Source organism: Canis lupus, chromosome X (genome assembly GCF_003254725.2).
Source record: "Canis lupus dingo isolate Sandy chromosome X, ASM325472v2, whole genome shotgun sequence".
In the NCBI taxonomy this organism is placed as follows: domain Eukaryota; kingdom Metazoa; phylum Chordata; class Mammalia; order Carnivora; family Canidae; genus Canis; species Canis lupus.
In genome coordinates, this window is record NC_064281.1 from 1074384 (window position 1) to 1322580 (window position 248197).

General features: G+C 49.7%; 2 protein-coding genes and 2 long non-coding RNA genes across 4 annotated transcripts; 1 reads left to right on the forward strand and 3 right to left on the reverse strand.

The window, feature by feature from the left end:
- Window positions 1-24937: 24937 nt before the first annotated feature.
- On the reverse strand, window positions 24938-162956 carry DHRSX (dehydrogenase/reductase X-linked). Its single transcript, XM_025435467.3, has 7 exons — window positions 162823-162956; window positions 138452-138559; window positions 131823-131891; window positions 59958-60059; window positions 49760-49967; window positions 42940-43147; window positions 24938-25395 (listed from the first exon to the last, which is right to left on the reverse strand). The coding sequence occupies exons 1-7, from the start codon at window positions 162929-162931 to the stop codon at window positions 25192-25194; spliced, it is 1008 nt and encodes a 335-aa protein (XP_025291252.3). The 5' UTR covers window positions 162932-162956; the 3' UTR covers window positions 24938-25191.
- Window positions 154239-162964, reverse strand: ZBED1 (zinc finger BED-type containing 1). Its single transcript, XM_025435453.3, has 2 exons — window positions 162823-162964; window positions 154239-157618 (listed from the first exon to the last, which is right to left on the reverse strand). Exon 2 carries the CDS (start codon window positions 157563-157565, stop codon window positions 155472-155474), a length of 2094 nt encoding a protein of 697 aa, XP_025291238.1. The 5' UTR covers window positions 157566-157618; window positions 162823-162964; the 3' UTR covers window positions 154239-155471.
- Window positions 162965-200173: 37209 nt separating this feature from the next.
- LOC112652022 (uncharacterized) lies at window positions 200174-213373 on the reverse strand. Its single transcript, XR_003131193.3, has 2 exons — window positions 212883-213373; window positions 200174-201473 (listed from the first exon to the last, which is right to left on the reverse strand). It is a non-coding gene; the product is annotated as an uncharacterized LOC112652022 (long non-coding RNA).
- A 7772-nt stretch (window positions 213374-221145) lies between these two features.
- LOC112652026 (uncharacterized) lies at window positions 221146-237470 on the forward strand. The gene is made up of 4 exons (XR_007409401.1): window positions 221146-223304; window positions 223537-224003; window positions 234648-234784; window positions 236973-237470. It is a non-coding gene; the product is annotated as an uncharacterized LOC112652026 (long non-coding RNA).
- Window positions 237471-248197: the final 10727 nt, after the last annotated feature.

Consider the following 248197-nt stretch of genomic DNA (forward strand, 5'->3'; position numbering starts at 1 on the left):
CTCAGGAATGTTGTTCAAGTGCTCAGCAGAGCACTGTGGCTGGGTGGCAGGGAGGATTAAATTGGACTTCAAGTCTAAACAATGAATGAAGGGTACATGTCGTCTGCTGCTTTCCTCAAAGTGTCTATCACCTGAGGGCTGCTTGGTGGCCTCAGGAAATGAGCTTTTGATGCACCTGTTAAGGACAGAGGAAGCTGCGGGAGGGCAGGGTAATGTTGGGCAGAGTCTGCCCTGCTGTCCGGGTCCCTTCCTAATGAATACGAGTGTTAGAGCTCAGACAGCACAAGCCCCAGGCAGCGGATCAAGCGGCCACACGCCTAGTGTGCTGCTGTGTGCACAGAATTTCTGGACACTTTCTGTGTTTTCAGCTGCCGCCTCAGATTAAAGACCGCACTGCCAGATACATGATTTTTGAATATAGAACAGGATGAAATAGTCTAACCCGAAGCTTTCTAGCTCATTTAGTACTGTAGCTGTTTCTACTGGGATTTTTTTCTTTTTCCCCTGGGTTTGTCTTCCATCATGATAAAAGATCTGAGCTGGTCATGGGTGGCTAAAGAGTCTCCATCTGCTGGCTCACATGGTGGTGATTGTGATGGTGTAGACAATGGCGGTGGTGGTGTGGTGGTGATGATGCTGTTGACGATGGCGAGGATGGGGATAATGATGATGGCTACCAACAGATTTTGATCCCTTACTACCTGTTTGATTCTCACAGACCAGACCTCTGCATCCTTTGTTTCACAAAATTTGATCTTTTCAAAAAGACTGAGCTTGGCCGTCTATTCAATTCTGCAAATGGTACCCTACCGTAGCATACACGATCCTTCAACTCTCATTTGCTTCTTTTATTCCCCCTAGAGTCTGATCACTTTCTCTTTATCATTATTACACCAGAATATGTAATTATGATGCCTACTGGTCACTATATCCCCTGTATTACACCATAATATGTAATTATGATGCCTACTGGTCACTATATCCCCTGCTAGTCATAAGCAAAATGAGGGCGAGGATCTTTGGTTGTTTTGCTCCCAAGCAGCTCAACAAATCCTTCATGACTTGAATCTTCAAGAAACTCTCATGAGGTGGTAAAATGATAGCTGCCATTTGCCAGATAAGGAAATAAAAAATAAATAAGTGGCCATAGTGAAAGGTAACATAAGAACTGGAACCCAAGCCTCCCATGATCCATGTCCTCTTGACAGTATTGTTCTCTGAAGCTTGATGAGTACGCATCAGTGGGTATGATTATTTGAGGATGAATGCACTTTCCACTCACACTTCAGGGTTACCTACATGCCAGAGGCCCCAACACTACGCAGCATTCTCTAGACTCTTAAAACAAGAATGAGTACCAGTCATGACGCAGGGCAGCTAATCAGATGTGATCTCATGGGATTCGGACACAATGGAGACCATGTCAGGATTACTCACAATGACCAAAAGGTAGAAAGGGCCCCTAATTGTCCATCAATGGATGGTAATTCTGAGTTTAACTTTTTGAGAAACTCCCACATGTCTCCACTGCAATCATGGAAGTGTTTCATTTCCGGGCCAAAAAAAAAGAAAAAAAAAAAAAAACCACCAGTAAGCATCTGTTTCATTTAAAAAAAAAAAATCACCAGTAAGCATCTGTTTGATCAAAAAAAAAAAAATGAGGCGAGGTGTTGGTGAGAACACAGAAATGAGAAGCTTCCTATGTTGCTGGTACAAAGGTAAAACGATACAGCCACACTGGGGGAGAAGAGTGTGGGAGTTTCTCAAAAAGTTAAACTCAGAATTACCCTATGACTCAGCAATTCTACGTTAAGAGTATATTTCCTGAAGAATCGAAAAGTGATAGGTTTCAATAAGAACCTGTGCAGGAAATAAAAAGAAATTCAATAAGAACCTGTGCAGAGATGTTTACGGCAGGATTACTCACAATAACCAAAAGGTAGAAAGGGCCCCTAATTGTCCATCAACGGATGAACAGATGAACAAACATGCGATAGTCACACCAGGGAATATTATTCAGCCATGAAAAAGGGAGCAAAGTACAGATCCGTGTTGAATGTGGATGAATCTTAAAAATATGATGCTAATTGGGGGGGGGGGGTGCCTGGCTGGCTCAGTTGGTGGACCATGCGACACCTGATCTTGAGGTTGCGAGTTTCAGCTTCGAGTTGGCTGTAGAGATTACTTAAAAATAAAATCTTAAGAAAACATTACGTCGTTGGAGATTACACTGATTGGAAACCAGTATGCTCATCGGACATGACGCGAATGGAAAATGTTATGGTAATTCACGTTCATGGCGAATCACGATAAAAACGTATATCCCGTAGTAAATCTCTTCCACCTTACTCTAGCTCGGGTGGACTCGGTGCTAACCGAGTGCTGGCCTGTCCACGTTTTCATTTCTCTGTGATGTGCAGCCACGAACGCTCAGGATTTGAACAAAACGGTGTCCTCAAGAAGTCTCCGGCCCTATGAACAAATTTGCCCTCTTACGCCCCCATTTAAAGGACACTGAACTAAGTAAACGGGGGAACCTCCTACATGGGTATAAGGCTGTCGATTTCATTTTTGAAATGTAAACCGAGGAGCCACGCTTTGTGTCATGCTGCAGATAAAATGACAATTTCCCCCCAAAGAACATGAAATTTATTTATCTGAGGAAACCAAGAGTGCAGATAAACAATTTCAGTAAATTTTGGGGCCCTGTGAAGAGCCAGAAGCAGACTGCATCCCTGTTGGGAGACATCCAGTCATTTCGTTTCATCACGGAAATGAAACCCTCTCCTTGGAAACAGTCAGGCGGGCAGAGAAGTCCTCCCTCAGAGGAGCCCGGAGCTGTCAGCATATATAAAGCGTCTCTACTGTTCTCCCCGGAAGCGGTTTTGGTCGATGCGTTTTCAAAAGTTTCTAAAAGTCTGCTGGCAAAATTAGATGCTAGCTGTCTTTAGAGAGAATGGCCCACGATTTTCTTGAAAACGGGATATTGGGTAACGACGAAAGCTTAAACACAAGCAATGAGCAAGCGTTTATTCGGAGACGGGGATTGCTTCACAAATTATCCTTGTAATCACAACAGTGAGCAGAGAGAGAGAGAGAGAGAGAGTGTTTAAGAAGCAAACAAAATTCCCAGTCACGCAAAACCCAAGCTCCTGGGGATATTAGGTATGTCTGGTGTCTGGTTGGAGAACATTCTTCAGTCCCGGGAGTGGAAAGCAGAGAAGCGTTACCAGGGCCTCGCTCTGTGCTGGGGTGAGTGGCGATTTAAGAAAAGGGTGGATATGAAGCAGAAGGAAAGCAAAGGTAGAGGGAGGAGCAGAGACCCGCGAAGTGGGGTCAAGGCTGGGGGCACAGAGCTCTCATCCGAAGGTCGCAAGATCATGAATACACGCACCGTCCCTCGAGCGTGTGGGAATTCTGTTGAAATGAGCAGAGAGATCACGGCTGGGCAGAGCGGCTTCGGTCACCCACAAGCAGCGCTGTGGACGCCACATGCTTGAGTGTCCACACCTGAAAATGTCGGAATCGAGGAGTCTACGCCAAGGCGAACGTGCCATTTTAGAAAACGGTGGACCATCGCCTGTGGGCATCGACCACCTTTCCTCCCCTGTCTGACACAGTGAGATAAGGCCCAAGGAGGAAAAAGCAAGATGTGTTTTCTGAAACACGGATTTGACTCCGTCAGTCTCTTATTCGAAAACATGTTGGTGATGTACACGTCAGGAAGAAAAAAAGTTAGGTAAAAATCATAAAATAGGAAAAAAAAGTGCGTTGGTTCCTCTACGTTATCTGCAGGATGATGTCAACGTCTTGGTCCAGTATCCAATCGGACACCCCTTCTACCTCTTCCAGGTGAACTCAGTGTGGTCCACCAAATAAATCATTTCTTCAATCAGCCCTGTCAGGACCCAAGACGCACGTATTTCCCACTTTCCCGAGGAGAAGATTCCTCACGTCCGCTTCGCAGGTCAATGGCAGAGCTGGGGATTCAACTCTGGGTCTCTAGGCTCCTGACCTGGGCTTATTCCAGTATGAGGCTGTCCACTCCAGAAGCCCGTCTTCTCCTGGAAATGCTCCACCACGAATTACTTAAAATAGATAAAAATGCTGCCTTATCCAATATGATAATTAACTGGGTATCTCGATCTTTACATGCGAATTATGCATGCGTGGATGTGTGCGACTGTTGTAAGTAGAATAATAGACTCGTCGCAGTGAACGCACTTCAACATTTGATAGAAATTTAAGTAAAAGATCGCTGATCTTGAGTTTTGCAATTTCATGTTCACATTTCAGAGGAAATAAGACGTTTTCAGGCCTGAAGTCCCAAACACTCTGCAATGCAGTACTATGTGTATATAATATATTATAAATATATTATTTATATTATTTATTTATAATGATTATAATTTATAATATAAATAAGTATTTAATGTATTAAATTATATCAATATATTAATTATTATTAAAATATCATTAAATAATATTATATGTAATTATATATTATATAATTATATATTTATATAATTATAATTATATAAATATATATAATTATATATAAATTTTTATATTATATATTATATGTTATATATAAATTATATATAATATATTTTTATTATATAAAATAATATATAAAAATATATTTTTATTATATTTAAATATAATTTATAAATATATATAATTATATATATTTATATATCATTATAATTATAATATTATTTAATATTATAAAGAAATATATATATTATATATATGTATTTTTTTTTTACTCCAGGGCACATGTAGAAAGTGTGATGGTGAGTTTTATGTGTCAAACTCGGTAGGTTGTGCCACCGAGATTTTTTAATTTTTATTTTTTTATCGAACCCTAGTGTAAATGTGGTTGTAACGCTATTTTCTACGTGAGATTAACTTTTAAATCAGTAGACTTGCAGTGAAGCAGATGATCTTCCATAATGTAGGTGGGCCTTCGGCTGGCGGCCTTGACAGAAAAGGACTAAGGCCTCCAGGAAAGAAGGAGTTATGCAAGCACGTGACTCACCAGTCAAACTATAATATCAGTGCTTCCCTGGGTCCCCAGCCTGCTGGTCAACCTTGCAGATCTTGGACTTGCCAATTTTCACAATCATGAGCCAATTCTTTAAAATAAATCTGTCTCTTGGTATCTATCTGCCTATCTATCCATCCATCCATTATTTATCTATCCATCCACCTACCATCATATGTATTTACCCATCCATCTATCCATTCGTCAATCTATCTATATCTCCATCTATCCATGCATCTATCTTATCTATTATCATATCTATCATCTCTCTATCCATCCATCCACCCATCCATCTATCCATCCATCTACTATCATGTATATTTATCCATCCATCCATCTATCCATCCACCAATCTTTCTATCTATACTCCACCCATCCATCCATTCATCATCTATCTTATCTATCTACTATCATATCTATCTACCTATTATCTATCTATGCATCTATAATCTATCAATTATCATATCATCTATCTACTATTATATCTATCCATTTATTATCTATCTATCTATCTATCTATCTATCTATCTATCTATCTATCATCTATCTATCTATCCATCCATCCATTCTACCCATCCATCCATCCATCCATCTATCCATCCATTATTTATCTATCTCTCTATCCACCTACTATTATATATATATATATATATATCCATCCATCAATCTGTCTCTGTCCATATCTCCATTCATCCATCCATCACCTACTTTATCTACTATCATATCTTCCTCTCATCATCATCATCATCATATCTAGTATCTAACCATCCACCATCTATCGATTATCATATCTATCATTTATCTTTCTACTATTATATCTATCCATTGAGCGTATAGGCTGCAGTCTCTATGGCTCAGTAAGAACGACAGGAGACAAAAAAACAAAACAAAAAAACGACGACAGGAGATGGTGCCTGCATTAGTAAGTGAGGTTCTGCTTCTCTTGTTCCGCCCGTCACTCTTACCTAAGAGAAGGCCTTTCCTGCCTGCCTTCCCTCCTCTGCTTGGTGGACAGACTGGGTAAAGGGCAGCAAGCGGATGAGCTTTATAGGGAAGCAGAACTGAAAGCAGGGACTCAGCTAACAGATTAGAATAAGGATGTCACAAACTGCTGTATTACCCTGGGGCCAGACCTCCTTGTAAGAAGATCAATGGAGCAAAATCCATCTTCATTGACCTCAAATGGGCTGAGGCCCTGGGGAGCAACATTGGCCTGGCCCATTGCCCTGACTTCACTCACTCCCTGTGTCTCATGGGCCTCCAAGCTTCCAGGGAAAATGCATCATCACTTTAAAACTTTAACCTCACTAATATAAGGGAAAATACAAATTACAAAGTCCTCATTTTGTGGTCTTGAAATAAAGAAAAAAAAAGTCGGTAAAACCCAAAGGCAAATGCATTTTTCTCTGAGATAGGACTTCCCTCTGAATAGGGACTGGAAGCTCTGGGAATCCTGGCAGGATGGGGCTACACTAGTAGGGCTGCTGGGCTGGGAGCAGTGAGCCCAGGCATGGTGCCAGGGAGGGGAAGCAGGCTGCTCCCACTCCGCAGGGATGAGTGAGACCTTCCTCGAGGCAGGTCCTCTACGCCTGGGAAGCTCCTGGTTTGGGGACACTCAGTATGGGAGTCTGTAGTGGTCACTGCTCCCAGCGGGTTGGAGAGCAAGCATTTCTACCCTTCAGGAAGGGGATGGAAGTTTGTGCAATGTCGTGCCACAGCCACCAAAGTGGGCGTCTGCAAACTACGGTGTCTGGGCTTTTGTCACTAAAGTTTTATTGGCACGTGGTCAGGTGCCTCCATTCATACATTGTCCATGGATACTTCCCGGAAACAGTAGCACGGGTGAGTTGCAACGAAGACTTTCTGGCCTGGAAAACCCAAAATATCCACTGTCTGGTCCTCTACACAAACAGGTTGCTAACTTCTGACTTTTGGTATCTAAAACCCTTCCAAAGTTTCCTTTTAAGATAAACACAAAAACCCTTAGGTTCATAATATCTCGTCCAGGCTCTGCGGGGTTTTTAAAGATTAATAAGGAAAATAAAGAAACATTTAAAATGTGAAACCACTGCATCCCCAAAACTCATTTTTTTTTTTTTTGTGATTGTTTTGGGAAAAGCCTGCTGAAACCCTCAACTTCACAATACGCTCAGCCCTGACTTATCACGGATGTCATCGAGTGATGACAAAGCAACGACGCTGGGGTTCGGGACCTGTTGCAAGCCTGCCTGCGGGGCGCGGGCCTGTGTGTTTTATCTGACACGTTGCAGCTGCTGATACCAGAGCAGGGCGGGAGCCAACGCAGGGGATGGATGTAAGGGCCAAGTAGAGAAATGGCAAGCGAGACACTCCCCGCTAGCAGGCTTGATTCATCAGCACCCCCGGAATGAACCTACGGCCTTTCCATCCCCAGGCTGACGACAGGCTGTGTTTTAGGGAGCTGGAAAGAGGCTTCACTGGCGGTTCCTGTGTTCTCTGCAAACGTGCCTTCACAGTGGCTTCCAGGGCCCTCCTTCCGGAAGCTCTGTTTTCTCTGTATCTATTCATACGCACTCACACGCACGTGAACAAAACTGCACACATGCAGTGGACGCAGGCACTCCCACACTCATACATTCATACACACGCGCACATATATGCATATAAATGCACACATGCAGCGCACACCTGCACACGTACATTTACTCCTGTAGTCGTTCATGCATGCACACAGGTGCATAGAAATGCATGCCTGTGTTTCCTGCACACACACGTTTACATACACATAGTCACACACTCATGCACACACATTCACAATCATGTAAGAGCACAGACGTGCACACACGCGTTTGCTTATGCAGACATACATGCATGTACACATGTGCTTAGAAATGCATGGATGTGTTTCTCTCACACATACATTTAACCATGCACACACATCCACACACTTGTGCACACTCATTCCTACACACACATGCATGCACATACATGCATATAAGTGCCTACATGCAGCACTACCTACAGATACATTTACTCATCACACATATTCATGCATGCTTGAAAACAGATGCATACAAATGCGTGAGTGTATTGTGCATGCCACGTTTATGCACACCAATTCACACACCTGTGCACACACTCATACACGCATATGCACATATACACTTGTGCACATTTATTCATGCATGCATGCACCCATGTGAATATAAATGCACAAACCACTGCACACATGCACGAGGCATCCACACAGCCATGCACACTCTTACACACGTACACCCATGTGCACACATATGAAACTCCTTGTGACATTTACAATATAAAACAAAGTCCAAGTGTTTATGTTTGGATGTCCCCTTCAAAAGCAGTGAATCCACGACAAAATCCATCTTCTTTTCCCAAACTGGTCCCTCCCTTCCAACTTCTGGTGTTTTCTTAGGGAGCTATTTGAGACAAGGAACCTTCTTTCAAGCCCCAACCAGCCTTGGGATGTACTGACCCATGACATGCTTTGCAGGAGGCAGTGACCTATGACTTGCTCTCTGGTTTTATAACTCTGCTGTCTCACTTCCCTGTCCTACAGAACTAAGGAGAAAAGGCTCAAGCACAATGTGACGATGGCAGCCACCGTATTAAGCACCTGCTCCCATCATTTCTCATTACTCTGGGGCTTTTATAGTTCCTGCTTTACAGAACGAGACACTACAGCACAGCGTGGTTACACATCTCTCCTGGGGTTGTGGGCACACAGGAGGGCAGTGGCGGTGCCAAGATGAGTCCTGTCATTTATACCACATGCTGTCAACCGTCTCTCCACCTTCATGGCTCCTGGGCCTCCTTCCAGCCCAGAAATCCAAGTCTCTGGACCGATCCCTGTCTCTGGCTTCCCACTTGTCACCATCAGACACTCACTCTTTGGAGTCAGAGTTCACATTCAAGCCATTATTTGCATCTGCCCAGAACTCTTTGGCTGCCTGCTTGGGTTCCTTTGTGCAGCCCTCCTCAGCTTTCCACCTGTGCTGGTCTTTCCGGGGTGCTCAGTGATGATGGGATGTCCTTGCTGGGAAGCCATCTTTCAGGAGGATGCCATAATGGGAACCCTACGGAGCCCCAAATGTGCCTTGTCATGTCACCGTTCATCCCCAGAATCCAGATCCTCACCAGCCATTCTCCACCAGCTTGCAACAAGCACCTCCATGTGCAAGGCACACTCAAGAGCTAGAAGGAGTTGAGGAAGTGCCCACACATGATCCTGGGTGACCCTGTCATCATCTAATGTCCAGAGGCTCCAGCCAAGGAGCCAGGGGAGGTCTGAAGGTGTGCCCTGCTTGGTCACCAATGGCCATGCCTCCATTCGGAACCTGCCTCCCAACTTCCCCGCTCTCCTTAGCCCAGTCCACCCACTGTCCCATCTTTCTTTCCTTGCATTGCAAATTCCCCCTGTCGCTCTCAATTCCCAGATGCTGGGGCCACTGCAGAGAGAAATCTTTCCAACCCGAGTCACATCATTCTCCTGGACTTGGTCTCACGACACTCCCATGACATGAGTCTCCTTTGCTTCTGGAATCACCAAACCGATCCCTGCCTCAGAGCCTTTGTGCATCTTCATGGAGCACTCTGCCATCCTAGATATACGTATGTCTCATGCCCTCCATCGAGGTGGTCTTTGCTTAAACATCGCCCCTTCTCTGATCCTCTCTCAACTCTCTCCACCTGCTTCTATGCCTTATCTGACTTTATATTTCTTCTTGGTGCTCATCATTCTCTGTGTTCATTTATATATCCACATTCAGATCCATATCTGTATGCATTTATATCTATGTATCTATGCACTTATCCTTCCTTCCATCCATCCAAGCAACCATCCATCCATCTTATCTATCTGCCATCCATCCATGCATCCAATCTATTTACCATCTATCTATCCTTCCATTTGTCCATCCATTCATCCATCCATCCATTCATCCATCTATCCATCCACCCACCCATTCATCCATTCATCCATCCATCCACCTGTCCACCCATCTATCTATCTATCTATCTATCTATCTATCTATCTATCTATCTATCTATCATCTATGATAGTGGTTAAAAACTGGGGAAGTCTATGCCCCTAAAGGACACTAGGTAATGCCTGGAGACACTTTGGTTGTCAAATAGGGACAGGGGACTGGTTCTGGCATTTGTTGGTTGGAGACCAGAGATGCTGTTCAACAGCCTACAGAGCCCAGGATGCCCCACATCAGAGAGTCATCCAGCCCCAGAGGTCGGTAATCCCCAGGCAAAGAAGCCCTGGTCCAGCAGATGAAGGCATCTTAAGAGACTGAATGCTGCAAAAGCAGCAGTCTGGGAACATCCCCTGAAAAGCATGCACTCTGCCACAGAGTAGCCTCTGAATCAGCTTGTGTGTCTGAAAGCTGCAGTTAGAATCACCACGACCTTGCAGTCATTTGGGCTTCAGGGAAGGTGTCGTTTCCCAGAAAGCAGGGCCCTATTGCAGCATCTTATCCAGTGATGCTTCTTGCAGGACACCAACCTTTTACAAAATCCAGTATTTAAAAATTCATGTTGCAGATCGCTTCAGAATGTAAGACATCTCTGCTCCTTGGCTTTGAGAGAGGAGGGTCAGACAGATGATTTGAGGCTCCCTGATCCCACCCAGGTGGTGCTCATACGACAGTCTTTATGCAGAAATGTCAGCCTCTATGCAGATGCACAGGGGGCGGTGGACAGATCTATCGATCCACAGGTGCACACCTTTACAGACAGCTGCTGCACCTGCCTTGTACCATTCTATTTCATCTTTAAGGAAAGGCATTTCTTTGTTATTTATTTTTCTGTCCCTGCCAGCTCATTGTCCCTTTTGACCAATGCACGGACCCAGAGTGACTTGCAGAATTTCCAAGGGACAGAGCCTGAGTCTCTGCTTGGGAAGACGGCGGCACAGAGCATCAATTACTAATGTGGTCTGCAGCACAGCCGCGGGGCCCCAGCGCTGACTGCGTGCTTGGCATCTGTGCCCTTGGCCGGGACTAAGCCCCAGTGGAGTTGGGCACTTGGATGTCAGAAATGGTGTCTCTCTGTGAAAACAGCTAAATTAACGCCCAAGGGACTGGCAGCAGTCACAGTGTGGTGGGTATCACACGGCTTGGAGTGTGACCTGGAGAGACCCAAGAGGATGAAGCACATACTGTGTAGAGAAGAGAGGAGCCTACAGCAAGGGAGATAAAACGAAGAAGGGTGGGTACAGAGACCCATTCTTGGCACCATCCCGCTTTCCAAGCCACAAAAGATGCTCGTAGGTGTCTCTGTTGGGATTGTTTTCAACTCCCGTCACGTGAAAGAATAACAAAACCTCACAAGACTGCAAGGAATGCCCAGAGTCAGGAAAGCTTTGCCTTCTCTCTGTGCACGTGACTGATGAGCATGCACCAGTCCCTGGAAGATGGATCAATCTCCTGTCATTAATGACCCCAAATTCAGAGGCTCAAAACAACACAGAGGTGCGGGCCTGCCACTCTGGAGGCCAGAAGTCAGAAAAACAGCTCTCAGGGGAATGAAATCAAGGCTTTAGGCTGGCTGGGTCCTCCTGGCAGCTCCAGGGGACAATGCATTTCCCAGCTTTCATGTAGTCTCTAGAGCCACGTTCTTCATTTCCCCAGGTTTCTGGTTCCTTCATACAAACCCAGCAGGCTAGCGTCATCAAACCCCTGCTTTCGACACCATGTTGCCTTCTCTGTATCTGACCTTCCCACCTCCCTCTTATGGAGGACCATCATTCAGCCAAACATAGGCAGGAAAAAAAAAATATTTTGCAGAGCAAGTGGTGTTTGGTGAATTCTGGAATAAAATGGGATGCTCAGTTAGGAAGCCCCCCCCAAGGGCACATCCACTAGCACATGCAGTCCTTGTATGGTTTATGTTATTAATGTGTGATTTTAAGCAATTTGAAGGCACCATTTTCCTGAAAACATATCGTGAGCCTACATCAAGGATTTCTTTCTTTCTTTTTAAGTAAGGGAGGTTCATAAGCATTAAGATGTCGATGGAGGTTCTATGCAGGCTGGAGGGGTTGGCAGATACATGGCCAAGGCATTGGCATGAGATGCAAAAGGCAGGTACAAAGGAGGCAAATGTCCTACAGGACAAACCCCATAACTTAGAGTCCTCTCCTCTCTCCAGCAGGCATTAACTGATAAACTCCCCATTATCTGCAAGTTCCCACATCAGCTGATAAGAGTTGAGCCCTAATCCATAACCAATAGTAATTCATACAAGGTTACAATTGCTGAGGGTCAGGTGCCCCCAGGTGGTTTGGTTCAACAAATGTTCATGCAGGACATGGAACAGGAGCACGAGAGTGTTTTTTCTCTCGCCCCATTTCCACAGGCTGCATGATTCCTATTGTCTCTGAGCACCCCATGTACCAGCTGGCTGCAGAAAGGAAGTAACAGACGCTACAAGTAGGTCCATATGGTTTCTGCATCAAAATGGTGCAAACGACCTTTCTGGGTGTTGGACGCAGTGGATGAGGCCCTTCTCTTGTAGACGCTGGGTCTTTGGATACAGGCTACGAGGTATCCTGTGTTCAGCCTTTAGAATCAGGTGCACACAAACACAAGTCAAGAGTCTTTGAAGGGAATGTAACATGTGGCTTGAAGGATGTCCAGTCCGAAGGGGGAAAGAGAGAGAGGAAAGTCCAACAGAGGCCAGGCCCCACGTGCTGGGGATGCTTCTAGACCCCATCCTCCCACTGCCTGGAAAGACCATGCCTCTGTTAGCTCCAGAGGACCATGGGCCCTCACCTGTGCGTCACTAGTTTTGCATGTGTCTTCCCTGCCAAGCAGGTGTCTCCTTGATGGAGAACTGTAAAGAAGAGAGGACCTTGACTTTGCCACATCCCGGGTAGGGTTGGACGTGGTAGCTTGCCATGAGATGGGAAAGGTTCCCCAAACATGAGGTGTCCAGATGCTGGCTGACCTGACCGCACACATGTGCTCATCCAGACAGCACCAGGTACACCTGTGCAGGATTTCACCATGAACATGTGATTTTATTCCCAGGTAGGGAAAAAAATCTGGTTATGGTGTCCAGATTAATGTTTTATTAACAACGGACTTCATTCTTTTCTTTGTATTATGTTAGAGTCAGAAAAATAGTTACTTCCAGTCATATATCTTGAAATTCACGTCCCATAAAAGTAGCCATTTTAAAGTGAACGATTTAGTTGGATTTAAGTACATTTATCATGTTGTGCAACCAGTACACCTGTCTGGTTCCAGAACATTCTTACTCCCTCAAAAGGTGACCCCATCCTCATGAGCAGTCATACCCCATCCCCCTGACAACCACGAATCCACTTTGTTTCTATGGATTCGCCTACTCGGGATGTTTCTTATATCCATGGAATCATACACTATGTGCTATGCTGTGTGTGGCTTCTGTCACTTACCACAACGTTGGTTTAGAATCTATACTAAGAAATCACTGGAAAATATTCACGATAAGCCTCTAGGTTCCATGAAAAGATGCACATGAGTGAGCACGGCCTAGGTAACAGAACAACTAAACTGAGAGTAGTCACAACACCCAGTGCCAGTGAGGATGTGCAGCGGCTGAAACACTCACATCAGGGCTGCTGGCCGGGGATGCAAACTGGAGCACATCTCTAGAAAATGGTTTGGTAGCTTCTTACGGAGCTAAGTGCACATTTCCTATAGGATCCAGCAGTCCCATTGCTCGGTATTTATGCAAGAGCGGTAACAGTGTACATTCACACACACACACACACACACACACACACAAAAAAAAAGCCCGGTGTGACTATTGAGAGCAGCATTCTGCCTAACCTGCCCCAGAAACAGCCTGGAGTGGGGAACGGCTGTAGCACAGTGGTGCATGCATGCCCTGGGACACCACTTGGCCACAAAAGAGGAAGGACCACGATTGCATGCACAACCCTGACGAGTGTCAGACGCTCAGTGTTGAGTGAAGGAAGACAATTGTGAAGGGCTAACTACTGGATGGTGTCACTTATACCACTTTGTGGAAAAGACAAATAGAAGGAGAGAGAGCAGAGTGGTGGTTGTCCTCAGTCATTGCTAGACAAAACGCTGGACTGTGAATTCACAGGCAGCAGGAAGAGGGAATTGGCCGGGATGGTATAAAGGTTCTGAATCCCACTGGGGGGGGGGGGTGCTGGTTACATGCATCTCTACATGTGTTAAAGCTCACAGGACTCTACTCCAAGATACGGTGAATGTTCTACTCTTTGTAAGATGTTGAGAAGACCTCCACTTGTTCAAAGAAATTGAAAATAGAATGACCATATGATCCAGCAATTCCATGACTGGGTATTTACCCAAAAGAAGTGAAAGCATGGACTTATAGATATTTGCACACTTGTGTTCACAGCAGCATGATTCACAATGGCCAAGGAGTGGAAGCAATCCAAGCATCCACGGATGGGTGGATGGATGGATGGATTGATGGATGGAAGGATGGGTGGATGGATGGGTGGGTGGATGGATGGATGGGTGGATGGATGGGTGGATGGATGGGTGGGTGGGTGGATGGATGGGTGGGTGGATGGGTGGATGGATGGATACATAGATGATAGATGGAGAAATGGATGGAGGGATGGATGGATGGATGGATGGATGGATAAACAGCATGGGATCCATACAGTGGAATATGACACAGCCTTGAGAAGGAAGGTCATTCTGACACCTTCTATGATGTGGATGGACCTCGAAGACATGGCACTCAGTGACATAATCCAGATGCAAAAGGACAAATCTTGTGTGATTCCACGTACATGAAGTCCTGAGGGGAGTCCCATCCATTGAGATAGAGAATAGATGATGGAGCTAGGGCCTGGGGTGGGGAATTAGTGGTTCACGGGAGCTTCAGTTGGGAAGATGGAAAGTTCCAGAGATGGATGGTGGGGGTGGTCACACAAAAGTATGAATGCACTCGATGCCACTGAGCTCTGCACTTAGAAATGGTTAAGATGGCAAATTGTATGCTGTGTGTATTTTGCCACAATTTATAATCTAAAAAAATTATTTTTTTGTTTGTGAACCTCTAGGTGAAAAAAAGTCTTGCTCTAGAGAGAACATGCAGAAGGACTCAGAAAGGTAGGACTGTGAGTGCTATTTGCATTTATTTTTATGCCACCCCTTTAAATTGTTTATTTGCAGTGGAATACAGAACATCATACCCGTGTGATGTATTTGTCTACAGACGTGCACCGGGGCATGGATGAAACGCTCTGCCTGCCGGGCGTGGCACCAGCCCTGTGAGTCTGCAGGAGGGACAAACATCCAGCGTCCCTCCCCAAGTCAGGCCCAGAGCTCTGAACTGAGCTGAACGTAGTCCCAGGAAATTGAGAAGGGAGGTGGCCAAGTGTGAAGTTGCCAGTTGGTGCTACAGACTCTTCGTCTCGATCATGGACCAGTCATGATCCTTGGGTGGATATCAGCTCTGCAGAGATGTGGAAGCTGCCGTAGAGCAGGGCACCTGGTCGGAACCTGCGTGCTCTCAGGTGAGGCTGGGATGCCTGCCCACCAGCCTCTCCCCAGCATCCCAGACCCTCAGAGCTCTGAGAGTATCACCCCGGGACACCTCTCCTCTGGAAAGTAAGCAGCAGTGCTCACGGGCTTCTGCGGATATCAGGAACTGTTTTAAAAATTTATTTCTTCATTTTTGGTCTGGAATGAAGTCATAACTCACTTGGAATGTTAATGGGGACTTCAGCTCTGCAATTGTAAAATCTAATGCACACAGCTTGAAATGTTTGGGACTGTGTGGTATTTGGGGTGGGCTCTTGGCTCCCCAATGGGAGCAATTTGACCCTCAGGGGACCCCTGGGGGGTCACAATGAAGGGGCTGCCACTGGCATGTGGTGGGTGGAGACAAGGGATACTGCTCCACACCCTGCAATGCCCAGGACACCCCACTCCAGTGGTCATTCAGCCCCAGATGTTAATAGTCCTAAGGTGGAGACACCTGGCTCAGCATAACAGATTCTGTCTATCATCTATCTATCTATCTATCTATCTATCTATCTATCTATCTATCATCTATCTATCTATCTATCTATCTATCTATCTATCATCTATCTTGCTGTCTATTGACCCATCATCTATCCATTTATCATATCTATGTATCATCTACATATCCATCCATCCATCCATCCATCCATCCATCCATCCATCCATTCATCCACCCATCCTATGTATCTAGCCATCCAGCCTTCTATCTATCCATCTATCATCCATCCATCCATATCTTCTCTATCCATCATATCTAACCATCTATCCACCCATCATCTATTCATCCAGGTACACATCCACCCATCCATTCCTATATCTATCTATCTATCTATCTATCTATCTATCTATCCACCCATCATCTGTCTATCCATTTATCATATCTATGTATCATCCATCCATCCATCCATCCATCCATCCATCATATCTTCTCTATCCATCCATCATATTATCTATCTATCTATCTATCTATCTATCCATCCATCCAGCAGGCATGGCAGTGGTTTGCAACCAGAGACCAGCTTTTACTCCCCAGGGGACACTTGGGCACATTTTTGATCGTTAAGATTGAGGAGTTACTACTGGCATCTGGTGAGTGGAGACCAACAGTGTATAGTGCCCAGAATGCCCTGCCCCAGAGAATAAACCAACCCAAAATACTAATTTTGTCCAGGTGGAGAATACGTGGACTACCTGAGGGTACCCAACAATATCCTCCCACACAAATCATGCATATATATGTCTCTCTGTATAATTCAGATTTTGCAAATTTGTCTCATGGATACAGAATAGCTACATATATATATGCGTTTGCATATGAATATATGAATGTCTGTGTATAATTCACAAATTTCACAGATTTGTCTCATGGATACAGAATAGCCACACATATATATATATGCATTTGCATATGAATATATGAATATGTCTGTGTGTAATTCACAAATTTGCTTCATGATACATAATGGCTATATATCCATAAATACATATGCATTTGCATATGAATATATGAATGTGTTCTGTGTCTATCTACAAAATAAATTTGTGAAAAACCCAAGATCTGCCCACGTGCTTGTGTTTCCTGGCTCTGTCGGGACCTCAGGCTGGTGATTTATAAACTGCCAATCCCACCCAGTCTCCGCTTGGGCACATCCACGTTCCAGCAGCCATTTGTACTGGCTGGCGATGGCTTCGTTTGTTTTCGTCGCAGAGTTATTTTGTGTATATGACTTCACCACGAGTCATTTTCTCCTAATACCCAAGGCACATCCCGAAAACCAATCCTGTGCTTTCCGACAGCTTCTTGGAGTGGCTGTCATCATCTGGGACTGTAAGGGCTGCATCTGTGTGGCACCTCTCGGCTTCCTGGGTTCCCGGAATTGACCATCATATTTCACTCCGCGGTGCTGCTCACCAAACCTGCCATGGAAAGAATTTCCAAAGACGTGCAGAAAATGATGAAACCAAATTGGATCCATTCGTTCCCATTTTGAAGGCCGCTGGAACTCATGGCTCATATGCGCTCTCCTTCGCCTCCAGAGACGCGTAGCCCACGTCTTCCAGTGAAGCAGGGGTTTGGCTAGGAGGCAGCATTAGAACGGCTCGCCTTTGCCAATGATGTTCGAGTGAAGGCCAAAGAGAAAAAAGCAAAGCTGCCTGCAGCCATTTATATTCAGACCAGGCAGCAGAGGCCAACTCAGCGGATGAAGAGGGTGGGTGTGAGACTAGACTGTCCAGATATTACACTTTTTAAGTATGCAGGGATGGAAAACACCACCAGTAGAAGGCAGAGACGTCTTTGAAGAGGGGAGGTGTGCTTTTCTCCCTGGGACCTCGAATCTACATGCAAATGAATGACTTGACATTTTGCAGGCTTTTGTGTTTTGGAAAGCATGATGTGCCGCCCACGAGGGTGTCTCGAGAGCCTTGTTCAAAGTACTCGGTGTCCCAACATCAGGCGTGGGAAGAGCACCTATAATGGTCTGGTGGACTGAGCCCAAGGGGGGCTGCAGAACCCCCTTTCCTTCTGTTTTTTTCCTACATTACTATGAGGATGGGAACACCTTGTTTGCAGGTGGCACATAGGGTAAGTGAGGTGATACCGGGAATCTCCCGCCTTGACGTCTTAGCTTCCCAGCTGGATGTGACGCCTCCCCTCTCATGACCCACCCTGGTTTGAAAAGGAAACTAATACCCCATATGCATGTGGGCACCCAGTGTGTGTGCCCCAAAAAGAAAAGCATCGTCTTGCTTTGAGGTGCTTTGCATGCTCTTCACAGCAAATGTTTTATTGACGTGGGATTCAATTAGCCATTTAAAGTGCACATTCAGATGCATCTAGCACCTTCACTGTGTTGTGCAACTACCTCAGCCTGGTTCCAGAACATTCTCATCCCCACAAAAGGAGATCCTGTGCCCATTAGCAGTCATGCTCCATATCTCTCCTGAGACCATGGGAACCACAAATCTTTTTGTGTCTCTGGATTTAACTGTTGTGGATATTTCATAGAAATGGCATCATACACCATGTGGTCTTTTGTGTCTGGCTTCTTTTGTCACGATGTTTTTGAGGCTGGCCCATGGTGTGTGTATATACGGGTACTCCTTTCCCTTTTCAGGGTGAAATCATGTTGCACTGTAGGGATGTATACTAATTTTTTTTTTTTTTAAGTAGGCTTCACACCCAACCTCAGGCTCGAACTCACAACCTTGAGTCAAAAGTCGCATGGTCTACCGATGGAGCCAGCTAAGCACCCTGCTAATACTTTTTTAATGTGTTCCCACTATCTTCAAGTGAAATCACAGATACTTACAAGGAGACTTAATAGTAGCCATTTCATGTCCATATAATGCAATTTATAATGAAGTGATAAGCATTTGAACATGTCAATGCTCAGAGATGATGAAGCAGTAAGATGCTAGCCTCTGCATGTTGGATCCCCAAGAGGGTGCAGACGGAGGCAGCCCCAGGCATGCTGCATTAGTGACTCAAGTGCCATGAGCTTCAATCTGCGTTTCTGCAAATGGTGAAAAATCCAACCAAGGACAATCTTGAATTAATGCAGTGTTTGCTTGCCTGGAAAATTCAATGATTGTATTTATGTGTCAACATAGTTAAGTTCTAGGCTCGATTTCATGACACACAGGATGTTCACCTGCACGGACATCTGGGCAGATGTTGAGAAGTCATGTGGGCGTTTGGGGACACTGTACACCGGGTAGTCCTGTCCTGTGCCCCGCAACACATCTACCATGCTGGCCTCCACCCCGCTAAACATGAACAGGAGGTTTTGTTTTGGTTTAACTTTTTTTCAGTGTGCTCTTCTCTACCTTTCCATGAACCATGTGGAGAACAACCAGCATTGATAACCACTGGGCCACTGGGAAGGAAAGCCAACTCATCAGGTGGTGCATGCGACGTGGACACAACTCACAATGGTGGCGTTACTCACATAGGCAAGATCCTCCGCAGCCTTAACTCCCTTCTATAGCCAACCTCTCATGAGTGTGAGGACCAAAGACCCATTGAGAGGTGCCCGGGTGGCTTGGTCAGTTGAGTGACTGACTCTTGATTTTGGCTCTGGTCATGATCTCAGGGCCGTGAGATCGAGGCCCGAGTCAGACTCCATGCTCAGCACAGTCTGCTTCTTTCTCTCTCTCTGCTCTTCCTCCTCTTACCCCTTCTGCTCTCTCTCTCTCTCTTTTTCAAAGATTTTATTTATTTATTCATGAGAGAGAGAGGCAGAGACACAGGCAGAGGGAGAAGCAGGCTCCCTGGAAGGAGCCTGGTGTTAAGACTCGATCTCAGATCCCAGGATCATGGCATGATAGAAGGCAGATGCTCAATCTCTGAGCCACCCAGGCATCCCCTGCTCTTTCTCAAATAAATAAATAAATAAATAAATAAATAAATAAATAAATAAAATCTTAAAAAAAAAAGACCCATTAAACATAATAGGACACACTTTGCCCAAGTCATGGCCAACAGACATCTCACAGTGTAAATGTAAATCAAAACATCGTGCCCTACCCCTTAAATATATACATTTTTGGTAAGTTATACTTCAATAAAGTCAGAAAGATAAAATGAATATCCCTCCCTCTCCAAAAGAATGGTCCTTTTACTTAACATGCTATGATTTTCTCTAAGCTATTTTGAATGAAGGGTGCCTGGGTGGCTGAGTTGGCTAAGAATCTGCCTTCAGCTCAGGTCATGATGCCAGGGTTCTGGGATCGAGCCCCGCACTGGGCTCCCTGCTTAGCAAGGAATCTGCTTCCTCTCCCTTTGCCTCTCCCCCTGCTCATGCTTGCACATGCTCTCTGTCAAATAAATAAGTAAAATCTTAAAAAAGAAAAAGATATTTTGAATGAAAACTCACTGCACCACACCTGGCACCATGGTAGACCAGCCGTACCGCAGGTCCTTTGAAGAACAATATAAGTAGATCTTAGATGAAATAGAGCAAGCAAGATTTTTAATGCATTGCTGCAGCTAGATATATGGAAATAAAAAAATAATAAATGACATTCATCAAGTCAGGAAGTCGGACCATATATCCCAGAATGTAGGGAAGAAATTTAGCAATGGACATAACCAAAATTGATAAATGCTCAATAAGTGCACATACTGGTAAAGCTCTATTCCTGAACCAGAGAATGTCCTTCCTCGACTTTCTAGAATCCCAGAGCTGGAGAACTCCCAAGCTTGTTACTAGGCATAGACGTTCACACGCTGACCCTACAGGGCACATGCTGGAAACCAGGAGGGACTTAAGTCTGGGTTTACCTTTGTGCTTTTGTGGTGTTTGGTAAACAAGTTAAAAATCTAGGCCCCGTGACTAGGATACTGGTACCAGATGACAGAAAATACAATCCCAACTACAGCTGACCTTTGAACAACACGGTGTGAACTGCCTGGGTCCACTGAGATGCAGATTTTTTTTTTTTTAAATACATATAGCACAGTCCTGTAAATGTGTTTTCTCTTCCTATGATTTTCTTAATCATACTTTATTGTCTGTAGCTTATTTTATTGTAAGGACACAGCATGCAATACATAGACTGCATCAAATATTAACTATGTCATTGGTCAGGCTTCCAGTCCACAGTGGGCTCCTACTCGTTACGTTTTGGGGGAGCCAAAAGCTGTATGTGGATTTTTGAGTGCGTAGAGGCTGGGCACCCCTAGCTTTGTGCTGTTCAAGGCTCAACTGTGACAAATTAAATCCCAGGGCTTGCACCCAAAACCACAGGCGTCATATTCCTGAACACTGCTGAAGCAGAGCATCTACAGAGATCTTGTTGTCTCAGAAAACCTGGGCTCAGGCAAGGTGTGTCATCATTCAGTAGATGAGGCATCAGAAAAAGAGACCCAAAGGCTTAATGATGGCGCCTTCCCAAAGCTCACATCCAATGGGAAATGGGCGTGGCATGCCCTCCCTGACCCGTAGACCAATCTAAGAAGTTCCCCAATCCCGCCTCCCAACCTGTCCCGCCTTAGAAGGAGCCTGGTGCACCTTGTATGGCCGTACTTCCAAATAGGCAAGATGAGGGATGCCCATGCCCACCTGTTCAAGACACAGAAACCCTTCAACATCCAGTTGGCATCCAGAGGGAGCTTGTGTTCTACATGGACTGGCCTTTGCCGAGCTCACTATTCTTTGTTAGACGTCCCTGCTGTCCCCTACAGTGACATCCCCAGATTCCAGGTGTTAGGACCTAATATCCACGGAGGCCATTATCTACCCACCACAGACCTCAAGCTCTTTTGGGACAAGAGCTAGGTCCCACTCAAGTTGAGTGAGCTTGTCTGTCCTCAGACCTTGGCTTGGCAGATGGAATGAATGAATGAATGAATAGATGAATGAACAAAGTGGTCCCTCCCATTGCTGAACCCAAACAAAACTCCCTGTTGCTACACCGAGGGAACAAAACAACAGCTTTACTGAGGAGAGAAACACTCACGTTCATGAGTCCAACTACTGAATCAAGTCTTAGTTCATGGATGGAAAGTCATCACCCTGGCGTGCGCACAGAGACCCTCGTGACTCCCATAGCATGAGTGACAGGCTCAACCCCATGATTCCCCGCATGCCTGTGAAGCCATGGATTCAGCTCTACTCACCCAGAGAGCCACACAATTTCTCCAGCTGCTGGGAAGGGTCTCTGAGCACCGAGGAATTTTACGATTACGTGTGGAGGGCACATACTAAGTTCTCCAGAACCGTGATTTTTTTTTCCCCTCTCTCCCGCAGGGAGGAACAGCAACACAAGGGCTGTCATGCGACAAGGAGGAGCAATCTGAGGCCAGGGTCCTACAAGGTTCAGATTGCTCTTGGAGTGCATCTCCTCAGCTTGGGGATTGCAGCATCTGCCAAGCCGTGGCATGCTTGTTTTCTCAGTGATGGAGTTTGTCAGCTTGGCCGGGAGCCATCCTGAGCCTCTCCTTGGAAAGCACCTTGGTGATAACGACAACGGTTGCTGGCTCTTGTGTACGATGGCCTCAGGCTGTAATAGGCTCTTGGACAACATACACGTGCTCCAAGGTTGGCATCTTCCAGAACGCAAGACTCTGCTTTTTAGTGCAAAGGGCTAAAGATGAGGCACATCTTGATCGTGAGTTTAGCTCTAAGAGACATTAGTCTGGGGTCTAAGGCTTTAGCAGGACATCTGGGCAGCTTGAGGAGGTGCCAGCACTCAGGGCGGGAAGCTGCGATCCGAATATGTCTGGTTCAGGTTGGGTCTTGAACTGGCTTGAACAAGAGGATGGTTTGAGAAGCTCTACAGAAATATGCTCACGCCCAGAGGAATTAAGTCTGGAATTCTTTTGAGGGTGGGGATGAGCAATGCTCATTTTCAGACCCTTCCCCAGTGGGCAACCAAAACCCACCAGCCTAACTGGACCTTCAAGAAGGTCTTCCACATGTTCGCTGAGAAGAAGCTTTGTTTAGGGTTGACCACCTTGGCCAAGAAAAGACGGAGAACTCTGTCACTGAAAGAGAATCCACCGGGGGCACTCTCAAGAATCCCAAAGCAGAGCGACGACACTCCTTGGCATTTTATTGAGTTCCCGTTAGGTAATGCTCCATTCCAGGAGGAGAACTTGATGCTTAAATCGCTTCACGGTGCCACCCCATGTGTCCTGGAGCAACCAAACGTTAACGTATGACGCACCTGTCCCCGCGTCCAGGGTGAACCCCACACTGGAAGCACTATCCCGGCAGTGATTCCAAAGCACGCGTGTGCCCGGGGTCGACATCGGCTTTGGGACTTCAGTGAGACTCTGTTGGTTGAGGGAATGGATGGTCAGCTGACCAGCGGTGAATTTCCAGAGGTGAATTCAGAAGGTACTTAAGCAGCAGACCCACACCGTCCTGTCCATTGCGTCTGAAATCAGCCCGCGTGTCCGTGTTGGCATTTGGGAACATCCTCCCCCAGAGGGAGGACTGAGGCTTCCTTGCCTGACTGGTGGGTGAATAAGGGTGAGAGCCCTGAGGTCCAGGATGGTGTCCAGTAAACTGCAGGAGATCTTTGGAACCACGGGAACTGTGAATTTCCTGAAACAAATTCCTGTCAATTTGCTGGAGGCTCAAAAACCACAGGCATTCATTCGTCCTCCCGCAGCTCTGGAGGCTGGAAGTCTGACATCAAGGAGGGGGCAGGGCCGTGCTCCCTCCAGAGGCTCAGGGGAGGGTCCTTCCTGCCTCCTGGGTGTCCCTGGGCTGGTGGCCACGACCCTCCCATCCTTGTCTCCTCGATGGTCATATGACCTCTTCTTATTTTGTAATCAAATCTCCATCTGTGCGTTTTTCATATGGGAACGTGGTGAGTGCGCTGAGCGTCCCCTGATGAGCCAGGATGCCCTCCTCATCCTAAGATCTTGATTCCACGGCAAAGAGTGCTGTGCCTCGTCCCACAAGACATTGTGCTGAGTGATTACAGATCCTTTTCCCCCTCCCTCTCCCACAGAACCCCATGGGGAGTGCTGTGTAGTCCCCTCTCCTCCCCCCTCTCCTACAGAACCCCATAGAGTGCTGTGTAGACCACTCTCCTCTTCCCTGTCCTACAGAACCCCATGGGGAGTGGTATGTAGACCTCCCTCCTCCTCCCTGTCCTATAGAACCCTATGGGGAGTGCTGTGCAGTCCCCTCTCCTCCTCCCTGTCCTACAGAACCCCATGGGGAGTGCAGTCTAGACCCTTCTCCTCCTCCCTGTCCTACAGAACCCCATGGGGAGTGGTATGTAGACCTCCCTCCTCCTCCCTGTCCTATAGAACCCCACAGGGAGTGCTGTGCAGTCCCCTCTCCTCCTCTCTGTCCTACAGAACCCCATGGGGAGTGCAGTCTAGACCCCTCTCCTCCTCTCTGTCCTACAGAACCCCATGGGGAGTGCTATGTAGACCCCTCTCCTCCTCCTTGTCCTACAGAACCCCATGGGGAGTGCTGTGTAGACCCCTCCTCTCCCTCCTCTCCTACAGAACCTCATGGGGAGTGCCACTCAGACCCCTCTCCTCCTGTCCTAGGGAACCATACAGGGAATATTGTCCTGGACCTTGTCCTCCCACCTGATGTACAGAATCCTTGACACGTCTGGTTATATACACATGACTCATGGGCTTGAGCTCATGACAGCAGCTCTGAGGGCTACAGGAAGCACCAGGGACCAGGTCAGTCTCAGGTTGTAGAGTTTCGGGGGCCCATGAGTCAGAGTGGGTGTCCAGTTCTGTGTGAATGGAAGAACAAGGACGCAGGGGACCCCCTACAGCCCCAATGATCGTGCTCCCCTAAAATGCCTATCTCACCTGGAACGCGCCTCCCCAGATCTCCTCCCTGCCTTATGCTACACAAGGAAGACCGCACAGTTGGGTTAGGCAGCATTTAATTGTTCATGGCACTTGTAGCAAATTGGCACATGATTATGGCTCAGAATCACCTACTTGGGGATTACATTCAATGTTTCTTTTGGCCCTTGATTTCCTGCAAAGGTAGGACGGCAGACAGGAGACCTCTGGGGACACAGCCATGAAGGCGGACGGCTATGAACAATGCAGACATGGGGATCTGTCACAGACCTGTGCTTGGTAGACAGAAGGCAAGGTCTTCCCCAATGCAGCAGCTACCCCGAGAAGGTGTCCTGGGACACGTCGGTGATGCCGGTCATCTGGCAACTTCTGGCCCACAGCTCTGTTTGAAGATCTAGGTCATACGTGACTGCGAGAGACTTGGTCTCTTTCTCGTTGTACAGGTAGCGGCCGCCAAGTCCCTCCAGGTCCGGGGTGACCGCTGCATAGACTGACGTCCAGGCTCCCTCATCTGGGGTCTGTGGGGAGAAGGAAGAAGGCCAGGCCATGTCAGCTTTTAGAGCAGAGCGCATGGGATTCTCAGGACCCCCACAGGTGCCGTTGGGTGAGACAGCATGCTCATCACCTGGGTCGGGAAGCTCAAGCAGAAAGCCACGAGCGCAACCTAGCGGGGTCAGAGCCCTGCAGCTCCTGGCTTCGGGTTCGACACATGCCAGGTTGCACTTCCGAGATGGGTTGGTCCATTTCCACAGGCAGATGCATATTAAAATCCCAGACGTGCGTCGTCAAGTTCTCCAGCTCCTGATGAACCCCAAATGCGTCTTATTGGCTCAAAGTGGATGAATGCGGAGCCTCTGTGTTTTAGCAACACTAGTTAGCAACTGGGTGGCTCATGGCCACCATGCAGAAAGGCTCTCGGTGTCCGTGCAGCACGGTGAGCTTCCCACGGGGACGGACGCGTTCGCGGGCTACGGTCACTGCTTAGGGGCAAAGCAAAGTTCAAGCAGAAGCTGGAAACGCGGATGACACATATGAGGGGTGGGAGTCGGCGTGGTCAGTGGGTGTTGGCGTGGTCAGGGGGTGTCGGCGAGCCAGGAGGAGCTCAAGAGACTGCGAGTGGTGGGAACCAAGGCGCCTCCGTGCAGCGCTGTGGTTCCAGATCCAGAACTGACGGTGTCCCCCTCGCTTCTTATTGTCAGGATAAAGACGTTTTCAGGAGCTAATTTTGTTTAATAAGCTCAACCCGCCCTCCACTCTGGAGCTTCCCATGTGCCTCTGTAAGTCTAAACAGCTGACCCCCGAGCAACACAGGTTTGAACTGCGCGGGTCCACTCAGATGCGGAGTTTTTCAATAAATGTAACACAGTTTCATACATGTGTTTTCTCTTCCTCAGGATTTTCTTAGCTGCGTTTTCTTTCTCTATTGTGAGAATACAGCATATAGTACACACAACGGACAAATATGGGTTCCCCTACTGCGTGTGGCATTGGTAAGGCTTCCAGGCAAGCGAGGGCTTCAGTAGTTCAGCTTCGGGGAGTCAGAGGGGATACTGGGATTTTCAACTGCATGGGGGGTTGGCATTCCCATGCACACACACACTCACATGCACACATATTCACATGTATCTGTGCTCACATGCACACACATATACTCCCTTGCAGACACATAAACTCACATGTACCTTCCCATGCACACATACTCATATGCACACAAACACATCCACACATGCACACACATTCACGTGCATACACGTAAACTCACATGCACACACGTAGTCACATGTAAATGTGCTCCCTTGAGACTCACTCACATGCACACACGTATCCATATGTGCATTCATACATTCACACACATATACACACACATACTCATGCACACAGATATTCACATGCACACACATACTCATGTGCACATATGTTCATGTGGACACACATGTATTCACATGCACACACATATACCCATGTCTACACACATACATTCACATATACACACATACTCATGCACACAGATATTCACATGCACACATACTCATGTGCATGCATATGCTCACGTGGACACACACTCACATGCACACATATATACTCATGTCTACACACATATATTCATATACACATACAGACTCATGCACAGATATTCACATGCACACACATTCATGTGCATGCATATGCTCACGTGGACACACATGTACTCATATGCACACACATATACCCATGTCTACATACATACATTCACATACACACATACTCACGCACACATATTCACATGCACACACACTCATGTGTGCGCATATGCTCATGTGGACACAGGTACTCACATGCACACACATATACCCATGTCTACACACATACATTCACATATACACATACATACTCACGCACACACATATTCACATGCACACACTCATGTGCATGCATATGCTCACGTGGACACACACATGCTTATGCACACGCACATGCACTCATGCATATACACATACATTCACACAGCCACACATACATTTACACACACACTCACCTGCACACATACACACAATCACCGTAGCTGGCCCTGGGCAGCCAGCTCTGCTAACATACAAAGGGGCAGAAAAAAAGAGTTGTTTTTTGGCTACAAGGCATCTTGCAGAGAATTAATCACATCCACTTACCAACAACTATCATGTGCTTAAGTACATGATAGATGTGAGGTTTAAAAAAGCAACCGCTGATCGTTTGTAGAACATTTCAAAGCCTTGGGCTTATAATGAAGACGGAAATGAGATTTCATTTGTATTCTTTAATTCCTAAATGTTTTGACAGCTCATGAAATAGATGGTTTTATTCATTTATTTCTCATTACATCTCATATCACATGCTAATCATCACCCATCAGAGCCATTATAGGACGAGCCCGTGTAAAAGGGAGGGTGTCATGATGTTGAGATGTACATATGTGTGTAGAGACGTGTGCACACACATGCTCACATGCACCCATATACACCCATACATGCTTACATACCCCACACACGCACACGTACATGTTCACCCACACACACGCACACTGTTCACCCACATGCACACATACATGCTCACATGCACCCACATGCATATTCACCCACATGCATGGACAGTAGCCCACATGCACACACATGTGCTCACCCACAAGCTCTCACACACAGGACTTTAACCTTTGGGAACTGATCTGCATCTGCATCATCTGGAGGAGGAGGAAACACCCAAGAATCTTAGGACCTGGGTTCAAATTCTGCCTCCACCTGTTAACTGCGAGACCTTCACCGAACCACCATCCCTCTTAAGCCTGTATCCTCTCCCGGAAAATGGATATTGTAGCAATACTTTTCCAAACGAGTATCAGGGGAAACAAATGGCACCTCACAAGTGACCCATATAAACCCAACTGCGAATGGTAAACAGTAAACACAACAGGGGTGGCCATACTGTGTGCTGGGCATTGTGCCAAGGACTAACACCCATTTCACAGGTGAGGACCCAGAGCCCAGAGAAGACTAGTGCCTTCTCCACAGCACAGAGCTGGTGGGTGGAGACGCCGGGATTCGTACCCAGGGCCGCCACCTCCCTAGCCAACGTGGTTGCCCATAGCGTGTGCTGGTTTCTCCTAGAAAACACTCAGAAAGGGGCTGGGAAATGCAGATGGGACAGTGGGTTTGGGAAGACTTGTGAGCCCAAATGAGCTCTTGCAGCAGGAAACATCTCATGCAGAGAGAGCCACCACACCTGCTTAACCAAAGGGAGAGTGTCCACGGGGCACAGCTCCTGCTTCTGTCTCGGCGAAGCAGGAAGGCTGAACATCCACCAGAAAGCCTGAAATGACCTGGACTGTGTTCCCTCCCGACCCCAAATACATATGTTGAAGCCCTCACCCCCAGGACCTCAGATGGGGCTGTATTTGGAGGTCGGGTCTTTAAAGAAGGCATTAAGGTACCATGAGGTTGTTAGTGTGCATCCTGATCCCATAGGGCTTGTGTTCCTATAAGAAGAGAGGAGAACACGGACACACCCAGAGGGACGACCACATGACGACACGGGGAGAACACAGGGTCTCCACGTCAGGAGGCCTCAGCCCGGTCTGGATCTCACACTCCCAGCTCCCAAGACGGAGAGACGATGAATGTCTAATGTTGAAGCCACCTCGTCTGCCTCGGCAGCCCCAGGCAGACTCATACGACGTCCGTGTGGTTTCTCCTCCCCAACTGGGGGCTACAGTGACAGCTGGCCGCGGTGGCTCTGTGCCCGTCCCAGGAAGGAGCTGTGTGCACATGGCTTTTCCAGGAAACAGGTGCTTATGCCTCTACTCATGGGCCGCATTGAGTCATGGCACGGACATGCTCTGATTCAGCAGGAGATACTTCTAACATACATCTCCAGTGAATGCACGCGTCCTGTTCTCACCGAGTGTGCATCCGCCCCCCCCCCCCCGCCACCCCTCAGTTCATATGTGGAAGCCCTAACCCTGAACGGATGGTATTACCAGGTGGAGCCTCTGGGCCGTAATTAGGGTTGCATGAGGTCATGTCAGCAGCAGCGCCTGTCCCCATGATGGGATTGGTGCCCTAATAAGGAGAGGACACCCCAGAGCTCTCCGTCTGTCCATCACGTGAGGACACAGGGACATGGCCATGCACGTCCAGCAGAGACGTCGCAGGAGAAACCAACGTTGGCCACGCCTGCATCTCAGATTTCCAGCCTCCAGACTATGAGGAACAAGTACCTGTTGTTCAAACCTCCCCCGTCTGTGGGATTCTGTTCAAGCCGCCCAAGCTGATGAGTCCATGAGCCGACACCAAGCTCTATTTTTGAATGAGGCCACATTCCAGGTTATGAAAAAAAACACAAGGAGGAAACAACCACCCGTTTTTCCCTGAATCTCTTTGAGCTAGAACCCTGCACGCCACAGTAGTAGTGGAGGGTGAGACCAGCTTCAGTGGGAGCGTGAGAGACACCTGAGCTGCATACTCGCTTTTCCTGTGCTTCTTCTCTTCCCTCACTTTTCCTCTTTGTCTCTGTTTTGTGTTCTTACTACCTGACGTCTTGCACCTGTGGCACCTGTGGCTCATGGCACCATGATCCACCATTGGCTGGGCACCAGGTCACGGGCTGGATGTCCCAGGGAGCCACCCCCGCCCCCAACACACACACATATACACACACACTGACAAGGAAAACTAGCTGGGTTGACTGCTAACAGGTCCAGCCCTGCCGCTCTTGAAGATCTTGGGCACGGTGATTCACTGTTGCTAACTCAACGCTTCATGTTGGCAAAAAGGCAAGATCAAAAGGCTTCCTCTCCTGTGACCCCTACAATCCGTCCCTGCACGGTGAACACGTAGACGATATTTCATGACTAATAAGCTCAAGCTTGGGGATGCTCGTCTCCAGCAAAGAGAGTTATTCATCCGTTCTTCCTCTCTGGGATCACTGCTTGGGTCATTCGGTGATGGAACCTCATGTCCTAGAGAAGCTCAGCGGAGCCCATGATCTGCTGAGAGCTCTGGGGTCACGAAACCGCAACAGGCTAACGATTGCCAACCAGAGTGGGTCAACGAAGGAGAATCTCTAGCTTAGTCTGTCCCGGAGTATCTACAGGAACACAGCTGACGGCATTCAAAGCTGCTCTCCTCCAACACGAAAATGGACGTTCTGTGCCTGTATCTATAACCACACTCCCCTTCTAGAGTTTTCTAAGCTGAGCATGGAATCGTTTGGTTTTGTCTTGTTTTGTTTAATTCACCTGTAAGGATTGTCTCCTCTAGGAAAGTACCTGGGATCCGGTAGTCGGCTGTGTTCAAAATGTCTGGGCATTCAGGTCCATGATGACGAGCATGACGGAGGCAAATTACAAAGTACCTAATTAAGAGAGACATGCAGAATGACCCAATCAACTCTGTGCTCTCTCTCTCTCTGGCCTCAAGGAACACCAAGGACGGATGACCAGCATCCAACGGTGCACCTGCAGATCTATCGGAGCCCCCCGGCAAAATTTGATTATCTGCCCGTGTGCAGTTGTAGTTGAGGTGAGCTGTCTTCCAGCTCATTCCCAGGATGACGAAGTATGTTTCCCGGGCGCTGGGTAGGGAAAAAATCAGCCGGTGTCTGAATAGATAAGAAGGTCCTCTAAACAATGCTTCCTCAGGCACAAATAACATATCCCATCTTATCTACAGCTTGTAAAAAAAAAAAACAAAAAACATATATATCATCCTTAAAGACTTGTAAGATGTCTAAAATGTAAAACCAAACCCAAGAGGGGAACGTGTTACTCTTATCAGAGGCGGGGGGATCACTAAGGAACCAGATGCCCGCGGGGAGACCAGGGAAGAGGGCTCCGCGTATTTATAGTTAAAGATTTTCTCTGCATGAAGCCGCGGCTGGAGCTGGAAGCTATGCACCCCGTTTCAATTGGATTCAGCACAACAAATGCTTATTAAATGCTCACCAGTGTTTTGTTGGCTCTCGGGGCAAAGAAAGGCAATTTTGAAAACAACCCCGACAACCCTGGAGTTGACAACAGGCAGGGGCTATGGGTCGATGGTTGGGCACAAGCGCGTGAAAAAAAAAAAAAATAAAAAAAAGAAGCCCAGTAAGTAGAATAAATACAGGATGGAATTTAAGGCGTGCTAAATAGAGCTGCAAGCAATGTACGGTTGGAGGGAAACATGAATGCCTTATAATTACATAATTACATAGCGCTTTACAGTTTTGGAAATGCTTTCACATATATTATGTTAGCAATTTTCACAACAGTCTTATGAGATATTATTATCCGGAATTAACAAATTACCAAAGCGAGGGGCATCGCGGAGGATGAGAAGGAGAGGGAAGGGGTGGCCAGATCTCGGTTCTTCCGGAGACCCCAACCCTCTGCATCTCGGTCCTCAATCGGCCTCCCTCTGGGCCCATCCCCCATGCCTATGGATTCCTTTTTCTTCTCCTTCCGTGTCTTCATGTTTGAAATGAAAACCCAATTCTGCTGTCTTCTGAGCCACAGACATTCACGGCAGCCCTGCTGGTACCTGGAAGTAGAGACTCAAGGTCGAGCATCCCTAAATCCCTCCTTGGACGTTTCCAATCACCCTGTCATCTTGACAGGCACCACCATTACCCTCACTTTCCTGAGTCGGAAACCCCATATTATCCTGATTCACATCTCAGAATCAACCAGCCAAGATGTCTTGATTTTATCTCTGGAACTAGTGTTCAAAATGATTTCTCTCCCTCTCCACCGCAGCCAGGACCACCTGCACCCCTGCAATGGTCTATAAGCAGAGCCCTCAGAAGCCCCATGTCCTGCAGTCCATCAGATGCTCTGTAGGCTGGATGGCTCTGTAGGCTCTGACCCTATTACCTCGTCACTGACATTTCTCAACTGGCGCCTGCCCTGAAATCCTAAGGTGGCCACTGCTTGTAACAGATGATAGACTTGTCTCTTGGTACACCTGAGATGTGGCTCTTCGGAGAACTGAGACATGGGTAGCTCAGATCCTTTCTAAGTCTTGATGGGGGACACAGTTGACGTGGTGTCAGTTTGACCACCCGCCATCTTGAACTACTTTCTCTCTGACATATGGTTGCAGCATTGCTCATGGACCCTTGCTTAACCTTCAATCCACCTTCAAAGGCTCCATCCCCAGGAAGCCTTCTCCTCCTGCACCCGACGCTAGGACAGACCACTGCCACCATATTCGTCCTTTCATCAATCATGAAAATGCTCAAAGTCAAAGCAAGTGATAGCTAGTGGAGTCGCCATAGCCCTGGGAGCAATGATGGGAAGTGCCCACCTGACTCCCCAGTGACCATTCTTGATCACTCTGCACCTGGAGGGATGCATGAGAGGTCATCTGTCCAAATGAACATCATGCACTGACTCCCCGCTCCACGCATCCTGATTTGATGTCATCTTCATGATACCCCTGTGGGGTAGCTCTTTTTCCACCTGCTTTACAGACAAAGATGCTGAAGCCAACACATTGGGCAAAGACATAAGAGAATAGTCTTGATAGCTGGGATCCAAGGACAGCGAGTATGAGTTTCCCTTGGCTACTCTTTTTTTTTTTTTTTAAGATTTTATTTATTTATTCATGAGAGACACAGAGAGAAAGAGAGGTAGAGACACAGGCAGAGGGAGAAGCAGGCTCCATGCAGGGAGCCCGACGTGGGACTCGATCCCGGGACCCCAGGACCACACCCTGGGCCGAAGACAGGCGTTAAACCGCTGAGACATCCAGGGATCCCGTCCGTTGGCTACTCTTAGTGAATTATCATAAGCTTCGTGGCTTCATACAACACAGAATTAGCACATTAAAATTCCACAAAGTCAGAAGTCTACAGTGAAGGTCAATGGGTAAAACCTGGGGGTTGGCAGGGGCTGTGTTCCCCCTGGACGCTCCAGGTGAGGGTCTGTCTCCTTGTCCCCTGTCATTGTCCGACTGACTCTCCCTCCTCTGTCTTATGAGGACCCGTGTGATGACACTGGGCTCCCCTGGGTCATCTGGCATCTCCTACACCCCAGGATGGAAGAGTAATAGTGGTAGGTGCCTATGGCACGAGAGAAGGTCAACTGAAGGTTGTCAATTCAGCGTGCGCTTGAATGCTGATGAACGATGGGGAGGAGCTGATGATGCAGAGGTGGGAAGAAGGATGGCCAGACGTGTGTCCTTGACTTGATTAATTAAACGCGCCATCCTCCTGACACATCCATCAAAAAGCAATCAAATGACCCCACGACTGGGTTGATTCAAATGTATATTAAAGAGAACCAACCAGCACTGGTCACATATGTTGTGAGGTGAGCGAGCACATGCTACACTGTCCATTTGATCCTTTTTAATTGGAGACCCGTGTATAAAGTATTCCAAGGAGGCCTGCTATTGTTTGACGTGAGCCCCGTACAGGGGTCCCGACGCCCACGGCACTGAGAATCACGCTTTTATGTGGCACCCACTGAACCCGAGGCCAGAAGGCAAGCAGATAGGGATGATGCCCCAATGCATGGGCCCCAACCCTGTGCTGAGCTACAGACTCTGTGCTGTTTCCTGATCCTATTTTTACTTCATTTCCATCATAATGAATATTCTTCCTACGACTTAGGTCTACAGCTTCCATATTCTTTTCTCTTCTGTACAGCGGCGGCACCACGCACACAACGGCCGGCCTGAGGTCATTTTTAATCCAAGCGGGCAGGTGCTGCAGGACGCAGGCCCAGGCGCTCTGGGCTGGGGCCAGAACGAGGTGGGTGTGGACGCTTCCCTGGCCAAAGAAACTCTTTTGAAATCTCTTTGCTTGAGGAAGTAGACACCAAACGATGAGTTGGTAGGAAGGCAAATTGGAAAGGAAGGGAGGTGATGAAGCCCTAAAGGGAGCTCCAGGTCTCGGCTGACCTCATGAGCAGTGCTCGGAGGGAATCCAGAGCGGGTGTGGGAGGCGGACCCCGCAAAAAGGCTTGGGAACCATCCTCATTAGTTCCCAAACTTGAAGAAACAGACAATTATCTAAGAGATGAAGCTGTCAACACTGACGTGGAAAGAGGGAGGAGTCCCCAAGAAAGCAGTATGTATTAGAGAAAAATTTGAAAACCAAGCTGGAATTATCTTTCTGAAAATTCCCAAACCCAGAGAGTTTGCAAAGGCTAATATTTCCACTTTTCCAAGGTACAGAGTTCTCACGATAATTACATTAGGGCTGAACTATAAGAGAGAAAAATACGGGGGGAGAAGTGGGCTTCTCGATTCTCTCGTTCTTTTGCTTTCTATGATTTTTATTTATTTAAATTTTTTTTTTTAAGATTTTATTTATTTATTCATGAGAGACACAGGCAGAAGGAAAAGCAGGCTCCCTGCGAGGAGCCTGATGCGGGACTTGATTCCGGACTCCAGCGTCACGACCTGAGCCAAAGGCAGATGCTCAACCACTGAGCCACCCAGATGCCCCTATGGCTTTTTTTTTTTTTTTTTCTTAAACAAATCATCAAGACTTTAGTATCTCAGCTTGATAAAGATAGCACAGAATGGGATCTACAGCGTTGGGATAAACATTAATCCAGAAGTCCTCAAAGAAGTGGCTGGGGAATGGGATCCTCTCGTGTACTGGACAACACTGCTGCATTACAGCAAGAATCATTCTAGAAATTGAGGACCATCCATTCTAGAGTAAGATATGGATCCACATTATCCAGATAAGGGAGTTAAAGCAAACAAAAACGTAGTCATCTCTGTAGATCCGACTCGGCAGATGTTTTCTATAAATGGCTGAACAGTAAATATTTCTCGCTTTGTGGGCCATCTGATCTCAAGGCCTTTATAACACGGACAACGTGTGAATGAATAAGCATGTGTGCCAATAAATCTTTATCGACAAACCATGTGGCCAGCCCGTGCACCACAAATACCATAATTTGGTATGTAGCGAACTATTTTGTTTTGGGTAAAATTCAACATTCATATTTCATTCAAAGGAAATGTAAAATGGGAATGATATACAGCATAGTACATAAGAAAGTACAGTGCGTGGGACCCCTGGGTGGCTCAGCGGTTTAGCGCCTGCCTTCAGCCAGGGTGTGATCCTGGTTCCGGGATCGAGTCCCACGTCGGGCTCCCTGCATGGAGCCTGCTTCTCCCTCTGCCTGTGTCTCTGCCTCTCTCTCTCTCTCTCTGTATCTCTCATGAATAAATTAAAAAAAAAAAGTACAATATGCAATTGACAATATATATATATATAAGAAAATCATTACATGATTCACCATCAAAATGGCAAATAAGATATGAGTTGCCTACACCACCTACTATTTAGTTGCCTATCGAGTAGGTAAGAACATCTTCAAGAGAAGCACATATATTAGAAAGAAGAGGAGGGTTATGATATTTGCACATTAAAAATTCAAAACGGCTTGAAAATTAAATTGAAATCCAGCTAATTTAATTAAATAGACCAGAAGTGTATGAAAAAGAGGACGTCAGAGTTAGAATCCATAAAGACATAAGGCCAGAGGCATTCTCAGTACTTGCATCATGTGTTGGTAAAACTGCCCTTGAGAGCCCAATGGCATGCTCTGGAAAACGTGGACGAGAGAACCTTCTACAACCTTCTCATTCCAGAGCCCGCCATGTTCCCTAGAGCAATGGGGATAGAAGCAGATGTGGAGATGTATGATTGATCCCTCAAGGCAACATTTCTGGAAACCCCAAAGAACTAGAAACACCCCAAATGTCTCTGATCTGGAGGACAGGTCGAAACCGTGTTGTACATACATGTGGATGGGTGCCACCGGGGCAGGATCGAATAATCTACTTCTCCAGGAGTCCATAGGGATTGATTTTAAACACTGAGTATGGAGAACTATGAGTTAAATTGGTCCCCCCTACCCGCAAAAAACCCCACACAAGTTGAAGTCCTAGCCCCTAGTACATGGGAATGGGACCTTATTTGGAAATAGGGTCTTTGCAGATGTGATGAAGTGAAGGATCTGAGATAATAGATAGATAGATAAGAGATATAGACAGATGGATGAATGGTTGGATGGATGGATGGATGGATGGATGGATGAATAGATAAGAGGTGTAGGTAGATGGATGGTTAAGTGATTGGATGGATAGATAAATATGATAGACACATGGATTGATGGATACATGGATAGACACATAGACAGACGATAGATGGTAGATAGATACGACGGAGAGATAGATAGGTCTTTTCTCCTCTGCCCACAATGTTTTATTGTTTTATGAGAAATTATTCTGTCTTTTCTCTCTTCTGCTGCTGTTTAATCTGAAAATGGTCATAAGTTTTGACATTTCTGAATCAATAGGACACAGAAGATGTTGGCCACCAGTTTCTGGTTTTTCCACCAGCTGATGGGAGAGAGCTGGCTCTAGGGGCTTTCTGATAAAGCTCCCACTGCCCTGGTTGGGCTCCAGAGGATAGGCCTGCATCCAAATTCGGGCATCTGTGAATCGACACTGATTTGGAAATAGGGTCTTTGCAGGTATATGAGCTCGTCCTGGATGAGGATGAGCCCTACATGCAATGACAGGGGTCCTTGTAAGAGACAGAAGAGGAGACACAGACACAGAGGAGGAGCCATGTGAGGATGGAGATGGAGATGGAAGGGATGAGGACACCAGCCTGGGGACACCTGGGGCCTCAGACGCTGGAAGACGCAGGAGGGACCCTCCCCAGAGCCTCTGGACCTCACTGGTCCTGCCCCACCTGGACTCAGACATCTGGTCTCCAGGGCTGGGAGAAGATGAATGTCTGTGGTTTTAGCCCCTTTTAGCTTACATGTGCCCCCCAGGAAACTAATCTACTGAGCAAAGAAAGCAAATCACAGATATCATTCTACTTACTTTGGGGTCAAAGAACGCAAAGTCAAATTTCAGAGACACACATGGGTGAGACACTCATGAGGAGAAACAAGAAAACAGTGGATGCTACGGACGTGTGGGTTAGTTCCTGCAAGTGCATTTGGGGGGAAAGCTTGGGCACCTCAGGTGGTGTGACAATGTGACTTCTGACCATTGAATGTATTTTGTTGTATTCACGGTTGGCAGTGTTTTGAATAAAACCTATTCACAGCAGAATCAAACATCGCAGCTTCATAAAACAATTAGCAACAAATGCCAACAGGAAAGGTACAGGCATTTACGGAGAATTAATGAAACACCTCTTGAGAAGCATTAGGGTTCTGGTCACAATTCCAAGATGTGGGGCTGCCCCCCACGTCAACCCAGTTCTGACCTATCTACCTGGCCGTGGCGTCAGATCCCACAGGGTAGGGGGCTCAGCCCTACAAGCCTGCCCGGCACCCCCTACGTCATCACCAATCCAGGTTGTCACCTGTGCTTCTGACCCACCCAGGTACAGAGTGGAGGTTCCCAGGACATCCTCCTGGGGTCTCACTGATCTCCTAGGGTGACTCACAGGGCCCAGGAAACAGGTCACTGGCTAGATCACGGGTTTTTTATCACAGGCTCTAACTCAGGAACAGCCAAGGTGAAGGGATGCCTGGGGCCAGGTGTGGGGACGGGCGTGGAGCTGCTTCCATGGCTTCCACAGGTGCACCTGTCAGCCCAAACCTGCACTGCCCACCAACCCGGAAGCTCTCTGAACCCCGACCTTTCATTTTCTACAAAGGGAGGCTTTATCGCAGGAATAAATCATTGGTCGCCGGGACTGATTCAACCTGCAGTCCCTGCCTCCTCTCCCGGGAGGTCAGGGGTGAGGCACAAAGTGCCCAGAGGCTTCTAATCACGTGGCTGGTTCCCCCGGCAACCGGCCCCCTCCTTAGGGGATTTCCGAAAGTCAGCCTATTCACATGACAAAAGAGACCTCCGGGCTCTCCGCACCCGCCGGAAATTCCAAGGGTTTCGGGAGCTCTGGGCCAGAAACAGGGCAAAGAGCAAACATGTGTTTTCATTATAAATCACAAAGTCGCAAGCTTGGAGAAAGACACAACTGAGCGGAAAGACGACTTATTCTCTGACAAAGATGATCACCGTGTGAGGTCTCAACGCCCACCCCACCCCAGATTAGTTAGAAATGCCTGCCAATTAACTTCCGTTCTGGTTCTCCTCTCCTCTGCCCTTAACTCTAGCCCGGCCCAGCCCGGCCCAGCCCAGCCCGGCCTACTCTACTTTGTTCCCTCTTATTTTGTCCTCTTCCTCTCTACTCTAGTCTAGTCTATCCTACCTGATTATTTCTTATTCTCTTCTATCCTATTTTATTCTTTCTTACTTTATCCTATCCTATCCTGTTTTTTTGTGTCCTATTCCTCTTCTCTTCTCTTCCCTTCTCTTTTCTCTCCTATCCTGTCCAGCCGTTTTATTCTATCCTATTCCTATTTCTCTTCTCTTCTCTTCTCTTCTCTTCTCTTCTCTTCTCTTCTCTTCTCTTCTCTTCTCTTCTCCTCTCCTCTCCTCTCCTCTCCTCTCCTCTCCTCTTCTCTCCTATCCTGTTTTATTCTATCCTATTCCTCTTCTCTTCTCTTCTATCCTATCCTATTCTCTTTTTTCCTATCCTATCCTGTTATTTTATTCTATCTTATTCTATCCTATTCTGTTCTATCCCATCTTACTCCTTCTTCTCCTATCCTATTCTGTCTTGTTCTATCCTATTCTGCTGCTCTTTGTTTCCTCTCTTCTATCCTATCCTATCCTATCCATCCTATCCTGTTTTATTGTATCTTATTCCTCTCCTCTTTTCTTCTCTTCTCCTTTCCTATCCTAGCCTATCCTATCCTACCCTATTTTATTCTATCCTATTCCTCTTCTCTTCTCTGTCCTATCCTGTTTTATTCTATTTTATTCCTCTTCTCTTCTCTCTCTTCTATTGTATCCTATACTATCCTGTTTTATTCTATCCTATTCCTCTTCTCTTCTATCCTATCCTGCCTTATTCTACTCTTTTCTTATCCTATCCTATATTATTCTATTCTATCTTATTCTATTCTATTCTGTTCTGTTCTATCCTATCTTACTCCTTCTTGTCCTATCCTATTCTATTCTGTCTTGTTCTATCCTATTCTGCTGCTCTTTGTTTCCTCTCTTCTTTCCTATCCTATCCTGTTTTATTGTATCTTATTCCTCTTCTCTTCTTCTCTTCTTTCCTATCCTATCCTATCCTATCCTATCCTATCCTATCCTGTTTTATTCTATCCTATTCCCCTTGTCTTCTCTTCTCTTCCCTTCTGTTTTCTCTTTTCTTTCCTATCCTATCCTGTTTTTTTGTATCCTATTCCTCTTCTCTTCTCTCTCCTATCCTACCTTATCCTGTTTTATTCTATCCTATTCCTCTTCTCTTGTCTTCTATCCTATCCTGCCTTATTCTACTCTTTTCTTATCCTGTCCTATCCTATATTATTCTATTCTATCTTATTCTATCCTATTCTGTTCTATCCTATCTACTCCTTCTTCTCCTATCCTATTCAATTGTCTTGTTCTATCCTATTCTGCTGCTCTTGGTTTCCTCTCTCCTTTTCTCTCCTATCCTACTCTATTCGACTCAATTCTAGTCTCTTACCCTGTCTTATTCTATCCTGTTTGATCCTATCTTCCTTTATTCTATCCTATCCTGCCTTATTCTACTCTTTCTTATTCTATCCTATCCTATATTATTCTAACCTATTCTACGGCACGCTATTCGGTTACTCTTTCTTAATCTACCCTACCTTATTTTATTTCATCCTATCCTATCCTATCCTATCCTATCCTATCCTATCCTATCCTATCCCATTTTATTCTATTCTAGTCTTTCTTATTCTATCCTATTCTATTGCATTCTATTCTGTTTTTGTTTCTTATTCTATCCTGTTTTATTCTATTCTATCCTACTGTACCCTATTCTATTCTTTCTCATTCTATCCCATCCTACTCTGTTCTATCCTACCCTATCTTATTGTTTGTTATTCTATCCTATTCTGGTTTATTCTACTCTATTCTAAGTATTCTTTTTTTATTCTATCCTATTTGATCCTATCCTGTTCTGTTCTATCCTATCTTATTCTTTCTTATTCTATCCTATCCTATCCTATTTTATCCTATCCTATTCTATCCTATCCTATCCTATTTTATTCTATCCTATCCTATCCTACTCTACTTTATTCAGCCTTACTCTATCCTATTCTACTCTTTCCATTTTCATTCTATCTTCTATCCCATCCCATTTCTCTCTGTTCTCTTCTATCATAAAAAGCTGGCAACAGCCTAAATGTACAGATGTAGAGACACTGGGTGAATACGCAGATACATCCTCATCATCAATTCTGTTTTCTTCAAACTGCAAATCATCTAAAAGTTGATCTTGAAAAAATCATTAGGGGCAGCCCGTGTGGCTCAGCGGTTTAGCGCCTCCTTCAGCCCAGGGTGTAATTCTGGGGACCTAGGATCAAGTCCCGCATCGGGCTCCCTGCATGGGGCCTGCTTCTCCCTCTGCCTGTGCCTCTGCCTCTCTCTCTCTGTGTCTCTCATGATTAAATAAATAAAATCTTAAAAGGAAGAAGAAAGAAAAGAAAGAAAGAAGAAAGAAAAGAAAAGAAAAGAAAGAAAGAAAGAAAGAAAGAAAGAAAGAAAGAAAGAAAGAAAGAAAGAAAGATCATTAGGCCAAAGAGAGAAGGAAGCTCAGAACACAGAGCCATGGGGGAGGGCATGGCCAGAGCAGACAGGTGAATTCAGAACAGACAGGAGCATCCAGGTATTTAGAAAAGGAGAGTCCTTCCCCTCTGGGATCAGTGGGATCAGCAGAGCAGGAAGTACGGGCTTCTGCACACACAGGGACCAGCATCACTCCCTGCTGCATCCTCCCAGGAGGGATGCTCAGGGATGCACGCAGGCGAGGCTCCTTAGAGACACACGCAGGTGTGCAAAGCACGCCCAGATGCCTCCGCCAGGGGGAAAGCAGAGCCAAAATCGCATGTGCTTTCAGAAAATACTAAAGGAGTGATGCACACCTGCTGCAGGGGGATTTTCCAAACATGACAATAGCCCTCAAAGTAGGAAGTCTTCACAACGCCACAAAGCGAAACTCGACCTCTTGAGAGAACAGACAACCAATTTTAACGCCTTTGACTCGATTTTGGCTTAAATTACCCCGTCGAAGACCATAAATGACGAGAAATTGGGGGGCGGGGAGATGTGCCACAGGAGACGCATGATTAAATATCCCTCATTAAATAGAAAGGGTTTTTGTTTCTTTCTTTCTTTTTTCTTTTTTTTTTTCTGAGCCCGCAGCCCCCCCCCCCCCTCGCCGTGGGGAAAACAAAATGGCTAAGGACCTGTTCAAAGAATTCACTCAAGAAAGTCATGTCCATAAAAGGGGATTTGGATTTTAAGTGGAACTGCTCAAAGAATTCACTCAAGAAAGTCATGTCCATAAAAGGGGATTTGGATTTTAAGTGGAACTGCAGAGGGGAGCTGGGTGATTGACAGCTGAGGCCAGATGCCAGCGTTCCCCCCCAACACCCCCTGCCGGAAGTCACAGGATGACTTCCATAGACTAGGATCTGGGTTCCCATGTGGCCCCAACACGGGGGTGCACGAAGAGCCCCAAGGTGGTGAATTCACCGCGGTCACTGTCCCCAAAGCCTCGCATCCTGCCCTCCATGGCCCTGGACCTCGTCCTTTCTCCTTTCTCAACCGCGGAAGAAATTAATACCATGCGCTCTCCAGGACCCTGGGAGCTGGAAGCGGTGCCCGGATCCCACGGCTGCGTGCTTCCTTTCATTGTCATTGTCACACGAGACGCCCCATGGGGGAAAAAGGAGCAAGAATCTAAACTGGAGCAATGAAGGAAGCTGCAGACCGACGCGGACGTGCCTGCCAATAACCACAGACCCTCCATTGCTTGATGGGAGAGCGGGGACACGGATTGGGAAGGATGATGGCCCCGTTGACAGAGAAGCAGCACCAGGGAGCTCCTACAGGTGGGATTTGGGGTGGCTTGAAATGCTGTGCACAATTCCACGCCGCGCAGAATTCAAGCTGTGTGCGTGGCGGCAGGTGCATCTCATGCACCATCTGGGTCTCTGCAGGATGAGACTTGCTGGCTTCAGCCCCACATGTCAGAAGCTCACGCGCTTCCCCCACACGGGGACTGTCCCATCTTTGGGCAAAGGTCTCCCATCAACCTCATGGGACCTGGGGCACATCGGGGAGGACCATGTGAGTCCTGCAAGGGGCCTTCTGTGCGACTTTGTGTTTGTACAACGGAGGCAGCCTGCATCCTCCCGGGAGGGATGCTCAGGGATGCACGCAGGCGAGGCTCCTTAGAGACACACGCAGGTGTGCAAAGCACGCCCAGATGCCTCCGCCAGGGGGAAAGCAGAGCCAAAATCGCATGTGATTTCAGAAAATACTAATACGTGCTTGAATCCACACCCCCTCCCCCCCCCCACACACACGGGGAGGCTGTAGCGTGAGGCTTCGGTGTTGGCGACCTGGGACACGGGGATGCTCACATTTCTGAGTGTGCACCCAACCACGGCTGGTACGTGGCCTGGGGGTGGCCACCTGTGGGGCCGTGGACCTGAGGCGGGCACAGCCAAGTAAGCGCAGGAGGCCTACCTTGAAAAACCACCATCCGAAGAGCTTCTTGATGAGACGCGTGCCCCAGAAGACGTGTCTGTAGAGGTTCGTGTTGACCACCCCGGGGTCGACCACGTTGGCCGTCACGGGGCTCCCCTGGGCGGCCAGCAGCCTCTGCAGGTGGTAGGTGAACAGGACCAGGGCCAGCTTGCTCTGGGCGTAGGCGGCGTGTGGGGAGTAGCAGCGGCTGGGGAAGGAAAGCAGGACATGGGTAAGAGGTTGATGCATTTCTCACCTGCAGGCTCCCTCACCTGCCCGGATCCCTACCTGACCAGGTCCTTCACCTGCCCGGGTCCCTACCTGTCCAGGTTCTTCACCTGCCCGGGTCCCTAACCTGCCTGTGTCACTCACCTGCCAGGCCCACACCTGACTGGGTCCTTCACCTGCCCGGGTCCCTCACCTGTCTGGGGACACAGTCTCCCACCTGTTGTCTTCCCCTAGGCTATTCTGATGTTTGGTTTCCACTCCCTCTGCTCATGACGGTTCTTCCAGTGTGTACAACAACCTTGAGGCTCCATCACCCGGGATGTCACCCAGGCCACTGACCTGATGCCCCAGAACAGAACAGAAAGTCCAGCATCCCAGTGATCGTAAGGATGGGGCGATCCCCCCCCCCACCCGCCTTTAATGTGAAGGCAAAAACAGCTGAGAGCCCAGCTCCAAAAGCTTGGCATAAATACGACCTGTCCACATGTGACATTTGTTTCTATGTTCATTTCTTCGAAAACCGACACGCTCAGTAAAGTTTCACAGTAAATATACAGAAGTGGGAATTGGAGTGAGGTCAACGTTACCATCCTTGTGGCCTCATGACGTGCAAGGCACACGATCCTCATATTTTTTACCAGAATGTATATTTTTGGAGCAGTTTTCGGTTGACGCGACACTCAGAGGCAGGTGCAGATTTCCCGTGGCCCCTCCGTGTCCGCAGATGGACATGCACGCCCCCAGCCCACGCCCGTTATCAGCATCCCCAGCAGAGGCTGTGCTAGGCACACCTGCTGCATCCGCACGTCATCACCACCCAGGTGCATAGCGCACTGTACGTTAGAGCTCATCCTCGCGGGCGCACCTCCTATGGGTTCGGGCAAATTCAGTGACCGGTGCAAGGACGGCAGGTCAGCAAAGGGTGCCAACCGGGCCAACGTGCCAATGAGCGATTGCCAAAATGATCCCAAACATGCCCTTTTTTTGTAGGGACGGATTACGAGAACAATACAGGCTGGTGGAGACCGTGCAAATTCCATCCCCGACACAAGACGAGCTGCAACCCCTCAATTATGGTCAACGGACTTGTTTTTTTTTTTGAAATGTGTCCTATGTGCTTCCCATAGGGGAGAAGATGCAGGTCCAGGAAGCAGGGGGTGATGAAGTGCAAGGAAATCGATGCCGACTTTCGTCTTGGCTTCCAGCCACCTGCGTGCCATGTGCACGCGAGCGTCGGGGTCTCCACCTGTCCTGTCGTTTGGGACGTGGCCCTTATAAACGGTGGGGAACATCAATACGCATGTTTGTCGGGGGCAAACGGAGGCGTTGTGTGATGATGGTGTTACAGGGTAGCAGGGAGAGGGGAGCACCCAGAACGTTAGGAACACACAGCGGGGACGGGGTAGGGGGTCGTCAGTACGTGCGTCTGTGTTTCCCTACACGAGGCAGGAAGAAAGTAGGTAACGACCAGCTGTTTCCGGGAGGTTCCCACCCCCATCCTCCACCCCCACCCCGTCCCCACAGGTTTATGGGGAAATGACACTCCCACCTCAGGTCCAATTAACAGGAGGACGCGATGCCCCCGCTGACGCTGGTCCTCAATGAAACCCCATAGCCCAGAAAGGCACTGGGCACCATAGACAGCGAAGGTATTGAACGTTCACGGGTAACACGCGGGCGCAACCAGAACCACACGGCGCCCCTCGCCGCCTGCGATGAGCGGACTCATTCAGGACGCGGCCGCGTGGCTCCGATCTCAAGGCTAGGCTTTAGTGACTCGCTTTTGTAATAAGCGTTGTCACAGAGCAGAATCGAGACCCGTAAACACAGATCCCTATTTTCAGTAAATAAAGAACGTTATCGGTGTCGCCGCTCCACGCATAAGCAGGAGGTCAACTTGAAACCAAAGTCATCGACGGTCATAGTCTCGCCTCCCGTCGAAGCAGAAACACTTTTCTGGTGTACTTTTGTGCTCTGCAACGGAGGGATGCAAATTAAATACGACAGCCCGCTTTACAGGGGGAAGTCATGCCAATTTTAAATACACGTATGTGGGTTTTCATAGAAAATAGCTTTAAAAAAGTGCAAAAACAGCATTAGACTTGGGTTTATTTACAATTTACGAACACTTGGTAAATGGTGGAGGTGTGAGGAGACCAACGAAAGGGCGTCTGGGCTTCCGGACATGGTAAGTTCTGAAAAGGTTAATAAATATATATACTAACAGCAGTTAAAGGGTTACTTTGGTAGGATTCGTGAATTTCTCTGAAGTTCTGCTCTAAGTCAGATCGGAGCATACTCCTGTCTACACCATGTCCGTCGATATAGTTTCTATGTGGTTTCACGGGTTATTTAACGACTCCCACGCCGGCACACAGGGCTCCTTCTCCGCCAAGCTGCCCTATACTGCCCGTCAATCTCTTGTAGGACAATCAACACCCTCCCGTCCTAGAAACCCGCGGACCTTTTCTGTTATTTTTCATTGTTTCACGAGGAGTGGGTTTCCCAAACTAGAAGTTGTGCCCAGGACCATGGGATTTCTGAGAGAGTATCTCGAGCTGCTGAAAAACGCAATTTATTGAGTTTTCTTACTGAAGTAAAAAAAAAATTCAGGTGTCTCTGAATTTGCATGTCGCTCACGGTGTTTGAAACGCACATTTTCAGCTCGATAAAGAGGTGTGCAGAAGGCAACACAACCGAGGGTGTCACACTCACATCATGTGAGTAAGGTGTGAGCTCTCCCTTGTGGGACATTAACGCATACATGGCACAAGCAACACGATGATGGAAAGTCCACCTGCGACCGTGAGCCCAGACGCTCCCCGGGTCCGACCCCGATCAGTCTCTTCGGGACCAAGGATGAACGGCACCTGTTCTGAGGCAAGTCTAGTCACCTGTCACCTCCAGACCACGTTTTCCATTAGCGGGACGGACACATGTCATGTGGTGCCCATCCCTGGCCTTCCACCTTTCATATTCCCGAGGACTGTGGGAATACGGACCGTGCAGCAGGGGCTCAGGAAATCCCGTGAGCAAGGAAGGGCCTCTGCGTGTGCACAAAGGGACGCCCCAGAAACAGCCCTGGGGACGTTGGCGCCCACGTGCCAATTTGCAGCCTTGTGCAAACGTGCGATGTGGTCGCTGATTTAACACAGCGGGCACGTCTGCGGCGTGTAACGCAATCCCAGGGCAGTGCAGAAACGCGTGAACACTTTGGGGAATTTATTGAGAGCCCTGGGTTTCCAATGAGTGACATCACGGGCTGTGAAAACGTCCGTATAAATGGCCACACAATGCACGGACACTCACTCTTCAGGTTTACACAGAGGAGCCTGTGGCCGAGGGAGGCCAGACACTCAGACAAGCCGTAGTGTAGGCGGAAGAGCCTCCTGCATATGCTGCCCAGTGGCTTGCTCAGACACCAGTCTAATCGTTGCTGCGAAGGTATTTTCTTAGATGGGATTAATGCTGACATCAGGAGATTCGGGGTAAAGCAGCTCCCATTCCATCATGCAGGTGGGCCTTGTCTAATCAGTTGAAGGCTTTAAGAGGAAACATGGAGGTCTCCTCCAAAGAAGAAAGAATGTGGCCTCATCACTATAGTGTGGAAATCCTGCCTAAATTATCCGTGTGTAGGGTCAAGATGGCAACACTGACTCTTCCTTGCATCTTGAGCCTGCTGGTCGACCCTGCAGATCTTGGCCTTGGCCGCCGCGCTGATCTTTGAGCCAATTCCTTAAATGAATCTACGTCTCTGTCTCTCTCAGTCGTACATGTAAACCATCTATAAATATTTATCGAGATGTTTTTAACTTAAATAATGACACTTTCACCCCTTTCCCCCAAAGTGAAACTCATTTTTTTTAAGAAAGCTATCCACTTCTTCACGAGTCCATTGCACTGATTTACAATTTTCAAGAGTCCGCCCCTCTTCTCTGTGAGTTTCCAGCAAACATCATTGCAGTGTTGGCAACGATAACTGGCCAGCTTGTGTCTACACCAGGGGGAAAGCGAGGATCGAGTTTCTTCACGTGGGAAAGCAGAGGGTTTGAAGCCCAAGGGGTTGTCGAATTTTAACATGCGGCCACCTCTCCAGCACGGCTGTCCATGCCCGCCAACTCCCGCGCGTTGGCTCCCCCTGCTTCCTCTCTGCACAGGCTCATCCTGCAGCACCTGGGCAGCCCCGTCCCCATGCCCGTCCTCAGAGACCACCTGCTCCCCCACAGAACCTCGGATCCACTTTCTCCCTCCTGCCCCCAGGGGAAATCCCAGGGAGGGTGGTCCCTGCCCCCAGGGCACAAGCAGAGAGCCCACTCACCCACCCACCCAGGAGCCTGGCTGGCTAACGGTTGGCTGAGAACTCCCTGGAAGACCGGATGGGGCATTGCCATGCATAAACACGTGCTGGAAAGCTCCCCCCGGGGCCGCACGGCTGGGCCACCCTATCCCTTGGGGCGCTGAGAGCATCCAGCCCGCACACATCCCAGACCAGGGGTCAGGGGCCTCGCAGGCAGGGCATTTCCTCCGCACACAGTTACAGCTGCCCACACAAACGTAAGCTCGCACCCCAATCACACTCGGGGACTCTTTTCTCCTTAAGGAGCAGAGAGCGCGAAACACAGACAGGAACGCAGCGCCTCCTGGGCCACCAGGAGTCACCCGGGCGCGGCACACCGAGTTAGGGGGTTGGCCCCCGGCAGTTGCAAAAGAGAAGATGTCATTGCTTCAGACGCCCAGGTCCACGCCCAACTTGTGTCTTTCTACCAAAAATAAAAATAAAAATGATAACACCGCACAGCTAAGCAGCAGGAGCATAAGATGCATGTGGTCTGACGATGATGCATGTTAAATGCAATTAGCAATTAGTATGATGACGATTTTGGCATTCGTGCCAGTGGCGAATCGTTTCCTTGTCCCCCCAACACTAACGGAATGTCACATGAGGTGGCGATTGTAATTATCACATTGTAATGTGACAACATATGTAAGGTCGATTATATAAGAATTATAACATGATAACATCGTGAGCCACATAATGTCACATTGTATGATAATCGTTAACAGGATAACGTGACACATATAACGTCACATTGTATAATTGTAGCAGGATAGTGTTGTGACACATATAACATCACATTGTATAACTGTAACAGTGTAACGTCGTGACACATATAATGTCACATTGTATAATTATAACACTACAATGTTGTGACACATTAGTCACATTGTATGATTATTGTAACAGGATAACGTCGTGACACGTTATAACAATTGTGACGATGAAACAATATAACATGTGTAATAGCAATTAAGACATGACATGATAGATATCATATAATTTCAATTACATTATGACTTTTTAATGTGTAAGTTACAATGACAACAGTATAATGTCATATATATTATATAACAATCATACCCTTTAAAACATGTGTGATAGTATATAACACTTATAATTACATTATAACATATAATGATACATAACAATCATATTTGTGACACTGTAATGCCATACATATGGTATATAACAATTATACTTAAATTATTTGTGACATATATCACAATTATAATCACATTATAATGTTACAATGTATGTTATAATTATGATGTCATATTTAGGATTATAATATTGAGGTACAAATGTAATTTTTGAGTATATAGCAATTGTACCTCGATAAAAAAAATTAGAATTTAAAAAAACTCTGAGGGGGATCCCTTGGTGGCTCGGTGGTTTGGCACCTGCCTTTGGCCCAGGGCATGGTCCTGGAGTCCCGGGATCGAGTCCCACATCGGGCTCCCTGCATGGAGGCTGCTTCTCTCTCTGCCTGGGTCTCTGCGTCTCTCTCTCTCTCTCTTTCTCTCTCTCTGTGTCTCTCATGAATAAATAAATAAATCTTAAAAAAATAAATAAAAAATTAAAAAACGCAGAAAACAAGACATGCATTGTGGGGTGCAGTAAGAGAACACCACAGAATGTTCGCAGGGAGGTTTTTAGTGATTCTGACAATGGAGCAGAGTCCAAATTGGTGGTTTTGTTCTGTTGTGCGTACTTATTTCCTGGGATGGAATATAGACTCTATGCGTGATTGTCTAGTAACATTAGGAGGATTTTTTTTTTAAGATTTTATTTATTTACTCACGAGAGACCTAGAAAGAGAGGCAGAGACATAGGCAGAGGGAGAACCAGGCTCTCTGCGGGGAGCCCGACGTGGGACTCGATCCCAGGACCCCAGGGTCACGACCTGAGCTGAAGGCAGATGCTGAACTGCTGAGCCACCCAGGTGCCCCAGGAAGATCTTCTTATTTTAATACGCTTTGGTTTCATCAGGCATAAAATGAAGACGGGAGTATTTAGGTGAGGGCATTTGCGTGCCGTACTCATGGGCTGGTCCCCATGAGGCGCTTCAGAGCAAAACGGTGGATAATTCGCAGCTAGTGGTCATGCTGATGGTAAGAGAGGTGTCTGACCAACCTGGTCGGAGGGGAGCACCGGTTCCCGTGACGCTGCACACCATGCCCCGCGCCCCCCCGCGCCCCCCGGGTGAGGCCCACCGCAAGCCCGAGCCCCGCGCGGCCTCCCGCGAGCACGCACCTGCCCTGGAGGTCATCCATGTCCAGCTCGCCGATGTAATGCGTGGCCGACGACACGGTGACCACCCTGGCGCAGCGGCCGGGAGCTCCCGACTCCTTCAGCGTGTCCAGCAGGAGGTTGGTGAGCAGGAAGTGGCCCAGGTAGTTCAGCCCGAAGTGCTCCTCGAAGCCGTCCTCGGTTGTCCTCTCAGGGACCATCATCACCCCGGCTGCAAGGAAGGGGATTGCAGGGACATGGGGGAGCCGCTCCGCACACGGGCTCGGTGCGGGGGCGGGGGGGACACGTGGTCCTCACGGGCAGCCCAGGGTTCCTGGTCCTAAATCCACAAAGGCTGCCTGCCCGCACCCCACGCCAGCCCCGGGACGTTGATTCTTGTCGTGTTGACACGACACAACAGTCGTCCACACAAACGGTCGCTTGTTGGAGGAGCTCCCCGCACAGGTAGGGGCGCTCACGCTCGACCCCCAGGCTGCCCCCTGCAAAGTACTGACCCAACTATTCACACAGCCGCCCCCGCCCCAGACCCCAGGCCAGCCCTGTTGGCTGGTACCTCACCAACATATTCATTAAAGCATGTTGCCTGTGCCCGCCATATGCATCCTCCCCCAAGCTCACTACATCCCCACGCCCATCAGGGCAAAGCCCAGCTGACTGCCCATCACTACGTCCTTTTATTTATTTATTTATTTATTTATTTATTTATTTATTTATTTATTTATTTTTAGATTTTATTTTACTTTTTTTTTTTTTAAGAAATTCCATTTGCCAACATACAGTCTAACACCCAGTGCGCATCCCCTCAAGTGCCCTCCTCAGCACCCGTCACCCAGTCACCTCATCGCCCCCCGCCCACCTCCCATCCTTACATCCTTTCCGTGGACACCGCCTCCCGGACGCGCAGCAAACACGCCTGGTCCGTACGAGTCCGTGTCCTGGAGCAGCCCACCTTGCTTCAGCGTCCATCTGTCGGACGGCACGTATGTACCTGTATGTGTATCTCACATGGTGCAATCCTGCGTGTACTTGGGCATATATTGCAGGTTTGTTTGCATATGTACACGTGCATATGTGCTTACAGGCACTTGCATCCATGTGCACATGCAGCTGCACACAAACGTGTAAACGTATACACGTAGATGTTTCCAGGCACAGCTGCATATGCCTAGTTATGTATTTATGTGTCTCTTTATGTGTGTGTTTACACATGTGAATGTGCTTGTTACTGTGTCGGCAAAGGTGTTTGAATATCCTTCTGCGTTTGCATTTCTTGTTTTTGCAAACATATTTGTGGATAATGCATGCATTCCCACGTTTACTTGCGCATGTTTGGAATTTCCAAACGAGCCCATATACGTGCCTGCTTTGCACGCACACGGGCATATCTATTTGTGTGCACATTTGCATGTGCTTGTATTTCATATTTATTTACGTGCTTCTAAGTCTACGTGCTTCTCTAGGTAGGTGTGTTTGCACTCGTGGACGTGTTTGTGTTCATGCGTCTTTCATGTGGACACATAGATGTATTTGCATATGTACACGTGTGTTAGGTGTGTGTGCAGATGCATATCCACATGTAATCGTCAGTGCTTCTGCATACGTGTAGAGTTTTCTGCTGGATTGCGAGGCCCCTCCCTGCACACACAGGCCACACGGCACGCCGCCGCACACCAGCGGCCATGCAGGACGCACTCTGTGCATTCACGCCCCTACACGTCCAGCCCTCATGCAGGCTTGTCACTTGTGAGGTGCTCAGGGCAAAGGAAATGTCTGATCCGGGCTGTGGGGATCACGGCAGGAGTATGGAGTCTGGGGTGCAGCAAGGTAGGTAAGTCACTTTAAAGAGGTGGAAATGAGAGCCCGTGGCCTGCATCCCACACACACACCTTCTGCGATGCTAAGTGCTTTCCGCCACCTCCTGGAAGGCCCAGCCATCTGAAAACCCATCCAGTGGATTGAAAATGGATCCCCTGAGCTTAGCTCTCACAGACCCGCAGGGATGAGATCTACATACACGCGCAAACGAAGCCCCATGGGGTCTTAGAATACATTCGGTGAAAGGTATATTTAAGAATAAATACACAGGTCCTCAAGTCAGCTAAGAACGCATTCCTGAAGGGCACCTGGCACCCGAGCCTTCAAGCGGGTGTGAAGTCTGGCATTTTGAGAACACGTAAGCGCCTCCCTGCTGATGTCATTTCCTTGGTTATCATATTGTTCGTGATGATGCCAGATAAGGGGAGCTGTGTCCATGCCTAGGGGACTGCAGATGCCTCGCCGGGGGAGCCTGGCTCACCTCGAACTCCCGGCTTCTGCGAGGCTGGTTGGGACAGGACCCGAGCTCTAGGCAGCTGGAAATGAGCCTGCATACGTTTCTGACTCCTGCTTGGTCGGGAGACAGAGTCTGTGTCCCATCATCCCTCAGATCTTGGCCGCCTCGTGCAGCTTTCTGTGCTGAGTACAAGGCAGCAGTGATGGCAATTCCGGACCATTTCCAAGGCTTGGTCAGGAAAGACCCTGCAGGCCCTACCTGCCTGTGAACGCTGCTTCTGGGGAGAACCAGCTTCACTGAAGAAGACTGGCTGGTGCCCCCGAGGCTGCCACATTGGAGAGAACTCACGGCAGTCATCTGGTCAACCGTCCTCGCTGAGCCCGAGCGCTGGGCAGCACCAACCTCCCAGCACTGAAGCAAGCCATCTGGACACCCAGCCCCGGGTGAGCCGTCATGTAAATCGAAGCTCGAGGGACACCCAGAGCTAGAGCCGCCCAGATTCCTCTGCCCCCACCCCAAATTGCAAGCAATAGAAATGTTCATTTTTGAGTCATTCGGATTGGGGGTGATTAATAACACAGTGGTCGCTACTAGAATATCAGTGCATGCCTAAATTACCAACTGCTGCGATACCGGCGCATGCCTGTTATTAATTCCTGCACATTCGTGCATGAAGAAATTATCAATTCCTAGAACATTGCTTCATGAGTAAATTACCAATTTGAGGAATATCAGTGCATGCATAAATGACCAGTTCCTGGAATATCACGGAGTGACTACATGATCAATTCCTGGAAGACCAGGGTATGCCCATTATCGATTGCCGGTATACCCGTGCATGCCTAAATTAGGACTTTCTGCAGTATTACTGCACACCTAAATTATCAATTGCTGGCATATCACTGCATGCATAAATGATCAGTTCCTGGAATATCAGTGCATGACTAAATTATCAATTCATGGAATATCCCTGCATGTATAAGTTATTAATTCCTGGAATATCAGTGCGTGCCCATTATTGATTCCTGCAATATGTCTGCATGCCTATTATTGATTCCTGCAATATGTCTGCATGCATGCATTACCAATTCCACATTGGAGAGCCCCATCTCGTGGGACAAAGGTTTGTCACCAAACTCAGCCTTCCAAGTATCCAAATTCATTGGAAAACCCCACATAATGGAATAGGGGCATCTGTGGGGGGTATGGGGCTCACTAAGGATTATTCTGAATTTTGGGGTGCTAACCTGCAGTGAGGTCCCAGGGCTTCCATCTGGTTAGTTAAAGACAATCTGTCATAAAATAAATAACTATTGTGGGTTATTCTCTTCCTCGTGATGGCCTTCGAGTGCCTGCAAGATGGTAGCAGAGAAAATAGCTAGGGGACTCTGCTGACCCTTGGGGCAGCTGCATGGACCTTGGGTTTCACTCCCCTGCGCTGAACCGCTGGATTCATTAGTGCTACTTGTTTTGGGGACGTCAGCGGTCCAGTGAGCACACACAGGAGCTGAAGGACAACCGGAGCCTAATCGCCCGAAGGCTTACCATATCCGACTCATTCTGTTTCTATCATGGATTATCTATGATAATGTCCCCGACAAGTAAGCGTGGGGTAACTGTCGAGCCCGAGGGGAAATGCCAGCATGAATCCTCGTCTGACACAAGTTTCTGGTGACAGATCATAGCCCAAACTCACTGATCCACACTCTTAAGAATTTGACAATAATGATGCTCTGGGCAAAGAACGAGTTCAAGGTTACTCCAGAAATCATAAACTGGTTTTGGAGCAAATTTTTGGCGTTTTAGCAGCGTCATCGGGGAAAAGGGTGCTTTTAAAGAGTGGCGAGAACATCACTGTCATGCCTACAGTTGGTCACCTCCTGGAGTATCCAATCCATTCCCGGGCTCGTGGAAGCGAGGTGGGGTTTCTCGGCACCATGGAGGCTGTAGCCAAAACCGTCTGGGATCCCCTGCACACTCATAATCCACGATTATGTCGCATACTGAGACACTCCACGTTCATCTCTAATTCTAAGGCAAAATGTCCCGGACACCTGCTTGTGCAGAACATCATTGATCTCAGACGATAATATTTATGGAACGTCTCTTCCGTGCTGAGGGAGGAATTTTAACTGTGCATCCAGGGAGGTGCATTTGTGTTTTTGAGATATTGCTGTCACATGAGCGCTTCGGAGGGCTGTCCCTTGAGACTGAGCATTGCTGAGACCTTGGTATCTCCCTTTGCCAACTGGAAAGCGGGAAAAGGAGCAATAAAAATAATATGCTCAAAAAAAAATAATCTGCTCTTTGAGCCATGCATTTGATTGGTGAGTGGACCTGCATGCAGAACCATGTGCTGTGGCAGAGGAGAGAGTGTCGTGTGCCTTGCAGAAAACAAGAAAGGCAGAAAGAAGAGAAGGAAGAAAGCACTTTCTGTCTGGTGGCACATGGGCCAGATGAAGGCTTCCTCACTCCAGAATGCGAGGAACATTTCAGAAATGCCACCACCACTCTGGGGGAATGACTGCTACCCCTACCTTCAGAGCTACTGTCCCTGTCCAAGCTTTGGATTCCGTGGACATACGCATTAGTGGCATCACAGAAAGCAAAACCAAAGATGCCTGGAAGCCGGCAACCGTGGTAGTCAGGAGAGGGATACGCAAATGTGGGGGATGGCGGGGTAGAACATTCTGGAAGGGAGCAATAAGCGTCCTGATTCTGCCCATAAAACATGAACAGGGAAGGAGTTGTGCATGTGCCTTGCAAAAGGACACTGGGAAAGATCTATCTATAGGTTGATGAACATCTGTCGTTCCAGGCAACATGGGTGGCAATGAACCCACAGGTGCATGGGGACTGGGACACGGGGGTAGTGAACGCACAGTCACATGTGAGCCAGTGAAAATGTCGAAATCGATGGCACAAATAAGCGTATCCAAAGTAATTCTTCAATGTGAACACAACGGGGAACACATCATGTGGATGGATCCCCATGGCTTGCCCAGGCTCCGTATTCCCATTTCCATTGTGGAATAACTCTCCCCGTTACCATAAAAGGCAAACGCATCACCCACCCCATACGCCGTGACGATGGCAAGGATCCAATCATTTCCTGAGATGTTTCCATAATGATCAACGGATCTCGATGGAAAGTACCATCCACTTGGATCCGCCATCTGCACCATCGAGGACACCTGAGGCCAGGTGGTTTTCAGAAGAGCTTCTGGGGAACATGCTTCCGGGGCATCTGGATAATTGGAAAACCAATGTTTACTCAGCGTACTTCCTGGAAGCTCACAAAGGGCATGTGGAAAAAACAAAGGTGTTCAACGCAGGAGATGCAATGCACATTCACAGCCTCCAGCCTACTCTTCTGGCAGTTCTGGGATATAATAAATCATGTCAAACAGCCCTGCAAACACCCACCACCAGAGGAACATCCAAGTGCCTTCTGTTCTAGGGAAACCCATCACACGGCAGAAAACAGGGAGAGACACATTGGAAAACAAACAGAAGGCATCGATGAGAAGTGGTCTACACACATTCAGATCCAATAATCCATTGACGCACACACACGCAGTGCTGATTCACCACCTTCCGTGTTCCTGGAAGGGAGACCAGATGATGGCAGAGCCTGTTTTGTAGAGGAAACACCAAGTGCATAAATAGGAAAACGGCTCAGGCATCTGTCTGCCAAGAAGCAGGTACCATTACTCCTCACTCAACTGTAGTCTTCTGTGGATGCAAACTCCATCAGGATGTACCTGGCCAGGTGAGAATCATTTACTTCTCACGGTTATTCTATTTCTCAAGGGTTACCACTGCCATATTTATTTTTAGGAATTCTTGATGTCAGGCAATTCATCCATGAGAGGTATGGGAAGAAGTCCTACAAGGATAAAACATCAATTCTGTGCAGTGATTTCAAACCTGATCAGGTGTGGAGATGGGAGACGGGATAAGTATAATTTTTATGTGAATATGCTATAAATACTGAGCCGGCCCTGTAGGAGATATACTATTGATTCTTCGTGTGTTGGATAAATGCTCAGCTTGGATCCTGAGCTTCCAGAAAGAGGCAGTCTGGTTCTATTTTCATCACACTAGCAAATGCAAACACTATTCCTCTCTGAAGTGCTTAACATTTGCAACATCTTGATAGCTCTTATCTTTAGGAATTAAATAAAAGAGAGAGAGAGACAGAGAGACAGAGAGAGGACAAAAGCGCAAATTCTAGCTTCCCTTAGCCCCCGGGAGTCCTCTTTGTGGAGCACAGTCAGGTCCGTTTTCCAGGAGACAGGACGCATGTAGCTGCTAAACAGAAGTGGGTCCCATTAACCCACATCCTTTCAACCAGTCACCTTGGCGGGAGAAGATGATATCATAGAGGAGGGTCCTGGGCAAATAGTTTCGGGAAATTCTGCAGACCCTCCTGGACATGGACCATACCATTCCTTCTCTGTCAAGTCCTGTGGTTGAAAGACCTGTTTGCATCTGTTGACTCCTCCCAAATATCTCCAAAAGAATATTGAGTCAGAATTCCCAACGCACAGAGCAAGAATGAATGCTCACACACAAACCAAGGTGAGAGACACAGGAGACATGCTTTTGCTTCCCATAAATCAAGGTAAATCTGAGCACACTGCACTGGTGATGAATCCATTGCAATATTGACTGGCACCATCCTGGCTGGCCCCAGGGCCATTTGTCCCTGTGGCCCTACTCCCATCTTGGGTTCCATGGGATGCCTACTTCAGAAGCCCAGGGCTTTCCAGACAGATCATGTTTGGGATGCAGACTCTTCTATTATTTATACGTGACCGTATTGTCATATCGCAGGTGGCACTTCTAGGATAAGCCATGTCCCAGAATAATTGCCTGTTGAGTGTCTGTCTCCTTTGCTAGAGAATGATTTCCAGGAGGTCAACGGTGCTTGTTTATCACCTTAATGTTCCTGCCTGTGAAATACCGAGCTCTCCTAAGGTGGGTGTGGTGGGTTGAATGATGACCCCCCCACCCCGCCCGCCAAAGACATCCACGTCCTGAATCCCCTTATGGGAGACAGAATAATGTCCCCAGAAACATCCACATCCTGGTACCCACGTGGGAGATAGAATGATGTCCCCCAATTGTCCTCATCCCGGTTCCCACACAGTGGACAGAATAATGTCCCCACTAATGTCCATGTGTTGATCCCCATGTGGGAGAAAGAATACGGGGTAGATGGCACCCCCAAACACGTCCACATCCCAAACCCAGTGTGGTGGACGAAATAGCATCCCCAAAGATGTCCACATCCTGATCTCTAGAGCCTGTGAATGTATGTCCTTAGATGAATAAAGGGACTTTGCAGATGGGGATTGGGTGTGGGCCCCTGTGATGGGGATGGTCCTGGATTACCTTAGTGGTCCAAGGTCACCACAAGTGTCCTCACAAGAGGGAAACGGGAGGCTCAGAGTCAGAGAATGTGATGCGCAGACAGAAGCAAACATCATAGAGAGACAGGGGGAACTGCAGATGCTACCCCACCGGCTTCGAAGATGGAATCGGGAAGTGGCCACGAGCCAAGGAATGCCAACAGCCTTTAGGAGCTGGAAAAGGCAAGGCAAGTCAAGAGAAATCAAGGAAATTTCAAGGAAAATCAAGAGATTGTGTCTTAGGGCCAATGCCACCTTTCACCTCAGGGTGAAATCCCTGAGCATGTTGTGTCTCCATGTGTCTGTGACATGGAGCAGCAAACACAGGTCCCAAGCACAGAGGAAGGTGTGTGTGTGTGTGTGTGTGTGTGTGTGTGTGTGTAGGACAAAGTCTGGGCTGAAGTGACAACAACATGTGGATAGGATTCCCCGAAGAGGAAAAATGGACACGGCGTGCAGAGGGTCCAGCCTCTCCAGACCCACATTCCAGCTGTGTCCCGGGAGATGTTAGATAAGCCAGACGTGCTTGGTTTACGATCTGCAGAAAAGAACAAGGGGCTGTGGTAGGACCACCAGGATCACCTTGAAAGTGAAGGGCAGAGAGTGAATTATGGAGCATCTACCGATGATATAACAGAGTCTTGTTGTGAATCTGTCTGTAAAGTCTCAAATTCCTGTTGAGCGCAAGACACAGCTTTCATCCCACTGTTGCCAACTTTCTCCATAATGAAGTGCTCCGGTCGCTAATTACCGAGGGTGCTATGTAGACTGAGGACATAAGACGTATACTTGGACTGGATGCCCACAGTCCTGCCAGCTCGTGTCTACACTGGGTGATTCATATTATTATAATTCTCAACATTTATAATACTGATAAAGGCCCTGACAAAAGAAGCCCCCACCGGCGCCAACATGGAGAAATCCCAAATAACTGATTTCTGCAAATAAATTTAAGGTACGCTCATTTCGGGAAACCTTGAAAAATATCTAAAAAGGTCTGTGAAGAAAGTAAAATTAAAATCATTCTGAACCTTTCAGTGAGTAGCCCCAGTACTAATAACATGCACGCAGTGTTTGCTCCCAGGCTAAGTAAGTGGAAGTGGTGTTAGTTACGACTTTGTCCAGCACTCGCACATCACAGCTATATGTGCACACATCCTCACACATAAATAAATCAGTGGGGTCGGACCCTCTAGGTTGTATACGCTGCGTCTTTCCCTTCACTGAGAATTTCCAATCAAACAGATGCATTGGGCAGAAGCATGAATATCCGCACCCACTTCCTGCCCACCAACCCCATTAATGGACTAACGCGGAACAGCCGTAGGATACAGACTTAGATTCACTCCTCCCCGCAGAAGATGTCCACATTGTTATTCCTGTGATTTCTCACTGTGGTTCCTCCCGTGGCAAAAGGACTTTGGAGAAGAGAGTCAACTAAGTCTCTTTAGTTGGGGAAATTTGCCTGGATCATCCAAGTAGGCTCAGTGGAATCACAGGGGTCCCATGGTAATGTTTTCCCTGCCATCCAACAGATGAACGATTTAGCAAATGTTTTACGTGTTTTGGAAAGAAGCTGTAGTGTCCGATTGTGGCTATTCCTTTCACTGTACTAATAATGCCATGTATCTCCTCTACGCACAACCAGGTGGTCTCTGAGATGGAAAGCGATGCCTGACATTCCGCCTTATTTCCGGTAGTTTGGGTGTTCTATGTGGATTCCATTTGGACATGTTAATGGTGCTGTCTCCTCCCTGTGGAGGGTTTGGGTGAACTTCTATGACATCTTTCAGGTGTAGCAGAGGAAGAGAGGAATGTCTTGGGTACGAAGGTGAAAAACCAAACTTGTCTCTGTTGCTCTTAAGAGCTGGATATGGGGGGAATCCCTGGGTGGCTCAGTGGTTTAGCGCCTACCTTCGGCCCAGGGCGTGATTCTAGAGACCCGGGACTGAGTCCTACATTGGGCTCCCTGCATGGAGCCTGCTTCTCCCTCTGCCTGGGTCTCTCCTTCTCTCTCTCTCTCTCTATCTCTGATGAATAAATAAATAAAATCTTAAAAAAAAAAAGAGCAGGATATGGCTGAAAGATGGGATCAGGGTCAAGGCTGGTTTGTGTTAAAGATGGACAGGTGGGCAGATTGAAGGCAGAAGTCAAGAGACACTGGGGGATGCAGCCTGCTGATGACGCCCATGGGGACATGGTGAGGATTTAATAAGGTCACATTTGTGAAAATGCCCAACCCTTACACACTCATAACACAACTTCCTCCTTAGCCCACATGGGCCAGTGAAAATATCAACTCCACACAACGCGTATCAGGCTTACCGTCGTCTCAAATTGATTATACCAATGACAGAAGCCGAATGCATCAATGAAGCAAAGCCGTGGGGACCACAGCACATGCTCTCATGAGCTTTCATGGAAATCCTGCTTTCCCCAAGGACGCCTCTCACGGGACAGCCAGCGTGCATGTGTGTATCAGAGTTAATGTCTGGATTTCCCCAGGACTCACCATTATTGACCAGGACGTGGAGAGGGATTTTCTTCTTCTTGAACTTCTGGACGAACTGCCGGATGGACCTCAGAGACGCCAGGTCGCAATACAAAAACTCCACTGCAAAAGGACAGAAACACTGACTCGTGATTATGGCTCAGATCATGATCTCAAGCCCCGTGATGGTCTCCACACTCAGCAAGGAGTCTGATTGAGATTCTCTCTCTCTCCATCTCCCTCTGCCACTCCCCCTGCACTCTCTCTCTCAAATAAAACAGTAAATCTAAAAAAAAAATTCACAACACAGGAGAGTCAGCCACAAGCACTAGGTCGGGAGGGTACATATTTTTGGAACATACACACTTGCTTTCACTTCGAAGGGACATTTTGAGATAACCTACAGTCCCCAGCTTCTCAGTGTGAAGTACGAAGCTTATGTGTGCCACGTAACATGGCCAGTGAGGATGAGGAAGCACCTGTCTTCAAGATTTTCTGTAAAGAAATATAGTGGGAATGGGGGGTGGACATGCTTTTGGATCAAAGCCCTTCCGGGTGAGATCTACAGATGGGTGCCACCCTGCAAATGGATTGTTACCAGTCTACTGTAAGACACAGCCCAACGTTGAGGACAGTGGTTAGAATATTTAAAAAAAACAAAAATCAATAGTCATTTTATGCTTGCTGAATCCAATGATTTTTTAAAAAGTGAAATCGGAGGCCCCACTTTTGCATATTTTAAAATTTTAATCTTCTAGTGATTCGTGTCTGACCCGTCTACATCAGTATCAGTCTGTGACATGTTTGGGAAGAGAGAGTCTTGCCACAGATGGTTTGGAAGCGCTGGTCTAGAACACCGTGCCATCTGGATACGCATTCCTGAGGCACCATTCGAATTTCCCCCTGATGTATATTCACAAGGAGAAGACTGATTGATTGATTGATTGATTGATTTTTTAAAGAGGGAAAACCTACACTACTTCTGCTAACCAGAACCCCTGGTAACAGGGTTGGTAGACAGGCACAGTCAGCTTCCAGAGCCAGACCACTGGTAGTGCATCTCTGTCACGTCAGGAGGCACTTCTTCCCTCCCTGGAGAAAAGGGTTCCCAGCTCGCCAGAAACATGAGAGCCACCTTTCCACCTTGGGATCGTTGCCTTCTGAGGCACCTGAAGGGCTTGGCTACACCTGCTTTTCTACGCTGATTCAGGAACTCCTGCCCCCACCCTTGGCGCCGCAGGAACAGGAACACATGCTGGAGGGGGCTGGCATTGTTTAGGGAACATGAGCCCCTAAACCAAGCTCCACAGTTGGGGAGGGAAAGGCAGCCACTGCAGACCAGGACTCGTCACAGGGTCCATCCGTAACAACGGGAACATACAAGGCAAGCTGCAGCACGTGGCATCCCACCCGTGTCAAGTAGAAGCACCAGGACTGAGCTCCGACAAGACACAGGGAGTCACACTTGCTACGGGTTCAGTCGGCACATCCACCTAAAATCTGCATCCCACCCACACCCTCAGGCCTGGGGTCATAGGATCGAGTCCCATATCGGGCTCCCTGTGTGGAGCCTGCTTCTCCCTCTGCCTGTGTCTCTGCCTCTCCCTCCCTCTCTCTCTGTCTCTCTGTATCTAATAAATAAATAAAATCTTTAAAAAAATAAAATAAAATAAAATGTTTTGAGAATCTTCAATGTACCCCTCGGGGACCAGAAGTACCCTATCTGTCAAACATATGACTGGCAAATATGAGGTATACCAGTCGTCCACATGGACAAACTGGAAGACCCAGGAAAATGCTAGAAGGAGGTGTGAGCCCTGGGCCATTGATCTTGATTCAAAAACAATATGGCGGCATCCCATTGGGGCAGGTGGAAGGTGAATTTGATACGTTGGTCATAGTTTTGAAAAGCAAAGATTAGCAATGAAAAGGCCAAAAGTTATCAAACAAGCCAATGGGAAGCAGGCCTGGCCCTGCTCCTATAGGGAAGGGCTAACTCAAGACTGTGATGTTAATGGGACACAGAGGATTATTAGCGGTGGACCCAACGGTCGATCAATATGGTGCGCCATGGTCGTGCTAGGTCACTTCCAGCCACACGGTGTTCCGAGTAGCACAACATCGAGCTGTATTTGTCAACGACTGTTGCACACGCAGGGAGAGATGGCGAGAGAATCCCAATCCTTACGGGAGGCTCCGCGAGGGTCCATCTTTGCTCATTTGACAGACTGACAGACAAGAAGAGAGGAGGATCCAGAGAAGGCTGCAGATAAGACACTGGACAAGACTGTAAAACGAATTTACAAATAGGAATGAGTGGTGGGTTTTGTTGTTTTTTTCTTTTTTTTTTTTTTTTGGTAATGAGGAAGATTTTATAATTATGGGCACCTATTTCTCTCTATATTAGTATGTGAAATTGGTAACAGAAATATGATCATTTCAGGGAAATGAGTGCTTTTCTGTGAAAATACTGATTATTATGGCCTAATCAAGGAAATTAGGAGTAATCAGACTGACGAATATGAGAGCAATAAAAAATTACAAAAGTATGGCATCCGGAAAGGAGGGGGTGGGCGGTGACGGTATTTTAGCGAATTGTTTTATACTTTGAAAGAGACAATCCACCTCTCCTGACTCCACACACAGCCCCTCCCCCCCAAAAATGCTGAGTTGATTCATTTGATGACATTTGCAGGGTTCTGATAGAACAATCTGGAAAGAGGTAGCACCAGGAGGGCAAGGAGACAGAAACTGGAGAGCACCCGACGCGCTGGTAACATCTACCCACACAGATGAAAATGCCACGAACACAAACGTAAATTAAAAACCCTTTGGGTTAAAGAAAAGCCCGTGCGTCCAAGAGGAGGGAAAAGAGCAGAAGGTCGTTCCCAGAGAGGTTATCTGTTTAATGATGGATCCCCCCAGGAAGAGGCCATGTCCTGCTCCCCGAGTGCAAACAGGAGGCGGGGTACACCTGTGCCCGCGGGTGTGACACCCATAGCTGACCACGGACCCCAGACCGACCCCCGGGAGCTGCTGCACCCGCTTCAGGCACACCCCGGGGCAGGGGAGCAGCTGTGGGACGCAGTGTCCCCCTCCCTGCCAGGGGTAAGGAACAGGGCCCCTGAAGTGCCGGGGTCCGCCCACAAGGAGGGGAGGTCCCCACCACCCCTGACCCCCTCTACCCCCCCCCCGCACCTCTGTCTCTGCGGAGGACAGAGGTGAAGCACGGTGGCACCTGGCTGTTGACACGCACTCTGCGCTCCTCCGTGGGGCGGGCAATCCCGCCCTCTAGGTGTTCAGTGCCCTTGGGCCGTCCCCTAAATACCCTGGGGCAGGGGGTATGGTGTGTGTGTGTGTGTGTGTGTGTGCAAGAGTAGACCGCTGAAGAGACAGGGAGAAGCAGCACAGAGAGACACAGAGAGTCGGGCAAATGGCACACAGAGAGTCAGAGAGAGACGCAGAGACACATGGAGACAGAGACTGAGAGACAGAGAAATGGCAGAGATGCTCAGAGACAGACCCAGAGACACACAGAGGAAGAGACAGATAGATACCACAGAAAGACAGACACGCAGGCACAGAGACTCAGGGAGACAGAGAGATAGCACAGAGAGACAGACACAGAGACACAGGGAGACAGAGACATAGAGATGGACAAATGCACAGAGATAAAAAGACACAAGCAGAGACAGAGAAAGCACAGACACAGTCAGAGAGAGACAGGAACAGAGACACATGGAAATAGAGATGGGGAGAAACAGAGACAGAGAAATGGCACAGAGAGACAGTCAGAGAGAGACAGACAGACACATGGAGAGAGTAGAGATAGACACAAAGACAAAGAGATACAAAGAGACAGATACAGAGAGACATAGAAAGGTAGACACAGAGACAGAGACACACAGAGATAGGGATAGACAGAGATAAAGGGAGACAGACACAGACGTAGTCAGAGAGAGAGACAGAAGGCAGACGGCCAGGGGCGCGGGGAGGGAGCACGGTGCGTGAAGCATGGAGCATGTCGGTGCCTCTGTGGGGCTCCGAGCCCCCGCGAGCAGTGCTGACGCTGGGGCCCAGTGTGCAGCGAGGGAAGGCCTGGGAGGAGAGGCAGGTGCGCCAACAGCATCCGCCCAGAGAATGGCGCCAGGCCTTGGCAGCCACTGGAACGCGGCCGGTGCATTTGCCTGGACGCCCGACCCAGAGGCCAGGCCCTGCTGAGGCCCTCGGTCCCTCACTGCCTCTCCCAGACAGCTGCTCGCACAGCGGGCAGCCCCACATGCTGCGCCATCCGGCCTGTTTCTGACACACAGGGTGCACTGTCCTGTCTGGTTGGGCCTCCTGCAAGGACTCAAGCACCACGACCCAGCGTCCGAGACCTGGGGCCCTGCGCCCGGTGGACATGGCAGCTGGAGCCCGGCCTCATTTTCCTGCTCAGGGAGATGCTGCTGGCTCACCTGCCCAGCCTTCTGTATGCAAGACGCCCATTCCTTAACCAAAGACGTCACAGACACCAAACGCTGCCTTCGAAGCAGCTTGAAAGGACAACCTGTCGCCCTTCTGGGCCCGGTCAAGTGTCGGCTCATCCTTACCAAGAACAACTTCTCAGAGAGTCTGCCCTACAGAGCGATACTGTCCTTGTGCACACACATGTGCCCATGCCACCCCCAGGGGAACCCCCTTGTCCTGGTGTCCCTGACTGGTTTTCTCTCTCTAGAGATACCTGGCCCACCCAGCCAGCACTGTAAGGCCCTACAAATTCAAACCCAAGCAGCTCAAGTTTGAAACAGCAACAGCCACCACCCCAAATACCCAATCACAGCAACCCAAGTCATGGCTTCGGCACGCACTCATGTCGAGATGCGTGGAATTTCAAAGCACAGACTATGAATATTAGGGAAGTGGAAATTGTCAGAACACCCTTGATCTGCCCCCAGACAAACAGCAGGTGCCCCCAAAGTGCTTTCAACACAAAGAGAAAAGAGCAGCTTGGAACCAACATATAGACCAGCCGATTAGGAGGCACTCAGCGTGTCGCATGGAAACGGGCTTCTAAACAGCTCGGGGGAAAAAATTCCTTCTCCGAGGAGGGGAACTGTTGTCCTGTGAATCTAATTTGCTTTATGCACCAATGGGGCCGCACAGGAGGCAAACTTCAGCCCGGCCCTGATGCTCACGGGTTGCTCATCAATGCAGGTGCAGTGTGGGTGTTGCTCCGCGCCTGGTGGTTCAGCATGGCGTGCCTCTTAAAACTTAATTCCTAAGGGGGACTTCCCAGCTTAGATCCCATGCCAGGGTCTATGTAACCAACCATGGAGGAGACGCAAATGGAAACCACAAGGAGAGGTGACCTCGCACCTGTTAGTATGCCCACCATCAAAAAGACAAGAAGTCACAGGTGTTGGCCAGCACGTGGATAAAGGGGAGCCCTTGTGCCCTGTGAGTGGGAATGCAAATGGGTGCGGCCACTCTGGAAAACAGTATGGAGGGTCCTCAAAAAGTGACAAATGCAACTGCTATACAACCCAGCAATGCCACTTCTGGGTATACATCTGATGGAAATGAAAGCAGGAGAGTTAAGAGATGTGCTCAGGGCAGCGTTACTCATGGCGGCCAAGACGTGGAAGGAACCCAAGCACCCATGGATGGATGGATGGATGAAGAACAGATGGTCCATCCACCCAACACAACATGACTCCGCCTTCAAACAGAAGATTCAGGCATTTGTCACAACGTGGATGGACCTCGAGGGCATCATGCCCAGTGAGAGAAGTCAGGCAGAGAAACACAAGGACTGCATGATCTCACTAACGTGCGCAATCTAAAAAAAGTCAAACCCACAGGAACACAAAATGGCGGATGCCTGGGTTTTAGGGACGGGGAACGAGGAGATGTTGGTCCTAGGGCATGATGTTTTAGCTCCAAGTTCTCAGGATCGAACGTACAGCACGGCGAGGATAGTTAACAGGACTGAATCATATACTCGAATTTACTGCGTGGAGATCGTAAGTGTGCTCACTGCACACACCAAGTGGGAGCTATGTGACGTGATCAATGTGTCAACTGAATCAAATAGGGTGATCACCTCAATGTACGTATATGAAGCCATCACGCTGTACACTTAGAAAGAAATCACCTTGGCTGACCTGAAATACACAGGTCTGTCCATAAATACCCCAGTCATAAAAAAAAAAAAATTCAAATGCTTCAAGGGAATCTCTTGGTGGCCAGAAATGGGGAAAAATTGGATCCCAATAAACACCCTCCTGTGCCTACGTAACCAGCATGCTAAATGGCGATATTAAGGGTCAGCCAGACGTGCTTGCAAAACAGGTAGAAAAAGGACAAGCACCAGCCACAGGGGAGGACAACGAGATGTTTGTACATGAGGCAGGTTTTAGGACATGCAGGGAATTGCTATCTGAGTATCTGACCTCCTCGGTGGCTCTCAGGCTCCCCCGTCCTTGCTCGCTGGTGAGAAGGGAGTGTGGATACTTGGGTGTAGACAGCAGATGGACAGCTGGAACCCGGGGAATACAGATACACATACAGGACCATCCTCCCCCTAGCCGGGACTAGAGGGCTCGAGGGGCCAGCTGCAGCAGCTAGCTATGCTGCGTAACAACACATCCCGCAGGAACTGGCTTGAAATGACACCCACGTATTATGTCCCCATTCCTTGAACGGAAAGTCTGGGCAGGGGAGTGTGGGGCCTCGGCTCAGGGTCTCAGGAGGTGGTCAGATGGGGCTGGGGTCTCAGCTGGAACCAAGATCCTGTTCCAGCCTCATTTGGGTTGTAGGTGAAATTCAGCTCCCTGTACTTGTAGGACTGGGGTCCTCCTTCCTTCCTCCTGCCCTCCTTCCTTCCTTCTTTCCTTCCTTGCTTCCCTCCTTGCTCCTTTCCTCCCTCCCATCTTCCTTCCTTCCTTCCCTTCCTCTTCTTTCCTCCTTCCTTCTCTCCTTCCCCTTTCTCTCTCTATGCTTCCTTCCTTCCTCTTTTCCTCCCTCCACCTTCCTTTCTTCTGTCCATCCTCTCCTTTTCTCCTTTCTTCCTTCCTCCTTTCCTCCCTCCCTCCCACCTTCCTTCCCTTTCCTTCTTTCCCTCTCTTCCTCCCTCCTTTCCTTCCTTCTTTTCCTCTCTTCCACCTTCCTTCCTTCCCTACCTAATTCCTTCCTTCCTTCCTTCCTTCCTTCCTTCCTTCCTTCCTTCCTTCCTTCCTTCCTTCCTTCCCTCCCTCCCTCCCTCCTCTCCTTCCCTCTCTCCCTCCCTTCCTTCCCACCTACCTTCCTTCCCTCTCTACTTCCCTATCTTCCTCTTTCTACCCTTCCTCCCTTCTCTTAAACAGCTCCCCTGAAGACATGCAGATTCTGAACATCTCTAAATGAGTTGATGACACCATTAATCAAGTTTTCAGACACAGGGGACACAATGAAACATTCTAAATATGTCAGGATTTTTAAAATTCTTTGGGCGTGATGGGGAACTCCAGAATTTATCACGTCCATAAATATCCCCTCTGGCCTATCATGGTTCCATTTTTCAAAATTCCCCAGTCTTAGTTCATAAAAACAGACATAAAGAATCATTCCCATAATAGGTCTTCGTTGTTTGTTTGTTTTTTTGCTACCCAAGAACAGGAAATCATTTTGCTCTGTTGTGTTGTTCATTTTCGGCTACACTCTCTCCCCACCGACTTGCAGACAAACAAGACATGATGGTGCCTGGTGTTCTGTGTTTACTTTATGAATATTTCATGAAGGAGGTGGCGTAGAGTGAGTACTGCCTCCCAAATTGTTGTCCCTGAAGCTGTTACGCATCCCATCAAGGGGAAGATGAAAGCATCGCAGTATTATTTGTGCCTCTTGGAAATTACGGCACTTCTCATCCTGAGCCAAATGCCTTGCCCTGCGTCCGTCAGCAGCACACCCGGGGGCCTGATGATCAGATCTGGGAATGAGGTCCCAGCATCTGCACAGTAATGACTGTCATTTTGTTGGGGTGCCACATCGATTTTCCGCATCATTTCCCTCCCGTGGCCATAAAGCACACATTAGGATTTGGCAGGACCTGTTCATCAACACTCTCAAACCTTCCCGAATGACACGCGCCATCAGGACGTGGAACGCAGTTTTCTTTTTCCTCCAAAAGGACCACAGTGTTGCCCAATGGTGGACGACTTTTGTGCAGGGGACTTTTATCTGTTTCATTTTTCTCCCCAGAAATGGTTTATCCTCTGCAACGCATGGCTGAGACATGCCCACAGATGACAACGAAGTCTGGCCGGGGTGCTGGAACTGCCGTGAGCTTTGCGGCAAGCTAATGCAAAAGGTGTTCATCACCGTGCAAGGGCAAAGAAACCCAGGCTGAACTGGGTGCTGTTGCCCAGCACTTTGGGGTGCACGCTCATCCTCAAAGCACCCTGAAAAAAATCTCAGTACTGCTCTATTATGCTCTCAGATTCATGCACCAGTCAGAGCACATGTCAATAGGAATATCGGGTGATCTGAACTGTTTTTAAATGTAGTGCCACAGACACCTGCCACACCAAAGGCTCTCTATATTATTATATGTTAAATGTAGAACTTTTTTGCTAGATTTCATTTATTTATTTGAGAGATAGTATGTGGATTGGGAAAGGTGCAGAAGGACGGGAGACAGACAAGCAGATTCTGTGCTGTGTGCGGAGCGTGACGCAGGGCTCAATCCCACGACCCTGATATCATGACCTTAGCAGAAACCAAGAGTTAGACGCTTAAGTGACTGAGCCACCCAAGTGCCCCTTGTATATGCTATATTTATATTTGTAGGTTATATTTATTGTGGTATATATCATACATAATATAAAGATACAAAATAAATAGTATATGAATATAATAAATACATAGTATGTAATATGTAATATACATACCATGTAGTATATACTACGTATTGTTACATTGTTACGTTGTATATTATTATATTTATATATAATACAAATATATAAAGTAAATAATATAAAGTTGCATATCATTTATGTAGTCACAGAAATTTTTCAAGTAGCAAAACAAAAATCATTAGCACATTAACGTAACCCCATCATCGGCTTCAAACAAACCTTTATTTAGCTTGAGACGCCGGAAATACGGAAGTCTGGCAAAATGACTTCACATCTAGCCACCAGCCTGGAAATGACACTGTCTACAAATTCCATAAAATCAGAGGCGCATCTGCACGCCACCGGGTTTGCTGGAGGTCAACTGGCATCTCTGGCTGGGGAATGATGCGTGTGGGCGACATACAAGCTCCGGGAAGGAACATCGCGAAACACAGACACGGTGTTCTCACTGAGGTTAAGTGTGTGAATGGGCGCGTCTGTTGTGCCAGGAGGTGGAAATTCCCCACAGGTCTCTCCCATTTCTGCATTTCCTTCCTGGGAGGCACGGACTGTCCTTTCTCTGGGATTATCTTTGAAGTACTTGCAAAGCAAACAATTTAGAAAGATGACATGGCGTCTGCAGACCAATGGACACACACACACAAAACGAGGGGGATCGCATGGTCTTTTTCTTCGGTGTCAGATCCAAACAGTCAACGTGCACTACGGTTAATAAAATATTCTGTTAAGAAAAAAAAAAAAAAAGTAAAGAAAGTCCCGGTTATCTTTTTACAAATTAATGTCGGCTCTCCTTATTTTGTAAGGGCCTGCCAACGTTCTTAAGGTGCAGACTTAAAATGTTTGCGTTTTGTCACAATATTTGATTCCAGCTAATCACTTTTGGTTTGTTGTGTTTTTTTGGGGATTTTTTTTAGATTTTTTTTTCTTTCTGCCTGCAGCCTATCTGAATTGCCTTTTTCTTGCCAATTTAAAGATACCCAGATGGTAATGATTTTAGCAGTAATATTCTTCAGAGAACAATGTTTGGATTTCCTGTTGTATGAGTTCATGAGGTCCGCAGTAATAGCAATGTGAACAGGGAGGCTTAAACAGCACACATTTGTTCCCTCCTGGTCCTGGAGGCTGGGAGTCTGAGATCCAGGTGAGGCCAAGACTGGTTCCTCCTGAGGCCTTTCTCCTAGGTGTGTAAACGCAGTCTTCTCCCCATGTCCTCACGTGGTCATCCCTCCCTGCATGTCTGTATCCTCAGCTCTTCTTACAAGGACCCCAGTCCTATGGGATCAGATCCCACCGTATTGACCTTGTTTTGCCTTAATCCCCTCTTTCCAGGGGACCCCTGGGTGGCTCAGTGGTTTGGTGCCTGCCTCCAGCCCAGGGCGTGATCCTGGAGACCCAGGATGGAGTCCCACATCAGGCTCCCTGCATGGAGCCTGCTTCTCTCTCTGCCTCTCTCTCTCTCTGTGTCTCTCATGAATGAATAAATCAAATCTTAAAAAAAATTTTTAAAAATCCCCTCTTTCCAGGCCCTATACCCAAATACAGTTCTATTCTGAGGTCCTGGGAGCTGGCATCTCCTACTTATGAATTCTGGGGACACAATTCAACCCAGAACGCCTGTGGATGGTGAGATCCCGGTTAGCGGGCCTGAACGTGTCCCCTCCTTGGGCTCCTCCAACCAGACGGTCTGGCGTGGTCCTCGTTGGCACCCGTGCCCCACAGCGCGAGGATGTCTGGACATGGTGACCAGGGAAGCCACCACCTTAGAACAAGGTGATGCTTCCTGGACCACACAGGCCACCTGTGTGGCCTTGCTAGCCACCTTGACGGAAGGTGCTAAGAAAACACTATCACCTTCACTCACCCACACAAAGTATCTCTGAAATTCCAGACTGAGTATGTCACTCTCCACAGACCACTGAGGCACTGGCGAAACAGTTTCCCATGAGCACAGGAGGGGACAGGAATTCTCTGGACATTCTCCAAAATGGTTACCATCCCCCTCCCACTACAGGATTGAGTATTTCTCCAATAGTCATCATTAGAAGGAGGTGGCGCTCCTGCAGGGGGAGCTCCCGAAAAGTGCAGCCCCAGCCACCTGGACCAAACTGGGTCCCTGGGGTTCCAAATTCTTAGGCTTGTCCAGACTCAGACTCCAGAAGCTCATCAATCACCCTGCAAGCGTTCCCACCTCCCCCTGGGAGTTTCTGCTCCTGTTAACCTGCGATTCTCGGCATCCACCAACATGCACCTGTGTGTGTGTGTGTGTGTGTGTGTGTGTGGGCGCGTGCACGCGCGCGCGTGTCCCTCCAGGTTTCAGGACAGCAGTTGGTCATGTGATTGCCATTCTCGGAGGACCTAGGAAGATTTGGTTTTTAGATTTTTAATCTCTTGTTTTTGTTTTTCTTTTTTCCTATGAGGACAGAGAGGCAACCACCAAACTACATAGCAGAGCAGTCACTGGAAGACCCCCCATTTCTGAGATTCACAGCTCTCACCTGGAGAGAGATGCTCATATCTCTCATTTGTAAAGCTTCTTCCTGGCCTAAGAGGTTCCTCCTCTCCATAGCTGGAGAGACATAAAAGTTAATGGGAGACAAAAGCCACCAGCAAGATTCTACCCTCACTTGGTTCAAGAGCATCTCCAGGAGGTTCTCAAAGGCACCTATTCATATTCAGGCACATGTTCCTAGAAGTATGTGGTCCATCTCTAGGAAGGGAGAAGAGCCCCATCACTGAGTAGCTTCGGAACGTGACTACCTGAGTCCTATTCCACCTCCAAGGCACTTGTTGGTTGGGCAACTTTGGGCAGGTCCCTCCATGTCTTCGAGCTATGGGGTTGTATCACTCTGCTGGGCTGCCATAACAGAGCATCACAGACTACACCACGTAAAGATGAGAAGGCTGGAGGCTGGAGGTCTGGAATGAGGCTGCCCATGTGGCTGGAGCCTGGTAGACCAGTCTTCTTGGCTTGTCAATAGCCGCCATCTTGTTCTGTCCTCACATAGCAAAAGGGAAAGAGAGAATAAGTTCTCTGAAGTCCCGTCTTACAAGGACACCAATCCCATCGTGGGGGTCCCACTCTCATGATCTCGCCTAACACTAATTACTTCCCAAAGACCCATCTCCTAAGGCCAACATACTCGCAGTTAGGTTTCCACATGTGCATTTTGGAGGGACAAACCTTTGCTCTCTGGCAAGGTAATCATCTGCAGATTAGCATAATACCTTCCTTTTGTGTCAGGGTGCAGGCTCACGTGAGCTGTAAACGACACCGTGTGCCAACCAAGGACACGGTGCAGTGTCTCCGATCTAGCAAATGGCCTGTAAGCATTAGCCTCGACGCTAAACCTGATTGTCATCACTCGTAGAGCTGTTTGGCAAACCCAGCACGGGAGCGCTGGAATCATGCCAAACACTTACTGTTGTAAGTGCTTCCACCACTGAGACACGAGGATATATTTTGGCCTCCCCCGTTTCCAGCCACGCTGCAAGCACGGGACGGTGTGCATGTCGGGTCTTGTGTCTGCTCCGGCGTGTTCAGCTGACACGGCATGGAAGCTATCAAGGATGTTTTTAAATCTCTTTCTTGTCAAGGCTCAGGGCTAAGTAACCCTGTGGGTGCCAAGCGCTCCAAAGTGCTGACCATCAGCTCCTTGCCTTTCTGGGTCATGGATCTCTCCAGCCGGGAGGCCATACGCCAGCTCGCGGCTTGCTTCCTACATTCATCCTATTTATCTTTAGAACCTGCTTGTACACCTGTTTCTAATTTAAAGTTAATGATGATCCATGATGGGTCCTCACAGTGACAGACGCTGACTCTGTAAGTAGACGCTGCCATATCCAGCCACAGGGACGCTACTCAGGTGTATGCTAGAGAAAAGCACAAGTCGGAAGACACATCACCCCATATCTCCCACAGTCAGGGCTCTGTGAAAACATCCTTGGATTGATTTACAGGTGAACAAATCATAACAAGATGGGTTTTCAGGGACGCCCAGGTGGCTTGGTGGTTGAGCGTCTGCCTTTGGCTCAGGGCGTGATCCTGGGGTCCTGGGATTGAGTTCTGCATCAGGTTCCCTACAGGGAGCCCGCTTCTCCCTCTGCCTGCGTCTCTGTCTCTGTGTGTCTCTCATGAATAAATAAATAAAATCTTTAAAACAAATGGATTTTCAGGCTCAAAACCCTTAGGTGGTATCATGAGGGACCCCCATGCCCACTATGTCCCTAGAAGTCTATTCTCTTTCCGTGACCTCCGAAGTGGTGACTGTAGAGCATGAGTCATCTGAGAGATGCACAAAGGAGGGTGAGTTCCACTTAGGGATGCCAATTGCAACACATTCCTCCCTTCCCATCCCTCATGCTCTAATAAGGAAAGAAACTAAGGGTGCACCGTGTTCTTCCAACAGAGCACCTGCAGGTATGTATGGTGCCCCATGCTTATGCCCGGTGAATGTGTGAGCTCACGCTTCATTTAAGGTTGTGGAATCTGGTTGTGGAATCTGGATGCGGACGCCTTGCTCACCTCACCAACAATGACCAGGATGGACAGGTGGATACAGGGACACCCTCCCTGGATTTGGAATATTAATTGTGGGTGGAGAATCTACTGAAAGCTGGAATCAGCCCAGCCTGCCTTGACCGCCGCTCACGACTACTGACTGGATCACTTGAAATGTAAACCTAGGAAGCTGCAAACAATCCGGGGATACCATCATTCTTTCGTTATATAAACAGATTACACTGGCTCTGATTCTTGACATTTCACCCTTCTAATGGCATTAAATGACTTTCAAATTCCAGACCCGAAGGAAGCTGCCTTCAGTTTTTTTGTTTCGTTTTGTTTTCCTGCGCTGCCGTTCTTCCGGTCTACCAAGCAAATGCCTCGCGTCCATCTTCTATGAACAACATCCTCAGTAAGCTGTGGAACTCACAGCGACCAGCTCTTAGAGCCCGTTGTCCCAGAGAAAAAAGTTCTCCTTCATACCAGGGACACATCCAGCCACAACAGAGACAGAAGGCACAAAAACCCAAGGGCAAGAGGCAGTTCACACATGATGAGCTGAGAGGGCGCCATTTTGATTGCAGAAGTGTAGTCTTGGAGTCAACGAGAGAGGAAAAATGGGAAGCCCTGGTATGAAGCAGAGAGAGGAGGGAAGGACACAGTATGGGGCATTCTAAACATCTCTAAAGTGTCTGGTGATTATGCAGGAGGTAGAAGAAACGCCACCAAAGGTCCCCAAGGTGATGATGGAGGGGTCAGAAGATGGGAGGAGACGCTCATGGAGCTGTCCAACCATGAGTTGGGGTCCAGGCTTCCACATTTAGAAGCTGGGCCCATTAACCTGGTTTTCTCATGTGCAAAAGGGAGCCAAGAATAGTACCCACCTCTGCGACGTTCTAGGAGCAAGCTGTGCAAAATTCTTAGCATGACACCCAATGTATACTAAGTGCTCAGTAACTACTTCCTTCACCCTGAAATTCCTGTTTTTCTTAGTTACGAGGACGATGGATTGTCAGGGGAGGTGACAAGCAAGACGTCGTGAAAGGCAGAGAGAAGAACAGACTGATGGATGGAAGGCATCCATAATGAGGCTCCGGGGAGCACGCTGCTCATGCCAAAGGAAAGGCGCTGAATACAAAGTTCTCTGGAGAAATGTACCAGGAAGGAGGGAGACGGGCAAAGGCAATATAGCATTGCAGTGGTGTTTTCACGGCGCTTTTTAAATTAGGTTGCTAATTGGCCAAATTAGGCATTGGCTGGGTGACAGCGTGTGGGGATTAGCCGTCCAGTGTTAGCCAGGACTTTGGGTAAACAGATGACGCCAAACACTTGGAGCCTCACACACGAGCACAAAAGAAGCAACAGCCACTGTGTGCATGTGAAATGCAATTTGTGTTTGCCAGCTGGCCGCCTGTCTCTGGGGCATGACCACCACTTGGTAACAGCCTACCCTGGTGCAGCCCCAAGTCGCCGGAGTCTCGATTTTATGCATTGGCAAAGGTGCTGGGATCTTCCTCCTTTGAAATCCAGCAAAAATATTCAACAGCAAACTTTTTTTCAGATCTCCAACATGGTAGAGCCACAGAAAGTGCTTTGACTTCAAGGCGATTTGGCCAAAGGTGATGACGCAGACGTCCCTACACCCGTATCCCTGTTATCACTGTGCACTGATGACGCGTCTAATTCTCCAGGCTGCGATGTATGACCACATACGTGGAATGCTGCCAAGCAGGGAGGCTCACCTGAGTTGTGATTTTTGCGGGTATCAGCGATGTACGTGTGGCTGACCACCTGCACGATGGACCTTCATCTCCAGTCCCTCCAGGAGGGTCAGGCTGATAGCACGTGGCCCAGGAACCACACCATAAGTGTTAGCATAAGCTACAGGGCATGTCCCAAGGCCCCCAGGTAAACTGAGGCAGGACATCCCAAGAGGTTAGAGGTGACCTCTCAGGAATGCTCAACCGGTCTTGGGCACAAATCCTTTAGCGCACACCATCCCTATCACATCCCGGAGAACCACAGGGTCCTGCACTGGACCAGGAGCTACCATCATAAACTACACCGCAATTTGGGTTTAGGTACTTTTTTTTAAAAGATTTATTTATTTATTTATTCAGAGAGAGTGAGAGAGAGGCAGAGACACAGGCAGAGGGAGAAGCAGGCTCCACGCAGGGAGCCCAACGTGGGACTCGATCCCGGGTCTCCAGGATCATACCCCGGGCTGCAGGCAGCACTAAACCGCTGCGCCACCGGGGCTGCCCTTAAGTACTTTTTCTAAGGTGTTGGTTCCTTAACTTTAATTTTTCCACTTCAAATTCTGGTGCCGAATTTGCTTAGAAAATTCGGTCCGCTCGTATTTAACTTTGTCATCATCTTTGCACTTACACCCAAAGCTCCCTAAATGTGAGTCACAGAATGCAGTGCTCTTAATATTGTGCAGAGTTCTCAGCTTTTATTTTATTTTTTTTAAGATTTTATTTATTTATTCATGAGAATACACAGAAAGGAGAGAGAGAGAGAGAGAGAGAGAGGCAGAGACACAGGCAGAGGGAGAAGCAGGCTCCATGCAGGGAGCCCGACATGGGACTCGATCCTGGGATCATACCCTGGGCGGAAGGCGGCACTAAACTGCTGAGCCACCCGGGCTGCCATTTATTTATTTATTATTTATTTATTTATTTTCCTTTTTTTTTTTTTTTAAGTGAAACCTTCTCAGCTACTTTAGATGCTTGTCTTGTCACTCAGTCGGACAGTTTAATCTGGAGGCACCAAGCCTCAGTCTCTGCCCCTTTCTCTGCAATTCCCCGCGGATTTTCTCAATAAAGAGCATTTTGTTATGGATAATGCATCCTGATTATGTCAGACATCTGCGGTAACATTTATTGGGCAACAAGGTTAATTGCCTTTCAGCAAACAAAAACAGGTTGTGTTTCCAGAGAAACACAATAAGGAGTAAGGAGGGAATGTTGTTTTCTCTTGTACCCATTTTGTCACGAGTGCCTAGAGGGTTCAAATTAGCTTTTTTGGGGTTTGGGGGGGTTCATTTACAAGGTTCCATATATGCAAAGCCTCGGGATGCGTCCAATATCGATGACAGTCAGTAGACATTGTGCTCTTGCCGGAGGAACACATGAGACAGAGGCCGGTGGTTTTCTAAAGGCAGGTCAGGGGGGTTCATCTCGAGAGTTTCATGCATCACGCAGGTCGGGGGTGCGGTTTAAGAAGTGGCATTTCTCAGACATCCTCAGTGGGTGTTGGATACCACTGGTCCAGGAACCCCGCAGTGGGAGCCACCAGATGAGACCACATCCCAAGACATGTAGCTGTCATGGCCGACCATGGACACGGGACACGGACAAAGACGAGACACACGTCTGTGTTTCCCTGCTAATCCTTGTTGACGTCCAGCCAGTCTTGTCTATTCTGACTCTCGCCTGGATCCGAGGTGACTCAGCCCTGGCTGGGAGGCCGGTCGGCAAAGAGTGGGTGGTTGTAATTCGCGGTGGATTCTTCTGCTCCAGCGATGAGATGACATGTGACAGGTGTCACCAGCTCGAGGAGGCTCCCCATGAGTTTGGAATAAGGTGGGAGCCGGCTCTACGAAAATAACTAGGACACGTGAAAACACAGAGGAGCTCGATGTTCCCAGGGCTGTTCTGTAATCCACTTAGTCTGACTTAATACCCCTGGTGGATCACACTGCGATCCCTGGAAGGTGCCAGGAAGTCAATGCTGATATGTGAGAAGCACTGAAAATATCATCACCTTTGCCAGAGGTCAAAGGAGCAAAATGGGACTGGTTAGGATTTATGGAAATCGGGATGAATATTCACTCTGCAAAGACTCCTAATTGCTACATCGCTCAATGCCCCTTCTCCCCCACCAGCTCCGTGTTTTTTACTATTTGATCTCAGTAGTGGGTTGAATTGTGTCCTCAAAAAGATATGTCCATGTTCCAACCTCTCAAACCTGGGAAGGGGACCTTATCTGGAAATATGTCTTTGCAGACTAGATTAAGTAAAGGATCTGAGATGAGCTCATCATAGATCAAGACCACCATCCATTGCATTTCAGTAAATGCCACCTTCATCTTCCTAACTGCTTGGAGCAAAACCCTTAGTGTCCCTTCACTGTCCCCCATTGCCTCCATGCTCGGTTCAACTGGAAAATTCAAAATATATCCCAGATCCATTGGCTTCGCATCACATCTATCGTCTGTCCAATGTTGATTTTCTGAGTTCTGGTACCTTGACAGCTAGGGTCGTGCTGACCCCGGAGGGATGGACGGTCCCTCACAGAGTAGCCAATTCTGAGAGCACATGATTCACATTTTAAATACAAAGCCATCCAGAGTCCACATCCCAACCCCAATCTCTATGGGGCCGCCATTCCCTGAGCCACGGTGCACCTGCCTTCAGCTCCCCAGGGCAGGTGCCAGGCAGCTAAGGAAGCCCCTGTGCCCTAGAGTTGATGAGAGTGTTCACAGCAGCCAATCCTAAGCCTGCTCACCCTCCCATGGAAACCACCAGAAAGGCTCTTGTCCACAATTCCCACTCTCCATCTGCCCCTGACCAGCCTTGGTGTTCCCCATGTGGTTCTCATGACACTGCATCTCCTTTCCTCGCGGGAGCTGTGAGCCACAATCTTTTCAGGGGCACCTGTGTCCCGACCTGTTGGCCTCACCATAATGGAATAATAATGAATCCTGCATCTTAGGACCACCTTGCCCCAAGCCACCATCTTTCCTGTGATTGCCATGGCGTCTTGTAGAAAAGGAGCCAATGGATGGAAGAGCTCCAGCATCCTTAACAAACAGAGGCCATTCTTCAGTGGTTTCTTGGCCTTATTTTGGTTTCCAACAGCCGCCTGAATTGTCGGAGGACTGTCATGACATGGAAGCATGCCAAATGTCATTTAAAAATCCAAGTGCGGGCAGCCCGGGTGGCTCAGTGGTTTAGTGCCCGCCTTCGGCCCAGAGCATGATCCTGGAGACCCGGGATTGAGTCCTGCATCGGGCTCCCTGCATGGAGCCTGCTTCTCCCTCTGCCTGTGTCTCTGTCTCTGTCTCTCTCTCTTTCTCTGTGTCTCTCATGAATAAATAAATAAAATCTTTAAAACAATAAAAATAAAAGTGCTTCCATGGTGCCTACTGACTTCAGAGCACTCCTGCATTTCGTATTAACAGGGTAACTTAAGTATTTACTGCACTATTTTAACAGAAGGTCCAGACATTAGAGTTATATTTTAAGCCACGAATATTGGAACCAATATCACCTTATCGCTTTTTCTATGTTAAACCACAAAAGCAAAGTGGTAGCAGCATGCTTCAACCCCACATATACATCCTCACATACAAGCAACATTGTTCAGACACTTGGGTTTTTATTTCGAGGTAACATGATGTAATTATCTTCAATTCTGTGAGTGCATAAGAAGCAAACCAAGCAATGAAATAAAGTGAATGTCATAAAAAAAAAATCTAGTTTCAACTAAAAGAAAAACAATGCTTCCCCCCCGCCACAACCAAAGCACAGAGCTGACTTTGCAAGGCTATTAATTGATTTCTAGACAAGGAAGATGTCCAGCTTTAAGAAAATTCAAAATTGATCTTGAGACACTTGAGCATTGGTTCCTGGCACAGATGTGCCTCCCGGGTAGGTGCTGAATTGGGGATACTGACGTCACATTGTGCAGAAGTAGAAATGTAAGTGTCACATGGAATTGGACAGCGTTACTTGTATGCACGTGTATGTAATGAAGGTTTGGGGGGTATTGAAACATGGTCTTAGTGTCATCTCTTGGAGATGCCACACCTGAGCTATGGCATGAAGAACCTGCATCCATTCTAAAGTCATAGTCAGAACCACTCAGTGCACTGAGTGGGTCGCAGGATGAGCCAGACACAATCTCTGAATAGTGCGTGTTTTGTCTTGGCGAGCCCAGCCCCGCTGATTAGTGAGTGCTCAGCCCTGTCGTTCCCAGGAGACACGAGACCTCCTATTCCCTGCCTGTTATAGGAGCTCAGAACCCTCAGGAAGCAGGTGCACCAGGTGGACAACAGCTTGTGTAATTTGCACAATGAGAGGCAGGACAGTCCTGCAGTTCGTCACATGGATGCTACATCTTGTAGGCTCCAGGTTATAGTCAACAACATGTAGGACATACACACACACACACACACACACACACACAGTATTCCATTGTATAAATGTAGCTCATCTTCCTTATCCACCCATCCATTGATGGATGGACACTCAAGTGTGTGGTTTGGAAACTTGTACGTCTGGGCATGGAGATCGACTAAGAGCTCCCTTCAGCTCTCGTCATGCGCCAAATTGATGGTGGTGTGAGCAGAGATCACTCTTCGTAGACACACAGGGCCAGACGTAGTGCTGAGGAGAGAATTCCAACACTCGGTAGGAACATCCTATTGCAATTGGTTTGAGACTCTAATCTGTGTCTTCTGTCATCGTGCCATAAGCCAACTACCCCGACATCCCGGATTCACCTTCACCAGGCTGTATGTGCTCTGATGCTTCACCGGCTGTCCCGGGGCCGGTTCTATTTCTAGCTCCTGGGCAGGAGGGTGACTGGGCATCTGGCAGTGCCCATCTGGCCGGCCCCTATCTGCCTTTGGGCACAGCTTGGCCCTTCTTCTGAGTCCCAGAGCATAAAAATAGTCACCGGATGAACTCACCGGGTGACAAGCACATGAGCCATGTGTTCCTCCTGGAAACTCAAAGACGGCTGGGTTGGCCCAAGACACAGCTCCTGGCCGCTGGCAGAGACTGGCTCTTATTCATTTACGAAGCTTATATAACTCCCAAGCTCATGGCACTGAGACTGGGCACAATCAAAGCAAGCCCAGCTCCATGCTGTCTCCTACTCCTCACCTTGCTAATGGAGCCACAGGGCTCTGTTCTTCTCACTTGTCCCTTGGAAGGCATATTTGGCTTCTCCTGCCATCTACTAATTTAAAAAATTCAGTGATTCCTAGTTAAGCACACACTGGGGGTATAAAAACAACACAAGGAGCCTCTGAAAGAAGTGCATCCTAGCACGCCAAGCAGTAGCGACCTTCAAAACACGCAAACATTCGCTCTACAAAGGGAGAAGCCTTGAGCTACGTTTGGAAAGATGATCCAGCCCACGACCAAGACAACACCCCAAATGGCATCCCAAGCCCCAGCTCGGAAATCAAAGACAGACCTGAAACCCACTCTGTTCAACCGTTTTCTAAACTGACTCCTGGCTTCTTTGAAGGATTGTTGTTCTAGAACGTCAACACGCTGTCACCTGGCTCAGCTGCTCCCACCATTGGGACTGTACGCTTTCAATGTTCCTGGGTCAAGTGGAACTGGCCCACTTGCCCTGATATGTTGATGCCCCTCATGGATTGTCCCCTCGGCCCTTCTTTCTTCCCTACTCATCCCTCCCTGGACAGATGGTTCCATTCTTAGGGTCTTCCCTACTGTATTCCAACACCGAAAGCTCCATTCAGAATGTGGGTGTCCCTTTTGAGCTGGAGAAAAGCATTCCCCACCATCACAACTGTTGGGAGCTAGAATCATGGAATTCATCCTGGGTGTGTCATCTGCTCTACCCCCCCATGATCCCATGGCAAGGGCTACAGAGGCCCACCCTCCTCTCTCTGTGGGCCACCAATGCCTCAGCTCAGACCTGGTCCTCGTTGGTCACCACTTTCATACTGACCTTCTTAAATCTTCTCCCTACCTTTTGCCTTGACCTCTATGATAAGCTCATAATGACTCTCAAAATTACAGCCACAGCCCAGGCTGGCACAACTTTCTATGCAAATCAGTGCCATCTTGCACCCATCTGGTTTCTCGCCTCTGGCTTCCCCTCCTGCCAGCTGTCTTGATGCTGCTGTGAAGCCTCATCTCCTCATATCTCAAGCACCAACTATCATCTTTGCAACCCTCCTCTGGCTTCACCTCACCCCGCATTGTTCACTCCCTTTGGTAGGGATGTAATGTCTCAAGGAGCCCCCTTGCATTGAATGGAGTTCTACTTTCTAGTGCCATGCAGCCCACCCATGTTGTAATGTACAAAATAGCGGTATCTGTCCCCGACTAAACCATAAGCTCTACCATGGGGTGGATGCTCATGGTTCTGAGCACCCAAGGATTGCCCCTCCATTCCTGCTTCACCCTGGCAGCTGCTTCCCTGCACCCGCCCTCTCCTGTTGTGGGATCCGGGAAAGTTGTTGATGAGGACACGCCATGCTCCAAACCCAGGACCAGGTGTGGGACCCAAACCAGGTCAATTCAAATGCTTCCCTGGGATGGCCTGAATGTAAATGAGAAAAAGACAGTTTGTCAGCATTGGAGGCAGAGAAAGGGAAGGAAAACAGAAGAGAAACCCATTTGAGAGAATAAAGCTCACTACAGGAAAAGTAGATGTCGGAGGTCAGAAATGGGCATCTGGGAGCTGCCAGGACCCCCATCCTGGTCACTGAAGGGGAAGTGGACATGAAATGTGGTGCAGAATGGATGTAGAAGCAAAAGCACCCGTCTTGTGGCTTAGCTGAGGTCTGTCCATTACAACCAGAGTTTTGACTACTCATGTGCCCTTCACATACTCACTCTGGGTATATAGGTTTTATTTTAAAAAAAGAAAAAAAATAAAGCAGCTAAAGTGTGTCAAGTCTAGGAAAGACTTGCCAGACATAAGAAAGAGGTACATGCAGATAATGCATGAGGAGAAGCAGGATGAAAAGGCAAGCGGATGTGAAAGCTGAGTCCCTCGGCCAGCTGTCACTTGCAGAAATATATTAATGTGGAAAATAGTATAAAAGGTCCTCAAAAAATTAAAAATGGAACCGCCATATCACCTGGTAATCCCACGTCTGTGTATTTACCCAAAGGATACACATCAGTATCTCAAAGAGATGTCCACCCCGTGTCCATTGCAGCATCATGCACAACAGCCAAGAGGTAGAAACAACCTGGATGTCCACTGATGGATGGATGGAGGAAGAAAAGGTGGTGTATTTGTACTGTGTGATATTAGCCTTCAAAAGGAGGGAAATCGCATTATATCAGCCACACGGATGAAGGTGGAGGACCTCACGCTAAGTGAAACAAGCCGATCATGGAAAGACAAAAATTGCATGATTCTACTTACATGTTCTATATAAAACAGTCAAACCCATAGAAAGTAGAATGGTGTTGCCAGGGGCAGGGTAATGGGATGTGGGGAGATGTCGGTCAACGGGGACAGAGTGTCAGTCATTCGGGATGAAAATGTTCTCTGTAACTGCTCTACAACAGCCTGTCTGTAGCTAACAATACAGCACTGTGCATTAAAAATGTGTTAAGAGGGCAGGTCTTATGTTAACTGTCCTTACTACAATTAAATGCCATTTTTAAAAAAATAAATCGAAGAAGCTTTTATGCCCTAACACAGAAGTAATTCAAAATGAGACTGATTAACTTTTCACATCTGCTCTGATGAGTGGATAAGAATACTTGTAATTCCAGTATTAAGCATTTGAATGTAAATTGCTGCTTATAAGAAATGCATTGATAGCTTTGTCTGTGGCCTTTGCCAAGCAGCCTCAGGGAGGCTGTGGCTCAGCCTCTGATAGCTCACGCAGAGACCTTCTGATTCACAGGACAATGCAGGTCACCACATTCAGTGACGGAGGGAAACAGTAATACTGTTCAGTGGAAGGCTAGTGTCATGGGCATGGGCACGAGGAGGGCCATATAGTGCATGTCTGGTCTTTGGATGAACCTTGGGGACCAGCCCTGAGTCCCTGACCCCCTGGAGAAGCAGCTATTGCTCCCTGGCCTCTGGTGCTGGACGCACTGCCCATGGGGTGGGGCCACCAGACCAACAGCCCATCTACTCTGGATAAAGGGCAGAGGGTCAGCAAGGGGAGCAAGTGGTACCCCAGCTTCCCATCCAAGATGCTACCAGTCAATAGCCTTGAGCATCATCCGGTGTTAAGGCTGCTTAGCAAAATCAGTCAACATGGCCAAGCTGGTTCTTCTACACCTGCTTTGTCCTCAGCTCTGTCTCCCGGGCCACGTGGGACAGCTGCTCTTACACAAATTCCTGCGCATGTGTGTCCCCTAGAAGCCCCAGTGGGAGACCATGAACCTGAGCGAAAATGAACATCAAGAGACTCCATCCGACGTGCTTTGCTATTTGTCACCTGCAGAATGTGAAGCCTCCATTACAACTTTGAGGATCGCCTCTCTCAAAATGAGGCTATGACTCTGAAGGAAAACAGAGAGTAGCACGAGGTGTCCAACACAGAAAGGCAGGGCTTCGTGAGCACCCTGAATTAAGAAGGAACCGGGTAATATCTGCTTCCTCCACAGAGATCATGGGAATGAGTCACAGAAACATCAGTGGCAAGGAAGCAGATTATGCTTAAAATAAAACTCCTACAAAACTGTCTGCAAAGACACGAGCTGTCTTGAGACGCTCCGTCGACTGCAGCGTCACAACACCTTCCTACCCGCGGGGCCGTGGCCCCAGACGCTCAGGGCTGACTCACCCTTCCTCAGCTGCAGTGCACTCCTCAGCAGATCCATCAGATCCCTGTCTGTGATATGCAGAATCCACCCAGGATGCCATAAATCACCTCCTGAAACGGTGTGCAGACACCGCTCTGGAGGGCTGTTTCCGGGCTGCCTTGTGGGAACTCATCGCGTTGAAAGCTCTCTGGGGTAAGAATCTCATATTTTGCATCTCCGCAAGACCCAGCAGAGGCCTGGCAGATTTCCCTTGGGTCACTGCAGGCACAAAGGCAATGAAAACAAGCATAGGCGGGACCAGCATGGGGATTAAGAACAGACCTTCAAACAAAGCCCTAACACCTCAATCCCTCCTACAGGGTATTCAGCGACTTGAACCAGCAAAATCTCAGAGAAACTCAAGGTTGAGGGTTCATCTTCCATGTCACAGAGCCAAAAGTGTGCCCAAAAAGGCCACAAGCATGTTTCTAGGGTCCACAGGGAATCAACAGGGGCCAGCAAACTCAGATGTTGGCCTCGTTGACAACCAAGCAGAGTGGGGCCAGTAAAGAAAATCTCAGGGGAATGAAGACACGCTCATCAACCTAGTGAGACACAAAGTTCCCCTGATTCACCAAGCCCCTAAGAAACCATTCGTTTCCTGGGTCATGCCTCAATGTGTTGCAAAATAAACACACTAATATTTCAGGGGGAGATTGATCATCTAGTTTATCAATTGTTTAGGGTAAAAAAAAAAGAGCCCTTTCCCACCTCCCGCCACAAACAGATATACACGCATTCCTCGGTTTGGCAAGAAGATGCACCCAGGTGGGAAAAAGATCAGGGCAAGGATAGGAAAGAGGAAGGGGTCCCCTTGAGAGCCCCTGTTCTGCCTTCTGTGCACAACCCCAGCAAGATGGTGCTGGTGGAGGATGAAGGAACACAGGGTTGCAGCCATATTAGGGTAGCTGAGCCAGGGATGATGGTTAACATGAGTAATGTGTCCTGGAAGGCAATGCTGTGTGCTGAAAATGAGCCAACATCATGGCATGGCTGTCCACTCTGGCATTCTGCCATCATTGGACAACTGTGCACTCTGGTCTCCCACCATCATCGCATGGCTGTGTGCTCCAGCCTGGTGCCATCACTAGACAACTGTGTACTGTTACTTGCCACCATCTTTAGGTGGACGAACCAACCCACATCCTTTATGGGCAAAGAGAAGGCATTAATTAAAAGAACTTCTCATATCCAGGGGGTGGAAATAATGTTGGGACCCATGAGAAAAAGTGGGAAAACACCGAAAGAGGAAATAGACTGCATACGTGGTCATAATGGGTACATGAAAATACTAGCACTATGTTGGACACGGATTGGGAGCATCAGTCAAGGGTAGGTTTGCAGAAGGTGGGAGAGAACAGAACAAGCTTTAAGGATCATTCCTTCACCATCTCAGTGACAGCAAGAGATGAAGGGGTAAAGTAACGAGATCGAGGGTCCTGGTGGTGCTCACGGGAGAGGTTATGGAACCATGTTCTGGAGAACCCAGGACAGCACCAGATGCATGAAGGATCGGCATCAAGACTGCTGAGAATTGAGTCTGTGATGTGGAGAGAAGGCTTAATACAGAACACAGCAGAGAAAGGTGAAGGGATAAACCAACGGAGGGGGGAAATGGAGACATGGAGAGAGAAGGCAGACAGTGGGAACTCAACACAAGGACAGTCGGTGTCTTGGAAGAAAAGGAACTGAGAAAAAGAAACATGAGAGTCTGCGCAAAGGTGTGTGCAAAGAAACACTCAAATGTGCTAGGGGAAGAGTGATCGTGAGCTGTGTTAACTATGTAAATCGTGTCTAACTGCCAGCGACCGCATCCTATAAGGTGGTTGATCTTCAACGCTGGACAATCCTAAGGGCATCCAGGGCACAAAATACAGGATATCAGACAAAGACAACAGTAAAGGAGGTTGTGATCCCTCTTCCCCAACATTAAATTTCACTAAAGAGCAGAGAAACAGCCAGTCTTGAATGACAAAAGGTGTGAACACATCCTTATAGACCGAAGGGACGAAGTCCTTTGGGTAGGAAAGTGAAATACTGTCAAATACTCCAGGCATTGGGGAAATGAAAACCAGTCCTCACTTGTTTCCCATGAAATGCTCTCAGATGCTCCTCCCGGGAGCACTAAATTCTGCTCAAGTCAAGAACGCACCCTCGGGCAAAGATGGATGGTCTGCATCGAATGAGGGATTCATGGAAATAAGAGATTACTGAATAATCATGGGCTGAATCTACCTACCGGGGGGAAGCAATGCAGGGGGGTACAGAATACCTCTTGAGAAAAGAACACAGGTTTATTTGTTAAAACTATTAGAACCGTAGAGAAGTTCTTGAAAACATGAATGAGTTTGGTGGAATTGTGTGGGTAGGAGACTTCCTAGGTCTTCAAAGGGCAGAGCCCGTAGTCATGACTGATTGAGCCCTGAAGATGACGGATTGAGAAATGTAGGTAATGAGCACTTCAAGTTATGACAGTTTCAACAAATAACACAAAAATTACCAGGCAGCTGGGGGATGACCTATGGAGACTCCATGGGAACAAAACACACAGCACACTACAAAACTGACAAAAGGCAAAAAAGAGGGAACATAAAATAGGAGGACAGAGCACTCACAAATAACAAAATATACAAAATACAAATATTTTTTTAAGTGACTGGGACAAACACGGCTAGTCAAGGGAAGATTGACGTTATCACGTAGGCTTAAAACAACAAATATGCAGTCCGTCAAAAAAGAAAAAAAAAGAAAGGAAGGAAGGAAGGAAGGAAGAAAGAAAGAAAGAAAGAAAGAAAGAAAGAAAGAAAGAAAGAAGAAAAGAACCCAAGAAACAAAAGAGTGATCTGTGCTGAACATAAAAGGGGATTACTAAATAAATTAATAAATGAACAAATATAAAAGGGGATTACAGGTGAATATAAACCCAAAGAAATCTAGGATCCAAATATTATTTTCAGAAAAAAATAAATTCAAAGCAAAGAAAAATATTGGAAATTTAAATGGTGATAAAGGACAGACGCTGCTATGAAGTTACAATGACTGTATGATCCCGGTTCACCCCAATGGTTGCTTAGGAGTTTACAAACCAGGGAGCTGAGATGGCCTGGGACTCGCTGAGTCAGGTCACAAAGCCCTACTTGGTTACTGTTCTAAAACCTGCGAACGAATGTGGACAAATCCTTACTGCCCTTTGAATGCCGAAAATTTAATATTGTGCCGCCAGGGCGCCAAAGGTAGATGCCTGATGGAAGAATGACTAAATGGCAAATGAGTATCTATAGGAATCTATCAGAACACCGGGTCTCGCGGCACCTATCGGGAGAAGGATGGAGTTGGAATTTAAGGACAAAGGGAATGGGTCCTCCCTTGTCCTCACATTCAGTGGTTACAAAGACGAGGATGGGGTTGGAATTTAGGGACAACGGGAATGGGTCCCTCGTTGTCCTCACATTCAGTGGTTACAAAGACGACAACGAACCCTGTCCTGTAGATCCTGCCAACATGCTGGCTGTAGCGTGGGCTTTAGTTAGAGAAAACCCCAAGACTGATGAAGGGAACACTTCCCATGCACATTTTAATAGTGCTTTTGAAGAGACTGCTGCTAATCCTAACGATGATCACCGTATTGGGTAAGGCCATCCGTGCATCATAGGATCTACTACCACTTATGATGGTTTTATAGGAACATGAATCTGCGGTTTAGTAAGGTCTTGAAAACACTTTCAATTTCCATCAAATCGGAGAATGAATTTTTAGAGGTGGATGAAAAAAATGCCCAACTACCAAGAGGGGCAAACGGGGAACCGAGGTTGAGTCAATGCGCCCCAGATGAGGTGCCCTCGTGGGCGCACGTCAAGCTCTATCCAGTCTCCTTGGTTCCTTCCCATCCTCCCACTAAAATCTTGACTCTCGTGATTCAAGCAGACAAAGCAGAGCTGGATAAGTCCTCTTGATTGACAGGCTGATGAGAGGCACTTTCAATTGAAGAGCCAGAAAATGCAACATCTAATAAAAATGCTGGGGATGTTCACCCAGTGGCAAAGCATTCAATTTTCTTTCCTTCAAAAATTAATTACAGAGGGTGGCTGCATTTCTGTGAATTCAGAGCTTCTAATTCTTTCTTCAATTAGTGCTTAATTTTCTTCCCTAGGAGAAGTGCCAGGTCCATAATACGTGCTTCAGTTAATGATGCTTACAGGGACCACATATCAAAAAAAGATGGGATTACATGACTGACGACAATGGGCCCTGCAAGTATATCCTTGACATCGCTGGCAAATAGCTTCAAATAAACACTCTGATGTTTTAATACCATCAGAAGAAATTTCAAAATCCATCCATCCCCAAGTTCGAAGAAGGGAAGGTGGTGCAGGTGGGAAGAAGGATCTGCGGAAGGAAGGACATCAAAGACGCTGTAGACGTGGTGGTGCTGTCCGGCTGGTGGTGTTGCAAGTGTCGGGCGGGTCTACACTGTTTAACTGACTTTCCTTGGGATCGCTCACTTTCAAGGCTGTGGTTGAGGGGCGCAGATGGCACAGCTCATCTTGGTTTTATCGATAGTCCCTCAATCCATCCATGGAAGGTTCCCAGGGAAGAACCTATTCAACAGAGACACCGGTGTTGTGCTCTGCCTCCAGCACACAGGAGGAGGAGGGGGCACGACCAATGACACACATACATCCAACTGTGGGTGGCATGATCTCGGGGTCTCTCATCTCGTATGTTGGTATCATGCTGCCATTTTTATCACCGTTCCAAGAACAAATCTGCATGTAAGGGGAGGAGGGCTGGCCCTGGGCCACCCATGTCCTCACTCACCCGATTGGAGTCCCAGGTGTGCAGTTATTTCCAATGGAGAAGGGGTTGTGCAGGAAAAGTGCTCACCACGTGACCGGCCCAAGGCCCCAAGACACAGGGGGTGTTGATGTGAAGGGTGAGTGTTTGGTGGGACGGAGAGGTCCCACCTCTAACTGGATGTAAATTGCCATACGTGATACCTACAGGTGTAAACTCTCCCCCGGGGCACTGGACTGGGGCTCCCTTCCCAGAGCCTCAGAGTGCATTTAGGTCTTGAGTCCCGGCCATTTGCAGTTCTAAGGCAGCCATGCTCCGAAGAACTGGACTCGCTATCAGTGGTCCTCAAAGACAGTGTGTTGTGCTCTCTCCTCTTTCCCCCAAGAAACAGTTGGCAAGTCTGGAGGCATTTTTGGTTGTCACAACCGGGGTAGGGAGCGCACACTAAGTGACATCCGTTGTGTAGAGGGCAGATTGATGCTCAATATCCTAGAAGGCACAGGACGGGTCTGTCACAGACTTTATGTAGCCCCCATGTCAATAAAGCCAAGACTGAGAAGTTCCGCTTTAGCATAGAGATGCTTTCTTTCTTTCTTTCTTCTTTCTTTCTTTCTTTCTTTCTTTCTTTCTTTCTTTCTTTCTTTCTTTCTTTCTTTCTCTTTCTCTCTTTCTCTCTTTTTCTTTCTTCTCTTTCTTTCTTCTCTTTCTTTCTTTCTTTCTCTCTTTTCTTTTCTTTTTTCTTTCTTTCTCCTCTCTTTCTCTTTTCTTTCTTTCCATCTATGTATCTATCATCTATGTAAGTATGTTTTTATGTATGTGTCTATCTTTGTGTGTGTGTGTGTACGTGTCTGTGTACGTGTCTATCTGTGATCTATCATCTCTGCCCATCCATGCATTTATCTACCCATATGTCCATCTAGATCTACCTATTATCTCTCTTTTATCCATCATATCTATCCATCCATCTATTCCTACATCTATCTATGTATCTACCTATCATCTACCATCCATTTATTATCTATGTATGTATGTTTGTATCTTTCCATCTACCATCCATCATCTCTAACCATCCATCCATCTACCATAAGTCCATCTATATCTGTTATCTATCATCTATCCATCCATCTCTACGTCTATCATCTATGTATATACTTATCATCTCCATCCATCCATCCATCTATCCACAAGTCCATCTATATCTACCTATTATCATCTATCATCTATGTAGTATGTATGTTACCTATCACCTCTATCTATCTATCTATCTATCTATCTATCTATCTATCTATCATCTATCATCTATCTTCTATCACCTATTTATCTGCCTCACACTGGTTCTCAAGTGGGAGAAATTTTGCCTTCCTGAGAATATTAGCCAATATCTGGAGACATTTTGGTTTGTCATGTCTTGTGGGGGGAGAGGGGGAAGTGCTCCTGGCATGTGCTGGATGGAGACCAGAAATGCTGCTCAACACCTTACAATGCCCAGGACGCCCCTCATGAGAGAGGCAGCCAGCTCCAGATGTCAGCAGTGCTGAGGCTGAGAAACACTGGTTTACAAATATTAACATATATAAGATATTCATATTTTCCAAACATGTTCTGTGGATATTACAGAATCCAGGAAAATGTTTTAAAAAGTGAACAATGTTTTGCCATATCTTTGGATCCAGCTTTCAGTCAGCAACAGAAATGCACTAACCATCCAGAAGATTCCTCTGTCAGTAGACACATGTAATACACTCTGATCATGAGGATAGCTACTCTGTAAGAGGCACTTTGAACACAGCAAAATCTTTTAAGGTCAACGGTCCCTCTGACCCTCAAACCCACGCTGAGGGTTCACAGATAGGGAAGCCAAGGCTCACAGATGGGGAAGCCATAGTGGGCCAAGGCACATGACTTGGCCCCAGTTCCAACCTAAGTGAGTGGAAAGGCAAGGCTTGGGTCGTGCTCTCCTCACCCCAATTCAGAGCAGCCTGTGGGTGTCAGGAGCCAGGAGGACATATTCTAAAAGTGTGGAGGTGTGCAGGATTCTGGAACATGTGTCCCTTCTGGAAAACAACAGAGGAAGGAGGAAGGGAAAAAGAAGTCACAGGAGAGGTTTCAGGAAACTCCTCCACCCAACATGTTTTTACCCTGGACACATTCTACTGAAAACAGGTGTTCACAACCTTCTGGAAGCTTCTCCATCATGAGAGACCAACACTCACCATGATGCACGCCAATCCCGCCTGTGGTCCTTCTCACAGTATCCCTCTAACATGCCCTAATCTCTCATCGTTCATGAAGGTGCTATCTCATCCTCCATTGTGGACCATTCTACCACCTGAACTGCCTGTTCAGTGATGGTCTGGCTTATTGAAACTCATGGTGTGCTCTACTGGGACCCATAGTCCCCCCTCCTCCACCTTCTGGAACATTCAACTATCTGAACTGCCTATCCACTCATGATGTAGCCTGTTGACACCTATGGTCTGGCCAGTTGGGACCAAGTTTCCCTCCCCTTCTGGAACATTCCACCATTTGAGCTGTCTACTCATGGTCTGGCCTGTGGGGACCCATGGTCCCCCCTTTTAGGATCCTCCACCATCTGAGCTGCCTGTCTACTTATGGTCTGGCCTGTGGGGACCCATGGTCCCCCCTTTTAGGATCCTCCACCATCTGAGCTGCCTGTCTACTCATGGTCTGGCCTCTTAGGACCCATGGTCCCCCCTTTTAGGATCCTCCACCATCTGAGCTGCCTGTCTACTCATGGTCTGGCCTCTTAGGACCTATGGTCCCCCCTTTTATAACGTTCCACCGGTGCAGCCAGTTAGGACCAAACTCCATTCCTGAAGTCATGATGACAGTAGTATTAGTGTTCATGGAGGAGTTCATACATATGGTGCCTCCTGTTTGCAGAGGAGTGGGGATGTCTTCCTGGGAAGACTGAGGTGTCTGGTTGTAATCCCAGCCCAGCATTCACCACTCAGGGCATTGTGAGCAACTTGGCTTATCAATATCTCCATTCCTCAACCATGACATAAGGGTAATTAAGGTGTCCACCTCAATGAATCCCTGTGGCGTGAAACTTCACACATTGTTGTCACTGGTATGTCCCAAGCTCTCAGAACTTAGCCTCCTGTTTCTCTGTGCTAAAATGCACATAACAGAACATGCCATTTTTAAGTAAATTCTTTAAAGTGGGAAGAACTGAAATGTGTATCAACAGATGATCGGAAAAACAAATGTGATCCACCCATACGATGGAACATTATACAGCCATAAAAAGGAAGGAAGCTCAGACTACGCACTATTAGGTGGTTGAATCTGGAACATTACCTGAAGTGAGAAAAGCCAGTCATAAAAGGCAACACACAGATAAGTGGTTGCCAGGTACTGGGGAGTGGGTGGGTTAATGGCCATGACTGCAAATGGACATGGTGTTTCTTTCTTGGGGGGAATGCCAGAGATACATTCTGCAATTAGACAGTGGTGATAGTGAGTGTATTAAAAATAACTGAACTTTAGGACATATGATTATACATCCATAAAGCTGTATGACAAAGAAAAACAGTCACTTTTTGTGGCTGAGTAGAATTGCATCGTGTGTTGATGGACCACATTCTGCTTGACCATTGCTCCTTTGCTGATGGGAATTTGGGCTTCTGTGCATTGGTTGTTGTGCACCACGCTGCCACAAAAGCGTGTGGGCACGTCTTTGTTTGCACACCTGGTGCCAGCTGTCCTGTGCAGACGTCAAGGACGGGAACGGCTTCTCCTATGATCACTCATATTTAACCACATGTTAACCACATAATTATGTATAAAGGGGACTTTGAGGGGCACCTCAGACTGCAAAGTCTCATGAGTATCATCCCATAGCTCAGGCTCCTGCTCATCCTTCATTTTGTGTCCTGGGTCTTTTAAAAAATCAGAGAGAGCAATCTTCTGAGAGGCAGGCAGCTGCGAGTCACTCCCTTTCTTGGTTCGTTCCCATCTGGTGGGGATGGACAAGCTGTATCAGTTGGCCACCTAAGTGACCTTTTCACAGGCAACATCCTTGAAAGGGTTGACTGAGCGCCATCACTAATTCCGATTCTAGAAATTCCGCAACCGTCAGCATCCTAAAATACGCCCAGGGCGCCCCGGCAGCTCTGCAGTGAACGCCGCACGATGATAACACAAAACCGCAGTTGGCTTGGACCGAGCTCTTCTCATTGGGAAGCGCCACCATCCTGCAGCCACTGAACCTGGGATGGCTCTGAATTTGGGGTCATTGTATGGTTTGTGGAGAATCCTGCACTGGTTCTGTGCACGCGTGTCGAGTCTGAGAGCACAGCCTAACTTCTGGGAAACTGCTTGACACTTGATGTGTGTTCTGGATCCGGGTCCTCATCGGGGACATTAGTTTTGAGTGACACCTGTCAGTCCCAATTCTGAAATACTCAAGTCAATGATTTCCCTTACTCTGCAACTGCAGACTTTGATTCTGCAAAAGCTCCAGCAAACGCTGACTCAGTGGGCGGGTGGCTGAGCATAGACAGAAGGGTGGCTGGGGAGCTGGGAACCAGACAGTCCCTCTGGAGTCTCCAATTGCTCGGGGCTATTTCAAAGAAGTGATGGGTCTCTGGTAGGTGCCTTAAATCTGCATGTTAACTCCCTTTTACTCGGAGACTCAGTCCTAATTATCATGTGGTATTTATGATATTTTTGGTTTTTTTTTTTTTGTTTTGGGTTTTTTTATGTGTGTGTGTGAAGAATTAGACACCCAACTGAAATTTGAGAAGCTGCAGAATAGGTGCATCTAATGGGTTGAGTGGGACAAAATGCATGTGGGAGGGGACATAAGAATGGCAGGTATGCTTCCCAGTTGGAAGAAAATAGACACTAGTGGGACCTGCAGGTACATGGCCCAGTAGCAATGTGTTCACCTTGGACATGGCTGTGAAGCAGTATCTGGCACCTCTCAATGGTGCGGGAGGGGGGGGTTGGACATGTGGTCACACACCAGCAAGACGAGAAACATCATGGGAGCTTCTCAGTGCAAGGACATCCCCAAACTGGGCAGGCTGACTTTGACCAAGATGTCATGGAAGGTGAAGAGGCACTCGGGTCTTTCTGCCACGAGACCCAAAGCCCAGCCCTATGAGGATGATGTAGACCAAACTCCCAGGCAAGCACGGGGACCCACAGCACATACTTTGGGAAAGTAAGATAAAAGCCCATCAGTGCTCCAGGTGAAGGTCCCTGGAGCAAAGACCCTAAAACAAAATGTAATTCTTGGAAGCACCCAGTGCCTGGTGGTGGAAAGAAATGAAACTAAACCATGACAAGATCAGACTCAAGAAGGAAGCACTGCATGGCCAAAGCCAACGTTGGGTATTTATCTACAGTACGAGAAAGCTAAAGCTAAAGGGGAAGGTCAATGCTCATGGAACCCAAGGACAAGGTGATAGGAGGTGCCAGAGTCGGACTCCAGGGTCACATCCTCCCAAGGAGGGTATCTTCTGGTACCCGTGAGCAGATGCTGGTGCCAATGCGTGTCTGCCATGATGAGCACTGGTCATGTTGAACCAAAACTCAGTGTTCATCAGATCAATGTTTTCTCCAAGCGGGGCCACAGGTACTTGGGTGGGAGGTGGCGGGAGATCCATGCAGTCAGGACCATCATCATCTTAGTACTATGAACCGCGTGTGTCGTTCAAGGGTCAGCTGTATACATGTCGTTCAGGGGTCAACTATATACGTCCTGTGGGACAAAACGTAAAGTATACAGAAAGCACATCTACTGCGCACTGACGTCTGGTGGCTGGCAGGCTGCTTCCGTTGGAGGCTAAACTGGCTGCTTTTCCTCAGGAAACATCAGTTTTGCTTGGAAGAGCAACTGATAGACAAACTATGGTTATTGCGAGTTGGGTATCTGGCAGACATTTTCTTGAAAACAAACACAGTGAGCTTGTCACTTCAAGGAAAACAAATGACAGCATTTACCGCCGCCAGTGACAACAGTCGAGCTTTCAAGAGAAATTCAGAATTCTGGAAAACTCTGTATGGGGCACCAGAAGCTCGACAGTTTCCCAAGGCCTAGGCTTCTCTGATAAGACCAGGGGCTGAACTGAAACATGTATTTTTTTTCTTGATGTCGTATAATGAAATGGGTCTCGGTAAGTCACCAGATCAATATTTTCCAAAGGACCAATGCAGAAATGATCCATTCCAAACGATAAATAGGCCGACTGATTTTAACTGAGCAGAATAAGAAAATCTCATTGATGATGACTCCGGATTCGATGCTGCAGCTTGGCCATCATAGAACAACTACTTGGTGAGTCTGAGGATGGTGTCAAAGATAACCCACCATTACCTGAAGAAGCAAAACACTCTGTTTTCCAGCTACATGTGCGAAGCTGGATCTTCTTCAACGGAAACATACTGCAACACGGGGAATACCGACATCCATGGGAGACTCTGGCTGTTTTCTCTTAGGCCATCCATTTGGAAAAATATAAGACATTTGCAAAAAAAAAAAAAAAAAGTAAAAATTCTGCTTCTCTTCTGTGGGAAAAGCCACACCCAAAGAAAGAGCCCAACGTGGAAAACTCAAAGTGTTTGCATATGGCGGCTCAAGAAGCAACCTCAGTGTTGTGCCATGCTGTTGGTGAGCATTTGATGGGCACCAATGGTGCACCAGGCCACCATGTGCTAGGTGCATTGCATGCACCACGTCCAAAACACAGAGACGTCCTCATACACAAGGCAGGTTGGGGGCTACTGGGCAGGTGTGGGGGCTCAGCATAGGGATACAGGGTCCAGGCTAGGACAGGTCGGCCTGGGATGGAGGCGCTCAGCCCACATCCATGACATAGGGGCATCCCGCCTACAGGAGCTCAGGGTAGAGATACAGGGCCCAGGCTATGACAGGTCCTCCTAGGATGGAGGCACTGAGCCCACATCCACTACACAGGGGCATCCCTCCTACAGGAGCTTGGGGTAGAGATACAGGGTCCAGGCTAGGACAGGTCCTCCTGGGATGGAAGCATTGAGCCCATGTCCACTGCACAGGGGCATCCCTCTTACAGGAGCTCGGGGTAGGGATACAGGGTCAAGGCTAGGACAGGTCGGCCTGGGATGGAGGCGCTGAGCCCACATCCATGACACAGGTGTATCTGTCCTACAGGAACTCGGGGTAGAGATACAGAGTCCAGGCTAGGACAGGTTGGCCTGGGATGGAGGTGCTTAGCCCACGTCCCCTGCAGACACACGTCCCTCCTGCACAGCCTCCACACAGGGGATACAGGGAGAGGACCCCAGGTCAATCATGTCAGCCAGGAGCTCTAGGAGAGCAGGGTGTCTGGGGCTGGCCGCTCACTTGCACACAATGGAGATGTGTAGAGCATGCTCAGTGACACTTGTGGAATGAGTCCCGAGAACACCACCACCTGAGGGGCTCTCAGAACTTCCTCCTTCACGACGGGGAGTTGTTCCTGAACTAAAGATGGAGTGATTCACCCCAGTGATCACAAACCACAGCAGGTCCCCCTGGCTGCATGTCACAGACATATCCCTGTCACCGCCACTGCTAAAGACTCCAGATTCCACCGGGCCACTCGTCTTTACAAAACCACCACTTGTTGGGGTTGGAGCAGCACCAGAGATTCGCCACAATTTTCAAAAAAAAAAAAAAAGCTATGAAAATACTCCTCCCTTTCCAACCATGTATGTGACTGAGCCAGGCCTTGTTTCAACAGAAGAACCCGCGGCAAGAGATGGGTTGCAGAAGTGGATAGTACAAGCCGAACGTCTCCTTGGTGGCAACACACGGGAGACGTGCCCTATGTGTTCTGGGCGTAGACTGGGACGTTCAGAACGCCTCACACTTTTGCAAACATGCGGCTTAAGAGAAGACCGCTGGATTCCCCGTCGACGTCTGCGTTGCACGTGTTGCAACATGTCGTTTGTGTTGAAGGAGATCCAACCTCACACGCATCCCAAGCTGGAACAGGAAGAAGCGTTTCTGTAGCTTCTTCAGAGACTTGTAGATCATCGTTGACACCATCCCTGGACCCACCGAGTGGTTTTTGTAGGATGGCCACGCAGCAACGTGGAATCTGGAATCATCATCAGTACAATCTTCTTACTGTGTTGAATTAAAGCCGAGTGGGTCTATCTCACATTTGGAACGGATCGCTGGCCCACATACACAAAGACAAAGAGAAGAGGCAGTAGATCATCCATGAGACTACACACGTCCATATTAAAGGGGAGTTTTGGGGTTGTTTTCAATGCTACCTTCCCGTGATTTTTCCTTCATTCCTATATACTCAAAGAGTTTGGCTTGAAAACTTGTCTCTGAAGCAAATCCAAAATCTGCAACCTCCTGTCTTCTACCCTCGGGAGAACCCTCACGGACACCAAGCTCTAACAACGGATGGACCCCCCCGGGGGCCCCCAAGCACTGACGATGGATGGACCCATGAGTTCCCCCAAACTGGGATGAGATGGAGAAATCCCAACATGTGCACGACCCTTAACCCGATGGGCATTCAGGGAATCGTGAGGACCCGACTATTCCAGGTGGTCAGGCCTGGGTGGAAAGCAAGGGGACCACAGAGCAGACACTGTGCATTCCACAAACATCGGGTGGGAAAACTCTCTCCAACTGTATTTCTGTTAACCCGTAAGGAGATTACAGTTAGTATCAACATGTGACCAGGGTGCAGGATTTCATCAAGAGATCACGGGGCTCTCTCTGCCCGCATCCTGGATTAATTTTATGTGCAATATCCTGCCGACTGTGCCTGACTTTGCAAAGCGAACGTGGGTGCACAGTCGCGCCTGCTCCCCAGAGAGCTGATTCGAAGGTTTGCTGGAGACGCCCATGACCCACTTCTGGTCTGAAAATGGCCACTTTGCAAATACCCAGACACCGCCCAGCCCTCAGGTGCAGGCGCCCCATCAGCGAACGGCACAGCTCGCACCAGAAACTGCTAACACCACAATCCAGGCTTTCCCAGAAGAGCATTTTTCAGCAGTAGAGCCAGAGAGATGCTATTTCCTTAGATAATTAGTTTTAAATTGAAGCATCATTTGAGAAGTGCAAATAAGAACAGGAGGAATGCATCTTTCCCTTCCACCCCGTCAACGCACAGATGAAGCATCGCTAAACCGTGCAGAACAATATTGACCTAAGGTATGGAGTCATTTTTCTGCGGGATAACTAAATAATTGGGGAGGAATACACAGGACGAAAATGGCACCTGAAACATCTTATTTCACACACACAAACACAATCTAAAACTCCTGCAGCAAAATGGGCAGATTTGGTAGAACCACACAGCAGGTACACACTCGTTCATTCCATTATCTGCTACGTCTTTCATATGTATGAATTATGATAGAAAAATTTAAGGGCACATTGAAATTCAAATCACTGCTTCAAAAATGCAGAAGATAATTAGTTTTGATCTCATGCTTACACGTACCTACTCTTTAAGAATATTTTCAAAGGGACGTTGCCTTCTCTGTAAAGTGAAACTCCCCGCTCTTTGTCGCATCTGATTCCCCTCCGCGGAGGCGAGCCCACCACCCACGTCGAGCGCGGGGAAACGCTCGACTTTCCAGAGCGCTTATTAGCGTGTGCGTTGGCGGTTAATAAACTAACCAGGACAACATTGCATATTCAGGGCACCCCCAAAAGCGTGGCTTAAAAACAAAACAAAACAGATAACTTCTCATGGTTCTGGAGGCTGGATGTCCTAGGTCAGGGCATCTGCAGGTGTCCTGTCTAGTGAGGACCTGCTTCCTGGGTCACGGAGGGCATCTTCTCGCTGGGTCTATGTGTGATGAGGAAAGAGCTCCAATCCCTTCTTCTTCTCATGAGGACGCTAATCCATTGTGTGTGTGGGTCCCACCTTGATGGCTTCATGGTGCCCTAACCACCTCCCAAAATCTCCACCTGCTGATACCACCTCCACGGAGGTCAGGGCTTCCACACATGGATTTTGGGGAGACACACATCCAGTCCATAGCACCTGTGCTTCTGGAAGACACTGAGTGGGGAGAAACTGTCTACCCTTTTGTGTTCTAGGAAACACCTTCCCTCTAGGAACCCACCAATGCCATCTCCCTTACACAAGACTCACCATGCCCCCCACCTGTTCCTCTGGGTCAGGCCAGATCCGGACCTCCCTCCCAACCCCACTTCTAGGCTCACGAATGACTGGCTGAACCGTGTGCACCCTCTGAGCCATCTGGGCAAGACGCCCCCTTGAATGATGAAATCCAACTTTGGTTCAGCTGTCTCCTTCCCCACCCTGCATCCCTGGGACTTCAGGTCACCCTCGCCTGAGCCTGAGTGGTAGGAAAATGCAGAACAACCCCTCCAAAAGTCAGCTGTCTGCCAAGATAGAGATCTGCAGCTCTGACATTTCAATCATGTCACCTGCTCATCCCACGCGGCACACCTGGTTCTTCTAGGCTCACAGGTAAATGGAAAGTCCTCTTTGCTGACCTTGAGTTGCATGTATATCTCACAGTCGGGGTTCACTCCTTATTACCACAGCCCCCTCCTCCTCCCCCTCCTCTCATTTCAATAACTGGTTTGCAAAGTCCTTCAAGCTCTATTGCTTTGCCTTATGAGCAGGAAATCCTTGGCACCCCATCAGAAACATGACAGCTCTAAAGAGGAGCTGTCAAATTAGGCCGTGGCTGGACAGAATCTCCGTGGACATATAAACTATCAGGGTGGCAGAAAGGGGACAAAGCTGAAGCTCAAGGTGAGGTCTCCAGGGCTCGACCACCAGGCGGCCATTGAGATGAGATCCTTTGAGGGGCTCCCAAGTGCCTGGTGCGGTGTGGATGGGGTGCATCCTTGCAGATCCCACGGGAGGATGCAGGATGCTCAACACATGACACAAGTGCCTTGGAAAAGTAAACAGACATGGAAGACAGGGGCCAGATTCCACCCAGGATCCCTGGGAGACTTCATGGATGAGGTGTCTGGTGGGGAAACAGACGTAGCACGTTTAACAGGTAGAGGTGGGGAGAAGGGAGTCCAGGAGGAGGAAGTGTTGAAAGCAGGGCACACCAGCTGGAAGGTGTTGGAGGATGATGAGGACAGATAGAAACCATCGACGGCTCCTCAGCCCAAGGAGGTGTTCATCTGGCCTTCTGACCACAGCAAGTCTGAGAGACCTGGGCAGTGAGTAGGGAAGAAAAAGACCCTCCCTGTGTCTGCAAACCTGCCCCTCCCACGCCCCTGTCCAACCAAGGTGACAGCCCACCATCTCCCCAGGTGATGAGCATTCTTGGCTCTAAACTACCCACATCTGGTTTCACTTAAAAATAAACAGAGCATTCCAAAAATAGAGGGCACCACCTGCATCTTCCTGAGAAGGCGCCGACCCCAATGAGGCCAGTGGACCGCATGCTCGTGGAAAATGTTGAGCAGGTGTCAAAGGGGATCCTGTGGGTGCACAAAGCATGAACTCCAGGTGGGGATCTGCGGGCACTAGGTAAGCACTCTGATCTGTGGCAGGAAGTTATTTACACAATGCAAAAAAAAAAAAAAAAAAAGCTTCCTTGGGGCTCCTGGGTACCTCAGTTGGTTAAGCATCTGCCTTTGGCTCAGGTCATGATCGGGTCCTGGGATCGAGCCCCAAGTTGGGGGCTCTGCTCAGCAGAGAGGCTGCTTCTGTCTGCCTGTGCCTGTCGCTCTGCCTGCTTCTGTTCTCTCTCTCTCTCTCTCTCTCTCTCTCTCTGTGAAATAAATAAAATCTTTTAAAAAAGAATAAGAATAAGGCTCCAAATAGCCAAGTGCCACTGTACCCACTATGGCTCTCAAATGCATTTCTGTGCTTCAGGTATTGAGGCTCCGCACTGACAAAATAATGACCTACTTCCACCGTAGAAAAGGCTGGCATATTCCAAAACACTCTCCTTCCCTCCTTGAGCTATTTGTAGTTGGCTGGAAAACCCTGTGTGTGTCCCTCATTTCTACCCCTGCAGGGACAATCCTCACGTATTGTACGATTGTGGTTTGTGTGTTTGTTTGCTTTTTTCTTTGTTATTCCAGGTCAGCTCCAAGAAGGGCATAGATCAGTGAGTCTTAAAAGAATTCACAGTCTTCCCCTGAGGATGTAAAATTTACCTCTCTGTGATTGTTTTTTTTTTTGTTTTTTTTTGTTTTTACTAACTTGCCCATAGCCACCATTGTCACCACAATGTTTTCACCAAAACACAAATAAAAGGCGACTTTCCTGGAGTCTTATTTTTCTGCAGAAGAAAGAGTTCCCTCCTCCTCCTTCACAGGTGACTCTGATTCAGGCGGAAAGATGGAATTAGCCGACCATGTGACTCCTTTCTTCCCTAATTCTATAGGGCCACGGGGGCTGAATGCAGCGGGGTAGCTGAGGCATTGTAAATTGTAGGGGTGTGCGTGCCTGTGTGTGTGTGTGTGTGTGTGTGTATGCGTGTGTCTATTCTTGCCATAAACTAAAGTACAAAAGAGAATTGTCAGAAAGGAAGAACAATGCAAGCTAGCATCCTCCGCAAGGCTGCTATTTATTATCTAAATAGGATGATGGCTTTATTATGAACGTGACGGGTCCTGGCAATAGGCTGACAGTGCATTTGCAGGTCAAGTGGCTGATGATCTAACGTCCACTCCGATTCCAGCCCAGGACCTCAGTGCAGCGGGTTGAACCCTGGCCCCTTAGATGTGTCCGCTCGGGACTGGTGCATGAGAATGTATTTGGGAAATGGGGTCTTCGAGGATGAACTGAGATATGATGAGGCCCTACTTGAATTAGGGGGGTCTTAAATCCAATGACTGGCGTCCTCATAAGAAGAGGGACACTGACACACAGGAGAAGGCAAAGTGGAGGCAGAAGCAGAGAATGGAGTGATGTGTCTACAAGACAAGAAAGACCAAGCATAGCTGAGAGCCAGCTGAAGCTGGAAGAGGCAAGGAAGGACCCTCCTCCAGAGCCTTCAGAGGGAACCAACCCTGCCACCATCTTGATTTCAGACTTCTGGTTCCCAGAATTTGGAGAAAATAAGTTTGCATTGTTTTAAGTCTCCTGGTTGGGTAGACTTTGTTACAGCAGCCATGGGAAACCAACACACTCCTCCTCACTAGTGACATGAAGGAGGACCCACTGAGCAGTGAGTGATGGCATCGGGAGCCTGACATTCTAGAAAGATCTGTCCTTCTCATAATGCTTCATGTGCAGATCCCCTAACAACCCCATGGATGGGTCCATAAAGTGCTGCCTCTGGGAATCCCACAGCATAAAACCACGGACAGAAGCACGACTCAGACAACTGAAAATCCTGGCACAGTGGCTGGGTATCACATCAAAGGGACAAATGCATAATTAGTGCATAGTATGCTACTTATTAGATGGTGGAGTCTTCTGGAAAACAAGGATCGGGATGCATTTGAAAGAATGGGCGCTCTTTTATGCCCAATTGAGGCCACATTCACAGATGCCAGAAGTTAGGACTTCAACGTGTCTTCTGGAAGGGGTGGGAGACACGATTTTACCCTGAAGAGTGGAGTAGAATGAGCCTTAACTCCGATGACGGGCATCCTTATAAGAAAGCCTTTCCAGCATAGGATGGAGGACCAGCCTAACTAGTCCTCAGAATCGCCTGGTTTTCTGAGATCCTATTACTTTTAGTTCTTAACGTAGCAATGAGTCTCCAAGTGCCAATAGTCCTTGTCACCTGGTAGGGGTTTAGTTGAGTAATTACGGGATCAACTGCCATCTTAATGAATGACTTGTTCTTGAAAGAACGAGCTCTCAGACTGAGCAGCGTCCAGGCCAACATGCCTCATTCAGTGTGTTCTGGGGCCGCGGAAGATGCTCTAGGGGTTGAAATGACAGGCCTGGCATGCATTCAAGCCTCATTATTCATAACGTAGGGCATGTTTGGGGTCCCTTCTGTAGTGCTTTTAATGCACTTCGTAAAACGTTTCTCTCGCATGCATAAAAACTCAAAATGGGGAAATGAGCTCTTGCGGGAATATAATAGACACGCAGGAGCAGAAGGAAGTTAACTTTCATAGAAAGGGCAGCATGACTTCGTCGTGTTGTTGGCAAATACCTTTGTCCTCCAGGACATGAAATCTGGCCGCAATGCACGGATAATCCTCATTTCTGGATTTTCTTTCTTCCTTCTCCTTCTTCTTCTTTTTTTTTTTTTTTTTTAAACATCATTACCTCTACTTTGGAAATAAAATTTTTCCAGATACTTTAGGGAACAATTTTTTGTTGTTGTTGGACTGTTTCCAAACTTCTTATGCGATGTATTCAGGAAATGTGTGACCGGCTTGTAAAAATGCTGAGCCTTTCTTCAGACAGGGCCAAGAACAGAGTGTGGATGTGTCCTCCGGGCGGCAGAGCCAATTGACTGGTCTTCCCAGCTGTGCATTTGTCGGGTAAGCAAAGCTTCCCTCATTCATCACTAAGGAGGTGCCTTTGTTCTCAGTAAGACCCCTGAGTTCTCAATCAGACAGAGGATGCGTGTCCCAAGGCCACAGCTGCATGGGCAGATTCATGCGTGGGGGCACCGTGGTGCTAATTTCCCTGCCCACTGGACCACAGGATCCATTATGAGAGCTAAGTATCCAGACCCACTCCATCAAAGGCCAACAGCAGCTGCCATGTGACCAGACTCCACAAAGTGCTGAATAATCGTTGAAGTGTCCCTATAAAGATGCGACCATGTGCCAACACTCAGAATCTGTGAATGGAACCCTACTTAGAAATAGGACTTTCACAGATGGGATGAAGTGAAGGCTCTGAGATGAGCTCATTCTGGATGAGGTGGCCCTACATCCAACGACAGGGGTCCTTGGAAGAGATAGAAGAAGAGATGCAGACGCAGAGGAGGAGCCCTGTGAGGATGGAGGTGGAGACGGGAGAGACACGGCCTCCAGCCTGGGGACGTCTGGGGCCCCAGACACCAGAAGAGGCAGGAGGGACCCTCCCTGGAGCCTCTGGATCTCAGTGGTCCTGCTCCGTCTCGATCTCAGACTTCTGGTCTCCAGAATTGGGGGAAAACAAATCTCTTGTTCTTCGCACCCGGTTTACAGAAATTCCTGACATTAGGAAGATTAATATACCTGGTTACAGACATCTCAGTTTGCTACTAAAATTAGCTCTGGTGTTCCTTTAAACTTTAAAACTATATGATTGTCTGAAGAGCTATGGTTAAGAAAGACTAAGACTCAGTGACGGGAAAGATGGAAAAGTTGAGTGTACCTTCAAATAGACCGAATGACAAAAAAGAGTGGCCGGGGATTGATGGTAGTTTCATGGAAGTCATTTAATGCTGTTATGGTCGGGAGGATGATGAGTCTAAGGCACATTTTTCTTTTTTTTTTTTTTTTTAAGGCACATTTTTCATATGTGGTTGTCAATGTCTGAAAACCTCAGAACAGTGTAGCTGCTTTTCTACGTGGTCCCACCCGGGGAGAAAGACCCAGAGAGGAACACACAACTCCATACCCCTGGCTACACCTTCACATCAAGACTTTGGTGCTGTGGATGGAAGTCGTCTAGCGAACTCATGTGGGATCCCAGGACCTGAGGCTCTGTCCATAAGCACTCAGCATCTACAAAATAGGAAGAAACGCAGGTGGCAAAGGCTCCCATTAAAGAGAATGTCCAAATGAGGCAGACTCCCAAGGCACTGCTCAGTCAGCGTAGGCCGGGAACAGAAGACAACAGAGAGTGGAAACACCACCGAGTGTATCTGGATACATGCATCTGGAAAGTGCATCTTTCTGCATGAAATTGGAACTCCCCACTGAGCATAACCTCGGGACAGAGAAGACGTCTTGGCCATGACCGTCATCCTAAGCTCTGTGCCATCAAGGAGAAGCAGAAGCAGAAGCAGAAGCAAAAGACCAGCGGGATCCACGTGAAGAGGAAGGCACTTGCCACATTTCTTCATGGACAACTGACAACCACGGCAGAGGAAGACGTTAAAAATAAAATCTCATGGCTGCTCAGCAAGGACAGCAGCATTGTACTGGGGTGTGTGGGTCCTTTGCAGCCCTGTTTTCCCAACCAGCTTTAGGAAGGCATCAGCAATACACACAGACGTGCACATGCTTGTCATGTGATGAGTGTGAATGTCTGCACACACCCAAGGAACCATCACCACGGTCCAGGGTACAGCCACAGCCAACACATCCCAGGATGTTCTCGTGTTCTTTGGCTTTTTTGTTTGCACATCCGCTTGTCTTTTGGGGGCAAGAGCACATAACATACGAGATCGGGCCCTTTAACAAATGTGTAAGCGCAGCACGCAGTAGTGGTAACCAGGGGTGCCACTCTGTACAGCAGATCTCCAAGAATGTGTCCACCCTCCGTCCCTGAAGCTCCGTCCTCTGTTGACCATCTCCCCACGTCCCCTTCTCCCAGCCAAGGGCAACCAGCACTCCACTCTCTGCGTCTATGCATTCGATTTTTTTAGGCACTCAGAGAAATGGAATCAGCCCGGCTTTAAATACAGTGATTCTGTAGCTCGCAGAGACAGACACTCGCCCACCCCATGCCTTCCTCTCACTGGAGGGCACGGCCAGCGGTTTAACCCAACAACCTCATGGCCATCAGCCTGTCACGCGTCCTGTCACTTGAACATCATGTGCCACAGGTCATGGAACATTTTCTAGAAAAGCTAAATTTAGGAGAGTGGGGCATGTGACCTCAGTGGACAAGAGTGAAGAGTGACCTCTGCTAATGGGATGTCTTTTTAAGAGTTTTGGCACATTCAGAAAAGGTGGTAACTTTAGCAGAATTTGATGGACTTTTCTGGGTCCCTTTTACTGGGAGAGATTGTACGAGATGACACAAGGTTCTCTGAGTCCACCTCCATTCCTCATGCCACCCCATCACATTGCGTTGAGCCCCAGAACCCATTATGGCTGCACAAAGTACGGCCGCCCACCCTCAACTGTACCATAATCTGAAGGGCGGACTTGCCTACCCTCTGCGTGAACTCTGGGGTTACAGTGGACCCAAGATGCACAGACTCCATCGTTGCAAAAGGCTTGGAAATCTGCACCCAAGAATGGACTTTCTTCTGGTTGACTCGCTGATGACCCTTTAGAACTTATCTCCTAAGGAACTGGCGTGATCTTTATTAGTTCCATGATGCTAACAGCTTTGACTTGTTTACAGGATAGAGAGTGAAGCCCAAGACCTTTGGGGCATGCGTCCCTGGTCTTGGCTACTTCCCAGAGTGGATGTGGGAGTGTGCATCTGCATGTGCATCTGCAAGTTTTCAAGCAAGAACCGTACAGAAAATGCGAGTTCATCTTGCAGAGGATTCTGTGCTTTCAAGTGTGGGGGTGGGTGGAAGGATTCACAGATCCTTGTGCGGCAGCCTGTATTCTCTCTGAAGCTAAATACCTTCCCACGGAAAGCATCCTGTGGCTGACCACTCACGCCATGGGTCTCTGAAGTTCTTACATTCCATACAGATTTCCCACCAGAAACCTCTGGAATCGAAAATCTTGCACCAAAGAACCTGCCCCTGAAAAGTCCACCTTTTTCTTCTTGACGTTGGAGGGGGCAGTACATACAGTCCTCCAAAAACACACCTCCCTGGTCTTCCCCTGCTTTGGCCCATTGCTTTTTATTTGGAAGTGGACCACCCCTGGACGCCCCAGACAACCTCTCCGCCTATCTGTTCTTCCTCCAAACCTGTGCCCAGAGGATGCAAGCGCCGCCCAGCCTGTGAGGCAGGTTCGGGGAATCCAGCATCGGACTGGCCCTTGGGAAGAGCAGAATAAGGAGTCTCGAATTGAGACAACCGAGTCTGGTTGTTCCCACGCTGCAAAAATCCCATCCTATCTGTCTGTGCGTATCGCCTGATGCAGGCCGGTTTAGCACACGGTGATGGAGCAGTGACCCTTGGCCACACACTGCATTCAGGACAGCAATAAACAGAGGAGGGCCAGGCATAAGGTGGATGAAACACAACATGTGTTCAAAAGTCCAAGTGTAAGGGGCTGTGATGGGATCAACTACATCCTCTCCCGGGTGCCAAGGAATGGTATCTTCCAGCCTGAACTCCCAGGACCTCAGCATGCAACCTTACTCGCAACTAAGGTCACAGCCGATGGGATTAGCAAAGATGGGGTCATTGTGGGATAGGGTGGCTCCTAAATCTAGCATGACAGGTGTCCTGATAAGACAAGAAGAAGCACAGATACACAGATGCAAGGAGAAGGCCATGGGGAGGTGAAGCAGATGGGGTGCCTCTCGGGGTGTCTACAAGGTAGGAGATGCAGAGGATCGCCGGCGGCCTCCAGAACGTGGCACAGATTCTCCCTCGGGTTCTCCAGGAGGAACCAGCTCTGCCTACGCCTTGGCTTCAGACTTCTGGTCTCGGGAACTTGAGAAGACATGTTTCTGTCATTAAAGCATCACAGTTTGTGGTGCCTCATGATGGCAGCACCCCTGGTCTGGCTCACTGCAGGGCAAACCCTGTGGACCCGTGGCTCTTTGTGGCTTTGTCTGCCTGTGGACGTGTTGGTGTAAGTCAGCTCTGCAGCTGTGGCTTGCATCGTGCTAAGTGTTCATGAGCAAAAGCGCTGTGGGCATAGCATCCGCTCCGGTCCCGCACTGGATGCTGGACCAGTGAAGACCAAAGAGGAGGTACAGTATCTCACAATGGACTGAGGAAACACATCACAGAGGCTATTCACCCTCCCTTCCCATGTCACGAGTCCACGGTGGCCCTTGTCCTAATCACGCCGATGCCACGTGACCCTCTGTTGATTGCTGACAACTAGCTACTTGTACGCGGTGACCAAGCACAGAGCGGATTACTCTAAGCCTGCCTGCATGATATGCGAACAACCACCCAACCATTCGGAAATCATCATAAATGGGTCAATGGAACGATGGACGACGCTGTGAAATACCACCATACCAGAACATTTTCATGCAGTTGGAAATCCCTAATTTCTATGAATAACATTAGGGATCCATGGGCTGACGCTGGAAGCCTTCTAGGACATTGCTTTGACCTTCTGTGTTACCGTATCAAGACGTGCCCCTGATTTCACCCCGTACCTTAGCAGGAATTCAAAACAAATCAAGGCAAGAGGGAGACGGAAGGCCCTCCTCTGCCAAATGAAAACGATGTCTGGCAGCATCAGCGTGGTTTCCTCAAATCAACTTGAGCTAACGCGTAATTGCAACGCTAATGAATCCGGAGGAGTATTTGCAGGACAAAAGCAATTAGACCAATTATGAGGGTCATTAAGTGATGGAGACACTGTCATCCCATCTAGCAGGCTTGCTGGAATCCGAGACCAAAGGTCCGTCTTCTCCATTGATTCTGGAATCAAGGGTGGTTTCCCTTGGAAAGACGGCATTGTGGGACTGAGGGTCTCTGAGAAAAGTAATCATAACGACTTGTGGAGACATAGGACTGGAGAGAATCAGAAGTGAATTCAACTGACACACAGAAGGTGGTGCCCACACATCAGGTGAAACCCGCGGTGTGGATGAGATACCCAGCTATTACGCTTGGGTTCCCCACGGCTGCTGTGACCAATATCCCCAACCTGAGTGGCTGAAAACAACACAGGTGCATTGTCTTACAGCGCTGGAGGTCTGACGTCTGACCTAAGTCTCACCGAGCTAAGACCAAGGTGTGGGCACAGCTGTGCTCCTTATGGGACCTCCACTTCCTTGCCCTTCCAGATTCTAGAGGCTTCTAGCATACTCCTTTGCTTTATGGTCCTTTCCTTCATCTGTAAACCCAGCCATGTTGTCTGGTTCTGACCCTTCCTCCATCCTTGCCTCTCCGTCTCTGACAGGTCCTTCTCCCTTCCTCCTAAAAGGACCTTGTGATTATAATCTGCCACCCAACCTAATATATTCACACACCCTGTATATTGAGATGTGGGCATCTCCCGGAGCCTTTATGTAGTCCACGTGCGACCACAAGGAGGCATAATCATGCCTATACTTGAAATTCTTAAAGTGTCATGTTAGCAAGGGGCAAGAGGCTCCCTGTTGGAACTCACACATGTTCACTGGTAGATTGATACATCCTACTTAGCTTGTGTAGGAACTGGATTCTAGGACCCATCCCCAGGTACCTGTGTCTTGGTGCACATGCCTCCTGGTGGGGGCGGTGGGGCAGTGAATAGGATAAGATGTCACTCTCAACAGGAGGCTGCATCATAATGTAACATAATTTGGACTCTGCAGGTGTAATTAAGGTCTCTAAGCAATTGGCTTTGAATTATCCTGTGGTGGTCTTTTCCTGCTCAGGTAAGCCCCAGAGATGGAAATAGCAGCAGGGAGTCCCGATGCTGGAAAAAAGGCAACAGCACAGGTGTGAATGGGCCAGGAGAGAGCCACACAGCAAAGATCCAAGGACCTTTTCTAGGAGCTGAGACAAAGGAAGTGGGGATGTCAGTCTCCAGATGGAAGGTGCTGAAATCACACAACAGCCACGGTCTCAACCTCAGATGAGAATGCTGCCCTCATGCATACCTCGATTCAGCTTTCTGGGACCCCAAGCAGAGGATCCAGGAAACCTGTGTGGGGTATTTTAGAACACCTGGGTAGCTCAGTGGTTGAGCACCTGCCTTTGGCTCAGGGTATGATCCTGGGGTCCTGGGATTGAGTCCTGCATCAGGCTCCCCACGGGGAGCCTGCTTCTCCCTCTGCCTGTGTCTCTTCCTCTCTCTCTCTCTTTCTCTCTCTGTGTGTGTCTCCCATGAATAAATAAATAAAATCTCTTAAAAAAAAGTTACACATGGATTTTCAGCTGTGTGGGGAGGAGGCAGTGTTAGTATCCTTAACCTCTGCATTGTTCAAGGGTCAACTGTGTCTTTAAAATCCAGCTAATCAATGAATTTCTTGTAATAACCTTTACTTTCCATATATCCACAAAATATGGTGGGATGTCTTTAGATGCCAAATCTCCTCAATGTAGCCAGTGATTATTTCAAACATAGTTGTTATTAGTGATTACTAACAATTCTTTAGTAGATATAATGGTCTTACATGTTGCTCCATCACCTGGCAATGTCTTTACAGGTCTTCCTGCTTGTTTTCTTTTTTTAAAATCAAACAATACATTGTATGAATGATATAAATGTCTTGATCTGTGTGGGTTGTGATAACAAATTAGCACAGACTGGGAGGCTTATAAACAATAGATAGGTATTTCTCCACAGTGCCTGAGGCTGCAGTCCAACAGGTCTGGTGTCCTCTTCTTTTTTTTTTTTAATATTTTATTTATTTATTCATGAGACACACAGAGAGAGAGAGAGAGAGAGGCAGAGACACAGGCAGAGGGAGAAGCAGGCTCTACACAGGGAGCCCTAGCACAGGGGTGACTGTTGTGTTTTGGAGACCCGTCAATGCACACAGAGGCTGTCCAGAGCAGCAGATGGGGCATGAGCAGATGTCTGCGTCATAGGGAATGATGGATGAAAACCCGACCATCAAACCCATTCTCCACGGAAGAACCAAGACACAACACAGGTAAAGTGATTCATCCCCGGCTGCCAAAGTTGGAACGTCAAGAGTTTTAAAATCTCAAGGGTTTCATCAGACGCTGTCAGAACTTGACAGATAAACAAGAGGTTCTGCTACTAACCTAAGCAACAAATCCAATTCATTCCCGATGCTGAATCCTGGCTTTTATTTTAAAGATCAGATGCCGAGTAGTAGCTGGAAACACACCTTGTACGTGTTTTCCAAATATTTTAAATAATTAAAGTCATGCGACCAAAGATAGGAAATAAATTTATTTATTTATTTATTTATTTATTTATTTATTTATTTATTTATTTATTTATTTTTAAGGAAACCAATTTAAATGGAAAGAGTTCAGGGTCTGACCCTGAGAAGTTCCTCAGCTAACCGGAAGCCGCAGCAGTAAATTAGCCAATTATGGTGAACATCACTGACTGCTCCATTTGGGGTTCCTTCACTTAATGAAGTAACAACAGGGGGTGATGATGTTTAAAGTTCACAGGTGTAGGGGGAGGTGGGGGTCCACCTGGATTTCCAACCAGAGTCCACTCAGAGCCAAGCTCTTCATTCTGGGGCTGTTCCTAAGATAGCACGGGCTCTTGCTCGTGTTATCGAAACAGTGAACATCACCCAACACCGAGAAAGGACTGGAATGAGTTTATCAATGAGTAGTTGTTTCCAGTCACAGGATGTCCGCCCCAAGTCCTGACGTATAGACACTGAGAACATAAAGTGGCCCAGTAATGCACCCTATACTCCATAAACACCACCTGTGCCCTGACTCGTCTCAGCATCACGTGTTGGCTCAGAAATCCCAACCAAACTCACCACCTGCTTCCTTAAACTTCTCTGGACAAATCTAGCAAAGCTGATTATTCTGTATTACTTAAAATACCATTTAACAATAAAAAAAAACATGAAGAATAATCTCTCTCTCTCTCTGTATATGTAATCATCTCTCTGTAAATAAACGGAAATGTGTTCATTTTATGAATATTATACATACTTTTAGATATTTATATTTAATAAGTATCTCTGTTTATATATTTAAAGAAATAGGCACATATAAATAAATAGATATAAACATAGATAGACACAGATGCATCCAGACTCATACAGACACAGGCACTTTTGGCTTTTTGTTTTTTCTAAGTATGCTCTATGGTCACCATGGGGCTCAAACTCACGACCCCCATATCAAGAGTCACATGCTCCTCCAACTGAGCCATCCAGGTGCTCCACAGGCACACTCACTTCTGCTAACGCAAATTTCCAAGGCTCTCCTTGACAACAGCTAAAAACAAAATGAATTCAAAAGTAATGAAAATTAAGTCTGGCATTGAGAAAAAAAAATAATAATCAAAATCACCAAAGTATCTCAGGTTGTTGGTTGAGGTGGAGGAGGCGGCTGCAAAGAGGTGAATTATCTATAACCTAAGGAATGGTTTCTCTCCATTGATTGAACCAAGTGAGCAATGTTCCCTCATTTGCCTGCTAAGAGGTATTGAGTGTATTTGATTCAACTTTATATCCAGGCTAAGTCGGTGAACAGGAATCAATGGTTTATGTAATTTGGCCATGAATCCCTCCCCCCACCACATCTGTATCTGATCCCTTTTCCATCCTCCCTTGCATGTTGGTTAGAGAGGTGGCCCTCCAAAGGATATATTCACCCAGAGCCTCAGAATATGGCCTTCTTTAGACAAAAGGTCTTTATAGATGTAATTAGGTGAAACATCTGGAAGTGAGCCCATGCTGGAGGGAGGTGACCCTGAATCCAATATAAGGTGTGCATATAAGAGATTAAAGAGGAGATACAGACACAGAGGAGGAGCCCCGTGAGGATGGAGGCAAAGATGGTGGGGCTGCGACCACCAGCCCAGGGACACCTGGGGCCCCAGATGCGGGAAGAGGCAGGAAGGACCCTCTCCAGAGCCTCTGGAGGGAGCACAGCCCTGCCCTGGCTGGATCTCAAACCTCTGACCCCAGAACTACGACAGGATGAATTCCATTTGTTGAAGACACGCAATGTGTACAAATTCATTTCAACAGCCGCAGGACACTCATGCATCTCATAAGAAAGAAGTGCGATGGCACTCTGCATTCATCCATGTTTCTGAGAATATCTGCTGACTTCCCACAAAAACCCCAGATGGAGCCACAGAGGAAGGAGAAGCAGGTACCTACGGATGTTGCCAGCCAGCAGGAAGAAAATGCACGACGTGACCATACAAACGCCCACACGGGAGTCCCACCAAGTGACACAGAGAGACCCCAGGAAGGCAGCCTGGTCTAGTTTCGTCCATCACTTCTAGGACATCTTGACGTACACGCCAACTCACAGAATCAGAAGGTGCCGAATGCAGAACATCTGAAAGCCACATGGGCAGCAAAGGACAACTCTAGAAACTGGAAAGGTTGGATAGGAGAAAGCAGACTTGGCCTTAGCCAATTTCTACAATGACAGGGTCAGTGCTAAAGAAGTTGGGACACAAAGCATCTTTGTTATGCCAACGACAGGCCAGAGCAACTCAGGTTCCCAGAAAAGAGCTGCAGCCAAAGGGAAGCAAGACATCTGGCATGATGAGAATTCTCCTGGAAAGGACAAGTCTCCTGGTAGGTGCATGAGTTAATTAATTCAACCTGGCAGGTGCATGGTATTGATTCTGGACGTGGAGAATTGGATCGGTGGCAGGTGGCTGGAGTGTGGCATTTTTCCCAAGCTGTTCAGCTCGGGAAGAGTCAGCTCGACAGGGAAGCACTGTCTCTATATCACCTATGGCTTGGATTGCCAATGGCATCACTGTCACCTGCAGAGGGGACAATGCTTGGGGAGGTCCTATGAGCTCTCCTAGACTCGTCTGGCTTAATGAAAATATTTAGTAACACAATCTCCAGGGCTTGGAGAAGCGATCTTGGATGCCCCTCAACCACAATCCTCGTTTGGCTGAGCTAGGGAGCAGAATGGCCTGTCAGTCTGCTGGCATGAAGGCTGGTATCAGCTGCACAAAGCGGATGGGGAGGGCGTCCAACCCGGCCAGCTTCCCTAGGCCCCCAGGAGGAGGACGTGGCAGAGACAGAGGCTCAGGTGGATGGGCCCCAGAATAGTCTCAAGACGGTCGCCTACAGCAAGGATGTTTCTAATGAAGAGTGGACCTCACGAATTACCTGGGCAAGTGTGTTAATCATGAGCCTTACATGGCATTATAGCGGTCCCATCCCAGCTAGGAGGTGCCCAGCTAGGATATTTAAAATGTGGTTAACAGATGTCAGCGAAGTTTCTTTCCCCGAAGAACATTTCCCATGGGTAGGACACCAGGAGGTCTGATGAGAAGTCTGTGCTTATTAGAATTCACAGATTTGAGATTTGAATAAAATAGGACTCCAGAAAAATGGGCGGGGGAATGATCATTCCCCTTGAATCTCTTTTACAACCTTCAGATTGATCCTTCCCTGTGCGGAATTGAAAGCAAATCAATTCTCTTGACTTATGTTTCCTTGGAAGTGTGCTGTCTCCGTGCTGTTGCGACCAGAAGCAAAAGTGAAGCGGTGTGCAACTGACTTTGCCAAGTTAGGTCTTTCTGAATAAGTGTTCCATAAGGTGCGAATTCCAGCCACAGGAAGAACAGAGAAGTTGGGTTCAACTGCAGATCTAATATAAGAAAGTTGGAAATGATTGAGTAGTTTTTAATGTTATGTTGCCTGGAGAGACTGTATTTTAATCAATGCATAGCGTATCCAGCTACCATGGTGACGGTGAGCATGTCTGGTGAATGCTCTATGCAAATGCAAGGCTGAAAAGTGACAAAGGCAATATTAAATATGATTTCTTACCGGAAACCTCCATTCCAAGTGACAAAGGTATCAATGAAAATGAATATGAACACGAATTAATTCATTTCTGGTAGTGTCAGGGGAAAAGACTCTGCTCTCAGTTGGAGTAAAAGTTGCAAAATTTTAGCTCAGGAGAGAAGACTGAAAATTTAAGGAAATTGAGTGTCCAAGGTCAAACAGACAATGCAGATTAGTTTCTTCCTATATTCGTTCTGACAATTATCTTGAATTAAATATGATCTCAACACACGGCATGGAGTGAAGCCACAGAATTAATGAGTCTCCCCTGTAGCACAGCAGGAAATGAATGTGGTAGGGGACAGACACGAATATGAAATTCAGTGCCAGCAGCTAGCTGGGCATCCCTGGAGAGCCCAGAAGAGTCTCTGGGCATCACTCTGCAAATTCTGTGATTTTATGTGATAATAGCTGTAGTGGATAAGAGAGCAACAACAATCATCACCATCACCATCAGCACCACCACCACCATCATCATGTCACATCATCACCATCACCACCTTCATCATCATTACTACCACTACCACCATCAATAACAATATATCACCATGATCAATATCATCACCATCATCATCAACCATCACCATCATCACTATTATCACCATCACCACCATCAACCATCACCATCATCACCCATCACCACCATCTACAATCAACCATCACCATCAACCATTACCATCATCACCATCAACCATCACCATCATCACCATCAACCATCACTACCATCTACCATCGCCATCATCACCATCAACCATCACCATCATTACCATCATCACCCATCACCACCATCTACAATCAACCATCATCACCATCAACCATTACCATCATCACCATCACCCATCACCACCATCTACCATCACCATCATCACCATCAACCATCACCATCATCACCATTATCACCATCATCACCATCAACCATCACCATCATCACCATCATCACCCATCACCACCATCTACAATCAACCATCATCACCATCAACCATTACCATCATCACCATCACCCATCATCACCATCTACCATCACCCATCATCATCATCAACCATCACCATCATCACCATCTACCATCACCATCATCTACCATCACCATCATCACTATCATCATCAACTGTCACCATCATCACCATCAACCATCACCATCATCACCATCATTATCATCATCACCATCAACCATCACCGTGATCACCACCATGACCATCAGAGCACTTAGCATTCACTGAGATCCCCCAAAGGACAGCACATCATGAGGTTGGTGATAAGGGAGAGGTTATGGAGCAAGGAGTGAAGCACCTGACTTTAGGACAGCTCCTTTAGGGTTTTCTACAGATGCTAAGTCTAGGGTGAGTAGGATTTCAATGGTCAGGAAGGGAAGAACAGCCAAAAAGCAGAGACAACATGTGCATGTGTGCAGCTACTCAAAGGAGGCATGAAAGGTTCTCTGCCCTTGTGACTTTATGCAGGTAAGGCCACAGCATGACTCTGCACTACAGGGTGGATGCTCCAGTTTGGGGAGAACCTGGGAGCTGGGAGGCCAGCTAGGAAGCTGTGCTATGGACCAGGACAGGTGTGACCTGGGGTGTGGTTGTGGCAGCAACAGAGAAACAGAATGGGAATTTTCGAGAGACATTGACAGAGTAGACACAAAGTGTTGAGTTAGTGACGGAAGATAGAAATAAAAAGGGGGGATCCCTGGGTGGCGCAGCGGTTTGGCGCCTGCCTTTGGCTTGGGGCACGATCCTGGAGGCCTGGGATTGAATCCCACGTTGGGCTCCCTGCATGGAGCCTGCTTCTCCCTCTGCCTGTGTATCTGCCTCTCTGTCTCTCTCTGTGTAACTATCATGAATAAATAAATAAAATCTTTAAAAAAAATAAAAAATAAAAAATAAAAAGGGGAAGGTGGAAGAAACCATGAGGAAAACCCCAGGGTCTAGCCTCCAGCCGGGAGGGGATGGCACCAACAATGAATGAAACAGGGAGGAGGAAGAGGTCAAGTTCTACCCTGAATGTACTGAGCGGGCAGAGAGCTCCAGCTGGAAGGACTCTTGGAGAAAAATACATCAGTGCGAGCAATGCCCAGGGGGAGGCATGTGGTGTGAGACCCTGGGCTCAAGCCTGAGGGATGAGGCATAACCGGGACAGTCAAGTTAGAAGAGGCTGCACAGAAGTGAACCAATCGGTGGCCGGAAAATCAAAGGCGGCAGCATCACCGCGGCTCATGCAACCCAATCTTTTAAGACGGCCTAGAGAACACGGCTCTGAGTGCTCACCGGAATTCTGTTCACTCAGCTACGTAGCCTATCCTTGCATTATTTCGCCTCTGCGGCTAGAATGTAAATGTCAGTGGGCAAGAAACCAAACACCTCTGATGGCATGTAAGTAAGTGTCCCGCAGAGTCCTAGGAGACGCCAGCAGGGGCTACGCCGCGAGAAGGCCTCCAGGTCACGGCCAAAGGTTGGGGCGGTTGCTGGTGGTTGCTGCTACTTTAAAGGATGGACGGTTTATGGAGCTTAGGAGACAACTGGCCAGAAGGGCAGGAATGTGGCACGCGACCAAAATCCTGCCCCCGTCACCACAGCAGACATCGCTAATCGATTAGAGTCGCCCTTGCTTCTGGGTCGTCCTCACCTCGTCTCCGCCTGGCAGGCAGAACCAATCCACCAGCCTCAGGGTTGCAAGGCAGTCCATTCGCTGTGCATTCAATGCACGCCCCAGGCGTAGACAGAGCACCGCCCGCCTTCCAGCTGCTCCTACAAAATTAATTACTTCAGAGGTTTACGAATTAGTGGACTTGGAGTTCTGTAGGCGAATAGTTCTGTAGGCGAATGAAGGTGTAGTTGCATCACTCAAGGGACATTTTTCAACCTGGGAGTCTACTCAGTAGCTGACGTTAAGCTAGATAGTCCGTCTCTAGGTCGGTCCGCAGGGTTGGTCTATGACGTTGCCTTGGAAATTGCCCATTTGGGAAGAAAACACATGGCGTTTATTCTATTTAACACAGAGAGGACGCTGGGGGGCTCTGGTCACTTTGAATGGCATAAACCAAGGGCTGGAGAACTTCGGTCGTAACAGGCGAGGGGGTAAATAAATACACTTGGCCTTGTGGGCTGAACTCTTCAACTCTTAGAAGAAAAAGCCACACACATAAGTGAATGAAGGGTGCCACTGTGTGTCGATAAAACTTTATTTGTAAAAACAAGCAGAGGGCCAGCTCTAGGCCAGGGGGGATGTCTGCAGACCCTGGTCTAGACCACCCTTGGAGGTTTAGGAAAAGTATAAAGGAACTCCATCACAGGCAAGAGCCTTTTCGGTGGGGAGCTCTGACGTTCGCTTATTTCAACAGATTGCTGATCCGTCTCCGATTTTCCATTTCGATCTGGGAATGAGACATCCTTTTCTAACTGGTAATCAAAGATACTAGCCCAGAGTCAAGAATAAATTGCTCCTCGCCCAAATTTAAATCACATTTTATTAGATGTTATTTCCTCTTTCTTGTTCCAAGGCAGATTTAATTTGTTTTGCTCTTCTTACAGGGCAGAGGATGAATAATGGTCTGCTGAATTACTATTCTTTCTTTTTTTTTTAAAGGAAATGATTATTAATTTTGTTCGTAGCTTCTCTGTTCTCACTTGGTGTTTTATTTCTGCACAAATACTTCCATTTCCCTAATCCCCAATTTTCACTTCAGTCCCAGGGCACCCAGACACAACTTTTTTTTTCATCATTTCTTAGTAATTCAAGAACTGAGCACCGTATAAATTCTCTCAATATATTTTGGCTATATTCTTTAGATGGCGGCATGGAATAGAAATACGGCAGATTCCATTTTTATCGTTTATAAAATACTATCTTCCTGTGTGTGAATTTTCTGTCTACATGCTTTAGAAGGGCAGCTTTCAAAAATTAACATGTTTGGGCATGTGGAAATCACATGTTTTAATCATTGAAAGTAAATATGAAAAGGAGGCTCTTCCCACCTCACTGTTGGCTGGGACACCAAGGTTACGGATAAAGGAATATGAAGTGAGAGGTGAACTTACAGACGAAAAGTGGCGGTGAGGTGGGTCCCCCAACTCCAAGGCCTCAACCAGACCAAAGATGTGCAATGGGACCAATATTCAGTCGGGGGAGGGGAGCATGAATTTCTAGAAAAGAATCAGCTGGAGAAAATGGCTGCCTATTCTACAGCCCCATTCTCCCTTGGACGGGAAAGAACATCCAGGAACCCCCTCCCGCCACCACCAAGAACCTGAATCGCGTTGCCTGCTCAGGGTGGACAGAGCACAGGTGCCTGGCTCGCTCCTGAGGAAGCCCTCGGCCATGCAGGGGCAACAAGTCTATGGACAATATAGGTGAGTGAGTTCTATGGGGTTATTATTGGTCCTATTCAATGGGGCCACCAGGATGGGCAGAGGGACCCCATGGTAAGAAGTCTGTGGTAAATACACATCCATCTCCAGAACTTTCCATCTTCCCAAACTGAAGCTCTGTCCCCAGGATACATTAACTTGGCATCCCCGTCCCAGCCCCTGGTCCCACCACCTACTCCCTGTCTCTATGGATAGGGCTCCTCTATGAACCCCATATATGTGGAATCACATGGGACTTGGGCTTCTGTGTCTGGTTTATGTCACTGATGTCCTGTCCTCAAGGTCCATCCACATCTTGGCAGGTGCACAACATCCTTTCTTTTCAAGGCTGAGTCATATTCCATTCTATGCATGGACCATATGCCATTTATCCATCCATCCATCCATCCATCCATCCATATCCATCCATCCATCCATCCATTGATGTTATCTTCTTGAAGGCCATTAATCAGCCCAGAGGAGCATCTACAAGTCATTCTTAGTACCTTCTCAAATGCCTCTGCAACCTCACTGAGGCTCTCAAACATGCCCAGACCCCACCAGTGCCACTATCACTTCCTAAGAAAATGATAATTATACCTGGAAATCTCTAGCAGCGGGGAAATGATGCAGCGCATGGTCTGAGGCCTTGCTCTTTTGAGCAAGGGAGGTCAGCTTGCCTTAAGCAAGGGGAACCTCAGTGGGGAACTTTCATCAGCCCCTTACAGGCACCATCTAGGGCACATTCCCCCGTCGGAGGCACACGGGGACTGTAGAGTGTGAGAAACAGAGCAATGAGCCCCAAATTGACACCTCGCTGCCATTTCAGAAACCATAGCTTTATTAATGGTACTTAATAGTTTTCAAAGCCAAAGCAGACTACAGAGGTGTCTGCGGAATAAAGGGACAGGTTGGAGAGACCTGGATTTGAGAGGCTGACATATAGCAGGAAAGAAGCAGTTGATAAACGTTGTACGGGGTGGGAGGCATTTGTTGTGAGAGTGAGGCATCTCTTTCTTGGGGTGGGAGAAGGCCCATCAAGGATGGGCTCCACGTGACCGTCAGATGGCCCACCACCACACCACCACCCGCAACCCGAGTTCTGGGTCACACAGACCACATGCCAGAAGGCAGGCAGGATAAGGCGCTCTGGCTGAGCTGACAAAGCCACCTTGTGACTGTTTGAACGACACTCATTACTTCTTATCTGTTAAATAGTGCATACAATAGGCCCTGCTAAAACCACCCGTTTAATCTTCTGGGTAATTAACTTGTAAAACAACCCTGTCCTCAGTACTGCTGACACGGAGACGGAGACGACGTGATCCCGACAGGTTCCGTTTGCAGAGAACACGGTGCCAGATTAGAAACTCCCAGGGGGGTGGGGGGCTGCGGCTGTGGAGGAATGGGGATCCCCTCTGCCCAGCCCACCTGGAGACGTGAGAGAAATGAACTCAGAGCGCAGATGGCATTTCTGCAAAACAGGGGTGCGTGGCAGGTGCTTGGTAATCAGATGTGAGACGTATATCTTATGGGACGTATAGGATAGGCTGTCAGGAAGAGCATGCCCTCCAGGCAGATTCACCCCAAAATGCGATCAGACTTTGACAAACTGGGGCACCTGCAACCCCTAACCTGCAACCTTACAATCACCAAAAACGGATCCTACCGTGACCTCCACCCTAACCTCATCCTAACTATACTCCCAACCCTGAACCTGATCCTCATTTCAACCCTGGTCCTGATATAGACCTTGGCCAAAACCATAAGAAAAACCAAAATTCTAACATCAACCCCAAATATCTAAATCCTTAACTCACATTAACCTTGACCCTGAACGTGGCCCTAGCCCTGACCTTAACCCTAACACTAACACTAGACACTGTCCCAGATCCTACCCCTTACCAACCCTAATGGCAATCCAAGACCCTGACCCTAATCCTGACCCTGATATTGACCCTGAACCTCACTCTGACCCTGATCCTAACCATCCTTCGATGTAACACAGGAGCTGGATTTTCAAAAAGCGCAAACACCGTGCATGGCTGCTCATCCTCCTTTGTGTAAACCCCCTGCTGCCTAGCTATGTCTGTGCATTTTGCTTATTCATGCTTATTCATGAGCATTCAGAATCCTATATAGAGGGCAGTCTGTCCTTAATAAAAATATAGATTCAGCGCTAAAAGAAATGAGTCCTCAAGACTGTTGGGCCAGCGGGATCAAGGGGGATCGGGAGGCACCAACAAAATGGCGGCAAATCCCCCACCCTGTGGCCCCCAACTTTGAACTTTCCTATCAGCGGAAGACCACCGAGGATATGTCATCGCCCTCGGGGGAACCTGAGTCTATGCAGAAAACCTGAACCTTACCTTACTCTGACCCCATATAAGGGCATGGGCAGTTATTGCTCCATGCTGACTTCACCAGTAATATGCCTAATACCTATCATCCTGTACAGATACCCAACCCCTTACTCCACCCCCCTTAAAAAGCCCCCTTGCAGGGATCCCTGGGTGGCTCCCAGGATCCATCCAGTCCCATGTCAGGCTCCCTGCAGGAAGCCTGCTTCTCCCTCTGCCTGTGTCTCTGCCTCTCTCTCTCTCTCTCATAAATAAATAAATTCTTAAAAAAAAAAAATAAAAAGCCCTCTTGCACTCTCCTGCACCCGACTTCCCCGCTCTCTCCCTCCACTGCGGAATCTCCCCCATTAAAAGCCTATCCCGACCAACTTTTGCCTGGCCTCTCTATTTCATTTCACTACTGATCAGATTAAACCTGACAAAGGCATGAAAAGATAGGGCGGATTCCTCAATGCATATGAGTAAGTGAAAAAAGCCAGTCTGAAAAATACTACATATGCTATGATTCCAGCTCTAGGACATTCTGGAAAAGGCAAAACCATGAAGAGAGTAAAAAGAGCAGTGGTTGCCAGGGGTTCAGCGGGGAGGGATGAGCAGGTCAAGCACAGAAGATTTTTAGGGCAGTAAGATGATTCTGTTTGGCATCATAATGGTATATCCATGTCACCGTACATTTGTCCAAATCCCACAGAATGCACAACACCAAGAGTGGCCCTAATGTAAACGATGGGCTTTCATTATCAATAATAACAATAACAATTAATAATAATGTCTCCATATTGGCTCATTGATTGTGGCCAAGATGTTAATAATCAGCAAAGCTGTGGGGGCACACGGTTGGGTATTTCCTGTTCTATGCTCAAATTTCTATAAGCCTAAAATTCCACAAAAAAATTAACGTCAAATTTCTTTTTTTTGGGGGTGGTAATAAAAGTAGAGATTCCAACAGGTCTCGCCATAGTGGCCAGGTGAGCAATCATGCAATCATGCACGGTGATGTCCTCTCCCCACCCCCAGGTACAAAGAAAGAATGGGTGTTACAGGTAGGAAGCCTTCTTGTGACTCATTTCCCAAAAGGAAGTTCTGAAAGTGCATTCTCACCTTGAATTTTACAAGCAGAGGACATACAGAATTTTCTCTTGAGTAAGAAGGGTCATTCTGTAAGGTGAAATTCTTATAGTCAAGTGCACTTGGGAAGACCACAGACAGGAAGCTGTTATAAGATGACAAGTTAAGGAAATCCTTGCTGTCCTGGGCTATCACGTCAACCTCTCCATCACCTCCCCAGCACTGGACGGGTGAAAACACAGCCTCAATTAAGTACTCAAAACAAAGGACGAGTCAGGGCAGGTGACTGATGGGTAAAGCCCATGCCTGGGATGGTAATGATATAAGTGACTGAGGAACAGGCACGCCAAGCACTGAAACCCCACAGAAAGCCCTCCCCGTCCAAGCCCAAGGCTTATCAGCATGTTCCAGCGCTGGAGTGATGATATATACGTTAGAGAAGGAGAAAAAGGCTGAAGCAACCTCAAGGTGTGGCCTGCCAAGTGGGGGTGCTCCAGGTTCAGAAGGCTAGCTCAGAGCACGCGGAGACGGGTGGCCAGATAACGCAGGCAGAGAGGCATCTCTACCTAGAGCTCTCAAAGCAAGGCATTGCGACATCCACATCCTATGTCAACTGGGTGCATTTCACCCTTGCTGGCCCTCTTCAGGCCAACACAGCTTCACCAAGTGGACTAACCATCACCCAGATGAGCAATTCAGCATGAAAACACATGGCGGGGGAGAAGGGACAGCCATGATTGGTGCCAGCGTCCTGGAGAGCCACCTGCCAACATGCATTCCACACCTGTTCTACTCCTCATTCTGGTTCTCAGAATACATCTCAAGGGCAACTTGAAAAAGCATTCAAGGATACAAATACAAGGACATCAAGCTTATACGATAATAATAATAATAAGGTGCATTGATAGGAAATTAGGTAAATAATTTGGTCTATCTCCACAACAGAAGAGTAGGTAGGCATAAAAATAAGGACTTCTATTTATGAACAGAGAAATATGTCCAACAACATAGAACATGGAAAAGTGAGAGGTTATAGGCGGAATGGAAAGCAGGATCTCATGTTGGTTGGTAGATATGTACACAGAACCCAAGCAGCAGCTGTGTCGTGCTTCCTCCTGAGGTGATGCTCTGGATTTGAAGGATTCACGCCCTTGTCTTGGGTCGTGAAGACTCTAGAACACTCCGCAGCCTTTGGGCATTTCCAGGGTCCTTGGGGAGCATGTGGTTCCCTCTGCTGATTCCTACTGATATGAAGAGCGGTCCATGACTTTCCTATGAAAGTCACCACCATGACTTTCTTGCCATCATTTTGTCCCACTGACGGAAGCATGGGATGCTATCTTTGGCCTCACACACACGTGCACTCACAGCACATCCTCTACGCACAAGCCAGGTGTGTGTGTAACAGGTCTTCCTGGGGACAGAACACACTACAGTATACAAACCAGTGTTCCTGAACACCCTGGACGATGGACAACCAACTCAACTTCTATCTGCCCATATCTTTCCCTTCCACTTCCCTGCTGCTCGCTCTCCATCCCTCCCCATTCCCAAGGATCTCACTTATTTCTGAGTTCATTCCTGGAGATTGAGTTCAAATTTCCAACGTCTCCACTTATTATAAACTGCATGAAGCCGAGCAACTTCCCTAAACTCTGTATGATCCCATTTGGAAAATGCATATAGTGATAATACCTACCTCAAAGGACAGGACCCGTGAATTGACGCATGTAACAGGTTTTTACAACAGTAGCTGGTCCATAGCAAGTATCCAACCCAATGTTGGCTGTTTCCCAGCTTATGGCAATTGCTAACATACAGAAGTGTAGTGGTTTCTTCTCCTCGGGCTCTTCACTGTAACCTCACTAGCTTATTAGAGAATGACCACAAATCCTGGTTTGCAAAAGACAGTTCTCTTTGATCGCTTTCCCCACCCTTACAGGGTACTTCTCAGATTGCAATGTGCACAGATGCAGAGCTCAAGCAGAAAACAGTAAACAGAGGCGCCAAGGAGTCAAAGATCGGAGTTTAGGGTTATTGGGGCACCTGGAATTGATCGTACAATGCCAAAACTGAAAGGTGCGCAGGCGTAGAGCTTGAGCAGAACATAATAAATAGATGGGCTAAGAGGTCAGTGGTCAAAGTTTGAGGCTGTTAGGGCAACTGGAATCAACAGGTACAATCCTAAAACCAAAAGGCCTGGGGGTGGGGGAACAGAGCACCAAAATATGAGTAGAAACTCCTGTGCACCCTTGGCTGAGGACTGAATTTCAAAGGCTCCAACTTGAGACACCAAGGTGCTCAGAAGCAAACAACAGCTGGAAGGTTGAAAGGTGAGCAGAGAAATTTCAGCCGCTGCCTGGTGCTGGGGAGACACTATGACATTTAAGTCCTGCCAAGTTGGAAGGGTTTGGCAAGCATGTTGGACTCTCACCTGAAACCTGAGATGGTCTATGTCTTTGAAGAAAGGGCTGTGTCTCAACATTAAGAGCTCCGTCCAAGGCCCGAGGGCAACAATGAAATAGACTCATGACAACCAGACCTTCAGCTGGGCTTCCATAAGATATAGGTATTCAGCAAGTCTTATCATTGCTTGCTACAAAACTCAACACTCTTCAGAGTTAGACAACGGAACCCAAAGTCTGCACCATGGATCAGTCACGGTGTTTAATACACAACAAAAATCACTTCACGTGCAAAGAAAGAACAACATGTACATAACCTGCTGTCAAGAGAGAAAAGAAACAATAGAAACAGACTCAGAGATGACGCTGATGTTAGAATTCACAGACAGGACTTCAAAATAACTAGTACCTATTAAGGAGCCTACAGGAACAGATGGGCATCAAGGATGAGGACACGAAAAATGTTAGGAAATATAGGTAAACTAAAAATAACCAATTGGAAACCCTGAACCTGAAAAACAGTTTGTTTTCCTGCAATCATGGGGGTCCCTGGGCAGCTCACTGGTTGAGTGTCTGCCTTCAGCTCAGGGTATGATCCTGGGGTCCCAGGATCGAGTTCTGCATCGGGCTCCCCGCAGGGAGCTTGCTTCTCCCTCTGCCTGTGTCTCTCATGAATAGAGAAATAAAATATATTTTTAAATATCCAATGATGGGATTAAAAGTATAATAGGGGCACTTGGGTTGCTTAGTCAGTCAAGCATCTAATTTCGGCTCAGGTCACAATCCCAAGGTCCTGGGATCAAGTCCGGCATCGGGCTCCCTGCTCAGCAGGGAGTCTGCTTGTTGCTGTCCCTCTGCTGCCCCCCTGCCCCCACATGTGTTCTCTCTGTTTCAAATTTAAAAAAAAAATTTTTAGTATAATAGACACAATTGAAAAAAACAATTCGGTGAACTTGAGGTAGGTCAACAGCAATTATCCAAACTGAAGCGCAGAGCAAAATTTTTAAAAGCTGGGATAAAATGAACAGTGCTCCATGAGATGCCAGACGGCGTCACGCTATCTAACGTACGTGTAATTGCAGACTCATAAGAACAAGATGGAAAGAACAGAGCAGATAACATTGTTATAAAAAAAATGACTGAAAATTCTCTAAATTTGATCATGCCCAACTAGTCACAGATATAGAAAGCCTTTTACACCCCAGCAGGATAAACATAGGAAGAAATAGGAACCACACTTATGCATATTCTCAAACTTCTGAAAACAGAAGAGATGGGAAAAAGACACTTATATTCATGAAGTACTGATAATAATTATAGCTGACTTCTCATCCTAAATGATAAAGATTCATGTCAAAAAAACTTTGATACCCTAGGGTCAGGGGCAGGGCTCAGGGCGTGATCCCTGAGTCCCAAGATCTAGTCCCCCATCAGGCTCCCTGCAGGGACCCTGCTTCTCCCTCTGCCTGTGTCTCTGCCTCTCTCTCTGTGTCTCTCATGAACAAATAAATAGAATCTTAAAAAATAATAATAATATCCTGGAGGTCAGTGAATGTCCTCAATCTGGAATTCTGTATCCACGGAAAATACCTTGCAATAAACACAGGCGAAATAACGACATTTTCAGACAAAGGAAAGGTGTGGAAACTTGCGATGAGCAGACTCACAGTTAAAGAAATGCTTGCAGGATTTTATGAGGAAGAAGTGAAACAGCCCCAGATGGAAACCTGCATCTATGGGCCGGGGCGGGGGGGGGGGGGCTGGGGGCCACAGGGGAAGATGGGGATACAAAGGGATCACCTCATCTGCGGATAAATACTTGGGATCATGCAGCTCTCACACCTGCTCTCTGCAGGGAGTGCAATGTGATTCCACAAGAAGAGCCTTTAAGATAAAACCTGCAAATACAGGAACTATAAATATTTATGTCCAAGGCATTACAGTACCTCACAAAGACTCTCCTGCCCGTAAGGGGTTACAGCATCGGCTAGCAGGGGGACCTAAGGGATTTCTCACTCGGGAACACGCTCGGTTCTGTCTGCTGAGAACCATGTGTCACTGAGAACGTGCGGCCCTATCCCTGGGTCTTAATGATGTGTGTAAAATATCTTTACAGAACACTCCAGTTTATTGTTAAAAAAAACCAACCCTTTCTTACCTTATGCTTCTATTTTACAGCAACTGAAGTCCCCACTTCACTTTCCCAGGAGGGAAAAATGCTACGGAAGGAACGTTTCTAGAATAATTTTTTGAAACGGTTTCACGTGCGTGATGTCGCATCACGTAGCTTAGATGCACAGAGCATCTTGAGATGTCTTCGAAGGAACCACTTGAGACGTGTCCAGGGGAAAAGCAGAAACAAAACGGCCGATGACACTGTGGGCCGTGAAAATCGTCCATAAATTATTGGTGGGGGAAGCAGAACGTGGCAGGCGCTCTGAGGATGAAAATTCTTTCTCGTGGGATTTTTTTTTAAATCCTCTAGGTATTTATAGAGGTGCTAAGGAAACCAGGCAGACAATTGCCCTCTCTCATAGAACTCACCTTGCTAGTGTTTCGAAAGGTTAAAATTAATCGTTGCAAGGCTGAGAGATGAGGAGCCTTTAATGTAAGGAACAAGGTGAGACCTATAATAGCCGATTAAATTTTCAGAAAGTGCTGAGCGACTCCTCCAATGCCTTCAGAAAAGACACAGTGACCTTCTAAACCTTCTAATTACCCCCAGGAAACCAGCTGTCTGTCCGTCTGCCTGGCTGTCGTCTAGCTAGCCAGCGTGGCTGCTTATTGCCCAACCCAGGACACTGAATTAAAACTGAAGGGTAAAAAAATAAAATAGGACTCAAGTTTGAAAAATTTACATCAATAAGGGCTATTTTATGTTAAGTAAGGAAGACAAGGCGTCTTGAGTATACACCAGACCTGAATGTACGTGCAGAACATTGTTGAGACTACTCTTGGGGATATCATTGACTGTTGGCCAACAAACTTCCATCCAGTGCTCCACCGTAGGAACGGGGCGTTGAGAACTCTATGCCATAAAGAAAAAGGATACCCGGTGGGCAGAATCAAGAGATCCATGCAATCAACACTCATTCAAGGTTGTCCCAATGGACCAAGCTCCAGAAGGACCATTCTGCAGAATCAGAGTGTCTACGAGAAGAAGAAACATGGTAGGTGTCTACTCATCTCACGGTAGGTCTACATTCGAGATATGAATCTCCCTCGGATGACGAACACTAGTAGATGGCGATCCAGGGATGCTGTTACCTATTCCCATAATGCACATTGAACTGACATCATAGCATTTTTTTTTTTTTTGCTTCCATGACCAATTAAAATATTTTACAGCCAGTTGGATGATCCAAACATTATAGTTCAAAGATGGATTTCTAAGCTGAAACTGTCTGGCCGGCAAGGGCAACACAACTGACTTTTCTGGGTGCAGGAAATGGTCTCTTTCAACAAAAGCGATTTTTTGGACCTAATACCTAAGCCAAAGCCCGTGAATCAAACAGCTGGCCCCACTTCCCGATAAAGACGGATGAACTACTGCTGGCGGAATGATGTCAGGGAAGATGGAAACTGGTCAACAAGCTATTTCTCAAGAGCACAAAGCAAAGCCTGTTTGATAAGATCACAGACGTTGTATTTCCAATGGGATCGCCACACGGAAGATTTAGGATTAGGGAATTCTCACAGCTTGTGAGAGTCTATGGCTAACGTGCAAAACAGAAATACCTTCTCTAAGTACTTTTAAGAGTATTTCAAAGCTCTTTTCCCGTTTGTGCTCATGCTCACTGGGATCCTGTTACGTCTGTCACTTGTTTTTGTGGTGGTGTTGGGTTTTGTACTTCTATTTTGCATTTTATTTATTGATTTTGGTCCTAGATAAGCAGGAGTAGGTGCTCCAAAAGAGATGGCTTTCTTCAGCAGTTATTACTCAAGAACAATAAAGATTTTGGTGGCGCCATGGATACAGGATGACAAGGCACTGAAACTTATCCCTGGAAAACGGCTCAGTTGAGAGATGAGCCATATCACCTCCGTCCCTGAAAACACTCATAAATTTGTCCCTCCAAGAGCTCAATCACCTGAAGGTTGGGACGTGGGCAGCCTCCCACCCCAGCCCAAAGTAGGGTCTCGACCGACCATGACCTCAAAGGCAGAAAGCTCCAGAACCTAAGGAGGATGAGGCATTTAAGCATTAGTTGGGTTTTCTGGTTTTTTTTGGTTGTTTGTTTTGTTTTTGTTTTTTTTTCTTTTTTTTACTTAGATTGAGTCCAGAGAAGAGGTAGAGGTAGGCTGGAAAGGTGGTAGGCATTGAGAAATCATTGCGTTCTGACAGTTATCTACGTATTACGTATTACGTATCTAATGTTACGATGTGTGCTTGCTGGCTCAAAAAAAAAAAAAAAAAAAAAAAAAGACAAGGACTCTGCAGAGCAGAGACACAATTACCCAACACAGAAATCACAGAAGAGCCATAATCCATAATAAGTGTGGCTCACACAGGCGCCAAGCCAAGTTGCATTACTGGGGGTGTGTGGGCAAGAATTTCAGAGGCTCTGGTGGGTGCACGCTGGTGTGGAGAGAAGCGTCTGCAGCTGAGCTCAGCTCTGGAGAGCATCCCGAGCTAGACTTGATTACAGGGAGATGTGCTGAGAGGAAGGAGGGCTGCTGACGGACGGGCGGCGGCCAAGGGACGGGGAGACGCAGCTCCCCCAGCAGGTGCCCACAGGAGCTGCTGGTATACCTGTTGTCCCACGGCACAGAGAGCGGCCCTGGGGCTCCCGGGATGGCGTCCTTGGGGGGGCTCCCGAGCCTGGATGCAGATTCAGCCAAAGTGCAAGTCTATTCAAGAACCACCACCCAACTACCCCCATCCAGCCAAGCCCCAGCATCGTCCACCTGACACAGCGGGCAGAAGGGGCCCTGCACTGACCAACTCCTCCACTCACTCACTTCTAATATAAAACTAATAGTGTTACTTTCTTGTTTAATTCAATGCAGCCAAGATTCACTTAAAATGTGTGTGTGTGTCTGGCTCAGACCTCCCCCCGCCCTCCACAGACCCATTCAGTCACAGTGGACACAGGCGACCGCCATGAACAGGTTCTCCACTTGGAGTACCCATGCTGCACACCTCAGGGCTCACCCAGCCCAGGGCCAGACACCTCCCCGACCCCGCACATCCACTCCCAGGCCAGGCTAAGCCCAAGACTGATGACCACCCTCGGGGCATCTGTCAGTCCTGTCCTAAGAAGCAGAAAGGACAAAGCAAAGTAGGGCCAGATGCCCTCACCAAGGACACAGAGCCATGCTTCTTGTACACACACAGGGTCTGCCCCTTTCAGAAACGGAGATGCCCAGGAGTGGGAGGCAGGAAGGGGGTGCAGCATGCATCGAGATGGGCTGGCACTCTAGAGCCCGCAGGGGTGCACCCAAAGGGTTATCCGTCCTACTGCCTGGATCTCCCAGATACTAATTCGGTGCATCAACTTTGTGGCATTTGAGGGGAAAGAAGAAACAGGAGCCGACGGCAGGAGGCGCCATCAGCTGACGAGAGGCGGGTGACCGCTCTCAGAAGTGAGCATGCCATCCTGCGATCATGAGTCATTGCCTTGCCGACCCAAGACCCTCGGTGGCCTCCCCTCCAGCGCGGACATGCGGACACAGAACCGTCCCTTCGATGCATGGCCTTTCCACGCCCACAGCTCAATCTCAACACACAACACAGGAGCCAGCATTAGTCATTTCTAATGTCAGACAGGGCTTCTAGAACATTCTTTCCTCCGACAAACAGGGCTACTGGTTATGGGTTTGTGAGTAGGTGTGAAGCTCTTAAACGTCATGAACACTTACTCCCTCCTTGCTTAGGTTATAACCTAACTTGCCTTAGCAAGTTTTGGCAAACTGTCCTTTCTTAAAATATATATTCGAAATGCTTCAAAAGTCTCAAAGAACACATGATTTGGTGGTTTCCCATGAGACTCCTCTTTGAGTCTCGAAATAGCGGGACTGTGAGGGGTCAACCAGATAGAAATGCAGATTTCTGGGCCCATCCTTAGAGGGTGTGACTCCTCACAGGGCTGGGCATCTGTATTTGTAACATACTCGTCGTGATGCTGCGGGGCTGGGAACACAAGCGTGTCGGAGAACACCACCTCCTTAAGCCATGGTAAATGGGGACAGGGGACAAAGATCGCGTATCATGACCATTTCTGTGCAGGGCAGGTGGCGGAAGGAATCGGCTCCCGTCTGCAACAGCCACCTGTTGTCATACAAAGAGTGGAACCAGCTCTGGGCTCTGGGGAAACAGCTGCCTATTGTGTCCCAGGATCAAAGGGATCATGTCACAAAGGTGGGAGGCACCCAGGACGTCCCCCAGCCATGCGGACAGGGTGAAATGGCAAGTTTCGCGGCGGCGCTGTATGACCTAGGTAGATAATAAGGGCGCCATGGGACAGACGCTAACTGGACTTGACTGCCATCCGTGGCTCGCTCTCTCCTGGCCTATTAAGAAGAACCACCATTGGGACGCTGGGGTGGCTCAGCCAGTTAAGCATCTGATGCTTGGTTTTGGCTCAGGTCATGATCTCCGGGTCATGGGATTGCACCCCATGTCGGGTTCCATGCTCAGCGTAGAATCTGCTTCTCCCTCTCTTTCTCATCCTCCTCTGTTTATGCTCTCTCTCTCTCAAAATAAACAAATAAAATCTTAAAAAAAAAAAAAAAAAGGGAAGACGAAGAAGAAGATCCACCATACGCTCAGACAGGGGAAGCCCCAGCACATGGGACATGCTCAAGGCGCCATCTTGGTTGGAGCCAGTCCAAGATGGTCACGTGCATGTTTTCTTTTTCTGTTATTTATTTGAGAGAGAGAGCGCAAAAGTAGGGGGAGCGGCAGAGGGAGACAGAGAAGCAGACTCCCTCCTGAGTAGGGAGCCGAATGCAGGGCTTGACCCCAGGACCCTGGGATCATGACCAGAGCTGAAGGCAGACGCTTCCCCGACGGAGCCATCCAGGAGCCCTGTATCTTCTTTCTTTACACATAAGGCCCACGAGCAGGGCTCAGAAGGCACTCAAGAGCACTTGCAAGCAGGAGAGATATTACAGACAGGTGTCCACGGCTCGGGGTGAACAAGGAGAGAGAGCAAGCGCTACAGGGTTTGCGACAGAGCAGGGTGGAGCCAAACACATCCCTGTTTGAATGATCTCCAGTCAAGAACCAGCAACCAGTAGAAGCACCTGCTGGCAGGTGCCTCTCACGGTTCCCGCATGAAGACATGCCGCAGAGGGCCTGCAGCCCTGGAGATGGACACGGGGTGAGAGCGAGAGACAAGAACGAGCACCGCTTCCCAACACGTTCCCCAGGAGCCGCCTACACAGCAACGCTCTCCCGGGGACATGGTTACTGCCATTCGTCTCTCGCCAGCGGGGGCCGGAAATCTCCAAAAGAAACACACCAGAGGGAGAGACATCCCCTGCCCCCCGAGTGCCACCTCCACCACCACCCCCCCACCCCATGCTGGCGATCCCAGGTCCCACACCGGGTTCCGGGGCTCAGCCACAAACACACACTCAGACCAAGGAAAACAGCTGCTTGGCTGGCGAGCAGTACCTTTGTCGTTCAAAGTCTCTTCTTGTATTTTTCTCACGACGTCTGGGGCACTGCTGTCATTATTTCCAGCTACAAGGAAAAGAAAAGATAGGATCGGTGGGAATGTTGTTCAGACATTATTGAGCATGACAAAATGCTGTCTTGAGACGCAAAACATAACCCCGGAGGGATCTCTTTACAGTTTCCCATCGTGCCATGGGGTGGAACGGGGCCGTCAGGGCAGTTGCGGCCAACGCCACCTATCACCAGACAAAGCCTCTCCTCTAGCCTGGATCGGCGAGAAGGATGCATTTGTATGAAGTTTCCCCTTTTGATGATTACAGGGGCGTCAGGCACCTGGCGGCACAATGAACATGGGGGGTGGCTGGGTCGGGGCAGGGGAGCCAAGAGGAGCCTAAGCAACAAAATGTTGGTGGGAAGGTCAGAGCAGATATAGACCTTGCTAAGAAACTTTTAGCGGACACTCAGCAACTCCCACTCACTGGTGGTCTGAGCTATAAACATGATCATAGGACATTCCTACTATGTACTTGGGATTTCCTCATCCACGACTCCATAAAAACCCATAAAAACTCCATTCTTGGAATTTCCCATTTCCTCATCCACGACTCCATAAAAACCCATAAAAACTCCATACTTGGGATTTCACATTTCCTCATCCACGACTCCATAAAAAACCATAAAAACTCCATACTTGGGATTTCCCATTTCCTCATCCACGACTCCATAAAAACCCATAAAAACTCCATGCTTGGGATTTCCCATTTCCTCAATCACGACTCCATAAAAACCCATTAAAACTCCATTCTTGGGATTTCTCATTTCCTCATCCACAACTCCATAAAATCCCATAAAAACTCCATTCTTGGGATTTCTCATTTCCTCATCCACAACTCCATAAAAACCCATAAAAACTCCATACTTGGGATTTCCCATTTCCTTATCCATGACTCTGTAAAAACCGGCAGAGAAATGGCTCCGGTGGTCGTTGAGTTTAGAAGAAAGGCAAAGAGTGTTTCATACGTGAGGGACATCACTGTTAAAAAAAAAAAAAAAGACTATGAAATTTGGGGGTTGAAGTAGTGAAACAGGTTTCTTAATGTCTGACTAGATGAATGTGCACTGATGTTTGGAGGAAGGCGTGTTGCTTCCCAACTGTGTCCCTGAGCGCACAGTCCTAATTTTAAGGCGTGCCACATGGGGCTGCAGTTCGGGGGAGAAGCTCAGGAGATCCCGTCTTCCCATATGCCATCACGAACAACTGGACCTGAGGCAGATTTTCAGATCCTTTGCAGGGTGAGCCAACCGTGAGACTCCCTGCACGGGTGAGTCATGGGAGTGCTTCCACAGAAGGGGATTAGAGCTGGCATCTGAGGAACACACTTGTGGGTGTGAAGCCCCCAGAGCCCCGAGAACTGACAGGTGGCATGAGGACACCAGGCGACACACCTAGCCTGGGAGGGCCAGGTCACAAGGGGGAAGGGCTGGCTCGCGTGACCCTCCCACCTGGGGCCCCCTTCGAGAATAGACGCTATTACACGGTTGTTAGATTTTTTGCTCCAAGAGTCGTCCTGCGTGGCGGGGTGCACAGACAGGCAGGATGCCGTGTCAGGGATAACCAGAAAATTGTATTCCATCTGTCAGTGTTGTAGGCATCGAAGACAACAAAATAAAATTCACCTTTCTTTGAGTTGGGGCTATGTACATGCATGAGCTTATTTCTGAAATCCCGTGCGATTTTAAAATATTCAATAACCACCCATTACCAGGCCACCCTTCTGGCATCAGGGGTGGCCCGGTGGAAGCTTGCATGAACTGGGAGAGATGCTCCATGTTTGCAAAAAAGATATAAATGTCCAGAGGAAGCAGGAGGGCATCAAACCAGCAGAGGAAATTGGTCATGGTGGCCGCTCCCCCTAACGGGCAGCTCATACTCTCCCTAAGGCATTGTATTAGAGGTATGGACACGGGCACTTTTTTTGGCAAAGGTCATCTTTATCAGCTGGCTCCCCAGAGCTGGATATGGAACCTTGACTCTATGCAATCACTAGAGTTTTCCCTACATTTACTGAGCAAATATTGTGTAAGAGACAGCACTTGACCAGGATAGAAGGTGGGCACAAGCACAGCAGGTCTGCCTTCGGCTCATGCTTTCTGTGGAGGACAAAGTTTTAAAGATGTTGAACCCAGGGATCCCTGGGTGGCACAGCGGTTTAGCGCCTGCCTTTGGCCCAGGGCACGATCCTGGAGACCCGGAATCGAATCCCACGTCGGGCTTCCGGTGCATGGAGCCTGCTTCTCCCTCTGCCTGTGTCTCTGCCTCTCCCTCTCTCTCTGTGTGACTATCATAAATAAAAAAATAAAAATAAAAATAAAAAAAAATAAAGCTGTTGAACCCAAACCAGGGCCAGCAAACTAGGAAGCTAGTGCCTAATCTCAGGATCTGCCTGATGTAAAAAAAAAAAAAAAAAAAAAAAAAAATTGAACAATGGCCATGACTGTAGCTTTAAATATTGACAATGATGCTTTCCCGCTATCAGGGCAGAGTTGATCATTGAGAGACACACCTAGGCAAATAGTTATTATCTGGTCCACACCAGAAAAAAAATTTACTAGCCCCTGGTCTCAACCTTCAATGGCTGTTCATGAAGAATTACAAAGAAAGATCCTCCACCAAAACAGTATTTTGTGACTATAAGAATGAAGACACCGTGAGCAGATGAGAAATTTAATAATTAATGTATTTATAGCACTATTAATGTGCTTGCGTTGGATCCAGGTTCCCTTCCCAATTCTCTAGCAAGTAATGGAGTATTCTTTAAACATTAATGGACTTGGGATTGGAAAATTTGAAACTGAATATACACATCTCTTAGTTTGTATTTAATGTGAGATTTATATTGAAGTGTCCAGTGATAATATTTCATTAAGTGGCCTTCTAGCAAACTGTCACACAAAGTGAAAAATTGTCCCTCTCAGAGCATACGCAATTATGCCCTGAAGGACTCAGGGAGGAAGGAAGATTCATGCTTGATTGGACTGCCTGAGAGGGGTCAAACTGTGACCCATGCAGACGTCAGAAGCTCGGTGGGAAAGAAGATGCAGGAGGGTGAGGAGCACAGCTGGTGCTTACTCTGTTTAACTCAAGAAAAGGAGAAATTTGGTGCTCGCAGGACTGTTTCTGGTGCTCAGGAAACAACTCCTAAATGAGGAGGTAACAAGAGAGCTGGGGCTCCAGTCCTCAGATGCATGGGTGCTATGTGCTTCCTCACATGCTTTCACTGCATTGTGTCTGCAGTACCTGCTCGCTCCTCACTCAACTAGACCTCAGCATGACCTAACCCCAACCTGACTTCCTCATGACCTAACCTACTAGATCTCATCATCACCTAACCCAACTGGATCCCATCATCACCTGCTCAACTAGATCCCATCATCACCTAACCCACTGGACCTCATCATCACCCACCCAACTAGACCTCATCATCACCTAATCCACTAGATCTCATCATCACCCACTCAACTAGATCTCATTATCACCTAATCCACTAGACCTCCTCATGACCTAACCCAACTAGACCTCATCATCGCCCACCTAACTAGACCTCATCATCACCCACTCAACTAGATCTCATTATCACCTAATCCACTAGACCTCCTCATGACCTAACCCAACTAGACCTCATCATCGCCCACCTAACTAGACCTCATCATCACCCACTCAACTAGACCTCATTATCACCTAATCCACTAGACCTCCTCATGACTTAACCCAACTAGACCTCATCATCACCTAACTCAACTAAACCTCCTCATGAACCAACCCAACTACACCTCATCATCACCCACCCAACTAGACCTCATCACCTAGCCCAACTAGACCTCCTCATGACCCACTCAACTAGACCTCATCATGAGCTACCCAATTAGACCTCATCATGACCTAACCCATCTAGACTAAACCACCACACTGAAGCAAAAAGCACAGAAATGGAACCATTTTTTTTCTTTGCATTGCAGCATTGCCTGGGTTCACAAAGAATAAAGAAGATGAAGACAAGTGCACTAGAGAAGTTACAGGGGGGGATGCCAGCCCCCACCTGTTCTCAGACCATAGGATCCTGCTCCACCAGCTTACTTCTGCCACTAGCTCTGATCCAGCCGGCCCTCAGAGGGGACTTACTGCTCCTTCTGACATCACTTTGATCAAGTCATCCCAGATGGTGGCAGAAACCCAAGACATGGCAGTTGTCTCCCAGAGATCTGAGACCCTTCACTCACACACCTTGTCTCCATGACGTGCTCAGGTCCCAGGGAGAAATAAACATATCATGGGGATGCTACAGTTGAAGGGGAGCTCTGGAAGAGCACACTCAGATGGGTCTCCTGTCCTGCAGGACCCCCGCACCTGCCAACAACTCCTGTTCATCTAGGGGGGTGGATACGGACATTGGTAAAGACTGTCCTCGCAAGGACTTGTCAAAAACCATTTTATCATTTCCACATCAATTCAGACAATGGAACTAGGACACATTCCTGAAGAAAAAAATACTGGTGAGGAAAAAGAACAGTGAGGTCGACCAGGAAGTTATCAACCCCTCCCAAAGCTTGAATGTGCTTGAATGTGCATCATTCTGCAGACCCCCATGGCTTATGAGAGAAAAATGCCTAAATGGGTCCATCAGGGAGGAATCACTGTAAGAAACTTGCTTTTTCAGAAAAATGACATAGGGCAAGGGTCATGTGATACAAAATTTTTAAATTGTGGAGTCATGTTTTGCAAAAGTGAAAAAAGAAAGCTCAAAGTTAGAAGTATGAGCCCATTTGATTATGAGACTGAAGGACCAGCTGAGCATACCCTTCCGAGGACAACAGAAGGTCACAATGGCTAGACCTGGGGGCTCCCCATCTGGGTTAAGAGCCCCCCAAAAGCCTCCCACCATGGAATTCTGGGGGTCTGTGAGTTTCAACACCAACAACCAATACCATCATGGTGGCCGACCCCCAATGGACTGTGGACAACACTCAGAAGTATGGGCGGGGTCTGTGACTTGGCCACCGACACAAACCAGAGATGTTTGCAGACCTTAGTTCAGGGGTTGAAGCCGTCTCAAAATAAAGTTTAGGATCATCACAGCTTCCAATCAGTAGGAGTTACTGAGCCCACCAGTAGGTCCTGTTATTTGTCGTATAAAGATATAAAGTCTGTGATTTCGTGGCAGGTTTGTGTTCTTATCTATTTTTCTACCTGCATCTCAATACCATTTGGTTTACAGTATGTTTTTTAAAGATTTCATTTATTTATTCATGAGAGACAGAGAGAGAGAGAGAGAGGCAGAGACACAGGCAGAGGAAGAAGCAGGCTCCATGAAGGGAGCCCGACATGGGACTTGATCCCGTGACCCCGGAATCACGGCCTGGGCCAAAGGTGGTGCTAAACCGCTGAGCCACCCGGGCTGCCCCATTTGGTTTACAATATTATGGATTTTGGTTTGTGTGTTTAGGCATCAGTAGACGCCAAAGGGGCCCAAGCACCAGGAAAGGGGAAACCTGGCTGTGTACCGCGCTCGTCAAGAGACAGGAAAGAGTAGAACACATTCATGTCTAAATACCCAGCCCCAACGATCACTTCTTAACTGAAATTATCCTTCAATAAATGATGGCAGGCAAAAGTTGAAGGAAAAAAAGAGAGAAAGGAATAAATAAATCATTAATGAATAAGGACCACACACAACATTATTTAGAAACTCTGAAGTGAAAGCAATCCGTCACACCCTAAAACCAGACATATAATATGATTTCTGTAAAAACGGACACCATGAAAGATATTAACTGAATGCAAATGATGTCAATAGGGGACATAATTAGCATGAATTGCTTTGTGTGTGTGTATTTTTTTTTTCCCCAAAGGTGATGTGCACCGTATCATTTTTGCTAGCTGATTAAAAATTCTACCCCCAATGCACCAGGAAAACTAACAAAAGTAGAATGGGTTGATTTGAGCTGTCTGTTTTCCCCGGGCAAAGAAAATCCCTTTGTTTTCTTTTTTCTTTTTTTTTATGATAGTCACAGAGAGAGAGAGAGAGAGAGAGAGGCAGAGATACAGGCAGAGGGAGAAGCAGGCCTCATGCACCGGGAGCCCGATGTGGGATTCGATCCTGGGTCTCCAGAATCACGCCCTGGGCCAAAGGCAGGCGCCAAACCGCTGCGCCACCCAGGGATCCCAATCCCTTTGTTTTCAAAGAAGAGTTTGATGCCAGGATAAGGACCAGACAGAGTTTCAAACAGAAGAATGGAACATGTAGTGTCAATAGGATACAGCTGCCGAGGAAGCCAATACGTTGACACGTGCTCAGAGTCTACTGTGGGCTATGGTGCATCTTCTGCAAATTCGTATGTTGAAGCCCAGATCCCTAGGTCCTCACAACGTGACCTCATTTGGAAGGGGGTCTCTAAACGGGTGATTATGGTAAAATGAGGTCATTAAGGTGGGTTGTCACTCAGTAGGGCTGGAGTCCTTATAAGGACATCCTTAGGTGTTTCCCAGATCTGTTTTACCCCTAAGCAAATCGCTGTTTGCACACGGATATAACTGGGTATCTTCCATTAACCAAAAATACGATTATCACCTAGGATCACATGCATGCCCAGTCTCGCCAGATGCTTCGCAGTGGAATAGCCGATTCCATCCGTGCCTCCGGTCACTATAGCAACACGTTCCGGTTGTGGGGCCAGAACTATAGAAGAAGAAGAAGAAATAAGTCAGAGTTTTAAAAGCAGAGTACACGTTTGGAAGAATTCATCACGTGAGAACACACGACGGAAAACGGGAGTTGAGAGTCGGTAACTGTGGTCCGAGTCCTCGTGGACTGTGGTCCGAGTCCTCGTGGACTGGAGGACAGGCAGACGTGGACAAGAGTCTTTACCGTGGGAAGAAATGGGTGAGGTAAGCAGGCTCGGCAGGTTTAGGATGAGCTGGTGTGAATAATTTCAGTAGATTCTGGGTCACGGGGGCCCGTCCCTACTTGTGCGTCCCTGGCGTTGCGGTGATTTGGGTGGACAGAGGCCAAGTGTGTGGTCCCGGACCTGGTGGGGTGAGGGCTCTGAACTGGCTGGTTGGCATGTGAGAGGCGTGCTCCCGGGCGAAGCGCTTAGTATCTCTAGGAACTGGCCAGCCCCGGGAGACTGAGCATTTGATAAAGGTGACAAAGATGAAAATCTTTACTTAATTTTATTTTTAAGATTTATGTCTTTATTTGAGAGAGAGAGCGAGCGACAGAGCACAAGCGGGGTGGGGGGGGGCAGACAGACAGGGAGACAGACTCTCAAGCAGACTCCATGCTGAGGGTGGAAACCAACGTGGGCTCGATCTCAGGACCTTCACATCACAACCTGAGCCAGAACCAAGAGTCGGACGACGGTTAACCAACTGAGCCACCCAGGTGCCCCAAAGATGGACTTTTCAATCAACGGTGTTGAGACACATAAATAGACATTTGGGAAAAAAGGCAAAATTAGATCCATACCTCATATAGTACCCATCAAAATTAACCAAGGCGAAGAAGTTACACAATGAACGTAGCAGGGGGAAGAAAAACATGAACACGTTTATCTTTAACCTCAGAATATGAAATGCCTTCATAACTACAGGTCAAAGTTGAGAAGAATAAGCAGACAAATTTCACTATGAAAATGAAAGAAAAAAAAAAAAGCACACCAAAAGCAAAGCTAGAAATAAGTGATAAGCCATTTAAAAATCGCAACTCTTATCACATGCAAATGGCTTTTTTCCCGATATGTAAAGAGTTCTTACAAATCAAGAAAAAAAAACACTCTATAAAGAAGGGCAAACATAACTCTGTATATGAAAACATACAAAATGGTCCTACAAAGAAGTGTGAGTTTTTACCCCATAAGAGACATGTTCACGAAAACTCACCAAGATGCCATCTGACTGGCAAAAGTGCAAACACTTTGATGCTACACTTCTCTGACATGGTGCTGGCAAGCAGACACTCATGTATACTGTGCGTGGGAATGCAAAGAAAAGTCCATGTGGGTGTGTGGGGGGGTGTCCTCGGGTAACATCTAGTGCAACTTTTTTTAAAGATTTTATTTATTTATTCATGAGAGACAGAGAGAGAGGCAGAGACACAGGCAGAGGGGGAAGCAAGCTCCATGCAGGGAGCCCCATGTGGGACTTGATCCGCGGACCCGGGATCATGCCCTGAGCCAAAGGCAGACGCTCAACCGCTGAGCCACGCAGGCGTCCCTATCTAGTGCAATTTGAAACACATTTATCTGTTGATGCCACAAAACCATTTCCAGGAATGTGCCCTGGATATGCAAGGTGGGCTGCCATCATGGAGCCCACGTTTCTCACTACAGCCACGTCCCTGCATGTAGGGCCATGGATGAACAGCCTACAACACATCCACGCTGTGGGGTGTCCTAGCCCATCCTTGGTGTCCACAGTCACTCAGGGAACAGTCAGCAGCCTTGATTGGCCTAACCGCAGCTGGAAACAACACTCATGCATCAATGGTCCTAGACATGCGCTTTTGGGGGACATTCGCCAGGCAGGGGCGTGGGGCAGTGCAACCGGGGCCCCGGCTCCCGCACAAAGCCGACCTCACACACACATCGGGGTCAGGGAGCCAGATGGCATGGCCTTCAAGCTGCCAGGGGGACATCTGCGGGGCTGGAGAGGCGTGCGCGAGCCCCAGGAAGGAGAGTGACCGTGTCTCTCATTGCCCCGTGGCAACCCCTGCAATGCACATTGTCCAACAACGGGTCCGCGGAGCAGGTGAGCACGCACGCAAGCCCCCGCCATCCGGGGCTGCGCTGCTGCACGGTCCTGCGCACTGCCATTGGCGGTTGCATCCAGGCCGGTTCCGGGGCAGGCCTGCGAGGGCTCACGAGGAAGCACACAGGAGCTGCTGCTCTGGAGGGGGCCAAGGACAGGCGTGCACGATGGAGGGAAGTTGCAGCAGCCAGAGCGGAGGCAGGAGGTGACTACCTGAGCGGCGTGCAGCGGGCGAGGCGTGTGAACATCCTTCAGGTGCAAGGGAGGATGCACAGCAGGTGCAAGAAGACGGAAGCCCAGGAAGCATTTGGAAACGAGATTGGGGGCCGCGTGGCCCGACGGGCAGGAAAGATAGCACCACAGTTACCGCCTGCGGGGCTCCCTCCCCATCGAGGTGTCGGGGCTCAACCCTATGTGCAAAGCAGACCCCATCCCCGTGGACCTGCTACATGCCCACCTCCTGCAAACACAAATGTGTCCCCCATCCGTGCGCCCGCCATGCTTTCCCGATCAATGCAGTCAACTTCATGTTCTGCAACGCGCATCCCACCTCCTCCGGGACCCGCTCTACAGGAGCTGCTTTCAATTCCTTCCAAATCCCGACTGGTTCGCACGTAGGATTTATTTTTTAGAAGCAGACGGCGCTGCAGAGCCCCGTGGACACCCCATAACGGGGATGCAAATGTAAAGGCTTTGCTCTTGATTGCTCAGCCTGCACACAGCGGCTTCGATGTACAGATACTGAAGTATAGTTTGCACACGCGTGCGCTGAAATGCACGCCTGACGTGTGTCCCACAGAGGCCGGCCCCCAGGCTGCATCAGGCAAGGCCGTCGCAGGGGAGGAAGAGAGGCTGACCCGCCGGGGGTCCCGCCCCCCTCAAAGCTGGGGTGTGCACCTGCTGTGTCCGCATCCCAGAATTTGCCACGTGCACTGAACAAGCAAGCCATGGAGGCCACTACCCAAGGAGATAGATGGGTAGATACATACAAACATACGTACACAGATGATTGATTGATAGATGATTGATAGATAGAATGGATAAAATGGATAGATTGACAGAGATGATGGATGGATAGATAGATTAGGTAGAGAAATAGAGAGAGAGATAGGTAGATATAGATATGATGGATGGATAGACAGATGGATAGCTCGATAAACAGAATCGATGGATGCAGAGATAGATGACTGGTTGGTGGACAGGTGGATGGATGGACAAGCTGAGGCTGGTTCCTCGTGAGGCCTCTCTCCTTGGTGAGCAGACTCCATGTTCTCCCCGTGTCCTCACGTGGTCATCCACGTGCATATTTGTGCCCTCGCCCCTCTTCTTATTAGGACCCCAGTCCTATGGGATCAGGGCCCACCCTCATGACCTCACATTATCTCGACCATCTGCAGAGCACCTATTTCCCAGTAAGACCCCCTTCACAAGTACCAGGGCCAAGGCTTCAACATATCTTTTTTGAGAGGGAGGGAGGCACAACTGAAACCCCAGAAATTGGTGCAAATGCACACACACATCTGTGCAAGGGCACACCAGCCTGACTAGAGGGGCTCCCTAGGCCACTCTCCCCATTCATTTTATCTCCCGGACGCAGCTCAGTTGCAGCCCAGACGCCTTCTATGCTTCCCCACCCGCCCCGCCTCCCAAACCCGGCTGCAAACCGGGGATCACCGTGCATCACCTTGCACGCCACCCTCTGTTCTGCACGCCCGCGTCCTTCCTTTATCTTGGTTCCGCCACCAAGTCCCACAGGCCAGCTCACCAACGACGGGTAGGAGGGAGCGCTCGGGACATGCTGGCTGTAACCTGACCTCCACCAACCAGCCAGCACCAGGTCAGCAGCTGCTACACACGCACCGTGAGGCCGCTCGGGGACAACGTGCTGCTTTCATCCCCAAACCACCCCGCTCGGCAGCCTCACGTCCAACGGCGCACCCCTGATTTGTTCTGGGGGCCACCGCACAACTCAAAGCACAAGGAAAGCAACCAGCACCTCCAAAGCCTATTTGCTTCGCAAAGGCACGAAGTGTGCAGGCCGTCCTGAGAAAGAGCTCCCGTCCAGAGCCCGGACTATGTTTAGAGCCCTCGTGGGTCATTATGCTTTTTTAAGAACTGAAATGTCCAGGGTTGACCTCATGCCTCCGTGAGGGCCAACATCTAGGGAAGCAATAAAATGACAGCTCTCGGCAACCTCAGCTCGCGGACCACAGCACAGGAAGTAAGACAGGGATCAAATACTTAAAGATTTGAAATGTTTAAAAATAGTATTTAGATAATTTATGTATGCAAATTATTGAATACTTTATATGTTCAAATATTCGAAATTTAATCTAAATATCCAACCATTTGAGGGATTTAAATATTCAAATATTTGAAAGATTCAATGATTATTTAAGGAATTTAAATTTTCAAATATTTGAACAATTTAAATATTCAAATATTTGAAAGATTCAATGATTACTTGAATCATTTACATTTTCAAATATTTGAAATATTTAAAATATTGTTTAAATGATTTGCATATTCAGATACCTGAAGTGTTTAAAATATTGTTTGAATGATTCACATAGTCAGATGATTGAAATATTTGAATATTGTTTAAATAACTTACATATCCAGATACTTGAAATATTTCAAAATTCTTTAAGTAATTTAATTATTCAGATACTTGAAATGTTTAAAATATTGTTTAATTTGAATATTCAAATATTTGAAATGTTTAAAATATTATTTAACTTAAATATGCAAATATTTGAAATGTTTAAGATATTATTTTATGTAAATATTCAGATATATGAAATATTTAAAATAGTGTTTCAGTAATTAATTTATTCAGATACTTGAAATATTCAAAATGCTCTAAGTAATTTACATATTCAGATACTTGAAGTGTTTAAAATATGAAGTTAAATATTCAGATACTTGAAATGTTTAAAATATTGTTTAACTTGAATATTCAAATATTTGAAATGTTTAAAATATTATTTAACTTGAATATTCAAATACTTGAAATGTCTAAGATATTATTTTATACAAATATTCAGATATCTTAAATGTTTAAAATATTGTTTGAGTAATTAATGTATTCAGATACTTGAAATATTTAAAATATTCTTTAAGTAATTCACATATTCAGATACTTGAAGTGTTTAAAATATTCTTTAAATTATCATATATTCAGATACCCGAAATATTTTAATATTATTTAAATAATTCACATATTCAGATACTTGTGTTTAAAATATTAAGTTAAATATTCAGATATTTGAAATGTTTAAAATATTAACTTGAATATTCGAATATTTGAAATGTTTAAAATATTATTTTACTTAAATATTCAGACACCTGAAATGTTTAAAATATTGTTTAAACGATTCAAATATTTAAACTTTTGAAATATTTAAACACCCGATGATAGAAACCGACGGGAACGCGGTGGCGGCTATTAGTGGGTGACCGCTCAGCGACAATGCCTTTTCTAGGGAGCTCACAGAATTTGTGCAGGGAAATGTCAGGTCACACTGAGCATGTAAAAAAAAAAAGGTTTAATTCTGCAGAATCGAAAGTGCGTCGGGTAATATCAGAAGGCACACGAGGGGCTGCCAGGTACAGGATAAAGGATGCTTTGTTCGTCCATGACGGACGGGGTCCTCGTGAAGCAACAGGAGCATGTCGTCTCCTTCCCACCGAGAAGAGACAAAGAAAAGGAACGAGGGGTCCCAGATACTGAGCTAAACATTCACGCCTAAAGCAGTGTTGAAACTCAAAAAAATAATAATGATAAAAAATAAAAATAATAAAAAATAAAAATAAATTAAAAAGAAACTCACATCTAGAATTAAACACGAGCAAAGGGAAGCGAGTTATTGGTGCCGATCAATGACAAATGCCGGCTCTTCCTCCCCTGGAACACCTGGTCCTGCAAAAAAAAAAAAAAAAAAAAAAGTGCAGGGTTGCACGGAGACGTGTGCACCAAGGCTGTGTCTTTTTCACCCAGGAGCTGCCAGCCTCGCTGAGAAGACACAGGTCTTCAGTGGGAATGTCGTCGCGTGCAAGAGTTGTTACAGGTGCTCTTCCAAAAGAAAGCCTTACTGTCCTAGTGACGTCTGGGAAGGACCCTCCAGGAAATTATGCCCAGTTTGGAGACCGAGGGGGGGAGAGAAAAAAAAAAAAGGCAATTTGAAAAGGGTTGCATGGCGTGCGAGGCCGTTTCTGTGGCAGTCCTGAAGCGACGGCGCCGTGGAAGCGCAGAACAGACGAGCGGTTTGCCGGGGGTGAGGGATGCATGCAGGTGGGAAGCCCGAGGCGGGAAACACGCTTTGCATCTTGACCGTGATGAGGGAGGCACCACCCTGTACGTGCAAGGAGATCCCAGGCCGCGAACCCCGGCAACGCACGGGTGGGTACCTGAGAAAACGGCGAGGTGTGGGTAGAAGAGCGATGCCTCGCACGCCCGCTGACACGTGCGTTGGGGTCGCGCACTACAGTTTGGCAAGGGGAGGGGGGAAGCAGGTAAAGTGTCCGCGAGGTTTCTCTATATTCTTCTTTGCAATTGCGTGTGAACTACGGGGATTTGCAAGGACAGACATAAGAAGTCTAATAATCTCGAGCCACGTCATATAATCCGCTTTAAAAAAGAAAAAAAAAAAGGCAAATTTAACAACAGGGAAGTCTTTGCCATCTTGGCTTCTGCCCGGTTGTGTTGGAAATGCCAGTGTGTTTTACGGCTCACGTCGGAGCTGCTGGTAAATGCACGTCTCAGTCCTTTCCCCAAATGCTGAGGGCTGTGCACACACTGCTGCTCCATGTGGCCGCCAGGCGGTCTCTGGTGCATTCCGTCCTTGGCCATCAAATAATGCGTTCCTATTCCCCGCTGGGACGTGAGAATGGAGCTCTGTGACGCAAGCACCTGAAAGGATGCCCTGCACCGTCCGCCTCTCGGGACACGCAAACCAAAACGGGAGTGGGATCTCGCTTCGCGCCCACTAGTTGCCAAGGATGGAGGGAAATGCGGATTGTCGCGCGTGGCTGGTGGGAACCTAAAATGCCACGGGCATCCTGGAACGTGAAGGAGAAACCACGCGGTCCGGCGGTCCCGCTCCTCGGTACCCATCTACCCAGGAGAGGCGGAAGCATGTACGTGTGTGTGCAGCAGGGCTCAGAACAGCGTTATTCACAGTAGCCATGGAAACAACCCAAGTGGACCAACGGATCCACGGATGGACTATTACTCAGCCATGAAAAGGAACGGAGCTCGGACACCTGCTACCGTGTGCACAGACCACGAACACATGATGCTCAGGGACAGAAGTCAGGGTCCCCAAGACCACTTAGGACACGATTCCATTTCTAAGAAAATCTCAGTGGAGGGAAAACAAAGCAACCACCACGTTGAAAACATGCCCGTGACCTTTCTGAAATTCTACACAAGCAGCTCTGCCGTTTGACGTGCAGGATGTCATGCCAACTAAGCCCAGTAACACTACGGGGTGTGGGGGGGCATATCCCATAATAGGGTCATATGCATTGCTAGAAAAGGAATGAACTGGAAGCTCAGGTCGGGATCTCAGGGCCAGGGGATCAAGCATTGCATGAGGCTCTGCAGTTAGCAGGGTCTGCTTGAAGACTTCCTCAGTCTCCCTCTCCCTTAACTAAATGAATGGGAAGGAAGGAAGGAAGGAAGGAAGGAAGGAAGGAAGGAAGGAAGGAAGGAAGGAAGGAAGGAAGGAAGGAAGGCTGGTGATAATGTCACCATCAAGAAAAGAACCATCCAGACAAACCCAAGTATTTTCCACCCCCGTAGGCTTGGATTCCAATAAACCACAGAGAAACGATCCAAGGGGAAAAGATAAGATAGCAATTACTACGTGATGTAGGATGATGTGGGGAAGGAATTCGGGTTATGAGGAGATAAAAAGCGTCAAAGCAACATCAAAAAAGGAAAAAAAAAAATCACCTCCACCAGCAAGGGGGAGGGCAGTCTGTTTTCTCACGAAGCTGTCGACTGATTGGACAAGGCCCACCCACTCTACACAGAGTCACCTGCTTGATTCAAAGGCTACTGGTTGTAATGTTTGCCTCGTGTAGAAATACGTCCCTACGACACCTAAACGAGCGCTGGACCACAGGTCTGCATGCACAGCCCAGCGTAGGGGACACGTAAAATTAACCGTCACAAAATACACATCGTGCTGCTCAACGAAGGGGCCGACACCAACCACCCCGAAGCGTGGAGTCTGCTCGGTGAGCGAGGGCCTTCCTGAGTGAGGCCACTGCATGAAGCACGCGCAACAGGAGGACCAGAGAGAGCGGCCACCCCAAAAACGCGCTTGGAGGGAAGCAAGACGGACGGGGCCATGGTGCCTAACGCCCTGCACGTGGCAGGTTCCTTGGAAAGGCAGGACCTCCTCGTTGAATGTGGAGGTGACGTGAGGCCCGAGGTCAGCGACAGAGGTGGCAGGGACCCGGGCAGGGGGCAGCCAGCTGGGCCAAAGAAAAGCATGGAGGAGGCGCCAACATGGTGCCATTGTCCACACGGTGGCTCGTCCTTGTGACTGGAGGCCCGGGCGCCCAGTTCAGCCCAGTGTGTCTGCACAATGTGGTAAGCTGGCACAGATGCCAGGAGAAGGTGCCACGGTGCCTTCAGGGGCAGAAGGGCAGGACGCACAGGAGCCGGCCACCGGGCCCTATTCACCCCAACAAGCTCCCCTTGTGTGGTCATGAGCCTGCCATCCCGCAGTTGCTGCCGCCACTAACACCCGTGACCGCTGCCGGCAGACCGACATGTACGGGAGCGGCACACGTCACCCTGCAGATGGCAGCTCCAAGCAACCGAGGATGGACCACACCGCCCCACCGCCCCTTGTGCATCACAGACGTGGGGTGACATGACGAGATGGGGAGGGCAGGGCGCACGGCTGGAATTCCTTCCATCCTGGGCCAGCCCTCCCCATTCCCAGGCTCTTGGTGGAATCTCATGTGCACCATGCGGTCCTACAAGCTATGTGCTTCCTCCAAATGCCCATCTGGATGCAGGGAAGCTGCTCTGGGCCCCGGGCTTGAAACAGGGGCTCCCTGTGGTCAGGTGACCAGGGACGCATCTCAGAGACCCAGCGGGCCCCAGAAGTGGCCTCAGACAATATGGTCGGAAAACTGCCTTGTCCATGTTCCGACCCCAAAAGGATTAGGGCACAGTCTGCCTTCCTTGAAAAGATTATGAAAGCGACCAAGGTGACCTTTAGCAGGTGGACGGATGCATCAAGTGCGGTCCATCTGGGCCGGGGAATATTACTCAGTGCTAAATAGAAACGAGCTATGGAGCTGTGAGAAGCCAGGAAGCTACCCGAAACACATACTGAGAAGTGAAAGATGGATGGATACATGGACGTGTGGGTGGATGAGGGGATGGATGGATGGATGGATGGATGATGGATGCATGGATGGATGGATGCATGGATGCATGGATAGATGGATAGATGGATGCATAGATGGACATGTGGGTGGATGAGGGGATGGATGGATGGATGGATGGATGAATGATGGATGCATGGATGGATGGATGGATGGATGCATGGATAGATGGATAGATGGATAGATGGATGCATAGATGAACATGTGGGTGGATGAGGGAGGGGATGGATGGATGGATGGATGGATAGATGATGGATGCATGGATGGATGGATGGATGGATGCATGGATGCATGGATGGATGGATGGATGCATGGATGCATGGATAGATGGATAGATGGATGCATAGATGGACATGTGGGTGGATGAGGGGATGGAAGGATGATGGATGGATGGATGGATAAATGGAGGGATGAATGGATGATAGTCTACATGGCACTATAACTGCACATGTGTCACTGGCGACGTGCAAACTCATAGAATGCACAACTCCCAAGAAGAAGCGCTAACATAAAGAATGCATCTGTATGAGGATGATGGGGTTGGTGTGGGTTCATCAATTATAGAAAATCAACCATTTGTGGGGCTGGGATGAACACGGGGGAGGCTGTGCATGTGTGTGGTCACAGGGGTACATGGGAAATTTCTGTGTGTTCCCCACAATGTTGCTGCTGGACACATTTATTTGCATGCTGGGTATTTTTGTTATAGGGTGCACCTAAAGTTGTTCTTTAAAAAATAAAATTAGGGATCCCTGGGTGGCGCAGCGGTTTGGCGCCTGCCTTTGGCCCAGGGCGTGATCCTGGAGTCCCGGGATCGAGTCCCACGTCGGGCTCCCGGTGCATGGAGCCTGCTTCTCCCTCTGCCTGTGTCTCTGCCTCTCTCTCTCTCTGTGTGTATCATAAATAAATAAATTTAAAAAAAATAAAAATAAAAATAAAAAAATAAAATTAAATAATAATAGTAAAGAAAAGAAGATGCCAGATGTGGTGTTCAGGAAGAGCCAACACCCAAGGACATAGCTGTCTGGGGAGGAGCCCCGGCGGTCCCAGAAACACCCCATGTAGAAAACACAGAGGGCGCTTTACAGGCGTATTGCTGGGATTTCCGAGGAGCACCCTTGTGCAAGGGGTTATGAGCTCCACCCCTCCTGTGGGCTGGAAAACAAACTGTGAGCACCCTGGGAAAGCGGTGTGGTTCCTGGGGATGTGACAGTCAAGACCTGGCCCAGCGTCTTCACTCCAGTCACTCGTGGGAGCCACCAGTTCATGTGAGGGATCATCAGCCGTGTCAAGCCGACTGGGTGGAGGGAAGCCTAGAGGGCTGGTTACACCTTCCTCCTGGGTGTGTCTGTCTGCGAGAGTGTTCCTGGAAGAGATGAGCACCCAATTCGGGGCACTGAGTAAAGCCCAGGGGCTCCTGCAGTGTGGGTGGGCCCTGCTGAATCAGTTGATGGTCTGAAAAGCACCCAAAAACATGGAAGAAGGGGGAGAATGCGCCGTCGCTGCGGGAGCCCACGTGTTCACCATCTCCTGCCCTTGGACATTGGAGCTCCTGGTTCTCAGACCAGCACTGGCCCCTCCAACGGGGCGTCCTTCGTGCCAGACACCCGCCAGGCAGCCTGTTGCTGGCTTAGATGCCTGCACCTGGGTGTCTTTGCCCTGCCTGGAACTCCCCATGTGTGTCCCGCTGCAGAACCCCTGCCCGGGCTGTGTGGTCCCAAGGCAGGCCTACAGCCATGCTGCCCGTCGCCAACAGGGCCCTGCCTTAGCGTCCCCTGCTGGCAGCTGACTTCACAGTCTGGTGACCTGACCCTATGAAAAATGTCCTATCTATCTCCCTGGCCAAGTGTGTGAAGGGGTGGGAGCCATGTCAGCCGAGGACGCAGGGGACTGGACACCGAGTGCAGGCTGATGCTCTACCCAACTCCCCTGGGACAGAAATACAAAAGGTCCAGTCCTCCAAGGTTCCCCATGACCTGGGGACGCTGCACCATAGGAATCACACGGGTCCTTCTGGTATGACTTAGAAAGTGGGCAAAACTGTAAATCCATGACGCGTCAATCAGTGACGGGTGTCCTATAAGGAAGTGTCATCAACTCGTTAAATGTCATGAAGGGAGAATAAAAGTCACTCAATGCACCTTCAGCTTAACCATAAAAGTATAGGATGGATGGATGGGCATGTAGATGGGTGGATGGATGGATAGATCAATCAATGGATAAATGGATTGATGGATGGATGGATGGATGGATGGATGGATGGATGGATGGACACATGGGTGGATGGATGGGCATGTAGATAGGTGAACGGATGGATAGATATATAGATGCGTGGGTGGGTGGGTGGATGGATGCATGGATGGAGAGATAGATGGGCATGCAGATGGGTGGATGGATGGATGGATGGATGGATGGATGGATGGATGGACAGATACATGGATAGATGGATGGGCACGCAGTACCCATCAAGTACCATGTCCCAGAACTGCCACCGTCTGAGACGAGAAGCGCTGGTGCCTGGAACCCCGTGATCAGCGCTCTTGGGAACCGCCTCACTTTGGAGACAGGCGCAGAGGCCTCAGGGCTGCATCGCTCCAACGGAGAACGCCCTGGCCCTTTGCCCCAAGGAAGGGCCTCCTGAAGCAAGCGCTCCTCCAGCACGTGCCAGCTGCCAGCTGCGATGCGCATGCCTCGTCCCATGTCACTGGGAGAATCCAGCATGTCTGGGACAATGGAGACGCCAGACAAACTGCTCTGGAATCAGGAGGTGGGACTTGCGACCACCTTGCCACCAAGGCTTGCCTGTGACCGGGGTCAAAACACCGGGCGGATATTAGGAGAATCTTTCCAGAATAACCAAGGCCAACATCCCCAACAAAGGGGCCGCACAAAGCCCCCCAACCCTGGAAAAGCAGACTACAGGGTACTGGTGGGCACCTGGGGAACCCACAGACCACGCAGCTTCGGAATCAGGGGTCCCTAGAAGGGATACTGGGTCTGTATTTCCGTCAAGCAGGGCTCTTGTACCGCACGGCGGCTGCAGTCACGTCCTGGGAAAGTGGGGTGTGGGCACAGGATTATGTCAGGGGCTAACACGATGGGGCTGGTGTGCACGCCTCGGGACCCCTGAGGAGAGGATGGTGGGCTTCATCGGAACTGCGGTGGCCACGCAAAGGAAAGGCGGGAGGCCTTGCACGTGCAGAGTGCCACCAAGGAAGCCAGCAAAGCTCAGGAGGATGCGGCCAAGGGGGCCAGTTTGGAGACCCCGACACCACAAGATGGAAAGTGTCAGAACAGCACTGGCACACGCTAAACAAGCAAGTGCATGTCCTCCTACCTCTGTCCACCCCCCGGAATGCGCATGCCCCAAGTTAAGAATCCAGCTGTGGTGTCCAGGGTGCGTGCAGATGGCCTGAGCTCCTGCAGAGACTCAGGAGGTGACGTGAGAACCCCAGGGATGCCCCTGTTCCTTCTCATGCCTGAGCGGGTAGGGCCGTGCGCTCCCAGGGCGGTCACCCCGCGGCCTGACCTCACGGACACGTGGTGCGGCCCGCCTCGCTGGGCAAATGCAATACAGAACCGCATAACCCGCAAATGACCCGGCCGGGCTGGAAAGAAACAGGGCAAACCCCGGGATCCAGACGAGCGCACAAGGAAGGAGCCGCCGTCAAGGTCGGGAAGGCAGCCAGGGCGTGCGCGCCTAAAGGATGCTGTGGGTGTCCCTACAAGGGTTCCCCGTGTGCACACGGCCTAAGCGGCGACCGCAGGGCTCATGCAAGACCGCAGGGCAGATGGGAGCCTCGAGGTGTCCTGTGCGCCCACGCTGCGTCACACGTGCAGGGCCACAGCCCAGTGGGACGATGGCCTCGGGGACCGCGTGCTCCACGAGGACACAGGTACTTCCTTGGTCGGGGACAGCGTGTCCCGCTACAGCGCTGGCTCCTGCGAGCGGCTCCCACATAGAACCGCACTGAGCGGGATCCGCATCCATGGCGCCCCAGAACCGACCGGGAGAGCACCCCCTGGATAACCCTTCTGTCCAGAAAATAGATATAATGAAATCAACCGCAGCTCAGACTTAGGGCTTTAGAGTCAGATGTGAGCGTAACAGCCAGAGACGCACACTTGTGCGTAGAAGCAGAGTGTGAGCACGGGGATGCGTGCAGGCCGGGGTCCGTGTGCCCAGGGAAGCGCATGCACAGGTGTGCACCAGGCAAGGGCGCACATGTGCTGTCCAGGGAACCCTGCGCACCAGCCGCCTCACCGTGGCACGGCCCGCATGTGCTCCACGGGAACCCCACGGGTCACCCCGTGTGCATCGGCTGCGTCACCCTGACCCCTGACGCGGGGATTCACGTGTTCTCTGGGGAACCAACCCCGCCCACGGGCTGCGTTACGGATCCGGCGCACACGTGCTCCAGGAAACCCCGCACATCACCTGCGTCACCCTGAGGCGGGCGCTCACGTGTCCTCCGGGGAACCCCGCCCACCAGCTATGTTACCATGGCTCCGGCGCACACGCGCTCCACAGGGGACCCCAGGCATCACCTGTCACCATGCCACAGGCGCTCACGTGTTCTTGGGGAACCCCACACAGCGGCTGCGTCACCATGACATGGGCGCACACGCGCTCCACAGGGAACGCCACGCATCACCTGCATCACCATGCCACGGCCCACACGTGCTCCACGGGGAACCCCACAGGTCGGCCCGTGCGCATCGGCTGCGTCACCCTGACCCCTGTGCTCACGGGTTCTCCAGGGACCTCCACACTCGGGCTGCATCACATACGTGGCTCCAGCACATACGTGTTCTCTAGGGAACCCCGCACTGGGACTGCGTCACCGTGACACAGGCGGTTACGTGTTCTCCGGGGAACCCCTCCCACCGGCTGCGTCACCTGACAGAGGTGCACACATGCTCCACCATGGGGAACCCCGTGCATGGGCTGCGTCACCGTGGCTCCAGCGCACACGTGCTCCAGGGAACCCGCACATCACCTGCGTCACCATGACGTGGATACTCACGTGTTCTCTGGGGAACCCTGCCCACCGGCTGCCTCACCATGGCTCCCGCGCACACATGCTCCAGGGAACCCAGCGCATCACCTGCGTCACCATGACATGGATACTCACGTGTTCTCTGGGGAACCCCGCCCACTGGTTGCGCCACCGTGGCTCCAGCGCATACGTGTTCTCGAGAACCCCGCACTGGTGTTGCATCACCGTGACGTGAGTGGTCACGTGTTCCCCGGGGAACCCTGCCTACTGGCTGCGCCGCCTGACACAAGCGCTCACGTGTTCTCCAGGGAACCCCGCGCACAGGCTGCGTCACCATGGCATGGGCGCTCACGTGTTCTCGGGGAACCCCACACACTGGCTACATCATGTGACACGGGCGTATGCGCGCTCCACGGGGAACCCCACGCATCACCTGCCTCACCATGGCACAGGCACTCACGTGTTCTCCAGGGAACCCTGCCCACGGGCTGCGTCACCATGGCATGGGCGCTCACGTGTTCTCGGGGAACCCCACGCACCGGCTTTGTCACCACATGGGCATACACATGCTACACGAGGACCCTCACGCATCACCGTGTCACCATGGCACGAGTGCTCACGTGTTCTCCAGGGAACCCCGCCCACGGGCTGCGTCACCGTGACACGGGAGTACACGCGCTCCACGGGGAACCCCACACACCAGCTGCGTCACTGTGACACACGGGTACACGCGCTCCACGGGGAACCCCGCGCATCAGCTGCGTCACCATGGCACGGGCACTCACATGTTCCCGGGGAATCCCACGCACCAGCTGCGTCACCATGACACGGCCCTACACACACTCCCCGGGGAACCCCGCGCGTCGCCTGCGTCCCCGTGGCACCAGCACCAGGTCCTCCCCTCCCCACAGGTGTCTGCTCACCGCTCCGAGAGGCCCTGGCTTCCAAGACCACTGGCCTGCGAAGACCAGCCAGTGAAGGAAACCGCGAGAGGCCTGCTCCCGGCCGGCACGTCACCAAGGGGCGGCTTTATTCCGCTGCGTTTAGGGGTGCACAGGTCTCCAGAAGGGGCCATACGTACCCTTCGTCCCGGGCAGGGACTCTCCTCGCGGCCTAGAACGTCTTTCAGGGAAGCCACAACAGCCTCCGTGCGCCTGGAGGGCTTCCATCCCAATGAACACACATCACACAAATAAGTAGGAGCCCGCTGGCTTCTCGGGTTTATTGAACAAGAGTCAAATTCGAAAGCGTTAAATAGGAAACAGAACAAAACAAAACAAAAAAACAACAAAAAAAGCACATCCCGTGAGGAAACCTCCTACCCAGTCGGTGTCGTCGGGACCAAGTCTCGTTCCTGGTAGGGGCCCCGCGGGGGGTCACCTCCGCAGGACACGGCCGCATCCGCCTCCCTCAATGTCCGGGATGCCCGCAGGTGCTGCCCGCGCGCGTCGTGCCCGGCGGCTCCAGGTTCCTGGATGTAGTCATCAAGGCAAAAGCGTCCCGTTGTCCATGTTTTAAAAAAAATAAATCAGCGGCCCTCGCAGCACAGAGTTAAAAAGACACAATGCAAGAGTCCCTCGACCCCCCACCCTGCCCCCCAAGGGAGAAGTGCAATCACCCTGGGCACATTCCGGTCCCTGGTAATTTTGAAAACCAGGGTTTCCGAGGGCGGGCAGGAGGGTCTCCACTCTCATCCTGGGGAAAGGGAGGACCCTCCGAAGCTCCGGGGACACACGAGCACGCTCAGGACCCAGGTGCCTCGGGCTCGCGGGACCACATGCACAGAGCGAATGGCAGCGAGGGCCAGGGCGGAAGACGAGGCGCGCCCCACGCCTTTCTCCTGCTCGTTTTTGGCACGGCTTCGCCCCGTGTTCCCTTTTCACGCTTTGCACCAAACCTGAAGCTGCTGTGTCTTCCTCGCGGGGCACGTGGGCTGCAGACAGTGTCCCCCAGCCGCACCCACCTGGACTGGACAGTAAACGGGAGCGCACGAGTGCGACAGGTGTGCAAAGGCCTGCTGACAGCCTCTGGGCTGGAAGGACGTGGGAGTTTTTTTTTTTTTTTTTTTTAATTTTCCCAGCTGGGTTTACAGCTAGCCCTCCCGCGGAGAACAGGACCTGGTCCTGGGGGGTGGAATTCCTTATCTGGGAAGCGAAGGGGCCTCCCTCCCTCCGTCCCTCCCTTCACTGTCCCTCCCTCCTGGCTGCACTGCTCTGGGAGCTATCATCTGCAACCGGCAGCCAGCAGGTGCGTAAAGGGGCTTCTGGAACCTTCCCAGCGCATCCCTACGCTTTGGCTGGGATGCGAGGGGGCTCTCAGAGGAAAGGTGCGTAGCCCACGTTTTTCCCGCCAGCACGGCCACCCCCGCGCGCTTGGTATTTACAGCGGAGCGGCCAGCGCCGTGGTGACCACCTGTCCACCCACCGGCAGCTACACAAAGCCGCTGTCCCTGATGCCGAAGAAGCCAGCGTGCACAGCATCCCCAAGGGGGAACACCTGCTCATGGTCCAGGCCCCACTCGCCCTCGTCCTCGTCCTCCGGCTCGGCCTCGGCCCCGGTGCGCGCATTCTCGTACAGGAAGATCTGCTCGTCCACGTGCGCCGGGGCCAGCCGGTTCCTCTTGGCGCTGACCACGTTGGCGGAGGAGCCGAAGAGCCGCTCGGGGAAGACGCGGGTGGCCGCCACGCACCAGTACTTCTGTAAGACCTTGGGCAGCACGGGGAAGAGCGCCAGGCGGTCGGACCACCACTTGAGCGGGTCCTCGTTGAGACCCAGCACCTTCTGGGACTTGAAGTTGCTAAGCTCCTCGACCACCTGTGCGTGCCACTCCTCCTGGTCCTCCACGCCCCCCGTCTGGCAGAAGATCTCGGCCAGCATGCTGTTGATGACGCTGGTGGGCGGCGGCGTGGACGCCAGCACCAGCTTCTTCACGGGCGGCTCCTCGGGCAGCGCGTACATCTTGTCCTCGGCAGTGGCCGCCGGCCGGTAGCCGCCATCCTTGACCTTGTCCAGCAGGCCCTTGGCCTCCTCCACCACCCTGTTCTCCACCTGCTGCCGCTCGAAGGCGGACAGGAAGGGCAGGCGCTTGTAGCGGGGGTCCAGGAAGGTGGCCACGTTCAGGAACATGTCAATCTCCGGGGTCTCCTGGTAGGTCTTGGACAGCTCCTTGGCGATCACCTCCTTGGCCATGCTCACCTCCTTGCAGTCCGTCTCCTTGATGTTGAGGGTGGTGTTGAGCAGCATGTGCAGCAGCGGCTTCACCATGCTGATGGTGGGGTACTTGGAGGCGGACAGCATCTCCGCCACCTGCTTGAACGGCTGCAGCAGGTCCACCAGCCCCTCGATGGTGGCCCACTCGGCGGTCTCCAGCATGAGGTGGTGATTGTTGCTGTCCTCCACCAGCACGCCGGCGATGACAAACTGCTGCTCCTTGAGGCGCTGCAGCATGGCCAGCGTGCTGCCCCACCAGGCCACGCGGTTGCTCACCAGCATGCAGTGCGCCATGTTCTGCTGCTTCTGCTTCTCGTAGAGCATGTACATGGCCACCGTGGACTGCTGGAAGTACTCCACCAGCTTGCGGCAGCGGGCGAGCAGCCCGGCCAGCTTGGGCAGCTGCAGGGCCTGCTGGATGCCGGCGTTGAACGTGTGCCCCAGGCAGGGCATCTGCACCGAGATGTCCAGCAGGGAGCACGCCTTCACGATGTCCTTGCCGCAGTCCGTGGTGGCCCCGAACACCTTGGCGCTGATGCCCCATTCGATGAAGGCCTCGTACAGGACCCTGGTGATGGACTCCGCGGTGTTGTCCTCCGGGACCTCGAACGTCTTCAGGCAGCGGGACCCCACGGACAGGCAGCCGGGGGCCCCGCCGCCCAGGAAGTGCGCGGCCAGCGTGACATAGGCACGGTTCTGGTTGTCGCTCCTCCACATGTCGGTGGAGATGCCGCACCAGGACGCATCGCCGAGCTCCTTGAGGACGGCCTCGCGGACGGCGCCGTACTTCTCGGGGATGGCCTTGCTGCACAGGTACTTCCTGCTGGGCATCTCGTACCTGGGGTCGGCGGTCTTCAGCAGCACCTTAAACGTCGGCTCGTCCACGATGGACGCGGGGTACAGGCCCTCGCAGATGAGCCCGATGACGGCGGCCGTGAGCTCCTGCTGCCGCTTGCTCTCGTGGCCGTGGCCGGCTTTGGTGGCGAGCGAGTCCGGCGGGGTCAGCTGCGAGGCCTCGGGCTTCAGCTTGGAGAAGGCGGTGGCAAAGGCCTCGCGCATCTGCTCCGTGTTGCTCTTGACAAACTCACAGAACTCGTCGGGGTGATTCTTCTCCAGGTGGTAGGAGAGGTTGGAGGTGTTGCCCGAGTAGGCGATCTGGGCCATGCAGATGCGGCAGTAGATCTTCTTCCACTGCAGGATGCATCCCTCCGCGTTCGTGTCGAAGCCAAAGTACTTCCACACTTTGCTCTTGGCGCGCGGGTGAGCCACTAACTTGAGGTCTGTCTGGGACGGGTCCAGGCCTTTCGCCTCCATGGCTTCTCCGCCGCGGCCCGCCTGCGGGGCCTCCACTCATTCCTGCGCACCTGCTGAGAAGCAGCAAGACAAACACAGCGTGAGAAGGGACCCAGGCACGGGGGCCGCCCTGCGAAGAGCGAGCGCACGCCACGCCGAGGCAGCTCTGTCTCCAAGCCGCGGGCCACAGACGGGGCCGCCTTTCCGGGTGCGCGTGGCTTTTGCAAAGCGCCCGAGGTTCGGCAGGCAGGGGTATCCAGGAAGCAAAAAGCAAGATTTTAATTTGGACAGAGCAGTCTTTGGGTTGGCTAAGAGGCACTGCAACGTTTTTGGGTTTGGTTTTTTTTTTTTTTTTTTTTCCGAATTTTAATGTTTTGAAACGACGCCTTTTTGAACATGGCATGTTCTCCTTTTATCTTTGGCACATCCGTCATCGGTAACGTTAGCGGGGCAGGAATGGACATCTTGATCCCCGGAGCTTCTCAAAATGCCCAGCGTGGGCAACCACACGTGCGTGCACAAATATGTATTTGCCGTGCACGGGTTCCGGCATCACCAGGCTCTCGGAAGGGAGGCTCTGACAACCAAGGAGCCGGCCCCCCCGGGCGGACGGCGGGGTAGGGGGGTCCTGTTGTCCCTGATGCCCCCATGTCGGGTCCCTCAGAGCCGCCAGACAGGGCAGAGACACCCAAATCGGCAGCTGGGTTCTGTTCAAAGGTGTCTGTTAAGTCTGTAACTTTTTAACCCTGGGACGGGGTGGGCGGTTAGAGAACAGCCTGCACCAACCAGGCATTTTTCCGAGCGTTGGGAATCTGTTCAGAGCGAAATGCCGACGTCTCCAGGGGATTGCATGGTGCTCCCCCCCACCCAGCAGAATTCAGGTACTCCCAGAACCTGTGAACCGAACCTTATTCAAAACAGGACCCAGATGTGATTAAACGAGAAATTACAAGATCGTGGGACGGACGCGGGCCACAAGCCAGGAGCGCCCCCCCCTCCCCGCCCCCAGAAGCTGAAAGAAGTGGGAAGGAACGTCCCCTGGAGCCTCACACAGCAATGTGGGTCTCAGACTCCGCTCTCCAGAACTGGGAGAGGATGACTTTCTGGAAAGGATGAAGTTCTCCCATTTTAAGCCATTGGGACTTAGCGTAAGGCGGATCCAGGGCAGTCCTAGGACAAGGGTAAAACTCATAAAAGGTACTGAGCGTCAACGTCTTGCCCAAAATGCCCCCGCACCCTCCACGTCCCCGGGGACGGCCACACCCTGCCACCCCGGCCTGCTTGAGGCCTTCCAGGAAGATGTCACAACAGGTCTGATGAATGGGGCTTTGTGGAACCTGGGCTGGACGGAAGAACCCCCAGGCTGCACGCTCTGCGGCCCAGTCGGGAGGAACCGTGGGAGGAACCCACGGCGCCTCGCCCTGGGTGTGGAGTAGGGGCCGGTACATCCTACTCCGGCGACACCATCTACCCGTATCAGGTCTTCCTACGGCCCTATTATCCTGCTTCTGATAAGTATCATCAACTTAGCCAAACCACGTCACGAAACCCCAGCTAAGCACTGCGCACCAAGCACAAGGAATCCCCAGCCAAGCGGGTTCTCATGGAGGCGCCCCCGCTGGGCCTTCCAATTGGGTTTCCTCTCCTCGGGTGCAAACAGTTACGTCTCAATCTCCGGGGCCCCCCAGGAAAGGAGGCGATGAGCAGAGGAGCCCCTGTAAGGCTGCATAAGGCACCTTCCGCCACCATCCGTACCGCTCGGCCCACCATGGCTTCGGTCACAGTCGCCAGCAAAGGCTTCTTCAAGATAGACTCTCACAGCTCATGCAGGCAGGCGGTCCAGGCACCCCTGGGGGACCGTCTCCCCCCCCCCCCCAGGATCCTGCGCAGTCCTGCCTTTTCCAGCAAGAACAGCCAGATTTCTTCCCACACAGCCACCCACACAGTGCATCCCAGGGGAGGTGCAAGCAACAGCACAGAGAACTCGCCGCCTTCCCCGCATCCCGGAGCTCGAGACGCCTGCTAACAGGCAACACGGGGGCGGGGACGCCGCGATCACTAGCCTGCCCTCCGTCTTGGAGGACGTCGTTATTCTGCACCCGAAGCACCGTGTCACTGCTACTTACAGGCAGCTGGCTTGTCACTGCGATTCTTAATATATTCTTAACTAGGTCTTACATTTCTGGTTTCATTTCTAGCAGGTAAAAGTTACATAAACTAACAGTGTTTGGGATCCTCCTTTTTTTGTTTTGTTTTGTTTTTTGAAGCGAAAGGAACCCTAAATCACGAAGCTGGGATCTCCCAGGGTTTCATGTGCCTGGAGCCACCGTGTCCACAGAAGCAACAAGAATTCACTTTCTCTGGACAGGCGTCTTAAAATCCTGTCGTCTGGAAACCAGGAGGCCTTCCCAAACAGCTCGGTCCGCGGGCTGGTTGACACGGTTTGGGGTGGATGCGGCCTCCGCAGGTATACCACACCCGGGTACCATACTTTCCATACCCGGATGCCCGCCTACTTCCAGCGGAACATATAAAAAATGTGTACAATGTGGGAACTGCGCTCGAGAACCCATCAAAGAGACTTTCTCTCCTTTTCAAAACGCTCTGATACATCGAGACGTATCGCTCCCAAGAGAACAACAACTTGCGGCAGGATCTCACCCACGGGTTGAGTTTTTCGGGCGACCTCAGGATGTCGGATGCGGTAATTAAATCACGTATTCTAAGCTACGGTGAGTGGACGCACCTGTCTGCGAGGGCCGCCTGGATACCGTCTCCAGAACACAGAGGTTCTGGGAATCAGACCGTGTCTGCAAAGGCATGACCATCAATCCTGAGTCTGTAATGAGCTGGTTTGGGGTAACTCGTAAGAAATCAGGAAACGTGCACATCGAGGACAGCGGACCTCTCGCCTCTCCCTTCCTTCAGACCATCTAAGTGACACCAGTCATCGCACGTGCCACGCGTATTCCCGTTTAGAAAAGGTGCAAGACAGACCTCTTTCTGTCAGTGCTCGCAAAATTAAAAAAAAAAAAAAAAGAGGAAGTAAAGAAAAAGAAAACTTCCAGCTACTTCCAACCGGAAATGGGAACTGGGTCTTTGTGACTGTTTAGCTGGAGGCCCCAGGTCCCAGGGGCAAAAAGTTCAAATGCCACCGTCCAGTGTGGAGCAAATCACAAAAGCTTTGAAAGGCACAGCGACTGCGACGGGGCCTCCAGGAAACACATGACAGAAACGCTCTCCTACCAGAATCTAAAACCGTTTCTAACCCCACAGACAGGCCGAGGCTCGCGTAGCACCAACAAGGAAAAACTCATCTTTATATCTATAAGGATTGTCTTTGGGCACACACACAAGGATTCCTCTGGCTGCCACGTGATTTCATGAGAATTCTAATGTTTTCACGATTATTTTTAATCAAGAACTAAAAAGAACAAAGGAAGAAGCCATCCATGTAGACACGCCATAAAGAAGTTTGCCAAACAAGCCCGTTTTGGTGTCCTGGTGCAGTGACAACCCCGCAACTCTGAATCGCACTCCCAGATTCGCCCCGTCTTTCGTGGCGTGCCCCGAACGGGCTCCTAGGCGGGTGACAAGCCCGTGTCCAAGGGAAATCGCATGGGTACACGTAAGGAACGGCGCTCTACAGTTTGGAGTGGCTTTCCCCCGTGCCTCCCGGTTCACAAGCGGATTGGAAAGGCGCACGCGTTCCCTTGTCGATCCCCGGCCTCCGGGATACCTGCTGCCTCCTTCCTCGCCCTGTGTTGCGCTCTAACGCGGGTAAATACGTCAAAAGAAACAAAAACCGCAATGAATTGCAGGGTATCAGACAGGTAAAAGCGTAGGTCCTGTAAAACCAAGATTCCTCTCCCCCGGGGTGGAGGATTGGGAGGGTGGGGTTCACGGACAAACACCTTCCTGCGGCTCAGGGCTGAGGTTCTGCAAAGCGTGGCCCACCAGGATCCCCGTGCGCTGCCCCACATCAGTGGGTAGAGACAGGAAGGAATTCACAAGTGCAGCCGATGCTCAAACAACACGGGGGCCGGGGGCACCCACTTCCCAGAGACACACACCCTGCAGCATCTGCTTATCACTTTTGAGGACCCCCAAACCTTCGCTAGGAGAAGCCCACTGTTGTGCAGGAGGATCACCCCCCGTGTGCACAGTGCGTGAGCACAATCTTGGGTGTTGTAAGCATCGGGTGCTGACTCCTTACCATGACGAAATCCAGAGGAAAGGGAACGGGATTAAGGAAGTCATTAGGAAGGGACGCCTGGGTGGCTCAGCGGTTGAGCGTCTGCAGGGCGAGGAAGGAGCCCCGGGATCGAGTCCCGCATCGGGCTCCCCGCAGGGAGCCTGCTTCTCCCTCTGCCTGAGTCTCTGCCTCTCTCTGTGTCTCTCTCATGCATAAATAAGATGTTTAAAAAGTGGAAAACCGTAAGGCAGAAAAAAAGGCACTTACAGAATCTTGCAGTATTTATGGAAAAAGAAAGAAAAGGGAGCGTGGAGCGCCGTGGGCCGCTGGGAGCAGCGCTGTTGAAGCGCCCAGCGTAGTTGGCAGCGAGGCGCGGAGTGCGTGCGCTCGGCCCAGGAGGGTCGCGGTGCGCCCCTCGGGGTGCCCCCAGGCCCGGGCGAAGCGCCCGTAGCTACAATGTAGCGCCGCTCCAGGCCGCAGCGGATACTTTGTTTGCAAGATACTTGTGCGTCGCCCGAGGATCCCCCCGGCATTTAGGCTGCGGCTTCCGCGACCCCGGGGCTCGGGGGTGCAGCGCGGCGCCCGGGCGAGCGGAGCGCAGGGCGCGCGTCCCCGCCGGCTCGCAGGGGGCTCGCAGGGGGCTCCCCGGGGCTCCCCGGCTCGGGCCGCTCCGCACCCGCTCGCCCGCGCGCCGCGCACCGAGCCGGCCCCGCAGCCGCAGCTCCCGCGAGCACCAGGGCGCCGGGGCCACGGCCAGGCCTTCCGGGAAGGCCGCTCCCCGCGGGCGCAGGGGAACGGGGCACACGGGGGCGCCCCGGCCGCGCGCCCGGGCCCCAGGTCGGGGGAGGGACGGCGCGAGGGGGACGGAGGGGGGCGCGCGGGCCCGGCCGGGGCCCGGGAGGGGGCGCGCGGCGAGCAGCCAGGGTGCGCTCGCCCCCCCACAGGCCCGCCGAGCTGGGAGCGCCCCCGCCCCCGCCCCCACGAGCTAGGAGCGCCCCCCCCCCGGCCCCGCCGCCCCCGCCCCCGCCCCGCCGGCCCCGCCAGCAGCACCACCCGCCGCCCGCGCGCCCGCGCCCCGCTGACCTGGCTCCGCGAAGCCCCCGACGCAGCGCCGCACCAGCTGCGCCAGCACCACCGCCGCGCCCGCCGCGTACACCCGCACGGCCGCCCGCGCCGCAGACAAAGGCGACATGGCTGCCCGGACGCCGCCTCCGCGCCGCCCGCCGCCGCCGCCGCCGCCGACACCCGCCCGCCCGCCCGCCCCCGGGACCCGGAGCCACACCGGCCGGCGGAAACGCGCCCGCGCGGCCCGCCCTCCGCGCCCGCCCCGCGCCCGGAACCCACCCGGGACCCCGCCCCGGCCCGCCCCGATCCCCGCCCCGATCCCCGCCCCGATCCCCGCCCCGCGCCCGGAACCCACCCCGGACCCCGCCCCGGCGCCGCCCCGATACCCGGAACCCGCCCCGGGACCCCGCCCCGACCCCACTCCGCCCCAATCCCCCACAAACCCGCCCGAGGACCCCTCCCCGACCCCGGAACCCCGCCCCGACCCCCTCCCTCCCCACGGACCCTGCCCACACACCCCGCCCCCACCGCGACCCGGGAACGGAACCCCGCCCCGACCCCGCCCAGACCCCGCCCAGACCCTGCTCCGACCCCGGAACCCCGCTCGGAACCCCTCCCCGACCGCGGAGCCCCGCCCCGACCCCCTCCCCACGGACCCTGCCCACACACCCCGCCCCCACCGCGACCCGGGAACGGAACCCCGCTCGGAACCCCGCCCAGACCCCGCCCAGACCCTGCTCCGACCCCGGAACCCCACCCGGGACCCCTCCCCGACCGCGGAACCCCGCCCCGACCCTGCTCCGACCCCGGAACCCCACCAGGGACCCCTCCCCGACCGCGGAGCCCCGCCCCGACCCCCTCCCCACGGACCCTGCCCACACACCCCGCCCCCACCGCGACCCGGGAACGGAACCCTGCCCGGGACCCCGCCCAGACCCTGCTCCGACCACACTCCACCCTAATCCCCCAGAAACCCGCCCGAGGACCCCTCCCGGACCCCTCCCCGACCCCGCAACCCCGCCCCGACCCCAGAACCCACCCTAGGGACCCCGCCCCGACCCCGGAACCCACCTTAGGGACCTCTCCCCAACCGCACCCACACTCCGGAACCCTGCCCAGGACCCCTCTCTGACCCTGACCCAACCCCACCCTGACTCCGGAACCCACCCTAGGGACCCCTCCCCAACCCCGGCCCCGACCCCGGAACTCCCCTGCCCGACCCCGCCTAGACCCTCTAAGTTTCCCAGACCCCGCCCGGGACCCCCTGGACCCATCTAGGTACTCCTCCCCGACCCCACCCACACCCCTAGACCCCTCTTGGACTTCGACCCAGGACCCCACTCTGACGCCAACCGGACCCCGAACTCCTGCCCCCGGACCCCCCACTACCACCCCGCCGAGCCCCCGGACCCCTGCCTGCTGACCTCTCCTCGGCCTCCCCCATCCTGGACCCCCGACCTAGGACCCTCACCAACCATGCCTGGACCCCGGACTCCGCCCCCGGACCCATCCCCGACCTCACTCAGACCCCGGATACTGCCCGTGGACCCCTCTCCGACCCCTGCTACACCCCAGAACCCCTTCTGGACCCCGACCGAGACCCCACTCTGATCACGACCCGCCCTCACACTCCTGCCCTAGGACCCCGACCCACTCCCTACCCCATCCAGACCCCGCACCCCTGCCCACTGACCCCTCCTCAACTCCCCGAATCCGGAACCTCACCGCAACCCCTCCTGACCCCTGTCTGCACTGGGAACCCAGCAGGCACCCTAGACGGGGAACCCCCACCCGGATCCCTCAACCCGGCTCAGGACCCACCCAAGACCTTTCCCCTGGACCCTTCCCAGACCCTAGACCCCCCCCCCATCCACCCTGCACAGACCACTGCTAGGACTTTCTCTGAGACCCATCCCCCAGACCCCTACCCAAAACCCTCCCAAGGGACCCCCACACCTGGCCCCACAAGGACCTCAGTGCCTGCCAGGGCCCGAGACCCCCGCTCACACCCCCTAATGGTAGCACCAAGGAGCCTCTGCACTAACGTCCCTTGCACACTCACCAGCAGAGATCACCCACCCCTGCCAAGTCTGGGACACAGGATCCCACGCTGGAAGCCTCCAGAACCCTGAACCCTGCACCAGGACCCCCTGGATTCGCCCTCCTCACTCCCCGAGGACTAGGACGGGGACCGACCGGGTCCGACTGCAGGGGGCACCCTCGCCCAGCCCTAGGGGCACCCCCTACCACGGGGGCTGTACCCTGTGGAGGCCGAGACAATCTAGGGCACCCCACCTGAAGCTCGGCGCTGGCACAGTACAGGCCCCCAGGCCCCTACTTCACTCAGCGGGAAACCCGCAGGCCCCTCGCCAGAAAGTCCCGCACGGGGAGAATGAAAACAGCTTAAGAAACTCCCCCCACTTCCCCCCATACGGGAACAAAGAAGCTGCCCCCCTTCTGGAATCCCCCAGACCAGCCCATAGAATCCCAGCTGGAGCCGCCTCGGGGTCCAAGCCCCCGCCCCCCTGGGCCGCGCATACTGGGGCCCAAGCTCGCTCTTGCTGATGAACCCTGTGTGCTCGGTGCTTTCTCGGATTCGCGGTCGTGGGCACAGCGACCCCTTCCCTCGCGGCCCCTGGACTGCACCTGCGGCCAGGCCACCTGGGTTAGGAGGGTTCCTTCCGCCTCTGCAACCCCCGGTCCTACAGATAAACTGAGGCCAAGGAGCCTTCGGGGGATCCCCTGCCAAGTGGCCCTGTCGGCCTGCCCCGCGGGCCCAGGTGTGCCCCGCCCAGAGCACCGGGGAGTCACGGTCCCTGGCACCCCGTCCCACTCCCCAAAGGGTTTCCCGCGTGTGAAGTCCTGGTGTGTGGGGTGGGCACGGCTGTGACCCAGTGTCCCTGGTCCAGGCAGGGTCTGTGGGTGGAGGTCCCCGGTCTGGCCCGGGTCAGGGCGGGGCCTGTGGACGGGGGTTGGAGATGCAGGCGGGGTCCCGGGTGGGGGGCCGGGTGTCAGGGGCACCTGGGGGGACCTGGGTGGGTGTCCGTGATCTAGGGCCCAGGCTGCGATTCCCGCAGGAAGCAGGGAGGGAGGGACTTCGGAGCGTTTGTCCCAAAAGCAAAGCGAGCTCGCCGTGGACACGCAGCCAGGCCAGTCAATGCCCCGGGGGTGACGCTGAAGGCTCCCCCTTCTCCTATATTCCCAGGAGGTTTCTGGAGCCTTGAACTGGGGAGGGGTGCTGAGAGCTGCGGGCTTCCCTAAGTGCTTCCAGCAATGGTTTTTTGAGGGGCTCCCCGGCCCCATATGCTCCTCTGGACGGGTTTTACCAGACTTGTCCTAAATCGCCCCAAATCGTGCGGAGCCCAGTGTTCTGCGGGCAAGACGTCCCCAGGGTTGGCTGCTCTGGTTCTGCCAAAGGCTCAAATCTGGGGGTTGCCCCCCGCCGCCGCCCCTGGGCCCCTGTGGCCATGGCCTGGAAGGGCCGGTGACCAGGACGTCGGTCGCGAGCAGAATCTAGGTCCTGGCGGTCGTGGGGTGGACATCGCCGTTTCCCAGCGCGCCAGCCCGGGCTCCCCGCAGGTTTCCCGGCACCCCTGTTCCTTCGGTGTATTTGGGGGGCTTACGGGATTAGAACGCAGGCAGCAGGTTAATTCAGGATTACCCGCCTATTTTAAGGCGCAGACGGACCACATTTACATGGCGAGAGCTGCCCTCTGCGTGTCCCAGGGTCCGGACGCCACTCAGGGGCCCCCACCTCCCGCGAGGGGTGCATGCAAATCCTAACCGCCCGGGGACGGTGCTTTCCGTGTCACATCTTTCCAAATCGGGGGGTGAGAATGCAATCAAGACGAATGTGGGGAACCCAGGCAGTGCAGCCGGGGAGTGTCGGGGTTTATTGCGTAGATGTGACGGATGGACGAGGCAAAGGTGACCACGTGCTGGCCCCAATGACACAGGACCTTCAAGCGTGCGAGAAAGGAGGTCAGTTCCCACGGGGTAACGGGCACAGGGGGACACGGAGCCGGCAGGTGTTTTAGGAACAAGACCAAGAGGGCACCTTGGTTCCCGTGGGAGGATGTGACCGCCTTATTGGAGCCGCTGGGGACCTCAAGCTTGCTGCTCAGAGGGAAGCAGGCTCTGTGCCTGGTCCCCAGGATACGAAGGGTCGTCCGCTGAGGGGACCTCACCAGGGAGGGCGGCGTGGGGTGGAGAGTTAGCACTTCGGGCCGCTCGGGGACGTGCGGGTTTTCTCCAGACCCCAAGGAAGCTATGATGTTTATGATACGGGCCCTTCCAGCACTGTGTGGTTGGGGAGTTGGGGTCGCAGGTGGCGCCACACGGGACACAGGGGACCCCAGTGTTTCCAAGCCAGGCGGGACCCTTCAGAGATGTCGTGCGCAGCCCGAGGATGTACAGGGACGTTTCCCCACAAGTCCGCGGGGTTTGGAGACCACCGAGGCCGCCCCGAGGCTCCTGGAACAGCCCCCGCTGGGGAATCAGCAGCACCCAGAGCGGCCCCACATGCACCTGCCCACGTTCCCCTTCCTCTCATCACGGTGGCATAGAATAAAATGGGACCAGAGATTCGGAAACCCACCTCAAAGACAACCGGCTCTTGCCCCCCCTCCACTTCAGATACACCCCTTATTCTGGGTGCGCCAGCAAGCGTGCAGCCGCTTACACAGTCAAGGACCACGAAAGGTGCCTTCCAGTAGGTTCGTGACATTTTGTGACTCACTTTCCCCTAAACTCAGCGTGTAATGTTTCCAACATCCTCTTTGTAACCAGGTGGATGCTTTGGGGATGGCAAAGGAGGACTTTGGGGTGGTTCCGACCCGCTCGCACTCCTCGCTTCTCCGGAGAGCTGTGCGTTCGATTGAAAGTGAGGGGTTGGGGACGATGCAGGATGCGCGCCAGACGTTCAGAAAATGGTGTTTCATTCAGAAATGCAGTGACATCAAAATCCCAAATCCCTGCCCTGCCGTTGGTAAATATGTGATAAAACACGTTATATCGATTAGAGTCCTTTCTTCGGGGCACAATGTATATTCAGGAAAAGCAGCCGTCTTGAGCGCACTGTCCAATGCGTCTGCCCCCAGCCGCGCGACACCCATGACATCAAGATGTACAAACGGGCATCGCTCTGTACAGTGAGCCGTGGGCCGCCCCAGGCAGCGCTCTGCCAAAAACCAGTGGTTTGGGACTGGGTTTTTGGGTTTGGGTTTTTTTTTTAACCTTCTTTGCATGGTAACTTAGTTGCATCTGTTCTACGACTTTGCATAAGTGGAATGACATGGGATGCACTCTTGTTGAAATCTGCTGTCCGCAAAACGAGATGCGTCCACGTTGGTCCACGTACCTGTGGTCGGTTCCTTTTATTTCTAAGTGGGAGTGCCACAATGTGCTTATCCATTCACCTTTTGGGGGGGGGTTTGGGTTGTTATGGCTCCTAGCTGTTTGGGGACATAATAGGAATACACAATATACCTATTACGTATGTAAATATATTATATATTATATATTCATATATAATTACATATAAATATATTATTATGCAATATAACATATATCATAATTACATATTATTTGATATATTAAATAACATATTATATGATATGTTAAATGACATATTATTTGATCAAATAATATGTAATATATATCATATAATATATACTTATATATTATACAATATTATATAATTTAATATAGAACAAAGGACAATATAATGTATAATATAATAACATATATATTACACACATAATGTGATAATACATGCTATAGGAGCATTATATACAATACCCTAATATATAACAATATTGATATATAATAGTGTGTTATGATAATATATGATACATTTTTATTTATAATTTATAATAATGCAATATCGTGTTATTATAGGACATATTATATTATGTACCATATGATATTTAGCATAATATATTAATATATTAATGATATATATTATATCAGTATAATGTAATGATGTAATATATTTATGACGTATTATATATGTATAATATGCATAATATATAATATATTGTATGATAATAAAATATTCTATTACATATTATTGCATTATTAGATAGTATATGAATATTATAACATATACACATAAAGCTCCAAACTACTATTCTAGACTATTTAATACTGTCCCACAAGACACTGTGCCCCTGATCATTTTTCACATCATTTTTCCTCCCTATTCATCAGATGAAATTACTTCTCTTACTGTATATTCATAAGTACTGATCTGAGGGACGCCTGGGTGGCTCAGCAGTTGAGCATCTGCCCGGGGTCCCGGGATCGAGTCCCACATTGGGCTCTCTGTGTGGAGCCTGCTTCTCCCTCTGCCTGTGTCTCTGCCTCTCTCTCTCTCTCTCTCATGAATAAATAAATAAAATATTTTTTTAAAAAAAGTACTGATCTACCATTTGGAGGCTGCAATAAAGTGTATTCAGTAAATGTTCTGTTTCCAATATTATTCTTTTGGTATGGAATCCCCACTTGGCTCTTTGTTTACTTTTCTCATGAAATTCCCCATCTGCTCATTCATTGTCAGTATTTTCCTTTAGATCCAGAAAGATTTTTACAGTTTGTGTCTGGTGGAAGCAATCCATGTCCATGGACAGGTGAATGGATAAAGAAGATGTGGTCGTGTATAGAGAGAATGGGATATTGCTCAGGCATTAAAAAAAAAAAATGAAATCTTGCCATTTGCCATGACATGGATGGAACTGGAGGGCATTATGCTCAGTGAAATAAGTCAATCAGAGAAAGACAGTTATCATATGATTTCACTCCTGTGTGGAATTTAAGAAACAAAACAGATGAGCAAAGGCACAAAAGAGAGAGACAAGCCAAGGAACAGACTCTCGACTCTAGAGAACACAGTGATGGTCACCAGAGTGGACGTGAGTGGGTGGATGAGGGATACAGGTGATGGGGGATGAAGGTGTGCACCTGCTGTGATGAGCACCAGGTGACAAATGGAAGCACTGAATCACTATATTGTACCGCTAAAACCAATATTGTATTGTATGTTAACTACGCTGGAATTTAAATGGAATAAAATAAAATAAGATAAACGACATAAAAATTAAATAAACAAAATAAAAATAAAATAAATTAAAATTTAAGTAAAGTAGTAAAATTAAATAAAAGTGTCTGCTCTTTCCACCATTAAGTCATCATCTGGGGTTGGTTGATATTGATGATGCTTTTTTTTTTAAAGATTTTTTAAAATTTATTCATGAGAGAGAGACAGAGACAGAGAGAGGCAGAGACACAGCTGAGCCACCTGGGCTGCCTGATGATGCTTTTTTCATGATTTTAGATGACATCTTTCTGATTCTTCTTGTCTTTGTTTTTTTTTGTTTGTTTTTTTTCATAGGCATGGACGCTGCAGATGGCGTGTTTCAGACTCTGCAGAGAGCAGCAGACGGGTGACTCAGCTAAAGTAAAGGAAATGCCGCCTTCCCTGCGGTGGACAACCCTGAAATCTTTGCCCTATGTTGAAGATTGTCCCCCGTTCCTTGGCACTTGCCTGCACCTGCCTGGTGCAGATCCTCCAGGGGTTTGGGCGATGCTCAGGCCCAGATGCGACACCACCACCCTGCAGGTCTCTCTTGTATTTCCTTCCTCATTTCCCAAGTACCCGGGCAGCTACCTGTCAGATCTGTGCTGTCACTTGTAAGCTAATAAATCTGCAGTGGGCAGACCCGGTGGCGCAGCGGTTTAGCGCCGCCTGCACCCTGGGGTGTGATCCTGGAGACCCAGGATCGAGTCCCACGTCGGGATCCCTGCATGGAGCCTGCTTCTCCCTCTGCCTGTGTCTCTGCCTGTCTCTCTCTCTCTCTCTCTGAATAAACAAAAGAATTAAAATATTAAAAAAATAAAAATAAATAAATCTGCAGAGTTTCCAGCTTCACCCAGGTCAGCTGACTGGGCATGGCCCCACAGTGTACTTCCTCTTTCTTTCAAGGCGCTTCCTCCTCTGCAATTTCTGCCTGTTTGAGGTCATTCATCACACTTTTCAAGTAGTTTCATTTTGTTTTGTTTTGTTTTGTTTTTAAATTCCACTGAGACTTTATCCTTGTTCCATCTGGGATGGTCAGCCCAATAGGAGCCACTCTGCAATTGCAAGAAGTGGCATTCACTCCTTACAAGCGACTTTAAGAACTCAGGGAGGTAAGATGAGAACCCTGCTTTCACACACTGGGGCCTAGCATTCACTTCTGTGTTGAAAATATCTGATGGTATTGCACAGCTTCGTATGGTGAAGCCTTTGAAACGGGGAGATTTGGGAAAATGTTATAATGATTACGGTATGATTATATGGCGGTTTGTTCATTGTGAAGGCTTTTTGTGGTTATTGGTGGATATTTCCCTCCACTGTTATTACAAAGAGAACGTATTGTCTCACTTCTTATATATGGAGATTGAATCGGAGAGAAATATTTACTTTTAAAAACTGAAATATTAACTGTGTGCAGCACACAGGGATGTCCCTCCAAACGGTATGGAGAAGACAAGGTCAAGGAGTATGGTTACAGTGGAGACCACTGCCAGGTGGTCAAGATTGGTGTCCATGGGGATGAGTCAGGCTGAGAGCAGGTGCCCTGGATATGATATGACCACAGAGCCATGTCACCTGTGTGCTCTTGCTCCCCAAACCCACAACCCCAGTCTCATCATGAGAAAAAAATCACATGAGTAAATCCCCAGAGAAGCACATCCTACGAAATCCCTGACTGGCACATCTCAAAACCCCAAAAAATGTCCAGGAGCAAGGCAAGCCTGAGAAACTGTCATGGCCCAGAGTGACTCGAGGACACGGGATGCCTCAATATTATGTGGGATATTAAGAAATACTAAAAAGGATACCGGAGGAAATGGGAATAATTGAGTAATTATGAACTAGTTAACTATGATGTATTGACTGTATCATGTATTGACCGTATAACAATTTGTTCTGAATTTTGCTTTATCAATCATAACAAATGTAGCACACCAATATAGGATACTGGCAATAGGGGAACCTGCCACTTTGATTTTGTGGTGATTACAAGCACTTCTTGTACTATCGTGGCCATTTTCTGCAAACGCAAAAGTATTCTGAAACAAACCAAAAAACAAAACAACAAAAAAAACCTGACCGAGTTTAACTACATGCTAACAACTGGAGCTGCGTGTCTGGTAAAGAATCAGCATGACAATCCATGTGGTGCCGAGTGGTCTGCAGACGACACATCCCTTCTGCTATCATCTCAGCCCTTCTCATTCCATTCATGGGAATCTGGAGGACGATTCCATTCATGGGGATTTGTATTTGTAATATCGTGGCTGGGGCCAGCCCCCCAAGTGCTCTAAAAGGGCTGTTCATCCCATGTTCCTGATTCACTTACTTTGCCTAAAACCTGGCCCCCTGCATGGACAAGATGGTTTCCTGTAAAACAGCCTTATATGATCTATCACAGAACACCCAGTGCTAAAAATGCCCCTTTATTCCAATATCATTGTGCAGATATGAATACAGCAATAAGCATAATAAAAATGCAACATTTCAGTTATCTGTGGAGGGGTGGGACATGCCCACGGTCCATCCATTTAGGACCTTGGTTTCTTCTTCCGAAACTGGACATCATGCTGGTGCCTCACGGAGGCATTGGAAGGTGTGTGCAACAGTTAGCATAATGCATGTGCATGCACTAAGTGCTCAATAAATAGCAAATGCGGGGGTTGTTTTTTTGCATGTGTGTGTGTGTGGATTGTGACGCAGATCAGTGCTTCCCCTTCAAATGAGTCCAATTGCTCTTGCAGCTCCCCCCATACAGGCATGGTCCATGCAGCATTTTCAGGGGCATCTCCAATGCAGCATCTGAGTGGCTTGTAGGTTGGGGATTTCTGCATGGGGTAGGGTCTCCGCTTCCTAGTGAGGCTCAGAGGTGGGTCCAGAGTCTGTGGGGTAAGGAGGCGTTGTAAGAGGTAGGGGAGGGTGTTTGTGTAGGAGGAGGTAGCAGGCACCAGGGGCCTGTGTGTCCCAGAAGAGTTTTAATGTGGCTGCTATTTCCAGCAATATCCTGGGAAGGTTGGGTTAGGGTTAGGGCTAGGGTCCCTCACCCATGGCTGGGACCCCAAACGGCAGCCAGAGCACAGGGGAGCCCCATCCACGAGGTCCACGTGGCTCAGCCCTCCACAGCGGGCTGAGCACGCTGAGGAAATGTAGCAAGGCACGAGCAACCGGGAGAAGAGCTTGGTCATGCTTTCTGCCACTCCAAGAGTTGGAGATGGGAAGGAAGGAACTGTAATCAGTATGTGAGGAAGAAGGAAGGACGGGACCGCGGGTTCCTGCGTGGATGGACACGCGTGTGTGGACAATGCAGGGATTCTGCTATGCAGGGTCCCCCCCCCCCTAACTAAACGCAACAGGACTCTGGAGACCGCAAAGCTCCATTTATCACCAAGAGCAGACCGACCGCCGATTGCGGACACCCCTGGTTTTGTCGTGCAGGCTTCAGAGGCTTCAGAGCTTTGTGGGGTGTGTGCTGCTTGCTCTGAGCGGCGCACCCCCAAGTCAAGGTGCAGACTGCGTCCATCCACGAGCTCTCCTGGGGACACCACCGCCTTACTGGGGTTTCTGATGGCGTGTCCCCCACACGCTCTTGCAACACCACCTAGTCCTCCAGCCTGTCACAGAAACCGACCAACACCAACCCATATTTCCTTATTTCCTGGTCGTCGGACATCGTGTGTCTTACAACCTGCAACCGCGTGCTTTCCTAGATACAGAACCACCATGAAAGACTTCAGAAAGTGCGCAGAAACAGGGTTTCCACTTTCCAGATTACAGCGAGATCCACGGGAGTGGGGAAGGGTGATGCATGCCTGGGTGCCATCAGAGGCCACCGGGAAGGATTAATGCCGTTAATCCCTTTCCTGCACTCCACGGAACACAGAGGCAGGGTCACGGAGAGCTCTTTAAAATAATAATAAAATACGCTGCCCAGATTATAAAAGGCATTTTGAGGATCCTGATGCTTGAAATCCCGGGATGCATGACAGGAGTGATGATCGCTGGTTTAAACTTTTCATTCATGGGTTTGCTCATTCATGGGGGACGCCTCGGGGCCAGATGGGCCCACCAGGAGCGTTGGAGTGCAGGACGGTGGCGAGCAAAGCAGCACTCATGCGAATCTCAGTGCCCTGCGCTTTGACTCCGATGATTTCATCATTTTTAGAAAGATTAGTTGGCATCTGTTCTCAAAGCATTTGTCCAAATGCTTTTTTTTTTTTTTTGGAAAGCCAAGCACGTTTCCTCTTGGATTACTATATTAAAAAAAAAAAAAAATACCTGGAAACAGATCCTGGTAATGGTTGCACAATGGCGTAAAATGCCTGAAGCCAATGATCTGTACCCTGGAAAATGGTTCACATGGCATGTTTTATGGGATTTATATTTGTGTATGATAGACATGTATGCTATTTATTTATATTATCTTAGTTAAAATGCTTAAACAATACACATTACATTTCAATATCTCCTAACCATGCACCCAAAGGGCAACACAACACAATGCAATGCATGCATGCTCAGATACCCACCACCCATGTGAATACACACACTCCAGGAGTGGCGATTCCATGTATTTTTTGGATGTCAGTCTGCATTTCCTCAGAGAAAGGTATTGGTATTTATGCAAATTAAGTTTGCTATCACTTTTTGGGGAAGAACAGCACGTTGAAGGGGTTGCATGGTCGGTGTGGCTGCAAAAATGCTCAGCATCGTTCTCCCTTCCTTATCAGATACCAACCTAGGAAGCCGAGGTGTGTTTCCTGACTCAGCTCAGTCACCAAACAGTGTTTGTTGATGTGTCTCTCCATAGTATGTGCCCCTACTTTCTTCCAAAATGATCAGGGCATTGATGGCTGCAAATAATGTCTACCACTTTTGTTTGTTTGTTTTACACACACTTTCTGATTTTTCAAAGCATCTGCAACCTGAGGATGTGGAAGTCCTGTGGGTGAGTTTGGTGAATGTTCCTCAGATTATGCCTCATCTGACACCCATGCCTTGGCCACTTTCCATGAGTTATTTTTTGTAAGATTTATTTATCTATTTATTTATGTATTTATTCATGAGAGACACAGAGAGAGAAAGAGAGAGAGAGAGAGAGAGGAGAGGCAGAGACACAGGCAGAGGGAGAAGCAGGCTCCCCATAGGGAATTCGATGTGAGACTGGATCCCAGGTCCCCAGGATCACACCCTGAGATGAAGGCAGACGCTCAACCGCCGAACCACCCAGGTGTCCCCCCGAGGAGTTATTTCTAAAGCAATGGCTTTCCTTTGCAAAATTTCTTCCAGAAATGCAGAAACACAAACCATCCTTCAAGTGAAGCCATTTCTGGGCCGACTTAGGTGAATCTTTGCATTAGGGGAGGTTCTGTTACACGTGATCCGGGAGCGATGGCCAAGGACTGGTGATGATGAAGGGTGCGCGTCATGAGGGCGAGGCTACTGAGAAAAAGAAGGGAAGACTGGATCGTTCTCCGGGATTAGACCAGCTATCCCTGCTGGGTTGGACCAACAGTCCGTTGCAACGGTCCCCATTAGTTTTGTTGAGTGTGTCCTCAACAGAGTGGGACCTCCCTTAATGCTCACTAAGCATTTGAAAACAAATCCCAGCCAGATACATACTGCAGCAAGCTTGCCAAAGAGTCAAGAGGGAATGATCCCCTCCATGACTGCTATCAATTTAAATTGTAACTGAGCGGTCAGGGTGTCCCCCCAAACCATCCTCAGACTCTCCAGTCAAGGGGTCTCACACAGCCTTGCACCAGAGCGAATCTTTGGAAGAAAGCATGCCAAAATGTCTTATTTCCTTTCTACTTTCCTGCCTCAGGGCATTGCCACGCTGATAGCATTGACACAGATGACGGCCCCAAGGCTGCAGAGACAATGTTGCCTCTCACTGGTCTTGAAACAGCAAGAAGGTTCTTCGTGGAGGAATGGGAGACTGGGTGCTTCCCACCCCGGTGATCCCATAGGCCATGAAAGGATGCGCTCATCGTGCACGTCCATAGTTATGTCTGTGCAAAAGCATGCAGATCATATCAGCTCCAAGTCCGGGGAGCTGGAGTTTGGAGGAAGTTGGCCAACCTCAGCTTATAGCAAATCAGACTTGGGAAGACTCAGTTTCCCCCTGTCGCCATAAGCTGTCACCAAGTGGAGCCTACCTGCAGTCAGGTGAGCTGGCTTCACGTGTGAGAGATGCCTGCCATTGACATCCTCCAAGAAAGCTGCCTTTGAGATATTCTTCCCAGGTACTGAGACGATCTCCATCGAGCTGAGCAATCATGCAGGTGGGGACTCACACCACCTGGTCATGAGTTCTCCTTCCACCTGTTATGGAAAACTTCTTCCCCGGACATGATTTTGGGGCCAGGAAGGTCAAGAAAGGTAACAGGTTTTCCTTCAACACAGAAAAAAAAGGTTCAGGTTGGACAAGACTTGAATGAGCCGAATGTTCTTTCATTATGCTTGATTTTTTTGGTGCTACACATGGCTCTGCCTGAACTCTGTTCGAGTCCAGGTGATTTACTCTGAAATCTGCTGATGTTACCTGGTTCCCACCATTCTTTATGGTCCATGAGTTGACTCAAGGGAATTCATTGCACAACGAGTTGGGGGGGGGGGCGTGGGCGGTATTCAAATAAAATGGTGATTGCCACTCTTGCAAACTAGGTAGGATCTGGGGAGGGCTGGCACATGCAAATGACTTGATAAATCACAAGCAAAGTTTCCACAAGAGACAAATGAATAGCATCTGCGAAACAATAACTAGACACCTGTTGGAAATAAGGTCATTATTTTAAGTGTCCAGAATCTGCATTCAAAGCTCTGCACGGCCAGCCCCGACTTTAAAAAGACCAACAGAGAGAAATCTTTAAAGCTCTAGGAAGTTGCTACTTTTTTTTTTCTTGTCTTTTGGCCTCTTTTGTGTGGTGGTTTCAAGGTCCCTGGATGTGATACTCAAAGTTCAGCACCGTCCACGTGATACCTGGTGGGCCATGCCCCCTGTGTGGCCTCGACTTTGTTATCTACACAATGAACAGGGTGGACATTTGACCTTTGAGATTTGCCCAACATTCACATTCTGTTTGTGTTTGTACTAAGATGTGTCCTGATGTTTCTACGTCTGTATGTGTGCACACAGCACCTCATAGCTGCTCTGGGGAATACTGAGCATTCGACTTGTTTAATGTCTGGTCTGTGCACACATACACACACACAGAGGTGGAAATCCCAGGAGGACTTTGCTTATTCTGAGGTTTTCACCATGTTCCTTTGAGAAGAACAGAGCTTGTCACGTACTAAGTGTTAATGAAATATTTGACAAGTGAATAATGTGTGATGGGTTGAATTGTGTCTCCCTCCAAGATATTTTGATGCTCCGACCCCCAGAACCCATGAGTGTGACTTGTTTGGAAATAGGGTCTTTGAAGATATAATGAGCTTAGTAGAATGTAGTCCCATGGGGTTAGGATGGGTCCTAAATCCAACAACCAGTGGCCTTAAAAAAAGACATTTGTGGACCAAGGGAAGTTGTCCATGTGACAGCAGATCAGACATTGGAGTGATGTGTGGATAAGCCAAGGCGTGTCAAGGATCATGGGCAACATCAGAAGCTGAGAGAGAGGCAAAACATTTTTTTCCCCTTGGACCTACAGATGGAACCAACACCTCTGGCACCTTCACCTTGGCTTCTGGACTTCAGAACTATCAGCAAATACATTTCCAATGTTTTGATGCCATCCACTTTGTGGGCATTTGCTATGGCAGCTCTAGGAAATTACTACAGGATGCTGTTATAGTTCATGGACCTTGTCCAGAGTCTCAAGCTCAGCAGTATTGATATTTAGGGCCAGATAACTCTTTACGGTGGGAGGGCCTTCTGTATATGGTAGGATGTTGGAGCAGCATCTCTGTTCTCCATCCACTTAATGCCAGTAATATATCCCACCCCTAAGTTGTGAGAATCCAAAATGTCTCCAGACATTACCTAGTGTTCCTTGGGGGACAGAATCACCCCCGTTGAGAACTACAACCCATTAAACTCATTGAACTCTCTGGCCCTCTTAGAACCAAGGAAAAGTCACACACAAAAATAGAGACTTCTAAATAAGCACCAATCCCATGCAATGCTGTAATGCTCAAAATCCTCCAGGTACAAGAGGGACAGAGAGTAAGGTGTCCCCCGCCCCCCCCCCATATATACCAGGGAAGATGGCCTCAAAAGCAGGTTTACAATGGCACCGTCCATTGGAGAAGCACGTCTCTCCAGCCATGCGCTCTGGCCGGGGTTGATCGTGGACTGCAGAAGAATGAATTTCAAAGATGAGGTTGAGAGCTATGCTTCCAATGGGTCATGGCAGCCAGTCTTCATTTTAAAATCACTGGATCATTGTGCATCAACTATACTCCAATTTTAAAAAAATAATTTAAAAGAATAAAACACAATCATTGATTTTTCCATATTTGGGACAAACGCAGAATTTAGCCGAGATGTATGTGAGACTTTTTTTTTTTTGAATCAATAAGTAGCTTGAAGGGACTTATCATTCAACCCATAAGAACCAGGAAGCTTACGGAGAGACTACAAAATCTGCCTGTGGATTTTATAAGTCTGGAATTCACTCTCCTGCTTCGTGTGATATTTGACTTATCACTGTGTTAATTATTTGAGCTTGGTCTCTAGGGCATGTGTGCAGAGGGCTCAATTTTTTTAATTGAACAAATAAATTATTCATCTTAGCTTATTTCCTGTTCTGAGTGTTTTTATGGAGGCAGATGAAAGCTAAAAGCTAATTTATGTAACAGATCTGACTGCCAAATCAGTAGTCCCTGCCTTCCCGCTGAAACGGCGAGTCCAGACTTGATGCTCGCCTCAGTTTTTGCGCATTTAAATCTTCTATTTTGGAAGGATATGTACACGTGGACACAACCCCTCAAATTCCGGATGGATGTTTAAGCACACAGAGCCCCCCCCCCCCACTCGAATGCTAAAGAGACAACGAGCCTTCTTATGTTGAGAATAAACCATGGAACTTTACCATCCAATGTGGCACAGCACCAGATAAAAATTTTTTTAAAAAGGTTCTGTTGCTCACAGGGAAGCTGCAAAAATATTTTGACATCCTGAAGGCTGGTTCCTGTTGGTGTATCTCTTGCTGTGTAAAGAAAAAGAAGGAAAAGAAAAGAAAAAGAACAAGAAAATCAAATTTGTCTTGGAACCCACCCTTGATGTAGAAACAGAACACGTTCCGGGGGTAATTTTCATCTCCTGACCATCAGATGATGTTGCTGGTTCATCATGTCAGATCGTTTCATTCACATTTTTATGAAAGGACATCACTGAACCTGTGCCTTTTGGGGGCCATGTCCTGAGTTCTATGTGTTTTGCCCTGGATGTGCATCCAGAAAATTGTACCAAGGATGCAGATGAGCCAAAGGCTCTGGGAGTGCGGGGGCAGGAGGAGCAGGTGCCGAGGGGGCTCAGAAGTCAGGACTTGCCTCGACCCAGAGCAGGTGCAAGGAACAGGTGCATCTGCTCTGTGTCTGGTAGAAGCTGTGCAGGAAGGAAGCAGAAGCAAAGACCCCTCCTTGATGGAGTCCCTGAAGAAAGAAGTCATGCTGAGCGGTCAATGGTAGCTCAATGGGTGGTGGAGACCAGGGTGTCATCCACGCTACAACCACTGTCCCAGGGATTGGGGTCGTCATCTTCTGGAATCTCTTGGTGCTTCCCCCAAGGGACCACCATCTTCTGGCCTCCATGGCACCAAAAGCAATGGTAGGTCTTCCAGGTGAAGGTGACACACTCAGGTCTTTGAGATACGGCAGCATGAAGGGGAGAAGTAAATCCAGAGGGAGGAGGCTGGGCTTCACGAGATGCATGAGCCCCCATGGTCTCCTCATTCCCTAATGGGCAAAGACCATAATGGCGTTCAGAACCCAGATAAGGTGACCCAGGGTCATGTCCCAGCTCACAGCTGCCTTCTACCCCGTTCATGGCTTGAAGAGACTGGATTCGTCCTGCCATTTGCATGAGGACCCCACTGGGAATCCCCTCTTGTCCTTCCTGGGTGCTGAGGAAAACCCTCTGGGCCACACCAAATGGGCCTCTCTTCCCTCTGTCAGGGTGCTGCACCTGGTCCTCCCAGAGGGCTGGCTGGCCCCTCCTCTCCATTCCCTTGATCATCTTTCTTACCTTTCTTGAGGTACATATCTACTGCCCATGTGCATGGCTAGACCTTTATCTCTATGCCCTTACCTGTACACCTACACCTGTACTATACCTGTGTCTACACATCTCTTCCTATGCTGACAGGCATATGCCTGTAGCTGTACCTATACCTTTACCTACATCCATTTATATATACGTACATGTACATACCTTTACCTATGTCTATATACCTGGGCTTATGTGGATATACCTGCATCCAGACTTTTACTCATATGCCTTTCTAGGAACCTCTACTCTATACATCAACTACATGCTTCTATCTGTACTTCATCTATATCCCTACATCTGTCTCCATATAGCTTTATCTATGTCCATAGACTTTTTTAAAAGACTTTCTTTATTGATGTATTCACGAGAGACACAGAGAGAGAGAGACAGAGACACAGGCAGAGGGAGAAGCAGGCTCCCCGCGGGGAGCCCAATGTGGGACTCAATCCCAGGATTCCGGGATCACGCCCTAAGCCGAAGGCAGACGCTCAACCGCTGAGCCACTCAGGCGTCCCTATATCCATAGACTTTTACTTCTCCACCCGTACCTGTACTATATATTTATGATTCTGTACTCATGTTTGTAACTATCCCTATATGTTCATACTTCTGCCCCTACAGTGATGCTATACCTCTATCACTGTACACTTACAGTTGCACCTGTACCTCTTTAGCCACACCTCTACAATATACACCTATACTGGATCTATGGCTATACCTCTGTCTCCATCTCTCTTGTCTGTATCTCTATACCTTTACCCCACCTCCATTGACATATATATGTACGTCTGAGCCTCTCCTTCTATATCTGTATCCCTGTATACATACCTCTATTTCTCTATATTTTGCATCTGAAACACTGTTTCCACTGCAGATCTATAAGCACAGCGTCTACCTCAGCCCATGCATGGAGTAGGATGTCGGTAAGCATGGGGTGTTAGCGATGGAAATGTCTTAATGATTTCCAAAAGAAGGAAGGAAGAAGGAACTCAGTGATGAGAAGGTAAGCAACTGAAAGGGATGCCCTGGAGTCAAGGCTCCTGCTCATCGATGACAGAGGGAGTTCATGACAGGCCTGGATCCTGGGATAGAAGTGATGTCCATCTTCTAATGGAGTCATGGCAGCACTCCTCCCGTTAGTGATCCTCTCATTGTCTTGTCCCACCAGACTGTGAACCCTGTAAGAGTGAAGATGCCGATCTTTCTTTGTCTTCACAGGACTTGTCATGGTGCCGAGTAGGCATTCAACACATGTGTGCTGAGTTGGCTAAACGAGCAGATTATTCCAGTCCTAAAGTTAAGAGTAGAGTCAAAGAGGCTTGCAAGTGCAGTTGTGCAGTTATGTCTATCGTGCCAAGTAGACTCAGGATCCAAGGAAGCAGGAAGTTTCATCTCTCTCCAGTCCCTGTTTTATCCCAGTGCCCACCATGCCTGGCATACCAGGGGCTCTGAAAACATAAGTGAAGGATGCAGAGAGTGGTATCATGTCAGCACCATGGGTGAGGAAGCAGAATAAGGATTCCCCTCTGCCAACATCTCTGAAGAACCAAAGATACTTGTCCCAGAGGAGGTGGATATATAAGTCTGTCCTAATTTTAGTGAGGAAATCTCGGGTGTCTCCAACCAATGGAAGAATTCAGGAATGGGTTAGAAATGGAGGTCCCCCAACTGGATGCCCTTTCTCCAGAATTAAGGGCACTGGGCTTCTGGACCATGAGCCCAGAGAGTTATTCCCACCCCTTCTACCATTTGTCAAGGAACTCAAGTTGTTGACACGGCCAACATTGAATTTCTCAGCGTTTCATGCCTTCTGGGTACCCCCAGCTCAAAAGGATGAGATTGAATGTTTACCTTTGCAGCTGGCAAATGGCTTGCACAATTCCATGGGGAGGTCATTGGCAAGCGGGGGAGAGGCCATCATTTCTCTGGAATGGTCCTTTGTGTAAGGATTTGATCAGTACGACTTTTCTTGGGTTTTACCCTGACAGATCTTAGTCCTTTGCCCAGAACCACAGATTTTAACTCTAACACTATAGTTACCGTGACAATTGAAATGAGACACTACAGCGTGCAGAGTGCCTGGCACAGAGCCTAAAATGTGGAAGAAAATTCAATGAATGCAAGCAGGCTTTCCCTTTCGCTGCCATTTAAACATTTTTATTTTATTCCTCAGCAAGCTTTGGATCCAGATTCTTTCCATCTTTAGCAATACTGAATTTCAAGTGGCTTCTGTCTCAATCGAGGGAGACTTTCCATTCAGTTGGTGTGTTTGCCACTGGGCTCTGCAACTTATTCAAGGGAATGACTTCGAGACCTTTGTTGGAAACCCTACATGAGCCTGACCTGCCCGCCATTTTGTATTCATCGTGGGCTTTCCTCTCTCTGAGACCAAGTAGGGGCGTCCATCCAAAGGGGTTTGTTTTCTAAGACAGTCACTGAGGATGAGTTGCCAGCATTTCCCGTGTGCACTCATTTAAGAGACCGTTGTGTGTGTCATATTGTGAATTTTATCTTCCCCTGACTGGATATGTAAAGTCGCCTTGACTATGGTTCCAATCCATGGTATCACATGTCATTCACACTTGGTTTTGTATGGCGTGAATGGAATATGGAACTGGGAGGGGGCGGGCCTTGTTTTGCAGAGTTAGAATCAGAAACCGGTCTTACATCTTCAGCCTACTAACAAGTTCACCAACTATCTTGCTCTGAAAAGATTAGCTGACAAAACCATCCCATTGAAATTCCAACATGGCGGCTTAATTTTTATTTTTCATTTTCGACACGATCCCCGGCTGTTCAGAGCATCCCATCATCGTCCTGCGTACCTGTGTGGAGAAAATGGAGCCTTGGTCAGTTTTATAAGAACTAGGAGAGAGATTTAAAATTAACTTGACTTCTGTAGACTCTTTTTAAAATTTTAAGAAAAACCAACTAGAATGAGACATTATTTGAAAAGCTAATTATAATTCATTTTATTCTACTGACTAAAGCAGGTCCCTGTTGGTCTGCTATCTATTGATAGTTTAATAATGTGTTACCGTTTGAATGCATTATTAATTCAACTTTTGAAACCCTTGTAATACAAAGCTTGGCTTTATAAACTCGAGAATAAACTCGTGAAAGTCTTTGGTGTGATCCCTTCGTATCTCATCCTTCAAATAGAAGGACTTTTTGCATTTGCATTTACTCCTTTTTCAAATATAAAACCTAAGACATGTCTTATTGCAGATGTCTTGAATGCCTCCTCTGGTGGAGTCTTTCTCTGTCACCTATAGCATTATTTCTTTTTTTTTTTTTTTAATTTTCTTTGCTCTTGTCCGTTATTTTTTTCTTCCTCCTAAGCTGTGTTTTTGTCGTGTTTAATTTGCCTGTCTGTTTAGGAATTTTCATTTCATTAGGATTTATCGCTTTGAAGCCCTGCTGCTCTTGCAGTGAATCCTTCAACTGCGTCAACATCCAGCTGCGCCTGCCGCCGTTGGGATGGGATTGTTTTCAGCTGGTTCCTGAGTCGTGTCCTGCCTTTGTGTCTTGCAGGCCAGCCCCTGACTGAGTCTTAGATCCTGCTCTTCTATTCCGACTGCAGTTTTCCACCTTGCCTCTTTGTTTTCTGTTTGGGACTCTGACACATTCCGGAGTCAGGAACTCAGCTGGCCTCTGCTGAGTAAATATTTGGCCCGACTCTACACCAGACGCGGGTGTGTGGTTTCCTACTTTAGTTTTACATGCATGGAATTCACTTGTTTTTCTGTGTGTGCCCCCGTGGGAGGTAAGAGCAGGGAAATGGCTGCAAATCCAGCCCACGTGGTGCCATCTTGGTTTGTCCTCCATGCTCGTCCTTTGACGAGCCTGCCTTGGATCACGGATAAAGTCAACTACAAGGAAAGTCAAATAATGATCATGATGAATGGCCCTAAGACGCAGCTGCTAAAAATTACTGAGAATTCAGGCAGGCTTACTCCTTTCTACCCTGCCATTTGCAGTCAAGAATAGCCAACAGTTGGGTTCATCGCCCCCCAACGTGGTATTTAGGAGAAGCTTGATATTGGAGCCGCAGGGAGATTTCCATGCAGGACCACTACAGGAGGATTTCCTGGCAGTGGGCAGCCTCTAGGAGGGTCTCCTAGGACCTCCAGGTAGTGATATGCACACCCCTGTGCTATCTGGTCCCCATGACTATGGGGGAGGGGAGGACACTGTGGCAATGTGGGATGGTGGGAGGTGGGATGTCACCTCCATGATTGCACTGCACGGGGTGATAGCTTCTGTCTCACTAGCAGACTGTCCCATTGGCTGGCTCTGATGGAAGCCAGCTGCCCTGGGGTGAGCTGTTAATGGAGAGAGGCCCTCACTGCAGGGAAGGCAGGGTGACCTGCAGCTGACAGCCAGGGTGGATCTGAAGCCCTTGGTGAGCAGAGCTGCAAGGCGATTCCTGCCCACACATCTCGGGGCGCCCCCAGCCCTAGCTCCTGTGCTTGCGTCTTGAAGCTGTGTCTGCATCCCTGATGCCCAGGAAGCTCACGGGTGCAGGCTGGTGAAGCCTCTAAGCTTGAGGGTTATTTGCTCTTCGGCAAGAGATCACTAATGCACACACGTAGGTACGGGTGCTTGGAATGGAAATACGGGGAGGGGGGAGGTTATGTTTTCTTTAAAGATTTTATTTATGTATTTGAGAGAGAGGGAGAAGCAGACTCTCGCCGAGCAGAGCGCCCAATGCAAGGCTTGGTCCTAGGACCCTGTCATGACCTGAGCTGAAGGCAGACGCCTACAGGTTTTTGAAAAGAGACTCAGGTTGTCTGGTTGTGCATATAGATGAACAAGACAGGTGTAGTGTGCGGGGGGCGGGGGGGGCTGTTTGGAGTCTCACACTAGATTGTGTGACCCTAGAGACATCCCCACGTAGTGCTCTCCGCTGGATTAAATCTTCCCAAAGGAAGAAAGCTTTCCACACGAGTGGCCTTGGTGCGGCCCTAACCCGCAACGCTGGCCACCACGCCTCCTCCCGAGATTGCTTGGGGGGACTGTCCCATGGTACAGAGTGGGAGGCAGGCACTTAGATCGATCCCACTTTTGTGTCCGGTACATCAGCCTGTTTGAAACGAGTCTCGTGCAATCGGGCCTGTTTCTGGGTTCGGGCTATCTGTTCGCCAGCAGACATCCCCTGGGGCACATGAGTGTCAGCGGATGTCCTGACCCAGCCTCTGATGCCTGCGGCCGTGAGCCCGTGCCAGCCCCTCTCACCTACCTCCAAGCCCAGGAAGACACAGATTTCTCCTGAGCAGGAAAATTGAATTTGGCATCTCATTAACACTCATGGGTGGGTTGTGGTTTTCTCTTCTTGTTTGTTTTTGTGTGTCTGTGGCTTTTTCGGGTGGTTGTTAGTTTTAAAAAAATGTGCAGAGGAGGTGGGATGTTTTGCAAGTGGAAAAATACTGTAGACGCACACACACATGCGGCGCGCCAACCACAGGTGTTAAGGGATTCAGCAAAGTGTCAGCTCAGCCCATCTGAGTCCAGACAGAGGGCGCCGTACTCGAGGTCGGGAGCCAGCACACCACTGTCTACACCAGCTGCCACTTCAGGCTGGAAGTGGAAGGCAATCAGGGTTGCCTGGGGTCCAGGTGCAAAGACACCCACTCTGAGCCAGCAGCCCGGGCTCCTTCCTTGATTTCTGAAGACACTTTGCTTTATCAGCCAGACCTCAGCATCCTTTGCTCCTTGTCTTCTCTCCCTGCAAGATGAGACCCCGTTGCCTCCACTGTGACCATGACCCGCCAAATCCTGGTCAGAATCCCGGCCCTGCTCACCTCCTGCTCCAAGCTCACCACAAGGAAGCGTTTTTCTGCCAAATGCTTGGGATCTTCCCCACTCCTTTTGTGTGGGTGGATTGCATGTGTCGGCTTGACTGGGCCATGGGGTGGCCAGATTCGTGGATAAACATGATTCTGGGTGTGTGGCTGGGAGGGTGTTTTTGGATGACATGAGCCATTGGACAGGTGGAGCCGGGAAAGCAGAGGGCCTTCCCCCATGTGGGTGGGCCTCGTCTAATCAGGTGAGGTCTGAAGAGGTGGAGAAGGAGAAAGAAGGGGAAAGTCTCCTTCCACCTGAGTGTTTGAGCTGGGAAATATGTCTTCTTCTCCTGCTGTTTATTGGCACTTACACCAGAGACTCCTCAGTCCCCACTTGCAGATGGCAGATCCTGGGACTTCTCAACTTCCATAACTGCATGTGCTGATTCCTTATAATCTGTATCTGTCTATTCATCTACCTGTCTATCCATCCATCCATCTATCTACCTATTTATCCATCCACCCATCTATCCATCCATCCATCTATCCATCCATCTATCCATCCATCTATCCATCTACCTATATCTATCTATCTATCTATCTATCTATCTATCCATCCATCCATCCATCTATCCATCTATCCATCAATCTACCTATCTGTCCATTTATCCATCCATCCATCCATCCATCATCTACCTATGTATCCATCCATCCATCCATCCACCTATCTATCCATCCATCCATCTATCCATCCATCTATCCATCCATCTATCCATCTACCTATATCCATCCATCCACCCATCCACCCATCCATCCACCCATCCACCCATCCATCCATCCATCTATCCATCTATCCATTCATTCATCTATCCATCCATCTATCCATTTACCTATCTATCCATCCATCCACCCATCCATCTGTCCATCCATCCATCCATCCATCCATCCATCCATCCATGTATCCATCCATCCCTCTATCCTTCCATCTATTCATCCATCCATCTGTGCATCATCCATCCATCCATCCATCCATCCATCCATCCATCCATCCTCCCATCCATCTTATTGATTCCATGCAGACCCTGACCAGCACACCTTTGCATTCCCTAATCTGCCATGCTGCCCCTAACCATTCTGGTTCTTTATCCACTTCAAATATTGAAAAAAAACATCTCTCAAATATAACTCTCTGTCTCTAGGATATTCTGTTATCTCGTACCTGAAACCCTATCTAGTGACCCAGAGCCAATACCAACCACCTCCCTTGGCTCAACACCTAATTTCTGTGACCTCCCACCCCCAACATCACTCATAAAGCCGCCTTGTTATTCCATCAGCACACTCTTGGCACCATGGTGGCTCCTTCCTTTGCCCTAGGACACGGTTCCATTCTCCTGTGTTTCTCAGGTGAATCTAGAGAGGCCTGGGCAGACTCAGAGAGTTCCTGGATGTCTACTGTGCTGGATCAAAACATGTGATTACATTGTCCAAATAAAAAATCAAAAACGAAACAACACATTTCCAATGATTTCAGGAATGGCTGCTCCTCCAGTGTAGGACTCAGAAACTTTTCCTTAAAAAAAAAAAAAAACACCAGATAGTCAATCTCTCAGAGTTTGTAGGCTAAGAAGGACAGTGGAGAATCCCATATGGGTTATGTCTTCCATTTAAAACGGCACGGTTTGGGGGGCGCCTGGTGGCTCAGTCGGTTACACGCCCACCTTCAGCTCAGGTCATGATCTCGGGGTCCTGGGATCCAGCCCCATGTCGGGCTCCCTGCTCAGTGAGGAGTCTGCTTCTCCCCGTGCCCTTCCCCTTGCCCATGTTCTCTCTCTCTTTCTCTCAGATTAATAAAATCTTCAAAAATAAAATCAGATGACGTGGTTTAAACATGTAAGAAAAAAAAAAAAAAGAAGAAAAAAAAAAATAAACATGTAAGAAGCATTCCCTAGCTTCCAAAAGGAGCCACGGGGCTGAAATTTCCACTCCCGTAGGAAAACGTGGGGATGAATCCTTAGGGATGCTGTTCTCTGTTTCACCCCCTGTTTGTTTGCTCGGCACTGAGCACATTGTGCTGCACTGATTTTTTTTTTTTTTCACTTTGAGTTATTTTGTGCCAGGCAGCTGGTTACGCATGAGTCGTCCAAAGTGACCCGCATGTGGCTGGTCCTCATTTCCCCGATGGGAGAACATTTGGGATCTTTGGTCCAGAATCCCGGATGGTTAATAGCTATAAACTTCAAGCATGTGGGTGAGGAGGGTGAGAGCAGACGCAGGACCTACGCCGAGCGCCTGGTGGTCCCAACACTGAGCCACTGAGAGGTGCTCACGCCATTCCAGATTTGCTCCTTCAGGCATCTGTCACCCTATTAGTCACAGAACTCCGACCCCCTACACCGGCTCTTAAAGTGTAATTGTGCTTGTAGATCCCTGATAGCTGCTAATAAGCATCCGCCCGAGAAGCCAGGCACACGTCTTCTGAGTCACGGTTTTGAATTATTTACTACGTCCCTTAATTAGAACGGAGGGATGATCCTCTGGATGGATGCAGACGTGTGCATCTTCGAGTCGACGAACCCGGGAGCTGCAGATGATCCCTATCTGGCGGCAGCAGCAGGCTACAGACGTTTTGCTTTCCTTGCGTCCTGAGGCTGCGTGAAAACGCAGGCTTCCAGGTGTCTTTGGGGAGAAATGAGCGATTTATTTGAATTATTTTACTGCTGGAAAAGCACCGGGAGCTGGATGCACATTTTCTCGGGGTTTCTCTGCTGGGTTTTGAGCTTGTGTTCCGCAGGGTTCGTTGAAAGGTGCGCCTCAGTGATGATGGATGTGTCATTGTGTTTTGCACGTTACATGCTCCTTTTTTTCCTTTCTTTTTCTTCTCTTTGTGGTTCAGTTTCTAACCTGTGCAGGTACAATATATGCCACGTGTTGGTGGGTTTATGGAGCTCCAACAGCACTGGCGAGTGACTATCCCCAGATGGGTTTATGTACTTTTTTTTTCTCATCTGCTTCACTGAGCAACTGTAATCACCATGTATTAATTATACAACGTGCTAATGCTCCATCACAGAGAATATCCATAAAAAAAAAAAACAAAGCAACCAATGGGGACACTTGAATGCACGGACGCCTATTTTCAGCACACGTCCCTATTTTAAACATTTAAAAGTAAACTACAAGCCGTGTTTCTCACTGATGGCTTTACTTCATTTCCAGCCTGACTTCTAAGGCAAATTTATAATTGATACCAAATTCTATTAGTCGTAAATACATTAGGCACGAGGCGTCCATCCTTCTGCCCTCGGGGGAGAAATATTTTGGAACCAAAATCGTACCTTTTTACTCCAAATGCGTTTATTTTTAGCTAGAAGAATTCGGTGGCCAAAAAAAAAAAAAAATTCTTTTTTTTGGAAATAATCCAATGCTTTCACATAGTACAGCAGCTCTGTTTCGGCTTGATAAGGCATTCAGGTGTTTGCAAAATATTTCCATCCCTTCAGCGATGGGAAAATTGGCAATGGTACTAGCATGGCATTTTTTTCACACAGAAATTTTGTCAGTTAAAAGCTGCCTGGATGGCGCCTCTGGCTTGAGATTTTTACTCACGTCCTTACAGGGCTGGGCTGGTCCTTCACAAACGTTGGGATTCTGTGCAAAGCTCTTGAGGTGTCCTACAAGGTTGGGTAGCTATTTCTTATTTAGGATTTTTTGTATATTTATGTATATTATATGATAATATACATAATATTCCTATATATGATAATAATATATAATAATCCTATATATGAAATATCAATTGTTCATTATTTTAATAAGTTTATTTTTGCTTGATGTCCTTCTACCACAGTGAAGCCAGTTAGACCCAGGAGACCCTGTGACTCTATAACAACTTTCCTGGATCCTGAAGATCCTGGAATTTCTTCCCAGGTTGCACATCTAGCGCTTTTCTTTTCTTTTCTTTTCTTTTCTTTTCTTTTCTTTTCTTTTCTTTCTTTTCTTTTCTTTTCTTTTTCTTTCTTTGTTCTCTTTCCTGAGAAGGTTTTCATATGCACATATGGTAATTGGAACCTTTGTCTTTGCAAACACAGCTCTCTGCCAGTGACCCTACAGGCATCCTCTGCAAACCCAAAGTCTCTCCTCGGCCCCATGTGAGCACATCCACCATGCGGGAGACTCCGTTCAGTTACCCCAAAACACACGCCCATTCCGATTGGTGCAGAGCTCATGGTGGTGTACCCTCTGACCTGTGCAAAGATGCATTGAGGTTTCAGAAGCTTTCTGGGACCATTCATGATACACGAGCGTGGGGTGGGGGTGGGGATGGGACAACCCACTTGGATTTTGCAAAACCTCATCCACCAAAGACAGATAATGCATTGATCTGAGTGGGTGAAAAGCCCCTTCTTTAGATAACCATGCCTTGTGGTGGATGGAATCCTCCTCGTTCATAGGCAATGAGTACATTTATTCCAGAGCCACCAAGCAAGCAAGCATGGGTATCACCCCCTCAGCTCTCATGTGACCCCCAGCATCACAGACTCCCTCCGATGCCCGTTGGGTTGAGTGACAAGCTGTGGAATGTCATGATTACATTAGGAGATGTGACCCCCCCAGCAGCACAGACTCCCTTGGATGTCCACTTGAGTGAGGATTTGCAGAGGGTCATGGTTGTGTTAAGAGACGCAAAGGAGAAAGTATGACCAGGACATGCTCCCCGGGCTGGACAGAGCTCCCACCTGGCTGCCCGGAGCTGCCACCCAGGGTTACCATAGCCACGTAAGCACAGGTAAATCAGCCCAGGTGCTGTGTCCAGAGGCCACCGGTGGATGCAAAACAGAGTCAGAATACTGGAAGGAGATTTGACATTGCCTAGAAAAATTCTGTGAGACTGAAGAGGTGGTGGCCCGTGAGCATCTCTGAGGAATATTTAAGAGCGTGTGAGGCTAAATTGCACCAGAAGGTGTCACAGAACTGAGAGTTGGCATGCCACGTGTGTCCAGTCTCGCCATAAAGTCACAGACGAGCTTCATCCACACCTGTCACTGTGCATTGGCTTCTGGATCCCACATGCTTTTTCCTTTGTAATGCTCTTCTCGTTGGAGGAAATGTGTCATTCTTAGCCAAAGCCTGTATATCTGGTCAGCCAGACTAATAAGCTAATTATGTGAGAAAATTGTGTCAAGGCAGAAATTGCATTCAGCTGTAAAGGCATAGGAAAGCTTTGTGCAAGACAAAAAAGGAAGAAGAAAATGGCATTTATTTTGATTTGGGGATTCAGTGACTCTCCAAGATTGCATAAAAATTAATTTGGGGCACCCTGGGTTTAGAGGTTTAGCACCGCCTTCAGCCAAGGGTGTGATCCTGGAGACCCGGGATGGAGTCCTGCATTGGGTTCCCTGCATGGAGCCTGTTTCTCCTTCTGCCGGTGTCTCTGCCTCTCTGTCTCTGTGTCTCTCATGAATAAATAAATAGAATATTTAAAAAATAATGAAAATAAAAAATTAATTCGGAGATGCAATGGTGCTCCCGTGGTTCTAAGTAACAAGGGTGGTATGTTTCAGAGTCACACGTAAGTGCACAAATGGGGTGCTTTAAAAAGACGGGGACGTTTATTAAATATTTTAATGTACATTATTTGATAGCGGCCTCATGCAACTTCTGCAAATAAAAATATGTATTTATAAAACCTAGGGCTAAGACTCTTGTTAGCACCAGGCTGTTGTAGACCGGCTAAGGGGTGTGGTCCACGGAAAGAAGCATGTCAGTGGGCACCACCAGTGAGAGCTCACACTTTCCAGTGCAAATTACCAGATTATCGTCTCTCACTGACTTCGGTGTTTTCCAAACTCTGTTGAGTGATTCCTTCTAACAAATCACCCGGGAAGCTAATTGCGGTGCCAGTGGGAAGTAACAAAGGCTCTATGGGCCAAAATACGTAAGAAACGCCGGTCTACAAGAGCTGAGGTCTTCACTGCAGCAAAAAGTCTCCTTTATACAATATTTATTTGCGAAAATGCAGTGAAATCTTCCCTGAGGGACGGATATTACGGTACCGTTCTCGGCTTTCCCCGACGTACCTGACTACAGGATGCTTTCCTGGCTTGGGTCATGTCGTTAACATCTGGATCAGATTGGATCCCAGGGGATAAAACCATTAAAACCCTCAGCGGGTTACCTGGTGGACTAATAATACGGCTCGTATAGTTGAGTAGATGCTAATCGGGCAAGAGGAGAAGGCCTTTGCCAAGGAAGTTGCAGGTGAAATACGCATACGCCACGTGCCCGAAAGTGGAGTGTAAGACAGACACGCATCAAACGCATGCATCACAGATACGCACTTGTTCATGTGCTAAAATCTTGTGTTATCAGAGTTATTTTTCCCGAAGTAATGACTTTCTTTCATCCCTCCAGGAAAATCCTTCTCCATCTACAAAAAAGTCTCTATGACTCTGCGGAAGTCTTGCATGTGTCCAGCATACTTAAGCACGTGATATGAGGTTTGCACTCAACGTTTAGATGCGTGGTGTTGAGACCGCAGATTTCCAGGGAAGTGTGGACGTGCAGCCTGGAGCCTCGTGACGAAAACATACGTGACGGCAAGTCCCTACAACAGAGACTGTGGCCCTTCCTTAAGGTATTTCTGATCATTGGGGGCACCTGGGTGGCTCAGTTGGTTGAGCCTCTGTGGTTCAGCTCAGGTCATGAATCCAGAGTCTTGGATCGAGCCCCGTGTCAGGCTCCCCGCTTCTCCTTCATCCTCTGCCCCTTCCCCCAACTCGTGCCCCTTCTCCCTCTGTCAAAATAAATAGATAAAAATATTTTTTAAAAAGATGTTTCTGATACTGAATTAAAATAACAGTGAGGGCAGCCCCGGTGGCCCAGAGGTTTAGCGCCGCCTTCCGCCCAGGGCGTGATCCTGGAGTCCCGGGATCGAGTCCCGCGTCGGGCTCCCTGCATGGAGCCTGCTTCTCCCTCTGCCTGAGATCACTGAGTGATCTGCCTCTCTCTCATGCATAAATAAATAAAATCCTAAAAAAAAAAAAAAGAACAATGAGAACAGGAGATTGAGGGGGTTTCTTTTAAATCTGTGTGGAGGTCCTAGAAATGATGCATGGGGTACACATGGTCCTATAGCTTCCCCCTCTGAACCACACTATTTCTGGAAGACATGCAGGTGATATTGGAAAACCCGCAGCACCTCCGTCTTTGGGAGAAATTAAATGTGGGGAATGTGTGACACGCTCTGAAAATTGTAGGCTCTAGCCAAGGAAGACGTCCAATAATTAATTTTCAAATCGTTTTGCTCGTCAGGGCATATCTCCAATTTCAATTAATAGGGAACTGGGGCATTCCCTCTCGTGGTTACGTTGTCCAAGAAATTTTGGGGAAACAATAAGCGTGTTCCAAGACCTGGACAAACTCACCAGTGTCTGTGAATGAGTCTGGAGTCTACCATTGAGGTTCCCTTGACTGCCAGCCCTGAGAAACCCCAAGGAACCGTGGGGACGTTATTCTGTCCAACACTTTTCAAAGGATGAAAACCGTGCTGAAACGCACCTTTGGCTTTGTAGCTCAAAGTGCGGTCCCCGGACGAGCAGCGCCGGCATTGCCTGGGACTTGGTTGGAAACACAGCATCTTGGCCTGTCCAGACCTGCTCAGGCTGACTCCGTGGTTAACAAGACCCCTGGGTGATTTGCATGCGTGTTATGACCTGAAAAGGCGGCCTCCGCAGTGATGTTTGTTCTGGTCCGTTCAAGTTGAAGACAAATCTATTAGTCTCCTACGGCTGTTGTAACAAATGATCACCAAGTTTGTGGCTTAAGTCAAAATAGTCTAAAATCAGGATCACAGGACCACCACATGGGCATCGGGACATGGATGTCTTTGGGGACATTAGTCTGTCCCCAACACGTGGATCGGGATGTGCAATCTTTGGGGACATTATTCTGCCTACCGTACTGAGATGAAAATGCACTGATCTTTGGGGATATTAGCACATCCACCACATGGGAATTAGGATATGGACGTCTTTGGGGACATCATTCCATCTCCAATACGGGGATCAGGAGATGGAAGGCTTTGGAGGCCATCATCCTCCCTACCACATAAGGCAAGGCCATTGGGTTACCAATGAGGCAACAAAGGATTTCCTGCCCCTCCACATTTAGAACAGGGATTCTGGAAATTCAGAAGTGTGTTCTGGGCTCATCATGGTTGCCCTAGCTCAGGACGCCAGGTTGGCTCATTTGCTTGAGCATCTGACTCTTGGTTTCTGCTCAGGTCATGATCTCAGGGTCATGAGATGGAGCCCCAGGTTGGGAATACAAGATTCTCCCCCTGTCCCTCCCTCTATTCCTCCCCCTACTCTCTATCAAATAAATAAGTAAAATCTTGAAAAAAAGAAAGAATTCCCCTATTTCAACCACTCACTGGTCTTGTAAGAGTTACAGACTCTGAGCCACAATGCTTTCTACTAGAAATGGGGACACTTCCTTGCCTAGAAAATAAGATTAATGGGGCAGTCAAATGACAAGCCCCATGTGGGAAGCTGTGAAGGGTCAGGCAAATGTAGCCTGTCCCAACCTCGTGAAATAACAAACACAAACTAGCCCAGAAAATAAGAGATTACTTTGTGATGAACCATCTTGCCCAAAACTGCATGGTGCTCATTTGCCTTTCAGCCTGGGTCTTTGGAGGACTGTCCCGTTTCTTCGCCTAAACTCACCAGTCGTCAATGGAACCATTGCTCGTTGGAACGTCGCTTCTTCGCATCTCCGCCTTCAGCCAGGAGGGCCAGCTATTTCCGAGTTCACTGGGAATTCAGGGGCAGAGAAGTCTGATGCGTTCTTGACCCGTTCCCTGGAGCAAAGCTTTTACACAATAGAGGTGGTTATTTGTGGGAACTCATTGCAGAAAACAAGCCGGGCCGGCCCGCCTAACCCGGGAGGTGGGGATGGAATGTGGGAAAGCCACTTGACTGACCCGCAGTGCGAAATGCACAAGGCCGGGCGATGCATCACAGAGAAGACAGGGGGAGCACCCCAGATGGGTCGCTCAAATGCATTACTATTCCCAGAAACCACCAACATCATGCACCTGAGCAATCTTCCCGCCTTCTTACATGTGATTGTGCGTAGCGTGTCCCCGACGTAGATCAAACCAGGGAAAACCAGTTACAAAACGGGCGTTAGTAAATCGTGGAGGGAAAAGGAACTTTAAGGAAAAACAAATCGGTGCTAAGTAACGTGCTATGTAAACAGCGAACGAAGATACAAAGGGAATTTTACATTTTTCATTAAATTTTAAAAATGAGTCTCACGAAGCTGACGGTTTTTAGAACTCGCTGTTGAAAGAGGCAGAGTCTGCGTGGGGTGCTCCCTGCGGAGTTCTGTGGAAGATATCCAGAGCCGGATTCTACGCAGAGCAAAGTGCATCTGCCCAGAGGGCTCAGGACTCGGCTTTAAAAAGAAAAAGTCTGGATTGGTTGCTTGCCAACACTAGTAGGGGATACTGGAATTCTCCAGCGTCTACACGCTAATAGGGCCACCTTTCACCGTGTTTCTTGCATCTGCCCACCTCAGTGGTGTGGAATAATTAATTTAATCCAGGATAATTGGTTGTTTTCACTGATACAGCAAACCCTGGTCAAAGGTGCAGTAAGGTGGATAATATAAAGATAAATAAGAAAGAAAAGGCATGAGACCTTCCAGGCATCGTGAAATGAGCGACGTTTCGAATATAAAATATCTCAGACCCGTTAAGTTGTTTGTCCACATGGGAGCCACAAACAGGACTCCTGTGCTCTCCGGATTTCTAGAGTAGGACGTGCTCAGTTGTCGGGCCGAGAATGTTACTCACTGACGACACAGTGAATAACATTCAGTATTGCAACCTGCCGTTTCCAATTTCCTGAACCATCAGGGGAATATAATCCTTCTCTTTAGTGTTATTTGTGAACCATAACTTTTGAACCAATTACACGTGGCCAGAATGTAATCTCTTGTGTATAAAGTCATGGGAACTCTTTGGAATCTAATTGTCTCTGGAACACATAGCTAAGCAGAGAGAACTGTAAAGGGATCAACACATACTGTGCGGAATATGTTTTGTGATTTCTTTTTTTTTATTTTAATAAATTTATTTTTTATTGGTGTTCAATTTGCCAACATATAGAATAACACCTAGTGCTCATCCCGTCAAGTGCCCCCCTCAGTGCCCGTCACCCATTCACCCCCACCCCCTGCCCACCTCCCCTTCCACCACCCCTAGTTCATTTCCCAGAGTTAGGAGTCTCTCATGTTCTGTCTCCCTTTCTGATGTTTTGTGATTTCTTTGCATCACGAGCTTGTCTTTCTCTCCAGGGGTATGATTCCCCTCAGTGTAACTGGGAACACAAGTCTCTTCTAACCAAGTTATTCTCTTCCTCTGGGTCTATTCCTTGGTGAAAATAAGAATACACATATAAATAGTCTGCAGAATGATCTAGATTAGGCCAATTCATTCATTGATGGGTGCATTTATTATTTAATGAGTATCGATTCCCTAGGCTATGGCAAGGGTTGAAGTAGGTTTGGATATTACATAGGTATTAATGTTTGATTTCAGAAAGTAAAGGATGGATAGGTGGGTGCATGGATGGATGGGGTGGGTGGGTATGTGGACAGATAAAAGGGTGGATAGATGGGTAAGTGGACTGGTGGGTAGGTGGATGAATGGAAGGAAGCACAGGTTGATGATGGATAGAAAAATGGATGGATGGGCAGATAAATGGATGGATTGATGGGTGGATGGATTGGTGGGTAGATGAATGAATGGATGGATGGACGATGAATGGAAAAATTGGTGGATGGATGGATAAATGGATAAGTGGACTGATGGGTAGATGGATGGATGGATTGGTGGGTGGATGGATTGGTGGGTAGTTGGATGAATGCATGGATGGATGATGAATGGAAAAATGAGTGGATGGATGGATAAATGGGTAAGTGGAGTGATGGGTGGATGGATGGATTGGTGGGTAGATGGGATTGATGCGCAGATGGATGAGTGGATGGATAGACAATGAATGGAAAAATGGGTGGATGGATGGATGGGTGGATGGATGGACAGACAGATGAATGGATTGGTGGGTGGATGGATTGGTGGGTAGATGAATGAATGGATGGATGGAATGGGTGGATGGATGGATGGATGGATGGATGGATGGATGGATGGATAAATGGGTAAGTGGACTGATGGGTAGATGGATGGATGGATGGATTGGTGGGTGGATGGATTGGTGGGTAGATGGATGAATGGATGGATGGATGATGAATGGAAAATGGGTGGATAAATGGACGGAGGAGTGGATGGTGGGTGGATGGAAGGATAGAGTGATGTATAGAAAGATGGATGGATAGATGGATGGATACATGGGCGGATGGATGATAAATGGACTGGTGGGTGGATGGAGAATAAATGAGTGATGGATAGAAAGATGGCTGGATAAATTGAATGGATCCACAGCTGGGTGAGTAGATGGGTGGGTGATGGAAAGGTGAAAGATTCTCAACTTCGTGGCTTGCCGCCCATCCCCTTCCATCCTTCAGGCTGTCTGCTGAGGCTATGCGTAGGTATGCTGTGGCAGGGGCCCCACGGATGAGCTGTGTTATCGTGGGCATGCAAGTCAACCACTCTGTGCCTCCGCTGTCACATGCTTAAAGCAGAGACATCCACAGTGCCTATCTCACGGGACTGTCCTGAAGGCTTTGTGAGGAAGTCTGGGTCCCCACGGCGTAGTGAGAGCTCAGGACAAGATCCCACAACGGAGGGAGTGTGGTATGTCAGTCAAAACGGGGAAGACGGATAACCGTGTGCAAAACCCGAGAACAGTGGGCTGTGCCCACTCACACTGGCGCACAAAATCAACTAAAGAGCCAGCGAGAATGTCGTAGGGGGTTAACACATGGGGCCTGCAAGTGCGACACACAGGAGTTCGCATCACGCCTGCTCCCGGCTTGCGCTTCCCCGGGACCAAGCAACTTCCGTTCGTCAGCTCCCCCAGTCTGTAAAGGACCAAGAGCACCCCTCCGTCCTCGCAGGGGCCAGAGGGAGTGAATGAGGCAGCGCCGGCTAGGACACCGTAGTGATGATATATTTTTACGCATCTACGTGTTAGGACAGCGCGTGCGCTAAGTGGCAACGCTTCTGCCAGATTAATGGCCTCCCTGACTCCTAGAATCGAGTCCTGAGAACGGATCCTTCCATGTCTCCATTTGGAAAGGAAGGCAGGCACGTGTGGGCGGGACTTCTCCTGGGTTCTCCCAGAACGCTAAGCTTTTGCAAAACGTACTGATGCTTTGGATCTGAAAACATTTTTCTCGCAACTACCAATATGGCGAGCACCAGACACTTACCAATAATCACCTTCTTTTTTTTTTTTTTTTTTGCTTCATCATTTCTACAACTTTTGGCGCGCGTCCTGAATTTATTGTAGCCAAGAGTTTCCATGCGAATCTCGGAGACAACCGTCTTCCCATCCCGTCACCGCTGCCACGGCAAACACAACTGCAGCCTCTGATGGGGCCGTTTCCGTTTAGAACGAGAAACGTCCCTTTGCCGCTCAGATTTTTAGACAAGGTCTACGATCCTTTGTCTTTTTCTAACATAAGGTTTTCAGAGAGGACTGTAAATTCTTATCTTCTTAGCCAGCGTGCCTGGATAAACGTACACCCTGTGACTTAATGAGATAACCCTGCCCTCTTAATTCAACAAGCTTCTCTCACGTAAGGTCACAAACATCTTTTTTTTTTTTTTTTTGTCCTAACTTTGTTCCTTGGTGAAGTGAAAACGTTAAAAATAACAGTCGCTGGCCCACGTGGAGAATGTACACCGTAGTCGTTAACGACATTCTACGTGCATGAAGATGCTTATCACGCTGGCCACATACAGTAGGCTTCCTGTTATTGTATCTTGGTGGGCTTTTTAAAATTTTGGTCTAAAAAATAAATAAATGTTTGATCTATTTAAATTTTTCTATATTTAGATTCCTTTAGTTAATAGTGTATTATTAGTTTCAGAAGTAGAGGTCAGTGATTCATCAGTTGCATAGAACCCAGTCTCATTGCATCCCGTGCCTTCCTTCATGCCCATCGCCCGGTTGCCCCATCCCCCACCCACCCCCATCTTCACTTTTCTAATCGGGTCCCAGTGATGAGATGCTCAAATCTGACTGCAAGCTGGTGAAGCCTGAGTCTAGACCATGCTCTTAGCTAGGACTCCCCAACCCAGGGGGTCTTCCCACCTTCTCCCACACCCGGTGACATTAGGGGAAACTCATTAGGGTCATGACATGTCTGGCACCACTCAGGATTCTCCACGTTTAGGCCTCCCGGGGGGTCTTGTAGGGCACATCCCAAAACATGGGGGCCGGGCTGGCTATGTCAGGACTCCTTTCCTCCCCGCGCCTGGGCGCTCAGCCCCTGACAAATCCCCCAGGCTCAGCCCCTGACAAATCCCCCAGGTGACCACTGAGGCAGCCACTTCATGACCACGTCACCTGCTGCCTTCCATGAGCCATGCTCCACATCAAGGAAGCCCCCTTTCCAAAGGGAACATGATGCCCCCACCCAGCCCCTCCCAGCACTGGATCCTTGTGTTGGGAATGGGTGTAGATACAGAAAGTAGCTCTTAGCCCAGCTTTTCCCATATTTTCCTTCTCTGGATTAAAAGTAAAATGAATGCATTCTAAGCAGAAGCGTTAGTTTTTTTTTTTCCTCACCCAATTATAATTGCACTTGTTATGTGTTTCCGTCCTGTTCTGGGTCGCGTTGAGGGCCTGCTTTGCGTCTAATGGGGGGGATGTGTCCCCTAGAGGGGCAGCTCAGAAATCAGGCACTCGCCCCGTGAAAACTGAGGGCAGTGGGCCTGCGCGGTTCTGTAGGCCCAGAGGTGAGGGGCTTCCTGAACCCTCCTGAGATACGGGGGAAACCTGACCTCATTTAGGAAGATGACCTCAGAAGAGCTCTGGTGTTAAATTCAAAACCAAGTGTCTGCCGTTGCTTTTTCATCCTGGTTGTTTTAATAGAAACAACACCCTTTCACACCTATCAGAAGCACTCGGGAGGTGTCTCATTCTGCAAAGCACGCAGAGACTAGACGATGCCAGCCTCATGTGATCAACGCCTTCCTGCCCTGGCCCGTCTGCAGGGACACTGAACCCTCTCTCTGCGTGTCCCAAGCGCTACCGTGCTGGCGGGCACGGTTGCCACACTTGTGTTACCACAATGACACAAAGATCTGTACCTACGCCGTGCGGTTTCAAAAATATTTTATTTTCTGGAATAGCCATAATGTCTCAGCTTTGTCTTTGTGGCCTCCCTCCGCGTGGGGAGGCGGAAGCTATGACAGGACGACACGGAGGCGCCATACATCACACCTGCGAGACAGAACGATGGTAGCGTTAGAGGAGAGTGTATAAAATGCTCACCAGGGTGCATACGGACAGGATGGGGGGTGGGGTGGGCGTTGCCGGGTTGCACACCGCCGAGTACATTCATGGAGACGCGTACACGCCCCGCGTGGCAGGGCCCACCTGAATTGTCATCTGGTTTCCCTCGGGTTTTCAACCAAGCAGAGGAAAACGACCTCAAAGTCCTTCGTGGCTGCCAGACGGAGGGCAATGCAACGTTTGCCACATGATGCCATTTAGAAAGTGCCTGATGCATTGTAGAGAGTCCAAATGTAACTAACGCTAGGCGTGTTTCTAGAATTTTCCACAACTCTCTTCTTCTTCCATGTGCAAAATCTCCAGTCTGTGTCTTACGGGGTCACTCGGTTTCTTCCAGAGCGCGGTTCCTTCTCCTTGCAACAGACTGACAAAGATATCTGGGATATCTTGGCAACAAGGGGGATGGGGAGTTCCTTGTGTCTCTTCCTTTGAGCATTTGCTCTGCACACAGGAGGAGGCCAGAAAGCACTGGGGGCGGTTCATGTACTTTTTTTTTTTTTTTTTTTTACAGCATGGATTGCTTCTGAGATGAAGTGTGTCAGGCCCCAGTTGCACCTACCTTACCGATGGTATGATCTGAAGCTGATTGTCCTCTGGACGTCTCTAGCCGGGAATAAGAGGAGACACTTCCGATGGGCTGCCCTACGGGCGTTGGAGCCCCTGTGAGTTACGACTATGCACAAGGGGAAGGCTGATGAGAACTTCACAACAGAGTGGGCCAGGCGGGTGGGCAGGGATGGCTGGATGGGACCACTGGGGTGTGTGGAGGTTACAGATGCCAGCATGGCCCCGGAGGAGACACTGCCCATGAGTCCTGACCGCCTGGTAATGGCTTGGCAAGATGAGTGACAGGGGGGTGGCCTTCACCCTCACTGGTGGTCACCCCACCCTTCACCCCCACAACGCAGCTGGGATGGCATGCTGGTTGGCAGTCTCCAGAAAAGGGCTGAGCAGTGACCTCCAGGGATCCACCCCTCTACATTGGAGTCCTGGCCTGCCGGTGGCCCACGATGGAGATGTTCTCATAACCTCTTGACTTGTACCTGGAGAACAGGTGAACAAAGGCTCCACAGCCACCGGAGCTCTCCGTCCCTTCAGGGGCCCTAAACAGGCAGAAAGAGAAAGAAAGAAAACAAATGTGTAAGAGGAAAAACAGGTGAGCAGTCTTCATGGCTACTGAGAAGCCACTTCACCCAGTGTCCACATCTTGGTTCCTAACGCAAGCTCAAATCAAAGAAACCGGGGCTCCCTGGAGAACTGGCTAGCTCCAGGACTCACACTTGAAAGACGAAGGATGTGCCTGGAGCATCTTGTAGTCCTAGAAAGCGAGGAGACGCTCAAAACCCAAAATGTTTGGGGACATGTCAAAGGGACGCAGAAGCCACCCCGAAAGAGATGCCCAATGGCCAACACCGCGACACTTTGAGAATAAAAATGAAATGCCATTGGGTTGTCACCCAACAGGTAAAATAAATATCCACAGGAGCCCATACCGATGCACCTGCATGATTGCATCATACCAACAAATGAGGGAGAAGAGACAAATGTCCCGTGCGGAAGAATTCCAAATAACTGACGTAGGGCCTCCACCCTCAAGAAGGTAAACTCCTAATCCTTAAGTGTGGGCTGTACACAGTGACTTCCTTCCAAAAGGTATGGGAAGAGGAGGAGAAATTGGACCAATAGAACCTCAGCCAGATGATGACGATCAATACCCACAGCGGTAAGTCATGCTGACAGTAGGTACCTTTGATAAAATGTGCCCAGAATGGCATTTCATTTCTGTGGTCCTCCCCTCAGAAACCAATCACCCCAGTCTGCTCATGGCCAAAACCTCAGACAAATCCCCATAGAAGACATCCTTAAAAAAAAAAAAAAAAAAAAAAAAGAAGAAGCCTGACCAGTCCTGCTCAAAGCTGTGAAGGTCATCAAGAACAAAGAATATGAAAAAAAATAAAAAAAATAAAAAAAAGAACAAGGAATATGAGGAATTCCTCAAGAAATTGTCGAAGAAGCATCACAGCCGAGAGGAACCTAAGGAGACATGACAACTAATGAAATATGGCGTCCTGGATGGGTCCCAGGGCAGGTCAAGGGCACTAGGTTAGAAGTAGTGACACCCAAATAGAAGTCTGGGATTTACCTTCACAAAAAAGGCAGGAGGGGGCTTGACATGCGCCTTCATAAATAGAATTTTCCGTTCTTGGATTGTTTCTATTCTGCATATGGTTGGACCAAGTGGAACCAAGATCTGGCCATCTGGGCCATCTCAAGCCTTAGGAGACATTCCGTGTAGCCTAGTGGGGCACTCCCAGTCCCTGCTAATCTCTTTTTTGGGGTTCCCACCCCAAAAAGCAACCATCCATCAAAGAAGCAGATCCTCTGGTCATGTGTAAACCCACTCACGTTGTATGGGCCCGTCCCCCAGCCAGGAATATCACATGTAGAGAACAACCACATGTAGAGGTGGTTGATAATGTTCTCTGAGGTCACTTGGCCAGACAGGCAGCTGCCCACCCCCGTGCCTCTCATGCCCATTGACCCCGAGCCCCTCCACTTTGGACAGAAAGTGGCGCAAAGTTTTTCCCAGATAGGATGTTCTGAACCTGTAGGACCAAGCCGGACCCAGGGCCTGGGGGCTCCCAAGTGGGGCATGACGATGAGGTCTCACTGGCTTCCGGACCACGACGTGTGGAGCAGAAACTACTGCAGCGCCTCCCGACCCGGGCACAGCATGCGCGTCTCTGCGTGCGTGTGCACGCTCTCTCTCGACCTGGAAGGCCCTCTGGAGGACCGCTTTTTGCCCTTCAGGGCTCCACCGGGGGTCATGTCCTCTGAGAAACCTCGCCGCCACTTCCCGCCCCGGCCCTACTTGGGTTCCAACTCCATGTTTCTGTAGCACAGAGACTGAGCGGTCTGTCTACCAGGTGTTTCATGGCAGCCTGCCCAGACTTCTGTTCCAGCGTGGATCAAAATGTACCGCTATTATCAAATAACCTTGCCGTCTCCCCAACCGGGAATTTACACTCAGGGAATATGAGCCACATCTGGCAGATATTGCGGCTCCTGGACCAGGGAAGGAGGTCAGCAAAGGTTTTAAGTGACTGCTATAGGCTGAATTGTGTCCCCCTCAAAAAGTCACGTATTGAAGCCCTCACCCCCAGGACCTCAGAATGGGACTCTGTTGGGATATAGGGGGCTTTAAAGAGGGGATTAAGGCAAAATGAGGCCACTGGGGATAGATCCTAATCTGATAGGACTGGGGTCCTTATAAGAAGAGGGGATGAGGACATGGAGATGCACAGAGGGACGACCACGTGAGGACACGAGGAGGAGACGGTGTCTACATGACCAGGAGAGGGGCCTCGGTGGTGACCACAAGCCACGTGAGGAGTGGCACTGGAATCAATTAAAATTCAGCACAATTTAAAACCCCGGGGCGCTCGGTGGGTGTAGCCACCTCCAAGTGCTTGGTAGCCGCTGCGGCTGCGGGCTACAGTATCAGCCAGAGCAGGTCTAGAGTTCTCACCCGTCCTGTTCTTGGTTGGATTCCTCTCCTCTGACCCTCAAGGAAGCCCTGCGAATAGCTGGTCCCCTCCCAGCTGTCCCCAGAAGAAGGCCCTGGGATGGTTGCGCCATCCTGAAATGACGGCAGCAAGGGGCAAGCACGGATCCTCTTCCAGAACTTCCGTAAGGGACCCGGCTGCCCGCACCTTGACTTTATTCCCGTTACACTGCCTTTGCCATTCTGGCCTCCTGAAGTGCCAGAGAAGAAACTTCTGGTGTTTTAGGGTGCGTGCGCTTGGGATAAGACAGCACGGCAACCGCGGGAAGCGGATGCAGATCGTGCGGGAGCCGGGCTTGCCCGGACCGTCTGGAACCGCAGAGTGGCCCGCGGCCGGGCCCGAACGTGCTCCATGCCTCTGTTTTTTTATAACTCAGCTGCGTTCTGACCTCCTTGTCTCAACGGCACCTCTCAGAATCGGGGCAGCCTCTCAAATTGGGGCAAGATCCTCCTCCTGAGAACATCTGAGTTGCATACGGGCAGGGGGCTCCTCTCAGCCCCCTCACCACCCGCCGCCCCCCCCCCCCCCCCGCCCCGGGTGTGCCGATTCCAGTCTGGAAGCCACGGACCGCAGCAGCGACGAGACACGGTTTCCACTGAGCTAAACACTGGAGCGGGGGCCCCACTGCCCAATTCCCAGTTCTACCGTTTCCTCCAAACTGGGTGTTTCGTTGATTTCTTGATAAATTATCTCAGTGCAGTATTGCATAGGGACCCAGAGGCCTCAGATAACCGTCGGACCAAGGAGATAAGCGCGGTTCACGTGCTGCCATCCCTCTGACGTGCACACGAGTTTTGTTTTGTCTTTGTCCAAACACGCGAACAACAGGGTTCAAGACACGCGCACACACATGCACACACACGCACACACACTGCCCCTGGGTGACAATGACGGGTGATCCCGCACAAAATGAAGCTTTGGTCAAAGGCCGGCCCCGCCCCGCCTTACCCGGTGAGCCCGCCACCTGGGATCGACAGACAAGCCATCACTCCGGAACGCAACTAATGACTAAACGGGGCACCCCAGATGATTTCTAGGTTAGTATCTGGACCTCCCTCGTTTTTGCTTTGTTCGGAGACAGAGACGCGGTTGGCTGAAGTTCCCTCCACTGGGGATGCCGCCAGGAGTGGGGAAATGTAGGCTTCAAAACAGGTCACCCGGCTCGGAGAGGAAGCAGCTTCTCTTTATAGCACGCTGGACTAAATAAAACCCCGAGTGCTGGAGACGCGGCCTAGGGGACTTTTTTATTCCAGGAGAAGAATAATTATTTCCTAAATATAATTCCTTTGGTATAAGACAGCCCCTCCTCATGGCTCTGCACCCTAGAAACGCAACGATATGACAAAAAGAGAAAGAACCCCCGGACAGAGGAAAACCTCAAACCGCTAATTCCTGTTTTGCACAGTGACATGTGAGCTTCTCCGGAGCATTAGGATCCGGGGCTCTGCCTAAAGAAAAGAAAGAAAAAAAAAAAAGAAGCAGAAAATTAAAACAAAATAAATCAACACAAAGGAAAGTGTGTAGGGTCGGTCGGTTCTGCAAGAAGGCGATGTGTGTGTTTCTTGGAATCACGGTGCCACGCAAATCCGCAATAATGACCAAATCGTTTACAGGGACATGGCATTAGGGTCATGATACCGGAGAAATGTGTCACCGATGCATGGTGGGGGGCGGGGGAAGAAATAGGAATCTCAGCAAAGGATGAGCGCGGATTTGCCAGTACTCGGTGCGTCAAGAGACGGGCACGCACTAGAATGCACGTGGCCGCGTACCCAGACACGTCCGTTCGTGGGCTTGGACATCCCGAGGGTGTGCAGCTCGTACCTGCACCCGGGAAGGGCAGCCGGTCCCGGGTGGACAGAAATCACAATGAGAGAGGTGCATGCGCACGTGTGTGTTTTGCTCAGCCCACCTGCGTGCAGCTGTGTGGGCCCACACAGAATTTCTCGCAGATGAACCACACACGAGCAAACACAAATCCCCCAGCGTGCTCAGGGCGTGTCTCCGAGTTCTCAGACGGAAGCTTGTGTGCCGATTTGTTACCACTTTGTGCCGGTTTGTTACTACTCGGCGCCAGTTAGTGGCCACTCTGTGTCAGTTTGTTACCACCCTGTTCCCCGCAGCAAAAGTCTACACTCACACCGCCTTTCTAAGCACCGCATTGGGAAGGATTCAGTGCCACACGTCCACCTGTGTGCCCCCCCATCTTCCCCACGCTACGACGCACTTGATTTTTCCTGTCGTGCTTGTTGTCTCCGAATTTTTCTGCTTCACCGTCGAGGGCGGCTGAGCGTCCCGACGCGGTCATCAGGTTGAGACTCGCTCCGTGGGGCAGGGGCACTCAGGGCGGCGGCGGTGCACGTCTTCTGGGAGTGATGCTCCACGATCGCCTCCGGGCTCAGGCCCATCGCCACGCATTGGGTCCCACGGGGGCAAAGGTGCACGGAACGCCAGGTTGAGTCTGGCCCGAGGGTGGGTGACACACAGGGGGGCCCCTGGCCGCAGGCCCTCGGGTCTCCACGGTCACAGCTCCCACCGCGGCGCTCCTACCCGCGCGGGGACAACCAGCTGACGGCTCACCCCAGGGCTCGCGTGAGAGTCGCGGCCAACAGTCAGGGCCACGGGAGGCGCCCAGCCCGCCGCGGCGCTCGCTCCCAGCCCCCACTCAGAGGGAAAGTGTGAATGGAGAGAATGTAGGGAACAACCGGCCTGCGCACAAGTGTGGCTGACCTTTCCCTTCGGGGCCGCCCGCAGATTCAAAGCAGCCCGGTATTTTTGGAAGCCTTTTGGAACGGCCTCCCCGCCCTGCCCAGCCCTCCCCTTACGCTCACACTATTTTGAGCTTAAAAGCCACATTTATTAAATTGGCTCGCAAACTCCTTCCCCTCCCGGACTTGGCTCCGACCAACGAGGCTGAGGTTTTTCCAAAGCTCCTGGCGTCCGCCCGGAAGGCACCGCGTGCGTGTGGGGGCCTCAGCAGGGCTGGCGTGGCTTGAAAGATGCCACCGCACGTGGCAGAGACGGGGAGCACGGGCGCCGGCGAGTCCCCGTGGGGACGGACGGACCCCCTGTCTGCAAGTCCCCTCCAGGCGTGTGTCTCGTTGCACGGGATGGTTTTGCTCGTTGCAAGCCTTGACGCATTCCCGCTCCTGCCGCCGGGGCCTCGGGGATGGGCAAGATGGGCAGCCGCGGGCTCCCTGGCACCTCCCGCCTCCCGTGCCCGACGGCACCCTTCCACGTTCACGTACACGTCCACGCGCTGTCGCACGTTCCCCTTGCAGCTCCGCGTGACCCACACGACCCATCTGGGCTGGCTGCCCCCCTCGGCCCGCACCTTCGTGCTGGCCATCACCCTCCCGCCCCCCACTTTCTAAGAGGCACCTGCAACCCAGCCCCCGAAACGTGAGCATCTGGGCCGCAGCGCTAGGCGCGAGAAGACACGAGTGAGAGCTGTCCACCTCCCCCGACCGAGTGGCATTCCTTTTTATTTCTCCTCTTTTTAACTCAAAAGAGGTTTGGAAGCAAAGATCAGACGTCCTGGGTGTTCTTAATCGCCCAACGTCACTTCTGTTGAATGCTAAAACGTTCGCTTCTGCCAAGGAGTCCTGTGTCTCGGGGACGTGCACCCGGGATGCGTGGGCCGCGGGCTTCGGGGACTAAGAGCTGGGATGCACGCTCTCTTGTTCGCCCCCGAGCGCCCCCTGCCCCGGGTGACGCCCCAGCCAACGGCCCCACAAGCGAGCACCGCCTGGCCACGTGTGGGGCAGCCTGGGCCCGACCTTTGAATGGTAACACTGAGGACGTTCTCTCCGCCGAAGGACAGCCAGCCGCTCTGCTGGCGTCACGCACGCCCCCTCCTGCATGCCCGGTGTCCTGCTTCCCTTCCTCTGATCTCCACAAGCACATGGAATCTATTCCTTCCTATTAATGATCCTTCCCAAGAAGTGGCGGATCGCAGGATGCCCCTCTTTGCCCCGTTGCAGACCCTCCAGGGCAGCAAGGCCGCAGGAGCCACACGACAGGTGTCCCGGGAACCGTCCGTCAACGACACAGGATCCAAAGTCCATCCACTGAGCGCTCATAAGCCCATTCTCAGGTTCAAAAACATAAAGCATTAAGACAACATTGCTCTAAAACAATTTTTTTTTCCCCTGGCACCAGGACCATGACCGCCAGGTTTCCAAATGTGGCTACACTCTTGAATTCATTGGCTTTTTTTTTTTTTTTCCTATTTGTTATCAGTTTTAGCAATGAGATTCGGGTTTAGCAACTGCACAATAACCCCATCCTGGATCAATATTAATGGAGAAATGGGTGCAAAGTTGTGTGTTTCTTCCCACTGAGACCTGGACGTGCACTACTTAGAAATATAGTAAGCAGTTATTTTGTCATCTATAAAAAAATTTAAAAGACAAATATTATTGCTGAACCCAAATGAGCAGCTTCCAGATCCTGGCTGCGCTCCTGAATTCATTCTTATTTTTCCCCATTCGTAGGCTGGTTATCAATATTAATGAAGAAACGGGTGAAAACCTGTATATTTTTTGCCGCTGAGACCTGGTGGGGAACTACTGACAAATATGTAGTAAGTAGTTGTTTTGTCACCCATTAAAAAAACTTAAAAGATATATATTATTGTTAAACCCGAATAAGCAGCTTCCAAATCCTGGCCGCACTCCTGAATTCATTCTTTTTCCCCCCGTTTGTACGTTGGTTATCAATATTAACAAAGAAATGGGTAAAAAGTTTATTTTTTTCCACTGAAACCCATGTCTGGACTGCTTAGAAATGTACAGTATTTTGTCATCTACCAAAAAAAAAAAAAAAAAACTTAAAAGAGAAATGTTTTTGCTAAACCCAAATAAGCAGCTTACAAAACGTGGCCACACTCCTGAATTCATTCTTTTTCTCCCCATTCGTATGCTGGTTATCAATATTAACGAAGAAATGGGTCCAAAGTTGTATATTTCTTCCCACTGAGACCTGAGTGTGCACTTCTTGGAAATATATACCAAGTAGTTACTTTGTCATCCATAAAAAAAAATAACTTAATAGAGAAATATTGCTAAACCCGAATAAGCAGCTCCCAAATCCTGGCTGTACTCCTGAATTCATTCTTTTTTCTCCCAATTGTATGTTGGTTATCAATATTATTTTAAAAAATGGGTGAAAAGTTGTTTATTTTTCCCCCCGAAACCTACGTCTGCACTACTTAGAAATATATAGTGAGTGGTTATTGTGTCATCCATTAAAAAAAAAAAACAACTTAAAACAGAAATATTATTGTTAAACCCAAATAAGCAGCTTAAAAAAAGTGGCCACACTATTGAATTCATTCTTTTCCCCCCCCATTTGTATGCTGGTCATCAATATTAATGAAGAAATTGGTGCAAACTTGTCTATTTTTTCCAGTAAAACCTGCGTGTGCACTACTTAGAAATATACAGTATTTTGTCACCCGTAAAAAAAAGTTAAAACAGAAATATTATTGTTAAATGTGAATAATCAGCTTCCAAATTGGGGCCACCCTCCTGAATTCCATCTTTTCCCCCCCATTCCTATGCTGGTTATCCATATTAATGAAGAAATCGGTGCAACGTTGTTTATTTTTCCCCACTGAGGCCTGGGTGTGCACACTTAGAAATATATGGTAAGTGGTTGTTTGTATCCCATTAAAAAAACCACTTAACAGAGAAACAGTGGCTGACAACAGAAACACAATGTAAAACTTTGGGGAGAGGCCCCGGATGTGAGATTTTGTTTACACACGCAGGTACACACCCCTTGCACACGGCCGTGCGTGCGTGCGTGCACTCAGCGGCCTGGAGACGATCGCCGATTTTCTGGCGATCCCGGGCAAGTTACATAACCTCGTGGTGTGGCCTCACGTTCCCGCTCCGTGTCCTCGGGATCATGAGTGTACCCGGTTGCCGCGAGGACCGCAGGCCGCTGTGGGAAGCACACCCTTTCCGCCTCACGTCCTGTACGCGAGGGCCTCGCTCTGAAATATGAGGTATCGTGGTTATTTATGGGAAACCGGGCTTTGTTTTTTAGGGTTTTTTTTTTTTTTTTTGGTTATAATTTTATTTCTTTGGCAGTGGTGCAAGCCACCGTGTGTCTGCTTGCCCGTTAGAAAATGAGGAAGGTGAGAGATTGTAGATATTTCTGTCTTGACACGCTGTTTAGGCTTTTCCCGGATCATCCTTCTGCGTGGATTCGGGCTTTATGTTACGGGACCCAAGACGGATTTTTAAGGGATGTGAAGTGTTTTTTGAAACAAATGAAATTTCCTTGTGTTTTTGTTTTTTAGGCACGAGATAACCCACGGGGTCAGCATGATCTAGAGGCTCACCGGGGGGCCGGTGGATCCGAATGAGCCCTGACGGACGCGACGGGGAACCGGGCACTAATTGCACAGAAGCAGACAGAGGGCTGACGTGTGAAAGAAATGCGCCCCGTCTCCGGCCCGGAAGCTCCGGGTGCAAATCCGTCATTGACCGGGGATGACCCTGCACTTCCCAGCCGTGTGACCTTGGCCAGGAAACCGCCTCCACCTGCCTTGGTTTCCAGAGCGGAGTCGGGGATGCTTGCAACACGGTGGCCTCTTCCCAGGACGGTGACATAGACCCAGAGGGCCACCCCCTGCAAAGGGCGTTTGCAGACCCCAGAGGGGCTCTGTGGAATGTGAATTATTCTGATCCCTTTGGCCTGTAGGGCTCCGGTCGGTGTATCCCGGGCTCCTCGGGGGTCCGTGTAGGGTGGGGACTCCCGTTCCTGTAGCAGGAGCCTCCGGTACCACGTGTGCCTCTGCCATTTGAATTGTGCTGTGTTCTCAGGCAGTGATGACCCTGCCAGCACATGTCCTCATGACTCTCACGTGGGGACATTTTGCTCAATAGTCGTTCACGGCGCCCCCTGTGCGGCCGGGGAGCCCCTCGTGGACGGGGACGCGTTCTCCGGGAAACCGAATCAACACGACTCTGTTGCGATGGACATGGCGTGTGAGCAAAACCCTCCCGGGGAGGGGCAGGGTGCACGGACCTCGGGAGTCACCGGATGTCAGCAGAGCGTCAACTCCTGCGTGTGCAGCAGGCGTCGCATCATTCGCCGCGTGGACCGACCACCCGGCCACATGGAAAAATCCTGGAGGCTGCCACTTATATAATTTTTGACTATTTTCATTGTAACTGTGTTTTCTCGTCCCTCCGAGACGTGCCCTGGGAGTGACCCAGCTCCCCCTGCACCACACACACACAGACACACGCACGGAGACACACACACACACCACAATTTCCTCTCGGGGAGGCTCACCCGAGACCCACGCCATGTCGTGTTGGTCGCCTTGCTTTCCCCGACTGACTAGCCCACAGGGTGTGTGTCTGTGTGCATGTGTGTGTGTGTGTGTTGGGTATAATTTTGGATCTCGATTCACGTGCTGTGCGTGGGATGCAGACGCGTGGAGCTCCGGTGGCCTTTCCTCCTCTGCGGGAGCCATTCCAAGGCCCCCGCATTCTGGGAGGTGGTCCTCCAGCGTCTACGCTCCGCTTGCTGCCTAATCTCACCTGGTGCCTGGGGCACGGGGCTGCCTCCCAAAGCTCTCACAGATAGCTGTGCACCGTTACCACGGCGTTGTTTGGGACGGAGTTGGTGTTTGGAGAGTGGAGCTGGAGGGGTGTGTGTGTGTGTGTGTGTGTGGTGTGCGTGGGGTCCCTGGGGAGATTTTGGGTTCGGGGCAGGGCCTTGTAGACATGCACCCTGTATCTCGGAGGAGCTCTATCTGGGCAGCTCCCCAGAATCCCCGAATAATGCACTTGCACCAGTGGCAGCGTTAGGGGTGTGTGCGCAGGGGGCTCTGCAAACCTTTCTGCGCTTTCTCAAATCCCTTTCCTCATGTTGGAAATGGGCCTTCCAGCCTCTTCCTCCTCCTCCTCCCCGGCGTCCTCCCGCACTGGATCCTGGAAACAAGCCCTCCCGTGTTGCAAAATCACTCAGCGTCTGCACACCCGCGGTAACTACAGGAGAAACACCACCACACTGGCGCCAGCCCCAATCCTACCCGCCCCACACACGCCGCATCAGACAGTCTGGTCCCCGCTTTGGGCTTCGCAAGGTTCCCGGGGACAAGGAGTCTCTGCGTTTTTCCGCTCTCCTTAACCCTCAAGCGGCTGGAAGTGGTGGAGGGGAAAAAGCATGAGGGGAATGCGTGGCACAGGGCAGGCTTTGCAAGGTCCCCCTCCCCGGGGGGCGTGTGAGGTGCAGGCAGCCCGTGCAGCAGAGGGGGACCCACACCCCCTGCTCGCCCTGATTCCCCGGGAAGGCACCCCAGTCTCTGCAGACGCATGCATCGGCAGCCGGTTGAAACGCGCTGTTTTTCCTCGCAGGTCCTCTGTGCACACCCGCGTTCCAAGGGAGGCATTTTTTTTTTTTCTTTTTTCTCTCTCTCTCTAGCTAACAAGCTATTTATTTAAGTCACAAACTTGCTCGGGCGCGCTTGGTGGAGGGCGAAGCTTCGCGTTGGTCCCATTGGTGTCTGTCGTGTGTGTGTGTGTGTGGGGGGAGGTAGGCAGGGGTGCGGGGACTCCAAAGCAAGCCCCCTTCCTGAGCTGCGCACCCCCCTCGTGGGGGGCCTCCTCGGTGGGGCGCACCCACCTCCCCACCGATCTGTGCAGTGTTGTTTGCAATCGCAGCTCTCGCCGCGCAGGGCTGCCCGGGGTGGGGGGGAAACTGAGCGCCCGGGTCCCCGCGCCCTCGGGCGAGGCCCCGGCACCGGGCAGCGCGCGCGGCGCAGGTGTGGCCCCGCGGCTGGAGCGCCCGCGCGCCCTCGGACCCCAGGCGCGGGCGGCGCCTGCCCGGGAGGGAGTCGGGGCGCAGCGCCCACCCGGGGCCGGTCCCGCAGCGCGCGCGGCGCCCCGGCGAAGTTGCGGCTCCCCGCCCGCGCGCACTCACCGGCTCTCGGCGCTCCGATCCTGAAGGTCACGGCCCGGCGGCGGCGCTGGAGGTGGCGGTGGCGGTGGTGGCGGAGCTGCAGGCGGCGGCGGGCGCGCGGCGGGGCCCGGGGCGGGGGGCGCGCGGCCCCCATGCCCGGCGCGGCGGCGGCCCTCGGGGCGGGGCGCCCTCAGCGCGGCGGGGCCCGGGCGCCGCGGGGCTCAGATGCCGTGGTCGCAGTCCACATCGCGGCAGATGTACCAGAGGATCACGTAGAGGATGAGCAGGATGGCGAAGATGAACAGAGCCACCAGGATCGCCTTGGTCACCGGCGAGATGAGCGACTGCATGGCCCCGGCGGGGCGCGCGGGCGGGCGGGGGGCGCGCGGGGGCGCGGGGCGCGGCGCTCACGACCCCCGAGCGCGCCCGGAGCCCCGCGCCGGCCCCGCGCCGCATCCGCAGTGCTCCGTGCCGGGGACGGGCGCCCGCGCTCGGCCGCGCTGCTGGCTCACCGGGCCCGGCGGCCGCGGGGCTGGGCGGGCGGCGCGGGGGGCGCGGGCGGCGGGCGGGCGGGGGCGGCGGCCATGGGCGAGGACGCGGGCGCGGGCGGGGAGCGGGAGGCGGCGCGCCCGACAAGTCCCCGCGAACTTGGGCGGCGGCGAGGCGGCGGGCGCGCGGTGACAGGTGGAAGCCCGGCCCCGCGGGGCGCAGCGCGCGGCCGAACGCGGGCGGCGGGGGGCGCGGGGGCGAGCGCAAGGCGGGGGTGGAGCGCTGCGGCTGCGGGGCTCCTGCGCGCGACCCCTGCGCCCCAGGCCGCCCCGGGGGGCGCATGGCAGGCTGCAGGGGGGCCCCCCGCGTCCGTCTCTGCGCGCCACCCACCCCTCCCGGGGGTCCCCTTCTGGCCCTTTTGCGGAGCCCCCTCCCCTGCCGCCGCCGCTGGCACGCTGCGCTGCGCTCAGACGAATGGCGAGGTTGGAGGGCGGCTGCAGGGAAGGCGCCCCCTTCCTTCTTCTTCCTGGGGAGGGGGCTGCGGGATTGCGTCCAAGCAGCTGCTTGGCGATGCGGCTGGAGAGCAGAGGGTGTCAGGAGCCGGGGGGAGGGGGAGAGGGGCGCCCTGTGCTGTGACGGACAGATGAAGACCCCAGCGCGGGATGCGGGGAGGGGGGCGGGGATGGCAGCCTTCTGAGGCTCCATAGGAAGCCCCCTCCGCACGGTGGCAGGAGGCTCCCGTCCTGGGCCATGGAGAGGAGAGCAGGGACCTTGCCCCCAGCTCCTTCTTACACTCACACTCACACTCACACACTCACACTCACACCTATCCTGCAGGCTGGGCTGCATGAAGGGCTGATGCCTGGTGGGCCCACTCCCAGGACCACGAGTCAACAGAACATGCTGAGGGACACCCCCCCCCCTCGCAAAGGCTTATGCAGAAGTCGTAGGAAAAGCAGGGGGTACCCACCCACCCAGCCGGGCGGCCTTAAGCTTCACTGTCCTGGATGCGGATGTGGCGCATTGGGGGTGCAGGATGTGGGGCCTAGGGGAGGACTCCGTGCCAGACAAGCAGCACATCAACCCCGGAGCCGGAGGGCACGGAGTTCAGGCCCAGCATGCTCTGGGTCCTGTCTCCACCACCCCCGACACCAGGGAGCAGCGGCTGGCCGGTCCACCGTGTGTGAGAGCAGTTGTCACGTGCACCTGCTGAGCAGCAGTCAGAGAGCCCTGCAGAAATGCAGGCGAGGACCCCATCCCCGGGTCCCTGGGGAGGTAGAAGGAGCCGGGGTGCACACCCTGTGTGTGAGCCCGACTCCCTGTAGGTACAGGCACCATGTGTGACGTTGAGAGCCTCGCAGAAGGAAGACATCACGTGGCCCAGGTGGACACGGTCTCCCCCTGAGCCCACAGCTGGTACTGGGGGGCTGCATGGGTCCAGCGTGGGGACGCGTTCGTCAGGAGTGGCCTCCAGAGCGGCCCTGCCGGCTCCGTGCCTATCCTGCTGGCCGATGCTTGCACCCCAGGCAGGGCTGTCCCCCCAGGATGGCCTAGGAAGCAGGGCACCCCCCTCCCCACCAGGGGCAAACGGGGAGCCCCACATGGGCAACACGCAGCAGCTGGGAGGGCGGATCCAAGGGCTTGTGTTTGGCTCTGCAGGCTGTGGAAAGGGAGGCGGGCCGCAACGGGAGGGCAGGAAAGATCCTTGCAAGACAAATGAGCCAGCTGCAGGACGTGTAGTCAGGGGGCTTTCAGTCCCATCTCTCTCTCTCTCTCTCTGTATATATGCATCTCCCATCTAGATCCCATATATGTATATGCATCTCCCATATAGACCCCGTACACATATGCATCTCCCATATAGACCCTGCATATATATGCATCTCCCATGTACATCCCGTATGTGTATATATATATGCATCTCCCATATAGATCCTGTATGTACATATGCATCTCCCATATAGATCCCATATATATATGCATCTCCCATATAGATCCTGTATATATATGCATCTCTAGTGAATATTTACATATTCCTATATATATATATGCAACCCATATACATATGCGTGTCCCATTCGATTCCATATATATGGCATGTCCAGTGGCCTGCTAGTATCACCATGAAGTGTCTGCCTCAATACTGTGCATTTTCTTTTTTCCTTTTTTTTTTTTTTTAAGGATTTTATATATTTATCCCTGACAGAGCCAGAGAGAGAGGTAGAGACCCAGGCAGAGGGAGAAGCAGGCTTTGCGCCAGGACCCCGATGCGGGACTCGATCCCAGGGCCCCGGGGTCGTGCCCTGAGCCAGAGGCAGGTGTGCCAATACGGTGCATGTTCGAGGGGCTCCAGCTTCTCCCTCTGCACACGAGCATTGCCAGCCTCCAGCTGTTCGTTGGTTGGAAGGCAAAGGCTGGTTGAGTGGAGACACCCCTTGGCCCAGGTGTCTCTGTGTCTCCTGCACGCTCAGAGCTCCTGCTCCTCAGAAGTACGCTCAGGGAGCGGAGCCAGAGTCCCTGACGTGGTGCATTCCACCTGGTTCTGGGTGCAGAGAGCCTGCGGGGCGCCCACGACAGAGCCCGGAGCGACACAGCACGCGCAGGTGTGCAGGTGTGCAGGTGTGCAGTGCAGGCGGGCGTCCCGGGAAAGGCACCCCGCTGGCTCACTTACCCCATGGGCCTTGCGTTCTAACGGAAGGGAACAGGAGCTGCACCGGCGGGCCGGATCGCGGTGCTGCCTCGCTGTCTCCTGGGTGGTCGCGGCCTGTGACCTGCGGGGCGTGCGCGCTGCACTGGAGCTTTAGGGTGGAAGAGAATGCGGTGCCTGCCCGATGTGAGGCGGGCCTTTGGATGGCGCTGGAAGCTCTCGTCTCGCTGGGATGTGCGTGCATGTGCACGCCGCGGGGCTGGCTGGGGACGGACACGTGGGAGTCAGAAGTGTTTGCAGAACACCAGGCGGCAGGTGAGGCATGGAGAGCCGTAGACGCCCAGGGATGCATGGACGGGGGAGCCAGGCCTGTTCCTTCGGGTAAAAGGAAGTGGGCAGGTGTCGGAGGTCCTGCAAGGTGACCCGAGCACGTGTCTTTACCTAACACAGGAAGGCAGAGCAGCCTAGCAGGTTGGTGTTGACCTCCGAGCACGGTTGCACGTACAAACTCGCGAGTGGGGACGTGGCTGGGCGTGGGGCACGCGGTGTGGACCGACCTCAGGCGTATGTGCGGCCACCTGCGCGGTGTCCGGGCCGCGTTCAACGCCTCAGGCGAACCCTGCACAGCGCTGGGCCGGGTCCAGCGTGTTACAGAGCAGCTTCCACAGCGCTCCCGAGCGTTTCTGGACAGCGTCTTCTCTGGCTCTTGCCTCAGTGGCCTCGAGTAATCCAATAATAACTGCTCCTCCCCGAGCTTCCCTTTGAACGCGAAAATGTGTTGCTTTTTTTTTTTTTTTTTTAATCATAGGAAGCTTGGCCAAGTTCTGCTCATCGGTTGCTTTTTTTTTTTTTTCTTTTGAGAACGGCCGATCTCGGGGCTCTCGTCTCCCCGGGGTCTTCACGCCCAGTCAGCCAACGTTCAGCCCCCTTGCGACTCGGGGAGGCCGTGGTTCCAGCTCCCGGCTGCAGGAATCATTTGCAAAACACCGGGATTCACGAACCTCCGGTTTGTATGCGGCTGGTTAGCGTGTAGATACGGGCGGTCTGAGGAGGTTGAAATCAGGGTTATTTTTATTCTTGGTCGATGCCCGAGTGACGACGACGGTGGTGACGATGACGATGGCTGGTTACGCGAAGGCTCCGCGCGGGCTCAGGTGCGCACGGACGTGGTATTTCCGGGCGACGCACAAAGCAAATGGTGAAAACCAACCGAAAGGCCAGGAGGGCAAGCCGGCTGTTTGCTCCAAGCGAAGGTTTTACGGACAGGCTCTCGGGGGATTTCAACCCACACGGTTTAGGTTGGTTGGTCGCATTTTTGTCTGCTGCCGGATGCGCCTGACACTAGAAGGATTTGCACGTAAAGGGAAGCGGAGGTAGCCCGTCGGCCGAGTAGGTCGGGCTCATTCACACAAGGAGGCATCCCTCACCTTCTCGGGATCACCGCTGTGTCCCCAAACGCATATCCGTGACACTCACCGCATCATCACGGGAGTAATATGCTCATGGAGCTCACGCCACCTTCAGAGTTCAGTGCACGCTTGTATTTTTGTACTTCATCCCAGCAGCGATGGGTTGAGAGCGGACTACAAACACCACAGGAAAGGGCGTTTTTAATCATTTAAAAAATGACATACGAGATGTTGGCAGATTGAATTTCACTAAGGCGTCAAAAATAAAATATTAAAAAATAAAACAAAATTCCCAAAGAGTCTATATAGCATGAGACGTTTTGTGTAATGAAAAAGACGAAATAATACGTACACTCGTGGGCTTATTTTTGCGAAAGGAAACCCAAGTTTTGGAATCAGGCTGGCATCTCGTTATGTCTCTTCCCCCCCGCCCCGGCCCGCCCCCCCCCCCAGTTTTTGTGAAGGGCCCTGAGCTGCCTTTCTGGAGCGATGGGTTCTTGAAATGCGCATTGAGCATAAGTTCGTGTTGGTCCACGTCTTGGATGCGAGGGGCCCTTCCCGATTTGGGAAGGATGAGTCATCCTGACCTATCTCTCTGTGCCGCTTGGGGGAATCCAGAAAGCACGGCGGTTGCGTCCAATCCCGGGGAAGATGCACCTTAACCCTCGACTCCGTCGCCGGAGCACCCAGCAGAGCGTGATGCTTGGACGCCAGGCGTCCTACACGCGACTCATTGGGTTCATGGTCTCCATTTTTTTGTTTTTTTTTTTTAAGACTTTTATTTATTTGAAAGAGACAGAGGAGGAGGAGGAGGAGAGGGAGACGGAGAAGCAGACTCTGTGCTGAGTGGAGCTCCCTCCCAGGACCCAGAGGTCATGGCCTGAGCCGAAATCAAGAGTCGGAAAGCTCAAGCGACTGGGCCCCCCAGGTGCCCCCGCTGCGTCCCCGTTTAGACTCTGTGCTCGGTACAGCTAATGATCAATCATGTTTCACGCACCAGGATGCCGTGCGCAGAATGGGGGGGGTGTGTTCCCGTGGGCTTGGACGTGTCCAGCGCTCTCCGAATATGACACGTCAGGCATGGGGGTTGATCCACATGTTGTCAGGTTGACTCAGGTCGATGGGGACCCTTGGCAGGTTTTGGGAAAACTGGACAACGGCCATGAGACGTGTTGGAGGAACGAGGGCCGATGGCCACGTGCGTGAGGAGTCCCTTCTGAAATGGCTCTATAGGAAACCGTCACGTAGCGTCCATATGTATATGTCGTGTTTTCACAGGATCTCACAAGTACAAGATGACACGGAGTGAAAATCGGAGGGGAACACAGTCCCCCACACACCACAGACGTGCCCTCAGGGACAGCTCGTCCAAAAATGGTGCATGGGGAGAGCGGTGCTAACGGTGTCCAGGTCTGGAAGAGCTGCCCGCCCCCGCCCTTCCAGAGAGAAAGCAGGGAAAGCCAGGTGAGCAAACGGCATCTGTCCCAGGGCCTTGTCACTTGGGTGTGCAACGAGCAAGCCTGCATCATTTGCAAACGTCGCATGCCTTGGTGTAGGAATCCCCGCATGCTCAGCCTCCTCAATCATCAGACAGCATGGACGGGAGGTGGGGACGTGCCAACAGGGGGTGCAAATGCAGTTGTGGGGCACTTGGGGCAACAAGCAGATACTTTGCATGAATCAGTGACTCTTTGGTGGCATTTTGAGGGCGTTCTAATAGGTCCCATAGAGCCAATCCCTCCGAGGTAGGTAGTTTTGTGCCCCTTCTCCAACCAGAGAGCTGAACTGGGTGTTGGGGGGGAACAGGGGCAGCAGGACAGAGTCACCGGTGAGGTTTGAACCCCGCCATCCCGTGGGGGGTCGGTCATCAGAATAATTCAGGGTTCCTACAGAATCATGTCCTAAGCTCCAAAAAGGCGTGAGATGTGGGTCAGAACAGAAGTGTGATTTTCTCTCTCTCTCTCTCTCTTTTTTTGGAAAACTCCCGTCTTCAACACAAATCCTACATTTTCAAGTTACAAAGGCAGATTTTGTGTGCTCCTTTGGGGGTACCAGAAAAACGCATCAAGGCAATTGTTGCATATTGTCGGCCACGTCCAGGGTCACCGATTCATGCTTTACGCGCGGGTCCTTTGATGCTTTTACGGTGGCGGCCTCCTCCCCCGGGGCGTTCGTCTGGCTGGTTGGCAGCACCGTAGCTTGCTTTCCTTCGGGACGGGAAGGACCATAGGGAGACGCTTCTGCAGAATCATCACCGTGAGGTTTGGGGTCTGACGGGGACCCCCCTCCCCTCCGGGGTTGAGGGTGTCCTGTGGGTTCTTCTGCTCGTGGGACGCGTCCCCATGCAGGCGACAGCGCTACAGCCTCAGTTGGGTTTACGCCTGTCTGATGGCTCCACCTAGCGGCCCCGTAGGGTGTGGGTTGCCTGCCCTTTCAGTCTGGTCCCCGGGTGCTGGAGGGGGGCTGTCGTTAGCCCTGATGGAGGCGCGTGCACACCTGCGCACCTGCACGCAGACGCTGTGCTGTGGGGCCACCTGCCAAACAGGACGTGCCCACCCCTGTTCAGGCGGGGTTTCCACGTTTGAAGATTGGTTGCCCCCGCAGAATTTCAGCATTTAAGCTTCTACCACAAAGTAAACTGACTGGTGATGTCGAGGTGGGATCTTGAGGGGATGGGATGGAGGGGTTGGGGGACGAATGGAGGTTCTCTCCCTGCTCCGACCCCAAAAGAACAACACGGCATTGCTTTAACCTCCCTGCTACGCCCATTGTTATGAAATGAGCTGCCGACCCGTATAAGCTTCCGTCGCGTCAGGTGCTAGATGTTTGCTTCTCACTTCCAGAATTGTCCAGCGCAGGGGCTCCCAGGTGGCCGGGACACTACGATGACCGTGGACCCCTGACTGCGTGGGCAGCTCCCAGCGTCAATGGCTCTCCACCAGGGAAAGGCAGCAGGTGCTCTGGTGCACAACCAGCTGGCCCGGCTGCTCGAGTCCATGGTCCTGGGTGTCCAGTCTCGACACAGATCTTTGCATCCCCTGGGGTTATCACGGAGATGCAGGGAGTGGACAGGGAAGTCCCCACCGTGGACGAGGAAGGACCATTTTCCAAGTCATCTGAACATGCATCGTGACCCAAATGTCTAGAAGACCTTTGGGAGGAGTGGGAAGCTGAAGGAGAAGGAGAAGAAGGAGAAAAAGAGGAAGAGGGAGAAGAAGACGAAGACAAAGATGAAGATAAAGAAGAAAAAGGAAGAAGAAGAAGAAGAAGAAGAAGAAGAAGAAAGAGGAGAAGGAGAATAAGAAGTGGAAGAAGCAGAAGAAAGGAGAAGAAGATGAAGATGAAGAAGATGAAGAAGATGAAGGAGAAGGAGAAGAGGAAGAAGAAGAAGAAGAAGAAGAAGAAGAAGAAGAAGAAGAAGAAGAAAGAGGAGAAGGAGAATAAGAAATGGAAGAAGCAGAAGAAAGGAGAAGAAGAAGATGAAGATGAAGAAGATGAAGGAAAAGGAGAAGAGGAAGAAGAAGAAGAAGAAGAAGAAGAAGAAGAAGAAGAAGAAGAAGAAGAAAAAGAAGAAGAAGAAAAAGAAGAAGAAGAAGAAGAAGAAGAAGAAAAAGAAGAAGAAGAAGAAGAAGAAGAAGAAGAAGAAGAAGAAGAAAGAAGAAGAAGAAGAAAAGAAGAAGAAGAAAAGAAGAAGAAGAAGAAGAAGAAGAAGAAGAAGAAGAAGAAGAAGAAGAAAGAGGAGAAGAAAGAGGAGAAGGAGAAGCGGAAGAAGCAGAAGAAAGAGAAGGAGGAGAAGAAGAACAAGAAGAGCAAGAACAAGAAGAGCAACAAGAACAAGAGGGAGGAGGAGGAGAAAAAGGAGGAAGAGGAGGAGAAAGTGAAGAAGATTCATTTCCTAGTGTAGGGGTCAGAGCTAAATTCCTTTAAATTGAAATTAAAAGCGTACAAAGATTTAATGATCCTGTCAATTCCTCAAAAGATTAATCATAAATGTGTCGTATGACCCACCAATTTTCTCCCAGGTGTATACCCAAGACACACGTCTACCCAAAAACTCATATGCTCGAATACGTAATATTTACAGCAAGACCAGTCCCAACAGCTAAACGTTGGAACCGACCCAAATGTCCGTGGATGGATGAATGGATAAACAGAACGGGGTCTGTCCACACAGGGGCATATCACTCGGCCACAAAGAGAAGCTCTGACGCCTGCTCCCATCAGCCGCTGGGTTTATCATACTTGGTTACGGCTGCCCCATGACCCCAACAACCTTAGATTTAAAATTTTTGGAAAGTGGCTCAGGGGGGGACTCTTGACAATTTCCGGCCCATCTTCTATATAGTTTCCACTTGTCCCTAAAGACAGTAACCCCACAAAAAACCCACAAAACTGTGCTAAGTAAAAGAAGCCACATACAAGAGCCCACATGTGATTCCATTTGCATGAAATGTGGAGAAAAAGGCAAATCTATCTGCAGAGAGTCCATCCGCGGCTGTCGAGGGGAATGGGGACAGATGGCTTCATGGGGACAAGGCTTCCGTGCGGATGGTGATGGTGGCCCACTTCCGGGGCTGCTCTAACAGGGCACCACAGGCTAGGGAGCTTATCAATAATCGATATTTAGTCCTGATGCTTGTAGACCCTGGATATGCAAGATCAAGGAGTGTGCAGATTCAATATGTGTGAATCCACTTCCCGGTTCTCAGGTAGACATCTTCCCATTGTGTCCCGACACGGAGGAAGGGTCAACCGGGTTCTTCTGAGAACACTCACGCCATCATGGGGCTCCATCCTCAAGATCTAATCCTCTCCCACCGGGGTGGACCCAGACCCCACCTCCACATCCCATCCCACATACGTATTTCGGAGGGATGCGCACATTGAGTCTACATCGTACAGACCAAGGACCTACTTCCTAAGGCCGTGGTGGAAATAGACGCGGTTCACGTAACTGGTGCTTAGTAACCTTTCCACAAATGTTTCACTGTGACTTTTAAGAAGTGGGGTTCACCTAGGCAATAATAAAGTAATAATGGGTTTGATCCCTCGTATGTGTTGAAAATAGTAGGATGGACGGTGGCTTGCTCAAAATCAGGTCCACGTGTTCATGCCCGTGTCCCGTGAATATGATCTTTTATGACGAAAGATGTGGCCAAAGATGCCATTAAGTGAGGGGTCTTGAGATGGGCTCATCCTATGAAGGTGACCCTAAATCCAATGACAAGTGTCCTTGTAAGAGACAGAGGAGGAGACACAGAAGAGCCAGGAAGGACCGTCCCATGGAGCTTCCAGAGGGAGCCCAGCCCTGCCCCACATGGATCTCAGACTTCTGGTCTCCAGAGCTGATAGATATGAACCGTTCTCAGCCGCTGGGTTTATCATACTTGGTTACGGCTGCCCCATGACCCCAGCAACCATAGATTTAAGATTTTTGGAAAGTGGCTCAGGGGGGAGCTCTTGACAATTTCCGGCCCACCTTCTACATAGTTTCTACTTGTCCCTAAAGACAGTAACTCCAGAAATCCCCTTTGTTTTGGGGCTCTGCCCCATTGGACCTGTCCTGACCTATTTCCAGGCCAGCATCAAACAGGAGAGGGCCCACCCGTCTTCTGCCCTTGGTTGAGAATGTCGCTCTAGAGCAACGCAACCCTTTCCTTAGCAGCCTTAAAAGAAACCACGGTCTCCCTCAGGACATCTCCACGCAAGCAACGGGTCCTAAGCTCTAATTTATTTCCCACCCCTCACGTCGTTGGCCAAACGGCGATCTACGCGGGGCAGAAGCACCGTTGAAAATAAAGAGCGTCACCTTCTGTGGGACAAGGCGGACGGCTTGGTCTCTTGAAGGGTGGACCCATGTCCACTTGCCCAGCAGGCACTGCCACCCGCCACTGTCTGGTAGGTGTCATCCTGGGATCCCTCGGTGCCCATGACCCTTGGGTTGGTTTCCTGACAGTCGCCTGGAATTTCCACGTCACCTGGCACGTTCCCAAATGGGTCAGGACCCCGTGGTCACGGTCATCACCTTTTTCCCCGGACACGTGGTGTGGCTTCCTGACTCTGTGTTTCCTGCGGTCTCGAGGGCCCCACCCCTTGCGGTCTAACCTATGCTTGCTCTTCTGCTTCACAGGCACCCCTTTGGTATTCTGCGCTTCCCCGTCCGAAGTCGGGACCTTATGTTCATGCTCCCGGGGAGATGAGCTACAGAGCCGCCTTCTGCACATGCCCTTTGGTCACAAATACACCACACAAGTTGGACATCAAGGAAAAATCAGGGCTCAGCCCTAAAATCCCCACGGCCCTGAGATGTTCTGATTTTAGAGAGGATTCAAGACTATATTTCACCAGACTCGCTTCCCTCTTCCTTAGAGGAATTATAAGGAGTGACAATGACCCTCCTTTGAGCAAAGCATTCGGAGCCTCTAACAGAAAGGAGCGGCGTTAACTTTATCTCCAAAACGACATGCACCTGTCCTGTTGGGGGAGCTGTGAATGGATACTTCTGTGCTGAGCTGCGGGATCACTGGATGCTGCCCCTGGTCGCGGTTGAGTGAGTTCGGGAGATTGGGAAACGCGCTCTTCTGGAATTCATACACGGTGAGTGCGTTATCTGGGCTTCCACGCGGAGCCCCCGGAATAAAAATGCACGACGGTGCTTCCCGGGAGTTCCTTCCCCATGCCTGTCGTCTAGGGATTTGTGAGAAGGAGACTCGTGAGAATGGAGGTGTTGGGTTTAAGAGGAGAGGGTGACTGGTCCGAGTCCAGCTCCCCATCTCCAGGCCCTTGCTGGGATTCTCTGTGAGCCGTAAAGTGAGATGTGCAGGGCTTCCCACGGTCTCCTTTACAAGAAGCCTGGTAGATGCTTCCTGCGAGCGTGCAAAGTCAACGGTGCAAGGAGCTGGCCCCTGTTTTTGCAAGAGGGTGGGCCAATGTGGCCGTTGGGGACACCCTTGGTGGGTCTACCGGGAGCTGCCTGGAGCTTGAGATCCAGGCATGGGGATGGCGTTGCGTGTGCTGCCCACCTGGGCAGGTGAGGCGGTTTTTGCAAACCCAAGTCCATGTGTGCATGACAATCAATCATTGAGGCGTGAGGTTTGCAGAGGAAGCAAAGGGTTTGTTGGAGAGGCGGGCAGATGAGGAGCCGGGAGGGCAAACCTTGAATCCACGTCCCCAAAGGGGCTGAGAACAAGTGTTTTATGATCGTAGGGGGTTGAGATTGCACACGTACTGATGAACAGGGCAGGAAAGTGTACTGTTGACGAGCAAACGTGGAGCATGTGCATTGGGCTAACGTGCATGGAACATACATCCCGTGGTCCGCGTGGGGCGGACGCTTAACCCCAGAATGAGGCAAAATTCAGCCGCTGAGTCATGAGGTTATCTTAGGACGGAGAAGAACCGGTGTTGGGCGCGCTCCCAGAACTAGTATCAACTGGATGGGGGCTCGGGCTGCTTATCTCGGGTAAGGAATGTTCCTAAGCTGTGTCCCTATCAGTTGACCTCGAATCCAGGCTTCTGCAGAGACAGCCCGTGGGTTGGTTAGTGGGGCCCCAGAGAGACACGATAGCTGATGCAGGAGACGCAATTCTTTGAAAGACAGGTTTTAAACTTTCTGGCTCGTTTCGCCCTCGTCAACCCTGTGGGGGCACAGTTTTATGCCTTCTTAGTCACGCATCTGTGGTGCCTGACGGCAGAGGCCCAGCGGGGAAAGGGAACATGTTGCCAGTGCACGTTGTGAATCATTCTGTGCCTCTTAGAAGTCACTGCCCAGCAGAGCTTTCCAGAGGAGGGAGAGGTGTCATCGTTTTTTGCTTTTCCCACAAACAGACCCTAAACGGAGCTTGCATGTGGAAGGAGGTGACGTGGGGGGGGGTGCCTGTGGTCCAGACCTTATTTGGAAATAGGGTCTTTGCAGATGGGATGACTTGAAGGAGCTGAGATGAGCTCCTCCTGGATGAGGATGACCTGCTTTCCTACCTTTTCTCCTCTTGCTGCATCAGCCTGCAAACATCACCGGCCACTTGTTTGCCTGCAGGGATGGCCTAGGAGCCTGCATACTGTGAATATGCAATCAGCGCCCGCCCGCGGGGGGTGAATAGCAGCCCTCAGGGCAGATCCGCCCTATCCTAATCCCAACTAGGGTGGGGGGGGGGTTACTTGGAAATGGGGTCTTTACAGGTGTAATTAGGTAAGGATCTAGTGATGAGCTCATCCGGGATGAGGATGAGCCCTACAGGCAATGACAGGGGTCCTCATAAGAGACAGAGGAGGAGACGCAGATGCAGAGGAGGATGGAGGCGGAGATGGGAGGGATGCGGCCACCAGCCCGGGGACGCCTGGGGCCCCAGACACCGGAAGAGGCGGGAGGACCCCTCCCCAGAGCCTCCGGAGGGAGCACAGACTTCTGGTCTCCAGAGCCAGACAAGACTAGATTCCCGTTTTAAGCCATTAGGAATGTGCACAAGCTATAAATGAAGAAACGAATCACATTTCATTTAGGGACTGGGTGAGGAGTTTGTCCCTGGTGTATAGGATCCACCTTCTGGAATGTCGTTTGGTGGGAAGCTCCAGGGACGCAGTTCACCATGCAAGCTCCCCTGTGAGCTCTACGCCCACCTGCCCATCAGACCCTTGCACTTTTCCTGGGTGTGAGCAGGATGGGAGGGACACAGGCAAGCTCTGATTTGGGCCGTCTGTGTATTTCCAGCTCTTGTCTTTGGGAGGCACAAAAGGTCCACACTGACAGCTCAGCGGGGAGTCTGCTTCTCCGCCTCCCCCCGTGCTCATGCTCTCGCTTTCTCTCTCTCTCAAAAAAAATAAATCAATAAAAATTCTTTAAAAAAAAAAAAAAGAGACTGGTCCGTTGGAATAAGCAATTCTGTGTTTTCGCTGTGCAGGGAGGCTGGCCGACGGCTCTCGGGAGCTGTGTGGGGGGGAGACCCGCTCCTGACTCTGTCTGCGGCCTGTGACCCTGAGTTGGGATCTATGGAATTTTACTGGCCGCGTTCCTGAGAAGAATGCTTCGTATCTCAGGGTCAGCTGACCATGGCTATCTGAGCCACCCGAAGGAAAACGTGGGTGAGGGACATGTGGTCGATAAGAACGTTGCGTCGTGTTCCTGGTGGGATCTGCGGTGGAGATATCGGAACCACGTTTTCAAGGGAAGGTCGTACTTAGCAGCAACAATGTGCTTTTTAGTGCTTCGTTCTTAACACATTCGAAGGGGGCCTGTCCGCTCCTCGGCCCACAGGAGATGCCACCTTGGTCACGTGCAAGAAACATGGCCTGCTCAGGTGAGCACTCTGAGGGCCCAGGACACCACGGGGAGCCAGCGGCGAGGCGCAGTTGGATAATATAAACCTATGAAATTCCATATTTTCTCACTGATACTACCAGCGTCTATGAAGCCAACCACGTCAAAGTGCCTCCAACCCTAGCAGACGTCCTTCCTCCGTGGACTCGTGAAGGTAGCAGCCCACCCTCCACTTTTCCCCCAGCTTATGGAAACAATTTACGAAGATAAATCTCTACAGGATGACTGCGTTAAATATTTAATTAGTTCTCCGAACAAACAGGAGAATCTACGACTCCAAAGGAAAATAAAAAGGGAAAGCGGATTCTTCATTCGGTTACGTCTCTCATAAATATTTTCCCAGGGGCAAAGAATGTTCCCTTTTATATTAAAAATATAAAGAAACTCATGACTCCTCATTAGCCTCTAGAAATATGGTCATGATTTCCATTATATTAAAAACACAAACTTTGAAGGGATGCATCTGGGGGAGGAAGAGACAACCGTGGTTTTGTTTGCCTCTGGCCAGGTTGTTGATTGAATTTTATTTTTAAAGCTTTCAAGTAATGTATTAAGTAAATGGTGAAATTCATATTCAGTGCTGGCTTCAGGCCGTTGAGTCTTTGGGGCGGCTGTGTGGTCTATCGGGGAGAAACCCAACTAAACAGGGCACCTGTCCCAGGGGCGGCTCCCACACAGGGGACTCCACAGAACGTCCTCATTCGGTTCATCTTGAGTGAGATTCTGGTTGTGACCCTTCAAGGATAAGCAGGTGCAGAGAACATTGGACAAGAAGGACCACGTGCTCAGTGGAGTGACTTAAGGATCCCCCGGTAAGCCAATGCTCTTGCTGCCTCCTCGCCTTCACCACAGGGACGGTCTCCAGCCCTGAGGCACTTTGCCCTGCCCGGGCGGTCTCTCATCAGAAGAGAGGGGTTCTTTTTTCTTCATTGCTGTTTCAGACTCTCTTCCTTATTCTGACAGCCAGCTGTGGGGGACAAGTTGAGATTTGCTCTCAGAAAAAGTGTGAGTTAATCATGCCTGTGTTGTCTACAGTCAGTAAATTATTAAATATCGATAGATGTTTGTATAGATAGATGATAGATAGATAGATAGATAGATAGATAGATAGATAGGACATAGAGATGGATGGATGGTTGCTGGATGAATAAATATGATAGATATGATATAGGGATGGATGTATGGATGGATGGATGGATGGATGAATATGATAGATAGATAGATAGATAGATAGATAGATAGATAGGACATTGAGTTGGATGGATGGATGCTGGATGGATAAATGTGATAGATATGACATAGGGATAGATGGATGGATGGATGGATGGATGGATGGATGGTTGGATGGTTGCTGGATGGATAAATATGAGAGATATGACATAGATGGATGGATGAATAGATGAATATGATAGATGATAGATGATAGTTAGACATGATGGATGGATGGGTAGATGGATGGTTGGATGGATAGATAGATTGGATGGGTAGATACAATGGATACATAGGATGGATGACTAGATAGATAGGATGGATGTATAGATAGATGATGGATGGATAGATGGGTAGATGGATGGATAGATGATAGATAAACGGTCAGATGGATGGATAGATGATAGATGGACAGAGGGTAGATAATAGATGAACACACTGGTAGAGATGTAGATTCAATAACGGTTAAAATTAAAGTGTAGATCACAGGTCCCAGGGGAATTAAACGGGAAGCCTTGAGGAGATACATTTTTGTGATCTACGTCAGAAACTCTCAAGGCCTGGGGCTAATACCCTCCACAGTCAGAGAAGGAGTCGGGCACTGGGAGCATATACATTTCTCATCTCCCGCTCAAGACCGTTGCAGTGACCAAGAATTTTTAGAATTCTGTGATGTGTGTCATTCCCTTTGCAAGTGAATCAAGGTGTTGCACCCCTTGGTGTGTAAGTAGGGAGATAAATCAGGTGCATCTTCAGGACACCAGCTCATACAGTGGGAACATTGCGCCCAGAGAGGAGTGATACTTGACGTTCATAATAGGCCACCAGAGTACCAGGCTCTTTACACAGATCCAATCGAATCCTCCCCAGGCACAATGAGATTGCATCGGCCATGTCCCTTATCAGAGGCACCAGAAGTTCAAGAGGTTAAGCAAAGCTGTTCAGAATCATCGGGTCGGAATCCATGGTCCACTGGGAGGGGCTATTAACTGGTCAAGTCGTTCAGGTACATGAAGACCCCGAGCAGGCAAATCTGAGCGCTGTCCCTGCCGCCATCCTGTTGGGCTTTTCTGGGCTTGCTGTTCCCCCCACCATCTTGTTGGTCCTCTGATGACTCACTAGGAATATTAAGTATCACCAGAGCCACGACCCTAAACAGGAAAGATGTCTTTGCACCCCATCATTAGCCAATATTCATCCTTACTGGCCTGCATGGCAATTAAGCCCCAATGCCAGTCAGCTCAGGACGCTGATTAATTAGCCCTAAACCAGACTGTAGTTCCCAAATTTCACACATCCCACCCCTGGAGGTTTGGTGAAGAAGTTGCACCCAAGACCAAATGCATCCGTGTCCCAGGCCAAGGAGTGACCCCAGCTTTGGTGTTTTTCAAGCTCTCCAGGTGATTCTGTCAAAACCGGGCAGGGCTGGGAGTGACCGTGGGCCAAGCTGATATAAATCTGCAAGATTTCCTTGATGACACATCTGTGTTATTGTTAAGACATTTTTCCCCATCAGATGGAGAAGGTTTTTGTTTTTTTTTTTTCCTTAGCATCCTTAGCTAAAATTAGATCCCTCCCACTATCTTCATTTGTAAGCCTTTAGAGCAAATAATCACATCTTTGAGTTGGTCAGACTTCAATTTCTGGAGAGATGAGAGGCCATAGCAGATGCAATGCTAGAAGAACGCCCTGGGGAATCTCAGATGGAGGACACGGTGGGCTTAAGGGGAGCAAACCGGGAATGCCTTCCATGGCGCGGTCCCTCGTGGGTGTGAGTGGAAGCATCTCATGGCATTTAGCGCAAATGCTCACCTCGTCCCAAGGTACCTTGATGTTGTAGCTCATTTCTCTTATTTTTTTCATCAACTTAAACTTTTTTCCTTCCTTGCACTTTTTAAGAGACCCACACTCTGCATTTGGAATAACAGAAGCAGTGAGCACGGTGATGTGGATCTGTCATCACGTTCCAATGAAGCCTTGCCAGAAGCCCAACCAACCATGCACCGTCTCTGCTTGTCCTTGTGGGGGTTTGGAGGCTCCCGAGGTCACATGGAGGCTCAACAGACAGGGCAGTCAGTTCCTAACACAACCAAAACCAAGGCCAAACCCTGCCTGCCCCAGGTGTTCCACCTTTTGTAAGGAGCTACCGATGCATAAGATTGCAAATCAGCAGGTGTGATTGCAGGGCCGGGCTTGACCTTTGGCTCCCAGGTCAGGGCTGGGCTCTGTGGCTTCCACTATTCTTGCCAACCAGAGGGAGACTCTGCAGATTTATGTCACACAGATGGAGGAGGAGGGGTGGAGTATGTGGAGTGCATTCGTTTCTCTTTGCTTCTGTTAACTATTCCCAGAGCTTAAAACGATGGGAATATATGATCTCGCATTTCTGGGGGCCAGAGGTAGGGTCTGGGTTTTACCAGGTCAAATAGGTTGTTGGTGGGGCCGTTGCCGGTGAGGAAGAAATTCCATGGCTTTTGCAGTGTCCAGAAGCCATCTGCCTTAGTTGGTTGGTGGACACTTACTGCATCTTCACAGTGCATTGAGGAGCTTAGAGAGAGGACTGGGAGCCTCCAACCCACCGTCCACACAGAAGGGAAAGCTATGCCCTACAGTAGGATCACGACGGACAAGTTGCCCTCAGGATGCTGGCTGCGAGTGGCGTCACTGGATTCCTTCCACGGAGAATTCACAGTGCTGTTTCTCCATCCACCACCCTCTTTTGGTTGTCCTGGTTGTCAACACTGAGCAGAGCCTCCTTTCGTGATGGGAAAATGAACTTTGCACTTCAAGGGTCCAGGGAAGGGCGTTAGCAACGGGGACAGAGCAGCCACGTGAGAGCCCAAGCTAGAGGCAGAGAGATGGGCAGCTGGGGGCAGGAGGGAGCTCCCAGGGAGCAGCTGGGGGAAGGCAATCAGAATGGAAGGCAACGATGGCCCCCTGGGGACAGCCAAAGGGACGTTTTCAGGATTGGTGACTGGCCGTGGCCTCGCTGTGCTCATCTTGACTCCACTGCCCAGCACACTCTTGGGGGGGAGGGCATTATTCAGCCTGCCGCAGTCCCATGAGTGGGTGTGTTTTCTCCCACCCCCTTAATTAGGTTGAACAAGCTGTTGTTTGTGTCAACATTATTATTTCTGTCATTATTACGATTTCATTATTGTGCCGACCACAGGTGTCTGGAACTCTGCCCGCTGGATCTTGCAAATCACTGCCGCCTTCTTGAGGAGATCTGCTTGAATCAGTGTTCGGGACCCCCCCCCAGAGCAGGACCCCAAAGCCTGAGGGACTAAGTAGGTGTGACAGGGCCGGCGTGACCAGATGTGACCAGATGAAGTCTTGTGGGTGCACGGAGAAGTGACCCGGGTGTGTTCCTTGAGGAGGGAACATGGCTCCAGCATCAGCAAAAGAAGCAGAAGGAACCCGGGGTGTGGAGAGAAGCTGAGAGCGATAGTTGGATGTTCATCCGCCTTCTTCTCCACCGTGAAGGCGTCACGCCAAGACCTGTCAGTGCGAATGTCAGGAGCATTCATCACGGACCAGGAAATCATGCAAGATCTCAAACTGCCTGACAGGGTCTGTTGTGGGTGAACGGCACGAGCTGAGCCTACTGAGAATTTCGTCCGGATTAAGACTGTTTGAGTGTGATGTTTATCAGACGCAGACATGGACAAAGTGGGTGTGTAGCTTGTTACTCTCAATCCAAGAAGCTCAGGGCGTCTCCAATAGCATGATTTTTTTTTTTTTTTGAAGGCAGAAGCAAGTTTCAATATCAAGGATTTTCCTTCTTGATGTTTCTAAAGTCTGTGCTTGCAACCAGGATATCCTGGTGGTGAGCCAGCCTCAGTTTACCTTCCTGGTACCCCATGCATAGACTTCACACCGTCTAAGCTCCCTTTCTTGGGCGACTGGATTCCGCTTGGTGCAATCTAAAAACCTCCTACATCCACTCTCCTAGGTCTGAAATGAAGGACACAGGCTTCATTGACCCCTCTATTATGTTGGGGACAGCCTATCCTAGGTGCGAGGCGAGCTGTTCACCTGCCACACACACCATTTTAGCTCGTCTGCTTTGGACTGTCGTGCTTTTTAAATTACAAGAAAAAATAGGCAGCAACAAGTATATGGGTAGATGGATGGATGGATGGATGGATGGATGGATGGATGGAGTCATGGATGGACGGAGGGATGTTTGAGTACATGGATGGGTGGGTAGATAGGTGCCTAAATGAATGGATGGTTGGATGGATGGATGGATGGATGGATGGATGGATGGATGGATGTTTGAGTGGATGGATGGGTGGCTGGGTGGCTGGCTGAGTGGATGGATGGATGGATGGATGGATGGATGGATGGATGGATGTTTGAGTGGATGGATGGATGGATGGATGGATGGATGGATGGATGGATGGATGGAGTCAAGGATGGACGGAGGGATGTTTGAGTACATGGATGGGTGGGTAGATAGGTGCCTAAATGAATGGATGGTTGGGTGGATGGATGGATGGATGGATGGATGTTTGAGTGGATGGATGGGTGGCTGGGTGGCTGGCTGGCTGAGTGGATGGATGGATGGATGGATGGATGGATGGATGGATGGATGTTTGAGTGGATGGATGGATGGATGGATGGATGGATGGATGGATGGATGTTTGAGTGGATGGATGGATGGATGGATGGATGGATGGATGGATGGATGTTTGAGTGGATGGATGGATGGATGGATGGATGGATGGATGGATGGATGTTTGAGTGGATGGATGGATGGATGGATGGATGGATGGATGGATACATAAAGAGAGAAAGGTAGGTTGAAGAAAATGACTGGTAGGATTTCCTCTTGGGGTCAGAAAGGAAGAATTACATCCCCAGCCGTGTGTCATTTGAGTCAGGGTGTGCCCTCCTCCCAGTGTCTTGGTGTCCAGAGAAAACCCCAGTGCAGATGTAGGGTAGCCCTGGGCACTGAGCCCAGCTGCCTCTTCTGCACAGTGACCTTTACCAAATCCTCGAAGTGTCCCGGGTCTCTCTTTCCTCCTTTGTCAACCAGCACCTTCTAGTCTTCTCCTTCTTGGTAATATGTGGTCCTCTGGCACCCAGCTGGGCAACCCAAGCCTCTCTGGACCATGCTGGAAACCCCAGAATGGGCTTGTTTGCCTCTATTGGGACCATTTGTGGGACCCTTCACTCCGCCGATGCCTTCTCTCACCATGTTGTGTTGTCCTTCATGCCCAGTGAGCCGCCTCTGGTCAGCAGCAGCTGTTCCCTGACACAGAAGCCTTGTTTGGGGTTTGCTGAGTAGGCACCGTCTCCTGAGTGGGAACCCGGCCGGGCACAGATGACTGCAGGGCATATTTTCAAAAGTCATGGAAATTCTTGGTCCTTCACATCCTGTCTGCAAATGCATTCATACATTCCCTCCTCTCCATGGGGCACATGCCGTCTTGACCTTTTTACAGCCACAGTGGGAAGGCTGTGTATGCTGCCTACGGGGTGGCAGGAAACATGCCTCCTCCAAAAGGAGGACTCAGGGACTTTGGCAACTCCTGGAAGCTAGATAGTTGGTGCTTCGGGCCACAGCCAGCTGATTCGTGAACTGACCATCAGGGAAACAGAGCTGGACCCAAGGCTATAAGGACAGGGATAGTTAGGGACTGGGTGCCATCTTCCTACCCCAATGGGTGGCATTTTCATGACCCGGTTCTCTGGAGCACTCTGGTTCTTTCCTCTTCCCTGGGGAAGTGGGATGTATTTGCCTCTGGCTGGTCCCCAGGGCATCAGCTACCTCGCACTGACAAAGGCAATCCATGGACCAGGAGACTCAGCACTTTTGGCTGTATATGTATTCTTTCCCCCAGTGATGCTCACCATTGAAAGAAGCATAATTACAACAGGAGGATCGATGAGCCACAAGGATTTCGCTGCAGAGGTGGTTGCAGAAATCATGTCCTCATTATCGGATTTGTCTACTTGTCGGCCTTATAATTTCAGCCGTGATGGATGCGCCATCTGTAGACCTGGTCATAAAAGTGTGAGAAGGCATAAATTGCCAACTATAGGGTCTTTCTCGTCACGCTCGAACCAGGCTTTCTTCCAGCTGACTGCAAACCCGGGGCACCAGTCTCCTCCTACCTGTCAAGGGCTTTGGGTTGCATGTTAGCAAGATGTATAAATTTAGCAAGAGAAAAAATACATTCCACTGTCTGGTAATGGTGCAATGTTTTGAGTCTTCATTATATGACCGAAAAAAAAAAAAAGAAAAGAAACAAAAAAAAAATAGCTGAATTTTGTTTTCTACACTTCTAGATGTACAGGACCAGAGTTCTGAGCAGCTTTTCAGGCTTTAACGTATCACTAGGGTGGTGTTAACGTTTAAAGAAGAGGGAAAGTAAAAAAAAAAAAAAAAAGAAGAGGGAAAGTAAGAATAGAGGCGAGGTTGTGGAGAAAGCACCGTCCTGCATTGCTGGTGGGCAGGTCACACGGTGCAGCCGCTGTAGGAATCAGTTTGGCAGCTCCTCATACAGATGCCCATAGAGTTACCCTATGGTCCTTATGATCCCATCATCCCACTCGTACGTGTGTTAACTCAAAGGAACAACAGACAGGTGTTCACTCAAATACCTTCACCCGCATGTTCACAGAACCGTGCATGACAAAGGTGGAAACAACACAGGTGTCCATCAGTGGGTGAAGGCACGAGCAAAATGTGCTTTTCCCCCTTACAGGGGAATGTTACTCATCCATGAGAAGGAACGGAGCTCTGACACCGGCTACCATGTGGATGGATCTTGAGGACGTGACGGTGAGGGAGGAAGCAGACGCGCAAAAGGCCACATTGTGTGAGACTCTGCTTATATGCCAGGTGTGTCCACAGACAGAAAGTAGATTGGTGGGTCCCAAGAGCTGCAGGAGGGGATGGGGAGGGACTGCTTGCTCATGGAGACAGGGGGATGAGAATGTTCTGGAACCAGGTCGCGGTGGGGGCTGCACGACATGGTGAATGTGCTAATTGTGTACTTCAAAATACCGAACGTCACAGTACGTGAATTTTACGCCAATAAAGAATAGATCCTAACACCCAGGCATGCCCGCTTACAAGTCAGGCGCATGGTGGACCCAGCCTCTCCCAAGCTCCGTGGAGCCATGCTCGTGATCCGCAACACTCTTGGTAAAGGCTGTTTGCTTGCAGGACGTTGACCGTTGGCTTTGTCTCCACGCTGCTGGCCCATCGTGCTCATTGTGCTCAACCTCACGCCTTCATCCGCACAACTCCACCCATGGCTGCTTTCTGCCCCTCTCTTCCCTAGAAGCTTCTCCAGGGAACCATCCCTGTCTCTACCACCTGTCATCTTCCAGAGCCTTCTGGAAACTTCTGGAAGATGCTATCTCTGACCACCATCTTGGGCCTCGCTTCTTGTCTCCCCAGGTCCCCACACCAGCCTGTGTTGCCTTCACTCTCACATCCCTCCCCTCCAGTTAGGTCTGGGAGCAGCTTCTTTATTGTGGGGTCAGGACCCTAAGGGCTGGAGACACTTGGGTAGGAAGACCCTCTGCTTCCAGAATCACCCGTGCAGGGGACTGGTGTGAACTGGGGGTGAGCCCAGATCTGTGTCGAAGGTCACCATGCTCATACTCTTCCCACCTCACCCCAGGCGGCCTCACACAAGGGAAAAGTACAGGATAGAGAGGTGGGTTAGAATTTAAAACACTGGAATGGGGACCTTCGTCAAACGCGTGCTCTGGTTTGCTCTTGTTCCAACCTGGACTCCATGGCGTTGACTATCTTCACCGTAACACATGGATACTCAGGCAACATAAAGAAGATGCATGGACCACATTCGCTGTGATAATCCTAATTGTTTTCAGCAGAGAACAATCCATCTATAGGTGTTTCCTCCACGTGATTATGGCTCCAGTGGAATCAGAGTTATGGCGACATCCAAGCTGCCTCAGTCAAAGGCTCTGTTCAATACATTTTATTTCACGCCTGCCCTTGGATGCGCACAGAACGGTGCTCTTCCGAGAAAGAAATTGAAACATTAAATTAAATTAAATTAAATTTTAAAAAGAAGGAAGAAATTGAACCAAGTTTGGTTGGACCAGCAATTCTAAGATGGAGCAAATCATCCCACCATCGACGTGGACTAATGGCGTCTTGCAGAAAGAGCGTGCTTAACTCTGAAAGAATCCAGGTTCCAGGTGCATCTCACCGACATAGGTCTGGATGCGCATCTGGGACGGACATAAAGTCAGAGGCTTTCCTCAGCGCAGAAGACACCATTTTCCTGTTTTTACCTGCAATTCACTCGCAATCTGATAGACATTTTCATCCAAAGCCAGATCCCTTCCAACCCAGGGTCTGCAAACGTGAGGTCTGCGCTCATGTGGGGGTGAATCAAAAAGGATTCGTGTCAATTGTTTCTGCCATACATTTATTTAGCTTTTAAATACTCTTTCCAAAGGAACATGGCTACTCGCCTGTCCCTTGTGTGCCTACGTGGCATGTTGGGTTTTTCTTCATGGCACTGAAAATATCGTTAAACGTCGTGTGTGGTCGTCCTCATTTAAAAGTTACCAGAAGGTAGCATGAGACCTGCCTCCAGATCCTTTGATGTGATATGTATCTAAATGCATAGTAGTGTTTGCCAGACACCAGATAAAGGACTGACTTAGCAATTGCCCGGGAGAATTGAATCACTTCTGACAGCCGGAGCAGGTCATTTGTGATTTTTAGAAGCCATTTTACGCATGAGGGTTAATCCAGTTGGGTCTTCTATCAGATTTTTAGAGGACGCATGTATTTTTGTGGGGGGACTTTTGACCGTAGATTTGGTTTTAATACATCACATGGGTTTCCAGCAGTCGGTGGATCTTACAATGGGGCAAAACATGTATGGTCTTGGCAAGGGGTTTGTGTAAATGGGTGTGGGTACGTGTGAAAATTTGCAATTCTTTGCTATGCTCAGTGAAACTGGAGGAGGAATGGAAGCATTGGGTGCTGCTTTTGCAAGGTCTACACCTCTGCTTTATTTTATATCTGTTTCTAACAGGCACTAACGTGTTGTTTTACAAATGAGGGAGAATCATCGATACTGTTCACTGACCCAAAGTCTCTAATCAACCCGGAACCATCTGGCTGGACCTGAGGGGGACACACCAGTCTGAATTCAAGAACGAACCAAAATACATTAAAATAGAATCACCTTTTGTGAAGAGCCAGTTTACCCTAGCGCATATGTGGAGACGGTGCTCTTGACACTGTGATCTCAAATCACTGGAAACCCATGTGGCATATTAAAACCAAATCTACAGTCAAAAGTCCCCCCACAAAAATATAATCAAATCAAAACACTTCTTAGAAATTAGAAACCTATCTGAGGGGGCACCTGGGTGGCTCAGTTTGTTAAACACCTGCCCTTGGCTCAGGTCATGATCCTGGGGTTCTGGGATGGAGCCTCGCATCGGGCTTCCTGATGAGCGGGGAGTCTGCTTCTTCCTCTCTGTTTCCCCGCTTGTGCTCTCTCATATGCTCTCTCTCAAATAAATAAATAAAGTCTTAAAAAAAAAGAAAGAAATTTATCTGAGCATCTCTATTTCTGCTTCACACAGGATATCCATAGGAGAGAAATGCTATTGATTACCTGTGAGCCAGAAATGCAGGATCTCAAATTGAACACCAATAAAAAATAAATTTATAATAAAAAAAAAGAAATATAGAATATAGAAGCAACCCAAGTGTCCATCCATAGACGACTGGATAAAGAAGAGATGGTGTACGCACACAATGGAATTTTTGAAAAGATTTTATTTATTAATTAACTAATTAATTAATTAATTAATGGGAGAGAAAGAGAGCATGAGCAGGGGGAGGGGCAGAGTGAGAAGCAGACCCCCACTGAGCAGAGAGCCCGATGTGGGGTTTGATTCCAGGACCCTGAGGTCATGACCTGAGCCAAAGGGTGGTGCCTAACCTCCTGAGCCACCTTGGTTCTCCAATATAATGGAATATTATTCAGCCATAAAAAGGGATGAAATTTTGCTATTTGAGACAACACGGATGGACCTAGAGGGTATTATCCTTCTTGAAATAAGTCAGAGAAGGACAGATACCATATGGTTTCACTCTTACGTGGAATCTAAAAACAAATAAACAGACAAAAAAGCAGAAACAGACCCATAAATGCAGAGAACACACTGATGGTTGTCAGCGGGGAGAAAAATTAGAAGATGGACAAAATGGGTGGAGAAGACAGGAATGCATTGTTGAGCTCACTTCTGCTTAACCTGTCAGCTTCTCTGGTGAGAATGTGGGCACCCCCGCCTACCGGGGCATCTCTGATTCCCCCAACGGTTCATCGTCAGTTTGGTGGAGGTGCATGATGGAAATGAGGGTTTTCCATATTGTGAAGATGATGCATTGTTCTCCGGATGGTTGTCAAGCACTATGGGGGTCAGGGATGGATGGTCCAGCTCCGTGTTGCCCACAGGTGGAGGCTGGCACTCACGCATTTTGCAAGGGGGCACCACTCACAGTCCCCAGGGTGTAGTGTTTTCTTGGCACGTTAATCATGCCTGGATTTCAGCTGGCGTCTTTGAGGTAAAACGTTCTCTGGGTCATCGCAATTTTCTCAGCTAAGGTGAGAAGCAGTGTGTGTGGGGGTCTTATGCCCTGTGTTGGGGGTGGAGCTCTGCACACCTGCAGGAAATCCTCTCCCTGGATGACTCAGGCAAAGAAGAGCGTCTAGTGCAGAAACTCACAATGAACTCCCTTTGCCTATTGAGCTTGGTCATGGTGCCCGACCTGAGCAGGAGGGGGGGCCTTGGAACAAGGGAGCATTGATGATGGAGGAGGAGTCAGAGACCGGACTCAGCCCAGAGAGGAAGATTCCAAAACTCTCAAGGTTTTGTTATTTCCTTGGAGGACTGGAGCGTGTCAAAGTGACAAGGGACCCTTATGGTGATGAACCAACCAGTAGGACCTGGTGCAAGGCTATGGAAAATAACCAAGGGCCGTCTTTGTCCATTCATCGTGGCCTCATGTGGGAGGAGAGCACAGAGCCTCCAGCTGAGCCAGGCGGCTGGCTGAAAAAAAATCGTGGCATCAAGGTCAAGGGAAGCTCATAGCGCCACCAAGTCAGGAGCTGGGGAGCTGGGTACAGATGGACGGCAGGGGACCCCCAACTAGATGGGGTCTATCCATGGGAGCAGGCTCTGCAAACAGCTCACCTGAGGCCTTGCGGTGCCAGCACTTGCTCGGACAAAGTCGCTGGAGTCAACGTTCAGGATGTCCACACCTCAGTGTGTCTGTGGTTTGCAGAGGCGGCTGCTCATTCGGAGACACGGTGAGGACCAAGCAAGCAGACACGATGACCTTTCCTCTTTGCACGTGCAGTTCTGCTGTGACGTAAGCATGGCGCACGCGGGACCAGCCACGGTCCATCGTTCCAGGGAGCAAACTCCAACATCCGTCAGGTTGCGACACATCCAGCCTCCCTGCTCCTGAGCACGTTCAGACCCTCCTCACCAGGTTCTTGGGGTCCATCTTCTCCACGTTGCTGTCTCGGGTGGGGTCCTGCGGCCAGCGACCGCTGCATCTCCGGGGTGCTTGCTGGAGACACCAAATGGCCCCCACGTCCCACATGGGTGAAATCGGAGCCTGCAGTTGAGCAAGCTTGTCCCGCGGAATTCCCGAACCCATCCACCTGGGCCGCCCTGTCCCTGTGATTCCTCCTGACGCCCCACAAGGCCCTGGATTGTGTCCGACTTCACGGAGGTTTGAGATGTGGGCGTGGAGACTCACAGAGCCTTCCACTCCCGAGTGTGTCTCGTCTACTGGGAGGCCGTCCCCTTGGGAATAGGAACCAGCCATGTCGTCCTCCCGCGGACCAGTGGGGTGGAGATGAAGTGGTCTCCACCGCCGACACGACACGCAGAAGGCTTCTCTTGGCCCAGTGACTCTTGTCTCGGCTTCTTTAAAAACACGGGTTGCAAACTTCTTAAAAGCATGTATTGCAGTTTCTAAAGACACACGTTGCAAAGAAAATACCTTTTCAAGTTTTAGGTCCATTACCATTTGCTTTTGCAAAACCTCCCAGAGACCCGTGCGTCTCGGGGCTGCTTGTCAGCGCCTCGTGCTTTGTGGTTAAAGAAGCGGGTTCCCAGAATCGCAGAGCAATGTCTCCACCGGGAGGCCCAAGACCAAGGCAGAGAAACCCCGTGAGCCGGGCGGGGTGGGGGGGTTGGAGGGGGGCCCAGCGGGTCACATCTGGGTGTGGTTCCTCCTGTTTTCCTGCTTTTCGGTGACTTGGGGGCATTTGCTGGTGGTGGTGGAGCACGCAAGCAAAACCCCCGCCGCGCGACGGCGCGACCCAGGGGAGGATGCTCGCCCCCTTGTCAACACAGAGTCTGGAGAAGAAAGAGGAAGCACAGGGTTTCCCCCGCCCTCCCCGCCCCAGAGACGCTTGCTCACTGATTTTCATCCTCCAACAAGGACTTTGTGTTGTAGGAATTCTGCAGCTGGGATGTTTGGCTGGGGACGGGGTGTGAAATTGGGGCGGGCGTGCTCTCTGGGTGGGGTGCACGCCCTGTGAGTCATCCCGGGCAGCCCAGCAGGAGGAAGGAAACGGGGGTGAGCGGGTGACTTTGCCGTGCAGACGCATCTTCTGGGGCACAGCACGGCTGCACACCCTCCACAAGGTCTGGGCTCTGGAGCAAGAAGGAAGGAGGTATTTTGGGTGACGTTCCCCCAACGTGGACCCTCGGGGTCTGGCCTCCAGCGAGGTCATCCTGGGTGTTAGAAACTGGCCCGTGGGGGGCCCTGGAGGATGAGTCAGGCCTTAGAGCTGCTCAGACCCTCCTCCCGGCGGCGCTGGGCTGCCCCCAAAGCAGGTGACGCCAGTCTGGTGCCAGTAACCCCTCCCTCCCTGGGGACAGTCAGGGGTCCGGCCCACAAAGCACCCGAGCATGCACACCTGGTGGGCCTCCCTCCCCAGATCCTCCTGCCTTTCCAGTCCCTCTGAACCCCTTTTCTTTGGGATTTTTTTTTTTTTGTGGGGGAGGCTCCATAGCACAGGCGTGATCGAGGAAGTCGTCGCTGGCCATCGGGGGATGGATTCGACGGCCTGCGGGAGTGACTGAAAGCTGCGAACGTCCAGGCATAAGGCAACCAGCGGCCACCCATAGGGCTTCCCCCAAAGTCACCTCCTCCACACAACGATACAAAGACCCAGCCCTTAGGACAACGCAGGGTTCGGGGAGCTCCAGGGCCAGGCTGCGGGGAGTAGGCGCCAATGGTATGCACTTAGCACAAATCACAGTGTCACAGGCGGGCAATTGCCACAAGTGCAAGTAGGTGGCCTGGTTTGCAAAAGGGTGAGCTCGTCCGAGCGTCTGCTTCTGTTCCTTGGAAAGACTGTGCCCTTCGTCCCTCCCCCCCAGGCCAGGGGGCAGGAGGGGGGCCACACGTGCAAGGGGACAGCCAGGCCATCTGTTGCAATGACTCACCAAACCAGCCCTGGGGCCCAGCACAGAAAGGAACGGGTGTGGCCGTGCTCCTCTCACACTCTAGTCCACGGATATTGAAATTCGACTGGCGTTGCTGAAGGACACAGAACAGGCCCCACGGGGAGGCACCTGTGCCCCGCGTGGCAGTGGGTTCCCATCCCGGCCGCCGTATTGTGTGGATGAGAAGCAGAATCGTCTCAGGTCCCGCCCACAAGCGCAGGGGGGTCGGACACGAGCACCCACGCTCTCGATCTGTGCGCGCCACACCCGCTCTTTGCAAATCCCCCAGCACCCAGACCTCCTTGCAATAAATAACAGGTGGCTTTTGCACCCCGATTGCAAATTGTGTCGTCGTGACGAAGAGACGTGATGGATGCTGCAGGATGGCTGCTGAAGGAGCCAACCGCGCAGCCGAGCCAGCGGGAACGGCACCCGGGAGCTTTCTCCACCCAGGCCACCCGCTCCATCCTCCCCGTTGACCCTGCACAGAAGCATCTGTGATGGGAGGAAACAGGTGGGCGCAGACGGGATGTCCTTGTCCGCTTGTCTCTTGCGTCTGTTTCTCAGGACCATACACCGGCGCTGGGGGTCGGAGGATGGTCTCAAGACAGCGGATATTTATTGTCTCGGAGCGCTGGCAGTCGCAAGTCCGAAATGGAGGGATCCGTGGGGACGGATGGAGGTTCTCGGGGTCGATACGTCCATGCCACGGGCTCTGCTCCTTTCCTGTGGCATCGGAGACCACCCGTGTGTTCGGAGACGTCTTCTTGGAGCACCTGCTAGCCGACACCCGCACCCCCTCTAAGTCAGGGCTCTGCACGGGACACAGGACATGTAAGTTCATGCAAGAGGACAGTCGGTAGAGGCATCGGCTCCTGCGATACTGCAGGCAGACCACTTGCCACCATCTGCATCCAGAAGATGGAGACCCAGGAAAGCCGGTGGTGTTATTTGCTCTGAATCCAAAGGCCTGAGGACCCGGAGCCCCGCGTGCAAGGGTGACAAGACCAGACAAATGGATCTGCTGCAGCCGAGACAGATGGCGAATCCCTGATTCCTTTCAACCTCAGACTGTGCCTGATCGATACAATAAACTTTACCAAAGGTGTTATGTTTAGGGAAAAATATAGCATCGGTAGGGTTTGGTGCCATCTGCAGTTTCAGGCATGCATTTGGAGCCTTGCAATGTGTCCCCTGGGGATGAGAGGATACTCCGCCCCCCCCCCTCCGGAAAATTGATTTGCTCTTTATTCTAAGCCAGATGGACTAACCACGAGCTTTAGCTCCTTCGACAAAGTAGTTGTTTGTTACATTATGCAGCTTCACTACATCTTTTGATTTTTGCAGAGGACCCAACTTACGCTACATTTAAGAGGGGAAAAATGTGTATACACCTAAGGATCACACATGAACTTTTTGCCAAATTAATTAAATTGCTGTTTTTAAAATAGAATGGACCACGGACGGGCACAGACCGTGAAGTTTCTAACGTAAAAACTCTGGTTTACAACACACCGTTTATCTTTGGCTGCTGTGAACATTCTGAGCAAAATGCCAGTGGTTTGGAGGCAGCCAAGAGGTAGTGAGGTACAAACAGCCTGGACTCAGAATCAAAAAGTCTTGGTTCTAATCCCAGTCTACCGCTCATGAGCTCCACCGGCCCAGGCAGTTTCCTCATCAACTGAAGTGGGCTATTCAGTCCAATATCCCTACTTCATTGTTTCCTGGTGTGGAAGTAATAATATATATGGCACAAGGATGTCTGGTAAAAGGTACACTTGTTTGTCCATCCATCGATCCATCGAGCCTTCCATCCATCCATCCATCCATCCATCCAACCAACCAACCACTGCTCAATCCACCCAACCAGCTATCTTCATTTGTCATCCATCCATCCATCCATCCATCCATCCATCCATCCATCCAACTATTGTTCAATCCACCCAACCAACTACCTTCATTTTCCATCCATCCATCAATCAATCCATCGAGCCATCCATCCATCTATCCATCCATCCATCCATCCATCCATCCATCCATCCATCCATCCACTTTAACTATCTATCCATCCATCTACTTATGCATCAATCCATCCATCCATCCATTCCCCCACCCATCTATCCACTCACTCATCCATCTACCCATCTTCCCACCTACCATTCTACTGACTCAGGAAATTTCTCTTGAACATGTGTTCAACAGGTACCCAGACACCTCTTAGCTGTTTGCCCGTAAGGAACTCATAGCAGGTCTCCACTGTAGACTGGGCTCGACCTCTGGTAACAAAGGCCAGAAAGAAAAAAAAATGGTTTAAATAAGACTGAAGCAAATATGACTTTTAAAAAAAGATACGATGAGAATTTGCTTCTCTTTCCCATAAATGCAGTCAAGAGAGTCAGATTAGGGCTGGTATGGCCATTCTGCAGTGCGACCAACAACCACAGCTGTTTTTTCCCTCTATGTTGTATCATCCTTCAAGAGGGGCTCCCATCTTCTAGGTTACCTCCTTCTCCAGGCTGGCTGCTGGGGCTACAGGTATCATTTTAGTATTCCAGGCAAGGACAAGACAAAGCAGGGAGAGAACTAAAAGAGCCCCTTGCCATCCATCCATCCATCCATCCATCCATCCATCCATCCATCCATCTTTTAAGGAACTTTTCAGAGATTTTCTCCAACAATTTCTGCTTACATTTATTTTTTTGAGCAGAACTTACTTTTTGGCTATATCCAGCTGCAAGGGAGAATGAGGAAATTGTCTTTTAGCTACCATATTGCCAACATCAATAAAATCGAAGTCCCTTATGGAAAAATGTAGAAGGGATATGGGAAGGACAATGTGTAGTCTTGCATGTATAGAAGGTGAATGGATCAATGGATGGATGGATGGAGGTGTACATACAAACGTACGTGTGGACATTTATAGCCATGTGTACTCTGTGCACGTGTCTGTGTGTACGCATGTGCCCTTGTAGGATAAAGGTAATGATAAGAAAGCTTCATTATCTAAATGCTCAGCCCCTCGTGGCAAGCTCATTTTTGTTTTGCTTGCATTCAATCACGTAATTAAGCATCTGAAAGGCAGCCTCTGTGTGTTGGGCTCTCAGCCAGGTGCTGAGATAGAATAAAAAATGAGACTGCTCAAAGACTTTGGGGAGACTCTGATAAACATAAATAAATACACGTAAATCAAGGGCTATTAAAACTAAACACTGCTCTCTGAGGCAGGGCCATAGCTGCTTGATTTCACGGCTGCATCTCTTAGAGAGGGCCCTCAGGTGGTTGTTGAGGGGCTGAGTGTGCTAAGGAATCAATGAGAAGAGGGCTCCCAAGGAGCTTGGGGGAGACGAGGCTGAGGACAGGAGCAGGAGTTGTGTAGGTGGGGATTCAGAGGAGGGACATGCTGAGGGGCTTTGCCCTGGTGAATGCACCTGGCCCAAAGGTCTAGTGCTGCCCAGGCTCAGAGATCAAAAATTAAAGTTTGAAAGTGCAGTGGAGCTGATGTGATTCAGGGTAATCTATAGGCACCAGATTGCAAATGTGTGATTTTCACTGACTAACCGGGAATAATTCACATATTAGGAGATAGTCTGGTGGATAAGATTTGGTGTGACTAGAAGCTAAGAAGATCCATCCATTCACCCATCCATCATCCATCCATCCATCCCTCTATCCATCCATCCCTCTATCCTTCCATCTATTCATCCATCCATCCGTGCATCATCCATCCATCCATCCATCCCTAAATCCTTCCATCTATTCATTCATCCATCTGTGCATCATCCATCCATCCATCCATCCTTCTATCCATCCATCCATCCATCCATCCATCCATCCATCCTTCTATCCATTCATCCATCCATCCATCCATCCATCCCTAAATCCTTCCATCTATTCATTCATCCATCTGTGCATCATCCATCCATCCATCCTTCATCCATCCATCCTTCCATCCATCCATCCCTCTATCCTTCCATCTATTCATCCATCCATCTGTGCATCATCCATCCATCCATCCATCCATCCATCTATCCATCCATCCATCCATCCATCCAACCACCCATCCATCCATATATGCATCCTTCTTTCTTTCCATCTTATTCACAGGTACTCTGGATTATGTCCAGGTGCTGGGGTTTCAACATATCTTTTGGGGGGGAATCCACAACCCATAACACACGGTGTCAGCTCACAGACTGGGAAAGGTCCAAGATGAGTTAAGTAACAGCACAGTACAGTTTGATGAGCAACCCCTCGCTCTGAAGGAGCCCAGCTTGCTAGTGACCACACTCGGGTGTCCCTTGATGTCTTGCGGTGGACACCCTGAATGCTTTGCTAATATCCACCCACTGCTGTTAACAGTTCACAACTGCCCCATCCAAACAAGTCTCCCGGCTGGAGGCGAGCTGCCAACCCTAACAATTATACCTGTATCTCATAAATAGAAATTTTAAAAAAATTTAAAAAAAAAGGGATCAGCAGCAGTTTGGCACCTGCCTTTGGCCCAGGGCACGATCCTGGAGACCCGGGATCGAATCCCACATCGGGCTCCCGGTGCATGGAGCCTGCTTCTCCCTCTGCTTATGTCTCTGCCTGTCTCTCTCTCTGTGTGTGACTATCACAAATAAATAAAAATTAAAAAAAAATTTATACCTGTATCTCCATATCCACTCCCTAGGGTGCAATGTGGGCTATGGCCAATGAGCGAGCGGCACAAGTGGACAAAGAGCTGCTGGCCCTCTTGGTTCCGAGAGGTACGGTCCACACCCTAGAGTGTCTGGCGGGGTGAGGTTAAGAGTCATCCCCAGCTAACACAAACGCCTGGCTTAGCTCCTTCTCTTGCGTTCCCCGGTCCACACTTTCCGGGACCCTCCCTCGACAACCCATTTGTGAGCGGGTCCTCATCCCTTCTGTGATCATGCATGCACCTCCAGCTTCAAAGTCACCTGGCTTTGGGGTTTTGGGTTTTGGGTTTGGGGTTTGGAGAAGACACCACTTGGGGAAATTGCAAGTAAAACCCTTCCTTTTCCTGTTCTTTGGCTTGGTGGTGTCTTTTGGCTCCTTGGGCCCCAAGGAGGCACCACCCCATGTTGGGTTGCAGTGGGGACAGAGTCTCCCCCCTCCAGGAGATGGGGACAGCCCCCAGTCTCCTGCAACCCCAGAAAGGCCTCCTTTAGGGACTCCTCCCTAGACAGATTTCCCTTTCTGCAAACTTTTCTTCTGACCGCAGAGGTTCTCTGCCGCCCTCACGCCCTCCGTGCATCCCGTCTTTGCTGCTCTGCTTTTGTAAGTTTCCTTTTCTCCGTCTGTTGGGTGCTTGGGGTCCCCGTTGAGACCCATTTTCCATGTCAGTAAACAGAGCCCCGTGCTCAGCAAAGGATCCTCCCTAGAAGGTGGGAGACGGGCTAGTCCGTAGGCGTGTGCACGGGGACTGTCAAAAATGCTAAGACCTCCATCCTGTCCCGAGTTGGAATCAGTAGGACACATTCGGCAGAGCAAGAAGCCCGTTCCAAAGGCGCTCCCTCTCCCCCTCCCTCTCTAGATCATACCTTACGACCTTCAAAGACGTGCTCTGTGGTGCTTGCATACAGCTCCCGAGGCCGCTTCAATCAATGTCATCTTTATTCTGGAGCTTCGAGCTTCTGGATGTCAGAGCAACTGCAAAAAATGATGGAAATTTTTATTTTGAGCCAAGGAAGGTAGCCCTTAAAAAAAAAAAAAAGGCAAAAGTCAACTGCATGAATTAGAAAGAGAAGTCTTCAGAATGCCTGTGGGTATGAACATAAATTAATGAAAAAAAAAAGAAAGAAAGGAAGTCAAGGCCTGGCATTCACTGCGCAAGTGACAAAGCATATTTATTCTCGCTGGTGATGGGGATCGAGTCTCTCCGGGATAAAACGGACGCTCAGCCTGCAGAATGTGCCGGAACATTAAGGGTGGTGCGAACAGGGCAGCTGTAGCCGCGGTGCGGCCCGAGGGACAGAGGTGAAAGATTGTTCAGGTTGAGGTTCTATTTTGAAGGTGACAGGGCTGAACTGGAAACTTCCCTGGGTTGGGGAGGGCTCTTTGGATTTTGACTTTGGCACAAAGCATATGGTTTCCTTCATGCTGCTGCCCTCCTCAAGGTGACAGAATGGCTGCAGCAGCCCCAGCAGCCCCTTGCTGCTCCAGAAGACCCTCCTGTTTGCCGTGGCCCGGGGTCCACACAGTCTCTACGGGTCCCAAGGCTGTGGCCAGGGAGGAGGGAGGTGCGCGCTGGCAGAGTCCAGGCTGCATGGAGGGGCAGGTGCAGAGAGGTGTCTAGACGGCAGGCGTGGGGGCTGAGGGCAGGTGGTCTCTGGCTGGGCGTCAACTCAGGTTGACTTCAGAGGCAGATTATTGGGTTTTCCTGAGAAATGATTCCATTGTCTTCATGGTTCTGAAAGCACAATCTTATCACCGGGTTTCCGTTGGCTGTTAGAAAACAGGATACCTCCGTGCCTCCAGGTGTGTGTGGTCAGAAGGCCTCTAGGTGTCTACGGTCAGAAGGCCTCCGCAGGTGTGTGGTCAGAAGGCCTCCAGGTGTGGGGCAGAAGGCCTCCAGGTGCGTACGACCTGAAGGCCTACAGGTGTGTGTGGTCAGAAGGCCTCCAGGTGTGGGGCAGAAGGCCTCCAGGTGCGTATGGCCAGAAGGCCTACAGGTGTGTGTGGTCAGAAGGCCTCCACAAGTGTGTGGTTAGAAGGCCTCCAGGTGTGGGGCAGAAGGCCTCCAAGTGCCTATAGTCAGAAGGCCTCC

Coding starts and splice junctions, on each gene's coding strand:
- ZBED1 (XM_025435453.3), bottom strand. CDS start 157,565: ATGGAGGCGAAAGGCCTGGACCCGTCCCAGACAGACCTCAAGTTAGTG.
- DHRSX (XM_025435467.3), bottom strand. CDS start 162,931: ATGTCGCCTTTGTCTGCGGCGCGGGCGGCCGTGCGGGTGTACGCGGCG. Junction 43,148..49,759: donor ATGGATGACCTCCAGGGCAG/GTGCGTGCTCGC, acceptor TTCCTTCCCCAG/CCGCTGCTACTCCCCACACG. Junction 25,396..42,939: donor TCGGATGGTGGTTTTTCAAG/GTAGGCCTCCTG, acceptor TTCTCCCCACAG/ACCCCAGATGAGGGAGCCTG.